At 42.3% G+C, this 288,358-nt stretch overlaps 4 protein-coding genes and 1 non-coding gene across 18 annotated transcripts in view; 2 read left to right on the plus strand and 3 right to left on the minus strand.

Annotated features, from left to right (window-relative positions):
• Positions 1-27,573: 27,573 nt before the first annotated feature.
• Positions 27,574-78,164, plus strand: RHOH (ras homolog family member H). Of its 3 annotated transcripts, none has more exons than XM_043871340.1 (3): positions 27,574-27,888; positions 73,604-73,724; positions 74,024-78,164. In XM_043871340.1, the coding sequence occupies exon 3, from the start codon at positions 74,240-74,242 to the stop codon at positions 74,813-74,815; it is 576 nt and encodes a 191-aa protein (XP_043727275.1). In that variant the 5' UTR covers positions 27,574-27,888; positions 73,604-73,724; positions 74,024-74,239; the 3' UTR covers positions 74,816-78,164. The 3 variants fall into 3 exon arrangements, with proteins under 3 accessions (XP_043727275.1, XP_043727274.1, XP_043727276.1); XM_043871339.1 differs by lacking the exon at positions 27,574-27,888 and adding an exon at positions 33,835-34,206; XM_043871341.1 differs by lacking the exon at positions 27,574-27,888 and adding an exon at positions 51,857-51,961.
• A 14,094-nt stretch (positions 78,165-92,258) lies between these two features.
• CHRNA9 (cholinergic receptor nicotinic alpha 9 subunit) lies at positions 92,259-167,458 on the plus strand. The gene is made up of 8 exons (XM_043871353.1): positions 92,259-92,571; positions 99,225-99,348; positions 129,503-129,647; positions 150,530-150,719; positions 151,039-151,184; positions 152,094-152,248; positions 159,536-160,068; positions 163,668-167,458. The coding sequence occupies exons 1-8, from the start codon at positions 92,502-92,504 to the stop codon at positions 164,207-164,209; spliced, it is 1,905 nt and encodes a 634-aa protein (XP_043727288.1). The 5' UTR covers positions 92,259-92,501; the 3' UTR covers positions 164,210-167,458.
• Positions 96,615-96,685, minus strand: TRNAG-GCC. The gene has a single exon. It is a non-coding gene; the product is annotated as a tRNA-Gly (tRNA).
• Positions 144,634-148,763, minus strand: LOC122673503 (desmoglein-2-like). Its single transcript, XM_043871352.1, has one exon. It carries the CDS (start codon positions 148,751-148,753, stop codon positions 145,394-145,396), a length of 3,360 nt encoding a protein of 1,119 aa, XP_043727287.1. The 5' UTR covers positions 148,754-148,763; the 3' UTR covers positions 144,634-145,393.
• Positions 167,459-211,859: 44,401 nt separating the features above from the next.
• The window catches only part of RBM47 (RNA binding motif protein 47), a 176,767-nt gene continuing 100,268 nt past the window's right edge, over positions 211,860-288,358 (minus strand). For 8 of the 12 annotated variants that reach the window (XM_043871193.1, XM_043871194.1, XM_043871196.1 and 5 more), the window contains 5 exons: positions 247,383-247,506; positions 223,725-224,884; positions 222,702-222,908; positions 219,501-219,700; positions 211,860-214,630 (listed from right to left, as the gene is read on the minus strand). In XM_043871193.1, coding sequence (XP_043727128.1) covers positions 214,391-214,630; positions 219,501-219,700; positions 222,702-222,908; positions 223,725-224,853 — 1,776 coding nt within the window. In that variant the 5' untranslated portion in view covers positions 224,854-224,884; positions 247,383-247,506 and the 3' untranslated portion in view covers positions 211,860-214,390. Of the gene's footprint in view, positions 214,631-219,500; positions 219,701-222,701; positions 222,909-223,724; positions 224,885-247,382; positions 247,507-255,172; positions 255,221-288,358 lie in introns of those variants that run through there. The other 4 variants (XM_043871203.1, XM_043871204.1, XM_043871200.1 and 1 more) reach the window with 3 other exon arrangements.

Genomic DNA, 288,358 nt, shown 5'->3' on the forward strand with positions numbered 1-288,358 from the left:
ATCACAAAAGCCTTGTGTGTCAACTAAGATATGTAGAGTTATGCCAGGGGTTACCACAAACCCAGGGTAAACTTAGCATGTCTTTCAGGAGCATTAATTTTACTCGATGGCAAATAATGCACATTATTATATAATGTACCTTATTTGTATATTAAAACAAAAATGGATAAATTATGGAGAAGAATGGAAAACTCTACCTTAATTTTAAAAAGTATAACAGTAGGGTTCAAGGAGATTCATCTTTAGGCCATTTACCTGGACTCCCTTTCCCCAAAGTAGCTTCTCAAACTTTAGATACACAATGCATCAGTCATGTCAGACTTTGTGACCTGATGGACTGTATCCCACCAGGCTCCTCTGTCCATGGGATTCCCCAGGCAAGAATACTGGAGTGGGTTGCCATGCCCTTCTCCATGGGATCTTGACCCAGGTGTCAAACCTGGGTCTCCTGCATTGCAGGCGGATTATTTACTGTCTGAGACACTAGGGAAGCCCCTTAGAGACAGAATAGTTATCCACAAAATGCTCAGTTAAAATACAGAGTTTTGCCTTCCTTCAGACTTCCTGAATCAGGAAGCTGGGCTCTGAATTTTAAATAAATACCGCAGATGATTATAATGCAGGTAGGCCATACCTTAAGAAATGCTACCCTAGTTGAATAGCCCCTCATGAAACAGTTTACTGTTTTCTTAGTTACTCAAGGTAGTGTCTCTTGGCTTCAATTGCAATCCTGGTTTGCAGGTCCTCAAACGTAATTAACTCTGTCTTGGGACCCAGAAAGAAATAGACACTCTTTTTTTTTTAATTTTAATTTTTTTTTTTAAATTGAAGGATAATTGCTTTACAGAATTTTGTTGTTTTCTGTCAAACCTCAACATGAATCAGCCATAGGTATACATGTCTCCTCCCTCCCATCTCCCTCCCCATCCCACCCTTCTAGGTTGATACAGAGCCCCTGTTTGAGTTTGCTGAGACATACAGCAAATTCCCATTGGCTATCTAGTTTACATATGGTAATGTAAGTTTCATTTTACTCTCTCCATATATCTCACCCTCTCCTGCCCTCTCCCCTATGTGTGTGTATGTTAGTTGCTTAGTCGTGTCTGACTCTGCAACCCCATAGACTGTAGCCCACCAGGCCCCTCTGTCCACGGGATCCTCCAGGCAAGAACACTGGAGTGGGTTGCCATTTCCTTCTCCAAAAGGAACTATAGAAAGAAAGAAAGTGAAGTCACTCAGTCGTGTCCGACTCTTTGCGACCCCATGGACTGTAGCCTACCAGGCTCCTCCATCCATGGGATTTTCCAGGCAAGAATACTGGAGTGGTTTGCCATTTCCTTCCCCTCCTCTCCCCTATACTCTTTTAAATTTATATAGAGTAGCTTACTTAATTCCTGTAACAATCCAATGAGGGAAACTGAGGAACAAAGAAGTAAGTGACTTGCCTAAGATTACACAGACAAGAGGTGATGGGACCGGGATTCACATGAAGGCAATCTGGTTTCAAAGCCTGTGTGTTTAACTGTGATGCATATTACCTCCCAGCAATGGTCCAAGAAGCTCAGACTTCAAATTTATCAAGGAGAACACCAAGATGCACGTTACCTGGACTACATAGTAAGTTGTGAACCTCTGCCCTCTCTGGCAGTCTCCTCAGAGCTCAACAGGCTTCACTAACAGTCTCTTCAAGACCCTTTAACTTTTCATTGATTTTCTCCTCAAGGTTCTTTAAACTTCTTCCAGCTGCTAAGTTCCAAAACTACTCTTACATTTTAGCTTTTTGTTATTGCAGAACCCCCTTTTTGGTACCAAAATTTGTATTAGTTGTCTATTGCTGCCTAAGAAATTATTCTAAGAGTTAGTGGCTTAAAACAGCAAAAACACTTACTATCCTTAGAGTTTCCTAGGATTATGGGAATGGTCTGTCTTGGGGATTCTAGGTTGGAGTCTGTTATGAGGTTGAAGCCAGCATGTTGATTGGGGCATCAATCCTTTGAAGGCTTGTTTGGGGTTTGCAAGTCCACTTCCAAGGTGGTGACTCATTCACCACCTTGGTGAGTTGGTGCTGGTTTCTTGGCAAAAATCCTCAATTTCTCCCCACGCAAGCTTCTCCACTGGCTGCTTAAATGCCCTTATAACATGGCTGCTGTCCCCAGAGTGGACAATCCACGTGAGCAGACAGAAGCTGCAATGACTTCTGTGACTTAGTATTGGAAGTCCTGGGCTTCCCTAGTGGCTCAGATGGTAAAGACTCTGCCTGCAATGCAGGAAATGCAGGAGACTGAGGTTCATTCCCTGCTGGGGAAGATCCTCTGGAGAAGGAATGGCAACCCACTCCAATATTCCTGCCTGGAGAATTCCATGGCCAGAGGAGCCTGGCGGTCTCCCATGCATGGGATCACAAAGAGTTGGACACGGCTGAGTGACTAATACAACTATACTGTTGGAAGTCTCATGTCATTGTATGTTTCTTTTCCATTAGGTCTACTACAGGAGGTTGAATATAGTTCCCTGTCCCATACAACAGGACCTTGTTTATCCATTCTACATGTAGTAGTTTGCATCTGCTAACCCCAAAATCCATCTCTCCCCGAGCCCTGCCCCTTGACAAACACAAGTCTGTTCTCTATGTCTGTGAGTCTCAACACCCTTATCTTTGCCAAATTCTATTTGTTAGAAGCAAGTGACTAAAAATAGACTCCATTCAAAGGTAGGGGAATTAGCTCTACTTTTTGAAGGAAAGTTTGTCAAAGAATTGGTAGATTTCTTTAAAGAACATCGTGTCTACTTTGTGTTAGGCACCATTAGGTACTTTGTAGATGTAGCCAACATAATCTTTATAACCATGCTCAAGGTAGGTATCATTACCCACGTGGCAGAAGTTGTTAGCCTAACAGCTATTCTTTGTTCTCATTATCCTGACTCTTTTTTTACTCAGGTATGTGGTGGCAATGTACTCAGGAAAGACTGGCCCCTCTGTAGCCTGAGAGGGTGAATCATGATTGGAGGGAAAAGGCCATCATGGCACTGCCATTTCCCTTTGTCAGTGACTGGTTAGAGGGTGGATACACTCCAGTAATCTTGCCTGGAAAATCCCATGGATGGAGGAGCCTGGTAGGCTGCAGTCCATGGGGTCGCTAAGAGTCGGACACAACTGAGCAACTTCACTTTCACTTTTCACTTTCATTCACTGGAGAAGGAAATGGCAACCCACTCCAGTGTTCTTGCCTGGAGAATCCCAGGGACGGGGGAGCTTAGTGGGCTGCCATCTATGGGGTCACACAGTCGGACACGACTGATGTGACTCAGCAGCAGCAGCATTCCAAGGCCAAACTCCGTGAGGTGCGCATGGTAGAGCTTAAAGAGGAAGGACTTTGTCCTTTTTTTTTTCTCAAACTTTAAACTTTTTATTTTGTATCGGGGTATAGCCAATGAACGGTGTTGTGGTAGTTTCAGGTGAACAACAAAGGGACTCAGCCATACGTATACATGTATCCACTCCCCACCAAACCCCCTCCCATACACACTGGCACATAGCATTGAGTAGAGTTCCATATGCTATACAATAGGTCCTTGTTGGTTATCCATTTGAATATAGCAGTGTGTGCGTGATCTTCCCAAACTCCCTAACTATCCCTTCCCCCCGGCAATCATAAGTTTGTTTTCTAAGTCTGTGAGTCTCTGTTTTGTAAGTTTATTTGTATCATGTATTTTTTTTTTTGATTCCACATATAAGGGATATCATATGATAACTTCTCCTCTGACTGACGTCACTCAGTATGACACTCTCTAGGGCCATCCATGTTGCTGCAAGTGCCATTTACAAGAACCTTTGTTTTTGATGACATCACCGAGCCACTGAATTAACCCCAGAATATATCTTTTTTTTTTTTTTTAAGTTAATTTTTGGCTTCGCTGGGTCTTTGTTGCTCCCTGTGGGCTTTCTCTAGTTGCAGCGAGTGGGGGCTACTCTCTGGCTGTGGTGTGGAGGCTTCTCATTTTGGAGGCTTCTCTTGTTGTAGCGCATGGGCTCTAGCTATGTGGGCTTCAGTAGTTGTGGCACATCGCCTTAGTTGCCCCAAGGCGTATGGACTCTTTCCAGACCAGGAATCAAACCTCTGTCCCCTGCACTGGCAGGTGGATTCCTGCCCACTGGACCACCAAGGAAGTCCCCAGTCTTCTTATTTTTTTCCAGCAAAACAAAACTTTTACTGTATTTTTGTACACTTTGAAATCTAAATGATGAGGAAATAATGGTAGAATTTTAAAAAATAGTATTTATTGGAGTGTAGTTGATTTACAGTGGAACAGATCTTAACCACCTTGTTATGAGAAGCAACATAGGTTGGTTGGGTTTTCTTTTAAGCTGAAAGCATTGTAATGGATGCACCCCATTTTACAGATTAGAAAACAGATGTTCAGAGAGGTTATGTCACTTGCCCAAATTTCCCCAGGTAATAAATAGCAGAACCAGGTTTCAGATTGAGATCTGAATATCCCCCAAACCTGGTATTTGTATATTGTATTGGTTAAGTGATTTTTTTCTAGAAATTCTTAGGAGTTGAGGAGAAGCAGACATCATTTGGGTTAAGTAGAGTCAGTGGTTGGTAAGCAGGTCTAGTTGGGGGTCAGTGTGGGAAGGAAAGGAGAAAGAATTTAGAGTGCTATATACGTGAAGTCGCAATGGTCGACTGTGAGATACAGACCCGGTGAGGAGTCGAGTGGCACCCAGAGGGGACTGGTAAACTGGGGGAATGGAGGTGAATAGTGAAGATTAAAGAACAGACTGAGAGCATGTGAGGGAAAGTGGAAGGACATGCAGGTAGGGAGAGAAATTTCAGAGAACAAGATATGAGGGATGCAAATATGTGTTGCCAACAGAGTTTGATTTGTGGCTGAGAATGGAGATGATGGTTATCAGAGTGGAGAAGGTCATAGAACTGATATCAAATTCCTGGATCATCCATTTAATATACATGTTTCCCAGGAAGATGACAGGCAGTGGAGGGTAAAGGAAGATTGAAAGCCAATCTGCTGAAAATATGGATGGATTAGAAAATATTTTCTTTATTTGCATGGTCCCCATCCTTCACACTGAAAGGATCTGACTCAACACAGCCACACTTTGCAGAAAGATTTGTGAGGATTATTCAGCTTTGATCTGCCGTTTTGCACCAAGTAAAGAGATGAGATGGATGGGGTCATTGGGAGGAGCTGAGAAGATTGTGGGAGATGGATAGTTTCTCGGGCCTTTCTTTTTCTTTCTTTTTTTTGTGGGGAAGGTCTTTCTGAAATAATTCTTTGCAGTAGGATTTCATGGTTGTGTTTGAAGCCACTCTTGTTCATTTATCCACCGAATATATGAAAACCAATGAAATGTACTTTAAAAATCACTTGCTATTGTGGATTATCTCGGCTTCCCTGTTTGTATAAACAACTGAGAATTAATGGCACTCTCTTGAATCTGTGCTCAGACTCCGGAACAGGTGGAGGTGTATGGTGAGAAGTACTGTCTTTTGAGGGTCTGGGCTGTTTTTCTTTTCATTGTTCTGTCTTAGGTAAAATTAATTTCTTCCCTTTAAAAATAATGTCTGAAAAAAAAATAATGTCTGGCATTTGGTTACTTAAGAATCTGCTTTTAAAGCACCTTATTAATTTTTTATTACCCTCATGAAATGAATTCATTCTGAACTTTCTGAATATACTGTGTCTCTTAGCCCTTGTTTTCTTGTTCCCGTCCTTGGAGTAATTTTAACAGTTTTCCATCATGTGCCTGTGATTTCACTGTGAACTAACTCAGATCTTTTCAGAAAACAGGCAGGATATAAATAAATACATCTGTATGTTTAAGGGGAAAAGAAGCAAGGTGCAAAAAGGTACTTACAGTATGATCCCATTTATGTTTAAAAAATTTTTTATTTTTAATTGAAAGAAAATTGCTTTACAGAATTTTGTTTTCTGAAAAGGATATATATAGATTCACTTATATTGTGTGCTGCAGTCCACGGGGTCGCAGAGTCAGACACAACTTAGCAACTGAAAAACAAGATAAATCCACTTATATACTATACCTCGCTTTCTGTGTACACACACAAACATGCACACACACACACGAATGCAAACTCACACATAAAGTGAACGGAATAGAACCTGGGACTTTAATGACTCAGCCTCAGAGTGTTACTGAAGAAACGTGTATGTAGGGTCCGGCTACGTGCCACTCGAAAGCCAATAGACAGGTCAAGTTTGTGGAAAGGAAAGTTTGCTTTGTTTCAGATGCCAGCAATTGGAAGGAGGGTAGCGGACATCTGTCCAAAGGCCGACTCCTCCTCCCCTGACAGAGTGGGGGTGGCATGGTGGGCTACGTGTAGAAACAGCAGTCAGCTCTGGCGGTCATATTCAAATTGGTCATCAGTGGTCTGGCCAGCATCATCTTGGTTGTTTTAGGTACAGATAATCATCGGTTCCAGGGTCCATTTGTTCTCATTTCCTTGCGGCCATTTCTCGGAATTGTGGCAGCTCATGTCCTGGGTATAGTCTGATCCTCATGTAGTTACGTTCTCCACTTGGTGTTTTAGTCTCTACAAGACCGCTCCCAGGGTTTGGCTCAGAATATTATCTATCGCCCTTGAGAAAGAACAAAAGGTCCTTGACTGTGCTTAATGGCTACATTATTATTATTTAGTCTCCTTTGACTGTTTTTCTTTGTTTCCCCTTTCTCATTTCTCTGATCTTATTCTTTGACTAAAGTTTAACACAGGCAAAGGCAGGCAGAAGACATGGGGGAGGGGGGGCAAGGACCACAGGATTCTACTCCGTCTCAAGAGGGCAGCATGTTCAGAAGATAGTAGAAGTAATTCTAATTTTTATTTGTATTCTTCAAAGAACTTACAGGAGCATCACTAGTGTTTTATATAATGTGTTATGTACCCTGTATGAGCACCTCTTTAAGTCTGCATTCCTGTTGCAGATGGGGAACCCCCTTCCAGGGCCTCAGAGTGGACTCTTGTCTAACACTTGGAAATGAACTGTCCGAGGAGACACATGTGCTGACAAAGCAAGAGACTTTATTGGGGAAGGGTGCCTGGACAGAGACTAGGAGGCTAGGGGAACCCAGGAGAACTACTCGGCCACTAGGCTCGGGTCCCGGGTCTTAGGACGATGGGATTACTTTCCAGGTTGTCTCTGGCCGATCACTTTTGGCTCAGGGTCCTTCCTGGCGACTCATGCATCGCTCTGCCAGGATGGATTCCAGCGAGGAGGATTCTGGGAGGTTGGTAGGATAGATGGCCTGGTGTCTCCTCATTCCTTTTGACCTTTTCTCAAATTCTTCTGGTTGGTGGTAGCTTGTTAGTTCTGCGTTCCTTACCAGGACCTCCTGTTGTAAGATAACATATGTAAGTGCTTAACCATTGTGACTGGCCAGGGCGGGCAGTTTCCGTCACTGGTCCCCTATACATTACCACAGAATTTTCTTTCTGTCTCCCCTTCTGTCATATCCCATAGATACCCCAAAGCCTCTGCCCTCTATTTCTTACTCTCCCTCTTTCGCCAAAACCCTCTCTGATATCTTTGCCAGTGCTAGGCCTCATCTGTTACCCTCCTTCTTTCTCTGTTTTTCCTTTCTTTCCCTCCACACAGAGAATAGGACAACTTCATAAAAATAAAATTAGAGTAGATTTTTATCATACATTTTTCAGAACTAGACAAATCTAGTAGACAGAAAAATAAGGCCATGCAAAAACTAATATAGTCAACATATGTGCATTATTAAATATGTATAAATCTTACATTCTTCAGAGAACACATACAATTTCCAGATGGCCATTGACCATATACAAAACCTGACCATAAACTGCCACACACACACACACACACAAAACCAATAAGAAAATTTAAAAGTAGAGATTTTTGCAGATCACACTATCTGATGAAATTAGAAGTGACTTGTCTGTCCGTTTGTTTGGTTCTGGCTGCACCGGTCTCCGCTGCTGCGTGCAGGCGGCCTCTGGTTTCAGCAGGCCGGACTGCTCTCCGGCTGCAGTCTCCTGGCTTCTCTTGTGGTTTCTCTGTCGCGCTGCGCCAGCACTAGGGCAAGCGGGCTCAGCAGGTGTGGCGTGCAGGCTTAGCTGTTTCCAGGCATGTGGATCTTCCCAGACCAGGGGTTGAAGTCATGTCGCCTGCATTGGCAAGTGAATTCCTAACCATGGGATCACCAGGAAAGTCCTAGAAGTAAATTAATGAAATTGAAATAAATTTATAAAAGATAACTTAATTATTTGAAATGTAAGACTACCATCCTGTAATCATTTCACAAGATACAGGTCATATCATTGTGATGTACCCTTGAAACTCATGTAATAGTGAATGTCAACTATACCTCAATGAAAAATATTAAAATGGAAAACAGTCCATCCAAAGAAAAAGAAAGACTGCCCTCCTAAATGGGCTTCCCAGGTGATGCTACTGGTAAAAAACCTGCCTGCCAACGCAGGAGACATAAAGAGATGTGGGTTTGATCCCTGGTTCAGGAAGATCCCTTGGATGAGGGCATGGTAACCCACTCCAGTATCCTTGCCTGGAAAATCTCATGGACAGAGGAACCTGGCAGGCTACAGTCCTTGGGGTCATAGACTCGAACGATTCTCAGTGACTTAGCATGCTCACACCCACCCTTCTAAATAACCTTTGCATAGAACTAGAAACTAAAATTGAAATTGTGAACTCTAGAGTGAGAAAGGAAACCCCAACAAAACCAAACCGACAAGACCCGACGAAATCTGTGTGCAAAGATGAGAAGTACAAGAACTCAGTATTCATCTTTAAAAATTAGAAAAAGAACCAAGAAGACAGTAAAAGAGGGAATTAATAAAAATAAAGACTTATTTTGGTGAAATGTAGAAAATAGTAGAAAAGATAAATCAAAAGCACCCCTCCCAAAATTAACCCCTTATGAACCAGAGGGTGAAAAAGAAAAAAAAAAAAAAAACCTAGTAAAAACTAAAATACACATTTAACCTAGCAATTCTACTCTACAGCTCTTATGGGAATAAAACTTAAATCTCAAGAAATATTATATATTCAAAGATATTTACTTAGTAATGTTCATAGTGACCAAAGTTTAGCTTCCTGATGGCTCACACGGTAAATAATCCCCCTGAAATGCAGGAGACCTGGGTTTGATCTCTGGGTTGGGAGGATCCCCTGGAGAAGGGAATGGCAACCCACTCCAGTATTCTTGCCTGGAGAATTCCGTGGACAGAGGAGCCTGGTGAGCTGAAGTTCATGGGGTCGCAGAGTCGGCCACGACTGAGCAGCTAACACACACATAGTGACCAAAACTGGAAACAGAGTGTCCTCAAGAAGGCGCTGCGTCAGCAAACGGTCACAGCCACCCTGCAGAGACACTACAGAGCCACAGGAAGGACGAGCTCATCCGTTTCTGGCTATCCATTGCTGTGTAACATGAGTCCCTGAGACTCTTCCTGATGTAAAACAACAGTTTTATCATGCTCATGAATTGGGTGCAATTCGGACAAGGTGCAGCAGAGCCTATAAGCACCATGGAGATGGTTTGTTTTCTGTGGTGTCTGAGGTCTCATTCAGAAGACGCGATAGCTGAGGATGACTTGATGGAAGAGATCTGGAGTTTTCTGAAGGCTCATTCACTCACATGTCTGGCTGTTGGCTGAGACTTCAGCTAGAACGGTCAGTGAGAACTTTTACACATGGCCTCCCAGGGTAGCCTGGGCTCCCTCACAAAATGGTCCTGGTTGAGAGAGAGAGACAGGGAGACGGGGAAAGGAAGAAAAAGAAGAGAGAGAGAGAGAGAGAATAGGTGGAAGATGTGTCATCTTTTCTAACTTAGTCTTAAAAGTCAGACTGCATCAACTTCTACCGCATTTGTCAAGATGCTCACAGGCCCAGCTGGTTCAAGAGAAGGAGAAATAGAGTCCACATTTTTATGGGACAGCAGTAAGGTCGTGGAAGAGCATGTGGAACAGGACACACCATCGTGACTATTTTTGGAAAATAAACTATTCCACAGATCCTTACCAGTTAGGGCATCCCATGATGTATTGTTAAGCGAACAAACAATAAAATCAGAAAAGGGTATACAATTCTATTTTTGTAAAACAGTTAATGGCAACTTGGATATGTGTGTGTACTCATGATTATATGAACAGGAAGAAGGCTATGTAAAGATAAACAGTAGGAAGTTCACTTTGGTTGCCGGGTGAGGTGGAGGGGAGTGGTAAACAAAGAGAAAAAGTACACTCGTGAGATTTCCCTGGTGGTCCAGTGATCCATGCTTCCAGTGCAAGGGGGCAAAAGTTGTATCCCTGGTTAGGAAACTGAGGTCCTACATGCCGTGCTGTGTGGCCAAATCTCTCTCTCTCTCTATATATATATATATCTACCTACGTATGTTCAAATATAAGAAAGTTCGGGTAGTAGACATTAAAGTTTGTAGAGTGGGTGTGGCAATGTTGGATGAATATGTAGGTTCTGAAGAAAAAATTTAGAACAGTGGAAGGAACTATGATATAGACAAGATGCCATGAGCTTCTCAAGCAGCACTGGTTCTGTGGAACTCATAATTAAGATCGAGGGATTTGCCATTTTATTGCCTCTGTTAACAGAAATATATTTGAGTCAAAGTGATCACACTATTATCTTAAGGGAATATAGTTTGGGTTTTCTTGAGAAAGAAGTTTCTTCTCAAATTTTATATTTGCACTATTATTATTATTTTTTTGCACTATTATTTTAATAAGAATATTGTGTCAATATAATTTTTGACCTATGGGGCCAGTGTTTGAATAGTTACATCCATCTTATGGTTTCAAAAAGTTTAGATTTAATTGGTTATAAATGATAGTGGAAGAATTAGTTTCTGATGTCTACATGTTGCCTTCCCCTTGGAGTGTCATTATTGCTGTCTATTCTTGGAAGCACCCCATTTAGTGTTACGTCTGCGCGTGTTAGCACTTACATGGTTACTGATTATCCACATCTTTCTTTCCTTCCTCTGCATGCTTGTTTTCGGGTACTCTGAAGTGGTTGGGGAGAGGAAAGGAGTCTGAAAATAAACCGAAGGACTGTTGCTTTGTCTGGAGTTCTTGGGTAATGCTTGTTTGCGTGAGGCTTAGATCAGTGTTGAAATATAAGCCAGCCAAGGAGTTTGCTAACGTACTGAACGACCTGGAGTCAAAGCGGTCAGTGCCCGAGATTGTGGGTGACAGTCTTCCTCTCAGTCCTTTAAAGATGGTTTCTCTCCACCATGGTAGCAGTAATTCAGAATAGTGTATCATTTGAGGACCTTATTAAAACTTTACCACTAGGGGTCAGAATTTAGCCCGTGAATCCTACATGGTTTCATCAAGAGCATGCTGGTAAATAAAGCTTTATGTATTTTTCCTTTGTTTCTTACTTTTGAGGAGGCTCAGAACACTAATCAGATAGGTTTGAGGTTTAAAGGGAACCTCTGTAACTTTTTTACACCACATTTTAGCAACTAGATTAATTGGAGTCTTCACTCTAATCTTACTCATTGAACACACTTAAATATACCATCCCAACATAAATGAACTATGTAGTCCTGAATATTCATTGGAAGGACTGATGCTGAAGCTGAAACTCCAGTACCTTGGCCACCTGATGTGAAGAACTGACTCATTGGAAAAGACCCTGATGCTGGGAAGGATTGAAGGTGGGAGGAGAAGGGGACGACAGAGGACGAGATGGTTGGATGGCATCACCGATGCGATGGACGTGAGTTTGAGTAAGCTCCAGGAGTTGGTGATGGATAGGGAAGCCTGGTGTACTGCAGTCCATGGGGATGCAAAGAGTTGGACACGACTGAGCAACTGAACTGAACTGAACTGAGACTTCTAATAAGGAGCTCAGCAGACCGCATCCATTTTTTTATGCTCTGATTGGAAATTGTTGACTCTATATATTTTCAGCTGTATCTTTTTGGCCAGATGCTACCAATGAGACCATTTCCTGCTCAATAGCTATATTGAGTTATGCATTAACTTAAATCATTGAGTTAATGTGTCATGGGTCATTTAACACAGTGCAACTGTATTTCAGATATCCTCCTTTTGTTCAATGATGTCTTTCCTACTTTGGTTCCTGTTTGGTGTTTGGAAAAGGATTGAAACTAAGAAACAGATTATCATGGCAGTCCGAGCCTGGGTTGGAAGAGAATTTCAGACACAGAGCATTTCAGAAGGGAGTAAGTTTACATTAAGAGCAAGGAGCAGAGATAATGAAGGTGCTGCAAATGCAGGGGTCTGACCTCCTGACAGACCCGGCAGAGCAGACGCTTTTCTTGGGCTAGTGGCCAATTTTTATAGCCTCAAGACAAAGAAAACTCCTCCTTGAAGGTAGGCATTCGGTGATTGGTTAGGGCACTATAAGGTGAGTACTGGGTGGCATTTTTGCCTAATATGGGGTCAGAAAGCTGTCTGGTAAGTATCAGGGGGACTTTTGGCAAGATTACAAAGAGGGCTTAGTCACCTTTAGACGTGACCGTGGTTCTGGTCTGTGGCCTTGGTTCAAGGCCTTAGCACCTGTGGCCTTGGGATAGGACTCCACACAAATAATATGAAATACATATTTTCCATGTTGACAATTGAGAGATTTAATTGTTTTTTTGGAACTTGTTTGAGAATTCAGATTTCCTATTTCAGTGAACTCAGATTGGCATATTTTACTTAGTGATGTCCAATTTAATGATTTTCTTGTTTATGCTGGGGTTTGGCAGAGGCATCTGGATGTGTTGGCCTGTCTTGCTGAGTTACATACATAAAGGACTGAGCTTCGACTTTTCTCAGTCTGCCTTCTGACCCTGGCAGAAGCCTCCGAAATGAAGAGCCAGAGCACGCTACCACTGTCCTTGTTTGCTGGGGGCCTTTCCCTGCCGCCAGGGAAGAGAGGCGGGGAAATAGGACTTAAGCTGCGTGAGAAGGCTGCCAGCCCTTTGGCGAGATGAGCGTGCATCTTGTGCTTTACCTGCTGCTGCTGTGACTGGGGTCCCTGCTAACTTTGCCTCTAGGCCGGGTGCTAGTCCCCATGCAACTCGGCCAGAGAGGCCGTTCAAGGCTATCTGATGGCGTTTGGGTTTACCTCTGGATTGCCGCCTAAGATGTGGCTGGTATTATGGGTTGAATAGTATTCTCCCAAGAGTCATATGTTTAAGTTCTAAGCCCTAGTATCTCACAGTGTGATTGTATTTGGAGGTGGTGTTTTTACAGAGGTAACTGAGTTAAAATGGGATCCTTTGGAGAGGAAGTTGGACACAGAGATATGCAGAGAGGGAATATAATGTAAAGAAACACAGGGAGGAGAGGGCCCTCTGTAGCCAAGAGGAGAGGGGCCTGGAGCAGACCCTTCCCTGCAGCCTCAGAAGAAATCAACCCTGCTGACACCTAGATTTTGGACTTCTGGCCTCCAGACCTTGAGACCATAAACTTCTGTTGTTGAAGCTACTCAGTCTATGGTCCTCTGTTACGGCAGCCCTAGCAAACCATCGAGTTTAGAGCAATTCAATTCAGCTATGTTTGTTTAAGTCTGTGAGAGTGACCATTTCAACACAACCTTCTCAACAATATATATTATAATCTCCCAACATCCAGCACACAGTGTGTATTGATGTTTGATGACAAAATGAAAAAATGATTATGTTAAATCTATGATGTTTCCAAGCTAAGAACTTTTTTGTCTTTTTGCAAAAGCACCACCAAGTTCCCCCTGTATGTATCTCTGGGAGTAGGTACAGTTGACACTCCCCTGATGTTGTCTATTTTCTCCCCGACTCCCCACCCTAGTTGCTACATATATCCACTGCTCTCACCATCAGTAGAGGGCATCCCTTGCAATCAGGCCAACTTTCCCATGAGCCCCTCATCTTCTCAGAGGAGAGGGCAGTTTAGCAAACCTGTCTTATCCCACTCAGTAGATTGCTCAGATCCTGGGTGTGAACAAGTCCACAACCCCACATTGCAAGACGAAGTTGGCTGCTGTAACTCTGGGACCTCTTTGGAAGGTACCCTATGACAACAAAGGGTCCTTGCTTAGAAAACAGCTGGATGAGGACTCAAATGTGATGATCTCTACCATGTTAGGCACTGTGGGTATATGGAATAGGAGAAAAGACAGTAGGACACATAATTGCTATACTACAGGGCACCACTATTACGATAAATACTATGGGAAAAGGCTACAGAGAAACATAAATTTACTTTGGGACAACCTGGAAAGGGTTCATGGAAGGTGGAACACCTAAGCAGGGTTTTGCAGATGGAGCTGGAGCTAAATGTGCTGTGTTCAAGGAGAAAGTGTATACAAAGACTCAGAGTGATGGTCAGGATATCCCCAGCAACACCTTGCCTTGTAAAGTAGCCTGAAATCAGGCTGATGATCAGTGAGAATACATCAGTATGAGTGGATCAGTCAGTTACCGTTAAATTGTGTTCTCACGGTGTGGTGCCTGGGCTGGACTCAAGTTAAATATTTGGAATATCATTCCTACTAGCAAACCAACAATATTTCCTTTTCTCTGTGTTGTAACTTCTCCTCTCCTCCCCTCCCCTCATCTTCCTTTTCTTTTTCCCAGAACTAATTTCAAGAAATGGAAGGTACAGATTTGAAGTTTTACACATAAACCGTTCTTGATTTATTTATGATCATAAAAGCAATGAAACTCGTGATAAAGAAACTAAAAAAAATAAAAATAAAAAGGACTTCCCTAGTGGTCCCGTGGTTAAGAATTCACCTGCCAATGCAGGGGACAGGAGTTCAGTTCCTGGTCTGAGAAGATTCCACATGCTGAGGAGCAACAAAACGTGTGTACCACAGCTACTAAAGCCTGCGTACCCTGGAGCCTGTGCTCCCGAAAAGGGAAGCCGCTGTGGTGAGCGGCCCTCACACCACGACGAAGAGTAGCCCCTGATCGCCACAGCTAGAGAAAGCCCTAGCACAGCCAAAAACAAACAAATGAACTTACGTTTGCAGAGTTCTTATAAAGTTTCTCACTTTAAATTATAAGTAAAAAAAAAGAATTTTAAAGCTCTCCATTAATCCTATTCAAAACAACGGCTAGCATTTTGGTGATTTTCTTCTTCCAACTTTCTGCTGTGTATATAAATTAAATATTTAAGTAGTTGAAATCACACTTTGCATATATTTTTGTATCCTGCATTTTACAATGAGAAACCATGAATCTTTTTTTAACGTTATTAAAAGTCATGATAATGGTTATAAACATATTCTATAATATGGGCTACTTAGCATAACTTGTTGTCCTGTTTTTGACATGGAAGCAACCTAGATGCCCATCAGCAGACAAATGGATAAGGAAGCTATGGTACATATACACAATGGAATATTACTCAGCCATTAAAAAGAATACATTTGAATCAGTTCTAATGAGATGGATGAAACTGGAGCCCATTATACAGAGTGAAGTAAGCCAGAAAGATTAAGACCAATACAGTATACTAACACATATATATGGAATTTAAAAAGATGGTAATGATAACCCTATATGCAAAACAGAAAAAAAAAAAAAGAGAGACAAATATGTACAGAACAGACCTTTGGACTCTGTGGGAGAAGGCAAGGGTGGGATGTTCTGAGAGAACAGCATTTAAACAGGTATACTATCAAGGGTGAAACAGATCACGAGCCCAGGTTGGATGCATGAGATGGGTGCTCAGGGCTGGTGCACTGGGAAGACCCAGAGGGATGGGATGGGGAGGAAGGCGGGAGGGGAGATCGGGATGGGGAACACATGTGAATCCATGGCTGATTCATGTCAATGTAAGGCAAAAACCACTACAATATTGTAAAGTAATTAGCCTCCAACTAATAAAAATAGATGAAAAAAAAAAAAAAAGAAAAAAAAATGTTGTCCTGTTTTTGGACACTTAGATCTTGTTTATCCTCCCAGGAGTGGAGTGTATAATTTCAACAACAATAAAACCCTCTCAAGGTGAGGGTTCTCATAGGCATAGCCTACCTCTCCCCGAGCTCCTTAACTGCAGGATTAAGGCAATGAGATCACTCCATGGTGACTGTAGAGAAAATATGACAAGAGGAACTATAATAATGGCCCCATTAACTGTGACATGCCTTTTTTCACCGAATTTACTTTAATTATTCAAGCTCCCTGTGTTTGCATCTAAACTTTGAAGTCAAACTAGATGTCACCAACAGGAAGTGTTCTGCCTTCTAGGATTTTTCTCCAGGAGGGGAGGAGGTGGCCTGGGGCGGTGCCCAACTGAAGCTCAACTTTGAAAACAGGATTGGCACAGTATGGACTTAGGGTGCTTATGAAAGGAAATGGTTTACTAGGTCCATTGTGGACTTTTAGGTGGTCTGGTATCATGCAAAGGGAAGGAAGGGAGGCAAAGACCATAGTCGTTCCTTGCTCTGCTTCTTAAGACTTCTTGCTCAACTAGAGCACAGACTTAGTGCGAGGATATCTGACTTTTTAATGTCAGACAAATTATCTCATTATCTGTCATCAGCCCTCATTTGTACCTGTGTAGGATCTTGGCTCGCCTCAAGGCTACTTCCAGTTCTATTAATTTTTTTCCCAGCCTGTACACAGGTCTTTCTTGTGTGTGTGAAAGCAGGTTTTACTTTTATAAATCACATGTAGCCTAGATGTCTGTTGGGGTCACCCTGTCCTTTGAAATTCAAATACAATTGCCACAGCTAAATGTTTTTATTGTGAAGTGAGAGTAACTGAAAAAGAGTTTAAGCATTTAACTTAAGCAACTGAAGAAAACAAAGAACAAAATAAATCAAAGTAACAGAAGAGTGAACTGTTTACTCAGAAGTGAGTACAATCGAAAAAGCAGTCTACTTTGCTGTTGCCTGCCAGTGTCAATACAAATGAAATAGATAAAATCAGAAGTGAATGAAATAGAAAATAAAAATATAGCAAAAGTTGGTAAGTTAAACCAAAAGCTGTTCCTCAAGATACATAAATGTTATAGAGAAAATTCTGGCAAGACTCACCAAGAAAAAGAAAAAATAATTCAACTTTAGGCATAAAAAAGATACTCACAGATATGGGAGAGATAAAGGCATTAAAGAAAAACAAATGGGACCTGGTACTTGGGAACATGTGCCTTTTTAGTAGATTTTCGTGATTATTAACAAACGGACACACTTTATCACTGTAAAATCAAGGAACAAGCTTGATCTTTAGCTACAAATTGTAACAAGAACAGTGATCAAATTCTCTAAATAACATAAAGTTGCTCAAGCTAAAGAAAGGTTTTCAAACGTTTGCAGACAGGATCATCCCTGAGACTTGCTCAGTATATTAGCTAAATGTATAAGAAATAAGATTCCATTGCCTGTTAAGGGCACATTTGTCTCAGATAGGGTAAGACTGGTTTGTGCAGCTGCTGTCTGAGAGTCCTTCCTGTCAGGGCAAGACTCATAGTTAAAATATAGAATTCCTACCGTAGGCTCTTCTATTTGCTTCTGACTTGTTGAGCTTTTGCAGCTGTTACTTCTATTTGATTTGCGTGTGACACTGATTTTCTCATTTGCAGTCTTCAGTTTTCTGTCTGCAGTTGCAGAGTTTCATTTTACTGATCTAGGCAGATGGCAGAAAGGTTAAGACCATTTTTAAGGGTTGGATGTGTTCTGGAGCATTTATTTTATGGGACGTATCAGATATTAAAACATTTTGGAAAACTCTTGTTATCAAGACACAGCAAAATAATAGTAACTAACGTTGATTGAAACTTTATACGTTGCAAGGAATGTCCCAGGCATCTGGTATGTACTAAATCATTTAATGTTCATCAAGTCCTGTGACATATAGATACTAGTATTATCTCCATTTAATAGTCGAGGTAACCAAGGCACATAGAAATTAAATAAGTTTCCTGAGTTTTGCACAGCATAATCAGGCCTTGAACTCAGGCAGGTTGGTACAAAGGATTGTACTCTTAACTATTACATTATTGTCATGTAATTTTGAAAGAATGATAAATCATAACTATAGGAAAATACTGTTTACATTTTGGAGTGGTAAATAGTCTAATCAATCTTGGAAATTAAAAACTTGGGCACAGCCAAAGGCACCATAAACAAAACTATAAGATGAATAACAGACCTAGAGATACTTTTGTAAAATATACAGAGACAAGTTATTGACATCTTTAGCATATAAATAATTTTTCTAAATTAATATGAAAATAATAATTCAATATAGAAAATGAGCAGAGGATATAGACATGCATTTCAGAGAAGAAATAGAAATGACCAGTAAATACATGAGGAGATGTTGAATCTCACTAATTAATTAGCATGATACCAGTTTTCAGCTGATGAAAACGAAAAAGATTTATAACACCTAGTGTGGTGAGAGTACAAGGGAATAGGTGCTGCCATTCATCATTGGTGGACTTCTCTGGAATGTAATTTGATAGTATCTGCTACAATAAAAATGTATCTGTCCAGCAACCCTGCAAAGTCTCTTCCTGTCATTTATTCCACAGAAATACTTAATTGCTCATGCACAATTGCATTCAAGTGTGACATGTTTTGCACAAGTGTAGCACTGTCTGCAATAGCAACAAAAAACATGGACTAGTTAATTATGGTACTTCCATATGAAGGAATACTATGCTTTTATTAAAGGATGAGGTGAATCTATTTGAAAAGATGTCTGTGGCACATTGATTGGTTAAAACCCAACCAAACCAAAAGAAAATATGTTGCAGAACAGTATGTCTAGCATGACTGTTTCTGGTACAATGAAAATTGATATGCAAAGTATAGGTAAACATGTCATTAAAATTTGCTAGTATATGCAAAATATTGACTCTAAAAATCACTCCATATTGAATGGGAAATGTAGCATTTATACCCATTTTTCTGGGGATTTGGAAGAGCTTATGCTTTATTGTAAGCTCTAATTTCCAGCTTCCAGTGAATGAACAGCTTTTTGGTTTTTTCATTTCTGCTGTTGTCTTTTTCTGCCTTGAGCCCTTTGCCTTGATTTCCAAAAAACCCTGCTCACACCAGGCTACTGTGTCCACTAGATTTTTACTGAGAATTTGGTGGTGACATTAAGGAATTACATTGTAGCAAAGGACACTAGGTGGCTTAATGTTTACTGTCAGTCATCTTTATTAAAATTACTTTAGTCAACTCTTTACCCTTATCTTCTTCCCCAAATAGTCATTGGTGGCTCTGGTTTTCACCATATTTCTAGTCCTACCACCAGCCACCCGCTTCTTCAGCCTTTTGTTTTCCTTTGCGTGCCAGCCCCAAACCTCCAACTTTCAGTTCATGTCTTCTGGGTAGTGATTCAATGATATTATTGTCATTCCTCTTCTAGTTTTGTCAGGAGCTTCTATCATAAATTAATATATTAGTTAGGATAGGTTGTATGTGACAGAAAACTCAAAACCAGCAGTGGGATATGCAAATTCTCTATTTGTCTCTCCTGTGGAAATGAAACTGAGAGCTAGGCAGCCCAGGGCTGGAGTGGCAGTAAAAGGCTCATCAGGGACCTAGCCTTCCGGTTCCTCCAAGCTCAACTTAGGGCTTTCCTTCCATGCTCCAAGTTGGTTGCCCAAATGTAAGCATCTAAGAAGGAAAGGACAAAGACGAGAGCAGCTTTCCTATTAAGGACATTCCTGGAGCTTGCCCACACTTCAGTAGCCAGAATAAAGTCAAATAACTACGACCAGCTGAAAGGAAGGCTAGGACATGTTGCCTTTATCTTCGGCTATGATGTGCTCAATTGAAAATCATTCTCTATTGAAGAAAGGGATTTGAGGGAATAATCAGCAGTCTCTGCCACATCTGGCAAGGTTTACCTTGCACAAAAGGAAAGACTTTTCAGCCCTGAATTGGTGTTAACTGTGGCTGGAACTGGACGTGTAGTGGGGGATGGGGCTAGAGGAATAGGCAGGGGCCATGTTTGGAAGGGCTTTGAAAATCAAGCTGGCAAGTTCCAGCTTGACAATAGGGAGTCAAACATATTCTTATATTGATATAAATTTTTCCAGGGGTGTATACTTCCATACCTCATTTTATTACACTTCACTTTACTGTGCTTCAAAGATACTGCATTTAAAAAAAAATAAGTTGAAGGTTTGTGAAAACCCTGCATTAAGCTAGTCTGTTGGTGCCATTTTTCACCAGCATTTGCTTACTTCATGTGTCCGAGTCACATTTTGGTAATTCTTACAATATTTCAAACTTTTCATTGTTATGTTCATTACAGTGATCAGTGATGTTACCACTGTGACTTGCTGAAGGTTTAGATGATGGTTAACATTTTTTAGCAAAAAAGTTTTTTTATTTTATTTTATTAATTTGTTTCTTGGCTGCTCTGCATGGCATGTGGGATCTTAGTTCCCCAACCAAGGATAGAACCCACGCCCCTTGTAGTAGAAGCATGGAGTCTCAACCACTAAAACGCCAAGGAAGTCCCAGAAAGTATTTTTAAACTAAGCTATGTACATTGTTTTCTAGAGACAATGTTATTGCACACTTAATAGACTATAGTATAAACATAACATTTATATGCACTTTCAGTTCAGTTGCTCAGTCATGTCTGACTCTTTGCGACCTCATGGAGTGCAGCACGCCAGGCCTCCCTGTCCATCACCAACTCCTGGAGTTTACCCAAACTCATGTCCATTGAGTCGGTGATGCCATCCAACCATCTCATTCTCTGTCGTCCCCTTCTCCTCCTGCCTCAATCTTTCTCAGCATCAGGGTCTTTTCAAATGAGTCAGCTCTTTGCATCAGGTGGCCAAAGTATTGGAGTTTCAGCTTCAACATCAGTTCTTCCAGTGAACACCCAGGACTGATCTCCTTTAGGATGGACTGGTTGGATCTCCTTGCAGTCCAAGGGACTCTCAAGAGTCTTCTCCAACACCACAGTTCAAAAGCATCAGTTCTTTGGTGCTCAGCTTTCTTTATAGTCCAGCTCTCACATCCATACATGACCACTGGAAAAACCATAGTGTGTGACTTTATTGTGATACTTGCTTTATTGTGATGGTCTGGAACCAAACTCGTAATATCTCCAAGGTATGCCTGTCTATGTGAGTTAACTTTATTTTATATTTTTAATGTAAAGATTGTAACCTGTGAGGCCCAGTATTTAAAAATTAGAGGAATCGATAAAAACAATATATTGGTAATTCTGTCCCCCAAGACAATTCCTGATAGTTATTTGGGGTTGTTTCTTCACAATCTTTAAAAACATTATTGTAATCATAGCATATATACAATTCCAAGTCCTGTTTTTCTTTTTCCCCCCACATAATCTTACAGCATGTAACCACATGATTTTCCCACATGTTATTTTTAACTAACTTTGTAATATCCCAGTAAAATAATCTACCTAACCACTGTTTTTCTTTTCCAGATTTATTGAGACATATATGACATATGATGAATATCTAACCATTTCTCTATGACATTCTGCACTGTTGGCCATTTAGTTTGGGTATTCGCTAATTTTTTTTTTACACTTTGTAAGATTTGATAGCTTCAATTGGAAAATTTTTGTATGTTACTACATCATTAGAAGACATTCAGTTGCAAATATTAGAATAACAAACTGTGGTTTAGATAATACATGCATTTAATTATCTCACATAATAAAAATTAAGGGGTAGCAAGTGGGTCAGCAGCGTTCTGGCTCTGCATCGCTTCAGTGTTTCGGGCTTTCCCTCTTGTCCTGAGATGACTGCTGTAGCCCTCACAACATCGAATTCTCGTACGACAAGAGTCAAAGCATGAAAGGAGCATAGGTATTTTTTGGATGTTTCTCACTGTTCTAGCCAGTGAAGAATACTTTTTACTGGAACAGCCAAAAAAACCTTCCTGAGTATTTCATTGAGTAGAACTCGGTCACATGGTTACCCGTAGCTGCAAGGGAGGTTGGGGAGCCAGAAACCAGAGGAATCTCTCACACTACCTTCGACTGGACATCATGGTTCATGCCCTGATTCGGGACACTTTGCCTATCACCAAATGGAGATTCTTCTCCCAAGGAAGAAGAAATGGCTATTGGGAAGGCAGTCATCCAAGTGAACAGTAAACTTTGGGACTTATTGCACACATGAAGAAAACTACAGAATTGGTTTTTCAGGTTGAGATCTCAAAAACCTGCCCTATATTGCTACATGGGCTAGAAGAGAGAACCAACTCTTCAGAATATGGCACTGTGATTTCACATTACTTTTTTAAAAAAAACTGAAACCACATATGCCTTTTTTTTTTTTAATTAAAAATTCCTAGCAAACCAAAAAACTGAAGTGAAACCACATAGAGAATCACTGACGTGAATAAACTGAATGTTTAGATCACTTTATTAAAGAAAGCTGGTAATGTTTGACAGATTATAGAGTTAATCCTTATTTATAGCTAAAAATTTGAAGAATACAAAAAATTAGAAAAAAATAAGTGAAAAAATTCCAATTTCACCATTCAGAGATAATCACTATTAATTTTTGATATAATTATTCTCAATCTTTTAGACATATGAATAATTTTTTCATATAAAATTAGGATTTCATTGCACAGATACTTTATTTTTGTATCTTCTTCTTTATACTAGTAAATCTATGGCCATATAAAAATAACAGATTTTCTGGGTTTTTTTGCATATCTCTCTTCAATGTGAAGGACAGGGAAGCCTGACATGCTGCAGTCTTTGGGGTCACAAAGAGTTAGATACGACTGAACAACAACTTCAATGTTTATTTCGTATTGTATTTTAATGAATCAATTGGTAAAAGTAATTTGTTTTTGGTAGGGAAAATACTACAGAAGTAAATTGATCTAGAGAGTTCTCTTACTGACTGGTTGCGTGGTCTTATACACATTGTTTAATCTTTTTTAAGTTGCAGTCTTCTCATTTATAAAATGAGATTCCTGAGAATAATATTAATACTGGTTTTGCTATTTTACAGTGATCTTGTGAGGACCAAATACAATAATGTACATAAAAATAGTTTGTAAGTTGTAAGTCGAATCTGAAAGACAAAGATTCAAAGTTATAAGAAACTTAGCATTTTTCTTCCAAAGCATTAAAAAAACTCTATTTTTATTTTGAAGGTTATTTTAAAAGATAGGAATTATAGAGAGCAAAACAATCTTATTTTATGTTTTGAATAATAAACATACCCTAGAAATAGCTTTGTTTAGAATTATTAAAACCATTTTGTTTCCAATAAATCTTTGAGAACGTAAAATTTTTATTTGGAAAAAATATTTTAATAGAAATTTTGCCTTTTTAAAGGTTTATGTGGTAAAAAGAAAAGTAAAGGAAATAGACATTTGTTTAGGACTAATCTTGAAATTTTATGTATAATTTTAGGTGTCATTTAAACAGAAAATACTCATTAATGAGAATTTACAAAAATGCTCTCTTTTCTCCAAAATGGTTAAAAAATGCAGCTGTAATAATTTAGGTAATAATAGTCATAAGAAAACAGCAGGTTTAGTTTGAAACCAAATCTTGCAATCGTTCACTGCCCTTGTCACAAACATGTTTATCTTTCATAAGCACCAAGCATTTCCCACTACCTCTTTCTTTTTGAGCTCAGACACTGAATAAATTTCCCGGAAACCTCACTTTTATTTCTGAGTACTCCTTTATCTTTCCCATGAGAAGATAAAGTTACTAAATAGCCTAGGATCTTTCCCAGCTTTGATTCCTATTTTAAGGGAAATTTAAGATAGGATTTCTAAGAGGTTTAATGTGAAAGCCTTTAGAATCCCTTGTTTTTGAGTCTGTGTGGAAGTGGAATTTGCATTTGGTTGGAATCATTTTAATGTGACCCTGTATAGGCTGAGCAATGAGGAAGATGACTTTGCAAGGTTCAGCCTTGGTTCCACGGTTCTCCTCTGAGAATCAACTGCTATAAAGTCACTGGTTATTATGCAAAACATATTGCGGCGGAAGCAGTAACAAGGGTTTATGGAGAAAAGTTGGGTAGACTTTCTCAATGCAATTAAAAAATCCAATACTTTCTATATGGCACATATAGTTGGTTTTCATAATATAGAAAATTTGAGAAATACAGAAAAGGAAGACATAAAAATTAGTGGTGTCCTGTCACCTAGAGGGTTACTCTACTAATATTTGCATATGTGTGTATATGTGTTAAAATAAAGTTTTGTCCTGTTTTTCTTTAAATTAACAATATATTGTGTGCACATTTCCATGTTGTTAAGCACTTTTTGATTCATAGTGAGCTGAAATTGCTTGCTTCTTAGGACTGAGTCACCATCAGTCAAGAGATGAAATCAGTGTCTTGCAGAAGCAAGTAGTTCTACTGCCTACACCAGCCTCTCTTTCATTGCATCCAAAACTATTGTTTCTAATAAGCAATGCCAACTGTTGTCAAGTCTCAGCTGAATGACATGATGCTTTGTTTGATCTATTGACCTGATAAATATTCTAAATAAAAACTTTTGCACATACGTTTCAAGCTAGTTCTCTCCATGAAGGCTGCATCAGTAATAAAGTGAATAGAATTCATAATTTTACTTCATTGAGTCAACATTTATCATTTAAACAAGTGGGTATTTCCAACACAGGAAGTTAACTATTAAGGAAGAAGAATTAAGCTCATTTGAATCTGGCTTCCCAAAACTTAGGCCACATTATTCCAGATTTACCAAACAAGTCAAATATAAATTTTCTGTTGAAGAAAACATTGGCTTAAGAAGTATTGCTATGGAGAAGGAAATGGCAACCCACTCCAGTAATCTTGCCTGGAAAACCCCATGGACAGAAGAGCCTGGCAGGCTACAGTCCATGGGATCACAAGAGTCAGACACAACTTAGCGACTAAACCATCCACCACTACGAAGTGAATATATGCCTAAAGATAATGCGTGAAAAGGATATTTGCCATATACTAGCTAGTTTTTGGTGGGAGGGTGGGAGTCAAGGAAGACTTGGGGTTATTTTTTCATCAACTTCCATTTTATACTTATTTATAATGGCCATTATTTTTACTAATACTGTAAAACTATGAAAATGAATAAAATACTAAAAGTTTCATATAGCCAAAAAAAAAAAAGAAGTATTGCTACTTTCTAGTGAGCTTAAAGAGATCATGAGCTGATTTTCTTAACCATTTGTAATACTGTAAACAGCATCTTAAAAAAACAAACAAAAAACATTCATCCAAGGCCAAAAATCTACATACATTTCTGGTATTTGTGCAAAAAATGTTTAGACTGCTATATGTAATGAAAGCATCACTGGTCATCTTTTTTTCAACTCAATATACCCTGAGAAGCCACATAAATTCTAGTTTTATGTGTTTTTGAGACTAGTGAATTGCCTCTTCCATAAATCAGCATATATCTGTAACAGCTTCCAGGACTTTATTCAGGAGAACATATGAGCGCCATTTTTACACATATTCTTCATGTTGTCAGCACAACTTTCAGTAGTGGGTGAAATTCCTCTTACTTACTGGTATAGTGGCACTAACTAACAAACAAACTAACTAACAAAACTAACTAACTAACTAACAAATTAACTAACAAAAATAGGACCTAAAAACAGAAGGGTCCAACATTCATTGAGTCATCTTAGAAAGAAAAAAAAAGACAAAAAAGGGGCAAAGAACTATTCTTTAAAAGTAGAAAAAAAACAATATATTATTTGAATGAGCATAATGACAGCTTTTGAAATTTAAAATCAATCTTCATCAACAAGCCATGTGAAAATCCAGGATCAGGCAAACAGGTTTGGGATGTTGATGTACCTACCTGGTGTGAGAGACCCAATAAATAACATTTAAATGATATAACTGTATCCTGTAGTTAGGTTACCAAAGATATTGGCAAAATTCAACAGGTTACCATCATAAAGCAATGCAGATGGAGTATGGAATCCGGGTGTGCCATTTACTGCTTTGAGATCTTGAACAAGATTCCTGACCTCTCTTGCCTCAGTTTCCCTCTCTGCAAATGAAGATAATAATGCTACCTACCTCATAATTATTGGGATGATTAAAAAATGCATATAAAGTGCTTGATTGGCACCTGTTAAACGTGCAATAAATGGCAAGCCAGTGTGACTTGTTACTATGACTTGGTTAAAAAGATCAAGGGGGGAGAGAATAATAGCAAGTTGAAGGACAAGGTAGCATTGAGCCACTGTGTCTGAAAAAACTCTTACTACTCTGGAATCTTCCACTAGGTACTTAGTTCTGGTCATGTATCTTTGGAGTTATTAGCAGTCCATCATGCAAATGACTTACAAAGTTTCAGAGAAGAGAGAGTCAGAAAGAACTAGGAAAGGAGGAGAAGTGAGCGGTTCAGTGAAGGCCTGGGGCTGACAGGTGAGCATGCACAAGTTTCCCTTTCAGTCAAGGGAGGAAGCGGAGCTGCCCCCTGAGCTGGGTGCTTGGCTCCTCTCTCCCAAGTTTGAGTAGAAGAGGAAGCAGATCTTGCATCACTGAGAAGGCCAATGATCATCAAATCTAGGGATGTATGCTGATGTTAAGGACCACTACCCATTAAAGTCGCTATTGGACCTTGAAAGACTTTACTTCCCTCATCTTCGCACCCAGGGTTTTCTTAAGCCATCCTGTTTAAATATGCATCCCACCCAAGCTTCCTGTCCTTCTCCCCTGCTTTACTTTCCTTTTTTTGTAATTAGCACTCTGTAACATCTTATATTACTGAATTATCTCGTTCATCACTTTTCTCTCCAGTAGATATAAACATATGAGAGCAGGCTGTTTTATTTTTGTGGTTGTTATTGTTCACGGCTGTCTCCCTGGTGCCTAACACAGAGCTCAATAAATATTACAGCAAGGGTTCAATGAGTGTTGAATGAGAAAGGAAAGAATAAATTCTCATTTATCTTAAGATGTTTGTAGGGTGGTGAGCGGACAACTTCAGAAGATGTTTCTGAAGATTCTGTGATCGTTCAAATTGTGCAAAAGGAATAAATTACCAGTAACAACTTGTTTTAAAATTTTCTAGACCCTTTAAAACTGTTGAGACAAACAACATAGGACTTAGAATCCTGTGCGTGATGTATAAGCTTGTACAACTTTATTCAACCAGAATCTGGCATTGGCAAAGCTTCTCAAATTCTGAAAGTCAACAGTTGTCATTTAAACAGGGAGTAGGAACTGAGGGAAAAAACTCCAGAAGGCCAAAGTCCAAAACAGGATGGATTATGAATAGACACCACGTACTGAGTGTCTACTATATTCCAACGACTCTACAGCCATTTTGCAAAATCTTTCCCAGGGAGGTGTAATTATGCCTATTTCTCAGTTGGGAAGATCAGGGCCTCCTCCTTGCTCATAAGTGGGGCTGAGATTTGAATCTTACTTTATCTGAATCTAAATTTATAGCTCTCCAGGGTTTCAGACTGTTTTGAGTACAGGTTTTAACCTGATCCCTCTAGAACTGTGCAGGAGATCTGTTATTTTGAAAAGATGGCAAGTTAGTAGTCATGGCCCTGCCTTTTAACTGAAACGTCTGCAACCCCCACTCAGCAGGTGTGCGGAGATGCAGTTACCCTGTGATGTCTCTGCCCAAACTGAAGATCCCTATCAAGACGACGAGTTAAATATGAATGCAAGAAGAAGCAATGATAGTGTTTTTCTTTTTTTTTTAATGAATCAGATATTCTACATCCGAAGAGGAACTCCCCTGGGAGTTCATGCATTTGACCCAAAGACGCTTCTCTTGCTCATATTACTTTGCAAACTCCTCTCCAGGATTTGCTCTCAAAGTCTGAGGCACATTCTTTCACATTTCTTCAATGATAGCCCATCTTTGTCCTGTTTGGTTGGATTTGATTTTGCTTTGGACCTGTATCCAGTGAATAAGGTAGGTGAACAAACTAGATTATAACTTGAGTCAAAGGCAAGTTGTGAATAGAATGTAATACTACTGGTTTTCTCTTATAGTTTATTAAGCTGTCTCTAAAAGTTCTAAAAAGGTCCTAAAAGTGCCTTGCTTGATGTCAGCAGGGTTGCAAAAGTGCATCAACTAACCAGGGATGACTTTGAAGGGTAACGGGCATTAGATGATATTAACTCTGTTCTGACACTTAAAAAAAAAAAAGAAGAAGTTACACCACAGCTCGAATGATTACTTTGAATGCTATCATCTTTTGCAACAAGACCCTGCATTGTTATGAATTATGGCTCTGCAATAAAAAGAACCAGGATGTAAATTTTCGCTCAATAAATACAGTTATACACAGCAAACAAACCAGGGTTAAAATGGCAGTTGAGAATCCTGAGAACCTGACATTCACTGAAACAAAAAGCAATACATTATGTTACAGTAAAACAGTTAAAGAGAAGATAGATGATGAGAATCACAGCAAGGGAAATGGTTTTTTTATAGCTATGGCTAAAAGAGGGAAGCTAAAAGATGTTTGAAATGATACTCTTATCTGGTTAGGGAGGCTGATGTTTATAATGATTCAAAGTGCATAAGGCAGTAATGATTCATGTGATTTCTAGCCTGAAGCATTTCTAGGATATTTTAATATTTGGAATTTAATGGGTATTTTATATGAATGTATTTTTACACTGAAAGTGACACATACTAGTTAACCTTTTTCTCTTCTATAGAGCTAACATTTTACAATCCCCATCATGAAATTTCTCAATCAGAAGGAATGCATGTTTTGGTTTAATACAGTTGCTTATCACATAGTGGGGAGCTGGGTAATAATAATTACAGTCTGTCTAATGCCCTAGGTTTGAAACTCAAAACAGTCAAAGTTTTGGTACATCTTCAGAACCCATTGAAATATTTTATTTTATTGGGTGGCATATTGTGAATGAAGGTCTGTGTAAACATTAAAAGCTACTCACTAAATCTAAATCATTTCACTAACAGTAAGAAGAAGGGGGAGGCATCTTATGACTCAGGGTTAAAAATAGTTTAGTAAATGATTGATATCACAGTTTCCAAGGTTTACTATTCATGACAATTAACACTGCCATGAAGAGTTCTCTCTGGTATAAAAGGCAGAGACCTTTGCAATGGACAAAAATATTACTTATCTGTGAGTTCAGAGTACTCAGTTGTTATATTATTTTAAAACCCTCAATAAAAGACTCATTCTAGGAGACTGTTAAAGAGAAAATAAGCCATTGGTCTGCCATATCAGAGGACATCTCTTTTTTAAAATAATTAGCTTTTGGCTGCAGTCAGTCTTCACTGCTGTGTGCGGGCTTTCTCTAGTTGCAGAGTCGGGGCTCCTCTCCAGTTGCGGTGCGCGGGCTTCTCCTTGCGGTGGCTTCCTTTGTTGCTGAATACAAGCTCTAGAGTGCTCAGGTGTCAGAAGTTTGCGGTTCCTGGGCCCTCGGGCACACGCTCAATAGTTGTGGCTCAGTGACTTTGTTGCCTCATGGCATGTGGAATCTTCTTGGGCAAGGACTCAGGGGACTCTTAAGCACGGGACCACCAAGAAAGCCCAGGACATTTCCAATGAAGATGTTTTTGAGAAAGCAAGTCTTGACCTTTAGCCAACTGTGTTTGGCAGAGACTCTCAGGGGAAGGGTGCTCAGAAAACAGAAAATGGACCTGTGGCTCAGGGCTGAGGCTGCTTCCCCAGCCCCGCTTTCCCCCTTGGGAGGCAGGGTGAAGAGCCACAACGGATGGATGGGTTGGGCGGGGGTCTTCTTCCGCTTTTGTGGTCATGTACTTTCATGCAAATTGCTTAGCCCGCTGAGGTCTTCTTGGCTGTAAAAAATATATTAAAATAGGCCTACTATGTAAGACTGCTGTGAAGATCAGATGAGAGAATCAGTCCGTGGATCAGCAAATGGTTGTCAGTGGCTGACTGTGAGGTGCCTGAGATGCACCAGCGAGCAAGGCCAGGCCCTGGGCCTCAAGGAGGTGACAGGACTGTTTGGAGGTGACAGGGCTGTTTGGAGGTGACAGGGCTGTTTGGTGCGTGCCCGGCAGTTAACAGAAGGTGCTGTGGGAACTTACGGGGGAGCGCTAGTCCAACTCACATTGTGGTGAGCGCTTGTCATGGAAGCTTCCCGAATATGACTTAGGAGAGGCCAGATCCTACTGGGAACTCCACACCCAGAAGCTCCTTCCTTCCCACCACTCTGAATTCCCCGGGGTTTCCCCTCATCTCTGTCCCAAGGCTGGGCCTCATCTCTGTTCTGAGGCCCTATACAGCCTCAGAGCTTACATACCCACAGGGGTGTGTGTGTGTGTGCAAGCATGTGGCGTGTACATGGATCTTAGGTTATTTGCTTCCTCCCCTCACTACCACGCCTGTCTGTTAAAAGAACGAGAGAGAGCAAGCTAGAGTGAGAGAGAGAGAAAGAAAGATTTCCAGAAAAGGGAGAAAGTTAGATAGCTGTCTCCCAACCTTCTCCCACTCCCCTTCAGAAAATCTCCTCTGACATTAAAATATCTAAGTGAAGAGTTCTATATATTGTTATATGTATAAAAATATGTTTAGTGAAAACTAAAGATATGTAAGAGGCAAGAGGAAAAACCGTTTCCTGCTGTCAGGAGCAAGAGGCTGCACAAAGCCTGACCCTATGAGAACATCTAAAACTACAATTACTTGAGCAGAGAGAGCAAGGCCATCAGAAGAGGCAGTGGGGGGAGCCGGGGAGCCAAGAAGGAAAGGAACATCTCACAGCCAGCTGGCAGTACCCCTCCCAGCACCGGCCAGAGCAGGTGGGAGCTCTGGCCTTCGGACACACCCCGATTCCCCTGCCCTGGAGCGTGTGTGTTCTTTTGTGAAGGAAATGCGCAAGGCCCAACGCCCTGAACTTAAAACCACACTGTGGTGCCTTTTGCTTTGTCTCCCAAAGGGCAAAGTCTTGCCTTCTCCTGGAGGTGAAGCGGGGCTACCCCTGGAGGCAGCTGTCCTTGCTCAAGGACATGCCTCTGCTTTTTCAAGGGGCGCTGGGGCATTGGGAAAACCACTGGATCTCTTCCTGGAGGTACTACCGATTTTCAGCTCCTTGCTGCCTTCAGTGTTTTAGAAGGTCAGATGAGAAAACGATTTTATCCTGAATTTGCAGAAGCATTTCTGAAGTCTAGTTCCATCTCTGCATTAAACTGGCATATCGAAGCAGGACCCTCTCTGATGTGCCCCTGGGATTGCTTTTAGTCAACTTTTCCACGAGATGAAATCAACTGATTTTACACTGAGGAAAAATGTGGGGAGACATCTCCCCAGCTTGGGGCCGGCTGTGTTCAGTCTAAGGGTGGTGCTTCACTTCGGTTGTGACGTCCTTCTATGAGAACGCAGGTGCCAAGTTTCTCTTAGCACCGTCTCAGCACTGAAGAGCCAGGAAGCCCTCCTCATCCTGGGCAATGTGCTCAGTCTTCTGCGTGGTAGTGTTTACTGCTTCACACCAGTTGCTTAAATGCTTAGAACGAGATGGTATTTTCATTTTCTCATTCAACCTTATCCCTGGCTTTAGTTTAATTTTTGTCTTCATTTCTTTTGGCTTCATCTTTCTTGTTTTTAATTTGCTTTATTTTGCTAAGGTGTATGTATTTTTATATGCTGCCCTAAATCTTTTGATGACCCAAACTAGAGGTAAATAAAGTACCCACCAGCCATATGTTCTGCTTACCTAGTGACATTGTGATGGTGATATGACTTTTCTGGGAAATTTTTCTAAAAGGAGATATGTGCTTATCAGAGGGCTCAAGGATCTCACCTCCCAGACTGAGTTCTTACTGCAGCTTAAAAACTGATGCCTAGTTTCAGGGATTAATGAGTCTCCTATGGAGCTGTATGAGCATCTCTGAGAATGCTCATTTTTCACCACTTAACTCCTGTCATCATTACACACCACACACATCAATCCTCTTTTACTTCCTTGAACATGCCAAGCATTTTCCCATCTCAGGGCCTTTACACATATTATTGCCTCTGCTTGAAATGTCTTTCCTTCTACTCCCCTTAGTAGAGTACTAAGTACTAGAAAGTAGTACTACTCCCTACTCTCCTCCTCTTTTTCAGCAATAGAGAGGTAACTTCACATTAAAATAATGGGGGGAGTTTATATTGATGCCCGAGCCCCAAATCAGACAAATCAAACTGGAGTCTCTGGCGATGGGGCCTAGGTACTGATATGCATATGTATTTTTTTGCCCGTTGGTACCGCATTAGAGTTCTTAGTTCCCCGAGCAGGGATTGAACCCATGCCCCTCTGCAGTGGGAATGCCAAGGCCTGACCACTGAACTGCCAGGGAATTCGCTAGGTACTGGTATTTTTCAAAAGCTTCTCAGTCAGGGGTGAGATCTACAACTTCAGACTGACTCTGATTGTCAGATACACAAAGAGGCCCTCCTTGACCACCACTCCTGGGGTGGTCTTGCTCTCTAGTTCAACTTCTTTTCTGATTCCTTCGCAATGGTTATTACAGTCTGTCATGATTGTATTTGTATGAGTATTTCCGTCTCCTCTGACTAGGATGTAGGTGCTGAGAGCACAGGGAATATGTCTGTCTCAGCCTTTGTGTTTCTCTTCAGGTCAGGGTATCAGGCACATAACAGAATTCTGAATCTGCAACGCTGAGGGCATGAGGGTGGCCCTCAGATGATGCATGCAGATCTGAGTGGCTCTCTGAAAGTCAGCTGAGGCTCCCTGGAATATTGTGAAAGAATCCATGTTCACATTCAGTAGCTATCCTAACTGGCTAAAAGGTTGTACACATTTTCCTTTCAACTGACTCTGGTGTCCCAGGATTTTTTGAGTGAGTTTTTTTTTTTTTCTTTTGGCCATGCCTTGAGGCATTTGGGATCTTAGTTCCCTAACCAGTGATTGAACCTGTGTGGAAATGTGGAGTCCTAACCACTGGACAGCCCAGGAAGTCCCTGGAGTGAGATGTGTAAATAGATCCTGACTCATGGCATTTTCTTTGTGTCCGCATCTTTCCCCTTCACTTGACTTTGACCATTATGAGTGAGAGATTCCATCTTGGTGTACCCTCCCTTACCCTAGCACTGGACTTTGCACACAGTAGGGGCTCTATAAATGCCTGTTAACTTGAGTGGAGTTGATTTTATCCTTTTGGCATGCAGGAATTTTGACCAAGACTTCACCCTGGGAGGTAGCATTTATGATTAGTTAGGGATTTGAGGCGGGGGTAGGGGGGAGACTGTGACCACATCATGAAAGTTTAATGTGTTGGTATAGGCAACTCAGTCACAATCTAAGTATGTGCAGATCGTCTCTACACCTGGACTGCACTGGAGGACAGACCGTGTAAATTTGGGTTCGGAGGCAAGTAATGAAACTCCGAGGAGTCTGAAAACAACTCTCATAACACGTATCTCATAACACAGGTGTGGGTCCATCCAAGGGTAAATGTGTGGCGGGGCTGTCTGAGCTCTCGCTAGGGCTGAGTCTGTCCTTTCCAGATTGCTGTTTGGTAGTTATTAATAAAACAAAGTGAATCACCCACCTACCGCTTTCCCTCCATAGTCAGTATGTTCACCAAGTTGACGTGAAGATCTAAGGTGCTTTTTCCTAAGCTTCAGTTAACCAAGACCAGTCTGTGGAGTGGCCCTGTGGCCTTTTTTCCCCCCCCTTGGTTTGTTTCACTTCCTTAAGGATTCATCTTGGTGTTTCACTTTTCCTTTCCACAATTTTCAGTAGGTGGTTTGCTGGTGGGAAATGGGGGGAAGGGGAGAGGGAAATGGTCCCCTGAGAAGTGATAAATTCAACACAAATCTGCCATGCAGCAAAGGTCTTATTCTGTGTCTCATCGGGGGAAGTTTTCATATTGTCATGGAGGAAAACACACGTGCACACACACACACACACACATCACTAAACCCACACAAATGAAACCCTCTCTTCGGAGAAGCCAGCTACAGGAAACTGACTTATGCACAGGAACTTGCTAATCTCTTTTGTCACATTCGGATCGTTCCTTCGGCCTCAGTCACCGCTCACACCAAACCCAGTCATCTTGGGTTTGATTCTCCACCAGCCCAGCTCTCAAAACTTTAGATCTTCCAATGCGAGAATGTTACACTCTTGGGGAGGAAGGAAAGATAGATCCTAGAAGGAATTCATAGCAGTGAAATGACTTGGGCTGCTTTTGTTTTTACTTACCTGCACTGAACAAATTTGACTTCCGGAGGCAGTCATTTTAGTGTCAAGAGATTTCTTCGGCCTTCTACAACAGGTAAGACTTTGACTTCTTTAAAAATATTTCTTCACTGTCAAAAATCTTTCTGATTTTATTTAGCTTTTACTATAGATTCAACATAGTGATTACTCTGTTCAACCTGTTGTGAAGTATAGAACCGTGTTACTCAGACAAAGGGAGTTAGTCTGATATCCAACTACTCCCCATGCCTGCCCAAGTCTAACAGGATGCATTTAGTTTCTGAAACATTAAACATTATAATAGTTGGCTTTTCGGTTTTCCAGATAGCCTCCTAGAGAATTCGTATGCTTATAATTGGCTATGATTGAGCTCAAACATTTTGGTAGTTTAAATATCATCCTATGTTTGATGAAGTAAATCCAAAGATCCTCTAAACTGTGCAAATATAAGTTTAAAAATTGTCTAATTCAGAAAAGAAACAGAACCCAAATCCAAATGATGTAGATTCATATCTGAAATTCCTAGCTTGTTGGTTTCACCTATTCCTAATGCTAAAGTCCTTTTTTTTCTAAAAGTGATATTTGATGTGTAAGTACATATTTTTAAATGAAATAAAATTTAGTTTTTTGAAGTGGTCTGATTTGGAGATACGCTGTGAGGTACCACTTGGTAGCCTGGGTTGTAACTAAACAAAGTTAGAGAAATCACTGGTTTGGGGTTCTTTACTAAATTAAAGCTAATATTGAAATATTCAAGAAAGCAGCAAGTAGTTGATTATCACTTGTTGATTCTAAACTGGCGTTGTGAAGGATGTAAGAGAAATGTAAAGAATTCTGTATTTTGAAGGATCTAGTAGATGTGATAAGAACTAACATCCGGGAAGCAGTGCAAGATGGGAATTACGGGATGGATGGAATGACCACAGGCTGTAAGAGTTACAGGATTCTGAGGGAAAGCTGGAGTGGTCTGAAAGACACGGGCCTTGGAAAGATGAGAGATTTGAGCAGCTGGAAAGCGGAAAATTGTGTGGGCAAAGGCGCAAAAGTGAGACTGATTAGAAGATGGCCATCCCACTTAAGGAAACTGACCTGAGAAAAGATGAAAGCTTGTTTTACACTTTGGCAGGAAATAAGGTTGGAACATTAAGGTGTAGATGGGTTATGGAAGACCTAGAGAGGCAAGGCTGCTGAGGAGAAGAGTCTACTCCATTCAGCGGCTGCCTGGTATCCTTAGGCCTTTGGGCACTTCTTTCTCAGCACTCACAGCTCTCTCAATTCCACGTGCGAGGTTGCCTCGGGACCCTCGCTTCTTCGTGCTCCGGGCTTCCTCGTGTATCTCCTGCATCCGTGATTCTCTACTTGCCCTCCCTCTGCTGTTTCCCCTTGTACATTGTTAATGCAGAGAAAGGTTTGTGTGGCTTACGGTACCTATAAGACCACCATTTTTGGTTACTACCTGCTAAGGAGACCCTTCAGTCATTTGGTAACTGAAGTAGACTTCCTCTTGGGCAGACAAGCTGGTTGACTAATTATAAGCAAGTCTCCATTCTTCAACAGTCAGACCCCAGATCCCATGAACTATCTGTTACTTTCTTTGTGTGTCTGAATGATATGTTGTGGATATGCTGCTGTTCTTTCCCTAATGATTCCGAATACTTTTTTTCCCTGGACTATGAAATATCTGCATCCACATAATAATGAAAGCAGCTTCCAGAATATAAACCCAGACTTTGCCTTGTGTCAAATCCTGGTGCTGTTGCTTCTCACCTATGAGAACCTCAGACACATTACTTAACTTCTTTAATCCTCGTTAAAAAAAAAATATGTAAAGTAGCTCTAACAATAAATTAAAACATCTACTTCAGAGGGTGGTTGTAGGGATAAAAGAGATAAAAACATGTAAAGCATTTAGCCTAGTGCCTGGGATAAAATAAACTCTCAGTAAATGTAACTATTACAATTCTTAGCAAGAATGGGGACGCTAGAATGAAGATGGCATGGTCCCTGGCTTAGGAACAACATATCTGTAACGTTACTTTTTTAATGCCAGTATTCCTTTCAGAGGGAAGTGCGAGTGATAGGTAGAGGCTGAGATTTAACATTTTTTTTGAGCACCAAGAATAGACTCGTCACAGGGTTAGATGTATTATAGTGGTAATGTACATGAGAAAAGGGAAACAAGATTAGAAATAGATTTTTTAAGCCTTTCCCTAGCAAATTCTCAGACTTATAAGACAACTCTCTGAGCGACTGCTGAACTATTTGTGGGCATCTATGGTTCATGCTCACTGAATGCTTTCAGTGGGAAAGCATTCCAAGCATACTCTATAAAGAGTACTTGGAATTAGAGATAAATGGGTAACTTCCTTGGGCTGTTTAAGTGAAATTATGTATTTTATGATATATTTTAATTTTAGTGCTGAGAAGGCACTGCTAAAAATCCATTTCTATTTAGGAATCAGGACCATTTTGACAATGAATGCCCATAGTGCTTATTTTAAATTCTGGATGCTTGGATCTGGACAAAAGCCAAGATTAAAAAGCGTCCTGCTTTCCCATTCTGCTCTCCAGATCAGAGATTCTTTTGGCTTTGGTGAACGCCCTTTAAAAATGTGTATATGGCCAGTATGCTCATTATGCAGGAGATTCTCAACTGCACATGTAGATTACTTTGGTTTTATCATATTATTATTTTTTTAACAGAGCTCCACCATATTCTAAGGGAGGAACTTTGGGGGCTTTGTGTGTGTAAAGGGGGGGACACAAGTCCGGATGGATGCCAAAGTGGAGCGTGCTATAAATCAGCCCCACAGTATCGAGTGCTGGGCTGGGCAGTGAGGGCTGGGGGTCAGAGGCGGAAAGGATGAACAGAGGGACGTGGAAGGTGCCAGGATTAACGCTCCTCCTCTGAGGCTTTTCAATCATTTGACTCCAACAGCTGCTTGAATGCCCTAAGCAACTTCTTGATGCCTCGTGTAGAAAAAGTCATCATACTGTTCCCAGATTTGGACCCTTGTTCAGAGACGATTTGATTTGTCTGGTTCTGGCATGGAATCATAGTTCCTCAAGTTGGCTGGACATCAAAACCCTTTGAGAAGATTTTCAAAAACAGTGATTCTCTTGTACCACACCCCAGTCCTGGAGTGGGGTCCAGGAATCTGTGTGATAAAAATACACATTTTTTTTTCCCCACTCAAGTGACTTAGAGACAGTTGTTCTGTAGGTGAGCATTTGGGAGCCATTGATCCAAAACCCTCCTACCAGGGCCCCAGCACCGAGATGGTAAGTTGATTAAGAGCTGAAAAGAGGTAAAACCATCTTCCCTCTATTGCGAATAATGTGCGTGTGTGTTAGCCATTTAGTCATGTCCGACTCTTTGTGACCCCCATGGACTATATAGCCTGCCATGCTTCTCTGTCCTTGAAATTCTCCAGGCAAGAATACTAGAGTGGGTAGCCATTCTCTTCTCCAGAGGATCTTCTTGACCCAGGGATTGAACCCAGGTCTCCTGCATTGCAGGCAAATTCTTTACCATCTGAACCACCAGGGAAGCCCTTGTTAATATCACATAAAAGCATTTTACTTTGTTTTGAATTTATTTCTTAGGAAGATTTCTGAAAGTGGGATGATTTGGTCAAGTATGTACGCTTAGAGTTTTTGTCAACCATATTTACATGTTAACTTGCAAATGTAGGGTGCTACTTGAAAAATCCTGAAGTGTTACAGACCTGTAGAGGCTATTCTGTGTCACTCACGGAAAGCCCAGAGACAGGAATTTGCTTTCACATGAGATGGTGCCAAATCACTGTCCCACTTCTCTGTTCCAGTAAGACACAATACTAATGAATTACTTTTGGAAGAAAATTTCAGAGCATTACGGAATGCTCGATTGCTTCTTTGAGCATAAGTTGAAGTCTTCTAATCACTACATTAATTTCTTGTGAAACTGAAGTCAGTAGTGACCTCTTCCCCATTTCGTAGAAAAGAAAACCAACGAAGACAGTGGTTAGGTAACATCAATATGGTTCTCATAATATGTGACATGAGAACTACATATAGTCATCCAGTCATTGTTCGAGGAAATAAATGATTAAGTGCTTTTTAATAAGTGACCCATGGAAAAACACCAGTAAAATGAATGGATGAAGAGAGTATTACCCAAATTGGGGGAGAGGGGGCAGAATGAATTTACTCACATAGACCTCCTGTTCTTTTCTCTTTTTTTTGGATTATGTTTTATTCATTATGCATTATCATAATTTGCTAACTTAAAAGCATGGCTATTGCTTGTGGCACAGATGGAATCAGGTGAATTTTCAATGGCTTCCATAAAAAAAAGACGTGCTTTTGCAAAATTTCTAGTGAGATATAGGTAGGAATGTGTGGGAGCCTGTACTTGCTTGCAAGGACTGATTGTGTTATTCCAGAAAACTTGCAAACCAGTTGTTAAACACAGTCACTATTAAAAAATTTAATTCTATAAATCCCAGTTCAATAAATTATATTAAAAATAAATGTAATACTCAAAACTTATTACTCCTGATTATTTACAATATTTTTGTTATCTGTGCTTTTGAAGTTATCATCCCCAATTTATCTGTGTGATAGAAATATCATAATGATGTGATATATATATTATATCAATATATCATATAATGATGATATGAAACATCTGTATTCAGTGATATCATGTTCATAACTTGAAACTGGACCCGATAGGTGTATTTACACCATAAAATTGGCGAATGCTATAAATCAAACTCTCCACCTTTTTTTCTTTTCCTTTGAGAAACATCTATTAAATAAACATTTACCAGCATATTGCTGAGGAAATGTATAAAATACAACCATGGCAACTTGGCAATATGTGGCAAGAGCTATCCAAATGTTCATACACTTTGATCCATTAACTCTACCTCTGGGAATTTATTCTAGATAAATAATTCAAAGAAGGAAAAAAGTAACATGCATGAACTGTATTGTTCATTATGTATTATTATTATGACACTGTATTGTTATTATGACAGAATGATCTGAAAATAACCTAAATAATAACCAAAAATAATCTGGCAGCACTAATATCTCTGCAATATTTTATAGTCTTAAAGGTCATCATTAACAATAGTTATGAAAATATATTTGATATGGTGTTAAATTAGAAAATCTGGATTACAGTTTTCATGTCACATTCTGGTTTTGTTATGAATGAGGATGAAATGTGAATTTAAAAAAAATACAGCATTTGTGTTAGAATGGTGAGATACTAGAATTTTGTTTTTAGTTCATGTATTGTAGGAATGGTGTGTGCCTTAAAAATGCGGAGAAAGACTGTAAATAAGCAGTTTTAAGTAGTCTTAATATTTAAGGGCAAGGCTAAGGGGAGTTTTGTGGGCCAGATGGGGCTTGCTTTTGACATGCAAATATGCACTGTGAACCCCAGGTGAGGTATTGTAAACGGTGTTAGGATCCAGGCAGTCTGAAGTGGTGGATGCTAAGGAGGTTTCCTTAAGGCAGCTCTGGAAGAAAGAAGCCACTGGCTGCCTGCGGAGATTGAGGAAGGGCCCAGAGAAAAGCTACTGTCAAAGGCAGGAGAGAGGGAAGAAGATTTCTTAGGAAGAGACAAAGAGATGCTGATCTCAGAGGGGAGTCAGATGAATATGAAAGTAGTTCCATTTAGATCTCAAAACAACAGGGCTCAAATCAGGAAGAAAATGATTCTTGTAAATCATGGGTTCTCTAATCTCAGCTGGATGGATGGGGGGATGTATTAACAAAAGCAGCTTTTACCTCCATGGATTCTGATCCAGTTGGTCTGGAGGTTGGCGGGAATATTTTTAACTAGTCCTCTGGCCTCGTAAAGATTCTGAAACAAATGGTCCGCACAGATCATACTTTGAGAAATGCTAATGGATTAAAGGTGATAGTTTGGGTTGGCTTAGAGAATGTGTATGTATGTGTGTGTGTGTTTGGGAGCAAGCCTACTAATACCTTAAGGCTTAGGATCAAAAAGAGGTGTGACAACAGAGAAAAAGCCCCAAAGGGACAAGCTATTGTGTTGAATCTATAGAAACAAGCTAAAGACAGGAGACCACACTCGTGATACTCCTTAAAGGGGAATGTAGATGATGCCATAAAATTCCCTCCTATAGGCATTTGGATCAACTGAAAGTAACTGTGAACAGGCGAACTACAAGAAGGAAGCACAGAGAAAAATGGTCAAACGGAGAGCCGAAGATCCGTGAATATTCTATTTCAAATCATTGGGGAGTGATCATCAAGCATAAACCTGGAGAATACACACTGCTGGGTTTAGAAAATGTTTGAGCTGTAGTGTACAATAATATCACACTAAAGAAGTGAAGAAAGCCTGATGTTTGAGGAAATGTAGTATTTTATATAGAGAGTTATAGCCCTCAAAGTAATAACATCAGACATGTGCCATAATAACAATGTATGTATCACAAAATAAACATCTTAAAGTAAATGACATGGCAGTAGCAGAAGCCATTGGTACTGAGATTATTGATTTCACCTGGCTTTAAAACTTTAGTGACAGTAATAAGCTCTCAAATCATCTTTAATATTTTGTTTTTTTTCTACTTTATGCTGAAAATTCTTCAATTAAAAAAAAAATTCACATTCCCTATCATCGGGGCATTAGTCTCTCAGGACGTTCATTAATTCCTTTGAGAATCTGATGAGAACCAAAGACCATATCCCTGAGAAAAAAGCCCATGTATAGAAACTGCATATTTGTCATGCACTTTTAGGAGATTTAGGGATATCCTCTAGAGTGCATTCCTGGTGACTCAGATGGTAAAGAATCCGCCTGCAATGTAGGAGAGCCCGGTTTGATCCCTGGGTCAGGAAGATCTCCTGTAGAAGGGAATGGCAACCCACGCTAGTATTCTTGTCTGGAGAATTCCATGGACGGAGAAGCCTGGCGGGCTATAGTCCATGGGGTTGCACAGAGTCGGACACAACGGAGCAACTAACATTCAGAGTGCATCCATGGAAGATCAGTGGTCCAGAGGCCTCATATTAAGAAATCCTGCCTCAGAGACTGTCAACGCAACAGAGGAGGCCTTGCAGAAGTTGCGAAAGTCCTGGTCATTGCTGATGTTGGACTTGGCTGCTAAAGAGAAAAATTGATAGTAAAAAGAAGACAAGAGGGCAGGTACACGTATATTTTTATAGCACTGGATCCTTAAGCTGGGTAAACATGTGGGGCTAGAGCTGGTTCTTGTCAGATTATTTATGACCAATGTTCGAAGTCCTTAATTCTAAATTCTCTTATGTGAGGCCAAGATCAGTAGCCATTCAGGAAAACCGTCTCTAAGATTGTACTTTAATGTCTTACTGACTGTCATGTGGTACCTACTTGGCACAAGAAATGCAGGCAGCTTGTAAATACCGATCTAGCCAACTCCAGAGTGTAGCGAGTGGTCCTCAGTGAGTACCGGATACCCAGCCAGGCTACTTTTAGAGGTGAAAGGCATTATTAGCTTGTGTGTAACGTGATCACTTCGGAGTGGGAAATGTTGGTTTTCCTATCTGAAGCCGAACATCTGTTAGGGCCCTGATGATTTTGGAGATAATACTTTGCCTGTGTAGCCTCTAGACCACAGAAGCTCAGTTGGCCATCTTCTGTTAATGGGTACCTGACTTGCAATTTGGGGAAGTAGGTGTTTTCGGCTGAAAGCTCATGCCTTTGTTAATGTACTGTCCACTTGGACGGTGATAGGGAGTTAGGCAGGGTATGGAGATTTACCCCAAATTCATCTGTTTGAACTAGTCAACTCTGTTGATAGTGATAAAACCATACTGTCATGTCATGTTAAGAGAGGAGGGGAGATACAGGATGGGGAGGGGAACTGCACCATCTTCAACCCTCCAGAGAAAGACTATGTACAATTGGCTTAACAAATTGTGAAATTTGTGAAATTGTGATATTGAGTCAGGCTTCTCTTGGTCTAGCATAATGTAAGGATTATACATCTTTCTTTGAGGTAGAATAGGAAAATCTGTAACAAATACCAATATATATTTAAGTAATTAGTGTACTTCACCTTCTACAACCATCTTAATTATTGCAAACCCATGACTACAGCTCCTGCCAATTTCAACTCAGTGTATTCAATGTGTTTTTTGATGTATTCAGTGTATTTTATTATTATTATTTTTGGCCATGCCCACAGTGTGCAGGATACAAGTTCCCTGACTAGGGATTGAAACCATGCCCTCTGCATTGGGAGCATAGAACCTTAGCCACTGTACTGCCAGGGAAGTCCTCATTAAGTGTATTTTAATTTAATACTTTTGCCTGGTCAGCCGCTTCAGTTGTGTGTGACTCTTTGTGACTCTATGGACTGTAGCCCGCCAGGCTCCCCTGTCCATAGGATTCTCTAGGCAAGAATTCTGGAGTGGGTTGCCATGCCCTCCTCCAGGGAATCTTCCCGACCCAGGGATTGAGCCCAAGTCTCCTGCATCTCCTGCATTGCAGGTGGATTTTTTTTTTACCTACTGAGCCACCTGGGAAGGCCCTAATATATTTAATGCGTTTAAATAATAATATTGCATCATAGAATTCTCAGCTACAGCTCAGAAAACAGAACTATCCCATGTGCTCCACAGGCCACTGGCAAACTCTTCTTCCCCTTTTCTCCTGCGAATTGCTCCCCCTGCTTCAGCATTCTGCCTAGCAACCTAATTGCTGATGTGGGAAACTGACTGACATTTGTCTTTTTCGCCATACTTTTCCTATCTTTTCAGAGGCTCCTTTGAAAAGTAGAATCCGTACTTTTCCTTTGTTTTCCCTGGTACTATTCCAGCTGCCTCCTTCTTGAGCACTTCTAAATACACATATCTTATCATGAATCTTTTTCTCAGTTGCCGCAGAAAATTCTACCTGTCTTTGTTCCAATCTTGAGTTGAAAATGATCTCAGCCATGATTGAGAAGTATAAGAATGCCTGTGATTAATCCTTCTAACAAAAGAGGGCCATGTATTGGGGTTCAAATTTAAATAATGTAAGACCATTGTCATCTGCTGCAAATACCCTTAAAGAGTTCAGAAATCCCTTTTGGTGTACTTTTTGGGGGGATAAAACCTGACTTTCCTCAAGCTCCAATAACTTTGGACTGTAACTTGCTGTAATTTATTATCGATAGTCACTCACTCTCTCTCTTCCTCTGGCTATAATAAGGAAGTAGAAGAGGGTGTTGGACGTATATACAGGAAATAGGAGGGGAAAGGCAGAAAAACCTTAAATGTTGACAATACCACAATTTCCTACATTTGTTGATATGACAAATGATACTGTCACTCTATTCTTATACACAAACTATCTGGTAATATTAAAATACCTGTAATGATGTTGACTTTAAAAATATAATGGGCTTCCCTGTTGGCTCAGAGGTAAAGAATCTGCCTGCCATTGCAGGAGACATGGGTTCGATCCCTGGGTTGGGAAGGTCCCTTGGAGAAGGAAAATAGTAACACCTATTTGTAACAAATGTAGCATATGCTTTAAACCTAAATATACATGTATATATTTTATTTATGAGTATTTAGGTTTTCCTATACTAAAAACACCATCATGCTAGTGCTTTCCCTCCAAAATGTGCAGAAACTATAGAAAGCTGCTTAAACGTTGCTTCCTAACTTTAAGAGAAAAATAGCTGATGATTAAATGGGTCACGTGAATTAATGAAGGGCAAACAACTTTGCTGACTCCCATAGGTATCTTTTCTTCCTTTTTGTTCTCTGCATCTCAGGAAAAGAGATTTCAAGATGTAGATTATGGTAATGTTTCTGTTAAACGCTAGAGCCATGAAAACACACGGGTAGTTTTGGCATCGTGACAGGGAAGTTCTACGTAAAACTTGGACCAAACGTTGAAAACCCAAACCTATAGTTTTGGATTTCCCCAAGGGCTACCCATTTGATATGTCATCCAGGAAAGACCCAACACACACAAATATGGACGGAAAAACAAAAGCTTTGTCTTCCAACAGGGGCTAGACTCTTGTGGTTTTCAGTTTAGAAACTAAATTGTGCAATTGTGCTCATGAAAAAAAGTCACCAGCCTTTTCAGCTTAAGCTCATGTTCAACTTTTTCTTCCAACCTGTGACCAGTCAATCTTATGAAGTTATATTATCTTGAAGCTTCCTCGGATTTATTGTTCTTTTCTTTAGAGGACTTAAGTGATCATATTTAAAATTTTTCCTACATTTACCCTATTTGGAGTTTTCAGTGTTAGTCCTCCCTTGTATATTTGGTCATGACTGGTTTTCTTTCTCAACAGGTATGTATTTCATTATTTTACCTACCAATTATAACTACTTGCTTCTTTTGCCAATTTTGAGAGTGCTTAACGATTCTTACATACTAGATCTTTACCAAAGTAATTACAAAAATGTAGGGCAAATAACAAAGCAAATTCACTTGCCTTCAAAGTGTTTAAGAGTTTGATGAACTTTTAAATTATTATCAAGTTTTTCCTTTTCTTATAAAATATTGGCCAAAATATAATTTATAAATAATATCTCCAGTCAGGGAAAAAGAGATGAATGATCCTTCTACTCACCATGTAATATGCTCAGTTCTAAATTATTATTTTAAATTACTTTAGGTGGCTATGGAAAGGCCATTCTTTTAAGAAAAATTACAAGTAACTGGGCAGTCGGAAGGAATACCCTTAAAATGTTCCTATCCTGTGACTGCTTCTAAGAATTGTTCCTAAGAAAACAGCAAATGTTTTACTATAAAAGCAACGCTTTTCAACACAATAATTTTTTGAAGAATGTTTAATAGGTGAGAAAAAATCAGAGTTTAAAATCATATATTTTTATTTATAAAGGCTTATATATTTTTACATGAAGTCAGAATATGAAGTAGATAAACCAGTATGTTAAAAGTTATTATCTAGTGTATGATAAACTTATATATGATTTTTATGTTTCCTATATTTTCTGTGATTTGCATATATTATTTTTATAATAAAAAGGAAAAATCTTTTTTAAAAGAAAATCAATTTATGGTGTGAGGTTAATAGTGAAACTAGTAAAATGATTTTGATGTGAGAATTATTTTGACATCTTGAAGAAAACCTAATGCTTGATAGTCCTAAGCCTATAATTAAATTTTATCTTTTAAGATTTAAAGTATCTTTAGCTTTAAAGGGATTTCAAGTTTCTTTTATCTTGAACTTTGAAAATCACTTTTATGAGAGATGTTAGTTATTAAATAGGTTTATGTTTTTAAAATAAGAGCATTAGCTTTAACTAGTATCAGAATTTAAGTAAAATACACAATGTTCAAATGATGAATATAGATGATTATCTAAAAATTTTTTAACATGGGAAAAGATTCCCAGAGGGATCCTTTAAGAAGCACATATTCCTTATGTATCTTAAATATTTAATTTAGAAAGAATTGACTTTCAAATATTTTGAAAGATGCTGCTGCTGCTGCTGCTAAGTCATTTCAGTCGTGTCCGACTCTGTGCGACCCCATAGACGGCAGCCCACCAGGCTCCCCCGTCCCTAGGATTCTACAGGCAAGAACGTTGGAGTGGGTTGTCATTTTCTTCTCCAATGAATGAAAGTGAAAAGTGAAAGTGAAGTTGCTCAGTTGTGTACGACTCTTAGTGACCCCATGGACTGCAGCCTACCAGGCTCCTCCGTCCAAGGGATTTTCCAGGCAAGAGTACTGGAGTGGGTTGCCATGGCCTTCTCGGATTTTGAAAGATACCTATTAGGCAAATCATTCGTTATAAAGTAGCAAAATTATCTTGTAGCCTTTCATGACCATTTTTCTGCACAGTAACAAATATCTTAAAGTTTGTTAGTTTCAAATGCTAAATATTATTTCAAATGCATTAACATTTGTTTGAAAAGTTGATAAGTGAAGGAAAGCATTTTCCTTTAAAACATGAACAAAATCTCCTGTTTGACGGCATAATATTTCCGATCACATTTTTGTTTGCTTTTGTTTGCGCTTCTCTCTGGCTTTGGCTTAACAGTAATTCATGGCTATGTTAGACAAGTTATGGTTCATGAGACACACAGCATATCAGTTAGCAGAGCTTTCAGCTGCAAGTTGTGTGATACCTATCAATAGCTTACAAAAAATCTGGATCCATTTCTCCCCCATAGCCAGAAGTCTGGAGGTCTGCGTTCCTGCCCCTGGTTCAGTGGCTCAATGACACTGCCTCTGCAGTTTTCCTGGGTGTCATCATAGCTGCAGGATGGCTCCCGCTGCTTCCAGGCTTGTACCTCCATTGAGAGTCGTAGAGTTGGGTGAAGGCAAAAAGGAGGCTGATCTGGCAGTGGCTGTTGCATTTTCTAGGAAAACAAGAGTTTTCCCAGAGATCTCCTAAACAGATGTCAACTATCTTGTCATTGCTAGGATTTGGTTACATGCCCAGCCCAGTTGTGAGGAAGGTGAGGAAACAGGAAGTAGAATTGTTACATAATTGTCTTAGGCTATTGGAAGGACTGATGCTGAAGCTGAAACTCCCATACTTTGGCCACCTCATGAGAAGAGTTGACTCTTTGGAAAAGACCCTGTTGCTGGGAGGGATTAGGGGCAGGAGGAGAAGGGGACGACAGAGGATGAGATGGCTGGATGGCATCACCGACTCGGTGGACGTGAGTTTGAGTAAACTCCGGGAGTTGGTGATGGACAGGGAGGCCTGGTGTGCTGCGATTCATGGGGTCGCAAAGAGTCGGACACGACTGAGCGGCTGAACTGAACTGAACTGAATGCATTCCCAACAGGGAGGCAAGTGAGGAGTGTAGTAGGAATGAGGTAAGGGTAGGGATGGGGTGAGGGTAGATGGGATGATGATGATAACTCCTATGGGGGAGAATTGTTTATTGGTGAGGAGGAGAGGCAGAAAAAAGATATTACTCTTTTTATGTATAAAGCACAGATATGCATACAATACATAGAGTACATTTATGATATTAAATTTTAATGAGTGACATGATCAGGAAAAAAGTGTCTAAAAATGCTTTGAGGCAAATGATAATGAAAAAAAGGGTGAGAAATGGTGGCTTAGGCCAAGCATGGTCCATTGCCTAAGGTCTTGCCCATTGTCTTACAACAAAATTGAATTCTATTTTTAAGAAAATATTATTTATATATTTGGCTGCACCAGGTCTTAGTTCCGACACGCAGGTTCTTTGATCTTCCTTGGGGCATGTGGGGTCTTTAGTTGTAGCGTATGGAGTCCTAACTAGAGATTGAACCCGGGCCCCTTGCATTGGGAGTGCAGAGTCTTAGCGACTGGGCCACCAGGTAAGTCCTGGATTCTATTATTAATGACAAAGAGAGGCTCGGATATTGAGTAGAAAACTAATAACACCTGCCACAGGTAATGTCATAAATTAAATTAAGGAACAACTTACATTATCTTGTAATTGGTGATCTTCTCTCACTGGATTGGCAATTTCCTAAGAATGGGAACTGTGTTCTGTTCATCTTTGTATATTAGTATATAGACCTCCCAATATATATATTTTGTATGTTGAGTGTAAAAAACTGTTTTACCTGTTTTAAAGCTGGACCAATCACCCTAGGCATTAATTTAAACTTATTTCCCCACCCAAAATCCTTCAGTAGCTTCCAGTTTCTTACAGGCACAAGATCTACCTTCTCATTCTCTTTTCCTATCATCTCCTTAACTCTGGTCTAGGGTCCGGGCATGCTCATTTACTTTTTCCTTAAGCTCATCTTTGCTCTCAGTCCTCTGCGCTTTTCTACAGGCCAATCCCTTCCTTGTTACCCTTCCAATTCCTCTCCTGTTGAGACTCTATTCTAGGTCACTCCCCCTGGGAGTCCTTAGGCAGTTCCACTTGCCTAGAAGACCTTTTCCTTCATCTCCAACCTTTTTAATCCTTCTCCTCAAAACCTAGTTTAAGCCCTGCTTTCTTACAAGTTCTTTTTTTTTAATTAAAAAAAATTAAAAATTGGAGGGTAATTGCTTTACAATGTCGTGTTGGTTTTTGCCATACAACATCATGAATCAGCCATTATGAGAAGGAAATGGCAACACTTGCCTAGAGAATCCCATGGAGAGAGGAGCCTGGTGGGCTACAGTCCATGAGGTTGCAAATATATATATATATTATATACATATATATAAGATTTACCAACTGAGCTATGAGGGCTTCCTCATAGCTCAGTTGGTAAATCATCTGCCTGCAATGCAGGAGGCCTAGGTTCAATTCCTGGGTCGAGAAGATCTCCTGGAGAAGGAAATGGCAACCCACTCAAAGTATTCTTGCCTGGAGAATCCCATGGACAGAGGAGCCTGTCAGGCTACAGTCCTCGGGATCACAAGAGTCCGACACGACTAAACCACCAACCACCACCATATATATATATATATATATATATCCATCCATCCTTTTTTCTTTTTTGCCCCTTCCTTCCTTTTCTTTTTTAAAAAATAATTCCTATTCTTTTAAAATCCTATAGTGTTTACGATCTGTTTCACTCTTGGTGTACTTAATGTGTGTGTGTGTGTGTGTGTGCGCATGTGTGCACACGCATGTGTGCTCAGTCCTGTCCAACTCTTGTGGCCCCATGGACTGTAGCCTGCTAGGCTCGTCTGTCCATGGAATTTTCCAGGCAAGAATACTGGAGCAGCTTGCCATTTCCTACTGCAGTGGATCTTCCTGGCCCAGGGATCGAACCTACGTCTTACATCTCCTAGCTGGCAGGAGAATTCTTTACCACTGTGCCACTTGGCAAGCCCCAATTAAGTAATTAAGTGTAGTGGTAAAGAACCCGCCTGCCGATGCAGGAGACATAAGAGACTCAGGTTCTGACCCTGGATTGGGAAGATCCCCTGGAGAAGGAAATGGCAACACTTGCCTAGAGAATCCCATGGAGAGAGGAGCCTGGTGGGCTACAGTCTGTGAGGTCGCAAAGAGTCAGACACAACTGAAGTGGCCTAGCACCCACGCACATAATGTCTTTAATGTTAGTTACCTGACTTGAGTATCTACATCTTGTCCTCACAATGGGCTAAATTCCAGGAGAGCAGGGAATCTCTCACAAAGTCCACTGTAGTGCTGTGCCTCTAGAAAGCAATTGGTAAAAGCTGGTTATAGTAGCTAAAAGTGATAAGCGTCAATAGATGAGAGCCAGTCAGTAGCTAGACATGGTTTTCTTCGCAGTTCTAAAACCCACTGTACACTATTTGTGTTTTAACATAAATAACCAACATCGTGGGAATTCACTTATAAGAGACAAGCCTAAAGGCAGGTTTAGGAGCTGGAAACGGTTCATTAGCTCGATTCTGCCTTCCGTTTCCTGATCCTCTCTGCATGAGATAATTGGAGGTTTGGAGGCAGAGTGTAAAGCTCAGGCTTTTGGAGTTAACCAGGGTCAAGTTACTTAATTTCTCTGGCTCTCAGTCATCACATTTGTAAAATGCGGATAGTACTATTTTCCTTGTGGGACTGTCGTGAGGATAAAGCGAGATCAGGCATGAAGGTGATTGCCTCGGGCACCCTTGCACTCAATAAATGGAGCTGTGGATGGCTTGGATTATCTACCTGATGCTTCAGGGGCAATATGTCTTTGTTTTACTGAGTTTCCCTCTCAGCATTCCCCTGAAGAGAAATAGTCGCTTAGGTATACTTATTTAAAAGGTATTTCTACTTAAGGAGTTGGAATAGGAGTAGTATCTACATTTCATAACATTTCAAGCTGGAATGAAACCCTCCTATCTTATACTCAATGAAAGAGACACCTAGAGGTGAGTGGTTACTTCTGGTTACAAGGCCAATGACAGAGATGAAATTGAACCCAGATATCCTGACTCTTGATCAGGGCTTTCCCCTCTAGGCGAGGGTTTTGCTTTGGGGGGAAATTTTTTTTGTGTGTGTGTGTGAGTGTGAGCCAAAGCTGCTTCACACGTAAACTGGGGATAATAATATAATAATACTATTTTCCAAATGGTGAAGGTCAAATGAAAAGCTGTATGGGAATGCTGTACTTAGCTGTGTGACTGTTTCTCCAATTTGACTGTGCTTCTGAGTCATCCTCGTACTTTGAAAATAGCCTCTCTGGTTCTTCCCAGACCTATTGAATGTGAACGTCCCCGTGAGGGGCCCAGGAAAACATTTTAAACAACCTCTAATTTTGCGGATGCTCACATTTGAGGACCTCTGACTTTACCTCCTGGACATTGATCAGTTGGTCTGTAAACTGAGGGAGTTCCCTGGTAGTGCAGTGGTTAGGACTTGGCTTCACTGCTGTGACTGCAGGTTCGATCTCTGGTTGGGGAACTAAGATCCTACATGGCATGACCCCCAAAAAAAATTCTTTTTTAATCTGTAAATTGAGAATAATGATACTTCCCAGGGCTAATGGTACATCACATCACGGTAGGGCAAGTGCAGTGAATAAATACCAAGTTTTTCTTTAATACTGTAGTCAGTATTATATTACACTGCCTCTGATATGGATCAGTATTATAAACCCAGTGATCCTCGTCTACAGGTTGGACACTTGACTTTGAGCTGGATTAGAATTCCTCGGCTTTCTCTGTTCCCCATGCAGCATTTAGCACAGTGCCCAACACGTAGTTAGACTGCAGTTAGTTCCTCTATTGGAGGAACAAGCACACGAATGGTGTTGTTGAGAATTGAGATCAATGACACTTCAGATTATCAGTCTGAGACAATACAGGAAACTGGTAGGCCACCAGTTTAGGAAGAGCCTGGATGTAGAAGGGAATGACCCAGAGAATGGGATTAATGACCAGTAAAAGATATCTTCCAGTGTCTTACTTCTCTTTGTATACAGTTTTTGCTTTTTTTGTGAAAATTTCTCTTCCTTCCACCAAAAGTGGCTTTGACGATGGAATAAGACTTGAACACATTCTTATAAATATGAAAACTGTAAAAAAAAGGGCTTTACTGGAGATTTGCATTCTGACAAAGCACTGAACCTCTGGAGAAAGGGCTGTTTCAATGGTGGGAGGAGGCACAGTAGGGAGGGGAATCCCCATCGCCCAGAGGTCCCCTGTGGGGGCGGCACCTTCTGGTAAGGCTGTCCCCTGAGGGGCGCGCACCTTACCTGCTGAACCAGCTGCTTGGGAAGCCCACGTGTCAAACTTTCTTGCAGGGGATCCTTATCATCCGGATGGCAGCTACTCCTGATAGACTGGGAAGCTGCTTCCTTTGCCATCTCCTTGTGGCTCGCTGAGCTGGGCCTCTGGATGATCCCAGATGGAGAATTGTGCTGGGGGGATGTCACAACATGCTTCTGAATTACTGTCCTCCTTAAAAATGAGGAGCCCAGAACTGTCAGTTCTATGCTCGAGAAGCAGTGATGACTCACGGTTGAAAAGACACTGGAATTCAGCCAGGAGAATATCATTAAAAGGAGAAGATGGGATAACAGATCTTGCTTGTGGCACAGAAAGGAAGTCCTCTGTCTCTTTCTGTGCCCCATGATGCAAAAAAAAAAAAAAGAAATTACCTATTGATAGTTAACTCTGTGGCAGTCAAGTTTCCTGGGACGTGACTTTAGAAAAATAACAAGTGTGGGAAATTCCCTTGCAGACCAGTGATGAGGGCTTGTGCTCTGACTGTCAAGGGCTGGGGTTCAGTCCCTGGTTGGGGAACTAAAATCCCACAAGCTGATTGGTGCAACAAAAAGTTAAAAAATAATAGCAAGTATGAGCCTCACTCTTCTAGTTCCTGATTGCATACATACACGCACACATGCACCAGGCTAGTACGGCTTCATAGGAAATGGAATACTGAAGAGTTCATGAGGAGGTTTTTGAATTTAATCTTACAAGGTAAGCACTTTGGGCATGATAAACCCCAAAGAAGTGTTCTGATGGATGTCTGCATGAGATATGTGAGTGTTGTAAGATACAGACATAATGTACAAGTGAAGAGGTGGTTAGAGGAAGACGGAATGAGCTTAGGGGATTATCTTCTGTTGCATTTCAGTTCACTTTGGAATTATGAACTTGAGACATTGGCTAATGCTGATATCCTGGGGTTTCTTTTGGAAACTTACTATTGTCTCTTGTAAGTAATTTCAGGTAGGCTTGTATCATTAAGGCAAGACTTGGGTAGACTAGTACAAGAAGATGACTAGACAGTCATCTCCTGAGAAGATGGATTTATACGAAGAGATATAGACCAGAAAAAAGAGAGTTGGTGACCCATGGAAACGTACAAAACAAGCAAGTCTGAGAATTGTACTCTGGCAGTGACCTTCCATGCACTGTCAAAGGACAGAGAATCGCAGCTAACAGACTTCCTGTATTAGGATCCATTCACAAGACCATGTTCTTCCCTAGTGGCTCAGACGGTAAAGCATCTGCCTGCAACCCAGAAGACCCGGGTTTGATCCCTGGGTCGGGAAGATCCCCTAGAGAAGGAAATGGCAACCCACTCCAGGAATCTTGCCTAGAAAATCCCATGGATGGAAGAGCCTGGTAGGCTACAGTCCATAGGGTCACAAAGAGTCATACACGACTGAGAGACTTCACTTTCACTTTCACAAGACCATAGAGATGAAGTGAGCCTTAGGATAAAGCATGCCCTCGACCTTTCTGATACTCAGTAACAAAAGGAAATATATTCCCATAAATCCTAACAGTGGTAATCATCTTCATTACACAAGAAGCCTCTTTTCCTAGAATCTGAGTTCCCCCCAGAGATTTTTCTACCATGCTGGGCAGGGCAGTCTGGGCACAATCCACATATCACTGGAATATTCCAAAGTGTGTGTATGTTTGCTTGCTTTGTTTTCACTTGAGTGGTATCTGAAAGAGGGCTGAGGACTTCCAGACTGAGTAAGAAAGGAACTTACAGATTCAGTGAGACCCGCTCATCTGACAGATGAGGTCACTGTGGTGGTGGGGGGGGGGCGGGTCCTGGACTGGTTCCGGGTCACTTCATTAGTCTGATTCTGACCCAGGATCTGGGTCTCCTGTGTCGTACTTTCTTGAAAGTGACTACAGTATCGGTTGATACTAGCAAATGCTGTTTCTATCTAGGAAGATGCGTTTATATTTGCAAGATGCATTTATATTTTCTCTTACACAAAGAGTCATGAGTTACTTTCACAACTCCTTGTTGTTACAAAAGAAGTATATGTGTGTGTGTGTGTGTGTGTGTGTGTGTTTTACTGCGCCATGTGGCATGTGGGATCTTAGTTCCCTCACCAAGGATCAGTCCTGCATCCCCTGCAGTGGAAGTTCAGAGTTTTAACAACTAGACTATCTGGGAAGTCCTTGGAAGCAGTATATGTTTTTAAAGGAAATTTGTAAAACATAGATAAGCTCACAAAAATTTGTGATTGCACCAATCAGCGCATCACTAACATCTGGATTTAGCTTCTTATTCCTTTCTTTAATTTTACTGAAAAATCAGGATCATGTTGTACACACTGTTTTGAATTTGCTTTTTTTTACAGTGTTGTCATATACTTTTCTCCACATTGTTAAATATTTTCTAGAATTATAAGGAATTCAATAATAAAAACTTGTGTGTATTCCTCCTTTGAAAAGTTATGCTTTGTGGCAAGTTGTCTTGTATTAGTTAAGACAAATGAGGGCAAAAATGAGTAGAAATGCAAGTCCATTCTATAGGGAGTGTTTTCTGGAAGTCCTTGCTATTAGAAACAGATTTAGGATTAGGCCTCCTCTCATACATGTCGATAATACCTGTGTGGAGGTGGGAGAGTTGGCCTAAAGGATGAACACCAAACTCCAGGTAGGAGCTCTGGATAATCTAGAGAGAGCCACGAGTTACCACGCCAAGAGAGGATGGTTACCCAGTCCCACACCCTGCGAGGACCTGGTCATTTTACTGTCACGGGGACCACGTTTACAGGGCCTGGGAACTTCTAAGTGTGGAGATTTGGGAGGCAAATGAGTGACGTGGCCAATGGTTGCTTTTTGTGCCAAGAAAAGCCATGAGGATGCCTTAGAGAACTGTGGGATTTTGTAGGATCTAGGTGACATTCCCCTTTGGGCCTTTCTGACACCTTGCCTACCTGCTTGTTCTGCTGCCGTGGTCTGTAAATGGGCTGGGCATTTTCTCTAGTCAGTCTCTGAAAGCTCTCTAGAGTGCAAAATGTTAACAGGTTCTTTCTGTCATAAGTTAGGCCAGTGGACACTAAATTGGACTGGTACCTGTTCCCAGGAAAAGAGGTGCAAATTCTCTTTCCATCTTGCGTACTGCTAAGGTGGGTGTCACTGAACACTGTCCTGAAACCAGACACCTGCGAGGGCCCCGCGTGCTTTGTTTGGCAAATGTGCCAGGGCTGAAGGCTTCTCAGGGCCTGTGTCTCTGCGTCACGGGTGGTTTCCCGGGTGGCTCAGCGGTGAAGAATCTGCCTGCCAGTGCAGGAGACTCAGGAGACACAAGGTCGGTCACTGAGTCAGGAAGATCCCATGAAGAAGCCAGCAGCAACCCACGCCCGTGTTCTTGCCTGGAAAATTCCATGGACAGAGGAGCCTGGTGGGCTATAGTCCATGGGGTCACAAAAGAGTTGGATATAATTGAGCGTGTGAGTCTCTGTGTCAAGGTAGGAGATGGAAAAGGAAAGACAGTCAAAGACAGGTGAGAAGAAAGGTCGGGAAAGGGTATCAGAGGCAGGAAGGTTGAACCATCTGCACGTCGTGCTCTTCCCTACTAACATTTGCTCTCAAAGCAACAGCAGGGTTTAGAAGCATTGACTCCAACTTTGAGAGGAGTTCTACTGTAGGTAAAATGTTATCAAACAGCGCTGCATGCGACAAAGAGATTGTTCGTGAAAGGAAGAGCCCATCCACGTGGCAGACTTCATTTCTGTCTTATTTTAAGAAACTGCCGCAGCTACCCCGACCTTCAGCAACTACCACCCCAATCAGTCAGCAGCCATCAACGCTGAGGGAAGACTCTCTGCCAGTAGAAAGTTTATGACTTGATGAGGGCTCAGATGATGGTTAGCATCTTTTAGCAATAACTTATTTTTTGATTAAGGCATGTGCATTACTTTTAGACATAATGCTATTGCACAGTTAATATACTTACAGTATACTGTAACTTTAATATGCAATGGGAAGCCAAAAAATTCATGTGACTCACTTTATTGCAATATTTGCTTATTGTGGTGGTCTGGAATCCAAATCCATAGTATCTTTGAGGTATTGCCTGAAAATCTGCTGATAAAGAAAAAATTAATTGAGAAAATCATCAGGGAGTAAAGAATAGTACGTTATAGTTTGTATATTAAAAGAAAGGGTGAATGTGTGTCATAATTACACATATTCATACATAGATGTTTGTGAATACATGTCATAATGTAATAGCTTTGGGAAAATGCATAAAAAACTTCACATAATAGTTGTCTCTGGGAAAATGGCCTGGGGCCCTGGAGGGCAGGCAGAGGAGGGAGATGTATTTTTCACTTTTGTCCTCTTTGAATTTTACGATAGACATGTATTAAGTATTCAAAAGGTAAACATAAAAACACTCAAAGATTACATGTGAGCTCAAATAAGGGAGAAAAATAATGCCTGTGAGGAGTCTCAGGAAGGCCTCCTGGAGGAGGTGGCATCTGAGCTGGGCTCTGGGACAGGCAGAATTTTACTAGGAAGAGTCAGCAGGGCAGAAGGTATTTCAGGAGACAAGAGCAGCACACTTAAGATTGAAAGTGAAAGTAAAAGTTGCTCAGTTGTGTCTGACTTTGCGATCCCTTGGACTATACAGTCCATGGAGTTTTCCAGTTTAGAATGCTGGAGTGGGTAGCCTTTCCTTTCTCCAGGAGATCTTCTCAAGCTAGGATTCGAACCCAGATCTCCCACATTGCAGGCGGATTCCTTACCAGCTGAGCCACAAGGGAAGCCTACACTTAAGATTACTGAGTCAGGGAAGGCAGGGAGAGTTGGGGGATGTCACACAATCTGGAGGCAGCAATGGCTTGGTGAAGTGGGGCTGGGGAAGAGGAGAGACGTAATGAGAGAGACGGTGGAAGGAGGTTACTTTATACTTGCCATGCAGAAATGAGCCATTTACAAATTGGCGTCAGTGTCCCTTTAAAAATGATCTCCCCGCTGCGCTTCAGTCTCAGAAGCTGACTTTCTGCCCTCCAGTTACACAAACCCTTCTCCTGTGCACACCTGGCCACTGGCCACTTCTCTCTGGATGCTGTCCACCAATCCCATTTTCTCCCCCGCTCTGCAAGACCTATCTCAAATGTCACTGCTTTCTGCCTCTTCCACCCCCACCATCCTGGAAGATTTAAGCACTCTGTCCTCAGTATTCTCTTGGCATTTTGCAGTACCTTTATTATGGCATTTGTCCATTTAAATTTTAATTTTTTTTTCTGGGAGGAAGCTGTGCGTGAGATCATTTGTATGCAGAAGGCTGCTTCTTTTCTCTCTAATTTAGAATTTTTTTTCTCTATGACTTCAGTTATATGGGGCCTTATTATGATGAAGAACAGCCACACTGGCTACCTTTCCATGGCCATCTCATTACCTCTTCCTAAGAATTCATTTCTTCTATAGAGAACAACCTCAACAAAGAAGTGAAGGTCAGTCATCAGCAAAGTAGGAAAATTTTTTTTTCAAAAACAAAAAACCTCTAGGTGTAAGCTAAACTATATTAACATTTTCTTTATTACCTTCTGTCCCCATTAAGCTCTTTAAAAGAATTCCTAATTTAAAGGCAATTAGAGTCAGATATCCTCTCATCTATTTTCAGACTTCTATGGATTTGGAACTTGATAGAACATTATGTATGCATAAGCAATAAATTAAACAGTTAAAAGAATAATTTTGCTCTGGAGTATCTTGATAGTTTCAGGTTCATTAGGAACTTGTTTCTCCCAGTTTTTGTAAGACCTCCATCAGAAGTTGAGCATCTAAGGAGATAGTTAATCCCACTGTCGTGTATTATAGCTGCAATATAATCAGTATGGGAAGTATAAACAGTGATATCCCAAAAGGGGATTTTAAAAAACCTAAGACACGCTGTAACAACCTGTGTTCTTAGGTTATTCCTCTTTGTTCCTCTTCTCCTTTAGACAACTTAGGGAGTAACTGGGCTTCCCTTGTAGCTCAGTTGGTAAAGAATCTGCCTACAATGCAGGAGACCTAGGTTCGATTCCTGGGTTGGGAAGATCCCTTGGAGAAGGAAATGGAAACCCACTCTAGTATTCTTGCCTGGAGAATCCCATGGACTGTAGCCTGCCAGGCTCCTCTGTCCATGGGGTCGCAAGAGTCAGACACGGCTTAGCAACCACACTACACCAGGGAGTAACTGCTCTGCCCTTAGCACAGGTTGTCTGTGGAGGGACATGTATTGGAGGACTGGAATTCATAGTAAGCCTCGTAGTGTCCACCATTGCAGAAGCTTTTCCTCTGCATAGACCCTTTGTACCCACTGTACCTTGTAAGAGGTTTGTACCTCTTAATCCCCTTCACCTGTTTCACCCCCACTCCTATCCCAATTCCATTCTGGCCGTTCTGGGACTCAGGGGCTTCAGACCAGACTTGTACATTTCTTTATCTACATAAATGAGATTCTTTAATGAATTGTTCAGCTGCTCTTTTTAAGGTTACTAATATGTCATGGGTACCCTTCTTGTGCAATACATACAGGGAAAACCTAATTCTTTTTTTAAATCAAAATATAGTTAAAGTACAATATTATGTTAATTTCAAGTGTACTACATAGTGATTTGACATTTGCGTACACTGTGACGTGATCCCCACCATGAGTCAAGTCTGGTAACATCTGTCCCCATATAAAGTTATTACAATATTGCTGACCATTGTTCTACTTAGTATCACATTCCTATGATTTATTTTATAACTAGAGGTTTGCACCTGTTAATCCCCTTCACCTGTTTCACCCCCACTCCTATCCTAATTCTTTTTAATGCTGTATTGGATTACATTGAATGGATATGGCAGGATTAATTTAACCACTGACTTATGATGGAACTTTTAGTTAGTCTCAGTTCTTTTTTTTTTTTTGCTATTGTGACTAATGCTGCAATAGAATTCTTGCACATATATCTTCACTACTTATATAGGAACAACAAAACAATGCATTTAAACAATTGGAATTGTTGGGTTAAAAGGTATATGCATTTAAAATTTTGATAGCTACTGGCAGGGACATACCAAGGACATAGGGGTGGAAGGGGTCCACCCCAGGTATAGACAATAAGGGAGTGAGTCATCTGTCAAGAATTTAAAGACAATAATAAAATCAGTGTGGGTCTGTTTTTTGTTATCACCACGCACTGTCAGTGATAGAGTGAGTGCTTAAGAGAGTGTATGGATTCCATTAGAGCTGACTTCAGGGATGTATTGTGATTGCCTGTGGTACTGCATATTTCTGACTCCTAAGCAGTAGATGAGAACTAAAGAATGATAGCCCAATGATTATAGAGACTATGAAACAGAACTTGATTAACTTCAATTCTGCTATTCTCTGTGACTTTTTAGAGTTTTGTGTTTAGATTTAAAACAGTGAGTAGAGCACAATTTGCAGAGTATAATATTTTTGATTGATAATTACAAGTTTTAGTTCACACACAAAATATTTTACTGCACTTGAATAATACTTTAAAAATTGAAATTTATCTTTGTTATAAACTGTTACTTGTTTATTTTAAAGCTAAAGAATGAATCAGGGAAAAAATGATTGTTCTTGACTCTTATATATTATTACTGAAACTAACTTTGCCATGTAGATGAAAGAGGTTAAAAAACGATCAGCTCCAAGTGTCAAAAACAGTAAGTGTGCCGCTGGATTCCGTCAAATTGCCTTCTACAAAGATGGTGTTCTTCTGTACATCCTCCAGTTGTGTGAGAGTGAGTGCTTAAGGGAGAAACCTTTCATATGTTGTTAGAAACCAGGCCTGTAGTAAGAAAGAAATCACCCACCAGCTGAAAAATGTCTTTCTGAGTCTACCACCTCACCTCCTGCTTTTATTTTAGGATTGTGTCTTAGTCTGTTTGAACTGCTATAACAAAATGCCACAGACTATGCAGTTTGTAAACAAGAGAAATTTATTTTTCATAGGTTGAACAGTCTCTCATGGATATGAGGTCTAAGGAGGGCTTGCTTCCTGATTCTTAGACAGTGCCTTCTCACTGTGTCCTCATATGGTGGAAGGGACAAATGAGCTCTCTGGGGCTCTTTAATAATGACAGTAATTCCATTGATGAGGGCTCCAGCCTCATGGCCTAGTCACCTCCCAAAGTCCCCACCTCCTATGACTATCATCATGGGGGTTAGGTGTCAACTTAATTCAATCTGAATTTTAGGGGCACACCAACATCGGGTCATAGCAGATTGCTTAGTTTCATCAAGATGGCAAAGAAAGACAGACTTGCCCCGAATGAGAGACAGAGGGAGGGGAGGTAGAGACAGCTCTGTGAATGGACTTGGAGGCAAGCCCTCCTCACTAGCTTGTTCTCTTGGGCAAGTTACCTTACTTCTCTGTGCCTTAGTTTCCCCTGCTGTAGAATAACCACAGTGGTATTGAACACATAATATTATTGTAATGATGAATGAGTTAATTTTCATAAAGTACTTCAAACAGTATCTGACAAGTGCTTAATACCATGTGATTATTGTTATCCTCATTCACCAAATGGCTCCCCTCCGTAGCTCAGTTGGTAAAGAATCCGCCGGCAATGCAGGAGACCCCGGTTCGATTCCTGGATCAAGAAGATCTGCCGGAGAAGGGATAGACTACCCACTCCAGTGTTTTTGGGCTTTCTTGGTGGCTCAGCTGGTAAAGAATCTGCCTGCAATGTGGGAGACCTGGGTTTGATCCCTGGGTTGGGAAGATCCCCTGGAGAAGGGAATGGCTACCCACTCCAGTGTTCTGGCCTGGAGAATTCCGTGGACTGTATAATCCATGGGGTTACAAAGAGTCCGACACGACTGAGTAACTTTCACTTCACATTTATTTACCTAATAGTCAGGCATGCTGCTAGGCATGGGAGATAGAATTTTTTAATTGCCTTAAAAAATCCTCCAAACTATGCACTATTATCCACATCTTGCAGTTCTGCTTATATGACCTGCCGGAGGTTATACTATTAGTCGGCAATGAAGATGAGAATCTAACCAAGACCTGGACTCCACAGCCCAGGCTCTGTGCAAATGATGTAATATTACCCATTTTATACTTTGAAACTGAAACTAAGTCACCTCATTTCATGCAGTGCTCTGGGATAAATTTCCAAGACAAAATACCTTCTTTTATAGTTTGAACAATCTGTAAATTAAGGGTTTACCCTAATTTTAGAAGATGTTGGAAGCCTTAATTATTGCCCTGGAAGAGAGATGATCAGTCTCTCAAAGAAAGTTAATGAGGAAGAGAACATCTGTTTGAAAACAAGTTTTATATTAAAACTGGCAGTTATCTTTTGAGTAAAAAGCCACCTATTTGAATTATAGATCTATCTATATGGGTTTACATTTTAAAATTAAGGAAACTAAATATAGGATATAAAATGTAGATATGCATATTTGAAAAAGTACAATGTAGATGGAAAGATTGCTGAATCAGTGATTCAGTTTCTGGGCTTCAAGTCAGCCTCCAGTAACTAAACCACTTGTTTCAGGGCCTTGGTTTCCTCATGGGAAAATGAGTGGGTTGAACTAGATGACCTTTCAGGTATCTAATCATGCTGAGTTTCTTTCCACAATCAGGGGACATACTATTTCATATTCTATTTAGTGGCTGCTCAATGAGGGGGCAATACCAGGAGTTTGGGAAGTTCTCAGAATTCATGGACACAAAAATATATAAGGAAAAATTGCTACATATGTATTTAAATAAGAAAGGATCAATATCCTTAATCTCCAAAAGATTTTTAAAAATCATCATTTAAGAAATGATGGCCACCTTACTAGAAAAGTAGGCAAAGTAAGTGACTTATGAAAGGAGAAATATGTGGTTGATAAAAGATGAATTTTAATTTTCACTAGTCATAAATGAAATGCAAATGAAAACAGATCAAACAGGCAACTATTACACCCAGTGATGGTTGTGTGATGAAATGAACATATTCATATACAGCTATGGGGTACAAATTGATCCAAGTTTTTCATCTTTCTTATTCTAGTAATTGTGCTCATATCTATTTATGCTAAAGAAATAATTGTCTATTTGTACAAATTTATTTTGTAAATGTTCACTCAGTGTTACTACAGTAAAAATTAGAAACAATTTAAATAATAGTCAATTGCTTTAATAAATAATGCTACTTTTGTATAATGAAGTATGACAGTCATTAAAATTATGTTTGAAGGATCTTAATAACATAAGAAATATTAACGATGTAAATGTTAAATAAAAAGCAAAATGCCCAGCTGAATGTAAAGTATGATATTAGTTTTGACAAAAAAAAAAAAGGCACATTGAAAAAACGAAACAGGAAGAGGTACACTAATTTCTGCAGCTTTTGGTTTTAGGTGGTAGTTGCTTTTCTCCTTTAGGTCATTTAGATGGTTCAGTACTTTTCAAATGTTCCATAATGTGGATGAACTACTTTTATAATCAGAGAAAAAAAAAGAATGCAGAGATGATCCAGAGAAAAATGAGGGGGAAAGTAAGTCAGCGTGAGGAGGACATCTTCAGTCTGATTGGATCAGCAAATAAGGGAGGAAATGTTGTTACCACTAATGGTTTGAATGTGTGTGTGGAATGATGGTGGTGGCGATGGCCGTGCGGTGGCAGTTCCGGGGTGGGGGATGGGGGAACCCAGGGATGTGATGGTTTTCTTTGCTACAGATGATGCTCTAGAGCTGGGAGGTATTCTGGGCTTGGTGGAGTCTACTTAGATATCAGGTAGATTTCATATTTTCCAAGTAAGTAAAGATCAGAACTACTTTGTCTAAGGAGGAAACATAAAATCTAAAAGTAGAAACTCCTCACTGCCCCTTCACCTTTTCAGACAAAAAGGACCCCAGCGGGGAGGGTCTGCCTCACATTCAGAGTTACTTTGATTTGTCATCTGGTTTTATGTGGGTAGTCCATTTTCACTCTTGAGTTTCTTTCTTTTTTTCTTTTTAAAAGTTATTTTCATTATTACTGTTTGCACTTTTGCAAAGAGCTAATTCTGCAGAACTGGAGCAAGGAGGGCCACGGGAAGTTAGTGAACATAGTTATACCAATTAGGAAGTTCAGTAACTTCAGGTTCAAAGTAACTTCAAGAGTATCCTTTGGCTAGAGTATTTTCTAGACTGGCCTTTACTTCCCAGAGGCAGGTGGTGATGACTTACGGAGATGCAGGTAGGGCTTGTACTTGAAGTTGAAGGCTCTCTTTTCACGACTTGGCTGGGAATCCTCACCTGGGCACGGCTTTCTCTCCTCTGCCTCCCTTCTACCAGGAGGCAGGTTCTAAGCCTCTGCCCTGTCTACGTTTATGTCATCTGTTATTTGATGCATCAGTTTTCCTTCAAATACTTGAATAAGTCATTGTGGCACGAAGTATACTTTTTATTTTTTAATGATGCTTTTCTGTATTCTCTCTAAAGCTAAAGGTGAGAATGAAACCACAGCTTGGACAAAACGCTATAGAAAACAAAAGAGCCTACCCTTTAAAACCTCTATCATGAAAAATTTTGAGCATATATAAAGATAGTGAGAACAGACTAAAAGTACCCCCATATACCATCATTCAGCCTTAACAGTTCTCAATATTGTCCCGGTCTTATTTCATGCATCATCCTGACTCCCCCCCCCTTTTCTGGGATAATCTAAAATAAATCCCAGACATCATATTCATTTCACCTGTCAGATAAAGACTTTCTTTTTTTTTTTTTTTTTGGTTTTTGCCATACATGGAGGGGGGGTTCAGGATGGGGAACACATGTAAATCCACGGCTGATTCAGGTAAGGACTTTAAAAATGTATACGACCACAACGTGATTATCACCTAACAAAATCAGCAAGAGTTCCTTAATGTCATCAAACACCCAGGCCATATTCAAACTTCTTTAAATATTTAAAAAATACAGGAAGGATGGAATTTCCCTGGTGGTCCAGTGGTTAGGACTTCGAGCTCTCAGAACTTGCTGAGGGCACATGTTCAATTCCTGGTTGGGGACCTATAATCCTAACATCCCACAAGCCACATGGTGCTACCAAAAATGCACATACATGGGATTCCCTGGTGATTCAGACGGTAAAGAATCTGCCTGTAATGCAGGAGACCCGAGTTTGATCCCTGGATCGAGAAGTTCCCCTGGAGGAGGGAATGGTCCTACCCCAGTATTCTTGCCTGGAAAATTCCACGGATAGGGGAGCCTGGCGGGCTATAGTCCGTGGGGTCGCAAAGAGTCAGACACGACTGAGCACCAACACACGCACATACACACACATAACATATAACACACACATATAACATATAACACACACACATATAACATGACTGAGCAACTAACACACACATATATTTTATGTACATGTAAGGGGCTTCCCAGGCCGCGCTTAGTGGTAAAGAACCTGCCTGACAAAGTGGAAGATGTAAGAGACTTGGGTTCGATCCCTGGGTCAGGAAGATCCCCCGGAGGAGGGCATGGCAAACCACTCCAGTTTTCTTGCCTGGAGAATCCCACGGACTTCCATGGGTTACCTTCCATGGGGTCACAAAGAGACGGACGTGACTGAGTGACTAAGCACACATGCACATATATAATTTAAAAAATTCTCTCATAAGGAGAAAAAGGAGAGATGGGTGGCTTAGGACATTCTTGAGAATAGGTGTAGTACACGCAGCTTAGCTTGTCTTCTTTCCAGGATAGGCCTTGAAAAAAAGAACCAGAAGCCAGAGATAGTGCTTCTAGGAATTTTAAACAAATTTGGCTGTTCAGATATAGAGAATTTTTGTCTTCAGACACTAATGGGAGCTCATGAACATTCTTTTGCCTTAAGGGACCTCAGATCAGTCTTTTCTGCCCTTTCAAGCCCAAAACCTAAAAAACAAAGGAACACACACAAAGCACTTCAAAACTTTACACATAACTCATGTTTTATTTTAATTGTATTTTCAAATGCACAGAAGCAAGGAGAAGAAAATGAGAATCAGCTATAATTCCAGGAATATAGACATTTCATCTTAACATATTAGTGTATACTGCTTTTCATACAGTTTTTCATAACTGTGCATATTTTGGAATCATACCGTTCATATTTTGAAAGCTGCTTCTATGGGGGTGGGGGCTTCCCGGTGGTGCTAGTGGTAAAGAGCCCAGCGGTCAATTCAGGAGACGCAGGGGACAAAGTTTCCATCTCTGTGTCGGGAAGATTCCCTGGAGAGAGGAGTGGCTACCCACCCCAGTATTCTTGCCTAGAGAATTCCATGGACAGAGGAGCCTGGCGGGCTACAGTCTATGGGGTCTCATAGAGTCGGGCTGAGTGACTAACACTAACTTTATCTCATTCAGCTTAGGGACCCTTTTCCTGTCTCAGTTAATGCGCTTATACTCTGCTATTTTAAAAGATATGGATTGTAGGAAAAAACTAGTTTATCCAAGAACCACCTGTTCTATTTTTTAAAAAAGCACATTTATTTATTTGGCTGCATCGGGTCTTAGTTGTGACGTTTGGGATCTTTGTTGCAGCACGCAAACTCTCTGGTTGTGGTGTGTGGGCTTCACTAGGTGCTGTGTGCGGGCCTAGCTGCTCACGGCATATGGGATCTTAGTTTCCTGACCGGGGATTGAACCCTAGTCCCCTGCACTGCAAGGCAGACCCTTAACCCCTGGACTGCCAGGGAAGCCCCAAACCACCTATTCTTGAATGATTTCCCCCATTATAAACAACATAGATGAGACTATGTGTGTAACTAAATATTTTGTGTCAGAGTTTGTGGAAGAATAAGAACCCTCCTTGCTGCCGTCCTTCTTCCCTGCCCACACATTCTCATTCCTTGTGATGTGGCCACAGCCCCCTCGGCTCTCCTGGAATCTCTCTGGCACCCCAGTCTGAAATGCCTCACTTTCCCCTTGTCTCACAAACCAGTCTCTCCTCCAGCCTTTCCTGTTTGCCAGTGGCTCCCTCCCAGACCCCCTCTCGGGCCTCACAATCATCTTACTTTGGGCCTGCCGGCCAGCTATCTCTAATAATCTTGCAACAGCCATTCAGGATAAATAATAATAGCAGTAAAGACTTCTGTATCACTCTGCGCCAGGCACCCTCCTACGCGCTTTACATTCCCTAATCCATTCAATTCCATACAGCGACCTTCTATGACAGGTACTGTCAGTATTGCCTATTTACAGTTAGAGAAGCGAAGGCTTAGCAACTTTCAAGGCCGGATGGTTCGAGTCCATCGTCTTAATCACTGTGCTATACTGCCTCTATTTACAAAGGAACTAAAGCTTAGAGAAATTAAATAATTCACCCAAGATCACACAGGCAGCAGCAGATGTTGAGGTCAGACACAAGCTTGCCTGAATTCAGGAGTCTGCGCTCTCCTTCTTACTCTGAATTGCCTCTTTTCATTTAGCAAGGGTTGTCAAACTTTTTCTGTAAAAGGTCAGATAGTAAATATTTTAGGCTTTGTGGGCTGTAAAATTTCCGTTGCAACATTGAATTGTAGCAAGAAAGAAGGCATAGAAAATTTGTAAATGAAAGAGCACAGCTATGTTCCAATAAAATGTTATTTATGGACATGGAACTTTGAACTTCATATGATATGCACATGTCATGACATATTGTTCTCTTGGTATTTTTTAACCATTAAAAAATGTAAAAACCATTCTTAACTCGTGGGCTATACAAAAACAGATGATGAGTTTGACCTGCAGTTTAGCCACACTTTGACAACTTTGCTTTGCAGCACTGTTACTTTCTAGAATGGTCAGACATACTTGTACCTGCCTCTTTCCTATTTTTTTTTTTTTATTTTTGCTTGAACAGTTCAGCTTGGGCCCCATATGTGCATGCCCAACTGAGAAAACATGAGCCCTTCAGTAAATGAAATTTGCATCCCTTAGAAAGCCTTTGGGCTTCCCAGGTGGCTCAGTGGTAAAGAACCTACCTGCAGGAGATGTGGAGGCGGATTTGATCCCTGGGTTGGGAAAATCCCCTGGAGAAGGAAATGGCAACCCATTCCAGTGTTCTGCCTGGGAAATCCCATGGACAGAAGAGCCTGGTGGGCCACAGCCCACGGAGTCACAAAGAGTCGGACAAACTTAGAGACTGGACAGCAGCGATAGAAAGCAGGTCAGAGACCAGGTGATCGTTCCTTGAGCACGTCTTGTAGGGGTTCCACCCTCAACTCCAAGCAGTTTTTCAGAAGATTCCTTCCAACTGTTTTAAGAGAGGTTGCAGTAACTACACTTTCCCATCATGTACATTTCGAGTTGAGATTCTAGTGTTTTTAAGGGTGCTCTGCACAGTTGCCTGGCTGGCTTGCCTTGTTTTTGACTCTCAACTTGGACCAAATTGAAAACTCTAGACCTGTGGTGAGAATCCAATTATTGTGTTCCTCTGAGTGGCGTGGACCAGTCAGGGCAGGGTGGGTGGGACAGAAGAGGGGAAGGGTGCCTTGGTCCCTGCTTGGTGTGGGGTCAGAGGGGCAGGGCTCTGGGTTTGAAGAGGGCTCAGGGACTGGCGATAATCCATTTTAATTAAACTGTAATGGGATTACATAGGCTTTAAGTTTGGGAATGTAAATACTGCTTAAATACATTCTGGAGAACACATAATAAAAGCCACAAACCATCTTGCAAGCAAAGTTTCAGAATAAAATCCATTTGGAATACAGATGATCTGTGTATAAAAATCAACTGATTTGAAAGTGATTTCCTTTTGTGATTTGGAGGAGGAATTTAATCATTATTTGTGGCAATTAGAAATGCACTAAGGGAAATTACTGAAGTACAGTTGAGAATTAGGACTTCCCTGTAGCTCAAATGAAATGGTAAAGAATCTGACTGCAATGCAGGAGACCGGAGTTGGATCTCTGGGTTGGGATGATCCTCTGGAGAAGGGAATGACAACCCACTCCAGTATTCTTGCCTGGAGAATCCCATGGACAGAGGAGCCTGGTGGGCTACAGTCCACGGGGTCACAAAGAGTCAGACACAACTGAGCAACTAACTACTATTACTACTATGACAGTTGAAGTTTAGTGAAATGAACATCTTGCAAGGTGAAAAATTTATGATAAAATACTCTTTCAGAAGGTAATCTCTTGTAAAGGCGTAACCTTATTTTTATTTATTTATTTTAAAAAATATTTATTTACTTATTTTCGGCTGTGCTGGGCTTTTGCTGCTGTGTGTGGGCTTTCTTGAGCTGTGGTGAGCAGGGGCTCCTGTCTAGCGGCGGTGCATCGCCTTCTCGTTGTGGTGGCTTCTCTTGTCTCAGAGCACAGGCTGTAAGGCCCAGTCTTCAGTAGTTACAGCATGCAGTCTCAGTAACTGGGGCACCAACGGGAGTTGGTGATGGACAGGGAGGCCTGGCGTGCTGCGATTCACGGGGTCGCCAAGAGTCGGACACGACTGAGCGACTGAACTGAACTGAACGGAGCTTAGTTGTCTCGAGGCCTGTTGGATCTTTCCAGGTCAGGGATTGAACCTATCTCTCTTATAGTGCAAGGCAGATTCTTAACCACTGGACCACCAGGGAATTCAGCATTAACCTGATTTTTTGAAAAATACTTTTTTACTGAAGTTTAGTCTTTGTACAGAAAAGTAAACATGTCGTAGGTCCGCAGCTTGAGAGATTTTCACAAGCTGAACACCCTTGTGGAACTAGCTTCTGGATCAAGACACAACACACTTCTCGTAAATCTCAAGAGCTCCTCATCTGTAGGAGTAGAACTGGAGCAGGGGCCTGGCTGGAAGGATGGCCAGAAACACTGTCTCGAAACCGGGATTGCTTAGGAAACTTGGTTTTTCTTGAGATGCCTTGGATTGGGCAATGGGAATTGTGGGGTGTGGGTGACACGTGGAGCTGCTGCAGCTGTGGGGTCATCCTCTGTTTAGGTCTAACTTTGTTTCTGCCATTGCCTTGAACAGTGGCTGTAGGCAGGATTCTCAACCCCCTGAAGTCTCTGCAGTTCTGAAATGTAGATCTTCATGAAGATAGCAGCCAGCTTGCTCACTACCGTGCTATTAGGACTGATACAGTGCCTGCCACAAGAAGCCCCAAACAACTGCCTTTTAAAAAAAAATAAATAAATAGAACAGCTAATGAATACTATATACAGCCCTAGAAGATGTTTAATGATGTAAATAAAAGTCTCAAAATGAACTCATTGATCCACTAATGCCACATTTATGAATATATTCCCCAAGAAAACTGTCCTACATAAAAATTACTCCCATAAATGCATATATGTTTAATATATAAAATAATACTTGTTAATGGCTGTGAAATACGGAAACTAATTCAAAGACTGCTAATAGTGGGAAATGGCTCTGCAGTTATGGATTGTTGAAACAATGGAAAACGATTTAGTTTAAACCTGTCAAGTATGTAGACTGTTGAAAATAGAAAAATTTTTATGTTGAAAAAAATGTTTAGAAGATATATAAAGTGTATATTTACCAGTGAATGAAAACTGAGTGAGAATTTGGACTGAGAAAGTTTAGAAGTGACTCTACTTTTCCTTTATGAAGTTCCTTAAGATTTTTGAATTCATTCTCTTTTCCCAGAAGAAGACAAAGTGAAATGAAGCACCAAGCCCTACTCCCAACCCCCCGAACTTGGATTCATTCGTCCACCCCCAGCAGGGCCTACTCTTGCTTGTGCTGTGCTATGGGGGGGACATGGAGAGAAGGCAGTGGCAGGAGATGAGTTACTGAGAAGCATGATGATTTCCTAATCATTTACGTGCTAGATTCACGGCAGAAGCAATTTCCTTAATGGATGAATTGGCTGCTGCCAGAGCAGGTCCTTTGCCCAAAACTCTTTTAAGAAGGATGACATTCAGATGTATTCTCTGTAATTGACAGGCCATCCTCAGCTGATGGCTGCTATGGGTTCATCTTTTTAAAAAAAAATAAAAGAGTTTTTATCAGCATTTGGGCTTTCCCTGGTGGCTCAGATGGTAAAGAATCCATCTGCAATGTGGGAGACCTGGGTTCAATCCCTGGGTTGGGAAGATCCCCTGGAGGAGGGCATGGCAACCCACTCCAGTATTTCTGCCTGGCGAATTTCCATGGACAGAGGAGCCTGGCAGGCTACTGGGTCACAAAGATTTGGACACAACTGAGGAATTGAGCATATCAGCATTTTGAAGTAAGCCACCTCAATCAAAGCCCAGATAACCTAAAATGTGCAGCAACAATTATTAGTTCAATGAGTCATAATTTCATCTTAGTTTTATTTTGCTTTTCTAAGAAATAGTTTATATTGTCTACTATTGTTTTTCTTTTTTAGATTATTATTTTTTATGCTCTATCATTATGAAGGAAACTTCTCATAAGATAATCAAGAGGTATTCTTGGAGGTACAAAGTCTTATAAAAGTACAAGCTTCGATTATTGCTGTATCATTATCATTTCCATCTGGTCCTTATGAACTCCCGGTGAGAAAGCTCTCATTCCAGTTTTTCAGGTGAGGGAGATGTGCAGGAGGACCAACCATGTGAGCAGTGTGATGATGGAGGCACAGTGGGGTATTCTGGCAACACAGAGGGGATATCTGATCTAGCAACTGGTCAGGTGATCAAAGAAGATTTTTCAAGAAGAGGTAGAAGTTGGAGGAGTGAGTCTTCCCTGGAAAACAGAGTATTGGAAAATGTGTCTGAAGAAAGAATGATAGTGGAGAGTGGGAGTTGGGGTGAGACCTGAGGCTAAAGTGAAACGAGGGTTTCCTACTAGACAGCCCTCCAGAAGATGGAATGGACCAGGACGCTTCATCTCCAAGCCCTCCCTTTTGTCTGTCTCTCTGCCTTTGCTATGATAGACGCCATTGCCTTTGCAAGATGAAGCCTCCCTGCCCTTTTCCTATCTCTCTGTGTGAACCAGAGGGTTTTGGGGAGAGCATCTTTTCTGTGAAACGGTGGAGAGAGGAGAGAGGGAGGTTATTGAGGCCCGAAAGGCTCTGGACTTGAAGGTTCATTAATTCCAATCTGACTTAAGTCCTAGAAGGGTCACTCATGATGCTATCTGAAGTCACTTTTGGTAACTCCTCCGTAATGATTGACATATAATTGGAGCACCCCTGCCAATTAGCCACTAGTGAAATATCATTGAAAACCTGCTTCTATGTTTCACCCAGAGCTCCTTTGGGGAGAATCTTTCTCTTCAGGTGAAATTCCACTGAAATCAAGCCAGTCAAACTTCCACACATTATGTCGTGACCTGTAGTGGCTCCGTCGTGGGCATCATCTGAAGGTGATCTATCATGTCTGTATAGGGTGTTGCTCCAGTTTAGACCATAACTCCTCCCACTACTCCTCTCCTAGATCCATATTTAGCCATCTGCCAAAGGCTACACATGTCATCAAGTTTTGTCATCTGTCTTTGCTGCTACAGTGCTGCTCTGGAATAACATGGAGAGTTATGCAATTGTATATATGCTGCGGGCTATAAAGTTTTCTCCTTTGACCTCAGTTTCCATTTCCCTAGAGAAAGCTAATCTTGTCCAATCACTTTCTGGTTTGGGAAACTGAGGCCCTGAGAGCTGGTTCGATGTGCCTCTTAGTGCCAGAACTGCCTGGGAATAAAGGTCACTTGACTGAACAGAGCTTTTTTCTCCAGTCTGTCTTTGGAGCTCTCTGAGTGGCAAAGCTGAGGCACACATTTCTTTGTTCATATCATATTTCATTTTTATGCTCAGTTCAGTTCAGTCGCTCAGTCGTGTTTAACTCTTTGCGACTCCATGGACTGCAGCACGCGAAGCTTCCCTGTCCATCACTAACTCCTGGAGCTTGTTCAAACTCATGTCCATTGAGTCGGTGATGCCATCCAACCATCTCATCCTCTGTCGTCCCCTTCCCTCCTGCCTTCAATCTTTCCCAGCATCAGGGTCTTTTCCAATGTGCTATAAGAAGAGTATATATGCATTGTAGTCACAGCTGGCTATAAGACTCTTAGAGCACCCTTTGCCACAGAAACCTTTTTAGTGCTACTTTGAATTAATTCCCCACTGATAATATAAAATTTCTTATTATTATATTTGATGAGATGGTTGGATGGCATTACTGACTCGATGGTATGAGTTTGAGCAAACTCTGGGAGTTGGTGATGAACAGGGAAGCCTGACGTGCCGCAGTCCATGGGGTCACAGAGTCGGGCATGATTAAGCTACTGAACTGAACTGATTATTATATTTAGCAATTACTGTTTAACAATAATTTTAGTAATAAGGACTGTTTATTGTGTTTTCTATGTGGTGACTATGTACTTGCAGTATGTTTACTTGATATACTATGCTAAGGATTTTATATATTTAAGCACATTTAATACTCTCAACAACTCAGTATTAGTAGGTATTATCACATCACATTTTACAAGGAGGGAAATTGAGGCTTAGGGAGGTTAAAAAATTCTTCTAAGTTCATGGCACAGGTGGGTCAGTTCAGATTCAATTCCATACCTACCTGATTTTAGAGCCTGCATTCTTAACAATTTTGCCTCACCAACTTCCTTTTGTAGATATATACTCAGGAAATTTGACTATTCAATCTCTTAGAAATGATTTAATAACCAAACACCTGACACATGCGTATTTTTCTTGGTCCTGGTCCTACTACATCGGGGTCGACATCAAACTTGACACATGTCTTAAGTCTTGACACTGGACTCAGTAATGAGGAGGTCACAATTGCTTCATTTAAATCATCCATAGGTTTAAGGAGCTAAAGTCTGAGACCCAAGGAGCTCCTAAGGGGACCTTACTCAAAGGTCTGGTGACAAAGAGGTGTCCAGGACCATGGTGTATGAGAATGACCCAATGTGGAGTTTTCAGACAAAGTCTGGGTGAATATCTGACATCCCACATCCCCTACACTTGGACATTCAATATTTGGCATTTTAAATAAACAGTAGTAGAAGCTGAAAAATATGGTGCCTGCCCATAGATTCCATGTGCCACGTTCTGTGCTAAGCCAGACTCTCCATATACTGAATTGTTACAATAATTCCATCAAGAAATTGCCTTTCTTATTTTCATCTTTGTGAAGAAACCAAGGCTCAGAGAGGTTAAGTAACTTGGCCAAGTTTACCCTGTTTATGTGTGATAAAAATGAATATGTCAAAATTATGTGAATTATTTATGTGATCGACTCATTTGTAAAGGCTGCTGGGCTATGTTTAGTCGCTCAGTCATGTCTGATTCTGTGTGACCCCATGGACTGTATCCCACCAGGCTCCTCTGTCCATGGGGACTCTCCAGGCAAGAATACTGGAGTGGGTTGCCATGCCCTCCTCCAGGGGATCTTCCTAACTCAGGGATTGAACCCAGATCTCTCACATTTCGGGTGGATTCTTTAGCATCTGAGCCACCAGGGAAGCCCAGGAATACTGGCGTGGGTAGCCTATGCCTTCTTCAGGGGATCTTCCCGACCCAGGAGTCAAACCGGGGTCTCCTGCATTGTTGGCAGATTATTTACCAGTTGAGCTACCAGGGAAAACAGTAAAGGTTATTATGTCTTATTAAACAGAGACTGTAGGTAGACAAGGATAAAAATGTCTTGGAGGGGAATGTCTGAATTTAGAGGAGTGATTTTTAAAAATTATGTTTTGAAGCAGACATATCCTATAGATCTGTTTTACATTACTTTACATGTGACCTGTCAGGAAGATTGCCAGTGGAGGAGGTTATAAGCCCAGATTGTATTAATAACCTTTACTTTGAAGTTTGGTCCAAAAGACCTTTCCCTTGTCTGAAGCCAGGCTGGCCTTGCGATGCTGTGCTTCAGCAGACAGGATACCGTCTCCAGGCTGATCTCATCGTCTGGAGCTCTTTCACCTGCAGTGAATGAGAATTTATTTGACCCTTTCATGAAATTTAGATGCTGTCATATTTATGCTCCTTGTTTAAGTGACAGGCACAGAATACAGCTGCTTTTAAGCAAGTTATTTTGTTTAACCAGAAGCCTAGCAGAGTTCCTGATATATAGGTAGCTGTTCAGAAAAGAGAGAAACAATTTTACCCCCACAAGATCTCTGAGAAGTGGTTCCTAAATTTATCACAATCTTGCAGATGACTAAACTGGGGCTAAAGATTAAGCAAAGCCATGTCGTTGCATAGGTAATGGAGTCTGACTTGAGATGCAGAAAATGCCAAGGACAGTGCCCTTTCCATTACCTTTGCAGCCAGTTTTTGGAAACACCTCAAGGGAAAAACCACAGCAAATTTTAAAAGTTTTGGTGATTTCTTCTCTCTGACCTCAGTACAAATTCCCTCATAAACCAAACACTAGCTGATGAATCAATAAATGAAAGGAAGTGCTCATAGAATCTGAGGCTCATCACATTGCTCTCTTTTGCAGTTTCCAAAGTGGCTGGGATCCATTAGAAACTGAAGCGGCAGAGACCTCTGTTAGCTGTGGTCCCCACTTCTTGGAGCAGAAGGCCAGAGAGAGCTGTTCGAACACGTCTCATTCACACCAGGTTGCTACTGAGGTCTTTTTCATGTTGCCGCCAGAGCAGCTGCTTGTATTTTTATCGCTGGGCTGATTTTAGAGATCAAATCAGCTTCTGCTTCTTGACTGGGTGGAGTTGTGGGTTCCAATGCTGGGGTATAACAGATTCAAGCTTTCTCTGCTGGGGTAAGAGTGGCTTAGACAAGCGGGGTCGGGCGGCTCCACAGAGATGGGACCCTTCATTGATGTATTTGCCAATGAGGAAGATCCCTGTCATCAAAAAAGGGAAAAAAGACTCAATTTCTCCACTTCTCTTCCTTGTTCCAGTTGAACACCAGCCTTTGGATACTTTCAAAGTAGACTGTGTGTCTCCCTTGGATGGACCGGAAGAAGTAACATCCTGCAAGCGGCTGTCAGAGGTCCTGAGAACACAAAGCCGTCTGGCCGTCCTTCCCCGTGTCGAATGGCGTTTGTCTCAGTAGCCCACTGAGGGCTCTCTTCCTCAGGATTCTGAACTTGTAACTAGGAGTCTGGGCCGCGAAGATGCTGAGTTCCATCAAGTGTGTGCTGGTGGGAGACTCTGCTGTGGGGAAAACGTCTCTGCTGGTACGTTTCACCTCGGAAACCTTCCCTGAAGCTTACAAGCCTACAGTATATGAAAATACAGGTGTAGACGTTTTCATGGACGGGATCCAGATCAGCCTGGGCCTCTGGGACACGGCCGGCAACGATGCCTTCAGGAGCATCCGCCCCCTGTCCTACCAGCAGGCGGACGTGGTGTTGCTGTGCTACTCTGTGGCCAACCACAGCTCCTTCCTGAACCTGAAGAACAAGTGGATCGGGGAAGTCAGGAGCAACCTGCCGTGCACCCCCGTGCTGGTGGTGGCCACCCAGACGGACCAGCGGGAGGTGGGGCCCCATCGGGCCTCCTGTGTCAACGCCATCGAAGGGAAGAGGCTGGCCCAGGATGTGCGAGCCAAAGGCTACTTGGAGTGCTCGGCCCTCAGCAACCGGGGCGTCCAGCAGGTGTTTGAGTGTGCCGTCCGGACTGCCGTCAACCAAGCCCGGAGACGCAACAGAAGGAGGTTCTTCTCCATCAACGAGTGCAAGATCCTCTGAACCCCAGAGACTTCATCCCACACTCACTTACCACAGAGACCGGCTGGGACAGAGAGAGCAGGCAAGCCAGCGAAGGACTGATGCTCTTTCTGGGCATGGCCTGACTGGCTTTTACTACCGGATACAGTTGTTGATGGGACTTGGACACTGGATGTTTTTATAATATGTACTCTACGAATGAACTCTTTGCCCAGTACAATTAGAAGATTCCTTGGGACACTGTAATGACTATTTCATGTTTGATTCAAAAACCACAATGAAGTGAGTTTTCCAAAGAATCCCATATTTAAAGACACAGCTTATTTAAATAATAACAAATGAACAGCATTTGTATATAATTAGTTTTCACACTTGGAGTCTTTTCCTCCCTACTCACAAACTGATGTGTGAGTGCAATGACCTCACAGGGCTCTGACATATGTTCATAGTGTTAGCATTTTCACCTGAAGTAGTAATTTTGTTGAAATCACACTCGCCTGTTAGATTTTATTAGGTAACCAATTTTAAAATCACTGTAAACTGATCCTTGCAATTAATTTTCCATTCATTTGTTGTTCAGAGTTGTATGTATAAAATACAGTTAAATGACATAAGGTTACTATAATACTGCCTAATGATTTTTAAACGACTATCATTTTATGTCTCTGTAATTATTGAAAAAAACTATTTCTTATGGTATTGCCTTTGACCCAAAGAATTTCAATTATACAGTAAGTATTCTGTCATTCACTGAAACAGACTGAAGGAACACTTATCAGGTAGAGAATCAGACTGCTCTAAGCAATAACCGCGGAACTTGGAACAGATGTGAGGAAGTCTTACTTTCATTTCAGAGACTGCTGCACCTTGCCTGCTTCCTAGCTTATTGTAGGTCTGATGAAAGGCTCAAAGTTCTCCATAATGGTGATTTAGCAGATTTGTTGTTTGAGCTCTAAACTGAGCTAGCATGGCAACATAATTCATTAATTTGAGGGTCTAATCAGAATTAATTGGGGCCGTGTCTACATGAATGATATGTGTTTAAAGGAAAAAAGGGGATTTATAGCTTCTACTATTTCATGAGTATGAAACATCTGAGTGGAAAAAAATCACAAATTCCAAGTAACAGGAAAACTGTATAGCAATTGTAATAAAAAGTTATCAGGGGAAATACTGAATCAATAGGAACATCCCCCCACCATTCTATCTGATAGCTTAAAAGCAACGGTATTAACCATCTATTAAAGCTGAAAACAGAGGACTATGTAACTTAAGAAATTGTGAAGCCTGGAACCCACATGTTGCATTTACTTCCTTAATCAAATAAAACCTAGAACTACTCTGAACCACGGTTATTAAAGTCCATCACTGTTACGGTGCAACACACCATTACACACCCCTGGTAAGGCAGCTGGCACAAATGACTATGATTAGACTTACATTGACGTAACCAAACCAATTTTCTAGTTTCCTTATGTGGTCAATTCTTTATAGCGCTAATCAGTGTCAAAATCAGAAGTGTGCTCATCTTTACACTGCCTTCTCTCTCTTTCCTCCTCTCTCATCCACCTCCAGTGAGACAGCTGGACCCGGGGTCTGAGTCTTTGAGCCTGAGGTTCCCTCGCTTCCCTGGTTCAGACACATCTGCCTGCACCCAGCAGCTCCAGCTCTCCAGCCCCATGGCTTGTCCTCGCCTCTGTGTTATCTGTGTCCCGTGACATGAGAGCTACTCGATCCAATTTTCTATGTTGGGCATCCTGGGAGTGGAGGCCTTCGGAGCTGGCCAGGCAGGGCCAGTGATGGGAGCACATCTCCTGCTGATATGCTTGTTGACCTTCCTCCTCTTCTCCAACAATCGCAAATGGGCTTAAATAACTCATGCAGGTTTTCCTTCAGGGCCAGTCTTTAGGGTGGGAGGTATTGCTCAATAGTGTCCAACTCTCTCCAACCCCACGAACTGTAGTCTGCCAGGCTCCTCTGTCCACGGAATTCTCCAGGCAAGAGTACTAGAGTGGGGTACCGTTCCCTTCTCCATGGGATCTTCCCACCCAGGGATCCAGCCTGGGTCTCCCAAGTTGCAGGCAGATTCTTTACCTTCTGAGCCACCAGGGAAGCCCCATTTACTGTGATAGCAGGAATAAATTTCTAATGACAAAATTGGCTGTTTTCAAGCTTTTCTTTCTTTCTTGTTGAAGGGAGATTGGTGGAATGGTGGGTGGTGGAGGTAGGGACCTGAAAATGGGAAGGGCAACTGACTCTAAGTGAGGGAAGAGGAGATGATTCCATAATGGAAGCAGGGGGGGGGAAGGGAAGTCCAGACAGACACAATCTAATGACTTTGCCTTCGACTGGGCACATAGATGAGACCCTGCCTGTTGGCTGGGGCCAAACTCAAGGACTCCCTCTGGGCACCCACTCATCTGAGAACAGGACTCTATGTGGAAACCCTCCCCAGTGATGGGACCTGGCAGAAACTGAGGCCAGTCGGTGTCTGTCTCCCCTACTAGATGATAGTGCTTGAAGTCAGAGCCACACCTCAGAGTTCCCAGGGCCCAGCTCAGGGAAAGTATTGAAGTTGAACAAAGTCACGTTGAACTGGAGAGAAGGACAAGATTTGGGCTCTTGTGTTGAAAGTGGTTATGGGAAGGAACCCCACCACGTAGGGGTAGGGGAGGGGGAGGGAAAGAAGTGAAAAGAGGTCATTGTGTTAGAATTCACGCTATGTGTTCTGCGTGAATGTTTTACCTGACTGTATATCTATTTCTCCTGCCTGGACTCCAGTATTTGTTTCTTACACTTCAAAACTTGCAGTACTTTTTTTTTTCTTAAATTAATTTTTAAAATTGTATGTTGATTTTTAACCATCCCAAGTAGCAACATTAAATATGCTCTTGTTTTACACTGAAGAGTTGGTCTGAGTGGTTGAATAACTCATCCCATTTTCTTTTACCTTATCCTGACAAAGTGGGGTGGTAGAAGCGAGTGCAATGACGTTAGGCTGAGTGATGAGAAAGTAAAAAGCGCTCCAACAGTTGTCACTTGTTGAGGGCTTTGGAAATGCCGGGTCCTGTGCTAAACACTCGAGTGTTTGTTATCTCACCATGTGGTGTGAGCACCATCCCACGTGGGGAAACTGAGGCCCAGCACACTGACGGATGAGTCCAAGGCCCCTCAGCAGGCGAGTAGCAGCACCAGGAGTCTCGAGTGTGTTTGCTGAACTTCAAAGCTGTGCTCAAAACCGCCACGTCGAGAGCAGCCTGACTGTATATCTTTGCCACACGTGATCTCATATAACCTTGTAGGCCCCAGCCCTACCAGTCAAGTGGCCTGTATTTTAAAACTGATTTTTAATAAAATATTCCGAGTCTGATCTTTGTCCTACCTTTTTATTTTTCTTTCTGGCAATGAGAAAGGGACGCATCTAAGGCTTTGTAAACCATCATGTACAAAGGTGTCCGTGTCCTGACATAGAACTTAATCCTTAACCGTAGATAGACCGCCATAACGTGGGAGTTAAGAGAAGCAGATGGTTGCGACATATTTTGGAGTCACAAAGTCTGGGTCATGTGTCTTTCAGCCTCAGTTTCTCTAAACTGAAACAGATACTAATTCCTGGATTCCTCTAAGAATTCATACAGTAGTGACTGTGGGAATGTTTTATGTCTGTGAACTATGGTTCATGGTTGCGTTTTCATGGTTTGGGTGGATCTCTATGCAGATACATGGGCTGAAGAATCTAGGTCCGATCAGAATATTCTAGGACTTGTTGATACTGGCCCACATAATGGGAAATTACGCAGAAGCAGGTGCTGTTTGTTGCAGGGCTAAATAGGGTAAGATGAGTAAAATGGCACGTAATGATAATAGCAACAAACTATATTTAATTCCTACTGGTTCCAAGTTTGTGCTAGGCCAACTTTACATACACCATCTAATTAAATCCTCAGAACTACTCATAAGGTAGATATTATTCTCTTTCTTTTGATGAGAAACCGAGGCTCAGACTAATACATAGAGATATTTTCCTTGCATCTTTACTTTTCAAAGTGTAATTTTGGTGTAATTAAACTCCACCAGTTAAAAATTGTATGGTGAATTATATTTAATGTTCATTACACTTGCTACCTTAGCTAAGATGGTGAAAATGACTCGTTACATGCTGATGATTAGGGCTTGGCAGTCTTCCTGCATGAGCTTCCTTTTGCCACTTTTCCTATGAGAAAGTCTCAGATGGTTCCTATCACATGCTCATGGTGGTCTCTGCTGGTTGTCCCCACTCCCCCATCTCCATTTTCCACCCTTGACTGCCCTCCCCTGTGGCTGAGAGGCTAATCCTTGGTCTGCGTCACCCAGGGTCTCTTCCTGACTAGCTTTCACTTGGATGCAGCTGCTGGGAGACTGTCTGGAAGTCAGAGGGTAGGATGAGAGAATAGTTGGGCGTTTTTTCCTATTTGTTTCCTGCCTGGGTGATGCTTGTCCATAGAGTCCCTCCCACCTGCTGAGCGGCTTCTCCGTGTCTCCACAGGGCCTCGGACTGTATTTCCTCTCTCTGTCTCTCAGTCCTATAGGAGGTCCTGCTGCTGCTAGTCTTGGGATGTCGCCTTAATCCAGACCTCTCCCAGCCGTGCCTTCATTCACATCTCTTCATCTGAACCATCTGGAATAAATTTGGTTTCCTATGGGATTTTGGCTGGTGTACTCACCAAATATTCAAGGTCATCTGTATGTGTGGGCAGTCAGTGAGCACTCAAAACTCTTCTTATGTGTTTTATGCACTCTTGTGTGCCTGATGTATTTCATAATTTAAACAGTTTAGTTTTTTTTTTTTTTTAATTTTAAGTTCAGGTTGTACAGTCAAATTACCAGAATTTGAATTCCAGCTCTGCCACTCACTAGCCTGGCAGCCTTGTGCAAGTTAACTCTCCTCTCTGTGCATCAATTTCCTCATCTGTAAAATGGAGAAAATAGCATCAGAAGGTGGCAAGGGTTAAAGAAAAGAATGAATACAGGCAAAGGCTGCAATATGACTGGCACATAGTAAGTTTTCAAGGGATGGCAGCTGCATCGTTCAGTTGGCACATTGTGTACCTCAGAGCTGGGAGGCTCCTGCTCTTCAGGGGACTAAGACATTATAATCCTGGACTGTTAAATGACCTACCGAAGCGCTGTGAGCTTGTGGCAGACAGTCCACCTCATTCTCGCTACCACCCTTTGGATTCTCTTTCTCTCAGCTGCATGAGCAGAGAGGTTTTGTTTCACTTCTTCACTTTTCATAAGCTCGCTTTCCAATCCAAGTTTCCTGTACTTTGTAACTTGCAGTATTCCTTGTTAGCACAAAACAGATGACTTTCAGTGCCTTACTGAAGGGATCTACAGAGCCTCCAATCCCTTATGTATTCATTCATTATTTACGAGGCTCCTTATGCTTCCATGATGGCTCAGACAGTTAAGAACCTGCCTGCAACGCAGGAGACCCGAGTTTGATCCCTGGGTCAGGAAGATTCCCTGGAGAAGGGAATGGCTACCCACTCCAGTATTCTTGCTTGGAGAAGTCCATGGATAGAGGAGCCTGGCAGGCTACAGTCCATGGGTTCACAAATAATTGAACATGACCAAGCAACTAAAACTTGATGTTCTTTAAAGGGGGTGAGTCAAAGAAAGTAGAGAACTCCATCACTAAAAGAGATATCGATCTGAGCGTTTCTTCATCACTAGATTTATGATGTTATTTCATAATTATGTGTTTATATTTTCATGTCCCCATTGGACCATGACCTTCTTGGCACCAAGACTGAAAATAGCCAAAGCTACTGCTTCTGTGGAGTTTAGGATCTAGTTAGGTAGGGATAGCTGTGTATGTGCAGATAATAATTATGTAAACAAATCTGATAACTGTGGATGTGTGATCAGTGCTATAAAGAAACAAATTAGGAAAAGAAAGAGAGGACATTTGATAGTTTATTCTCTGAAGTGAGGAGAAGCCTGGCTGATGTAGACAGACTGCATTGTTTAAAAATAAACTCCCCCTCTGAAAAAGAGAGCAAACTTAACTTTGCCGGCCTCAAAAAAGGGACACTCAGGCTTTTCACAGTAATCAGTGTTCACTACCCAGTTCCCTCCAGAAGTGACGAACTTACCTGGGGATTCCAGCCCATCTGGCAATTCCAACCCTGTTGGGTTAGGGCTGTTCCGAGGGATGAATTAGCAGACTGGCTCAGAAAAGTGACACAGTTTACAGAAGGAGGCTGATGCTGGAGGCTTACACCAGCAAGTGGTTTCCAACGGATTCTGAAAACAAGGAAGGAAGTGACTTAGAACTCACAGAAGAGATAGGCCGCAAAGGAGAGCCAAGAGCCTGCCTGCTGCGTTCTGTGGACCTATTCCAAGAATTGGTGTGTGTATGGTAGCACAGGCTTGAGAAAGAGCAAGGTTACAGCACATTAGAGCCCATCTACTGATGCCGTTGTAGTACTTGCCCTTTATGGCTGGGTTGTTTAAATAAAGCATAGCAAGCTGCCCAATCTGTCTTCTGTCTGTGGAACTTTCATGCAGAGGGAAACAGGCAGGGGTGTAATTTACGAGTGAGTCACTGGAATTAACCGAAGGGCAGTTGTTGGATGGTAAAGCCATCATTTCAGGGAACTAAAGATTTACTGAGGGTTTTTGATTGAAGCTATTTTTTAAAAAAAAAAAGTTTTCAGAAAGTCTTCAATAAATCACTGCACGTATGTACTTAGCAAATATATCCCTCCCTCCTCATCATCATTTCCCTCTGCAGCCAGGTACCCCTGTCACCCATCTCTGGTGGCTCCAGCATCTGAAATGGGGCCTTGCTAATAGTAGACCCTGACCTCTATTTCCTGAGTGAATCAGTCTCCATGATCACCACCCCACATATTCATTTATAGAGCTCTTTAAATGTGTCCAAAGTGCCTTTCCATGTCTTATGGGACTAATTGCCAGTGTTTGCTTAGCATTCTCTAACTTTGTGTACGTTTTCTCCCAGGACCTCACAATAACGCTGTGTGTTATTATTTGGCCCATTTTACAGGCCAGGAAGCTAAGACTCAGGAGGGTTGTTGCTGCTGTTCAGTTGCTAAGTCTTGTCTGACTCTGCAACCCCATGGATTCTAGCACACCAGGCTCCTCTGTCATCCACCATCTCCTGGAATTTGCTCAAATTCATCCCCGTGGAGTCAGTGATGCCAGCTAATCATCTCATCCTCTGCTGCCCCTTCTCTTGCCCTCAATCTTTTCCAGCATCAGAGTCTTTTCCAATGAATCAACTCTTCGCATCAGGTGGCCTAAGTATTGGAACTTCAGCTTCAGCATCAGTCCTTCCAGTAAATATTCAGGGCTGATTTTTTCAGGACTGACTGATTTGATCTCCTTGCAATCCAAGGGACTTTCGGGAGTCTTTTCCTGCGCCACACTTCAAAAGCATCAGTTCTTCAGGACTCAGCCTTCTTTATGGTCCAACTCTGTCATCAATACATGATACTAGAAAAACCATACCTTTGACTATAGGGCAAGGCTAACTGACCCCATCTATGTGCATCTAGCTAATGCTTGGCAAAATCAGGATTGTGCTTAGATCTTTTGGTTCCAAACTCCCCTTTTTCCCACTGTATCAGGATTTCATCTGAGGCTCAAGATGACCCTGTGAAGAAGTGAGAGAAATGAGAGCCAGGAAGGTGATGTGATGTGTCTAGGCCGTGCACACAGTTACTGTCCAGAAGTGAGGTCCCTTCTAAGCCCAGCTCATTAATATTATCATCTTTATTATCAGAACACATTAAAAAAATTGAACCCACTTCTACGTAGTTGCCTCTGAGTAACAAATTGAAAAGTCTGAAAGAAGGAAATTATCTGTAAGGGTCCAAACTGTATTTGCACTAATTCTCTGTACACTGCATGCAAACTCACACTAACTTTTTTCTCTCCTTCTGTTAGTGTATACGCTTCTATTGAAGGTCTAATATCTAAATCAACATGGGTGGAACATTTTCTTGTGTTCTCTATTATTTTTGTCTTATTATTTTAATAATTACGCCATATAGTATCACTGTTTATATATTATACTATAATTATTACATTATTATTAATGTGCTATTACTAGACTCACGTTTTTGGAGTTGGAAGGGATCTCAGGGAGGATTTGGCCCAAGCTTATCACTTTGCAGATGAAGAAATTGACTCCCGTAGCTGCCCAAGACGCAGAGCTGCCGGCAAAGCCGAGACTTGGAGGTCAGGTCTTGGCTCTCAGGAGCTCTTCCATCTTCCCTCAGGCCTCAGACCTCCCAAGCTCTACCTTTGAGATTTGGACTCTGTGTTTATTTGTTTCAGGTTTCAATGATGGAATTTTAAAGGTTTACCTTTTGCTTAAAATGTCAGGAACATTGGCAGGTGATTAAAAAAAAAAGAAAATGTCAGAGGGAAAGGCCAACACGTGAAACCAGAAACAGCAGAGGAGCAGGAAGGCATAGGACGCAGCAGCCAGTCAGCAGCGCTGCCTTGCTTGTTATTAACAAGCTCAACAACCAGCGCTATGAACCCCGAAAACTCAGAGCTGGGCTGTCATGGGCTCAGGGGAAACCAGAGACACACTCTTCCTTCCTCCACCCAAATGCTCAGAAGGGAAATCAGCAAACCAGCCTGGTCAGGACAGGTTAAAAGAAGCATAAAGGAAAGAGATTCTTTACATAGATATGTATTTCTTTTTTTTTTAATACAAGTTTTATTTATTTCTGACTGCACTGGGTCTCTGCTGCTGCGCGGGCTTTCCTCTAGTTGTGGCGAGTGGGGGTTACTCTCTAGCTGCGGTGCACCAGCTTCTCACTGCGGCGGCTTCCCTCGCTGGGGAGCACGGACTCCAGGGCGAGTGGGCTTCCAGGGCGAGTATTTGTGGCACGCGGGCTCAGTAGTTGCAGCTCCTGGATTCTAGAGCACAGGCTCAATAGTTGTGGCACATGGGCTTTGATGTTCCGCGGCAGGTGGGATCTTCCTGGATTAGGGATGGAATCCGTGTCTCCTGTATTGGCAGGCAGATTCTTTACCACTGAGGCACCAGGGAAGCCGAGATATGTATTTCTATGCCTGTCTTCCCAGATTATACAAGTATTGCATCCTTGTTTAAAAAAAATAGAAAAAAGCAAAACAAAAGACAATAATTAAAATCACTGTTTTAATTATTATTGATAACACTGATTATCACTGTTAAACCTTTCTTTTTTTTTTGGTATTTACCCCTCCAGAATTTTTCTTACACATGTATGTGTGTGTCTTTGCAAAAATGGGATCATAAGGTCCAATCTGATTTCCACCCTGCCTTTTTTTTTTTTTCCAACCTGCCTTTTAAATATCACTATACTGGGAACAGCTTTCAATTCCAGCGTATTCATGAATATACATATTCCTATGCCGTTGTATGTAAAGCAGCGTGGTAACTATTTCAGATTTTCCCCAGGAACCTGAAACCACATATTTGTTAATTGCATCTATGGGCGTCTACTGAACTTTGGGAAGTGTGTGTGTGTGGCCTTGCTTAAAGCTGTTGTAAAAACCACAGATATATCTGAATCCATGTGCTTTATGTATGTTAATTAATTTTCTTGTAAGCACCCAAGATGAAGCTAATATTATTATCCCCATTTTACAGATGAGGAAACTTCCCCAAGGTCAGACACCTAGCCTGTGTAAGAGTCAGGATTCAGTCCAGGCTATGTGGGGCAAGCTTAAGCTCCTGACACTACACTTCCAAGAATGGTTCCACCTGTTGGGTTTCACACTCCAGCTCCTGTTACATAACTGGGGAGGGGGTGCTGTAGGCACTCCAGTCCTAGAAAGAAAAGTCTTAGTATGACAGGTATGATGTCCAGAGAGTTCTTGCTTTCCTATCAGCTACCTGTAAGTTCATCACAGAGTTTGATGACCATCCACCCAGGTCTTTTTTCTCTGGTCTTCTCTGACCATCTTTCCCCTCCCTGTCATCCCATCTTTTTCTACTTTCTCTGCCCTTCCTGCAGGCTTGGGCTCCGTGTAGAAGGTCCCCAGTGGAGGCTTAAGCCCTTCAGAGTGAAACAGCTCTGAAACAAACACCCCTTTCCTTGGTTACTATTGACACCTGTCAGAAGTATTTGATGTTAGGCTTTCACAGTCACTTTCTTCCATTTTACCAGACTTCCTCCCAGGAAGGGCTGGGAGGGGGTCTTGGGGAGGAAGGAAAGAGGGTGAGGGGGGAAGAAAACCCCCATCCTGCCACAACACAGAGCTTCGGATTTTGCTCCGCTTTGATGCTAACGCCTCTGGTTCTCCCTGGTTCATTCTGAAGTTCGGGGGTGGGGGAGGGAGGCAAGCATGAGAGCCGCTGAGCCTCTGAGCCATGGCGTGGCTTTGGGAAGCTGTTTGATGAGGACCCTTGAGTGGACACCTCTATTTCCCTCCCCTCCAAAGAACGACAGTCACCTTGGGTGAGTCTGCTGTTACAGCTGACTGGCTGGAGGTGTGTGTAGGACACACTCAGGGTCTCATCTCTTCCAGGAGGTTTTCAGAATGGAACTTGTCATGTAAGAAAATCAACTGGCCTCTCCAATGGGTCTGTGATCTTCTGATTAAACCACTGTGGTAAAAGACCTTTTCTTTTTCTTTATTTCCAATCACTGCAGACCAAGACAGCTTAAAAGTGTGATGAATTTGTGGAAGAAGAAGAAAAGACAAAGATTTAATAGGAAAAAATGAAGTAAAAAAAGACAAAATGCAAGTCCTATTTTTATTTGTAGATTCAATAGACATTACTGAATTACTAAAAAACTCAAAATAGATACTCTTGATTTCTCTGCTTATCTTGCTGTGGTCCAGCAACAGTTTGCAGACCTGCCCTGCCGGGTCTTTGGATCACACTTTGAGTAACTTCGATCTAGTTCACTCGTCCCTTCTCTGTTTGGAAAAGTTCATTCATTTGCTCATTCATTCTCTCAATAAACATTTATTAAGCACCTGTTACAGGCCGGGCATATAGGTTGATCCTGACTTTCTCTGGTTTACTGTAACACCATGATTATATGTTATTTTTACATAATTAAATTTCAACAGTCCTGGAATATATAAAGATAACGTGATGTTCATCATAATAGCATTGGAAAGAAAAATTGTCTTAGACCTAGTCTGGGACAGATTCTTTCTGTGTGTGATGTCATTCAAAACCTCTTACTGGGGAGAAAATCAATGCTCCTGATAAAACACCTACACAACTTTCTGATAGACTGTAATGGGATTGAGACTTGTTCTGGGAAACCAGTCACCCTCGCACTTTCTTCCCCCTATCCCCGGTTGACGGTTAGACAACTGTGTAGTTGACATTTAGCCATACATTCTTTTCTTCCCTTTTCTAGTCTGATTATCTGGCCATTCCTATCATGTGTGAATCTTTGAAATGGACTCCTAGAGACCTCTTCCCTTGAAGAAAGCCCACAGCAATATGCCACACGATCGTATCTAAGAAAGGAGGAGACAGTTTTGATGGGTTGGTGGAGTTGGCAGGAACCTGTGACCTTGAGCAAGCTTTGTAATATTTCTGAGTTTCATTTCATCTATGAAATGGAGAGCATAATACCTCAGGTTGTGGGAATGAGGTGAGGCATTGGATGGAAAGTGTTTGGTAAGTAACGTGTGCACCTTAAGTGTTCACCATTGTTATCACATTATTGACCAGAGACATATTAGTATGTATCAAGATGTCTTTTGTTACCCAAACGTTATTAACTGGAGACGTTTCAATATTCACTTACATAACAAATTGCCGGCCACAGGCATAAGTTTCTGCAAAAATTCCCCTGGTCAATAATGAGTTAAGATGATGCCTGTGGACTCTGGGTCTCCTTGAAGTCAAAAGGCCTGTGCTACCGAGTTACTTTTCTGCTCCAAGTCAAGCTCTGGGTCTTAGCTTGCTCTGGTGGGAATGAGGCTGGAAGGACAGACTCCAGCAGGGGGCTCAGGAAAGGAACTACCCAGAGCAGCAAAAGCCCAGTCCCTCAAGGGAGGAGGGGGCAGCCCGAAGTGGGGAAAGTCAGCCAGGCTTGCTGACTGACGGGGTAACACTCAATTTCCCACACCTTGAAGTCTCCCCCTAAGGTTGAGGGGAGGGCATTAAGCTCGAATCCGCTTGGGGCCACTTCTGGCTGAAAGACTTACAGCAGGTGTGTGATCTGGAAGCCAGCCAAGCCGACTCACCCCACAGCTGTGGGAGAAGGCAGCGGTCTCCTGCGGTTTCAGCTCTGCGGCTGTTACTCAGGCGCCGTTTATGGGCTGTCCTTTTTCACAGCTTTTCTCTTCGCTCCTCGAGGTTTGGGCTGAGGGGAGGAGGGAGGTCTGTTTTGTTCTTTGTGCTCTTGGTAGAAGAAGCACACTTGTCATGTAGTGAACAATTTTTCTTCTTCAACCTCAGTTTATTTTCTCTGAGAGAGTAGCGTCTGTGTGTAAGAGGCTCTGGAACAGGCGTGAGGGTGAGATGGAAGGGTCGAGTGAAGGCAACGTGAGGAGGGGAGACAGGAGTCTGGCCAGTGTTCCCAGACCACGTAATATTGTGGAGGTATACACTGAGCGTTCTCTGCCCTAGTCCCCTCTCCCCATAGAAGAGGAGGAGGCAGCAGGAGAGAAAGCGTGTTGTGCAGGTGGTACAGCGACGCCAGCCCGCGGAGCACCCGTGTGAGGATTAGAAAATGGCGCCTGCTCTGGGTGCACATTGGCCTGACTGAGCTCGGCAAGCTCAGCACGCGCGGGCCTCCGGTCTCCACTGGCCCCTCTGCCTAGAGTTTGGTTCAGGGAACAGTCTACACGACTGTGACCAGCAGCTCTGGCCGGGGGACCACGGTTCCCAAATGCTGTGAAAGATGAGGCTTCCAAGAAACGTAAGATGTAAAAGCGGCCCTGGGTTACGGCTACCATGTCTGGCGGGTGTAAAGATACAGTGCGTTTCCAGAAAGAAAGCCTTACTTCTAGGCAGTCCCTCTGCTCACTGCGTAGAGTCTTTACTTCCTCCACGAGGCATCAGTCAAACCCTGTATAACTGAGTTCTCCCCCTCCTCTTTCACCAAACTTGGGCTCCATCTCTGTTCCCCCCTGTATTGCTTCTTTTGGCTCCCAAGGAAGAGGCTTCCTGGACTTCAAAGTGAACTTTCTAGCCCCGACATTTCTGCTACTAAGACTCCCTCTTACAGGAAAACTCTGGTGCCTTATTCTGCTGAAAGAATCTTTTTTTCCCCTTCTTACCAAACAGCACCTCTTTCAGAAAGGAGAAGAAGAAAAAGATAAGAGGGTAAAGGGATGTGAGAGTGGAGAAAATCCTGCCTAGTCACACATAACTTTTTGCTTTAGTTCATTCCCTGCCTCCCCCACTGTGGAGAGAGTATCTAAAGCTTTCATCAGATTCTCAAAGGAGTCTACGAGCCTCAAATTTCAAGAGCTGCTGCTATCAAATGATTCACAGAATCCAAACGAAAGGGATGTAGAAAGTTCAGGGAGGGTTTATTAAATTAATTTTGTCCCACTGTCTGGTTTTCAGGAGATTATCTAATTTCTTTTAGACCTTGAGCGTGAACACTGCTGCTGAACGTCCTACCTGGCTTGGATGGCCCCCAGAATCACATTATTCTAATTGCCAACTAGTAGGCAATCCCGTTCTTCATCCCCTCATCCTCCATATGTCACCAGAATTACAATCCTAAAGTGTATCTTTCTTTGTATCTCCACCAAACTCCAGGCAGCTCATCGGTGTCAAAGTCCTCTGTTGTCTGGCCCAGCCAACCTCCCTGACCTTATCTTGTTCTGTTCTATAGCTACTCCTCCAATCCAGCTGGATTGGCCAATGTACTGCCCGCCGCATGAACATCATGAACATCAGCCTCCGGGTTTTTATCTTAACTTAGGTCCTTGTTACCCCTTTCCCCTCAGCTTTCCAGAACCTTCCCATCATTTAAGGCCAGCCCTCTGATGTGGCGTGCCCTGCTTCTGTGTTGCCACAGCACCCCGTTTCCCCCATCACAGACCCCATGGCTGTGTTCAGGAGCTCTTGCCTTCCCTCTTCACCTCTCTCATTGGCCAGTGAGTTTCTGCAGGACATGGTTTGTGTCTGGCCAGCGATCTCAATATTGCCTGAAAGTTAGTATGTGCTTGGTAAACGTTTGTTGGATCACTGAAGCCTTCTCTCACAATTGTAGTGCACGCCTCCACTGGGGCTGTATTTTCTCAAACTTTCAATATATTTATTGTTTTTACCAGTGACTGATAATCAGAATTACTGGGAGAGTTCTTATAAAACACAAATTCTCAGAGCTCTATTCTAGCTCTACTAAATTCGAACCTAGATGGGTGGGGCCCAGATTCTGTATTTTTACCAAGTTCCCTAGATGATTCTGATAACCTAGTTTGCTTTAAATCTGCAATTCTCAAACTTTCTTTTTTTGTCTTGGGGCCACTTTACACTCTTAAAAATCACTGAAAAATCTAAGGAGTTTTTGTGGATGTGAGTTATAGTTATTACTGTTAACCAAACTAAAATCACAATCGATAAATGACAAAATATTTATATATTCACTTAAAGTAATGATAAATCCATTCACCATGAACACAAATGACACATTCTTGATTCAAAAATATTTTCCTAAATATAAATTTTAATGAGAAGAGTACCATTGTTTTGCATATTTGCAGTTTGCTTTAATGTCTGACTTAATAAATGATCGCGGGGTCTCGGTCTGCTTCTGTAGTCAATCTGGCACAATTTGCAATGGGTAGTTTTGGTGCAACATACGAAGAAAATTCAGCTTCACATGATCAAAGAGAAGCACTTTAATAGGCTTTTTAGATCATTGTGGATGTTTTTTCTTTGAAAGTACTCCAAAAATTGATGTTATAATTTCTTAAAGGTTAGTTGCAATGTAAAATTTGAACCACATCGATGAACCCTGAACACTTGCAGAGAATGAGAGAAATAGGTCCATCGGTCCTTAGTGTCATTAGAAAATAGTTTTGACTTTTTTTGAGGTTTCTACAGTGATTATTGTTCATTACTTTTACAACTTTTTCATGAAGATAATTCTCACATTGTTTAATTCACTCAGCAAACATTGTTGAGTGCTGTGTGGCAAGTGGTATTCTCGGCACTGAGGCTCTAAATGTAACCTATCCCACGGTGAAATTAATTGACCACAGAGGCCCCAATTTCAGAATTGCCTCCTTGAGAACCCAATTTCAGGGTTGCTGCTAGGCCATCTGACACCTTTGTGTATATTAGAGGTCTCACAGGCACACACTTCTGCAAGCAGAGCCCCCTGCTTCAGGTGGGCATAATCTCACACTGGACACAGGGCTTGGTGAAAGGACTGTGGGTATAACTGTAGCTACCACTCACTTGTTGGCTGAGTACTTTTGTGCAGTGAACAACTTAGGCAACTGCTGGAGGTAGCCTTACATGTTGTATATTTCTCTTGTTCTCTAAGCCGGTTAGCCCCAGAGCCAGAATTTGAACCTAGGTGGTGAGGCTCCAGAAGGTTCCAGGAAGTCTGTGACCTTAACCACTGGACTATGTAATCCCTGATGCATAGCAGACTCTCGCCAAATGGCAGGTGTGTGAGTAGTGGTTATAATATTACATCCTCTTAGACGTTAACAGATTTCTGTTGAGAGATTTATGTGACTTGAAAAATATGGTACTTCCTAAAGACTGGTAAAAAGAACTGAACTTATTTCATAGAGGGGCATATCCACACCGCTTCAGCACAAACAAATGTTCAACAACTACAAAGAACACTGGCCCACTTTGGTGTTAACTACTAAAACTTTGTCACTGGGGCATTGATAAAACTGTCAGCCAAGTGACAATATTACCTGGTCACTTACCCTGTCTTCAACTGTGTCAGATGCTACTGGGTTTCAACTGGAAGACGACTGAGAACTGGTTGTTGGATTTATTAACATAATAGTAACCTTATCAACAGCCCTTTCATCTGAAAGGCATTGGCAAAAACTTGATTAGAATGTGTTCGATTGGGTCGAACTGAATTTTTCGATTGGATCTCACTGAAATGTCAAAGAATGGGCCTTCATCAGCTGTATTTCTACAGATCTCTGTATTTTGTATAGTTATATTTCATTCCTTTACTACTTCATGAATCCTTGCAAAGTTTGGAGATGCAGGTCTGCAGACACCTCAGCTGCAGTTGTTGGTGGCCAGAGGGTGGGGGAGACCCACTGACTGCGGCAGAGTGATGAGACTACCTGGAATGTGGTGAGCCGAGAATAGCTGAGGTCTGGGGGAGCCTCTCTCCACCTGATCAAAGCTCTCACCTGCAGCCCTTCCTGCACCTGCGTGTGGAGCGCTATGAAAGCGGGTGGCCCAGCAAGTACAAACAGCTTGACAGATGACCTGACCGAGGGACTGAGGATGTGGTTGGTGGGGGTGGGGGAGGGAGCGGGGGGAGACAGAGACGGGGAGAGGGCAGGTGACTTTTTCAGTGCTTCCAAGAATCATCTGAACAGAGATTAAAGCTCTGTGGAAGGGGCCAGGAGAGAATTAACTGAGGACTCGCAAAATTAAGCTTGGACTAAAGCACTGTGTGGCTATGATCGTCTGTTCTGCCAGCTGCAGGGTCTTCAGTTACGAAAGGAGGTGACTGGTTCCTGTAACCTTGGACGTCCCTTCTGGTGCTCTGAGCTGATTTACATGACTGTAAGTTTTATGAGTTAAGAGCAACGTTTTAAAAAAGCAAAACTTTTTTTTTGGTTTTTCTTTCCAACAAGTAGGAAAGAGTGTTTCAGAAATGAAGTTTGTTTTGGAACCTATACTACCTACCCAAACTAATAACATAAAATGTCCTTTCACTAATCTTTTAACACGTCTCTTCTAGCCTCTTTGGATATTTAACATGCTTCCCTAGGATGTTTCATAAATTTACATCAAGAGTGTATGGTAGGAAGGTCAAAAGCCAGGTTTTAGCATCATCAGATGGATCTGAGTTTAAGTTCTTTCGTGGCCATTTGTTAGCTGTGTGAACAAAGGCAAATTATGTAGCTTTTCCAAATTCCTGTTTTCTCAGATATAAAATTGGGGATAATACCAATACCATACTCATGGGTTTTTTCAGGGGTGAAGTGAGATAAATGAAGATTAAAACTTAACATGGGGTCTGGCACATAGCAGGCTCTCATTAGCTGTTCTTAACACTGTCATTATCATCACCACCAGCATCACCTATGAAGTAAGAAAGGGCAGAAAGAATCATCCATTTTACAGCATGGAGAACCAGAGTCCATACTCAAACCACAAGATTCAGGAAGAAAACTGAGTTCTACCAACTCATCAATTAAGCTGTCTTTAGTCAGAAGCTCCCTTCCTCCATAAAAGTGAAAGTGAAGTTCGCTCAGTCGTGTCCAACTCTTTGTGACCCCGTGAACTATGCAGTCCATGAAATTCTCCAGGCCAGAATACTGGAGTGGGTAGCCTTTCCCTTCTCCAGGGGATCTTCCCAACCCAGGGATTGAATCCAGGTCTCCCACATTGCAGACGCATCTAAACCCTTCTTTAGAGGAATGTCTGATGGATGGAGTGGCTTCTACTCCTCCATGATATCCAGGAGGAGGGAGATCTTCCTTTCCACGTGCAACCAGAGGAGGACTTGGTGAAAGCTGACTGACTGTGACACCCTGGGTGCGAATGTTCCATCAGACAACGTGGAACCCAGAGAACAGGGATTATGCTGTGTTCAGCCCACCTATTGTCACTGGTGAGGATGAACCTTTTATTTCCCTCTTATAGTCTGATCGAGAGCTAGAAGTGTTGGAATTTTGCTTTGTTCTGTGTGGTTTTTAACAGCAAGAAGGAAGGAATGTGGTTTGGCAGTAGGAATGAAAGAATGAGTCCTAGTGTAAATGTTCAGATTGCAGGTTTTAAGAGCATAAAAATTTTGTTTATATAATAGCTTTTTCTTATGTCTCCCAATAAAACATATCAATATTCAATTACATTTATTGATAAATACCAATAAAATAACATATTGTGATTATTTACTTTGAGTAATAGCCTACAAATACTTACACTTCTTATGATGGGGTAGCATAATGATCTGTATTTTTCCAAACTTTGGAATTATAGTATACTTGATAATTTTCTTAAAATTTTAACTTGAAAGGACTATTTATATTATTCAATATCCTCTTCCAAGTGTTTTCAATGTGTACTTTATTTTTGTAGAATTGCAATTAATGTGTATTTATTATTTTGTGCACACATATTTTCATTTAACACTGTTTTCTGAACAAATTTTCATGTTTTCCCACAGTGATATTTATTTTAAGGTTAAATATCCCATTGTATGAGTAGATGCTGTAAATATCTGAAGTGTTTTTGTCTATGCTATTTTTCTGAAGTGTCTTCAGAAGGTGTTTTTACCTTGATCAGAAGGTATAAATATTTTATAATTCTTATCAAAGTTATTTAGTACTCAGCAAATTGACATTATTTTGGTCCCTATCAGTTCTTAGGGTATTTCCAAATAAATAATCTGCTTTAAAATTAGCTTTAATTGATAATAATTTACCAGAACCAAATAAAGTTTAGAAATAATTCTTACAGGGGAAAGGGACTAAAGTAATTTCGTTGAACATTAGAGACAGTTTGCATCTGTCTAGGCACTATTCATGGATTTAGTTAATAAGTGGGAAATCTGGGATTTAAACTTTGTCAGTCTAGCTCCAGAATTTATGCACCAGATCATTGTCTGTTCTGATAAACTTAATTCTTAAAGAATCCACCAAGGCATGTGTTCGTGCTAAGTCACTTCTGTCATGTCTGACCCTTTGCAACCTCATGGACTGTAGCCCGCCAGGCTCCTCTGGCCATGGGATTCTCCAGGCAAGAACACTGGAGTGGTTGCCATGCCCTTCTCCAGGAGATCTTCCCAACCCAGGGATCGAACCCATCTCTCTCATGTCTCTTGCTTTGGCGAGCGGGTTCTTTATCACTAGCGTCACCTGGGAAGCCCAAGGCATGTGTTTTTAATCTCATTTTACAGAGAAAACTGAAGCCTACAGGGTTTCAATCAAGAGCTCAAACTAAGGTACTCGTAGGGAGTGGGTGTAAGATGACGCTTTTCCCTTCACTCGTTTTGCTTAGAATATAAAGCTCTCTCAATCTGTATTGATAGTCATGGTTATAAGAACTCTTTTGGTGTGCTGTTAACCAAATGACAAGAAAAGCAGCCACTCAAGAATGATAATGAGATGTTACTAGTGAGAGTTAAGACCTCTCAATTAGTCAACACAAACAACTTAAAGTTTAAGATGGCCATTCTTGTTAAAGATCATAGGTAAAGACAATGTGGCCAGAGGAATGTTTAAGACATGACTTTGTCAAACCTGCTTGTGGCTCAAACAGTTAAGTCACTTACGCTCTCAACCTCTGTTTCTTTGTCTTTAAAATGGGAAGAATAACATCTACTTCATAGTGTGGTATAGAGATTAAATGATGTCATGCACTATAGCACATGTAACTGTTCAATCAATGTTACCAACAATGCTGCTCAGACACTCAGACACCAACAGATACTCAGTCTTGTCAGACTCTTTGCGACCCCATGGACTGCAGCATGCCAGGCTTCCCTGTCCTCCACCATTTCCCTGAGCTTGCTCAAACTCATGTCCATTGAGTTGGTGATGCCATCCAACCATCTCATCTTCTGTCATCCCCTTCTCCTTCTGCTTTTTATCTTTCCCAGCATCAGGGTCTTTTTCAATGAGTTGGCTCTTCAAATCAGGTGGCCAAAGTATTGGAGCTTCAGCTTCAGCATCAGTCCATCCAATGAACATTCAGGACTGATTTCCTTTAGGATTGACTAGTTTGAACTCCTTGCTGTCCAAGGAACTTTCAAGAGCCTTCTCCACCATCACAGTTCCAAAGCATCAATTCTTTCGTTCTCAGCCTTCTTTTTTTTTTTTTTTTAGTTGGAGGCTAATTATTTTACAATATTGTAGTGGTTTTTGTCATACATTGACATGAATCAGCCACATCCATGGGATTTTCCAGGCAAGAGTACTGGAGTGGGTTGCCATTTCCTCCTCCAGTTCTCAGCCTTCTTTATGGTCCAACTCTCACATCCATACATGACTACTGGAAAAACAAAAGCTTTGGCTATATGGACCTTTGTCAGCAAAGTAATGTCTCTGCTTTTTAACACACTGTCTAGGTTTGTCATAGCTTCTCTTCCAAGGAGCAAACATCTGTTAATTTCATGGCTGCAGTCACCATCTGCAGTGATTTTGGAACCCAAGAAAATAGTCTTTCACTGTTCCCATTGTTTCCCCATTTATATCCCATGAAGTGATGGGACTGGATGCCGTGATCTTAGTTTTTGAATGCTGAATTTTAAGCTTTTTCACCTTCATCAAGAGGTTCTTTAGTTCCTCTTTACTTTCTGCCATAAGGGTGGTATCATCTGCATATCTGAAGTTATTGATATTTCTCCCGGCAATCTGGATTCCAGCTTGTGTTTCATCCAGCCTGGTATGATGTACTCTGCATATAAATTAAATAAACAGGGTGACAATATACAGTTACCAACAACAAAACTTAGTGATCCTACCATTATTATGCCACAACTCTCACTGTTGTTCCGTACTTTGAGAAAATAGACCTACAAAAGAGCATATAACTCATTAAAAACAAAAAAAAGAATGACAATTAGTGTCAACTATCACTCATCTTCTGTGTCAGAAAGACAAGAGGGGACGGTGGCTGGAGCAGTGAGGAGACGCAGCATTCCAGCCTCCTCTCAAGGGGGCTGCTCCCCCCAGTTAAATATGGTCATGGGGGGCAGCAGGCCCAGCATGGCCAGGTATGGCAGTTAGCTATTGCTACCTGACAAACTACCCCCAGACTCGGTGACTTAAAACAATAAGCATTTATTATTTACCTACAACCTATGGGTCAGGTAGGTAGTTCTTCAGTCTTGGCTGGATTCACTCATGCATGTGAGGTCATCTTTTGGGTCAGCTGTGAGTTGTTTTCTGATCTTGAATAGGCTCTCTTGTGTGTCTTGGGCCTTGGCTGGGACAACGGAGATAACTTGTGTTTGTTTGATATGCTCTCTTACTCTCCTATGGGCAAGCCTGAGCTTGTTCACAGGGATCTTGGCATGTTTCCAAGAAAGAAAGAGCTATGTCCAAGGCCTCTTAGGTCCAGGCTTAGGACTGGCATGCTCATTTCTGTCATATTATTTTATTAGACAATTTTAAGATAGTTTATTATTAACCCAGAGCCATTAGGATTTACAAAAAAGAATAAGCATAGCTAGCTTAAGATAGCTGTTGCCAAAGAACCTCAGGAGATACCTGGGAAATACCACTTTGGACTGCCCAAGACCTCTGGCACTGCAGCGGAAGTTTCCTTCTCATGGGACTAGAGAAGATTAATAAGTGACAACTGTTATTCTCACGTATGGCATACTTAGATCCATTTTGCCTTACTAAAAATAGGATGTGCATTCACAGTTATGGAGAATGATGCCTGCAAATTTCCAGCAAAATGATCATATTTGTCTCAAAATTCTTGTGTGTGTAGTTACTCAGTGGTGTCTGACTCTTTGCAGCCCCAAGGACTGTAGCCCACCAGGCCCCTCTGTCCATAGGACTTCCCAGGCAAGAATACTGGAGTGGGTAGCCATTTCCTTCTCCAGGGGATCTTCCCAACCCAGGGACTGAACCCAGGTCTCTTGCACTACAGGCAGTTTCTTTACCAACCAAGTCACCAGAGAAGCCCAAAACCACAGTGCGATGCATCAGCTGGGAATTGAACCCAGGCCTCCCGCATGGCAGGCGAGAATTCTACCATTGAACCACCAATGTAAGGCTCAAAATTCTTACCGGCATATTTCAATAAAAGAGTTGGGAGGATCTTGCATTTCAGGGGTCCACATGAGATCAGAGTGTTTGGATTAGATGTCTCCATAACTCATCTCTGTCATATTCTGTTGGCCAAGGCAACTCACAAGGCTTGATCCAGAGGCAAAATGTGGAGACATAGATGTCAACTGTTTATGGGAAGCTCTGTAAAGTGACACTGCAGACCATGTGGTCAAATGGAGGGGAGAAGAACTGGGGCCATCTTTGCAATCAATCGACCACATGCTGTCTTCCAAGTTTTCAGCAGAAGTTAGAAATCCAGATCTTTATCTATGAAATCTCCTGAGTTTTAAGTCCTATCAACTAATTTACAACTTTCAAGACAGTGGTGGGTCAACACTCTGTGGGCCAAACACATCAAGTCTGAGTTGGATGTGGTTTGTCGGCCGTTTGCAACCTCTAGGTAAATAATTTGCTGATGTTTCCACAGCACTTGGCTGAGAAGGAGGTTTGAACCAGGGCTGTCTGGACTCCAGGCCCATATTCATTCAGCAAAATTTTCATGTCTTCCAAGTAAAGCCTTTGAAAAACAAAGATAAAGAAAACACAGTTCCTTCCCTAAAGGGTCTTCCAGTCAAAAGTGGGAGACAATATGTAAACAAACATTTAATTCATGTGATTAAATGCTGTGCTGGGCTGAGCTTAATCACTCAGTTGTGTCCAAATGTTTGTGATCTCATGGACTGTAGCCCATCAGGCTTCTCTGTCCATGGGGATTCTCCAGGGAAGAATACTGGAGTGGGTTGCCTTGCCCTCCTCCAGGGAATCTTCCCAACCCAGGTATCGAACCGAGGTCTCCCACATTGCAGGCAGATCCTTTACTGACAGATTAAATGCTACAGATTGATTAATATAACTTTGGCTCTCTCTCTCTGCCCTTTCATATACGCCGCACCCTGAGGATGGAGGGATTGATCTCATTGGTAAATTTGGGGGAAGCACCTGGGTATGTTCTGCTGAGTCCTTCTGTGTGTGTGCTCAGGGCAGGGCCTGGCAAAGAAGAGTGCATGTTCTCTGAGCCTTCCTGCTGAGAGTCCTCCCAGAACAGTCCCTCCACGCTGTCCGCTCTCCACCCCCCAGCTTGGTGGTGCAGAACTGCTGAGAATGGGCAGGAAAGCCACTTGATTCTGGGACTCAGGAAGCAAGCTTATTTAGCTCTCATGTTAGGCTATGCATTCCTACCCAACTTTATCAGCAATGAAGGAGACATCTTGGCTTCTGGCTTTCCCTTCTTTTTAAATTTTATTTCTTATTAATAACTTGTTTAGAATTGGGATAGGGAAAAGACATAGAGACACGTTATTTATTGAGGGACAGCCTCAGAGACCTCAATGGTACTATGATTATTAGAGTATGTGGTATGTACTATATATATTATATATGTGTACTATATATACTATTGTAATATTATGTAAATATTATATGTAATATACATGTCAATATATACATATTTATATACATATATTGACATTATATATATTATATTATGTATATCACATGATATTTATATTATATTACAATCAATATTTACATAATGTTACAATAGTGGTTACATAGTATATGTAAATATACACACCTGTGTATTCACACTCACATATACTCTATGGGCTTCTATACATTTGTACACAGGTACACACAGGCACTCTAAGGCCCCTGACTGCTTAGACGCTTCACCATGCTGCCTCCTAGAACTCAACCTTGGGTTTGCGTGTACCTAAGTGGGGGTGTAAGTCTCATATTCAAGCAAAGGAAACAGACATGTTCTTAACCCAAACAAAAGCTGGCGTTGAAACCGTGGAACAGCACTTACTATCATATTACAAAATCGCCCGTTATATTTTGACACACACTTTTCCTTCCAGGAGCCTCCTTAGATATCATCTGCTTCAGTCTCACGCTAGCTTCTGTTAGCATGTTGTTAACGAGGGCTTATGTCTTCCAGGAGAAGACGGGTTTGATTTCAAAGGACTGTTAGATTGCCTTCTGGGTCTCAGCATGTCCTGCGGGTACTTATTTACTGAGTGTCCTGAGCACCCAGGGCGTGGTGGGCGCTGGGTGGGGCGCTGGGGTAACTGCAGAACATGGAGTCGCCTCCCTGCCCCCGGGGAGCTGCGATCTCCAAGGAGAACCTGAAGCCAAGAGAGGAAAGTGAGCGCCCACATCACACCAGGGCCCGGGGCCGAGGAAGGCCTCAGGTCCTGGGATCTCCGGGCCAGGCTGAGGACCAGTGGCCCTCTCGTTTCTTCTGATGAGATTCTCCTTTCACAGCACTTGCTTTTCACCTGGTGAACGCTTACTGCCTGTTGTGTCCTGAGGACAGTTTGAGGGGGACTATCTGGCCCTTTGCATATTTTCCATCTATCAAAGGCGACTGCAGACTCTCGGGTTGGGCCGGCTGGGGAAGCCCGTCTTCCTCACCAGCTGCAGCCAGAAACCTCACCCGCTCACCCTCCTTCATTCTCTTTGTTTTTCCTCCTCCCAGCATGCTGCAGCCAAGATGAGAAGGAATCGGTCCCGTGGAAGGAATTTCATGTCTCTCTAGCAGTTCGGCAAGACAAGCTTGAGAAGGAAGCCACATCAAAACGGGAGGCTCCTGCCACCATGAGGTATCTGCAGTGCGAATGAGTCAGTCAGCGCCCTCATTTCCATGAGGCGCCTGCAGCTACCTTAGGGGCAGTTAATACTTTCCATTCGCAGACCTATCTGTGACCATTTACAGTATATGCGTAAGACTCCCCATGACACAACAACCCCCATGTCACCTCATGTTGACAAGTCAATTCTGGGCCCAGAGTAGACTTTGGTTTAACCAGTACTGTAATGTTCTAGATCCAATCTCTGACCAGGAGACAACATCTGGGGAAGTAAAAACCATGGAGTCAGACGACCTGAGTTAATTAAAACCCCTAACGACTTTATTTTTCAATCAACTCTTTTTTTTTTTAGACTTATTGCATATAAACCATTTTCAAAGGCTTTATTGAATTTGTTACAGTATTGCTCCTGCTTTATGCTTTTAGTTTTTTGGCCATGAGATATGTGGGATCTTAGTTCCCTGACCAGGGATTGAACCCACACGTCCTGCATTAGAGGGCAAAGTCTTAACCTCTGGACCACCAGGGAAGTCTCCCTAAATGACTTTAAGGATGTTATTAAAGTTTTAAAATATCAGATTGTGGTTCTATAAAATAATTTTGTTGAATAAGATAATGATAATACCCATCTCACAACGTAATTAAATTGAAATGAGGTCATGTACTCAGCATGCGGGTGGGCCATATGGAGACTCAGTAAAAAGTTCACCTCTGTCATTCCTGGGGTATCCTCAGTCTTGCTGGTGACAGAGAAAGGAAAGAGGCAGGAAAACGTACTCCTTGGTCTGACAAAGGTTGTCCACAGTGCACAGAATGTACTTCCAATGCCCTCAGTACCACTTGAAGTTGGAATACTTCCCAATCCAGTCAGATCTTAGAGAGTTGACCGGGCACAGAGCTGCTGATGTTTTTTCCCATCCTGGAGACAATAGGTGGAGGAGGCAGGGCTCCAATTGCCCTGATACAACTGGATGGAGCAGGGAGAACCTGTATGACGAACACTTTAGGCCAAAGCACCAACCAGAGGGTGATCCTGAGAGGCATCAAGGGAAGGCTCTGAGGTCAAGTTGGAGAAGTGGAAAAATGGAGAGAAAAACAAGAGCGAGAGTGATAATAGAGAAGGCTTGACTGAACTCTCCCTCTCTGCCCAATTCTCTCTCTTTCTCTCTCTTCCTTGAAAATGTGCAGGAGATGCTACCGGGCTGCATCGGGGCTTTTTTAGAAAGGTGGGCATGTCTACTGCCAGAGAACCTTCTCTGGGGAAAGGGGCAGGCCCAGGAGTGCACAGGAGTGCTCACTGAAACTTCTGTCTTACAGACGGGGAGTCCCTAGTGGGTGGTGGGCTGCCCTGCTGCCGGGGGCGGGGGAGAGTGCTTTTAGCTCCTCAGGGTGCGAACCAGCTGCACTCAGAGAGAACGGAACATTCTCCTCCTTACATTGATTTAGTCTGATTTTCACTGTCAGATTCTTTAATGAAGGCCCTGGGAGTGGGTTGCCATGGTTATGCTGGTTTTAACATCTAGGAACTTAGGGCTAAATGGCTTCCCCCAGGCCCAGCAGCTTTTAGCTGCTGCGTTTAGATTTTTAACTTCTCCTCCTGGGAGACACTGTTCTGCAAAGGGGAAAGGATTGCAGACAGGCCTGTCCCGGGAGCCACGGGGGAAGGAGGTGATTTTGATTTGAAAAAATTTATGCTTTCTCCATAGACAAGAGGTAGAAAAAGGTGGTGATCAAGGGAAAGGGCTTCGTCAGAATCCCGGCTTTGTCCTATACCATCGATAAGACCTTAAGCTGATGACCTTAAGCATTATGAACAGTGTGCACTTGAAGAGTTAAACGAGATGATATCTGAGCCAGGAGAAGAGTTCAGTGAGTGTTGTTCATTAGGTTCTTTCACTCCTGTTACCGCAAGGGCTCCTAAAATAACCCCAGATGCTGTGTCAATGGCTTCCCAATCTTCAGGAGGACTGAAGCAATTGCTCAAGGACCTTCCTCTCCGGCCTTTGAGACTTATGTGTGCCTGTTTTGACATCATCTCCGCCCGCTGCCATGCCTGGCCTGCCTCTCACTGTCCCCCTCTTTTTGATCCTCAACCCTGGCTTTTCATGGGGACTTCCAGGTCCTTCTTGAGTTTTCAGCTGAAGTCACCTCCTCGAGAGGCCTTTTCTCTTTTTTAAAAAATATAGTTTATTTATTTATTTTTGGCTGTGCTGGGTCTTTGTTCCTGTATGGGCTTCTCTGGCGGTGGAGGAAAGTTGGAGTTGGAGTGCATGGGGCTTCTCACTGTGGAGACTTCTTTTGTGGAGCACCAGCTCTAGGCTGCACGGACTTCAGTACTTGCAGTGTGTGGGTTCAATGGTTGTAGTTCCCCGGCTCTAGGGCACAGGCTCAATAGCATGTGGGATCTTCCCAGATCAGGGATTGAACTCTTGCCTCCTGCATTGATAGGTGGATTCTTTACCACTGAGCCACCAGGGAAACCCAAGGGAGGCCTTTCCTAATCACTTTAATGGGGGTCGCAAACAGTCAGACAAGACTGAGTGTGCGCACACACACACACACACACACACAGACACACACACAATCAACCACCCTACTTACTACTCAATCTATGTCACTTTATTTTCTTTAAATTCCTTATAGTCTGAATGATTTTGTCATCTTTAAATAGCTCATCATCATCTGAAGTTATTGTGTTTATTATCAATTTCCCCTGATTAGAATGCAAGCTCCTATTTTTCTTACTATATTCCTTGGGTTGAACCTAAACTTGGAGACCCTCTGCAAATTGTGCCTAGCATTTGGAGTCTATGAATTTAAATAAAACAAAAATTATACCTTTATTTTCACTAACCCCTAACTGAAATGTAGCATTTCCTTTCGTTGTGAATGTAGGCAACAAACCACAGTCCTTGAACTGCGCTTGAGACTGTCACCCACTGCCCTTTTACAGGTATCTCGAAATGTCATTTACGCTGACCACTAATAAGTTAAAGCATTCTCTAGACCCACCACTGGATCTTGTTATTTAACACAATAATAAAGAAACATATATGTTACTGTATCAAAATTTTAAAATGTTTTAATAACTATTTTAATACATTTGGCTTTTTTTTAATAATCCCTTCTGTTTGTTCTATGAATTTAAAAAGCATTAGCCTGGTCCTTCCTGGTGGCTCAGATGCTAAAGAATCAGCCTGCAATGCCAGTGACCTGGGCTTGATCCCTATATTGGGAAGATCCCCTGGAGGAGGGCATGGCAACCCACTCCAGTATTCTTGCCTGAAAAATCCCCATGGACAGAGGAACCTGGTGGGCTACAGTCCATGGGGTCACAAAGATTTGGACACGACTGAGCTGCTAAGCCGGAGAAGGCAATGGCACCCCATTCCAGTACTCTTGCCTGGAAACTCCCATGGATGGAGGAGCCTGGTGGGCTGCAGTCCATGCAGTCGCTAGGAGTTGGACATGACTGGGCGACTTCACTTTCACTTTTCACTTTCATGCAGTGGAGAAGGAAATGGCAGCCCACTCCAGTGTTCTTGCCTGGAGAATCCCAGGGACAGCAGAACCTGGTGGGCTGCCGTCTATGAGGTTGCACAGAGTCAGACATGACTGAAGTGACTTAGCAGCAGAACTGCTAAGCATAGTACAGCCTGGGACATAATTCAACATACATAACAGCTCTCTTCTTCCATCTTTAAAACCCTCAATGGCAGGTCAAGTCCCTCTCAAGTCTCAAATCTCTCCTACTTCTTCCATCTTCTCTGACTCTTCCACCTTCCTTCCTTTTCCACTTCTAAGGGCACATTTGATTACATTGGACTCACCTGGATAATCCAACACACTCTCCCTATTGGCATAATCTCCCTATAGGTATACTCTCCCTAAAGTCCTTAATTTCATTTGGAAGGCTTTTTGTTGTTAGTTGTTATATAACATAGCATATATACAGATTCCATGGACATTTTAGGGGAGCTATTATTCTGCCTCCTCTATCAACCTTCATTGTAATCTTTTCAACTGTTTGTAATATGTTGGGGAAAAGAGGAGGTATAGTAATATCTACCTTATCGAATCAAAGTGGTGAGGTTCAAGTGAACTAAGTAAACAGTGATATAATGTGATATTTATATAGAATTCATCATCCTAAAAAAAGAAAAAAGCATTGGCCTGAGAAATTGGTCCATAGGTATCAACAGAGTTCTAACAGAGGTCATGGCACAAAAAAGATTATTTATCTCTGCGGCCTAGAGCTTTGACATATAGTAGGAGCTTGATAAAAATGTTTTTGAGTGAATGAGTTAGTAGATGAAAGAAGGTAGAGAAGGAAACAGTGTCCTAAGCAGAGGAAATAGCATTCAAGGGCTGGGGGCTCTGTACTCTGTTCTAGAAACAGAAAAACTGTCTGGTGTGGTTTGAGCTTTGAGAGCTGGGCGGGGGGTGGGGTGTTTTAAGCTGACACTAACAAGGCAGGCTGGCTGAACCTCACCCCGGGGCAATAGGAGGCTGACAGAAGGTTTAGGCAGGACAGGAATAATGATATTTGGGTTTTAAAAAAATCCCTATGACTTCCAAGAGGAGAGGAAAATGAAGAAAGCAAGGGCAGATGCCAGTTAAGAGGCTACTGTCGGTGGTTTAAAGTACATTGGAAGTGAAGGTGGAAAGGGTGGATGGATTTGAGAGCGATTTCAGAGGTGAAATAGACACCACTCGAGGGCTGATTAGAAGTAGGGGGTGAGGGAAAACAGGAAGTACAGAAGCACTGTGGCTTTCCTGCCCGAGTTCCTGAGTGATGGGGGGGCTCACTGAGGTGGGGACACCGTGGGAAGGAGGAGCAAGGTGTGGGGACAGGTCCCAGGGCACCTGACCCTGCAGGTTGCAGTGTTATTTTGTTCAGCCTGGCTTCGCTGAAATGCCTTAGACCGCAAATGATCGTGTGAGACCCCAGCTTTAGTCTTCCTTCTGCCACTAACTTGCTACCTCAGGCACTCTTCTCAACTTGTTTGTTTTCTCAGCTGAACAATGGGAAACACTGAGTCCTGAGACACCTTACAGGCTGGAGGGATGCTCTGCTCCACCCACTGTCCTTGGGTCATGTCAGAAACATTTGAGCTTATGACTTTGCCAGAGAAGTCTCAAAGTTAGTGATTTTTCTCTAAGCCTGGATTAATAGCTAGGATCTTATATGAATATCATGATGAAATTAATTAACATTAATAATAAAGGCCAGTCAATATTGTTCCATCATATTTTGCACACTCTGAGGGTTTTATGTACATTATTCCTTTTAATTCCCTATAATAACCCTATGAGAAGGTTGTTTTTATTATACTCAAATTACAAATAAGAAAACTGAGGCTAGCATTTTAAGTTACTTCCCCAAAGTCACATAGTTGTAGTTGGTGGAAGAGAAATTGAAGCTCATTCAGTCTGACTCTAGAATCTGTACTGTTAATCACTACATACTCCTGCCTTATGGATTAATTAGTTTCAGTCCAGGTGTTTGTAGTTGTCCTGACCCCTAGGTCCCAGATTGAATTGAATCATCTCTCCATTCCATGCCCTGTGTGATGTCCAGGCCCTCCCCGAGATGTTGGGAATTCGGGTTGGCCTGCACTGTCATTCAGTCTGGCTTGGAGCTCCTGCTTCCGTGGAATTCTTCTGGTCCCTGGGCCATCCTGCGTGTGTTCTCTTCCTTGTCCGCATTCTGTCAGCCCAGCTACGGGACCCAGATAATTTCCCTAATTTCTTCCAAGGCTCTTACTCACACATTGTAACATATTTTGCCAAAAGTCAAAAGATGGAGGGTTTATAGCACAGAAAAATGCAGATTTAAAGAAACTGAATAATAGCTAGCTCCATTTTTCGGAAGTCCCTAGTGATTTTGCCATTGTATCAGTTAAGATTTAGGCTAAGCTGCTGAAACGAGATCCTCCCCCACAACCCCTGCTGACTCTCCCACCAAAAAACACTCCGCTTTCTCCCCCCGCCCCTAGTCTAGGCCGAGTGGCTGCTTTGCTTCCCACTGCCGTTGGAAGAAGGAACATCTAACCACAGTCCCTTCTGTCTTGTTGCTTTGCCATCCCCTGGGAGTGACTCTGTCCTCTTCTGTATAGGCAAAGCCAGGTCAAACCACAGCTACAAACAGCCCGTGAGAGAGAGAAGAGGAGGGAACGGAGACCAAGGATTTCCTCCAGAGCAAGTAGATGCTCACATCACTTCCATTCTCATTTCATTGGCTAGAATATAGTCACGTGATCACGCTGGCTGCAATGGAACCTGGGAGATGTAGTCTCAGATGGGGTGGTCATGAACCCAGCTGGGATTCTGTTACTATGCCAGAAGGGAAGAACTGGGTGTTGAAGGTAAGGGGAGGTCTCTGCTTCGACCAAGCCTCTTTCCCTTTGCTTAAACTTTCTCTTCTTTCTTTCTTTCCACTTTCCTTTAATTTCATCTGTCTGCTTCTGCCTCCCTGCTCTGCCCTCATTCTTATTTGTTTTTAAAGCACAACATTTTAGCCATCTCTTATTTCCATTCACCTGTTCTCCCACGACTGAGGGAGACTTCTTTTCTATCCCAAAGGACCTATAAAGCTATTGTCCTAAGCAAAGTTATTTTAAATGCAAATTGGGAGTTGGTGCCAGCTGTTAGGATTTTTTTTTCCTACCCTGATACATGGTAAAAATAAAACAAGGCACCATTTAAAGACATCCCCCTCCCCCACCCCCACCCCACACCCTCCCCCAAAAGCTGAGTTAAGATCCAAAAAAATCCATTGATCTGTCAGGTAAACATCCCAAATACTAAGTGACTGAATAAACCCTCAGGAAAAAGAAGCTGCTCACTACTTAAAATGAAACAATTTCACACTGCAACAGAGCAGAAAATCTGGACTTCCCAGAAAAAGTTGCATGAGAGGCAGCTGTGACTTTTGTTACTTGAAAAGTAAAATGATCTCTGTGAGAGAATTTTATATTCTACGTCCCCACCTTCCTAGAGACCATCTGCTCTTGGTTCTGCCAAACCACCCAAGCATTTCAAGTTTCTGCTAGGATGGGTATGTCATGTCTGATTACATTTCACTGGGCAAAGCAAGTCACATGGACAAGCCCCAGATCAGTGGATCAGGAATCTCTCACTCTGCCCACAAGGGGGGACTACAAATTATAAGGCAAAGGGTGTGGATGGACAGTGTTATTTTTTGGGGGGTGGATATAATGCATAATAATCAATTTATCAGGTCATGAGAGGTAGGATTGGGAATGGAGACTGAATTCTGGACATGGAGACTCCTCTAACGTTAGACCATGTAATTGGGGCTTTATTGGAAGACTACAGAGAATCACTGAAGATTTTGAACAGGTTGCTGATGTTATCAGGAATGCCAGTTAAGGGCAGGACCTCTCCACCTTTTGAACTCACTTTCATGGGAGGAATTGTGATGACCTTGAATTAATGAGTTATTACAAATCAGCATTTTATTCCTGCCTCTATCTGGACAATGGGGTAACTGGACAATGGGATAAACCATTGTAATTGTCAGTGTTCTTCTGAGAAACCAATAGTATATATACCAATAATAGTAATAGTAGTATACATGTAATGGAAAATGGAAAGAGATTTTAAAGAACTGGCTCATGGAATTGTGGAGGCTCACAATTCCAATATCTGGAGCACAGGTTGGCAGGCCGGAAACCAAAGGAAGAGGGGCAGACTGCAAGGAGAACTCCTGCTTCCTCAGGGGATTCATTCTTTTTCTTTTTCGCTAAGGTCTTCAATTGATTGCATGAAGCCCACCACCTTATGAAGGGCAATCTGCTTTACTCAAGTGCATTGATTTAAATGTTAATCTACCCTAAAAATATCTTCATAGCAACATCCAGACTCATGTTTGACCAAATTTCTGGGTACCACTAGATAGCCAGGCCACCTTGACACATAAAATTCACCACACCAGCCGCAAATGTCTCAGCCTTTGCCTGTAAAATAGGCATCGATTCAGCTGGGCTATGGGGATTGCATGGGTAAATGGCAGCTGGAGAGAAGTTGGTAGGAATGAAGGGCTATGGCATGGCTCTAGGGGCTGACATCTGCCTTAAGCAGCCAGGCCTCCCTCTTTAAAAGCTACTAGTGGAGGGACTTCCCTGGTTGTCCAGTGATTGAGAATCTGCCTCACAATGCTGGGGACGAAGGTTTGATCCCTAGTCGGAAAACTAAGATCCCACATGCCGTGGAGCAGCTAAGCCCGCATCCTGCAACTACTGAGCCTGCGCACTCTGGAGCCTGTGTGCCACGACTAGAGAGTCCGTACACCACAGTGAAAGACCCCGCATGTGCAATGAAGATCCCGCATGCCACAACCATGACCAGCACAGCCAAATAAATGAATATTTAAAAAAAAAAATCCTGTTAGTGGAAAATTGTCTTCTGAGAATAGTATCAATGAAGTACCCCAATGACCTACCCTCTTGGCATGGCCTCTGCCCTAGTTCAAGCCTTTATGATGTTTTCTCTAGATTAAGGCACTTCTTCCTTATGCTGCCCCTCCCTTTTCCCAAGCACAAATCTGAGCACACGCTCCTGAGAAAACCCCCCTCAGTGGCGCCCCACCACAGTCCCCCAAGGCTGAGTATGTTAGGCCATCCAAGCCCTGGCGACTGTGCGACCAATCTCCAGATCTACTCAAGCGCCTGCCTCCAACACCACCACCCACCTCCCTTAGCCTCCCTGTGGAGTCTTAGGCCTGTGAGACATGCCCCATCAGCCCCTTCTGGGGAGAGGTATCCCCTACAGCCTCTGAGGGTATCTGTTTTATCTGCTGGGTTCCCACGTGCAATTTGCTTGTTTGAAGAAAGGATTCTGTGTGTGGTGGGGGAGGGTTTGGAGCGTTTGAGAACACCAAACTGCTCAGGGTGGACTGCGTCCTCCGTGTCATTTCACTCTTCCGCTTCATCGTGCATGCTGCTTCCGCCCCTGGGAATGCCCATCTCGCTCTGCCTGGACGCACGCTTCCCTGGCTATGGACAAAATGTTTGTGTTCCCCCTGAAATCATGGGTTGAAGCCATCCTCTCCAGTGTGTTGGTTTTCATATTGAAGTGGGGCCTTTGGGAAGCAATTAGGCTGAAGATGGAGCCCTGTGATTGGACTAGTGCTCTCAGAAGAAGGAACAGAAGAGAGCGCCCCCGACCCTGCACCGTGTGAAGATCCCCTGAGAAGGCAGCCTTGTGCAAGCCAGGAAGTGGGGCTTTCACTAGACGTTGAATCTGCAGGCACCTTCATCTCGGACTTTGCAGTTAACAGAACTCTGAGACATACAGATCTGCTGTTGAAGTCACCCAATATCTGGTATTTTGTTATAGTGTCCTGAGTTAACTAAGACATTCCTCAAGCCTTAGCTCAAGAAACTCCCCTTCCAAGAAGCTGATCTAAATCCCAGGGTGGGCTAATGTGCTTTGCCTATGTTCCCACTGAAGCCTGCATGTGTAGCTATTCTAGTATCAGAATAGCTAATACTTTCCCTATTAGGCAATATATTCTTGAAAACAGGTATTGTTTCTTTATTCCCTCAGTACCTTGTGTAGGTGGGGTTTAAAACACTGTGTGTAAAAAAAAAAAGTTGTGTGTATTAATCTTTATATAGATATCCTTTTTTTTTTTTTTTTTGGTAGATGCTGAGAGCTGGAAGTTTTACATGCACAAGAGTTAAGATCAAGTTAGCTCCTAGAAAACACTTGGCAGTTGGCTGATGGTTTGCAGACAGCCTCTGCATCGTTATTTCACACCCTGACATGCTGGGGCTGTCAAGGGATCAAGGTTCTGCTTGTCAGCTGGCTTCAGTTCTGCTTCAAAGAGGACTTCAAGGGTCAGTTAACCCTAAAGCTTCCCCATTTTTGATGGCATAGGGAGCTAAAGAATAGTCCTCAGGTTTATTCCAAGGAATGCCTACCTAGCTGCACTTCCCTCAGGAGAACTCACATGATGTGACTAATGTATCCAGTTCTTATTACAGTTAGATTTTTAAAAATTGATAAAAAATAATTACTGTGGGCCATAAAAATACTCGATAAATATCCAACAAAAATTAATTATTATGCATGATGAGAATAAGTGCTAAACTAATAGTTTCTAAGAAAGAAAAAGTAAAGCTCATGGTAGCTAACCATGATCCACAGTTAAAGCTTTCTGAACTATATTGTAGTGTTTCAATTATTTATTGCAGTATACTGGGCTGAGGAGCTGGTTTTCACTTGGGGCCTCTCGTGAACTTGAAGTCGGGCTGTGACCGGGGTTGGAGGCATCTCAAAGGCTGGCTGTTGTCTAAGGCTCCAGCTGAAGCTGAGGATGGGAAGGTCTATTCTTGGCCTCGCCATTGCCACCCGGGCTTCCTCAAAACAAGGCCCTGAGCTTGAAGAGTAAGCACCCTGAGAGAGAACCAAGCTAGAACACCTTTTATAAACAAGCCTCAGAAATCACGCGGTGTCCTTAAGCACAGCCCATATTCAAGGGTAAGGTCATTAGGTTCTAACTCTTTATGTGAGGAGTGCCAAAGAATACACAGACATGTTTTTTTTTTTTTTTTCACTTTAAAGAATTTTTTTTTTAACTTTCGCAATGTTATGTTGGTTTCTGCCATACAACAATGCAAGTCAGCCATAATTATACACACATTCCCTCCCTCCCTCCCTTGCCTCCCTCCCCTCCCCGCATCCCATCCCTCCAGGTCATCACAGAGCGCCAGACTGGACTTATATACAGGGACTTCTCGCCGGCCATCCATCCTACACCTCATCATGTATATATGTTGATGCTACTTTCTTCATTGTCCCCTCCTTCCCTGACTGTGTCCACAAGTCCATTCTCTACATCTGTATCTTCTAAAACCATCATATGTAGTAACTCTGCAAACGTTATGGCTTTCATCAGAGAACGATCATTCCTCTGTTGACTCTGACAGTGGGCTCATTCTCTGAACATCCCGGGGCACACACAGACCTTCAGCACACATCCACCCGTTCTCAGAGGCCCCTCCGCACTAGGCGGATTACCTTGTAGGACAAACAGCTCTATGATGCCATCTATCTCCTGGTTTTTGTCACTGCCTTTAAAAACCCTTGATGGTTCTGAAAGTGCTTTCTGGGGTCCACCATGATGCTCTGCACACGGCTGCAAAGGGGAAAGGCTGTCTGCAGAGGCTGGATGAGTGTTCCTCTCTCTCTGGTGGACTTTCCTGGCCCAGAAAGCTGCATGGGGTGATGGAGGTAAAACGGAAGACTCTGCTTAAGTCAACAGCGGGTAACAACTGTAAGGAGGGCAGCCGTCGGAGAAGTAAATAGGAAGTGGGTCAACCCTTTGGGACCACGATTTCGCTGCTAATAATACTGAGCATTTATTGAGCTCTTCCTCTGTTCTGGGCACCATGCTTTGCATTACCTCATTTGACTACTCTTCTTACCAGCTTTAAGTGATAGGCACTATTTTAATCCTCACTTTACAGAAAAAAAAAAAAAACATTTGTCAGAATGATTGAGTGACTTCCCCAAGTCTGAACAGCTACTATCAGATGGAGCCTGAATTCAACTCAGTTATGTCTGACTCAAAAGGCAGTGTAGTGGTTATGAGTGTGACCATTGGGACCAGAGCCCTAATGCTTGGGCTTGAAACCTCATTTTGGGTGATCTTTGACCATTAACCTCTTTGTGTTTCAATTGTCTCATTGGCAGATAGGGGATGGAAAATATAAATATGTAAAAAATATGAATATATATATATATATTCATCTCACCAAGGTTTTAGCATTAAAGGGGATGAGGTATATAAGGTGTTTAGCACTCAAAAATGTTAATTATTCCTCCTCCTCTATTACTTACCTCTACTTGGATGGTAACTTATTCAAAAGCATAATATGCTAAAGATCCAGAGGTCTAAGGAAGTACAGAATGAGGAATCAGCCTTCGACCCACTATCAGACCTCATTTCAGGTCTGAAACTTCAGTTGTGACTCTATGTTCCCATCTGCAAAGTGGGCAGAATACTGAGACTTTGTGATGATAAATGGAGGCCTCCCAAGTTTCTCCACTATGGCATTCCAAGCCATCCTCTATTTCCAGATCTAATTAAGTTTGCAAACCAGGTTCTAAACCAAATACAAATTATACATAATGGAAATTGATTCAGGGGCTCAGGATCAGAAAGGAGGGCTGGGGATAAGCCCTCTCCACCTCCTTTCTGGGTTTCAAGCACTTTCCAATCCCAAGTGGTCAGATTCTGGTCTCTTCTCTTTGAGTTAAAGTCTGAAGAGTAGGGGTATGATTTTCTAACATGTGTTTAAACTGCAGGAAAGCTGTAATCTGTTGCAGTAGGATTTCTTCTGCTGTCTATTTGAGTAATTTGGAGGCCCCAGCTGGAAAGGGCCCAATGCAGAGCCTGGTGGGTGGTGTGGGCCTCCCTTTGCATCAGTGTGGCTCAGCTCCCTATCAGAGTGGCCTCCCCAACCCAGAGAGGCTGGGAGGTTCTTACACCGGCCCCCGGGCTGCCGATGAGTGTGGTACAGCCCCCTCCTTGGCAGGCTGATTTGTGAATGTGCTGAACTCTGGAACACTAGGCGGCCTAACCACAGAGAGAGGTGTTTTGTTTCTCTACCGGATACACCTGCCCAGAGAGCAGCGTTGCCGCCTGCTTCAGGCTCCAGTCTGTTTTACTTTTGAAAGATTGCACCCTCCAGATAAACCATTGTGTGTGCGGAGAACCTTCTGAGGCCGAGAAGCAATGAAACTGGTTTTCTTTTCTTTGGGGGCCAAGGGACAATTGTACAAAATTGTTTCTCCATCTAAATGAGCATTCTCCACTTTCCTGTTAGTTGGTATTTCCCCAGGCACACCAAGAGGACTTTAGGGGTTTGGGATACGTGGACGCAGCATAAAAGAGCATTGAGTCACAGGCTGAGAAATTTAGTCCCTTTTTATTTTATTTTTTTCAATCTTCCTGATTTTGTCAGGAAAAAAACTTTCACTTGAAGCTTGAGTTTCTTTAACATCTAACACTTGTTAATCTCCCTTTAAAAACACACATATACAAAATGAGTACAGACCTCAGATTTAGAGTCTTTAATTAGATGTATTATAGTATCTACTATAATATTGTCTAGATAAAATTTGATAATATTTTTTCTGTGATTATTTTTAGTATCTTTAATTTTTTAGGGTTGTCTTTAATTTATGGCAATGGATAGCAATTTACCATTTATTTTAGGGATATTATGTTTCTTTTAAAAATAAGTGTATTCAAGTTTTAAAAATCATTTAAAGAAAAATGATAAGTAAATAATTGTACAGGTGCTATTCATAAATAGTGTAAGTCATGAGGATAGTTTGTGGTGGTGTTTCGATGTGCTAGAAATTGGGGAGTACACAAGTATCTGACTGTGACCAATTGATTTGCAAAATCATGAGAATGGCAGTTCATTACTCACTTTAGGTTTTGTGAAGACAGTGCATGAAATGAATGGTCCTGGAACATACTCAAGAAAGTTAGCCATTATTATTATTATTATTATTATTGTCAGGAAACTATGCTTGTGTAAGCAGTGCCTGGCACATAGTACACAGAAAAGTGTAACTGCTCCTGTCATTGCTGTTTTTATCATTAGCATCGTGTGTTAGTTTGTGTCTGCTTTGAAGCAGGCATCCACATGGGATTAGGTGTGTAAGAGATTTATAGGGGGAAGGCCTGTGCAGGATGAAGGAGACAGGAGCATGAGGAAGTGGGGACAGACGTTCTGTGAGAAGTATGTGGCATGGGCCGAAGGAGTCTCAGACTTCAGCGCAGTTGCAAGAAAGGTTTGGCCATGTGGATGATGAGCTCTGGAGTCAAAGTTGACTCCTGGAGAAGTCTGCCTTCTGTGCTCAGTCACTGGTTGGGAGCATCTCACAGGACTTATATGCAGAGTACATCATGTGAAATACCACGCTGGATTAATCATAAGCTGGAATCAAGATTGCTGGGAGAACTATCAACAACCTCAGATATGCATATGATATCATCATAATGGCAAGAAGTAAAGAGGAACTAAAGAGTCTCTTGAAGAGGGTGAAAGAGAAGCATGAAAAAGCTTGAGACACAACATTAAGAATACTAAGATCATGGCATCCAGTCCCATGACTTCATGGCAAATACAAGGGGGAAAAGTGGAAGCAGTGACAGATTTTATTCTTTTGGGCTCCAAAAATCACTACGGACAGTGACTGCAGCCATGAGATTAAGCCTTGTGCCTTGGAGGGAAAACTAGGACAAACCTAGACAGCATATTAAAAAGTAGAGATATCATTTTGCTGACAAAGGGCCGTATGGTCAAAGCTATGGCTTTTCCAGTAATTGTGTACGGATATGAGAATTGGACATAAAGAAGGCTGAGCACCGAAGAATTGGTGCTTTCAAGTTGTGGTGCTGGAGACTCCCTTGGACAGCAAGGAGATCAAACCAGTCAACCCTAAAGGAAATCAACCCTGAATATTTATTGGAAGGACTGCTGCTCAAGGTGAAGCTCTGATACTTTGGCCACCTTATGCAAAGAGCTGACTCATTGGAAAAGACTCTGATGCTGGGAAGGATTGAAGGTTAAAGGAGAAGGGGGTGGCAGAGGATGAGATGGTTAGATAGCACTGCTGACTCAATAGACATGAATTTGAGCAAACTCTGGGAGGTTAGTGGAAGACAGAGGAACTTGGTGTGCTACAGTCCATGGGGTCACAAAGAGTCAGACATGACTTAGTGACCGAACAACAATGACAACAATTCATGGAAGTATGGTCTTCATGTGATCATAGCAGCATCTGGGTCAGTTATGTTCCCTGCCCCTCCCTCCCCCTGCCCCAGCAGGAGACCTGAGCAGCACTTTTTGTGACTGTCATGCAGATCGTCTTCATCTTACTCATAAAAAGGGGGCCTGAGCATTTTCTCTAATTCATTTATCTGGCTAACTAACACCTGGTCATTGCAACCAACAGAGAGATTAAAATTATTTTACACCTAAAATTAAAATATGAAGTGAACTGAAGTCATTCAGTCGTGTCTGACTCTTTGCAACCCCATGGACTGTAGCCTACCAGGCTCCTCCGTCCATGGCATTTTCCAGGCAAGAGTACTAGAGTAAGTTGCCATTTCCTTCTCCAGGGAATCTTGCTGACCCAGGGATTGAACCTGGGTCTCCCGCATTGTAGGCAGACACTTTCCCCTCTGAGCTACAAAGGAAGTCCAAAAATTGAAATATAATATTTGACTAATGATTTTCTTGTCTCAACGCTCAGCTAACAAACCAAACACACTATTTACTTTAAAGCATTTATCATGATCACAACTCTTTATTAACCTTTCATCTTACAGCTCTAATTTTGGATTTCAAAAGTTTTGCATTTCAGGCAGAGAGTGAAGCACAGTTGACACTTTCATGCAAATTGCATCTAATAAAGGGTCTCAAATGTCAGTCCACATGTATTTGGCTCATACAGTGTTTAAAAAAATTTTTTGAGTCCACATTTTAAAAGCAGGAGATAACATTTTTTTAAATGTCGATATCAGGCTTCTCTTGAAAACCACAGATCTGGAACACTGAGCTGGCATGTGTGCATGACAGTGTTATCTAGAGAGAGAGCAGCTGCCGCTAAAGTGGGGCTCTCTTGTTTGCTATTAAAAAGCAGAGATGTTAGTTTGCCAACAAAGGTCCATCTAGTCAAGGCTATGGTTCTTCCAGTAGTCATGTATGGATGTGAGAGTTGGACTATAAAGAAAGCTTAGCACCGAAGAATTGATGCTTTTGAACTGTGGTGTTGGAGAATACTCTTGAGAGTCCCTTGGACTGCAAGGAGATTCAACCAGTCCATCCTAAAGGAGATCAGTCCTGAATATTCATTGGAAGGACTGATGTTGAAGCTGAAGCTCCAATACTTTGGCCACCTGCTGCGAAGAACTGACTCATTGGAAAAGACCCTGATGCTGGGAAAGATTGAAGGCGGGAGGAGAAGGGGACGACAGAGGATGGGATGGCTGGATGGCATCACCGACTTGATGGACATGAGTTTGAGTAAACTCTGGGAGTTGGTGATGGACAGGGAGGCCTGGCGTGCTGCAGTCCATGGAGTCATAAAGAGTTGGACACGACTGAGCGACTGAACTGAACTTGTTTGCTTCAAGACCTACGACTCACATAAAATATGCATATGCCCTTATACCCAGCAGGCTTCACGATTTACAGTCATATCTGATCCTTTTGTGCAGGGAGTGCTAACTTTGCAGTATTACAGTCTCCCCTTCTTCTATAGAGAAGTTATAGCTGCAGGCATGACTGCCCATCTAGGACTACACTTCCCTGCATCCCTTGCGGCTAGGTATGGTCATGTGACTAAGTTCTGGCCAGTAGTATGAAAATGGAATTGACATTTGAAACTCCAGACTGCTTTTTAAAGAAAAGTCTCTTCTTTTTCTCACCAGCTGCAAAGTGAATGTGATGGTGGGAGCTGGAGCAACCATCTGATATCACAAGATGGAAGCTATGTGTATTGAGAATTAACAGCAAATGGGAAGAAACTGGGTCTCCAACATCAAGGAGTCACATACCAGCTCCAGAAAACTTATGCTCAGACTGTTATATCAGAAAAATTAACTTCCATTTTGTATCCCTTTTTCACAGCAGCCTCAACTTTATCTTAATTAACACAACTGAGTTTGCAGTTGAGTCTGTGGCATGTGGCTTAATTGGAACTGAGGTCTAAAAGAAAAGAAAATGTATGATTTGGCAGATTGTTTTTCCTTATAAATGAGACCTATGTGGCCAGCATCAGGTTGCACTGAAGGCTGAGATGAGGCAAAGTATTGCTTTATGGTTAAATCAATATTGGAAAGCCCTGGCCACGTCTCACAGGCTCTGTTTGCAGGTGGTGCCACTTTCTGGCTGTGAATGATTTGTCCACATGGCTCCTCAGGGGCTTTTGTATCCACAGCTACACATCTCAGGTCCACAGGCTACATTCTCATCTCTTCTTCATCTCTACCTTGTCTTTGAAGACCACACTTGAGCAAGCAGCCCGCCCACCTTTTCTCGGCACAGCTCTTGAGTGGAAGAGAGTAGAAATTTCTTGGCTGGTACGATTCTCACTCTCAGGGGTCCAAGAGAGGCTTCCTAGTGTTAAACCCAAAACCACTGAGGATTCTCACCGTTTCAATTTGAGCAGACCCTGCTGTATTATGTGAGGGTAAAGGACTAGTTATAAAAATGATCTATGATACACACACACACACAAAAGAACTTACTGCCTCCCCAGAGGAAGGAGTCAAAAATGGCATGTGTTCTTTAGAATAATGAATGAAAGTATTGAGTGGACTTTGGATAATAATAATGCTGAACAACTTAATTTGTTGTTAATCAATCAGTTGTGTCTGACTCTTTGTGACCCCCAAGGACTGTAGCCCACCAGGCTCCTCTATCCATGGAATTCTCCAGGCAAGAATACTGGAGTGCGTAGTCATTCCCTTCTCCTGGGGATCTTCGTGACCCAGGGATTGAACCTGGGTGTCCTGCATTGCAAGCAGATCATTAATTGTCTGAGCTACTTAGATTGCCCATGAGTCTCCAGACTGGGACTAGTTTGGGCAACAAAGAGGGGAAGAAAAAACTTATTAATGAGCACCAATATGCTAGGAATGTTACATACATTTTCTCATTTAATTCTCAAAAATCCTATGGGGTGGTATAACTATTTTGTTTCTTCAAAGCAGAGATACTAAGAAAAGGTAACTGGTCAAAGATCATATAGCTGGGACATAAAACAATCAGAATTTTGACATTTTTTGACCTATGTTCATTCCATATCATGTAGCCTCATGGATGCTCTGAGTCTGGCCTGATCAGGAGGAAGAGGCAAGCGTGATCACAGACAAAACTGATGGGGATGGAAGTATCTGGGTGAGGAGGGTAGCCTGGAATGGAGGCAGGCAAACAAGAAAAGAAAGCGGGAGAGAGACCAGTTGGAGAGACTGTATACCTGCATCAGACCCTCCTAAAGTCCCCACAGTACAGAAGACCAAGATGAGTGCAACTGTCTGCTCCCCAAAGGAGAAGGGGTTCTGAAGAGGAAGCGGGCAGAGACACATGGCAATGGATTACCTGGAAGCAAGAGGAGAACAACCTGAAAAAGAACATTTTCTATGCTTCTTATATTGAAGGATCTTGCTGAATAAATGGTTGGTACGTAGAGAAGGAATTACAACGTAATAGTTAGCCAGCCAATTTCTGCTTATTTAATTAAGTATGCTTTTCCCATTCCTGGCAAATTCTTTTGATTGACATACGTATCCCCCTTCTTTTATATAGATGCTTCTATGTCCATCCACACTGTTCCTCAAGACCAACAGGGAAAATAATTCCCAAAGCAATGTTCTGGGACAAGTAAAGCTATCAAACATCAAACAAAATTGCATCATTTTTTTCCCCCTTCTTTAATCATCTCTTACCTTCTGCCTCTTCAGGGAAACAGTTCATCTTTATTTCCATTTTGTGACAAAGCATTTTCTAACCAAATCAGCAAAACTCCATTCAAAGTCGACAACCAGTTTTTTAGACATAAAACACACACCAGTTCTGTCTAGCACAAAGTAACTCTAGCAGATCTAATATACTTCTTTATCTCTCAGCCAGTGATGGGTATCTGATAGTTCCAAGCTCCATTAACATTAAGTCAATTAGTTAGATGGATAAAATCCTCAGAAGTGGAGACATAGCCTGTAAGATGTAGCTATTTACATTTCACAGATGGTGGGGAGACAAGCTGGGGTCCCCGATGTCTATATTCAGGCTCTAAGGAGAATGATGTCCTCCAACCTGGGTCAACCAAGCTCTTTCTACAGAATGAGTCTCAGGTGACTGAATACCATTCTCCAGACAGGAGCAGGGAAGGATATAAAACTGAAACATTAAGATGAAAAATGCATTTAACACACCTAACCTGAAAAACCAACTTCCCCCATGACTCAGCAGAGAAAGAATCTGGCAGCAATATAGGGAGACACGGGAGACACAGGTTCGATCCCTGGATCAGGGAGATCCCTTGGAGGGGGAAATTTGACAACCTGCTCCAGTATTCTTGCCTGAAAAATCTCATGACAGAGGAGCCTGGTGAGCTACCGTCCAGAGGGTTGCAAAAGAGTTGGACCTGACTGAGCACACACATGCACACGCAAATTACCAAACATCTTATCTTAGCCTAGCCTACCCTAAACGTGTTCAGAACACTTATATAAGCCTGCAGTTGGGGAAAAACTCATGTCACACAAAGCCTATTTTATAATAAAGTATTGAATATCTCATGTAATTGACTGAATACTGTACTGAAGGTGAAAAATGGAATGGTTGCCTGGTTACAGAATGGTTGTTAAGTGTGTCAGTTGTTTACCCTAGAAATTGAGGGGCTGGTAGGAGCTGAGGCTCACTGCCCAAGCCCAGCATCATGAGGGAGGATTGAACCACATATTCAGTTCAGTTCAGTGGCTCAGTCCTGTCTGATTCCTTGTGACCCCATGGACTGCAGCACACCAGGCTTCCCTGTCCATCACCAACTCCCGGAGCCTACTCAAACTCATGACCGTCACGTTGGTGATGCCGCATATTGCTAGCCCGGAAAATATAAAAATTTAAAATTACAGTTTCTATTGGATGTATATCACTTTGCAACATTATTAAGTTGCAAAATCATAACTTGAACCATTGTAAGTCCAGGACTGTCTGTAGTTAGGAACTGGAAAGTACACTGCCTCACCAAGCTCTTTGACTTCAGTCTCTCGCCTGCCTTCAACTGATAAAAGCAGAAATGCAGCTTTCAGTGCCATGGACAATAGTTCTCCATCACTGTGACCCTGGCCTAGTGGGGAGGAAATGAAACTAATTTGGGCAAAGACGTGTCCTGTCTGTCCTGTCCATTCTTCCTGTGGGGGCCCTGGTGTAAAAGCAAAGGGTTTTGCATGTTGAGCTAGAATATTAGGAAAGAGGAAACAGTGTCTAAAGCGGGACTTTGGGGTCAGGGATCGTTCAAAATATAACAATTTCCTATTGCTTTTTCACCTTACCTTTTCTTTCATTTTTCAAGTGAAGTTTCAAGTAGAAAAGGCAATCTTTGCCAAGTGCCACAATTTATGCTGATTGGGTTCTGAACAGTAAGGCCCTCTTTACTCTGGCAGTAATTTAAAATAATAATAATGGAAGAGCCCTGAGTTATAGGTGCCTCGTTCAATGCTATGATTACCCTCTGAGATAGGGATTGTTCTCTGCTCCTGTGGGGAAATCGCAGCTCAGAGAGCATATGTGACTTGCCCTCAGTCACTCAGATGGTAAGTGGCAGAGTCTGGGATTTTCTCTTTCTACCACACTGATCACCGTGACTCTCACGTAGTAGTAGCCGCTTCAGATACACGTGAAGGGTTCTATTCCCGGCAGCCCCCTGGGTTCCATGTGATAAGGATAAGGAGCTGTTACTCTGCTTCCCACAGGTGTGTGGTGAGGCTCCCCAGAAACTTTAGTTCTTCCTGTCCCCATGCATCCAGAACAGAGGGCAGTTGGATTTCATAATGATCACTTTAGAAGTGATAAAAATTCCCAAAGAGAATTTTATTACTGACATGGAGTTGGCAGCCTTTTTTCATAAGCAATGCATTGGTGGCATGTTCTGCTTTGGTGAGGAGGAGACGTTCTTAGAAACAGAAGACAAAGATGACAAGGGAGGAAGTGGGGAGAGCCAGAGGGAGAGTGTTCACGGAGGATCACGAGTATTGGCTCTTCTTCCTCCTCCTGTTTAGCATTAGGGGTCTCTGCCTTCCTTCACCTGGGAGAGAGGAAGCACCACTGACTTTTAAGTCAAATAGACTGTAGCTCTGTGAAAAAATAGACAACGGGCCTCAAATGGAGTCACTTGTGCCAAGCCCATGTCACCAAATCAAAACTTAAAACTAACCTGATTGCAGTTTTTATATCTGCCAGGAATGTCATCTTAATTCCTGTTTGAAATTTTCTGGTGAGCACCAATGAAGGAATCTACCACGTAGATCCTTTCTCATCCTCCAGAGGAAGATAAGGTAATTGCTCTTTTCTTATCCCTTCCCTGTCTTGCCTGCAAAAGTCTTCCATTCGGTACAGCTCCTTGGAGATCCTTTTTATACGCTAGATGTGGTGCTGTCTGATTCATGAATTGCTGGGTAAAGACATTTTGAAATTCAAATTTACTCAGTTGAAGTTTGTTTCTTAACGGTTCAAACCTCAGCTCTGGTGAAAACTCTTGTGAAAGCTATTTAACCTCAGTTTTCTCATCTATAAAATGGACTAATATTAATATCTTCTTTGTTGGGTCATTGGGGGAACTGAATGAAATAATGCAATGTTTCTCCAAGGAAAATATTTATATGGTTTTCTGATGATACATTTTTTTATGTAATAATTAAGCCACATATAGATAACTAGCATGCTAAACCTGTCATTTCATAGGTCATATTACTTAGGGCAAGGCTAAATTAAAAAAACAAAAAAACAATCCAATTTGAAGTATTTCTATTAAAAATAAAACAATCCAATTTATTTTTCTTATTTTTGTTTTAACAATCCAATTTAAAGTTTCTTTTGATACAATGTTGAATGTGTGATACAGACATCGCAAAAAGTATGTAGGGAGGGAACTCTGAGCCAGTATGAAAGCTGCTGGTCCAGCCTCCTCCCTTCCGGAAGCGACTCCTTTCCCACTAGTGTTGGTTAAGGAAGGCATCTTTGGACAAAGAAAAGCTGGAAGACTCAGGCAGGACAGGGAGGCTGAGTTACACTGGAGTCCTGGAGTTAGCTGCCCCGTGGAGGCCCTGGAATGTCGCCTCCTGCTGCTGCCCTCCCTGGTAAGGGCTGGCCCCAGAGTCCTGAATACAGGTCAGAGTTGACACCCAGCACCCCTGCACCTCCCTTTCTGCCCCCTTTCTCACCTCTCCTCCCCCTGCCTTCGAAACTCACCCACCCCCATCAGTCCCAGCCAGCTATCCTACGCTTCCCGAAGGCTCACTTCCTCCTCCAGCCTACTCACAACAACTGCCCTTCCCGAGATTCCTTATAAATCATCAGAGGGCATTCTGATTCTCAGGGGCACACCACCAATGGTGGCTTACCTTTCCCAGGGGACATGTGTTTTAAAAGAGGGGAACTGGTTTAGACCAAATAAGGCAAATTGGCAGGAAGTACAGTGGCTGTATCACTATGATGGGGATCTTTCTTTGGCTGTCACCTTTCTTTATGAAACATACCTTCTCTTTAAGTAGGCATCTAGATCCAAGAAGTAAAATGTTTTTATTTCTTTCCAGGAAATTCTGCAACAAACTTTCAAAATAGTTTTAACTGCTGGTGTTAGAATTACAATAGTTTGCTTGAGATTAAAAACCCCAAATAGCAATGGCTTAAAAAAGATTTTTGATGGCATCATTGACTCTATGGACATGAGTTTGAGCAAGCTCCAGGAGACAGTGAAGGACAGGGAAGCCTGGCGTGCTGCAGTCCATGGGGTCCCAGGACTGAGATAGGTTCCTTCTATCTTGTTTCTTCAATGTTTAGCTTCCATCTTGTGGCTCACGATGGCTGCTCCAGCTCCAGACCTTGGGTCAGCATTCCAGTTTCAGGAAGTCAGGTCCCAAGAAGGGGTACCCTCTAGTCCTTTAAAGCACTCTCTACCTTCCTATACGTCTTCTGGCCAGGACTTGGAAGTGAATTCATTGTAAAGCATAGTAGGAAATGTGACCTTTTTTTCCCCCTGAGCAGCCTATGCCCTGCTAACATTTGATATTTTATTACAGAAGAATGGGAGAATGGGTTTTGGAGGCAGTTACTTCTCTTACATTTTTCTGCCATTGTGAAAATGCTACCAGTGCTGGGGACAATGCTCTAGATCACAGCCAGGAAGCTCAGGGTCTAGTTCCAGCTTTGCTGCTAGCCAGTGCCACTGCCTCGAGAGAGAAGTGTATTATTCCAGGACGGCAGTGTTTCTAAAATAAGGTTACATAATTTGATCTCCAGGGTCCCTGCCTGCTCTAACATTATGACTTTATGTAACTGTCTTGGTATCTGTAAGATCGAGCAGTTAAATAGAAAATAAACATGCTTTTTCCTTTTCTCTGTGGCCATTAAATGCCGCAGGTAATTAAGCATAGATTGCCAGTCCCTGGCCCCCAGCTATCCTTTTAGCCTTGCCAGCCTTCCACAGGACTCCTTCCTGCAGGAACTGGCTAGAGATGGGGTTGGTGGCCAGGAGACCCACTTTATTTTCCCGTTGAGATTTGGAAACAAGAGGGCTAAAGTGACCGAGAAGGAACCTCATGGTTGTAGTTTCTGTTTATATCCGGTAGTGGCGGCTGCGATCGCCCATCTCAAACCGCTGGGACAGGAAGTATTTGCAGCCGATTGATAAAGAGGGTACATGCTGTGAGCATGCTAATCTCGAGGAAATGGGGATCCCAAGGCACCTGGATTAGCCACAGACCAGAAAGGGGCCCTTTTAAGGCTCCTTTCAGTTGCTAAGGCACACTGTGTTTGAAAAAAACACCTCCTCCCCCGCCTAGAGGGAGAAAAACATGAGCTGTCATTGCTCAACTTACAAATAACCAACCAACACTGGCATCTGTGCCTTAATATGTGGCTAATCTGCAAACAAAAACATCACCGTGTCTGCTTCTGGGGGACAGAAAGTGGACCGGTTCACACGGTAGTCATCAGGGCTACGAGATAGCTGCTTTTCTAGCTCTGTGAGACACAGCGGATGAGCCAAGGATGGTAACAGCAAGAGAACAAGGCTGGACATCCAACCAGAAAACACATCTCCGGTCTGCAGGCCTGCCAGGCCCTCAGTCCCAGCAAGGCTTGCTCCTGACTGGAGAGACACTCCTCAGAGACCGGCGGATCTCACGAGGAGGATGGGCACTCCCCTGAGTGGTATCTGGAATAATATTTCCCTTTTGACTACAATAACTCCTCAGACTCAGGAAGGCAACTTTGCATTTTTGGTTGGAAGGACTCTAAGTGGGGCCAGAAACACTCTTCTTCCATTTGGATCTACATAGCTTGGTGGTGGTGTGGGGGTGGGGAGGCTCTCTTATTGCAATGACAGCCCTTTAAGCCAACCATTGAAATAAGCTGAACCCATAAAAATTGTAATAGAGGATGTTAAACTAATATTTTTAAATATAATGAAGCATAGTCAATCAGACTGCTCTTATTGAAAGAGTGAAAAGGATCACTTTGCCAACAAAGGTCTGTACAGTCAAAACTATGGTTTTTCCAGTAGTCTTGTACAGATGTGAGAGTTGGACCATAAAGAAGGCTGGGCTCCAAAGAATTGATGCTTTCGAACTGTGGTGTTGGAGAAGACTCATGAGAGTCCCTTGGACAGCAAGGAGATCAAACCAGTCAATCCTAAAGGAAATCAACCCTGAATATTCATTGGAAGGACTGTTGCTGAAGCTGAAGCTGAAGCTCTGATACTTTGGCCACCTGATTTGAAGAACTGACTCATTGGAAAAAGACCCTAATGCTGGGAAGGATTGAAGGCAAAAGGAGAAGGGCATGACAGAGGATGAAATGATTAGACAGCGTCACCAACTCAATTGGCATGAATTTGAGCAAACTCTGGGAGATAGTGGAGGACAGAGGAGCCTTGGGTGCTATAGTCCAGAGGAGCCTGGGGTTGCAGAGTTGGACATGACTAAATAACTGAAAAACAATATGTAATTTTATCATTATAGAAATAAATAAGTTTAACTCACCCCCATTAGAAGTCCATGTTACTGTATGTTCTATCATGTAAATAATAATGTATTAATAAAGTATGCATGTACATAGCTATAAATAAACATTCATCAATGACAGGGGTATATGTTCAAAATTTTAATCAACAGGGGTATAAATCAGAAAAGTTTGGAGATGAGGCTGCATAAAACTTACAAGCTTCTGCACAGTGAAGGAAATCATTAACAAAATTAAAATTATAGATAGGAAAAGATATTTGCAAACCACATATCTGATAATGGGTTAACATCCAAAATATACAAAAAACTCATACAACTCAACAGCAAAGAAATAAATAATCCAATTTAAAAATGGACAAAAGACCTGAATAGACATTTTTCTAAAGAAGACTTACAAATGGCCAGCAGCTACATGAAAATGTGCTCAGCATCACTTATCATCAGGGAAATGCAAATCAAAAGCCAGAGCGCGATATCACTACACACCTGTCAGAATGTTATTTCAAAAAGACAATAGATAAATACTGGAGTGGATATGGAGAAAAGGGAACCCTTTTGCCCTGTTGGTAAGAATATAAACTGGTGCAGTCACAATGGAAAACAGCATGGAGGTGCCTCAAGAAATTCAAAATAGAACTACGTATGATTCAGCAATCCTACTTCTGGGTATATATCCAAAGGAAATGACATCATAACCTCAAAAAGATAGCTGAATCCCATGTTCATTGCAGTATTATTAGCAATAGCCAAATTACGGAGACAACCTAAGTGTCCATTGATGGATGAGTGGATAAAGAAAATGTGACATATATGTATATATATCATGGGTGTGTGCGCAGTCATAGCTGACCCTTTCCAACCCCATGGACTGCAGGTCCCAGGTTCTTCTGTCCATGGAATCTTCCAGGCAAGAATGCTGGAGTGGACTGCCATTTCCTCCTTCAGGGCATCTTCCTGACCCAGGGATTGAACCTGCATCTCCTGTGTCTCCTGCGTTGGCAGGCAGGTGGATTCTTTACCACTGAGCCCCCTGGGAAGTCGTGTGTGTGTGTGTGTGCGTGTGTGTGTATTATTATATTATTCAACCTTTGAAAAGAAGGAAATCTTGCTATTTCAGATTCATGTGGATGAATCTAGATGGTATTATGCTAAGTGAAATAAGCCAGACAAAGACACATCGCACATGGTATCACTTATATAGGGAATCAAATAAGTAAAGTTGGGTTCAGAAACAGAGGATAGAATTGCGTTGGCGTAGCGGAGATAGGGAAGGGGTTAGTAAAAGCATCAACTTCAGGTTTAAAACACAAAGAAAACAGAAGAGGAAAAGCCTGGAGACGTCCACAGACCATAAGACTAATCCCAGGGGTAAAGCTGGTGCTTTCTGTCACCAATTGTTCCTTCTCCCAGTGAAACTGTGGTGTGAGGGGAGCGGTGTAGATTCAGACCCCTTGCTGGGAGCCCAGCTCACTCAAGATGCAGCGAGTGCATTAAGAAGTTCTGTCCATGCAAATAAGTGATGGTATGTCACCAAATGGAATCTTATGCAACTTCTACAAAGAACAGATCAACTTAGGTTGATGTAGAAAGATGTCTAAGCTACAGTAAGTAAAACAAGTCATAGAACAATGTATAATGTCAAATAAACTAATATATACATATACTCTATATTCATAGAAAATTTCTGGTAGCAGTGGTTACTCTAGGAAGTGGTACTAGATAGACAAGAGAGGGACATTTACTTTTTTAAGGTCCTGTTTAAATATTACGGGGAATTGCCTGGCTGTCAGGTAGCTAGGACTTGGTGCTTTCATGACTGAGGGCCTGTGTTCAGTCTCTGGTCCAGGGGGCTGGGACCCTACAAGCCACACAACATGGCCCCCCCAAAAATCATAAATAGTTCAATATTTTTAAAAAAGATTTTTAAATGATCAGGACTTTTGAAATCCTTTTTATGATTTTTATCCTGAGGAAATATATAGTAAATGTTTGTACCAACCTGATCACAACAGCATTTATTATTATGCTGTAAGACTGGAAATAACCTAAATGTCTAACATGAAGAGAATGGTTAAGTAAATAATGGAAAACAGACTAAGACTCTTGAGAGTCCCTTGGACTGCAAGGAGATCCAACCAGTCTATCCTAAAGGAAATCAGTCCTGAATATTCATTGAAAGGACTGATGCTGAAGCTGAAACTCCAATACTTTGGCCACCTGATGCAAAGAACTGACTCAATGGAAAAGACCCTGATGCTGGGAAAGATTGAAGGCAGGAGGAGAAGGGGACGACAGAGGATAAGATGGTTGGATGGCATCACCAACTCAATGGACATGGGTTTGAGTAAACTCCAGGAGTTGGTGATGGATAGGGAGGCCTGGCGTGCTGCAGTCCATGGGGTCGCAAACAGTCGGACACGACTGAGCAACTGAACTGAATTGATAATGCAGTCATCTACAAAATCAATTTTCTGAAAATTTTAGCCAGATGGGGAAATGCTGACACTCTACCAATGAAAAAAGCAAGCTCCATGTAAATTCAACATTAATATCAATGAGGTAAAAAATACATAGGGAGAAAAATAGCCTAGAAAAAAACATTCCCAAATGACAATAGTGATTGCCTCTAATAGTAAGATTATGGGGGATTTTTTTCTTTCTGGATTTTTGTATTTTCACATTCTTTTCAATTTTTTATGCAATGAGTAGGCATTATTTTGCAATGTGAGAGAAAAGGAAAGTAAAATACTGAGAAAACTATTACATGCATTCCTGGCATGAGTCAGGAGCTGAATTTTTATGTTTAAATTAGTTTCAGAAACACAGGAGTGGTTTCTAGGCAACCTGCTTGGGAAATCATGTTCCTTTCCATTGTTGCTGGAGTGTGCGTGAGTGTCTCAAAGAAAATGCACCTCAAAGATGAACCCTTGCGAAAGCAGATTCCTGTGAGGAAGAAACAAGCTTTGTCATGGAGGCTTGAGTTTCTGTGACCCCAGAGACACACAGGGACCCTGTGGTATTTTTTTTTTTTTTCTGGCCGATGAGTGCTTGATTTTAATGAGGACTGCCATAGGTAGGTAGAGTAGGACAGCTATTCAAGTCTCTGCAAATGGTACGGGAAATTGGGGTCGGGGAGGGGAACAGGGGCCAAAACCAATAACCCAGGAAGATGGCTTTCCTGAGAATCCAGGGCTGTGGATTCAGCTAGTGGTGAGTCTGTGAAGGCAGATTGCCGCTCAAGATGTGACAAGATTGCCTCATCATCACGTGAGCCATTTACTATCATTATAGACAATCCTGCTGAGCCAAAGGGCCTTTAGTCAGGAAGAAACACTGAAAAATGGAATCGGAGCCTAGAAGCCCTTGGCTCAGCCTGATGGGCTGCGGAGGATGGGCTGAGTCAAAAATGATTCTGAGCCTCGAGGGAGCCATGTTCTTTACAAAGAGTTTACAAAGGGTTCTTTACAAAGGGTACAAGGCGCAGACGGTGTTGTTCTCAACCCACGATGTACGCTTGTGGACCTCAACTGCATTTTTCCAGCAAGAAAACAAAACGCGTTCTGCCTGGTAAATGGGGTCAGAGCTCGGCTTCTTGCTCCTCCACCCCCTGGTGGTAGTCTTTTGTAATTACAAAAATTAAGTAAGGAAGTAAACCCCAGGCGGGGGCTTCCTAGGTGGCTCAAGGATACAGCATCTCCCTGACCATGCAGGAGACGCAGGAGACAGAGGTTCCATCCCGGGGTGGGAAAGATCCCCTGGAAAAGGACATGGCAGCCCACTCTAATATTCTTGCCTGGGGAATCCTAGGGTTTCCCTAGAGGAGCCTGGAGGACTACAGTCCATGGGGTCTCAAGGAATCAGACACGACTGAGGACAGAGCAAGCGTTTGGAGTAAATGGTAGCTGATGACTAAGGGTTACCGCCTCTGACCTCGGCTCCCTCTAGACCTCATCAGAGCTCACGGGGGAAGCTTCGGATCAGATCTGTCCTCAGGAGGTACAGATCCAATTCCTAACAGAAGGTGGAACCGGAGGGCAGGAATCCTCCACAGAGTAAAGAGCCCCTTCTGTCTCCAGACTTGTGACCTCATGTCCTGAATTCCCCCAGTCACGGGCCACTGGACCTGGCCGCCTGTCCTTTAAAGTGGCAGATGCCTCGCGGGGAAAGGAAAAGGGGGGACTGATATTTTTCTACCCCTCCTCGTGTGGGCTTCCCGGACGGTGCTAGTGGTGAAGAGTCCACCCGCAGTGCAGGAGACAGGAGAGATGCTCAGTGATAAAGCATCTGCCTGCCGATGCAGGAGCCGCTGGAGATGTGGGTTTGATCCCTGGGTCTGGAAGATCCCGTGGAGGAGGGCATGGCTACCTGCCGCAGCGCTCTTGACAGGAGAATCCCACGGACAGAGGAGTCTGACAGACTTCTGTCCATGCAGTCGCAAAGAATCGGACACGACTGAGCGTGTGAGCACACACCTCATGTGGTAGACGTTAAGGGCAAGACCCTTCTCTTTCCATCTTTGTACTCCAGGACTTAGCACATGTGTTTGTCACAATGTTTGAAGTCCTGAATGATGTATGGAGCCCTGAGATAGATGACATTACCCCTGTTTTTCCAGTGAGGAAACTGAAGTGCAGAGAGGTTAAAAAATGCCCAAGATATGTAGCTAATAAATGGCAGAGTAGGAACTCAAAACTACAAGTTCCAAAGGATCTGCTCTTTTCTTTCCACCATGATGCCCCCTCCTGCCACCTCATGCCCTCTGGCTGGTTCAACCTGTCAGGTGAAAACCCCACTGTCTGTCCTTTGAGTCAATCCAGCCTGGAGCCCAACGTCTTCTTCCTTGTCTGAACTTCTCATTTGGCAGCAAGTCACCCCTTCAAGGCATATTCTTCTTATATCACTTGTTTGACTCTTTTACTATTATTCAATTTTCCTTAGGGGTTTGTCTTTTTCTTATGCAGTCCATAAGCATCTTGAAGGAAGGAGTAATTTATTCATTCTTCACTAAACTGTGCCCAGCATTCAGTAAATATCTGCAGGGAGAATGATTTTAGCGGCAGAGTTCTGGTCAAAACATAACCTCCCAGGGCTTATTGGTACTAGGAAACTAGCAAACAATTTTAATTTTTATCTGAAAACATTCTCATCAAAAACACCTAATTAAATGACTTTTTTACTGCCCCCCCCCACACACACTGAGGGGCTAACTACCTAAGATAAGTTAAATCCAGATCTCTTTTTCTAGAAACTTAGCATCTTGAGCACATGTGTAGCTGGGCTGTTGCAACACTGGATTTGGGTCAAAGGTGGAATCTAAATTCAAATTCGCCTCTTCCATTCTAACTGGAATCTGTTGGTTCCCAGGCCAGATACAGGACTCTGCTCCAACAAGCTGCGACACGGGTGGACCTGGGAATACGTAGCTGGCTTCCCTGCCAGATGCATTTACATCCGGATTTGTTTTGCCTTCCTCTTACGGCTGCCCCCCAGGGAGCCACGCCTGGCACAGGTACGCACATAGTCAGGTTAAGATCCAAAGCGCTCAGCCCCCAACATCCTCCCACAGTGCAGACGGCACCAGTCCTCAGGGGAAGCAGGCCAAGGCTGCCAGGGGCAAGTGTGCTGTGGGAGGCTGTCAGCTGCCATCCTGACAGGCTCTGGCCTCTCCAATCATATAGTTCATGAACATGTATCGGACACTTCTTGTTTGCCAGACACTGGGGATACAGTGGCAAATAGGGCATTTGGGAGGTGCTAGTCTAACACGTATCCGTTTTGTAAACAAACAACTGGATACACGTTAGATTAGAAGTGTGTGTGAGACAGCGATAAGAGAACAGACTCTGTATAATTTCAGTACCTTTAGGTCATGACATTTTTGCACCCTGTTTTATGTCCCTGGATATGTTCTGGTGTCCCTAGCTTATAGTCTATGGGAACTTGATTAGAATTTGTATCCTACTGTGGTGTGAAAATTGTACAAATCTTAATTATGTTGAATTGGTTCATGGTGCTCTTCAGGTCTATCATATCCTTCTATTTTTCTGTATATTCACTACTTTTTGAGAGTTTGATATTGAAACTCCAACTAAGAATCTTAATTTATCTACTTAAAAAATGAATATAATATAGTGGAACTGTTAAAAAAAAAAAAAAGAAAAGAAAGAGAGAGAGAGAGAGAAGTGTGAGAAACCTCAAGAACAAACACACAGGGAATACAGCACAGAATTCTGCCCCAGGAGGCTGGGAAAATCTTCGTTGGTTAGGTGACTCTCAAAATGTCTTGAAGGAGAAGTTGTTCTTGGTTGGGTGAGGCAGGATGAGGGCTCCAGGCCAAGGAACAACATGCACAATAGCATAGAGGGGAGAAGGAATGTAGGCAAAGCACCTCGTTAATAACACTAGGTGGGATGAGCCAAGATGAGAATATGAAGGTCCTCTTCGACTTAAGGTGGGTCTCCATCCTATGGATGATGGGAGAATGTGGAAGGATTTCAGACGGTGAGGAGCTGTAACACAGATTTCAAAATATCTATGTAATGACAATGAGGGTTTCCCTGGTGGCTCAGACGGTAAAGAATCTGCCTCCATGCAGAAGACCTGGCTTCAATCCCTGGGTTGGGAAGATCTCCAGGAGAAGGGAATGGCAACCCACTCCAGTGTTCTTGCCTGGAGAATTCCATGGACGGCGGAACAAGAGGGGGCTACGGTCCTCAGAGTTGCGAAGAGTCAGACAGGACTTAGCATCTACATGTTCACTTTCAGTGACCATGTGAGGGCGGGATGGGAGGAGGCAGAGCCTGAAGCAGGGGGACCAGTGATCACAGGTGTCCAGGCCACACCACCCTGTCTGTGTCAGGAGAGATAAGAGGGGCGGTGTGGCCTTAGCTGATGGGACTGATGAATCCTCGCTAGTGACAGATGGGCTGTGGCGGTTTGTGGGGGGAGACTAGGACATGCCCAGTCTCGGCATGGGGAGATGGGAATGGTGGCCCCATTCACCAAAATCAGGAATGCATGGTGGAGGTCAGGGAAGAAGGTCAGGGTAGTGGGTGAGTTAAATTTTGACCACATCCAACTTGCATGTGGGACCTCCAAGCAGAGCTGCCTAGTAAGTGGTTGGTATTTGGGACTCCGAGCTCCCGGAAGAGGCTGGTTTCTGATGGTAGAGGCTGGATCAGGCTTCCGTTTCTGCAGACATTCAATAAACATTGTTTTGAGAAGCTAATTAATGATTACAGGGCACTGGGAAAATAGAATGATGTTGCAATGTAAATGTGGATGCTCTTACAGTCATGGACTGATGGTTGCCGAAAAGCTCAGGCTAAATAACACTAATTTTTTCCAGCTATAAATAGACCTTCTTCTGCAGTCAGGGTTTTCAATGGCACAGTGAAAATAGATGCAGCAGTGGAAGCTAGGAAGAGGGGCAGAGACATCTTGTTTACAGGGTACAAATGGTAGCAAAGTCCAGCCACAGTGGAAAGGTAGGGGTCTGACTTGGTGCCAGAGTTAGGGTTAGGGTTAGACTCTAAATATTAGAGTCTAATATTCTGGGTTCAAATATTGATTCCTCAACGAATTGGCTAGGTGTCTGTAATAGATTATCAGATGTGTAATAGATGTTTGATAACTACTTTTAGAGATATAGTCACAGTTTTAAGCTCCTTCAAACCTCAGAAAAACCTCACAGTATGTCCTTTATTAAGCTTCCTTTGGAAACTAGTAAACTGAACACAGAGCGTTTAAGTGATTTGTCCAAGGCCACTCAGCTAAAAAGTGGCATTTCCAAGATTTGAACCCAGACAGTCTGGCCCAAGTAGCGCCACCTGGGAAGCCCCAGAATCCTTTTAAAAAGAGGCAGTTAACTACTGTGTTCTGTAACTACTTTCCATGTAAAAAAGTAAAAATAAAGGAAACATCACTTGGCAGAGCTTTTGGTTTATCACTGCATGGATTTGGTAAAGGGCAAATCACGTAATTTACATTAAGGCCTAAATCACAGGTGGACATTTTCACTGTGTTCTCCCATAATTGATCCTTCAAGGAAGCAGTGTTCAACAATTTGTTCCAGATCTTCTTTCCACAAAAAGCTACGGGAGTTCCTATAATTGTGTGACTTTGTATTTGCAGACCATGGCAGGCTCCCTGAGCAGCATTACCATTCAGCAAGAGATCTGTTCAATTCAGGGTAATCTTATTGAGGGCTTTCCAGATGACTCTGTGGTAAAGACTCTGCCTGTCGATGCAGGAGATGCAGGAGACCCAAGTTCGATCCCTGGGCCAGGAAGATCCCCTGGAGAAGGGAATGCCAACCCACTCCAGTGTTCTTGCCTGGGAAACTCCATGGACAGAGGAGCCTGGCAGGCTATAGTCCATGGGGTCACAGAGTCCAGCATGACTGAGTGACTAAATAACAACAACAATTATAATGATCACGGGGCTCATGAGTCAGAGAGACTTTGGTTCCATCCTGACTCTGCCTGGTTGTATTACTTAAAACTCTTTAAGCCTGCTTCCTCGTCTGTTCATGGGATGATATTAATTAACTACATAGGGCCATGAGGGTTACAGACTGTGGTACAGAGTTCATGATCCAGAATAAGAGTCATTAATGGCACTAAGACACAACTAGATATGTGAAAAGGGGAAAACGCATTCTAGGAAAAAGGAACTGCAGAAGTCTTGCTTTGGCAGGGACCTCGGAGTGGCTGAAACACTAAAAGAATCAACAGGCGACTGTCTTGTAAATTTATTAAGCCATTAGCATTCTATTAATTCTTCAACAGTCAGCATTTCTCTCTCTATAGGATGTATATAACTATTAAAGCAAAACTCATGATTTTAAGAAAATAATTTCCCTCAAACATTTGAACGCTGATTGTGAGCCTAAATTAATAAATTCTTTCATCCATTTAATTAAAATCACAACGTGAGCACACTGGATTTTCATAGATGCGTCAGAAATCTTAAAAAACTGACAAGATGCACACTGAAGTTGCAGTGGTTACAGAAATTATCATGTAAAATGTATTTTAAAATTGCTACTATCATGGATTTAAGTTGGTTGTTCCTCATATCCCTTGTTAGCCATATTTTAATTCTTATTTTTATTTTATACCTTCCTAGAATTTCTATTTCTGTATCAATCTATAGCAACAATAATCATACACACCACCCCCACCATGCCAAAAAATTTCAGTCCCGCCAAGTTGCAGATTTTGAATTATCAAATGATTGGTTCTTAGTGAGGAAACCATACCTAGCAATTCAAGCCTGCACAATTAGTCTTTAGGTTGAAACTTTTAAAAACAATCAAGTCTCATTTTTGATGTCACAGAACTTTAACATCCCTTTTAACTTCTAGTAGATTTTGAGTTTTGAAAACCAAAAGAAGCAGGGGTTCTTTAAAATGTTCATAGTCTGGTACACAGTCAGGGAAGCAGAGGATGGGATGAACTGGAAGGCTAGCATTGAAACACATATATCGCCATATGTAAAATAGCTAGTGGGAAGTTTCTGTTTAACACAGGAAGCTCAACCTCCTGTGCTGTGACAACTCAGAGATGGGGTGGGATGGGGTGGGCGAGGGGGTGGGTGGTTCAAGAGAGAGGGGCGTATGTATACTTATGGCTGACTCACATTCCTGTAAGGCAGAAGCCGACATAAAGCAATTATCCTCCAATTAAAAATTAATTTTAAAAAGTCCCTCAATTCAACCATCATAGTATATTGATCTGATCTGTTACTAATTGCCAGCTTGCATGTGCTTTATTAATACCTCATATGATGGTAGTGTCATCTAGAACCTCACTACTCAAAGTGTGGCCCATGGACCAGCAGCATTAGCGTCATGTGGACAAAGAATCTTCACTTCAGACCAGCAGGCTCACAACCTGCATTATAACAAGACATCAATCTACCCTGTAATTTGATTGCACTTTAACACTGAGAAGCACTAATATAAAAAAATTCATCTGCTTGGAGGTGGCGGGTCATCTGCAGTTGGGACTCCTCTTCTGGCCGCGCAATTCATTTGTCCTCCTGGCACCCACTCTTGCTCCCCCTCTTTTCTTGGCCTGAGGTTTCATTTTAACTGCTGAGATTTTCTGCGACACTGGCCAAGAGAAGCAGGTCTGGGACTGAATCCAAGGAATCCAGTACTGGAAGGAGTAGATGAGGTCGAGTTGTCCAGAAATCTAGGGAAAAAAACCAAGAGCGTGTGACTGTCATGGAAACCCAAAGCGGAGACCGTCAGGTTCTCTTATCACACTGATGAGCACATAGTAAGTCCTCCATAAGCATCAGCCGTTGTTCCTGTGATTATTAATAGTAGTAATTAAAAAATGAAGAACAGATGTTGTGTTGCACAAGCTGGGGAAACCCAAGAGGCATCAGTACAGAGATTTCTCATAAGAGTAATATTCCTGGACCCTTTGAGAAAGGATTTATGATCCCTCCAGTGTATTGAATGAAGAAGAGTTGATTTGTAGAAAATAAACGCAGAAAAAAAATTAAGGTCAGAGGAAATAGTCTGTTCACTGGTGTGTTTACATTCCTTTCTGAGGGCAGGATGAGTGGTGTGAAGGAAGAAGGTGATAACACATCTAAGTACACTGATTTTTGCAGAAGGGCACAACTTTTCCTCCACTGTGTAATCTGGACCCTGACCTTGAATTCTGTTTTCAAAATGTCCTGCCCCAAAGAAATGAGAGATCTAGTCCTACAAATCCGATGAAGAGTTAGTTCCCCTGAGACCTGAGAGTGCTCTGTTAAAAATTAATCTGGCTAAGGAATGAGGACAGAATAACACAGGAACATTCTAGAAAGTATATTGATTAGGACACACTAACTCTGGTAATAATCTACTTCATAGCTTAAATCTGTTGGTAGGTTGTATTATCATAAGCATTTAGCTATTAGCCAGGAATCCTAGGTAAACCGATGGGTCTCTGTAGATTTTGTATCTGATGCTGTTGCATTTCAAGCTGTGTGTGTGTGCGTGTGTGTGTGTGTGTGCGTGCGTGTGTGCGCGCGTGCGCCATCTCTTTAAAGTTGGCTGAAAACCAGATTTCACTTGTGACGTTCTCTTTAATGCCCTGTGTGGGGATCTGCAGGGAGTTGACAGCGACACCTGGTGGCCGATACGGTAAAGTACGCTGGCTTTGTTAGAATAGAAAGGATTTGAATTGTGTCTAAAATTTGGTTTTTGATCGAGAATTCTTCATTCCAGTTCTTTTTGTAGAATAGCAGTTACATATTTTTAAAATAGGCTTTGATTCTTTTAGATTATTTTTATATCCTCCAGCCTTTCTTTCCTAAAGAAGCCATCAATCAGGTGGATTGACTAGCACCATAGCTGGGCTAGGAAGGACAGGACTAGGCCGAGGCAAATGCAAATTTAAGGAGGTGCCGGAAACATCAGTAATGAATATAGATCACGTTCTAATGCAATTAATTTAAAAAGTCAAAATTAATGCAAAGAATTCATTATAAACAAAAATACTAACATTTTAAATCCAGGAATCAGTGTTACTGATTTTCCCTTTTTTATCTCAGGCTCCAATATGGCTCCAAAGGCACTGAAAAGAGCCAACAAACTCGATGGCCTGGCCCCTGCCCGGGTCCACGCACGTTCAATGAATGCATGGCAGCCGCCCCACCTCCACGCGTGGTTTCCTTGTCCCTCCTGGGTCTCTTCCCGTGTCCTCTCATTCTGGCCAAGGCTAAGGAGCCTAGGTCAAGGGCAGTGATCGAGAAGAAGGAAAAACAGAGAACAGAAAACTTAAAGGTGGCCCTGGGGGAAAAGTTGGGAATGGAATCTTCCATTTCTCCTGTTTTCCTTTAGAGCACCCTCCTTCCTCCAGGTTCTTCCCAAACCTGCTTCTCAGGAACGGGGCCTGAGTCACTCCCTCACACCTAGCTGCTCTCCGCTGAGTGGGCCTGAGGGAGAGGAGGGCATTGTTCCAGTGAGAAAGTCCCTTCTTGCTTCTTTTCTGCTTTAACACGCTCGCTTCGTTCCCCTGTGGCCGGGGCCAGGGCAGGGCATGGGGCAGGGGGAGGTGAAGGTCTGGGACTCGGGCTGTGCTGGGGCGCACGTCTGTGGGAGACGCTGGAAGCGAGTCCATCTCAAGTGGCCTGCAAGGGTGGGAGTTCGGTCCCCGCGTTTCCCCATTCCTCTTCGCCAGAACTGGCAATCCGGAAGTAGCCTGCTGGGTTCACAGGAGGAGAGGGTTCCCCTCCTGCATTCTCCCCATTTGCCTTTCACCTAACTCTGCCTGGTAATCAGACTGATGGTGACTGCAAATAGCAGGAAAAGATTGTGCAATTGGAACCGCAGAAGCCGCTGTGAAAAGAGGAAGTAAAGCGGGTGGGTTGAGAACTTACTGGGGTGAAAAAGGATCAGAAACTCAAGAACAAAGAAGAATTTCAAAAAAGCCCTGAGAAGCAAGTGACCCTGACAAGGAGGCCCAAATTGTCTCATGGATGGGGCTGCTCAACACATAACGAAGACAAACGCCAGGAATAAGAGGAAGCCAAGAGGTACTCACGCTATACAATTGTGCAGGGTGTTATGGCTTTCCAGTATAACCCCCCTGGGGATTTCAGGAAGAGGCACATGAGCCCTCTGACAAAGCACAGACATCAGAGCCGGCCCCAGCCCCCAGATCCCTCACTGGGACACACCCGATACCCTAGATCACGTATCAGCTGTTCTCCTGACCCAGAAAACTGCACACCCCTTATCACCTGCTTGTGGCTCTTCATGAACCTGGCTCCTCTCTCGGCAAGGTAATGGGTCTCTTTTTATCAGTAGAGGTTTTGCTGACTGCTGGGGCCCATATGGTCAGCAGGGGAATCATACTGACATTTATCCACAACCTGCTATACACGAAGTATGTGTTTGGCGCTTTATCTGTTTTGTCTTTAATCATCACAATAAACCTTTTAAGTAAATATTATAAGTATCATTTTTACAAATGACAAAGTGAGCGAAGTGAAAGTCGCTCAGTCGTGTCCGACTCTTTGAGACCCCATGGACTATACAGTCCGTGGAATTCTCTAGACCAGAATACTGGAGTGGGTAGCCTTTCCCATCTCCGGGGGATCTTCCCAACCCAGGGATCGAACTCAGATCTCTGAGACTCAAAGAAATTATGTGACGTGCTCATGCTCACATAAATAATAAATGATGGTCCCAGAATTTGAACCTGGGCCACAGGGCCGCTACTCTGTCTTTATGTTCTTTCTGTTGCATTAGGTCAGCAGAAACATGGGGAGATGGCTCCCCACCCTCCTCCAGCATCCATGGCAGACACTGCTAATGATATCGGTGGTTGTTCCCTTCGATCTAGGACTATATACAAGGCACAGTCTACATATAAAGAAGTGGAAGTTATAATCCATGTTATCAAGGAGTTTCCTTTGACACAGGCTAAAATATAATGCAGCTGCAGACTGGCAATATAAGGCCGTGAATAACACTCCAACCTTGAGTGCTAAAGAGATTCTAGCAAGCTTATGAATCATAGGAAATATATCCAGTGTCCTTTGTCTGAAAGCTGGCCTTTTCCCTGCATTCTAATTCCTTGGATTTCTTTTCTCAGCCTAGATATTACTCATTTATTCAATCAATAGATACCTTCTCTGGGTCTAAGACTACAGCACAGAACGAGGCCAAGTCCCTACTCTCAGGGAACTTAATTTCCTGTAGGAAGACAGACAATAAACAAGCAAGCACTCAGAGGCAGCCGTAAGTGGGATGAGACTGTGAAGCAGGGGAGATGGGCAGATGTGAGCGGAATGCTGCTCTAGGTAAGGTCATCTGGGAAGGGCCTTCTGATAAGGTGGCATTCTAACTGAACCAAGAGGGAGGAGAGAGAGGGAGCCAAGAAGATATCACCAAGGGTCTCGCAGGCAGAAGGAAAATGAGGAACAAAGGCCTGTTTGTGGGATGGCGAAGACCAGCCTGGCTGGAGTGCAGTCAGTGAAGGGAGAGTGTTAGAGGTAGAAAGACAGGGCCTTGTAGTTGCCGGTAAGGATTTGGGCTTTTACTCCGAGCAAAACAAGAATCCACTGGGGAGAGCTGAGTGGAGGGGCGGCAGGGTCAGACGGGCACTTTAAAATGCTCACCTGGGGTGTGGTGCCAGGACCATGTGGACATAAGTAGCCCCCTCTGCCTGTTTTCTAGGAGGTCCTCTTTCCTTCCCTCTGGAATCCCTTTTGTTCTGATTTCACCTGCATTTCCCCAAGCCAAATGGATGTGGGCACAGCTGAGGGGCGGTGGGGTCACCATCCTTGAAACAGAGTAGGGATCTGGGGGGCTACTTAGTGAAGCTGCTGGAGTCCTGCCTCTGGGGTGTCTCTGTCTCATTCCTGGGGACCCAAGAGGGTCTCACGTGTACTTCTGGAACATTCCTCTGCCGCTCACTGATCTCAGCCCCTAGCCTGGCTGTTGCCGCGGGTTCTAGCACCACTGCATATGTCACCCGTATCTGGGGACTCTGATTCCCTGCCAGAGTAATCCTACGGTCACTATGTGGAAGTGAGGAGAACTGTCAAGCCTCCAGACATCAGACAGGACTGATGTGGGCTCTCCGGTTTCCATGTGTTTCTGTTCAGTGGAAAGTCTCCTTTTATGTGGGAGAGCTCCCTCTCTAGGAATCTGGGACAGGACCCCTGGGAGGCTGCGCTGGAAGACAGCTGGGATCTAATGGAACTGGCTGAGCTGCATCCAGTGTCAGGTCCAGACTCACCAGGCATCTGCCTACATCATGCTTGTGCCTTGGGACTCTTTTCCCCGCAGGCTATGATCTGTCTTCATCTGGAATGCTGACCCCTACTGCAGTTTGTCTGAGCCTGGTTAAGTGGATTTAAGGGTTCGATGACATATATTAAGATCCAGCAAACTCTGACCAGCCACCTGTTTTTGTAAATAAAGTTTTATTGGAACAAAGCCATGCCCATTCATTCACATATTGCCTTTGGCTGCTTTTAAAACATAACAGCAGAGAGGAGTGGTTGCTAGAGAGACCATATGGCCTGCAAAGCTGAAAATATTTACTATCTGGCCCTTTATCTAAAGAGTCTGCCAACCTCAGTGATAGATTTAGATCTGCTAACTCTCACAGAGCAGAAAGGAAGAGTAAGGGCTTCCCTGGTGGCTCAGTGGTAAAGAATCTGCCTGCTAATGCAGGGGACATAGATTCTATCTCTGGTCCAGGAAGATACCAGACGCCCTGGGACAACTAACCCGATGTGCCACAACTACTGAGCCAGAGCCCTGGAGCCTAGGAGCCACAACAAGAGGAAACCCCTGCAATGAGAAGCCCAGGCACCTCGATGAAGAGAAGCCCCTGCTTACTGAGACTAGACAAAGCTCCTGCAAAGCAGCGAAGACCCAGTGCAACCCAAAATAAAACAAATAGATAAACAGTGAGTGAATAAAGAAATGCTTAAAAAGAGATGAAAAGACTGCTACAAAAGCATGTACATAATGAAATCTACAGTGGATTGACAATAGTACTAATATTGCAATGAAAAAAGGAAGAAACAAGGCAATGGAAGCACTCCTATTCTCCCGCTCATAGTGCTTGTCAGATAAAATAATTATTCTCTAATCAGGTCTGTCAAGAAGTTGGAAGACAGAGAAAGAGGAAGAAGGGCAGGGGGCGGGGAGACGGGAGAGAAATGAGTAGATGATAGGTAAATTGTGGCTAGAGTCTATGTGTTCAGTTTTCTTGAAATGCTGCGGTTGCATTTTTCCCTTTTCATCATCACTTGTTTAGTCCTTTTCATGGTTAAGCACTGTTATTAGGGTGTTACCAAGTCAAATTTGGGTCCTCTCACCCAGCTCAAAGCAGAGCCAATCTTCTGACACCACGTTGTGCTAAAGAAAAGTGTAGTATTCATTTCAAAGTGTCAAACAAGGAGAATGGGTGGATAATGCTCAAAGACATAAATTCCCCAGTGGCTTTCAGGGGAGGACTTTTAAAAACATCATTAGAGGTGAGCAGCTCAGGAACATTCTTCTGACTGGTTGATGGTGAGGTAACAGAGTAGTCTTTCAGAAGTCAACATTATCAGCCTTCTGTTTCCCATCTGGGATCTCTGTGATGGTGGTCAGCGTGGTTAGTGTCTTCTACCTGGTGGCGGTCTTACTACCTACAAAACAACTCAGGGATATGGCTCAGGATATTATCTTTAGCCCTTGAGGAAGAACTGAAGCTCCTTGATTTTGTTTTAGGGCTAAAGTATTATTATTTTGCCTTGCTTGACTTCTTTGCTCATTTTCTCACTTCTCTTATTAAATTTGCTCTTTAGAGCTCGTGGAAGGCCAAGGAGGATAAAGTTTTTCTACAGACAAAAGGTGGGGGACATGTCGGTGGGTGTGTGGGGTGTGTCTGTCCCTGGGAAGGTCCTGCAAGCTCTTGCATGGTTTCAAGAGTTTCACATATGTTAACTCATTTAGTTCTCAAAACAAGAGAGGCAGATACTACTAGACTTGTCCTCATATTGTAGATGAAAAAACGGAGGCACAGAGTGGTTAAGGAATCCATCCAAAGTTAATACAACTAGGAGGTGCCAGGAAGGCTTGAATCCAGGCAGTCTGACTCAAGATTTATGTTCTTAAGATCTATACTGTTTTCTTGATTACTAAAAGAAACCAGAAAATGTTCAGAGAGTATGGCCTCAGTAGGTAGTAATCCTTTTGGCATGATTTGACATCCTAGCTACCAACCCTTATCCCAAACTTTGGTACATGGTAAAAGAATTTGAAGATTATTCCTTAAAAAAGAAAGAAAGAAAGAAACCTTGAATTTTTAATTTTGAGATACATGGTCAGATGAATCCATTAGAAAGTAGCATGAAATAAGGCCTCAGACACAGAGGTCCATGGGGCATCTCTTGAGATTTCAGTGCGTTGGGAGGAGGCGTTGGTCAGCAGGTGACAGCTCTGGGCACCCAGGATAGTTCTCCTCCACCAAGAGCTCCAGGGAGGCTGAGGGGCTCTGACTTGGCTCTCGAAGGAAAGTTGTTGTCCTGTCCTGTCTGTGTCCTCTCTGGGTAGACCTGTCTTTTCATCTGTAAAACAAGGTAAGTCAGCTAGATGGTCTCCGTGAGTTTTTCAAGGGTTAAACATATTCTGATTCTAGACTTAAGGACATGGAGAAATTATTCATGCCATGTTAATTTGTAGGGGGGAAACCCTTTACAAAATATGTTTGATTTTTGCAATTTTTGCAAAATGAAGTTATTTGTCCTCTTCACTCCTTTGATTTCTTCCCATCTCCCCCTCTATGAAGTTAATGAAGTTATTTGTCCTCTTCACTCCTTTGATTTCTTCCCATCTCCCCCTCTGTGCTACTGGGAAAGAGGGTGTTTTGGCAAAAGAATTCATGAGGATTCTCTGTCGAGGGGAACTCTATTTCAAAGAGGGGAAGCACGGCCAGCCTTCTCCCAGAATGGAGCCGGGAATGCCCTCAGAAGGCCTGACCTCATTGGACAAAGGGTTCTCACCAGTTTCAGCTAAAAAGGGTTAAGCAGGGACCCTGAGGGAGGGAGAGGGTGGGAAAGGATGAGAGGCCATTCAGGGTAGATCCTGCGTAAACTACAGTGCAACCCGGTGAGAACAGAAAAGGAGTGTTTAGAGCACTCTTGGTACTTCTTTGTGCTCTTGATCTGCATGGAGTGAGCTTTCCTATTGACCTGGGTCCTTCCAGGTCTCATAGGATATGACAATACAGTTTCATGAGTATTTAAAAAAACGGCCACAGCATGAACGCTGTCTCTGCCTGGATGGATTCTTCTGAGCAACCTTTCTTTTCCTTCATTGTGTTTCTCTATACTTTCTAACTTGCTGCACCAGACATATGTTGCTTATATAATAAAAACTGTGCTTAAAGCTATTAAGATCGTATCAAATGTCTCCAGTATCCTAATACATATTTTGGGAACAGACAAGTCCCCTGAAATTTGTCCATAGAAGAGGATTTGGCTCATAGCCAAATCTGAAAATGATTTCAGAGCCAAATCAGCTCTGAAATGGCTGAACTACTTTATTTGGCAAGGAATGCTGCTTTTCAATACCTTGGCCACCTGATGCAAAGAGCCAACTCACTGGAAAAGGCCCTGAAGCTGGGAAAGACTGAGGGTAAGAAAAGAGGGCGACAGGGGATGAGATGGTTGGATGGCATCACTAACTCAATGGACATGAGTTCGAGCAAACTCAGGGATATAGTGAAGGATAGGGAAGCCTGGTGTGCTGCAGTTCACGGGGTCACAAAGAGTCAGACAGGACTTTACTAATGAATAACAACAAGCTGCTTCTCAAAAGATGCAGATCTTGGAAGGATTTGTGCTCTCTAGAAATTTTCTGAATTGTAGGTCCCTGGCCAGGGCCAGGATATACGCCCTCAGATGGTTCTATCACACAAACTATGGTGAAATGCTGTTCGGAATTTCTACCCATGATCCAGGAAAGGTAACTGCTGGCCTGAATATCATGAACTTACCAACTTAAATAGTTTTGTGCTCTGTGAACCTGAATTAATATGCTAACAGATGTGACCATTCCAAAGTTAATGGGCTCTCAGGGAATGGGATGTAGCCTGGAGGTTCCAGATTTCTGGATGGCTGTGGTTTATTCAGATTATCTTCGTTGCCTGAGAGTATGTTTTAGGAAGTCAGTCTGAATTATGTCTGCTTGCTTTTTAGCCTTATTGAACTCTAAATGGTGAACTTAATGGATTACTTCTTCCACTAGTTTCTTACAAGTTATGTTAAAGACCACTATGTTAAAGACCTCTCTGTCTCTCTCTCTGTAATTTGGAGCTAATGGAAGCGTAGTGATTGGGTAAATATGTGTAGGTCCCTAGGAAAACACCTAGTGGTGGTTTTTTTTAGTTTAAAATTTTTCTTTCTTTCTTTCTTTTTGACTGAAGTGGGTCTTCTTTACTTTGTGTGGGCTTTCTCTAGTTGTGGTGAGCAGGGATGACTTTTCCTTGTAGTGCACAGGCTTCTCATCGCAGTGATTGTTTTTAGAATGAATTTAAGAGGAGTTTGCTTTCTAGTTATTAACATCTTTGCCCTAAAAGGCAGAATTGCCCCCCTCAAAAGTATTGGCTTAATGTGGTTTGTGTTAACATTGACAGATGAGCCTCAGTTAGTTCAGTTGCTTAGTCGTGTCCGACTCTTTGAGACCCCATGGACTGCAGCATGCCAGGCTTCCCTGTCCATCACCAACTCCCGGAGTTTATTCAAACTCATGTCCATTGAGTCAGTGATGCCATCCAACCATTTCATCCTCTGTTGTCCCCTTCTCCTCCTGCCTTCAATCTTTCCCAGCTTCAGGGTCTTTTCAAATGAGTCAATTCTTCGCATCAGGTGGCCAAAGTATTGGAGTTCCAGCTTCAACAACAGTCCTTCCAATGAATATTCAGGACTGATTTCCTTTAGGGCTCTTACCATTTTTTTTTTTTTTTTTTTTTTTTTTGCACAAAGATCATCTTTTTATTTAAATATTTTGATGATATACATACAAATATAATGTTTCTTCTGTAGAACAAGTGTAAAAACTAATACAAATTATCACCCTTTCAGGAACAAAGAAAATCATCTAGAGAATGTGATGACTTTATGTAGAGGAAGTTTAAGACCAGGTTTTGCTTGGAGTATGCAGGTCACATTCACAAGTTCACACAGTAGTGATAGTCTTGTTGCAGACTTGGCAAACAATAACTACTAAGTCTATAATGCAAAGACAAAAGCAACAATTACAAGTAGAGAGTACAAAATTTAGAGTATCAAAGAGAGACCTTTATTTTGGCCACAGGTTTAAGGAGTCTAAAGATATTTGCTTTTTCTTCGTACATATTAGTGGGAGTAGAAAAGTATAAATTTTTTGCATAACACAGGTCATCAATATTTTTTTAAAAAATGTGATACAAAATGAATTTTTTGAGATTTCATTTTCCTAGTAAAATATACTCAAAATTCACAAAATTACAGCCTTTAAAGCTTATGGAAATTATTTTGTTGTGGAGAATATTTATATAATTGATGACTGATAGGCACTTATACTTTGAAACTTGAAATGGATCATTTCTTCAAGGAGGAATAAAAATACAACCTATTTATTTGGCCAAAACATCCAGATCACTTTTCAGAAAGAAAGGCAAGATGCTGTAGAAATTCAGGTCAGCTCTACAATATTCAATAGTCCATGTAGTCAGCCATGGCCAACTAGCCAATGACTTTGAGACACGGAATAAATCATAATTTCAAACTCAAAATTACAGCAATTATAAGGTCTTCCAATATTTGTTCTGCAATCGTAGATAAAAGAGAGTGGGTTCTAAAATTTGCCTAATTGTACACATATCGACTTGGCACCCACGGCAGGCACTTGAGGATATACAGCAGTGAAAAGGGCTCTGAGCACAGTGCATATGGTTTACTGTGTTTTACTAAATTAGAAGATAATGTATCCTGAGTTTTTTTTTTTTTTCTGAGTTTTTTTAATAGTCTATTATTGCTATAAAAATAAAGTGATTTTATATTTATGAATTTCACGCTGGATTATTCTACTGAACTTGAAGTATTTAATATTTTCATGATTACTGAGAGACAAAGGGAAGGAATGATGCTATTTTTAAGGTCATACAACACACACACACACACACTCACATGCACAGAACACATAATGTTTTACCATATCATGTTCCAAAATTCAATTAACCTTACATGGATTGAAGGGCATCTAGTTTTAAAGAATCCAAACAAGCAAAACAGGTCATTCAGACTGTACAAGTATCTTTGGATAAAAAAGCTGTTGGTAGTCTGCTAGGTGCAAGAAGTACGGAACACAGAACAGCAAAGTTAAATGTTAACACGGGAGGCCAAGAACCCATTCAGTTTCATGGATGGCTCTACCAGAAGGCTCATGCACTAGAGACACTGCTAATCTGATAAATCAGAAGCCAGATTTACTCTCTACTTAACTTTTCCTGTGAGTATTATTTGGCCATAAGTCACTCAAAGGCACCTAAGACCAGCTTCATCATTCTGTCCCTTCAGGAAGTCCCAGGGTATCTCTGAAGTGCAATCCTAGAAGCTGAGACAGTGAAGCTCTTTGCATATTAGTGACTGAGAAAAATTTGAGGCCCATAGGATATGTGCCTCTTGAAAAGCCAGGTCCTTTGAGAACATGACATGAGTCACTGCTGGCTAAACTCTGGTGTGGCTGATGGCTGCTTAAGAGAAGGACTGCTGCATGGTGCTCTGCTTGGAGACCCTGGTGGAAGATGTGGTTATCGTGTAATTACAATGACTAGACTCCTCTAAGCCTGAGTCTGGCAGGGGACCCGGGACTCCAGCTGCAGAAACCACAGTCTTTTTGGCCGTTACCGAGGTTTCGGCAGGGATCTGGTAACTAGATTGCAGCGTGGAGGCTGGCGTCAGCACTCTTTCGGTCACTGTCACGTTCTGACCTGAGGCTACACTGGGCGCAGCCAGCGGGAGCTGCAGGCTGGAGCTTGGGGTGAGGAAGTGCTCTCTTTCCTGCACCATGACATATTGAGCGTCGGGCAGAGGCGGGGTGTCTTCCAGGGGGCCAGAAGTGCCCCCGTGGGGTTGGATGACCCTCTCGGTGACCACCACGTGCCCCCCGCTAGCGTACTGCTGGTTCCCTAGGGTGGACGCCGGGGCATAGACCCGCTCGGTCACGATCAGGCCCTGGGACTGTTGGGGGCCCAGGACCACTGTGCTTGGGGGCCCCGTGGCGCCCGTGGCATAGGACGTTTCAGTCACTATCATGCCGCCGGAAGCCAGTGTATCAGGAAGTGGTGCAGTGACCTTTTGAGCCTGCCTAGCGGATACAACAGACTTTTCAGTGACTATTTCCTGAGTTATCTTCTCTGTGTCTGCCTCATGCAAAGGCTTGGGACCCTGAAAGCTGCCACCTGAGGCATAAGCGTTCTTGGAGTTAAGCCTGGTTTGCTCATAGAGGGACTGTGAAACTACCTTCTCATCTGCTTCTCTTGTGGGTTTTGCCCTCTGCTGAGTTTCTGCATCCATCTCTATTTTTCGACCCAAGCAAACTTCAGCGAGGGTCTTGAATTTCAATCCTAAGTCATCTAAGAAGCGGTCATCTAGCTCTCCTTCAATGAAACTGCAGCAGCCAATGGAACCCCGGAGAGACTCTGTTTCTTCCTGAGAATAAACCAGAAGGCAATCTTTGGCTGTGTGGATGTCATCTTCCTCGGTGTAAGAGGCCACTTTCTCAGTGAAGTAACTTCTCAGGAACGCCTCGCTCACCGCCCCCGCGCCTGCTCGCGCTCCGGCCACTTCTCTGGCCGCCCCCGCGGCTCTCGTGGTCCTGAAGGTGTCCGAGGTCACCATGGCCCCGGTCGTCCCAGTAACCTGGGTGGCTCCGCCCGAGACAAGGCTTCTGTATTCTTCCCAGCGGCCTTCCGCCTCGGACATCTCCTGCTGCCCTTTGGTGAAGGAGGCGGAGCTGCCTCCTTTCACGAGAGCTTCCTTGGCCGTCACACCTCCGCCTGCCCCAGCGCCTACGGCGGCACCGTCTCTGAGATCCGCCCCCAGAAGAGGCAGCACCACCTTGTCTTCAGGCGGCGCCCCCTCGTTGTTCCACGGATGCAGCATCTCTATGGTACCCGGGATGGGGGTAAAGCCTTTGGCGCCCTTTCCACGATGGCACACCAGCAGTAGAAGTGGTATAAGAAGCAAGAGCAGAAGGGCAAGAATTATGAGTGCAATTGCGGCAGGTCCCAGGCCAACGTAGGAGTCAGCCCACATTTCTACACAGCCACTGCCTTCCACACACTTGCAGACTGTGAGTGTAAGGATCTGCTCTTCAGGACAGCTGAAGCCTTGACTATCTGCGATCCGGAAGTGAATTTCACTTCTCCCATGCTGTCTTTTGGTTTGTTGCAGTAGCACACTGGTGTCTTCCCGGCGTACTATTTTCCATCCTTCTGCCATTCGGGCTGGTTTATCAGTGACCGAGAAACGGAAAGGCCGGCTGTTCTGAGGCCCGTCCAGGTCCTGAGCGGTCACGTTCACGAACGGCACGTCATCACAGACAGTCTGCACAGGCTCCACCAGCGTGGGACAGTTGTCATTGACGTCTTCAACATTGACAACAACAGTGCCAGTGATGGTTTTCCTAGGATATTCTTCTGTCATAGCCAAAATCTTTGCAGTGTATGTACCATTTTGGACATATCTGGATTCATAATCAGGAATCTTCACGAGTTTAATTTCAGAGGTGGCAGGATTCACAGAGATCCAATTGTCTATATCATCAAATTTGGCATATCTTACATGGGCTACCTTTCCAGTGTCTTCATCAAAAGCCTGAAATTTCCCCAGTATTTGGCCCTGGCTTGATTTCTCCATGCTCTCGCTCGTGTGAAATCGGATTGTGCTGCTTTTAAAATAAACGCCTTCTTTCACATTTTTTACTTTGACTTTGATGGGAATGGATGTCGGCTTGTATTTATCCTTAATTGATTTGTGAAAAGCTGCTCTGTTAGTGACGATAACGCTCAAGTCAAGATTCTTCATTGTTTCATAGTCTACCTCCTTAACCAGGGTCACGATTCCTTCATTAGTTTGAGTATCAGTTTCTATGCGGAAATAACCCCCTTCGTTTCCTGATGCAAAAGTAAAATTTGCTAACCAATTATCGGAGCCTACTTCATCTGCGTCGGACACTTTTATGCGTAAAACCTCTACGTTGGCTTGGTTTTCTTCAATTGATCCTTCATACACATTACTGTCGACTACAGGTATATTGTCATTGACGTCCAAAATACGAATCTGAACTTGAGCTTGTTTTACTGGTTTATCTGTTATTTGTCCATTGCCATCTCTTGCTTCTACTGTCAGAGTGTAGCTGCTGTATTCCTCTCTGTCCAAGGTAATACTGGTTGTATATATCTCTCCTGTATCTTTATTTAGGAAAAACACTGGAGAATTAGCAGGCTCCTGAGACACGATCCTATAGGAAATTTTAGAATTCAGAGTGTTGGGCTCATCTGCATCGGTTGCGGTGATTTTCATCACAAGTGTATTTGCTGCGCTCAGCTCTTCAACAGACCCAACAAAGACGTCCTGTGTGAACACTGGCTCGTTGTCATTTATGTCAAGAACTTTAATTCTGAGTTCTATTGGTTTCTCTAAGTTGTTTCCTCTTTCATCCAAAGCGTAACCAATTAGCAGAAAAAATGGTGTTTCTTCTCGATCTAGAATGGTGGTAACATTTAGTTCTCCGGTGTCTTTATTAAAGACAAACACGCCGAAGGGCGGCTCTGTGATCCCCTTTCCAGTGTATTTGTAGGTAATTTTTAGTTTTTTTTCTTCTGCAAGATCAGAGTGAATCTTGGCGATCGGATTCTTCCTGGACAGGTCCTCTCCCTCCCGGAGGGCCACAGGGGCGGTGATCCAGGCGCGCTTCTGTCTCACTGGGTGAGTGTGTTTAAGAAGCAGCTTGCTTTCATTTCTTGAGTGTAAGGCCTCAAAATGGAGTCCATTTCCAAAGTCAAAGCAGATCAGGAGAAGCAGCAGCGCGCCCTCCGCGCCCCGCGCCATCGCGCCTCCCAGGGCTCTTACCATTTTTAAAAAGAATTCCAAGTGACCGACTGAATGAACTGAGTTAACATAAAGCAATCAGGCTACCAAAGATGATTACTTTTGAGGCGGCTTACAAGCAGCTGGAGCAGTAGCTAACACCATCTGTTTGTTCACTGATCACTTACTCCCAGGGCCGTTCCCAGTGATGAGGCATCAAAGACATAAGATAGAGCATCTCTCCCCATGAGAAGAAGAGGCTGCGTTAGCGTGGGGAGCACATTGAGCAGGGGTGGGTGGCCTGGATTCTGACTCTGGCCAAGTGCTGCTGGAGGCAAGCCACTCGCATCTCTAGACATCAGCTTCCTCATGCGAAAATGAGGCACTTGACTCCATTTCCAAAGGACCTTCAGCCTCTGAGATTCCAGAGTGGATGGTTTTTTCTAGAAGGGAGGGCTGTGCGTGGGCACCAGGAACTGTGTCATCTGATGAATGAGTCAGACTAAGGGCGTCAGGAAAGTTACATCTTCACAATCAACACAAGGGCACAGGCAATTAAGAAACACACTTAGCTGAGGGCTTGAGTGTCTGTTCCATTCGGAGGATATATTCCTGAAGAGGGACAGGGTGACTCATCAGATGGCTGTAACCTGATGAAGTAGACCTATCCAATTTCCTTGCTCTGATTCCAGGCAACCGAATGATCTGAATTTAGTTTTCCAAGGCAGTTTCCCCAGGCAAGAGAAGGGACAGACTATGACAATTGGAAACTGACATTCTTTTGTGTGAGCAGAATTAGATCACATATGAGAAATGCCTGAGAGGATATAAAGTAGCATTCAAATGCTAAGCACCATTGGTTATGAATCATTCTTATACATTCTTAGCATTTGAACTTTTTTTTTTTAAGTGCTAGTAAACCGTGGATGACTTGGTAAATGCAGAAATTCTGTATCTGCAAAGCTGATCAGAGGTGAAAATGACTAGTATTTACATGAAAGTGAAAGTCGCTCAGGTGTGTCCGACTCTTAGCGCTTTACAATTTACAAACGGTTTCTACATACAGTACCCCAGTAACTCAAGCAGAGAGGGATTATTTTCCCTGTCTCCAGTTCAGGAAAGCTGTGTAGAATGAGGGAGGGTTTGGACTAGCAGTCAAACCTAGGTCGTCTACTGCTAGTCCAAATCTCAGGACCGCTGCAGCTTGCGAAGGAAGTGAAGGCTCTGTTCCCATCCAGGGTGCCCCCCATCCACCTACGCACACACATGCGCACACGCAGACTCACGCAAGTTACCGAGCAAGGTGCGTGCTCAGTGGGACGACTGGAGGAGTGATGAGAAGCAGAGACAGAGAAGAAACCCAAATGCCAGTCTGTTCAAAGATCATGGAACTGCTTCTCATCCCCCCTTCAAAAGGCAGTCAAAGCGCATAGGGCCTTTCTGGATGGGCTACCCCACGGATGGGTCAGTTCAGCTTTTCTTAGAGCCCGAACTCAGACTGAATCTACTCACTGCAGGTGTAGAAGATGCCTGGTCTGCATAGGTGGAATCTCAGGGGTGTTGGGCTCCCAGCTCTCTTCCCTTGAAAGACTGGTCTGGATATTCCTAGTGAAGGTAGCTAGGGATTCTCAACTGGGGCAGCTCCCCCAGGGCAGCACTGCCTGACCTAACCCACCTGGGGCTCCTGGCATCTTACCTGCTGGAGCCGCTAGTCTCAGATTACTGATGGGCAGGGGACCTGGCAAGCCTGCTTTGTGCCTGGCAAGTCTGAGCTCCCCATCTGCTGTGCGGAGACAGAAACACAGTGGCAGCCGTGTGCCCAGACCCTTCCCGTTGCTGGAGAAGCGGAAGACCGCACTGCCTCGCTGGGGACTTATAGAGCGCACTGCCTCACTGGGGACTTATAGAGACTTAGGGGGAGAGATGAACTGGCCCCATTCCTGCATCTCCTTTTGCTGGATCTACTTTGCTGCCTCCAGACTGAGAGGTAAGAGGCTGGTGGGTGTGCAACGGTCTCAGCTCAGGGGTCACTTCTTTGGTGGAACATTGGGTGGGCCAGGAAAAGAACAGATGCTCTAACTATAAGAAAGTATTTCGGCTTCTTACTGTCTCATGCTGATCCTGTAAGGCCTGCCAGAGAAATAACTCCACTTGACCCAGAGCTTGTCCCTAGCTGATGGTAGGTAGGTAGGATGGTAGGATGGTAGGTAGGGATGATAGACCTAATGCTAGTCCTTGGTCTGTTGCTCTTTGCCTTGAAATACACATAACACTGAAGCTTGATCCAGATCCCTCTTTTTGAGCAGCTGTAGAGCCAGCAGATGGAAAATATGCTCAGAAGTTGTTTAATGACCTTTTTGAAGACTACTCTAATGCTCTTCGTCCAGTAGAGGACACAGATAAAGTCCTGAACGTCACACTCCAGATTACACTTTCTCAGATTAAAGATATGGTGAGTAACATAGTGTTGATGCTTCTGAATGGTTAGAATGAAACTAACAGTGCTTTCTAAAGGGAATGTCTTACCTGGGAATTTGAGAGAAAATGAGAACAGACAGCTCTGTGTGCAAGCTGGTGGGAGAAGGGAGTTGCAGGGGATGAACGCTTTCTACAAAATTAATTTTACTAAATTACCTAAACCTTTCCGTGAATGTTAACAGTCTTAGAACATCTCAAGAAAGTTGTTTACACATTACATGTTCCATTTCTATGAAATGTGCAAAGTTAGCAAAACCATTAAGACAGAAATCGGAGTTAGGTTGCCAGGAGCTGTGAGAATGGTGGGGAAACAGTGATTGACTGCTTGATTGTCATAGGATTTCTCTTTTGGGGTGACAAAATGTTCTGGAAGCAGAAAATGGGGATGGTTGCATGACGTTATGAATAAACTGGAAACCACTGAATTGCACACTTTAAAATGGTTAAAGTGGTGAGGTTCATGCAATATGAATTTTATTCCAATTTTTAAAAGATGTTTTAAGATGACATACATTAATGCTCATATGTGTTTAGTTACACAGAGTTATGAAACTTCAAAACTTTTTCTTCTGTACATTGTTGATGTTTGCTGACTTTTTCATTAAAAAAAAATTCATCAGTTGATCAGTTTTCATAAAAATTTTAGCAGTTGACCCATGCATCTGATGATTTAAATATTTGTCCACTTGATGTTCCAAACACTAAGCAAGCAGGAAAAATATGACCTTGGCAGTCAATCAGGGGGATAGACTCGAAAAAACTCTCACTTATTGGAAATGGATTAGTGCTCTTGGAATTCCTGTTTTGAAGACCGGTGTTTTACAGACAAAGTGCGTTTGATTGAGGTGTCTACTGGACAGTTCTATCTGGGTTAATTGTGCAGGATGAGAGAAACCAAATTCTGACTGCCTATTTGTGGATCCGCCAAACCTGGCATGACGCATATCTCACGTGGGATCGAGACCAATATGACGGGCTGGACTCCATCAGGATTCCCAGCGACCTGGTGTGGAGGCCGGATATCGTCCTTTATAACAAGTGAGTGCAAGTCAGTAGCTTCTCGGGGATGAATTTGTTGATTAAACGGAACATAAACATAATGGGGCCTCCCTGGTGTCTCAGGTGGTAAAGAATCCACCTGTAATGGAGAAGACCCAGGCTTAATCCCTGGGTCGGGAAGACCCCCTGGAGAAGGAAATGGCAATCCACTCCAGTACTCTTGCCTGGAAGATCCCATGGACCGAGGAGCTTGGCGGGCTACAGTCCCTGGGGTCACAGAGAGTCGGACATGATTTAGCAAGAAAACCACCACCAACCACCACCACCACCACCAAACATAATGGAAGAGGAGAGTTTGAAACATGCATGAAATTAAGTCAATTCTTCTTCCTAGATCCTGAACTGATAGTTATAAAATCTCAGATAATAAAATAATAATGGTCATAAAAATCTTAGAGCTACGGTCTCCCTTTCAGGTGAGAAACTATATTGGAAGTCGTGTTAGTTTTCCAGGGCTACTGTAACAAAGTACTACAAACTGGGTGGCTTAAACCACAGGGACTATTGTCTCACAGTTTTGGGGGCTAGGTATAAGATAAAGGCGTTGGCAAGGTTAGTTCCTTCTGAGGCTGTGAGGAGCATTCCATGTCTCTGCCCTAGATTCTTGGGTGGTTGCTGGCAATCTTTGTTCCCTTGACTTGTGGAAGCGTCACCCCAATCTCTGCCTTCTTCTTCACATGGCATCGTGTTCCCTGTGTGTTGTCTGTGTCCATATTTCCCCTTGCATTGAAGACACTAGTCATGTTGAATTAGATGCCCACCCTACACCAATATGACCTCATCTTTTTCTAAAAATTAAAGATAATTTTATTGTGCTTTTCTTAACACCAAAAAAATTATAGATTTACAGTTTAAAGAAGATAAAGTTGCCTAAATTAAGGCACTAAGACAAGTAAAAATTACTCATAATCCCCCAGAATATGACCTCTTCTTTTAAATACTTTTAACTACTAATTACATCTGCAATGACTCTGTTCCAAATAAGGTCGCATTCTGACATGCCAGGGGCTAGGATTCAACATATGAACTTTTTGCAGGTGCAATTCAGCCCATAACAGTGGTGCTTCCTTGTCTATGATCATGTGTGGAAAATACATGATACTGTGAAGATTAGGGGGCTTACCAGGCAGTGCAGTGGTAAATCTGCCTGCCACTGCAGGAGATGCAAGAGACAGGGGTTCAATTCCTGGGTTGGGAAGTTCCCCTAGAGTAGGAAATGGCAACCCCCTCCAGCATTCTTGCCTGGAAAATTCCATGGACAGAGGAGCCTGGCGGGCTACAGTCTATGGGGTCACAAAGAATCAGGCACAACTGAGCGACTGAATACATTAATATTGAATCATAATGGACCAGCTAGAAGCTGGCCCATGGATTTTGGACTTTGTATAGAGTGGAAGATGAACTGGATCATAAGATCACCAGTTGGCCTTTTCCTGGTCTGAGAGCAAGGGGTCTTAGTGAGTAGGCAGGTAAGGCTCAAGTTTCTCAAATTGTAAACTGTGCATGAATCACCTGAGGAGCCTGCTAAAATACAGATTCTCATTCAGCAGGTCTGGGGTAGAGCTGGACGTTCTGCATTTCTATGAGCTCCAGATGGTAGTGCTGCTGGCCCATGGACCGCACTTTGAGAATGAACCAGATCACTCTGTCACAACTCGGGGTCAGCTGCTCCACCTATTGTCAAAGGGGCTCTCTCTCTTTTTATCCTGGAACTCAAGTTTCTCAGAGTTAGGAAAATTTTGCTAATTTTGCTAATTTGCTACAATTTCTGCTCTTTGAGCAGAGCGAGGTGAATGAGGAGCAATTGGAGAGGGGGACTCTCCTGGGAACTCAGCCTGCTATTGGGCGTGAGTTTCGCTTTAGGAAGCCACACTGGTCGGTTGCAGCCTGCATTTTAGTCTTAGTCCCTACTCAGCTTGTCCAAGGGTCACAATCTTGTGAATCATACTTCCGATCCTGCTGACCTTTCCCCACTCTGAGTGGCCAGAGGTATCTTCTGTATGCCTTCCTAAGCAAGATAACATCCAAGTGCTAAGTCTCTTTCAGTCATGTCTGACTCTACAACCCCATGGGCTGTAACCCACCAGGTTCCTCTGTCCCTGGGATTCTCCAGGTGAGAACATGGGAGTGCCTTGCCATTTCCTTCTCCAAGTACTGGTGCTTTATTACCATGGTTCACACCCTGCCCTCCCCCCCACACACAGCACACACACACATACACATACATAGAAGGCAAGAGAATGAGCCAGGATGTCCATCACTTCCTCCTGGAGAGTAATCAGAAGATACACTTTACATAGAACACTCACAGCATTCTGTAAGTTCAGATTTCTCCCTGAAAAAAAAAACAGAATGCTGGTTCTCCTTTTCTTCTTGCTTGATTGACAGAAGCAGTGACCAGCTCTTACTGAAAGGCTTCTTTGCGAGCTGGCGTGGTGACCTAAGTTAAGCCTGCCCCAGACCTCCTTTATCAGAGAAGCCAGTTATGGACTCGTGAGCTCCCAGAAACCTGTGGTGGCTTAGGTAAATTTGTCCCCAGTCTCTATCCTTCCCCTCCCTGCCCGGATCACTGGCCTCCTTGAGATGAGTGAGTTCTGGTCCCCACACTTTTCCACACAGACCTTTCCTACTATACTGATTCATCAGTTCTTTTCTGTTCCTCTGGGTTGACTCTTTCGTCTTCTTTGCTCTCCTCTTATGGACAGTTCTGTTTTGGATCCTCTTTTCTCCTGCGTATTCTCCTTCTCAGTAACATCAGAGTTTTACCATCAATGTGTAGAGGAAACCCTAAATGTAGCTGTGATTGGATGTCATTTGCATCCCTCTGAGCAGCTGAAATGAGAATGGAAGAGAGTTAGAGTATCAGGCAAAGGAGGGACCCCAGTGATAGCTGTTACCCTGACCCTGGTCCTTCTAGCTGAATTCCTGGACCTGTAGAATCTTCTGATCTCAGATTTAGTATCAGTACTTCTTGGAAACCGGTACCGAACCTTGTAGGCCCCAGAATGGGCTTCCTGAGCGGTGGTAGGGAGAATAAAGAGGGGTGTAAGGCAGGTGATCCAGTCGTGTGTGATAAAGAGAGTTTGGGCAGGAAGATGCTGAACATCTAGATTCACCATTGGTGCCTGAGTCCATGGGTTAGATTATCTGGGGAGTGATCAGGATGGTGATGTGCCTGGAAGCTATTTCATGTGAGGAGCAGTTGAATTTATTGATGCTTAGTTAGAAAGAGAGAGGTCCTTAGAAAGACTTGATGGCTATCATAGGCAATCAAAGAGAAAATAAGGTGGAGGGAAAAGAGAAAATTCCTCCAGAAGACAAAACTCAAAACAATGAGTAGAAGTTAAAGGGTTTTAAAATTGCATTTTAATTCAATTAAAAGAAAAACTAATAATTTGAATGAGTTTTCCTAAGAGGTAGTGAGCTCTATAACAAAATAATGACTCAAGCAGCTATTGGCTATTAGCAGTTCAGTAAAGGAATAAATAAATTGGGGCTCAAAGTTCTGGTGGGGTTGTTTAGTATAGCTCTGTGGCCAATATAATGGTTGGTGTAAGAGACTGCAAGGATTTCTGACATTTTAAAATTTGGTAAAGAGTGGATTACAGAAATTTCAGATGTGTGTTTATTATGAGATAGTTTTAATGGTTGGATTTTAATGAACAGGTTTAACACTTGGATTTTAGACCTAATGAGAAATTGAGTACCCTGTTGAAAACAGATTTGTCTATAATTTAGCTTTAAGTTCTGCTTATGTAGCTTAGATGATGGAAAGGGTAAGAAAACTTTCAACTGAGATTGGATATACATGTGTCAAATTTGATCAAATTTTACACTTTAAATGTATGCAGTTTATTGTATGGGAATCAGTAAAATTCTTTAAAAAGAAAAAAAAAGATGAGATTGGTAGTTAAGGAGGGAGAAGAGGAACAGGTTTGGAGAAAAAGGTATGGATTTATTTATTTTGTTTATTTATTGTGAGACCTGCTCAGTTTGGGAGGCCAAAGGAACATTCACATGGAGATGGCCAACAAAGAGATTGTAAAGGCAAGTTTAAAGCCTGGAAAGAAGGTCAGGGATAGAGCTATCAGAAGCCCTTTAAGCCCTTATAGAACTGCTCAAGGAGATCTGGAAGCATTGGCGGGCCATAGGAAACCATTGCAAGTGCTGAGCTATAAAATAATGTGATCAGAGAAACCAGGGAAATAAAACAAAGTACTGGTCATGAAGCAATTAATAGTAATGTCTTCAAACTCGTCCTGAGTAGCTGGGGTGATGTTTTCAGACAGTGGGCTCCTTTGCCCTCTGGCTTCTGGTCGGGTTGGCCCAATGAGAAACATTGTGAGCTGTTGGAGGGAGAAAAGAGAGGAAGGTTGGGGCATGTATTCCCTTGCTCCTTTCCTATAGTTATATCCTTGGCTGGCTGTGTCCTTTGACAGAAGTATGTCTCCTATTGGAGAAGGAAATGGCAACCCACTCCAGGGTTCTTGCCTGGAGAATCCCAGGGACAGGGGAGCCTGGTGGGCTGCCGTCTATGGGGTCGCACAGAGTCGGACACGGCTGCTGTGACTTAGCATGCATGCATGCTTTGGAGAAGGAAATGGCAACCCACTCCAGTGTTCTTGCCTGGAGAATCCCAGGGACAGAGGAGCCTGGTGGGCTGCCGTCTATGGGGTCGCACAGAGTCGGACACGGCTGCTGTGACTTAGCAGCAGCAGCAGCAGCAGGTCTCCTGCCGTGGTGACCCACTTCTGCCTCTCTTCGCTCCAGTATTGGTAATTTTGCACCTTCCCTTCATTTCTCCAGGCCCAGGAATGGTAATAACTCTGCTGTTACTAGTCCTAGAGTGGTTGCCCTATACTTACCTTAGTAGATAGTCCTTTTTTTAAATCCTCCTCAAGCTATCTAATTTGAATGTGCCATCCATTTCCTGCAAGGACCATGAGTAATAGGATTGTTCTAGCTCCAGATATATTCTCTCTGACTCCTAGATCTCTTATACCAAGGTAGGATAGGTGAGTGATGCTCCAGTTCTCAATTCTTGGAAAGCTAACTTTATATACTTTTTATTTTTACAGAGGGTAGGTTCTGGCATTTTCAAAAACGCCATTTTGTTGTCTTCACAAGACCCACATTAAAGATCCCCTCTTTAGACTTGCATTAAAAATTGAGCACCACAATTCAGCTGCAATACTTTGATTAGAGTGGACACAATCAGACCATTGTATTGTGGTACCTAAAGGTTAGTAAGCAGGAAAAACCTTGTAAAACATGTCAGTTCTTAGATCTAATACATCGTCTTCTAGCAGTTTAACCTAAGGAAAGAGTTAGTGGATAAATGCAACAGTTTGACAACAGGGATGTTCACTGTTGCATTGTTTGTAAATGTAAAAAATAGAAGCAACCGTAATGTTGAACATCAGTGAGCTGGTCAAATTACTATGGCACATCTCTGACAAGGAGTGTAATTGAATATCATTTAGCCATGAAAATAATGTTGCAGAAGATTATGGACAGATGACCACCTACATTTTAAAATTGTCTCAGTCTTGTTTTGGGTAAACTAACTTTTATTTCAAGATAGTTTTACCGAAAAGTTTCAAAGATGGTACAGAGTTCCTGTATACTTTTCACGCAGTTTTCCTTAACATCATGTCTTACATAACCATAGTACATATGCCAAAACTAATATAATACTGTTAGTGGTGCTAGTGGTAAGGAACCTGCCTGTCAATGCGGGAGACACAAGAGATGCAGGTTTGATCTCTGGGTCAGGAAGATCCCCTGTTATAAGAAATGGCAACCCACTCCAGTATTCTTGACTGGAGAATTCTGTGGGCAGAGGAGCCTGGTGGATCACAATCCACGGGGCTGCAAAGAGTTGGACACGACAGAACGACTGAGCGCACAACTAAACTACACCTGTTACTTGGACTTCATCAGCTTTTCCACTCATGTCCTGTTTTCTGTTTCAGGATCTAATCCAGCATATCACATTACATTTAGCCATAATATAATTTATAGGGAAAAAATTGTGAGAAACACTCAGAAAAATATGCATTAAATATTAACAGAAACGTATCAGTTAAAGCAGAAAGCATTGAAAACTGACTTTGTCTACCTTGTCAAAAAAGGAATTTGTAGGAAGGATATGCTACAGCTCACTAAATTAAAGGAGAATAATCATTGATAAGGCCTTGGAAAGGACAGACTAAGACTACTCCATAGTTCAAGGCAAGGGGCTATTGAATTTAAAAAAAAATTTTAATTAATTGATTTTTCTAGGAATCCATTACCAGATTGACTCTTTTTGGTCTTTGGGTCACTCTGCTTAATATTTAAACTCCAGGGAGTGTGAATCAGTTGGACCTAGCTCAGGTCACAAGCCAGCCCCTGGCCAGGGGAGCCTAGGGTATCTTGATCATCATTTCATCTGCCTTACAATGGTGGTGGAGAAAAAGTCATTCCCCAAAGCGAAATAGAAATTTTGTACCCCCCCCCCAAATGCCAGCCATAAATGTTGATAAAGCAAAAACAAGATATATCTAGAATAAATTTTTATCTTTTAGATTACAGATGAATAATTTTTTCCTCTGTGCTTTTCAGATGTTCTACAATAAGCATGTAAAATTCTTCCAACAGCAACAAAGAGCTACTTTAATATTCTTGTGCCCAAAGTTAACAGAATCATTTAGGCAGAGCCTCTCTGTCAGATGTTAGCCTCATTTACTTTTTGTCTGGGTGTTTGAATCATTATACCTGGACCGAGAGAATGGCATCGGGAATGGAGAGGAAGGGCTAATAGGCAGAGCTGCGTATTTCTTTCATTTTGGTGGCACTGGGCTGCGCGCGTGCTCTCTCCGTTGCAGTGAGCGGGGTCTACTCTTCGCTGGGGTGCGATGGCTTCTCACTGCGGTGGCTTCTGTTGCGGAACAAGGGCTTAGTAGCCTCATGGCTTGTGGGATCTTCCCGGTCCAGGGATTGAACACGTGTCCCCTGCATTGGCAGATGGATTCTTAACCACTGGGCCACTAAGAAAGTCTGGCAGAGGTGCTTTAAAGGAAGAATCCAAGAGAACTCGGCCCTAACTAGTTATAAGAGATGGCGAAGAAGGGCAAATCAGAGTTGATTTTGGACTTTCAAGCCAGGGTGACAAGAATGGTGGTCCATTGCCAAAGACCCCGAAGTGATGGTGAGCTGTCTGGGTTAAAGAACTTGGCGAGTTGCCCTGGCAAGCAGCTCTTATTTTCCTCCTCTGACCTCCAGGGCTGACGATGAATCTTCTGAGCCCGTGAACACCAATGTGGTCCTGCGATATGATGGGCTGATCACCTGGGATGCACCAGCCATCACCAAAAGCTCCTGTGTGGTGGACGTCACCTACTTCCCCTTTGATAATCAGCAGTGCAACCTGACCTTTGGCTCCTGGACCTACAATGGCAATCAGGTGGACATATTCAACGCCCTGGACAGTGGAGACCTCTCCGACTTCATTGAAGACGTGGAGTGGGAGGTGCACGGCATGCCTGCTGTGAAGAACGTGATCTCCTACGGCTGTTGCTCTGAGCCTTACCCGGATGTGACGTTCACTCTCCTTCTGAAGAGGAGGTCCTCCTTCTACATCGTCAACCTCCTCATCCCATGCGTCCTCATATCTTTTCTGGCTCCCTTGAGTTTCTATCTCCCAGCAGCCTCTGGGGAAAAGGTCTCCCTGGGAGTCACCATACTGTTGGCCATGACTGTATTCCAGCTCATGGTGGCAGAGATCATGCCAGCCTCCGAAAACGTCCCTCTGATCGGTGAGTTCAAGTCTCTTACACTGTTGAGTCAGCTTTCTGGTGACTGCGGCTGTATCTGTGCCTTTAAACTCATAACGATTAAGTCAACTGCAAACTCAACACAGGCTCCTGTAGTGTCTTCACTTGGCATCTCGGAACAGGGCCGTGGCTCTTCAAGACAAAGCTGGTCTCGAGGTCTCCAGGTTTACCCCAAAGAGGAGTGAGAGCCGTGTGGTTTAGAGCGGTGGTTCTTGAAGAATGGTCCTAGGCCCACAGCATCAGCCTTGAGGTGGATATACAAATCCTCAGGGCCCACCCTAGACCTGCTGACCAGGGTGGGGGTGAAGCCTGCAAACTGTTTTCACAAGCTTTCTGGGTGATTCTGATGAGCTTTTTGTTCAAGTCAAAAAACCACTGGCTTTTAGGCTAAGGCCCTGATTTTGAAGTCAAAGAAATCTGCATTTGAACTCTGACTTCACCATTCCTTCCTTGATCAACCTTAAGCAATTTACTTAATCTTTGAGTCTCTACTTCATCATCTTCAAAATCTGTGTAATTGTTATCTCACTGTGCCATTGCTTAGCACAGATCCTGGCATATGGTGAGGACTGAACAAACAGTGACTGTCAGTATCTTATCACATCACAAAGGGGTTTCTTCTTGGGAAAAATGGTAAACACGATAGAAATGATGAGCTAGATTTTTAAGCCTGCCATCTACCCTTGATAGAATAACTCTCAACCTTTACTGGGTATAATAGGTGTGAGAGAGACTGTTAAAAAAGCAGGTAACTAGTGGTCCAGTGGTTAAGACTCTGTGCCTCTACTGCAGGGGTGCGGGGTCGATCCCTGGTCAGGAGAGTTCCACATGCCATGAGGTTTAGCCAAAGGAAAGAAAAAGAAAAAAAATACAGGTTCTCACAGCAAAAGAGGTTTTTAAAAAGCAGTCTTGGACAACATTTGGGAGTCTGAGGTGATTCTAAAGTAGATCATATTTTCAAACATCTGCAATAGTGAAATGTTGCTCCAAGGGTAGAAGGGTAGACTGTGGCTGCCGTCACTGCCTTCCTTTTCCTTTATCTCTCTTGTTGTGAGATCCCTCCTAATACCTTTAATACCTACTTCCTGCCACCAAGGATAACACCCAGATCCACCACCACCTCTGCCTCAATGACTTATGTTGTAATAGATGCTTTGAAGAATCAGAAGCTAGATCTAGTTTTTAGTTCTGTAAAGCAATCAGTGGGGGGAAATTTCAGAACACCAAGAGGCTTAGTGACCAACATAAAAGCGATATTATACTGCCTTTTCTCTCCTGAATGTAGTATTACCCATCTGAATAACATTCAGATGTTATTACATTGGTTTCTCTGTTAGGAGATTTCTTCCTTGTTATGTTTCTCCAAGCAAGCCACATACACACACACTCACACACACACACACACACACTCACACTCACACTTGCACTCATGCACATCTTTTTGAGAAATAGACACAGAAAGTTCTCTCCTTTCTCATCACCACTAATAAAGCAGAAACGGTGTATTGGTTCTTTCATTACTTCTCCTAAGGCAGAAATGATTGACAGTGATGACATCCAATCATAACCCTGTTTGAGACAGGAGCAACAGGCAAATCCCGCTCTCTGCTTTACCAGCGACAGCAAGCTGGCTCAGTTTCTGAAGATGTCTCAGATCATGTCTCATGAATTTTACAAGCATTACTTTTCCTGTCTCTGTGATAATATGAAATGTATCTTTTTAGGAAGGGTGCGCACAGATCTTTCTTGAGAGTTTTTAATAGTCACAACGTATTATTTGTAGCACCTATGAAATAGAGTTCCAGTTTTAAGAAATGTATGTACATTTCCTGCATTAAGTATAACATTTGATCCAGGCTTTGACCCATAGCCTTTACAATGTTAAGAAGGATTTTATTTTTAGTTTACTCAGAGCTTTTAACAAATAATAAGCAGATGATGAACATTATTAAATGTATTGTTTTCATCTGTTAAGATAATCATGTGAGTTTTTTCTTTTCCTCCGTTAGTGTTGTGAATTACAGTTTTCTGTTGTTGAACTAAATCCTTTATCGTGATGAGTTATAAATTAAAGACACCATAGCATTTAATTACCCAGTGATTTTTATAGGAGTTTCTTAAATGTATCTATAAATGAAATGGCCTTAAAATTTCCTTTCTTGCTTCTTTTAGAATCAAGGCTAAATTTATTTCATAAAATGAACCAGTTAGGCAGTATTCCCTCTTTTCTATTTTTGAAACAACTTGCATTAAGATATGAGTTATCTGTTCCTTAAAAATTCAATGAAACTCACCTGTAAAACCTTTTGGTTCTAGAGCTTTTTGGAAGATGGGTGGGTAGAGGTATCTAATTCCTATTTCTATTCAAGCATTCTTTCCTCTTAGATCTTCTAGATGGTAAAGAGTCTGCCTGCAATGTGGGAGACCCAGGTTTGATCCCTGGGTTGGGAAGATCTCTTGGAGAAGGAAATGGCAACCCACTCTAGTATTTTTGCCTGGAAAACCCCATGAACGAAAGAGCCTGGAGGGCTACAATCCCTGGGGTCACAAGTGTCAGTCATGACTGAGCGACTAACACACATATTTATAGAAATTTCATCTAGGTTTTTGAATGTATTATCATACGGCTATTTGTAATGTTATTTTACTGTTTTCTAAATTTCTATCCTCTTATTTTTTCTATTGCATCCTTTTTCTCTCTCCTGCCACTATTCTATGAATGTCCTTATCAAATGTTTATCAGTTTTATAGCTCTTTTCAAATAACTTGTTTTTGTTCATCTTTTAGGTTCTTTGTTCTGTATTTCCAAAATTTTTTCACTTATCTTTATTGTCCCTTCCTTAATTTTCCTTTTTCATGACTATTTGCTTTTTGCAATCACATATTAAAGACCAATAGGGACACAATATCTCCTTTCTTCTCTAGTAGGTGTGAGATTCCATTTAACAAGGCTTAAAGACAATTCTGAGAACTGACCAAGATCATTCATTGTTTATTTGTTTTGCTGAATGCAGAAGTTTTTCACTTAGTGAGAGCAAAAATTTACAAACCATTTAACTCAAGGATGAGGACAGTGCTGAAAACTTTTTCTGTGTTTTTTCAATTAAGCTTCACCATATTCTTGTGAGTTAGATACAAATAGTATAGTCTATAGAGAGAAGAAAGCTGAGGCTTACCAGAATTATGTAACTTTCTGTAGGTCACCAGCCTACTGAATGGCAGAGCTGAGATTTGAACCCAGTTTTATTCAAAAGTCTATACTAGTCACCATTAATGTGTACAACTTCCAGTTGTTTCTTTGTGAGTCAAATATGAAGACAGTTTTTCTCCCTAAATAGATATTTATTTATTTGGCTGCTTTGGGTCCTAGCTGTGGCACGTGGGATATTTCATTGCAGCACACGGATTCTCTAATTGAAGTTCGTGAGCTTAGCTTCTTCTCTAAATGTGGAATCTTAGTTCCCCAACCAGGGGTAAAAACCACATCCCCTGCATTGCTAGATGGATTCTTAACTGCAGAACCACCAGCGAAGTCCCTTGAAGACGGTTTTAAGCTAACTGGGTTGCTGTTGTTTTCCCAGGGAAATACTACATAGCCACAATGGCCTTGATCACAGCCTCCACTGCGCTGACCATCATGGTGATGAATATCCACTTCTGCGGGGCCGAGGCCCGGCCAGTGCCACCCTGGGCCCGGGTGGTCATCCTGAAATACATGTCCAGGATCTTGTTTGTCTACGACGTGGGTGAGAGCTGCCTTAGCCCCCACCAAGACAGGGAGAGAGGCTGTCTTACGAAGGTTTATGACAAACTTCCGGAGCCTAACCTGAAAACATCCAGAAATAAAGACCCTTCCAGAAAGAAGGAAATGAACAAACTCTTAAAGAATGACTTGAGGTACCAGGGTGAGAACCTGGAGGATGGTGACAGTTACTGTGCCCGGTACAGAGTGTTAACAAGGAATATTGAATACATTGCCAAGTGCCTCAAAGACCACAAGGCCACCAACTCCAAGGGGAGTGAATGGAAAAAGGTTGCAAAAGTCATAGACCGATTTTTCATGTGGATTTTTTTCATTATGGTGTTTGTGATGACTATTTTGATAATAGCAAGAGCAGATTAGTGAGCATTAGATATGTGGGAATAAATCAGCATAAGTCCCTGTGATCTACTCTAATGCTCTTCGAAATCAGAAACATCTATATCCATATTTACACACAGATACACAAATATATATAAATTAGGGGTTATGTTGTCTTTACTTTTTATTTTTAACTTCAGATCAATATTATAGATGTCAGTTTAAATTATGCAGGAGGTTCAAAATTTCAAGGGCAAGACAATGGAGGAAATAGAGAAGGGTCACTGTTATATCCTACCAGAGTGGTAGGTGGCTTCTAGATCACACAATTATTCTCTCCTTCAGCAGTGCAGTTACAAAGCATACTGCATTCTATTTAAAATTTAAAGCAAAAGAAAAGAAACTGAGTCCCCCCTCCCCTTAGCCCCTACTAGAACATGCTTTTTAAAAAAGGAAAATAGTCATATATTCCTTAGTGTTAATTTAAGTCTCCATGTTACCTTTCTCACTTCTCTGGTGCATTTCAAGCTGTATTTCAAACGATGGAATAAAAACATTTTGCACCACATAAAGAAAGTCTAAGGATTGGAAACTCAGTGGGGGGAAAGAGCTTTCTTTGTATTGATGATGTCATATATGTTGGTTATGTTTTATACGAACCTTAAAGATGAAGTCATTCCTACATTTAGTCTTGGGTTTAAGTAAGATCACCCACAAACTGGGCTGATTTTTTCATTCATTCAATTATTCACCAAACATTTATTTTCTCCTACCTATAGTAAAGCTACATGATTCACATTTGAAGTGGGTGTTGTACCAAATCTTATGCACAGGTCTGATCCTTGCTAATCTTCACAATTCTGTGAGCTAGGTGGATAGGTGTTTCTAGTCACCTTTCTCAGAGGAAGAAGCTGTCTCTGAGGAAGGTGGGTGTAAGTGACCTGCCTCCCCATCCACCCAGGTGCTAAGCAGAGCTAGGAGATAAACCCTTGGTCCTGTGAGTCTAGGCCAGGTCTGCTAAAGCCACACTGCTTTTTGGCAGATCATGATTTAGGATGGTAGTGATTGAGAGATTTTTTTTTTTAAGATTTTTTTTGATGTGGATCATTTTAAAAGTCTTTATTGAATTTTGTTACAATACTGTTTCTGTTTTATGATTTGGTTTTCTGGCTGTGAGGCATGTGGGATTTTAACTCCCTGACCAGGGATCAAACCTACATCCCCAGGATTAAAAGGTGAAGTCTTAATCACTGACCACCAGAGAAGTCCTGATTGAGGGATTCTCGTTCTTAATTCTAAATTTCTGCTCTAAATTACTGCCTATGCTTCTCCAGTTTTTTCCTACTTTGAGTCAAATATGTCTTCAAATTTCCTCACTTGCATCTTGATTAAAATGATCCAAGTACTAATACACATGCCCTAACTTCCAACCCCTCAATTATTCTTTTACCAGTAAAAAATAAATGAGCCAACATGGAGAGAAGACAAGGGTTAAGCTAGAAAAGAAGGTATTTGGTTTAAACAAATACACATTGTTTTTTAATCTTGTGTTTACTTATTTGTAAAATATTTATTGTGCACCTACTATATACTGAGTGCTATGTCAGCTTTGAAGCAAACAAATACAAAATGTGATTTCAACGCTTTGGTTTCTCATATGGTGCTTGTAGTTCAGTAGAGGGGATAGTTAAGAAAGCAGACAAATACAACATAGTATAAAAGTGCTATCACAGCAGCTTGGACAATATGCCGTGGAATAACGAAGATTAATCTGTTTGAGGGAAAGCTTGGGAAAGACCTTGTCAGGGTGTACCATTTGAGCTGGGTTTTGAAGAATGCATAGGCGTTTGCTAAACAGAGAAAGGAGTGAGTTGCGGTTAGGAAGATTTGGGGAAATATAGTTTAGAATCAGATTATTTTTTTTCTTTAACTATAGAAGTACTTTTATAAGTTACAACTGCATTTGGCAATACATAATAGAAAACCCAATGGACCGTGACTTAAGCAGATAGAGGTTATTTATCTACACAAAAATAAATCCAGGGTTACAAAGTCCAGGGATCTAACCATCTTCCCTTTGTGTTGTTTTAAGGCACAAAATTCTAAGTTTGCAGTAATTTATTATAACAGCAATAGAAGACTAGTACAGTACCCAATGAGCAATTTTATGTGTATAACTTTTTCTGTATTTTAGATCATTTGTCTTAGATAGATATATCTAAGGCCAGATTGAGGCGGTCCTATTGAACCATGTGTCCAAAAATGTTGAATTTTTCCTAAAAACATCTGAGAACATGAAAGAATTGCAATCACAGAGTGATAGAGTCAGACTGGTATTTCAGAAATGAGATTGGGGTGGAAGTCAGAAGATTGCAGAGAAAAGAGAGAAAAGATAGAGAGATCTACTGAAATTTTTTAAAAACCAGTTCAGGGAATTGATAATGAAGGCTTGACCCAAGACGGTGGGAATAAGAGAATGAATCACGAAGTATTTATGACTTAGACTGGACAGGACTTGGTGACCTGTTGGATGTGGGTTTGGGGAGAGGGTGACGTTGAGAATGAGCCGAGCTTTCCATCTCAAACAACTGAGGTGAAGAGTAAAGAAGGACCAGGTTTTGGAGGAAAGAATTCTATTTAGGATGTCTTGAGTTGGAAATGCTTGTGGGGCGTCCTGGTGGAGAAATTCGGGAAGTAACTGAAGATGCATTTGGAACTTACAAGAAAAGTGAAAACTTCACTCAGGTTAGTTGTTAAAGTACTCATTAAATGATTTCAGTGGGTAAGACACATGTTACAAACCGTAAGAGACTCAGATGGATAGAAATGCATTATTCACCAGAGTTCCAGAAGCTTATAACTGTCCTGCAGCACTAAAGCAATTCATTTCTCCATTCACAGATCTCCTTCCCCACGCACACTGAGGTCCTCTCCAGGTCTAGGGCCCAGAAACTCTGGCATTATTCTCCTTGTATCCTTTGTGATAAGGATATTCTCTTTTTATTTTTTGTGGCAATAAAGGGTGTAGTATGAGGTCATGAGCCATTAAACGCTTATTGAAAGAATGAGTAAAAGGAAGACTTGAAAGGTTCCAACAAAGTGCCAACATGTTTAGACTGTTAAAGAGCCCCCATCCTATGCAATGTACAAAAATAAATTCCAAATGATTCAAGACATAGATGTAAAAATAAACAAAAGCAAAAGGCATGTAAGAAAACCTACTTGACTTTCTGAATAAAATTCTCCACCTCCATAAAATTTAAGACATGGTTACTGCTTTGAAAGAGGAGTCTAGGGGATTCCCTGAAATGGGTGAGGGGTGGGGACCAAAGGGGCTGGGATGATCAGCCTGCTGAGGAAGTGACTTTGAAGATGAGCTCTGATCATAAGAGGGAGTTAACCAGGATAAGACTTGGGGAGAGTGCCAGGTTGCAGGCAGTGGAAAGGTCAGAATTCAAGCTCAAGGGCAGAACAGAGCTTATTATTATTTGAGAAAGAGAAAGGAGGCCCTCGGGGCGGAGATGGAATCAGCAACCTGCAAAAGAGGAGACTGCAAGGTGAGCGAAGTGAGCAAGGCTGGGTCACATGGGGCCTGCAAAGTTCAGAAAACACCAATGACTTTACTGTCTGGCTGTCTTGGTACAGTGAGGGGTGCCTGGGTTTGTTGAGGTCCCAACCTTTGTTTTTTCTCCTTTTTCAGCCTTTGTGTCTACTTTCTCATCAGTTCATCGCTCAGACCAATATTTGCCAACACAACCATGAGCAAACCTGGCAAATGGACTGTCTTGGTCAAACTGGAAGCACAGGTTCCAGAATATCTTGAGCAACACTGGTGGGGCCACTTGTCATCAACTCCAGAGGCAAGCAAAGAGCTCTCTGCCTACTTCTTCTTTCCTATCAGATTACACCTTTGAAATAGGCCCTGGCTGTCAGTATACCCAAGGTTCTCTAACTTAAAAAATAATAGGCCCATGAAATAGATCCATGAGCTTGTCAGTATACCCAAGGTTCTCTAACTTAAAAAATAAACTCTGCAGTGAAACCTCACTTGTCTTTGTGTATTTCTCTCTCTCTACTCTTCCCAGCCAAGGTCCCCCACCCTCTTGCATCTTTTAGGGTTCCACCAGGACACAAATGATATTCTCAAATTTGGATAATTCAAGGAAGGTTTAATAAAGGACTATTTACCCAGGTGTGGGCAGGATGTAAAGAAACACAAAGGGTGGAAGGAAACACTAAGACTAGCAAAGCAGAGCTATTACCACTCTGGGGCCTGAGAGGAGGCAGGAGAAGTAGTTACCTGAACCCAGCTGGAGAAGATTGTGAACTTTGGTTGAGTGAACGCAGCAGACCCCATGAGCAGGGAGCTGGGGGGTCCAGGGGGGCGGAGTTATCTCCACCTCACTCTCCTTCCCGTCAATCTCCTGCCAAGGCTCACCATTGGCCAAACTCAACACAGTCATGGAAACTAATTGATGTTAGCGTTTATCTGGGACAGATGGCAGAGTGGTGAAGGGTAGAGTGTGGATCTGGATGAAGGGAAGTCATCTGGGGCATTCTATCACTCTTTGACTTCACTCTAAAATTACAAACTGACTTTCTTTCACTGCACTCAACTGAAACTACTTTTGCCAAGTTCATCATTTGGGAATTGCCAAATCTGCTGGATGCTTCTGAGACCTCTGTGCTGCTGTCAGCACAATTGACCACTTCCTCCTTCTTGAAGCTCTTCTCTCTGGTCTTCTGAGCTACCACTTTCTGCTGCTTAAGTGGATTGTTCTCAAAAATCTTTGCTGGCTCCACTCCCCTCTCGTCTAGTAAATGTCGGTGCCCTTCACTGTTCCATCTTCAGCTTTCCTCCTCATGGTTTTTACTACCACATATATGCTGATTATTCTCAAGATCGCTTGTCCATCTTGCTCTCCCTGTAGCTCTAAATTCAATATACTCTTCATGTCAACCAAGTATTGCCACTTGAATGTCTCACAGACTTTCAAACTCAATATGCCCCAAAATAAGCTCATTATCTATACTATCATCTAAGTCTACTCCTCCTCCTCTGTTTTATGGCATTTATCTGTATCGTCATTAATTATACCATCTAGGCTAGAAATCAGGCAGTCATTCTGGATAACATCAAACCAATCACTTATCCTGTTGATTCTACCTGCTAAATGGCCTTCAGATCTGTCCTCCTCTCTCTATGCCCTGGCAATTGCCTTATTTCAGGTCTTTGTCATCTTTGCCTGGACTGTTGCAGTAGTACTTCAATTGGGCCTCCTGTTTATTTTCCTTCTATTCATTCTTCTTCACTGCTGCCAAACTAATCTTGTGACTCTTGCACCTAAAACTTTCAAATGGCTAACTAAATACCTACAAGTTGAATAAAGTCCAACTTCCTTAATATGATACAGCAGAGATTAAAAATGTGTGTTTTTTTCTTTTCCACTGCTCTAGTAATAGATGTTCTTTTGTTCACCCCAGGAGGATAAATTATCTTCTTGGCATGGAAAGGAACCACCTTACTATCTCTTACAAGAGGGTTCTGAGAGTCTGAGGCCCTCTGGGTCTTTAGAGACCTTCAGTGTTTGGTGGTTAGAAAAGAAACAAGCAGACTGACTTCCTATCCTGGGCATGTGATTCAGAGTGAGCTAGACATGTACCCCCACCTGAGACCTTAATTCTTAAAGTTTATCTGGAAGAATGAATACTAAATACCAATAACCAAGAAAAATACGCAAAAGGAGACTGGAGAGTGCTTACCTGAGAAGATATTGAAGGCAAATAAAATTGGGATTAGGCTAGGAACAAACAAACAAACAAAATCAGTAGAAATGAGCTGAGAATCCAGAAATGTATCCCAATGTGTGTGACTATAATATATGATAAGAAGGGTAGTTCAAATCAGTGGGGAAAGTCTATCCATTAAAAAAAGGGGGGGGGCCTTTTTCTTAATACTAACTCAAAATTGCTTAAAGACTTAAGTGTAAAAAAATCAAAACATATACATTCTGTAAGAAAATCTGGAAGGACATATAAATTCTGTAAGAAAATGGTGAAATAGGATGTCGCCCACTCACATCTGCGCTCAGCAACAATAATTTGACAGCTTTTCACAGAAGAAGGTTTCTTTGTGGGAACACCGTGGGACCCAGACAGGAGATTGTGAGACCCTGGTGGAGCCCGAGGCTGAGGAGAGCCATTTGAGAAGGCAGGCACGTATCCAGGTGGCAGATCCACCAGTTGTGGTCCTAGTTATAGACGTGGAAACAGCCTGTGGACTCAGCCACAGCCCCATGTGGCCTTGACCCTGACACCAGCACCATCTGACAAGGGCCTTGGCCAGAGATATGGCCATCTGTGACCCTGTAGGTAGGCTTGCCCACCTGAGTTAGACTACAGATGCTGAAATGGCCTGTGTCTGGGTGACAGCTCCTCTCAGCCATGGCCAGGAATACTCCTGTTTGCTCAGGGGCCTGCAAGGAGACACGCCCCTCTGTGTCTCCTGAGGCCTTCTGACCTCAGTCCCACCATGATCCTGAAGCAGCCCTATGACTTGGTTGCAGCCCCTTTCAGCTGCCATCAGTCAGGAGCAGTCCTGTCCACCCAGGGACCCAGTGGGAGACACGCTTCTCCACGTCCCCAAAGGCAGGCCCACCAACCTTGATCCGACTGAGATTCTAAAGCAGCCCTGTGACTTGATCAGCTCCCCTCAGCTGTGGTCTGGGACTGACCCTGTCCTACCAGGGACTTTACACCTCAAGGAACTAGGAAAAGAGAATAAATGAAGCCCAAAGTTAGCAGGAGGAAGGCAGTAACAAAGATTAGAGCAGAAATAAGTGAAATAGAGATAAGAAAAACAATAATAAAGGTTAATAAGACTCAGGGTTGGATTTTTGAAAAGATAAAATTGACAGACTTTTAATTTTTACATTAATTAAGAAAAAAAGGTCAAAGGACTCAAATAAATAAAATCATAGATGAAGGAAGAGACATTATAACTGATACTACAGAAATACAAAGAATCATGAACCCACTGTGAACAATTATATCCCAACAAATGAGATAGTCTAGAAGAAATAGAAAAATATCCTAGAAATATACAACCTACCAAGTCTGAATCCTAAAAAAATAATATGAAATGACTAATAACAAGTAAAGGGGATTTGATTTTCAGGTAATCAAGATACTTCCAACTAAGAAAGCCCATGGGAACAGATGACTTCACTGCTGAATTTTACCAAATATTTAAAGAAGAATTAATATCAATTCTCTTCAAATCCTTCCCAAAAACTGAAGAGGCAGGAACACTTTCAAACTCATTTTATGAGACCAGCATTACTTTCAAACCAAAGCCAGGTAAGGACCCTACAAGACAATAAAATTATAGGCCAATATCCCTGATGAACATGAATGCAAAACTCCTCAACAAAATACTGGCAAACTCCAGTCAATCATGTGTTAGAAGCATCATGTACTATGATCAGGTGGGATTTATTCCTGGGATACAAATCAATAAACATGATACACCACCTTAACAGAATGAAGGATTAAAATCTTCATCTTAAGTGTTCTAGTCACGCATTTGAGAAAAACAGTAACTATGTAACACTTGTTAATTAACTTGAAATTGGTAATCACTTTACAATGTGTGCATATATTAAATTATCACCTGGTACACTTTTAAAAAATCACATTGTACTACCTAAATCCATGTAATTTTCATTTTTAAACTATACTCTAATAAAACTGGGAAAAAAAGAAAATTTAGGGGGCTACAAATAAATGGCAAAGGTTTTTTTCTTAATTGGAGGTATAATTGATATGAGTTTCCCAGGTGGCTCAGTGGTAAAGACACCTTAATTTAAATGACATCTGCAAAGACCCTCCATCCAAGTAAAGTCACACTCATGGGTATGGGGACTACGACTTCAACACTTTTTTTGAGGACACAATTCAACCTATAATAGTCGTGTAGTCAATACTTGATAGAATAATGTTTTAATTTAATTGAAGTCACGGGTTCTTCATATTAAAAGAAATTGTCATAGAACAAGCAATAAAGTTCTAGTGATCTAAGGGAAAATGTAGTAAAAGCAAAATGCGTGCTGATTTGTAGCCAGTAATTCATGCCAATGGAGAGGGTGAAGTAATTAAAATAAGTAGATATGAGAAAAGTAAGGATGGAGATTATTAAAGATCTTTTTCTTTTGTACAGGTTTTCTTTCCAGGTCACAGAAATCCAAATATAATAAAATTTCTCTTTACAGAGAATGTCCCTTATTCGTATTTAGAAGTAAATGACTCACTACAGATTGAAAGTTCAAGGATTAAAACTAGAACACACATTCTCAAATCGGGGATGGTGCACTGTCTCCAGGGGACGTTGCAGAATGGAAAAGTGCCTTTAATTCAAAAAAGATAATTTCATACAGTTATTATTTTCATTCATCAAACCATAGGAAACAAAACTAAGTCTTGACTGGTAGGGATATAAGGAACTTAGAAAGATTTTGAAGGGGGTCTGAGTTAACTTTGTGAAAAGTTGAGAAACCTCTGGCAAGAATAATTCAGAAAATCATAAACTACAAAAGAGTTCAGCATCTTCATGAAGACGATGAAAGTCTGGTTCTTCTTTGAGTCTGAGGATGACAACATTTTGACAAACTGCCTGTGAGGTCTCCTTTCTGGCTATAACCAAAGAAAAGTCTTTTTTGCCCTGTGTCTGGCCTGCAGACTGTCACTGGACCCTGATTTCTTTAGTCATGATTGATAACTCCACTTGCAGGTAACAAGTTTAGAATGTTGACATATAAACCCAAAGACAGTGAACTTTCCAGATCTTGGAGATTTGAATCAGGGCTCCTCCCCAGCCCTTGAGAGTCTTGGGCTGAGATAAAATGAATTGCAGGCCAAAGCTGATGCTATGGTCCTTATTTTCTTGATAATTTAATAATAACTGTAGTAGCAATTAAATAGTTGCAAGGGCCTCAATGTAGCCCAGAGGAGTCCCTGTAATCCAGAAAACCTACCAATAGATAGAGATTTGTCTTGTTCTGCACCAGTCACGTTGAATTCTTAATGGTTGATACTGGGAAAAATGATTTAAGCCTCTCTGAGCCTTCATATGTAATTTAGCTGTAGAACTACATGTAGCAATTGAGATTCTCACCTCAGATAACTGGACCAACGTTCAGAGACTAGCTGCTGGGCAGAGGGCTGGCCGATAGCCAGGTGTCTTTGCCCCTGGGAGTGGACTCCAGGCATCCCAGTCCTTGCCACATGCTGGGCAGCCGCTGTAGGGTCAAAGCTACGGAACTCAAGATTCTCTGTTTCTGCAGGGAGACCAGTCTTACCATTGATTCAACGCTTACTAGAGAAGTAGGCAGTACCTTACACTGTTTTTAAAAATGCTCTGCAAATGGAACAAGTAGTATAAAATTTTTTGCAATGAGAAATAAAAAGAAGAATAGCTTTCCTTACTTTTATCAGGGAGCAAAATCTTTCCCAGAAGCCCCCGGCAGTGTTCTTTGTATTACATTTCATTGGCCCGAACTTGGTTACATGCACACCCCTAGACCAATCACTGACAGAGCTTAGACCACACCTTTGCAATAACTGGTTTTAAAACAATCAGATTTTTTTTTCCCTGGGCTGGGCAGAGGTGGTGGGGGGTGTTGGTCCACTTTACCTCACCACATTGTTGCCCTCCCAATACTGAACAACAGCAGGGTTTGTTGCCAAGGAAGATTTTGGTTGGTACTCAACAGTGTGGACCATAACATTGGGGAAAAAATAGAAAATAGGGCACCAATTAATCCAGGTACCTGCATACCATTCTTTACGTGATAAGGACAAATTAAAATTTGTCCCTATCTTGTCAACATAGACAGCAGTCTTGAATGAGAAACATAAACTCTTATCTGGGTCCTTGCATGTTGCAAGTGGCCCAACTAAACACCCTACCAATTCTGAAACCAGTTGATAGAAATACAAAGTTGGCTCCTAGAGTCAGTTAAAATTCTGAAATTTAAACCCTTTACCAATTTTTCTCAAAATTTACCTGGCTTGATAAATTGAGAAAAAAATAACTTTAAAAATGAAGGAAATATTATACCAACATGAAAATCAGAAAAGAAAAAAGAACTGAACATAAACATTGAATAAGACTTCAAAACTACATTCATTAAGTCATCCCTAATGACTGTGAATGGCCAAATACTACCAAGTTATCAGTGACAGAGAGCTTCCTGGTGGCTAAGTGGTAAAGAATCCGCCTGCAATGCAGGAGACGCGGGTTCAATCTCTGGATTGGGAGAATCCCCTGGGGAAGGACATGGGCAACCCACTACAGTATTTTTGCCTGGAGAATTCCATGGACAGGAGAGCCTGGCAGGCTACAGTCCATGGGGTCACAGAGTTGGACATGACTGAAGGACGAGCAGCATGCATGACAGAAATAATATAAAATGAAAGACACTGCCACAAGGTTAGAACGTTAGGTGCTATTCAATGCAGGGGATTCATTCTCTTCTTTAACATAAAGATACATGTGCCAGATATGTATAATTCTATTAATAGAAAATCTGTTTCACCTGTCTCCACTAAAATGAACGACAAATATTTACTAAACATTGCTTTGAAGAGGTCCTCAATTTTTACCCTCTCTAGCGCACCCAGTGAGACAGTGGGTATAAAAGGGCTTTGGCATTCAGCAAGCTGGTCTGGAACACACGTTGCTTACTTCCGCTTCTGTGACCTTGAGCAGGTCCTTAATCTTGCCACGTGTGCATACTAAGCTGCTTCCCTCGTGTCTGACTCTGTGCGACCCCATGGACTGTAGCCCACCAGGCTCCTCTGTCCATGGGATTCTCCAGGCAAGAATACTGGAGTGGGTTGCCATTTCCTTCTCCAGGGGATCTTCCCGACCCAGGGATCTCTTATGCCTCCTGCATTGGCAGGCAGGTTCTTTACCACTAGCGCCGCCTGGGAAGCCTTAATTCTCGTTGACTCTCAAATCCTGAGCTGTAAAATGGGAACAGCTGCTCTCAGAGTTGCTGTTCTTGTCAACTGCCTGATGAAGTCTAGCAGATACCGTCACTTTTAACTTCTTATTAGAGACAGGGTTTTCAGTATGTGGTCCCCAGACCAGCAGCATAGCATATTTAGGAATGTGCTAGAAATGTAAATTCTGAGGTTCCGTCTAAGAGCTACTGAGGCAGAAATTCTGAAGTGGGCCCAGCAATCTGTTCAAACAGGCTCTCCTAGAATTCCGATGTGCACTCATGTTTGAGACGCACTAGTGAAGGAAGGGCAGCAAGCCACACTGCTTGTTTGATTTCTTACAGTGTGATCTTGAGCAGGTTACCCAGTTTCCCTCCACCTCAATTTCCTCATCTGCAAAATGAGGACTGTGGTCATATCTGTCACATAATGCTGCTGTGAAGATTGAGTGAGTTAATACATATGAAGCGCTTAAACAGCCCACAGGGCTAAACAGATGACGGCTGGTGAAATTAATTACTAATAGTCCTATTATAGTTCTTGTTTTGTTACGAATATTTTCAGGCCAAAGGTCATTTGAGATGAGGTGACAGAGCCACTGAGATGGTGTTTTGTATCCCTGAAGCTTCATCCTGTTGTGGAACTTCTGCTCTACTCCCATCCACAGTGGTCTGAGGCAGTGGTCCCCAGTCTTTTTGGCAGCAGGGACCAGTTTCAGGGACAATGATTATTCCATGGGCAGGGTTGGGGTGGTGTTCAGGTGAGCAATGGGGAACACCGGGGAACAGCAGATGAAGCTTCACTCGCTCACAGGCTGCTGACCTCCGGCTGGGCAGCCCGGCTCCTGATAGGCCACAGACTGATGCCTGGTTGGCCAACCCTGGGAGGGAACTTGGGAACGATAGGAGTATACAAAAAATGTGTCTTTTCCAAGAAATCAGTAAGTCTTACCCTGTTTAGACATTGAGAGAACCGATTGAATCATGTTTGAACTGTTAATTGCTGTGATCATGTGGGTTCAATCAAGTTGAACTGGTTCTTCTGAGTTCAGTCATTTTACTTTTTAATAATTTTATTTATTTATTTTAGTCTTCACTGTGCTGGGTGTTTGTTGCCGTGTGAGGTTTTCTCTAGCTGCGGTGAGTGGGGGCCTCTCTCTAGTTGCGGTGCTTGGGCTTCTCATCGCAGTGGCGTCTCCTGTCTTGGAGCGTGGGCTCTGGGGCATCCGGGCTGCACAGTTGCGGCTCCCAGGCTCTAGAACACAGACTCAATAGTTGTGGCACATGGCTTTTAGTTGCTCTGCGGCATGTGGGATCTTCCCGGACCAGGGATCGAATGCGTGTCTCCTGCATTACTGGCAGGCAGATTCTTTACCACGAAGCCACGAGAGAGGCCCCTGGTCTTTTTAAATTTAAGAAGCAATTTATTACTGTTCATCAGTTAATTACACATCAATAAAGTTATTAAAGTATTCTGAGGGAAAAAAAGAAGTAGTTCATAGAAGAACAAATACGGTATGACTCCACTTAAATGAATACCTCTAGGTATTTTGGGGAGAACAGCATTTTGCCAAACACTGGCTATAAAGTCTCCCTTCTGGTTATAAACCAAAGAAAAATTTTCTTTGCCTTGTTTGGTTTGAAGACTGTCATTGGAGCCTAATTACTTTAGACATTTATAGGCTAATAACTCCACTTTCAGGTCTCAAGTTTAGAAGGTTGATATATAAACCCAAAGCAAGTGAATTGCCTCGTTTCAAGATCTAGAAGATTTGAAACAAGGCTCTTCCCCAACCCTGAGAACTGGGCTGGGTTGAAGTGATTTCCAAGCCAAACATTTTTTATATCCATCGTGATCTCTCCCCTGAACTTCACACCCATAGATACAGCTACCTTTTGGATGCCTAACAGGGATTTCACATTTAACATGTTCAAATACCAAACAGAGATTCTGATATCACCCCCTACCCCCTACCCGCCCCCCCCCGCCCCCCGCCGCAACTACAAACCTTAGTCTTTTCCCCCCATCAGTAACCAGGAACTGTTTCCCTGGTTGTTCAAGTTAAAATCCTTGAAGTCATCCTGACTCCTGTCTTTTTTCTCCTACTCAGGATTCAACCCATCCAGTCAGCTCTAGCTATCCTCAAAATGATCAGAATGTCAGCCCTTTTAACTACCTCCACTACTGTTACCTGGGGACTTCCCAGGAGGCTCAGTAGTAAAGAATTTGCTTGCTAATGCAGGAGATGTGGGTTAGATCCCTGGGTCAGGAAGATCCCCTGGAGTAAGAAATGGCAATCAACTCCAGTATTCTTGCCTGGAAAATTCCATGGACAGAGTAGTCTGGTGGACTTACAGACCATGGGGTTGCCAAGAGTCAGACAGGACTCAGCGACTGAGCATGTACACATGCCTGTCCTACTGTTACCTGGCCCAGACACTATTATCTCTTGTCTGGATTGTTGTGATAACCTTTAACTGGTCTTCTGGCTTCTGTGCTTGAATCTATTCTCAGCCCAACAATGAGAACAACGCTGTTAAAATGTAAATCAGTTGCTGGGGGCTGAATTGTGCCTCCCCAAATTTATATGTTGAAGATCTAACTCCTAGTACCTTAGAATATAACTATACTTAGAGATAGAGTCTTAAAAGAAATGATTTCAGTGAAAACAATGCATCCAAGTGGTCCCTCATCCAATTTGACTGGTGTCCTTATGAGAAGAAGGAACTTGGACAGAGAGAGACACCCCTGCGACGGACATGCGCAGAGGAAAGGCCAGGTGAGGACGCAGCAAGCCCAAGGAAAAGGCTTCAGGAGAAACCTAGCCTGCCCACACCTTGATCTTGGACTACCAGCCTCCAGAAAACAATGTGAGAAAACAAATTTCTGTCGTGTAAGCCAGTCTGTCTCTGGTGTTTTGTTATGGCAGCCGCAGCAAACTGATACATCAGTGTATACTCTCCTCTCCTCAGACCCTCCCAAGGCTTCCCACTGCATTACAAGTCAAAGCTGAAGTTCTCACAAAGACCTACAGGGCCTTTATCACCCGGCCTTCACGTCCTTTCTCTTACTTTACTCCTCTTCCTCTCTCCCTTGTTCATTCTGTTCGAGCCACTCAGCCTTGCTACTGATCCTTCAAAACAGCAGTCACATTTTGTCCTCAGGGCCTTTTTACTTTCTGGCATCTCTACTGAGAAACCCATGCCCCAGATACCTGCAGGACTCACTCCTTCATCTCCTTCAGTTTCTTACTCATCCTTGGCCACCCTGTCCAAAGGAGCACTCGTTCTTCCCCATCGTTAAGGCCCTCTCCTCTCTGGATTTCCTTTTCTTTTTAGTACTTATCACTATCAACATACATTTAATGTGATTTTTAAATTTCTCGCCTCCACGCTAGCATGAAATCTCCTAGAGGGTGGGTTTTGTGTTTACCTTGGTCACTGCTGAAGCTCCAGGGCCTGAACAGGGTCTTGTATGTAGTACATGCCCGATATTTATTTTTTGAATGAAAAAATTATTTTTTAGTGTGATATAATTGACATATAACATGATATTAGTTTCAGGCATGCAACATAATGATTTGATATTTATATATATTGCAAAATGATCACCACAATAAGTCTAATTAACATCTATCATCTCACGTGCTACAATTTTTTTTCATGTGATGAGAACATTTAAGATCTACTTTCTTAGCAACTGTTAAATATACAATACATATGAATAAATTATTTGACAACCAAAGAATCTTTTTTAAAATATAAATTTATTTAGTTATCAATGAGGTAGAATATTTCTTTCAAAAGTTTTTTAAGTCATTTACATTTACTCTGTCTGTTTTGTCTACTCATGTTCTCTGGCCATTTAAAAAATTATGGTCCAAAGACAATGTTTTCTCTATATAGATTTTTTTTCAATCTAAATTTTTTACTTTGTATTGGAATATAGCTGATTAACAATGTTGGAACAGCCCAAGGGGCTCAGGCATACATATACATGTATCCATTCTCCCACAAACCCTCCTCCCATCTAAGCTGGCATATAACATTGTGTTTTCTCCCCAAAACATTACTAACTGGTATAAGTTATACATTAAAGAGACTAAGTTTTTTGTCTGCCATAGTTTATAACATATATACTTTGGTTTGTAGCTAGCCTTTTATAATTTTTTAAACAAAATAATTTATAGTTAAATCGATTGTGAGTTCTTCCTCTGAGGCAAGTTTAAAGTGGCAGCTTTTTATAATTCTGTCAGTTTCCCAGAAAATCTCTCTTTATCTCCAGCGACTCATTCATCTAAAATTCACTCACCTTGGGCAGGTGACATTAAGCTGTTTTCCTTCAAGGAGTGACTGTAAAGAGGTTTTATAGTATTGACTGCAAATGGGTTTGCCCTCATGACAGTGTAATTGTCAGCCAACGGTCATTCGATTTTAGCATGTTTTAAAGGTGTATGTATTCAGGGCCCAGTCTCACCAGACAGGCCTTGGGTATATGGCTGGTGGTCTCTTTGAGCACCTACCTGCAAGGTCATTTCATTTTTTTCAGCTTCCTCTTACCCATCTTCAAATGCCAGTCACTGCAATAAGTTGCCTCCCCTACTCTGACTCCAAAGGGCTTTGTGGCCTCTGGCAAAAAGACGAGGAAATGGAGGTACAAAAATGCTTACTTAACGTGCTACAATTTAAAATACTTCCTAGGAAGGTGATAGTCGAAACGTTTAATGACCAGCATGCTGCTGCTTATTGTGGTTTAGTTGCTAAGTCATGTCGGACTCTTTGCAACCCCATTGACTATAGCCCACCAGGCTCCTCCGTCTGTGGGATTTCCCAGGCAAGAATACTGCAGTGGGTTGCCATGACCTCCTCTAGGGGATCTTCCCGACCAGGGGATCGAACCCGCCTCTCCTGCGTTGAAGGCAGATTCTTTACTGCTGAACCACTGGGGAAGCCCCATGGTGCCGATGGTGGTGGTTTAGTCACTAAGTCGTGTCTGACTCTTGCTACCCCATGGAGTGTAGCCCGCTAGGCTCCTCTGTCCATAGGATTTTCCAGGCCAGAATACTGGAATGGATTGCCATTTCCTTCTCCAGGGGATCTTCCCGACCCAGGAATCGAACCTGGGTCTCCTGCATTGCAGGCAGATTCTTTACCGACTGAGCTATGAGGGAAGCCCTACAGTGCTGATAGCAAGCATAAAATAGACGCTACCAGAAGTTGACCAATCAGAATACATAGGGCATGACTTCTAACCAATCAGAACAGAGGCCACTGTAAACAACCAGGATGCCCCGCCCTCACCCAGGAAAAGGCCCTTTTTCAGTAGGGCCAGCCAGGACTTGGGCTCCAGAGTCTCTGCTCTTGAATACACGCCACTATACTGGCTGAGCACCAGACTTTCCAGCGGCGAAATCTGATTGCCGGTTTCAAGCCCTCCTGTTCTTTAGTAATCTCCTTCTGTTCCTCCTAAGCCTTCAGCAGCGATCTGTATCCAAATCTGGGTATAGCACTGTCACGAAGGGAGAGGACAGAGTGAAGCTATGTGAACACTAGAACAGATATGTGTGCACTAGTGTTGGGGTGTTTGGGGTGAACCGCCGCCTGAAGGAAACTTACGTGAAGCGGGGCGGGGGGGGGGGGTGGGGGGTGGGGGGTGGGGGGGAGGCGTTGGGACAATCCATGAAATAGCCTGGAGCAGCCGTCCACAGTGAGGAATAACAGCATTCTCCCTTCCCCAGGATCTTGAGAAATTTTTGGAAGGAAAATACATTTTCTGCAAATATAGAATATGTGATTTCAAAATACGATGATGCTGACTGTTATTAAAGGAACTGGAGGGTGGAAACATCGAGAATGCTTGGCATGGACATGAGGAGAACCCAGGGAAAGGTTTAAGAACATCATCTTTGGAGTCGGATAGAACTCTAGGCATGGCACTGACATTTACAGGTGAAGTGACCTAAATCAAACCTCCTTCCCTAAAGCTCCTGAATCGTGTGTGTGTGTGTGTGGTGTGTTACTTGCTCAGTCGTGTCTTACTCTTTGCAGCAGAACTGTAGCCCTCCAGTCTCCTCTGTCTGTGGGATGTCCCAGGCAAGAATACTGGAGTGGGTTGCCAAGGGGATCTTCCCACCCAGGGATCTAACCCACCTGGGAGGCCACTCCTTAGTCTATAACATAGGTGTAATAACAGTGCCCAACCCCCAGGGCAGCTGTGAGGGTTAAAAGGGCTTGTGTTTCCAGTTGTTGAGCACAGTGACTGGAATGTTCAGGCAATGCCAGGCATCACTGCAGAGAGCATTGACTTCATCCCCTTCGTCACTACCACACTCTGAAGTCTGTTGAGTCCTTAAACACACACACACACATCCACAGGAGAAAAGCCCAAGGTAGGGATGCTTGCATATTTCCACCTAATCTCCAGATGGCGGAGGAAGAGAAAGCAATGTGGTAAATCAGGAATTCGAGAGGCCAAATTTGAGAGCTGTTGAGACAGTTGCCGTGGGCCGGGTAGTGGGCTCTGAGCTCAGGAAATTCCTAAAGAGCTCATGCAAGGAAATTACCCCCCCCCCCCCCAAAAAAAAAAGGAGAGAGCTTAATTTGGCTTTAGGGAAGAAGAGAAGCCTTTGGTACAAGGGTTTGACTGGCCACAATCCGACAAGAGAGGAAGTGGTTAATGATGGTTATAGAAGACAAGGCAGGTAATGAGAAGCACTTTCTTTTTTTAGAGTTAAGAGGGCATCTCAACCTGTCAGACTTTATCCCTTGCCTTTTCATTGCCCCTCTGGGAATATTAAGGTGGTCAGGAAGTAATGCTAGTTAATGCCATCTTTTTACACAGTGTTTTGATTCAAATATTTTCAAGGTGATTTTGGTTGGCACTGATGAGGTGAGGGCAGGTCAAGTAAGGTGAAGTGAGTTGAGGAAAGTGAGGCCAGGTGAAACCAAGTGAGGGATGTATGTCCTACCCTGTGGGAGAGAGTGGAAGTTAGTATGACCTCTCTGTAAAGCAATGAGGCAGTGTATCTCAAAGTGCCTTAAAATGATCATTTGTTTGAGCGAAAACTTCGGAGTAGTATTCTACAGAAATGATCAGAAATTTTGCCAGGGAAGGCCATTGTGTTGTTTATATGACTAGCAAAAAGCTAATACAACAAAAACTATGAAGAAACATAAAAATCTGAGCAGTGATTATATCTGGGTATTTTGATTATGAAAAACTGTTGTTTCAGTTTACTTTTAAGATTGTCCTAAATTTTTCCAATACGTTGCTTATAAGAAAAATAAACTCATTACACAAAAATCCACTTCCTCCTTTCAGTTCCGCCTCTGCCTCCCTCCCTCTGCCAACTCAGGACCTAGTTATTCTGGTAATATCAGGCACAGAATGATACATTGTGGGTTCTGTCCTTGATCCTCTCCTCCTTTGTTGATTTGGCTGTGGACTGGGGTTGTATGGCCTTTCTCCAGTGTGGATGGACCCCTGCCGGATATGTTCTCAGTGTCACTGATCCACAAAAGCTCTGCCACATTGCTTCTCATCAAAGCCAAAGTGGGCAGGGCAACTTGCCAGTGGCATGCTCAGGTTTCATTCAGCATATGCTGCTTAGAGTTCATCTTGTTTCAGAGGAACTGGGAAGGGCTAGGGAAGAGGGAAGGAGAGAGAATAGTTTTCCTGTTCACTAATATTTCTCTTTAGGAGATTAAAAGTCATACCTGGTGTCCTTGGCTGGATATATCTTGGCTGTTGATAACCTGCTTTTTGAGTCTCCTAGATCAAGAAGATCAAGAAGAAGACAGCATGGTTGAGCCGACAATGTGCAGAGAAGAGGCTCTTTCACTAATTCATTCATCCATTTGCAACTATTTGTTGAATTCCCCTTCTGGGTCAAGCATTGTTCTAGGTTTTAAGAATATAGCTGTGAACAAACTAGGAAAAAATCTCTGCCTTGATGGAGCTTCTGTTCTAGTTGGGGTGAGAGTCAATGACAGTCACAGGGGTGAGAGTCAATGACAGTCAACAGCGCAATGAAGAAAAATTCAGCAGAGTAACAGAGGTAGAGCAGGATGGGGTATGTGTGTTTCTCACCTGTCTTCAGTGGCCAGCTGCTGAATAGCAAAACTGGCGTCAAATTAGATTTCTTCAGGGTTGGAAATTTATGAGGAAAGAGATGGGGGGGGGGGGCAAAGGAAGCGGAAGATGTATGTTTGGGAACAATGACAGTTTTCTACTGTAGAATATGATCTGGGAAAATCGGAAGGTCAGAACAGGAGGTCAAGAGATAGGACAACTCAGATAGGTCCTGGGGGGATCAAAGAAATGTTGGAGTGAGAGTCAAGACAGAGTAAACTGGAAAAAATAAGAGTGGGCAGTAGTTGAGATGCTTAACATTAACACTGTAAGTAGATTGTTAGACAGAGTCTAGGGTAGGACCATGGCAGTGGTTGAGGTAGGATGGAGGACAAAATTATTGAAGGAGAGGAGGAAACAGTGAAAATGAATAGAGGGCTGGATTTGGAGTCAGGAATCCCGAGGCTGAGTCACAGCTTAGTTACTGACTAGCTGTAATCTTGAAAAAGTCACTCTACCATTCTCAGCCTTTATTTCCCTGACTGTAAAATTCCACTTCAGTGAGCAACGTGAAGTTTTAAATGGTATTAATATATGTGACAGTATTTCAAAACCAGGAAGATGCTTTCTGTATGTTAGGGATTGTATCCACTTGCCGACTGATGCAAGATAACTTTTCCATAGTTAGTGAACCAAAACAAGAATCAATAGAACTCCAGACTTTCTGTTTCTGGGACACTGAATAATCTGAGTGAGTATCAAAGGAAAATAATAAATCAGTCAAATGGATGACTCGTTGGGACTGTCCTGTTGACAGTATTTCCAGTTCTTTTTCTGTGATGAATAGTTCTAGATGTATGGTGTATAATGACTTAAAATCTTTTTGCAGGTGAGAGGCGTGGCTTTTAGGGCAGGGAGTAGGCACAAGAACTAGGAGGAGAAAGGTGGTTAAGTAATTCAACCTTTCAGTCAAAGAATAATTGCAATAAGCTGCTTTGTTCAGTTGTTTTAAAGGAATTTGATTTATCCTCAAATACAACCATTAGGATGGGCTTCCCAAGTGGCTCAGTGGTAAAGAATCTGCCTGTAATGCAGGAGCCACAGGAGACAAGGGTTTGATCCCTGGGCTGGGAAGACCCCCTGAAGGAGAGCATAGCTAACCCACTCCAGTATTCTTGCCTCAGAATCCCGTGGACAGAGGAGCCTGGCAGGTTCATAGGGTCACAAAGAGTCAGACACAACTGAAGTGATTCAGCACACACACACAACCATTAGGACAACAGAGATGGAAAAGACAGAACACTGGAAGAAGGAAGTGATTGTTTTGGAAGGCGTTGCTGAGAAGAGCCATTTAGCACACCTGCTAAAGAAGGCCCTGTGATAGAGGGATGCAGAATCATGAGTATTTTAATATTTGTAAGCACCATGTTCTTTCATTTTCTTTACTTCCTTTGACTTGTTGTTCAGTCACTAAGTTGTGTCCGAGTCTTTGTGATCCCATGAACTGCAGCACAGCAAGGCTTCCGTGTCCTTCACTATCTCCCAGAATCTGCTCAAATTCGTGTTCATTGATTCAGTGATGCCATCCAGCTATCTCATCCTCTATCACCCCCTTCTCCTCTTGCCCTCAATCTTTCCCAGTGTCAAAGTCTTTTCCAATTAGTTGGCTCTTCACACCAGGTGGCCAAAGTATTGGAGCTTCAGCTTCAGCATTAGTCCTTCTAATGAATAATCAGGGTTTATTTCCTTTAGGATTGACTGGTTTGATTTCCTTGCTGTCCAAGGACTTTGACTTAACCCCAGCTCTAATAATGCAAACCTTGCTTGTGCCCTCATGACCAGCCTCTAAACTTCTACTCCCCATTTTAAGAATAGGTGCCTGGGACTTCCCTAGTGGCCTGGTGGTTAAGAATCCACCTTGCAATGCACAGGACTCAGGTTCCAGATAGAACCCAAGGACCATCTGAGCCAATTCCTTAAAGTAGCCCTCCTCTAAAGAATCACTACCAGTTCAGTTTCCCAGATCTTAGGAGAATATGAAGGACTTCCCCGGGGGCACTAGTGGTAAAGAATCTGCCTGCCAAGCAGGAGATGCAAGAGATGTGGGTTAGATCCTGGGTTTGGGACAATCCCCTAGAGAAGTAAATGGCAACCCACTCCAGTATTCTTGCCTGGAAAATCCCATGGACAGAGGAGCCTGGTGGGCTACAGTCCATGGGGTCACAAAAGAGTCAGGCATGACTTAGCGACTAAACAACAACAACAAAGGAAGATAAGAAGAAATAGAATCTGAGAAGTGGGAAGAAATCACAGAAGACTTAGCACAAGAAGCTAAGCTAATTTACATACTAAAGAGCTAGCAGAGAGAGGAAAGGTGGAAGGAGGAAGGAAAAATATAGGCTGAGTATTGGGGAGAATTTGGGTTTGGGAAATTTGCTAAGGCTTATGAACTGGATTTCTGTTGATATTCTTTGAGAGATATGAATAAAGATTGAAATTGAGTTTCTATTAATTTTGAGTACAGTAACATGCTTCCTTATCTGTGACTCTATGCAGAGACTTGGTCACATGGGCACATGGCTTTTATTAGGGTTATGTTGTTGTTTTCGTTCATTTGCAAAGTCATGTTTGACTCTTTGCGACCCCATGGACTGCAGCAGGCCAGGCTCCCCTGTCCTTCACTATCTCCCCGAGTTTGCTCAAATTTATGTCCATTGAGTCAGTGATGCTGTCTAACCATCTCATAGCATCGCAGTGTATTTAAGTAAAATAAAATGCTTAGCATGCTACCTGCCCACCCCACCAAATTAGGTTTAGACTTGATTGCTTTTTATGTTAGGGATACTTGACGATTTGTTTCACATTTCTGTTTCTGATATCCAAATACTAGTGTTAGTACTGTACACACTTTAAAAAGCTATCTAGGAAGTTTTAGGCAGTGTTGGAAAATTCTTACATACTTGTTTTCATCCATCTAAAGAAAAATTGATTTCTTACAAATCCCCTCTTCTTTGGCTCTGGAAAAGCCCTTCCTTCTGACTAAATTGATTTTTTGTTTCGTTTTTAAAAGGATAGAATAAGTATTCAACTTATTGTTCAAGAACTTATTGTTCAAGTATAAATAATACCAGCTTTAATCTCTCTTTGTGTATGCATGTTGTTGCTGTTTAGGCCCTAAGTTGGGTCTGACTGTGAGCCCACGGACTAGTCTGCCAGGCTCCTCTGTCCATGAGATTTCCCAGGCAAGAAGACTGGAGATCTCCTCCTCCAGGGGATCTTCCTGACCCAGGGATTGAACCCGAGTTTTCTGCTTGGCAGGTGGATTCTTTACCACTGAGCTACCTGGGAAACCCCATTGTATGTATGTGTCTATGTATATACTCAAAAAACAAACAAAAAAACCAACCACTAGGAAGGTACATCAGAAATTAATAGAAATTATCTATAAGGGGAAAATTATCTGTAAGGCAAAGAAGGGATGGGAATAAGAGGCAAGGATGGAAGTGAGTATTATAAAAATAAAATTTAAGAGAAGAACACTAGATCTAAAGTCAGAGAGACTTGAGTTCAAATTCCAATCCTGCAACTAACTACCTTGAGAGTCCCTTGGATCGCAAGGAGATCCAACTAGTCCATCCTAAAGGAGGTCAGTCCTGGGTATTCACTGGAAGGACTGATGTTGAAGCTGAAACTCCAATACTTCGGCCACCTGATGAGAAGAGCTGACTCATTGGAAAAGACCCTGATGTTGGGAAAGATTGAGGGCAGGAGGAAAAGGGGACAATAGAGGATGAGATGGTTGGATGGCATTACCAATTCAATGGACATGGGTTTGGGTAGACTCCAGGAGTTGGTGATGGACAGGGAGGCCTGGTGTGCTGCGGTTCATGGGGTCACAGAGTCGGACACGACTGAGCGACTGAACTGAACTAACTACCGATTGACCTTTGAAAATTATTTAATCTCTCTTGGCTTCAGCCCCATTAATAAAGTGCAAAGGGTTGCTGGGAATATAAAGTAAGATAAGAGCAATGGAATACTTAGTCCAGTGCCTTGTAAATAATAAATGATTGGTAAATGTTGGCTATAGTTAATAACGTCTTGGCTCAGCATGAAAGGTCCAAGATTATGTGAATCTTGTAAGATTCTTAAGCTTTGTAACGACCCCTTTGTTTGTTGGTTGGTTTTTGTCCCCCTGTTTGTTTGTCCTACATTCTTAGGAGGAAAATCCTTGAGAGAATAGGTTTATATTTGTCTTTGAGGACAGCAGGAATGCAATGTTCTTACTCTGTAGCCATTTTGGTGTGGGATGAAAGATTGATAAGAACTCTAAGGGATAGAGAGAGTGAAAGCAGCTTTAGAGAGGAAATAGAAACAGGTTAAGATTTCAGGGCTTATTGCAAAGAAAGAGGAGGGAGTCCGGAGTCTGGACTAGAGGATGGTAGCCTGATAGAAGATCGGAGGGTATTTCCATATCCACTATGGATTTCTTCCTCCTTCCTCTTTTATTTTATTTTAAAGTTTTCTCCCTTCCTCCTGTTGTAGCGTGGAAAGCTAGGAGAGAGCATGGCTATGGATCTTTCTCAGCGTGGCTTAAAAATCCTAGGGGTTGTTTTCTTTGTTACCATCAGGAAATAGCTCTTGACTCCTTCTGTCCGGCAATCAATGCTTCATTGTTTATGAAGCTGAGGAAGTCCTTGGTGCAGATTGTATAATCCAGTCCAGACCTTTAGCATCTAATGCCTCTTTTAAAAAGAAACCAAAGCCTCTTTTCTTCCTGACATTTCAAGGTCCAGCTGAACCCAACAGCTTCCAAGAATTCTGCCCCTTGGCTACCTGTGTGATACTGGGCAAGTTTTTAAACCTCCAGCCTGAACATGGGTCTGTCCCCAGTGGAGACCAGTTGTGGGAGGACCATTCAGCCAGATCTCTCTCCCAGCACCAGATTAGTGGTTTTAGCAAGTGTAACAGAGGATTTTGTGAATGTGTTTCCACTGTGTGTGTTCCCCCGTGAACATCTCAGTCTTCCATCCTATTCTCACATCTTTTCCCTTTGTAAGATTCACAACTGATCTGAGTCAAAGCCTTTTAAAACTCCATGGCTCCTTCTGCTGCAGGTGAAGGCATGGGCCTATAGCAGCCAGGTATCTGTGGCTGGAGGCTTGCTGGCAATGATGGAAAATGAGTTAATGAAAAGTTGCTCACAGAATTTGTAAGAAGGTGGGAGAAACAGGCTTGAAACCAAGGAGATTAGGCAGCAGACACAGTGTGGCCAGGATGCCACCACCCTTACCAACCATGGCCACCATCCTTGGACATCAATCTTAATACAAGCCTGCCTCCACCGCCACATGGATCCAACACCATTGTTCCTGTGACTTCACACAGTTCAGAGTCCTAGATGGTGGTATCCTAGACAAGAAGAGCAAGATTTTCCATCTTTTCACGTCTATATTATACATATGTTGGCTACTCCTCAGAAGATACACGGCAGCTACACTGGGTTCACGTCCTCTGGTTAACTCTTGAGATGCTAGAGCCAGAAGAAGATTCTGGCTCATAATAGGGAAGGGAATGCCTCAAAATTTGGAAGGAGGATTTAGATGCTAAAGAGCAAGGGGGAAAAAAAGAATCTCCACTGATGTGCCAGAATCTTTAGTGTTGTAAAGTGAGTTTGTTTTTTTTTTTTTCCAACCAAGCCCTTTGTTCTGCCCTCCTCCACCTTCTCTCCTGTTGAGCTTGAGCCTGGCCAATTCCTGTTATGCTTCAGTACCTGAGCAGGTGGATTTGCTCCCTTTCAGCGCCTGGATTCCTGCCATCCATTGCTCAACTCCAACTGCTTGTTGTTTTAACATTGGGCCTCCACCCCCAGGGCCGCCTTCTGGCTGAAGTCTTGGAGTCAAGTGTCCTTTCATGAGGCTGCACATTGCCAGCTGATCACAGATCCTGGGACTTGGATTGCAATGGCCTTTTCCTTCCTTCTTGACTCTTCCCTCTGAGGGTCTTCTCTCTAATCCCTGGATGAAGCAAGAGTGCTGGATTGAAGAGAGACTCAAATTGGCTAACCATGGACTTGGACAAGTAATCTGACTTTATGAGCCTCGGTTTCCTTTTCTGGAAAACCCAGGGAGTGGTGACTGTAGAGATTTCTCGAGCTGCTGAATCACAGTGGTTCTAACTTCAGAGTCTTATTTTTCTCAACTCCACTTCCTGGGTTTCGGCCTCTCCTGGTTCTCCTACTCTTAATTCTGGTCTGCATTATTTCTATCCCTTTTGTTCATTTTTAACACACCAGTTATGGAGTCACAGTAAAAAGGGGAATTTTCCATTCTTCACTCAAGCCAGAGTCCTCCCACTCAGTATCATGTGTACATTGCCCCAGATCACTCAGCCTGAGGACTCTGACTTCCGGGATCTCAAGAGAAGAGTAGAGAGGCTGGGCTCTCAGCACGTGACCCTCACCCTTGCAGCATGGGGTTAAATATCCTCGTCGTTTTCTCAGTAAACACCCAGAGGATCCTGGTTACATTATGTTCCTTTTAGACAATATGGACTGCAACTTTAGAATCGGATCTCTGCTCCTTGGTTTTACCCAGAAGGAGGAAAAAGGGCCAGACAAAGAGATCTTTTGTTTATTTTATATACCAGAGGATTCTCTTGCAGGTTTTTCCCCTCTGCTGTCCCCATATTCTTTCTTTCCAGGTTTCATAAAAAATAACGGCTGTCATAAAAACGGCCACCGTGTACCGACAACTGGCATGGTAACAGACCTAGTTCTAGACGCTGGATCTACGTTACCCCATGTTACCCTCTCAGTGAATGCAGGGGTTTGGCATCGATACCCTCCTTCTACACTTGAGGAAACTGAGGCTTCGAGAAGCCACATGACCTTATTCTCGGGACCCTCTCTGCCAGAGGGTCCCCAGTCAGCCCCTCGAGTGGGCTCGGTTTGCTCCCCCCAAGGTCCTCTAAGCTTCCCCACCTCCAGGGGTGGAGGAGTCTCTGCTGCCTTTCTGACTCTCGTCTTCCCAGAAGACTCCACGTCTCCTGATGTTTGCCCAGCTTCAGCTGTCTTTCTGGGAAGGATGCCACAGATGCTATGGGGCCAAGGACTTCTCACTGCTACCACGCTCCTGTTCTCACAGAGGCTGGCATGCTGGGGGTGGGCCCTGGGCACAAGTATACATTGGACTCCAGGAACCATGGCTCCAACATCCTCTCTGGGCCTTTTTGGGGTTAGAGCAGGAGTGGGATCTATAGATTTTTTTGCAGAGGTCATTTAATTCATCTCTTCATCTTTACCGCGCTGACTCTTTTTTAGCCCACTTCTCAAGTTTGGTGACAGGCTCAGCTTCTCTCAAACTGCTCAAAATAGTTTCCATTTTGATTGAGACAAAATTGCCTTGTTCTACCCTATCAAGACCAGCAGTAATTAGTTATGACCCTCAAAATATTAATTTCTTTCCTTCTTTTTCTTTCCTTCCCTTAAAAAATATTAAGCAAGTGCTTTGGGGAGTTGCCTTTGCCTGTTAAGAAATACACAAACTATTGTTATGGGAGTTATAATTGGGAGGATTAATGTGCTTTTCTTTTGCTTTCTCTCTACTGGTTGGAGGAATCATTTTATCCAGAGAAGTGATTAAAATGGTTCGTGAAGAAATTCAAAGAGAAAGAGAGTTAATACAACAAAAATGGGATTTCACAGCAAGACAATAACTTGAATGCTGGGTCTGGGATGAGGGAAAGCATATTTCTAAATAATTTAAACTCCCATGTGGTCTAGAGCATAGAGTTTCTCCCATAGGGCAGAGAAGATAACTCTGTTTTTGATTTAGGTTTAGCCAGGAGTCTGTAGGTTGTATCTGGGTTAGAGCCAGGAAACTATAAAGCAGAGGAAATAAATGAGTTGCCTCTTCTCATCTGGGGCATCATGGGAAGAAGAGGCCACAGAGAGAAGCTAAGTTAGGAGGGAAAGTGGTGAGATACATGTTCTGATGAAAGGCATATTGGATCAGCTGAGAAGAGACCTCTGTTAGCAGACTCTGCTGTGGGCCAGTGGCAGGGTGGGCAGTCCAGTGTGGTATGAAAAGCAGGCTGTGTGTCAGGCAGAGAGAGAGGAGGAGCTTCACAGTCCCAAGTCTCCCTCCATTCCCACTGGAGAGCCAGTGAGCCAGCCCTGATGCCCACTGCACCCGCATGGCAGAGGGAGGCTAGGGCAGAGCTCTGAAGGGCCAACAGCTCATGAAGGAGCTTAGATGAGGCAAGGTGCCAGGGGACAAGTGGGTGGCAGGGTGGGGGTGGGAGGGATGACCAAGAGCTATGCCAGTTTTAGACATCAGTAATGGGACCAAACACCTACTAAGGACCGGCATAAATTCAAGGTGCCTTGTTCCCAGCATCATTGCCAGAACCCAAAAGGGACCAATTGAATAAACATTCAATTGACTAAGGTTTAAGCTGGTTTGGGCATTCAGTTGTCTTTCTCCTCTTTACCTAGCAGGTAGCAACAAATAAGACGAGGATACAAAGAAAACACTTTCTTTGCATAACCAAATTGTATGGTGAAGATATTTAAGTCTCAGTTTAGTTCAGTCACTCAGTCACGTCTGACTTTTTGTGACCCCATGGACTGCAGCATGCCAGGCTTCCCTGTCCATCACCAACTCCCGGAGCCTACTCAAACTCATGTCCATTGCATCGGTGATGTCATCCAACCATCACATCCTCTGTCGTCCCCTTCTCTTCCCCCCTTCAATCTTTCCCAGCATCAGGGTCTCTTCCAGTGAGTCAATTCTTCGCATCAGGTGGCCAAAGTATTGGAGTTTCAGCTTCAGCATCAGTCCTTCCAATGAATGTTTAGGACTGATTTCCTTTAGAATGGACTGGTTGGATCTCCTTGCAGTCCAAGGGACTCTCAAGAGTCTTCTCCAACACCACAGTTCAAAAGCATCAACTCTTCGGCGCTCAGCTTTCTTTATAGTCCAACTCTCATATCCACATGTGACTACTGGAAAAACCATAGCTTTGACTAGACGGACTTTTGTTGGTAAAGTAATGTCCCTACTTTTTTAATATGCTGTCTAGGTTGGTCATAGCTTTTCTTCCAAGGAGGAAGCGTCTTTTCATTTCATGGCTGCAGTCACCATTTGCAGTGATTTTATTTAAGTCTATTATCCAATATTTCAGTGGAAGAAAATCAGCTTTTTCTATTTCATGCCAGTGATTTCATTTTTTAAAAGTTTCTTGGTCCTGATGGCTAACCTCTGGGAAGTTCCTGAGTGTTTATATCCTCTGAAATTATAGAGTATGTTCCTCTTTTCCTACTCATCAACATCAGTGACAACAGAAACTAGGGAAGTTTACTGTTATGAGCTGAAAAATGTGTCCCCACAAATACATATGTTGAAGTCCTAGCCCCTCGTTCTTTAGACCGTGACTGCATTTGGAGAGAGGGCCCTAAAGAGGTAAGTAAGGTAATGTGAGGTGTTAGGGGAGGACTCTAAGCTGATCTGACTGGTGTCCTTAGAAGAAGGCAAAATTACGACACAGTAAGGAACACCAGGGATGTACACACAGAGCAGAAAAACCTTGTGGGGACACAGCGAGAAGGCAGCCATCTGCAAGCCAAGGAGAGAGCCCTCCGCAGAATCCTGCCAACACAGCGATCGTCAGCTTCCAGCCTCCAGAACTGTGAGAAATAAATTCTGTTGGTTGAGCCACTCAGTTGGTGGTCTTTTGTTACGGCAGCCCCAGCAAATGAATATACTTACCTTTCTTTGTTTTTGCCTGGATAACAGAATTGTGCAAGTGAGTGTCCCACGGTTTAAGAGAGCCCCACCTGGAGTCCCTTACTGGCACATTTTTTACAGTTGCAGAGTTCTGAGGATATTGCTGAGTATATTCCCACTATTTAGCATAAAAGTGCAGCCATGGCATGATGGATCAGTGATGGTGTTAGCTGAGAACATGCGATCTGAGGCTCCTTGCCGCCCTCACCCTTCTGAGTGCAGGCAGGCGACAGAGTCACAGAGGCACATGAGGATGGCAGCTGGGTGCCGTCCTTACCCATTGGAGCCATTTTTCTGGGACAGATGCTTCTTTTATACTGACGGGGAGGCATGGCATTAGTAGCACAAAATGAGAGACGGTATAAAAAACTGAAATGTAATCTTGAAAGTTGATCACAGAACAAGATGTGTAGGGAAAAACTTCAGGAAGTTTGTCATTTAGCAGAAACCTTCCAGCTGGGAGGGTGATAGAAACCCGTTGACTTGTCATCCAAAGGCCTGGGGTCTTGTGAGTATTCTTAATGAGCAATGCTTCCAACCAGCTGGAGACCAGCTCCTTAACTGACATCTGGAAATCACTCATGGAAATCAGGGGGCCCCTCATAGAAATGAGGCTCTGAGAAAACAGCTCTGAGAAAGAGGCTACAAATGAGGTTCTGAGAAAGCCATTTGTAGAAAATGCACCCTGTATATAGTCATAGGCTTTTTTTTTTTTTTTCTTTTCTGCTTTTCTGTTTTTTGTTATGGAAATGGGGTTGACCCAAGATATTCTGGGAATAAGTCAGCCTGAAGCCCTCAGCATCCTGCCCTAGGGATCCGGGGCTGAGGGAAAGAAGTCTTGCCCTGTACTGTGTCCAAGGTACTCAATTTTTGTCACATTCTGTGTCTGAGTGAAGGACATTAGGATGACTTGAAATACCAGGCAGGACTAAGAGCATTAATAGGGTGCCACCTGCCTTCAATCTATCTTTCTGTCCCCTCCAGCCCAGAGATAAACTTTGACTTCATCTACCCAACTCTCTCTGATAATCATTCACAGGGTCTTTTTCAAAACGAAAAGACTTTCTCCCATTCAAGTAGAATCCAGAGGGGAAATTTTTTCTGAAAGTGGAGAACTGTCTTTCCCACTCAGCCACCACTTATTTTGGGGGTAGAATACCAGGAGATGGTCCTGAGAAAATGCTGACCTGTCTGTTTTGACTTTGGCCCAAGAGCACATTTATTTCCTTCTCTAGGCTGGGAAAGATTGAAGGCAGGAGGAGAAGGGGACAATAGAAGACGAGATGGTTGGATGGCATCACTGACTCATTGGACTTGAGTTTGAGCAAACTCCAGGAGATGGTGAAGGACAGGGAAGCCTGGTGTGCTGTGGGCCATGGGGTCACAAAGAGTCAGACACGACTGAGCAACTGAACAACCACATCCAGGCAGCGTTTCAAGGACAATTGTTTTCAATACACCCAGGTCCTGCTGCCTAGCACCTTGCACCCTCCTCTAATCCTGTGGTTAGAGAAACACCCCAGTTTTCTCCTTGTCCCAGAGCCTTGGAACTCCTTTCAAGGGGATGAATGGACAAGCCTTCTGGGTTGTCAAAGGTCTTTGCTACCTGAGTATTGCAACAGCAAATGGTCTGATCTCTTCCTTTAGATAAGCAGGGCCAGAGTTGAGGCAAAGAATCTTGTTCGTCAGGAAATAACAGCATGCTAGAACCAGAGTTGCCTCCCAGGTCATCTGGGCCACAAGACACAAATAAGAAAACTAAGGCCCAGAAAGAAGAAATAACCTTGCCAAGTCACATGGGCAGTCGTAACAACACCAGCTGCTCCCATTTATTGAGCACCTACTACATTAGCTACCGCTCCATTAGCATTTTACTCATATTAGTTCTCCCTAAAACAACTTTCCACGGTAGGTACTATTGCCTCTGATTTATAGAAAGGATGTGAAAGCCAAGAGAAGCCAAGTGGCTTGCCCGGGGACTCCCAGTTGAGCACAAAGCCAGGTTCCCAGCTCATACTTGGCTACTGCTCTCTGAAGTAAGACCCTGTTTTGATGGAATTGTCAGAATGCTAGATTTTCCATACCTAACATATGTTGGAGAGGTTGCTGTTGTGGTTTCATAAGTGACCACTATATACCAGGGTGCAAAGTAAACAAATAAATAAAACCCAAAACTGGTCTTCCCAGGGTGAAAGGATTATACCTCTCAGTTCATCTTTCCTCGGGCCTCTCCAAAGAGGCTGTGAAATGTTGACAAACGAGATCAAGTGCCAGCCACTGTGCATTTACTTCCTGATGAAGTGTACCCCTGGCATTTGCCGCTGAGGACACGGAAAAGCAAAGAGGGTGTTAGCTTTCTCATGAGGTGGTGTGAAATCAGAGTCTCCGTGCCGGTCTGGGAGGTGGGGCAGAACTGGTTTGTGCCTCTTCTTGACCCTTCCTTCTCACCACCAAGAGGTGTCTCTCCTTCCTTCATGCCCCAACAGCCCCCCGCGAAGCCCTCCTCCAGGCCGGGAGCTTTGCCCCGCAGCAACATACCTGTCCCAGGTGACACCTCTCCGGGATCCTGCTCTCTGCCTGCCCCAGGCTGGCTGATCCCTGGTTCCTGTGCTCAGGGCAAAGCTTCCTTCCTTTTAGGCAACACATCTGAAATTTAAAGGGTGGAACAATTAAGTTTCTGAGCAGTCTGTCGGGACTGTATTTGGGGAGCCAGGAAGGCTTTGTGGGGGGGACATATGATCACAATCTGATTTCCCAGTTTCTAGGGTTGCCATGAGCCTGATACTCTGCTTCTTTCCTCCCAAACTCTGGGGGGCAAGATTTCTGAGGTTCTGCCCATGCCAAGTATGTAGTAAGTGACACTTGTTTGTATTTGTGTCTTCACACAAACACTATACTGTGTGTGTGTGTGTTTATGCTTAGTCTCTCGGTTGTGTCCAACTCTCTGCGACCACATGGACTGCAGCATTCCAGGCCTCCCTGCCCCTCAGTATCATCCCATTTTACTGGTGAAGAAACTGAGATTTAGTGACTTACCAAACTCTTATCAGGAGGAAATCTGAGAGAGGTCCACGTGACCTCATAGCGTGCTCTTGTGTCTGGGCAAGGGCACAGATCTGTCAGCTCAGAGTGCACCTGTAGCCCAGGCTGAAGTGACTTGTACTAGCCCGTGAGAGCTGATCATTTGACTTTCAGGAATTTTTGTGAGCCAACTGTTAAACACAGCCATTGTTAAAACAAGAAATGCTATAACTTATAAGAAAACAAATTACAGCAAAAACAAAGGTAATAAATAATAAAAACTGACCACTATTGTCTATGCTGTTATTCAAGCCTGTTTTATCAGTACAGTGGAAATGCTAAATAATGCTGGACTATTGCACTCTCTTCCTAAGTGGGTGTTTGGTGATAGCACCTTGGTATCTTGAAATCAACCATGGTGGGATCATTCATACCATGGAAATTGGCAAAGGCTCAGGGCTTTTTCTTTCTAGAGAGCCAGTTGTTAAACATTTACTAGCAAGCCAATGCTCTAGCTCATTACCTCCTCATCTCAGACAACAAACCTTTATATCCTGAGGCTAAAAGAACATAAAAATCTAATTTAGTATTCTTCAAACTTATTTTATATTGGGCAAAACTATTGTGTCAAATACCATGCAGAAACCCAGGAACTGAAATAAGGAAAAGCAAAGCTCAACTAGTTGTTATTTCAAGACTTTAAGCTTTGTGGTGGACTTCTACATATAACATAGCAATAAATGATGAAAGATCTTTGTCAAGCCTCTTCTCTGGCTTGAGAAAGAAGCTTCTCTGGTCTAAGAAGTCATTTCTATGAAGCCAGACCCCTACATGAATGACTGCCCCCTAATCGTTGATATTCACCAAAGTCCCATTCTTGATCCCTCCTCTGTCAGTCTGTATACTCTGTCTGATCTTCATTCTGTGTCCTCAGCTACCAATTCATATGGATCACGTGTTGGTTTCTGAAAGATCCCAATAAATAGAAATTTTTCTCTTCCATGTTCTAAATAAACTAAGAAATTAAACAAGGCGTTAAAACAGATGCTAAAATTAAGGAACAAGGATATGTTGTATTGCACAGGAAATTATAGCCATTATCTTGTAGTAACTTTAATGGAGTATAAACTGTAAAGATACCAAATCATTATGTTGTACACTTGAAGCTAATATAATATTGTAAATCAACTATACTTCAATAAAAAAGATACTGAAAACGTACAAAAAATCAATTATATTTTCACACATTAACAATAAAAAAGGAAACAAACAATTCCACTTACAATAGCATCAAAAAGAATGAACTACTTATGAATAAATTTAACCAAGATTTGTATACTGAAAACAATGAAACATTGCTGAAATATATTAAAGCAGACTTAAGTAAATGGAAGCACACTCAGTGTTCATGAATTGGAAGCCTTAATTTTGTTAATTTGGCAATACTCCGCAAAGCGATCTATCCAATAGAATTGTCCTTGCAAAAATAGTATCAACTTTTTTTTGGGGGGGGGAGGGCAAAAGTGAAAAAGCTGACCTGAATATTCATATGGAATTCAAGGGATCCCAAATAGTCAAAACATTCTTGAAAAAGTAGTACAAAGCCAGAGGATTCACTCTTTCCAATTTCAAAACTTACTACAAGACTTAATTACTAAGGTAATTAAGACTGATGCTGACATAAGGGTAGACATAGATTAATGAAATAGAAATGAGAGTTTGGAAACAAACCCATACCTCAGTAGTGAATTGATTTTTGACAAGGATGCCAAGACAATTCAATAGGGACATAATAGTTTTTCCAATAAATTGTAGTGGGACAACAAAATACCCAAAGAATGAAGTTGGACCCCTACCTCACACCACAGGCATAAATTAACTCAACATGGATCAAAGATGTAACAGCCAAACTAGAAAAATTAGGAAAAAAAATAGGGTAAAATCTTCATGACTTTAGATTTGGCGATGAGTTCTTAGATATGACACCAAAAGCACAAGCACAAAAGAAAATAATGTAAATTTGGCTTCATCAAAGTTAAAACCTTCTGTCACCAAAGGACACTACCAAGAATATGAGAAGGATGGGAGTTCCCTGGTGATCTAGTGGTTAGGATTTGGTGCTTTCACTGCCAAGGCCTGGGTTCAACCTCAGGTCAGGAAACTGAGATCCCGCAAGCCACATGGTGTGGCCCCCAATGTTTTTGGATTATATAAAGAAAGAATATGAAAAGGTAACCCATATAATGGGAGTAAATATTTTCAAATCGTGTATCTGATATGGGTTTGGTATCCAGAATATATAAAGAACTTTTATAACTCAAAGCCAAAAAGGCAATCCAATTAAAAATGGGTAAAAGACTTGAATAGATGTTTCTCCAAAGAATATACACATATAAGTGGCCAATAAGCATGCAAAAATATTATTAACATTGTTAGTCATTGGGGAGGGACTTCCCAGGTGGCAGCTATTGGTAAAGAACCCACCTGCCAATGCAGGAGATATGAGACACAGGTTTGATTCCTGGGTGGGGAATTTCCCTGGAGGAGGGCATGGCGACCCATTCCAGTATTCTTGCCTGGGGAATCAATCCTATGGACAGAGAGACCTGGTGGACTACAGTCTGTAGGTTCGCAGAGTCAGACAGAACTGAAGCTACTTGGCAAGCACACAGCAGTCACTAGGAAAATGCAAATCAAAACCACGACACATACCCCTTCACACCCACTAGGATGGCTATAGTTTAAAAAAAGAGAGAGAGGAAAAAAGGGGGAAAAATGACAAAAAGCCCTGTGTTGGCAATACTATGGAGCAATTAGAGCCCACGTCCGGTGCTGGTAGGAATGTAAAATGTGTCACTGCCATGCAGACAGTTTGGCAGTTCTTTAAAAGTTAAACATAGAATAATGGAATTATCATATGACCTAGCAATTCCACTCCTAGGTAGGTGCATACCCCAAAGAAATAAAAACAAGTGTTCATACAAAAACTTGTACATGAATATTCCTGGCAGAATTATTCATAACACACCCAAAACACTAGAAACAACACAAGTGTTCATCAGATGCTGAATAGATAAATAAATGTGACATGTCTATACAATGGCATAAAAAAGAAATGAAGTACTGGTACATGCAATAACATGGGTGAATTTTGGAAATAAGCTAAAGAGAAAAAATGCCAGTCATAAAAAGCCATATGTAATTTGATTCTATTTATAGGAAATGAGCAGAGTAGGCAATTCTGTTGAGACTGAAGGTAGATCAGTGACTGCCAGGGACGGGAGTGAGAGGGTATGCGAAATGACTTCTTACTGGGCAAGAGTTTCTTTTGCAGGGGGCGGGGGCAGTGATGAAAATGCTCCGGAATTATACAGTGATGACAGTTATCCAACATTGTGAAGGTAATAAAAGTCACTGAATTGTCTACTTGAAAAGAATTGGTGAATATTATATTATGTTAATTTTACCATCTGTTTTTAAAATGGAGATGAAAATGTCATATTTGTTACTGGTGGAGGAGACTGGAGGACATTGGGGATCTTAGCTTAGCATAAAAGCTAACTGGGCCTACTAACTGAGCCCCCCGAATTCTATCTGGTAAGCAATCCTCCCAGGCAACAATGGATCTAGGAGGGTTTCAGAGAGGAAAGCACAGAGGGGAGCTTGTCTACTGTTAGGCTCCCTTTCAAGAGGAAGGGGAAATTGCATAGCCACTAAAGCCCACTCATCCCCAAAGTTATCAATCAGATGTGCAACTACTGCTCCAGAAGCGAGAAGGAAACAGAGGCAGAGAGAGGCCAGGTGTTACGTCCACTGAACTCACCATCCACGAAGGGTAGCATCAGGAGAAGTGAATGCACTGCCTCGTTGGTAGCACACATTCAGATGTGGGAAATAAATAGGGTTGCTTTGTTTTACATAATAGTTTGTAGTTTGTTTTCTTGGGGAGCCAGAATAACAGTGATACTTAGTCTTACAAATGAACCTATCTATGAAACAAATAGCCTCACAGAACAGACTTGTGGTTGCCAAGGGGAAGCGGGTGGGGAAGGGCTGGACTGGGAATTTGGGATTAGCAGATGTAAACTATTATATATAACACAAGGAACTATATTCAATATCCTGTGATAAACCATAACAGAAAAGAATATGAAAAATTATATATATATATATATATAAATATATATATAACTGCATCACTTTGCTGTACAGTGGAAATTAAACACAACACTGTAAATCAAGTACAGTGAAATCAACGTTTAAAAATACTTAGTCTAGCAATTAAAGGCATCTTGGACTCTTTTGGTTTACAATAACCTCGTTGCGATTAAAAGCCTCTTTTAAGTAAATATTCAGTTAATTTAAAGTTCATCTCCCTGCCTGCACTCTTTTTCCCTCTTGCTCTTTTTCCTTCAAAATGACTATGCTTAAAGACGCTCATATAATGTCACGGCAAGAGGGAGGAAGTTCTGGGTCTTCATGCTGGCCCATGTGAGGCTTCTGATGCAGTGATGTGATTTAACCCCATCTCGAGAGTTTGGTCCTTGTGCCAATCGATGAAGGGCCTGGTTTTCTTGGCCATGCACAGGGAGCTGAGCTCTATCTAGCTCATGAGAGCATTTGATGCTGCTGGACCTGCAGACCCTTGGAGTTGCTGTCACATCCTCTGCCAAAGCCCTGCCTCAGTCATGTTTTCTGTGGGTAACCCTGGTTTCATTTCCTTCTCTGCTGGGCAAGTGGGACATGCCGGCAGTGGGGTGGTGGGAGGATGTGGGAACACATCACAAGAAGACAATGGAGAACCCAGAACTACTAGCGCTGATGCAGGCCTTAGAAAGCATCACTACAAACAAAGCTAGTGGAGGTGATGGAATTCCAGTTCAGCTATTTTGAATCCTAAAAGATGATGCTGTGAAAGTGCTGCACTCAATATGCCAGAAAATTTGGAAAACTCAGCAGTGGCCTCAGGACTGGAAAAGGTCCATTTTCATTCCAATCCCAAAGAAAGGCAATGCCAAAGAATGCTCAACCTACCGCACAATTGCACTCATCTCACACGCTAGTAAAGTAATACTCAAAATTCTCCAAGCCAGGCTTCAGCAATATGTGAACCGTGAACTTCCAGATGTTCAAGCTGGTTTTAGGAAAGGAAGAGGAACCAGAGATCAAATTGCCAACATCTGCTGGATCATCAAAAAAGCAAGAGAGTTCCAGAAAAACATCTATTTCTGCTTTATTGACTATGCCAAAGCCTTTGACTGTGTGGATCACAAGAAACTGTGGAAAATTCTTCAAGAGATGGGAATATCAGACCACCTGACCTCCCTCTTGAGAAACCTATATGCAGGTCAGGAAGCAACAGTTAGAACTGGACATGGAACAACAGACTGGTTCCAAATAGGAAAAGGAGTACGTCAAGGCTGTATATTGTCACCCTGCTTATTTAATTTATATGCAGAGTACATCATGAGAAACGCTGGGCTGGAAGAAGCACAAGCTGGAATCAAGATTGCCGGGAGAAGTATCAATAACCTCAGATATGCAGATGACACCACCCTCATGGCAGAGAGTGAAGAGGAACTAAAAAGCCTCTTGATGAAGGTGAAAGAGAAGAGTGAAAAAGTTGGCCTAAAGCTCAACATTCAGAAAACTAAGATCATGGCATCTGGTCCCATCACTTCATGGCAAATAGATGGGGAAACAGTGGAAACAGTGTCAGACTTTATTTTTTTGGGCTCCAAAATCACTGCAGATGGTGACTGAAGCCTTGAAATTAAAAGACGCTTACTCCTTGGAAGGAAAGTTATGACCAACCTAGATAGCATATTAAAAAGCAGAGACATTACTTTTCCAACAAAGGTCTGTCTAGTCAAGGCTAGTGGTCATGTGTGGATGTGAGAGTTGGACTGTGAAGAAAGCTGAGCGCCGAAAAATTGATGCTTTTGAACTGTGGTGTTGGAGAAGACTGTTGAGAGCCCCTTGGACTGCAAGGAGATCCAACCAGTCCATCCTGAAGGAGATCAGTCCTGGGTGTTCATTGGAAGGACTGATGCTGAAGCTGAAACTCCAGTACTTTGGCCACCTCATGTGAAGAGTTGACTCATTGGAAAAGACCCTGATGCTGGGAGGGATTGGGGGCAGGAGGAGAAGGGGACGACAGAGGATGAGTTGGCTGGATGGCACCACCGACCCAATGGACATGAGTTTGAGTAAACTCCGGGAGGTGGTGATGGACAGGGAGGCCTGGCGTGCTGCGGTTCATGGGGTCACAAAGAGTCAGACACAACTGAGCAACTGAACTGGACTGAACTGAATGCAGGTATGTGCATCCAGTCCCTGCCTTTGACACATCATTCTGCCTCTCCCTGCCATGTGGGATGTGACAGGGAAACAGAGCTCTGGCTGCAGTGTTCTATGACTCTCTTTGAAAAAGTCTGGGGTCCCACTTGATTTTGCAGTGTCTCTTCTTGCTCCTCTGTACAAAAATATTTTTTAAATAATTGCCGGTTTGTTTTTACTCTGGAGTGGGACATTTGCCACTGACTTCCTGTCCTTTCTCCTAAACTTAGCTTCCCTTTTCCCCTTTCCAGTTGATCTGACACACAACCCACCAAACAGAATGAATGCAGATCAGAGTGAACATTGGCTGTTACCCAGGTGCTGTCAGCGGAGCAATCTTGACAATGCTCAATGGTCTGACTTGATGGGTTTGGACCTTTGAAAAGGGAGCCGCCACAGTTCAGAAGTTTTGCTCATCTTTTGATATGGTCTTTCAAAACTATTGTCTCACTATGGACAGAAAAGAAACCTAGAGTCAAAGCTGAGTGATGACTTGGACACCTGCCTGGCATCCTACTCTCCCTTCCCTGAAGCATTGAATCACATTGATCCCATCAGGAGTCCCAAAACACCTGATTAAAGGTAAATGAAAAAGTAATCCATTCAAGATTTCTGAATGTAGTATTGTTATAAAGTATCATACTTTATAAACTCATAGTTTTAGCCCACTTTCATGTATCCAGATACCTTCTGGACTTTGTCTGGGTTCTCTACAGGCATCTCAAGCTTGGTATGTCCCAGGTTACTATGGGGAGCATTCTGAAAAGTGGAAGTGAAGCCTTCAGTGGTTAATCTTTCTCCCACCCTTGACTTACCCAGCTCTATCTAGGATAGAGGGTTTAAATTAGGACATTAAGCTATTGTGGCATGTTTTCTATTTATTGTTTTTAAAAAAATTTTATTGGAGTATAGTTGATTTACAATATTGTGTTAGTTTTATGTGTATAGCAAAGTGAATCAGTTATACATATACATATATACGTGTATACATATACATCCCCTCTTTTTTAGAGGGGATATATCCCATTCTTCTCTCATATAAGCCATTATACAGTATGGAGTAGAGAGTTCCCCTGTGCTATATACAGTATGTTCTTATTAATTTGTGGCATGTTTTTTTAAAACTTTAGATTTCAAGGACTTTATTTCTAGTTCTGTTTGAATGGATATCGTTAACATTTGAGTGAAAAGGCTATTCTGTAAGAGATGCACAGAAACGTCTATTTAACCTAAGAGGCAGGACTTACGTGGAGCCAACTAAGTCATTGTACAGCCTCCCACAGAATCAAAGAGCTCTTATCCTATTGTTTACAATGGAGTCAAAACTCTCATGAGTTCTATTTAGGGCCCAGATGGGCCAGTTATATCATCAGCAGTTGAATCTACAAGGTAATACTTACTACAAGCTCTCATTTCTGGAGTCAGACCAGCAAGGATCCAAATGCTGGCTCTTCTGCCTACCCAGCTGTGAGACCTCAGGCAGTCATGTAAACTCTCTGACCTTTAGTTACTTCATTTGTAAAATGGGAGGTAAAATAACTGCTTCACAGAGTTGTTGTAAGGATTTGATGAGACACTGCATTTAAAGTATTTGGTGTAGGGTAGACACTTGCACCGCATTATTTAATTTAGAGTAATGATCTGATCTCGGGCAAGTCATTTATCCTCTTTAAGCCTCAATTTCTTCCTTGATAAAATGGAGATAGTGTTCACCATTCTGCTTTTAGGTTCCACCACAAAATCTGGCACAGCAGATGCTCAAAAACATTTCTTAATAAACAAATGGATGAATGAGGGGGAAGAGAGAAAGAAGAATGTCATCTGTAACTATCTTACAGATTCTCATGAGGCTTAGGCGACATGTGGCTGAAGAAAGTCTTCTGTGGACAGTGAATGCTATTCAAAAATAAGCTAAAATTATGAGCAGTGTTTTAGGGTAAAGACAGTTCCTTGACTAGAGTGACTTTCTGGAATTTTATTCAGTTCCTCTCACATCTGGGACACTGCTCTTAGCCTTGTTCAATGAATTATCCAGGAGTCTGATTATTTGGTCCCTGTTGTTGTTCAGTTACTAAGTCATGTCCCACTCTTTGTGATCCTGTGAACTGCAGCATGCCAGGCTTCCCTGTCCTTTACTGTCTTCCAGAATTTGCTCAAACTCATGTCCACTGAGTCAGTGATGCCATCCAACCATCTCATCCTCTGTCACCCTCTTTTCCTCCTGCCCTCAATCTTTCCCAGAATCAGGGTCTTTTCCAATGAGTCAGCTCTTTGCATCAGGTGACCAAAGTATTGGAGCTTCAGCTTCAGCATCAGTCCTCCCAACGAATATTCAGGGTTGATTTCCTTTTGGATTAACTGCTTTGATCTCCTTGCTGTCCAAGGGACTCTCAGGAGTCTTCTGCAATACCACAGTTCTTTGGTGCTCTGCCCTCTTTATGATTCAACTCTCACATCCATACATGATTACTGGAAAAATCATAGCTTTAACTATTCAGGTCTTTGTTGGCAAAGTGAGGTCTTTGCTTTTTAATATGCTATCTAGGTTTGTCATAGCTTTTCTTCCAAGGAGCAAGCATCTTTTAATTTTGTGGCTGCAGTCACTGTCTGGAGTGATTGGAGCCTAAGAATATAAAATCTGCCACTTTTACTTTTTCCCCATCTACTTGCCATGAAGTGATGGGACTGAATGCCATCATCCTAGTTTTTTGAATGTTGAGTTTTAAGCCAGTTTTTTAAATCTCCTCTTTTACCCTCATCAAGAGGCTCTTTAGTTCCTCTTCATTTTCTGCCATTAGAGTGGTATCATCTGCATATCTGAGGTTGTTGACATTTCTCTTGGCAATCTTGATTCCAGTTTGTGATTCCTTCATACAGCACTTATATGTACTCTGCATATAAGTTAAATAAATAGGGTGACAATATATAGCCTTGTCTTACTCCTTTCCCAATTTTGAATCAGTTCGTTCTTCCATGTAAAGTTCTAACTGTTCCTTCTTGACCCACATGTAAGTTTCTCAGGAGACAGGTAAGATGGTTTGGTATTTCCGTCTTTTTAGGAATTTTCCACATTTGTTGTGATCCACACAGTTAAAGGCTTTTGAGTAGTCAATGAAGAAATAGACATTTTCTGGAATTCCCTTGCTTTCTCTATGATCCAACAAACATTGACATTTTGACCTCTGGTTCCTCTGCCTTTTATAAACCCAGCTTGTATATCTGGAAGTTCTCAGATCACATACTGCTGAAGTCTAGCTTGAAGGATTTTGAGCATTATCTTACTAGCATGTGAAAGGCATGCAATTGTCCAGTAGTTGAACATTCTTTGGCACTTTTGGCCCCTAGCAACTCAGAATTCCTAGCCCAAGCTCCCTAGATTGGGCTGCCTTTGTGGTGACATGCCTGCTACCATGTCATGAGTAGGCAGAGGACCTCTTGACCCTTGAAGTTAATATCTTTTTTTAACTGGGTAAGGCCTTACATTCCAAAATTAGAACTTTGTTCTTCAGTTTATTGAACAAGGGATCTGTCCTTGGTAAAAATGCATTACTCACCTCAGTGTGAATTAGTTCATTACTTTTCTTACTGAGAGGGAAGTTTGATAATGGGAATGTCCATGGGCAAGAGATTTGGAAGCCCCCAGGGAGAAATGGACTTGGGAAGGTAATCCTTCAGGGCCTGGAAACTCCAGGTTTTGTACTCCACGTTCTGCCATATGGGCTGATTTTTCATCTCTTTTTTCCAATGACCTTCGTGGTGACTCTGTGAGACCAGTATAACTTCTAGAAGAAACAAATGACTTTATGTCCTCACAAAATGAGTGAATTATAATTATACTTCCCCACCGCATCCCCAGGTCAGAGTTAGACAATCCATGTTCAAATTCCAACTCTTTTAGCATTGAAACAAGTATACTATCAAGGGTGAAACAGATCACCAGCCCAGGTTGGATGCATGAGACAAGTGATCAGGGCTGGTGCACTGGGAAGACCCAGAGGGATGGGATGGGGAGGGAGGCGGGAGGGGGGGATCAGGATGGGGAACACATGTAACTCCATGGCTGATTCATGTCAATATATGGCAAAAACCACTACAATATTGTAAAGTAATTAGCCTCTAACTAATAAAAATAAATGAAAAAAAATCTAACTCTTTTAGTTACCAGCTATGAGGTCTTGCGGGGTTGGGCTTCCCAGGTTGTTTAGTGGTAAAGAATTTGCCTGCCAATGCAGGAGCTGCTGGAGACATGGGTTCAGTCCCTGGTTCGGGAAGATGCCCTGGAGTAGGAAATGGCAACCCACTCCAGTATTATTGCCAGGATAAACCCATGGACAGGGGAGCCTGGTGCACTACAATCCTTGGGTCACAAAGAGTTGGACACAACTGAACAACTGAGCACCCATGCATGCAGTCTTGGTGAAGTTACCGAACCTCTCTTTGCCTCCTTGGTATTTATCTGTAAAATGGGGGTGATACTAGTAGCTATCTCAAGTATGGAAAAATAACCCATGCAAAACTAATCTATACGGTGAGAAGTCAAAGTGGTGACTTCTTTATGAGGACGGAGTGTGACTGGAAAGGGCCATAGGGAAGCTTCTGGCATGCTGGCATGCTGGCATATTTTTCATCTGGATGCTGGTGACATGGATGTGCTCAGTTTGTGAGAATTCATCAGGCTGTATATGATATTTGCATAACTCTGTATCTGTATTATTTTTTAATAAAAAGTGCTTTAAAATCCATGTAAACGACTTGACATATCATGTTACTATCAGCCATTACTTTGATCAGTGATCACTGTCTAAGCTTTAACATTATTCCCAAACACAAGGAAGGGCTTCCCCAGTGGCTCAGTGGTAAAGAAAGTGAAAGTGTTAGTCAGTTGTTTTGACTCTTTTGTGACCTCATGGACTGTAGTCGCCAGCTCCTCTGTCCATGGGATTCTCCAGGCAAGGATACTGGAGTGGGTTGCCATTTCCTTCTCCAGGGGATCTTCCCGACCCTGGGATTGAACCTGGGTCTCCTGCATTGCAGGCAGTTTCTTCACCATCTGAGCGACTAGGGAAGTCCCCAGTGGTAAAGAATCTGCCCGCAATGCAGGGGACACAGGTAATGAGGGTTCGATCCCTGGGTCTGGAAGATCCCCTGGAGTAGGAAATGGAAACCCATTCCAGCATTCTTGCCTGGAGAATCCCATGGACAGCGGAGTCTGGAAGGCTACAGTCCACATGGTCACAAAGAGTCGGACACGACTGAAGTGACTGATCAGGCATGCACACAGACACAAGGAAAACGACAAACAAAAAGAAGTACCGAGGGCAGGCCTTGACTGGGCACTCAGTGGTTTAATTAGATATTTGTACTTAGGGGTTGGGAAATCATGCAGAACAGGTTATTTTTGCTATTGTCTCATGCTCAGAATGCTTCATTCTATAGATGTTACAGCACATTTAGAAATAGTCACATTTCCAGAATTTCTCCTCTTATGAGAGCATCTTATTTGGAAAGAGGAGGGAAGGTGCCTTTTGGGAAGCTGAGTTTGCGTATCATTTTGTATGATTGAGAAAATGTCAAATGGACATATCTGAAATGGGGTGGGGGTGAAGCTGGTGAAGCTGATAGAAATACCGTATTCTGGTGCCACCACTTCTTAGAATACAAATTCTGAAAAAGGAGAGGAAGAGTCCCAGCAGAGGGAACTGGCAAGGCCTAATGCTCTCATGACACCATGAGCTCAAAATGTCTTGACCCAGCGCCCCCAGCAAGGTCATCTCAGAAACAACTGGGCTTTAGCAACTTGTCTTAGCGGCCTCAGAATGACTAAGGCGTATTTTAGCCTCATGGTTGGTTAATCATTAATGAAGATTTTTGACAAACAAAGTAGAACAAGCCAAGAAAGAAGGGTGGCTAAAAATTAGCTCAGAAAAGGTCACATTTCTTGCAAATGAAAGGTTTGGTGGTGTTTTTGACTGTGAGTATAACTGTGTGGAATGGAGTCACAAGGATATACAACCCTGCCGAGGAAGCCAGTGTGTCTTCAGGAGATTTTACTTAGGACTTTCCTCCACACTCACATTGATCTGCAGGACTATGGGCCTCCATCACCTTTCCCAAGAAGGCTGCATTCCTGTAGGGCTTCCCAAGCGAGAGTGGGGAGTTGGGCCAATCCTTGCAGCTGCTATGTGACTCCAGACAGGAAGGATGGAAGGTCCCAGAGGGTGGAAGCTGCCTCTAAAGAAAGAAGGGGTGAGAACTTTCAGAGCCTCGGCTGGCCCTACAAACTCCCATGGAAAAATCAGCATTGGTGGGCATCACCTGGTGCCAGGTAGGCCGAAGAGAGACAGTTAGCTAGCAGGGGGAGCGCTCAGATGCAGCATGCTATTGATTGTTAGACAATCCCTCAGCCCTTCAGTTTAAAGGCAGTTGCCGCCATTTTCTAAAAGAAACTTGAAGTCCTAAATTGGAATGATTTAGGGTTCTTCCTACTTCCTTGTTATCCCGGCCAAATCTCTTCCTTCCAGAGTTAACACGGGCCTATCAACCGTGTTTAGCGTTTGTGGGGACAAAGGTTGTGTTTCTTCACTCCACACCCTTTCTCTTTTCTGCGGCTGCCCCACTGAACATCTTTCAGGTACTTGTTTTTTCTTCTGGGCCTGGGCATTTCCTGTTTCCTCTTCTTCCTGCTCATCTGCGCACCCTCCTCCCCCTCAACTCATCCTGTTGTTCTTTGCTTAGATGCCACTTCCTCTCCAAAGTCTTCTTAACCCCTTGCCCAGGCCAGGGTGGGTGCCCCCTCCCATTTCATAGCCTTTTCATCACTGTCTTATCATGCCTGGGAGCTTCTGGAGGACAGAGAGGGGTTGATTTTGATCATCGCTGCTCCAGTGCATCATCCAGTTCTGATAGAGAGCAGGCACTCCACACATGTTTACTGAATAAGTAAGTGAACAAAAGCATAGGAGGGTGTAAAATGGAAAGGCTTAATGCAGTTAAGACAGTGGAAGGCATTCAGGCTAGTTTATAAAGAGGAAGAGAAAGAAAATAACTTTCTTGTCTATGATGTACCCAGCTTATTTAAACATTTATTTATCCAGGCTTTTTAAAGATTCATTAACTTATTTGATTTTCACAGTAACCTTATGAGTGTATCTCTTTTACCAATTAAGAAACTGGTGCTCAGAGAGGCAAGGTGTCTTTTCCAAGGTCACAAGGCTGGTAAATAGCAAAGCTGGGGGTCCACCCACTAGGCATCCAGACTGCAAGCCCAGCCTGTTCCACCAGGCCACAGTGCTTGGCAGTCACTGAGGAACACTGGGCACCTAGAGAGGGAAGACTAATGAGGCGAAAGAGAAGGAAGGCCATGTCTAATCTGATAGCTTAGAACTTGGAACTGAAGCAAAACATGTCTCCTGAGTTTCATTCTGTGATTTAAGCCTAATCATGCCCTTGACCTTGAATGGTCAGAGAGGAGGAGTATGTCAAGGAAGTGGCAGGACAAGGATAAAATGAGTACATCTGTGTTATCCTACCACTAATTTTTTTTTTTAAAGCTGAAGATGCTTTTTTTTTCCTTTAGGGTCATTGTGTCAAATGTGATTTTTTTTCAAAACAGCCACGCTGAAATGTCACATTTCATGTTTGTTTGTTTTTTTAAACTCAACTCTCCCCAGAACACTTTATAATAAAGATAACATATAATATACTATATACATCTCTTTAAAATAGTCAAGTACCATAATGCCCTTAAAACAGGGTTTGGTAAGCCAGTAAGGTCAATTATAGTTGACAAAATACACTCAGCATGGGGCATGCCATGTCACAGCACCCAGTAAAATGCTGGGACTGTTCACAGAATTATCCTTCATTAGGAAAGAAAAATTAGAACTTCTGTGTTCTAGCTGTTTTTCCTTCCACCTAAATAAGTGCCTATGCATGTTGTCTTGACAGATATTTTTGGAATTTGAACATTGGGGATCTAGTCTAGTGAAGAATCAGAAGGGCATAGTTGACTGCCTACAGTAGGTTTTTAGTCCCGTCCATAATCCTCGACACAGCATCCCAAGTCGAATTCCTTCCACCTACCAGACAATTTTAGCAGCTCACCTAGTGCTACATCTTCTGAGCTGAACGTAGGCATTTCCGCCATCCTACCTTCAGTTCCTATCCCCGAGGAAAGAGGCTGCATGTGAAAACACAGTCAAAGCCAACGCAAACTACTTTTGGAGAAAAGCTTTTCTTTCTGTAGGCTGTGAAGCAGGCTGTTGGTCCTACTAAATCTATTTCCAGGGTCAGTGTGCTGAGACTTGGGAGTCTGAATTTCTTCCCTGGTTCCTACCAGCTGTGGGACCCTGGCCAGTCACATATCTGTTCTGCCTACTTCACTAAGTGCTTGGGAGGTCCCGAGGCAATGGAAACCAAACAGCCGTAGAGTCTAATGAATCACACAATCATAGCATTTCTCCCCACCCAACACACTGTTTACCTGCTTACTGGGTCTGTGTTCTCCCTCTTTAATGTAAGCTCTACGTGTACAAAGTTTTGTTGGTTTTGTTCATGCTGTACTCACCACAGCACCTAGAACAAAGTGGGGCATTTAGTAGAGGTGTAAGAAATATTCTGTAAGATTAATTCTTTTAATTCATTTTCTGACAAGAGCAATCCAATTGATTCTGCAACTTAAAGGGCATCTGTGCTCATCTCCTAAAACTAGATGGTATCGGCAAATCGCGTTGATCTCTCACTTTGGGAAGTTCCCTGGCCTTTCCTGTCTGTGAAAAAGACTTTATCCTTTTAAGAGGAAGCAGGAAGTTAGAATTCCAAGAACTGTGGGTTGGGAATGCCCATAACCCAGGCTACTCAAGACTAACTAGGTAAAATTCTTAATCAATGGCAAAGCTGCGTGGAGCAGTTTTTAGAGGTAATTCCACTGACAAGCTACCACTTTCCCTTGAATTCCCTTGAATTGGCTTTGCTGATGGAGCCCACCTGAAGTTAGTAATGATCTACAGAGAAAAAGGCAGTGTCTTGCTAATCTTGCTGCGTGCTGTAAAAAAAGGTGAAACACAAGACTTTGGTTTCCAATGTGGTGACCAACATACAGGTCACACCAGTACTTTCACGAGACCATCGAACAACTCAATGTCACGTCAACTGAGTCCATGTAGATATCTAAGTGTAAAGCTCGTAAGTGTAAAGCTCATAAACAAACTTCAGCACTGAGAACAGTGATAGGCTTTGCCACATCCTACTCTAATCCAGATGCTAAGTAGTAGTTGAGTGCTCAACTTTCTACCACCTGGACCCAAGGCTGAGAACACTGATAATTCACAATTTTTACTATGTACCTCATCTTCATTAATAATTCCAAATCAAAGATACGATTGGTCAATTCCTTCTATGCTATAAAGGTTTTTTCTAATTTTGTTAGGAAAAAAAAAGTGTATAAAGAAAACACAGTTTAAAATAAGGTATTGAAACTGCTTTAAAGAAAGTTTTATTTACTGCATACATCCTAAGAATGTATTGTAAATGAAGCAAGATCTAAATAAACTTAAAAGCTTTTCAAATACAAAGCGACTAAAGATAACAACTAAACTGCCAGCATGTTTGAAAACAGAGAACTCGAAAGCTTTTTTTTTTTAAACATTTTTATAGTTTGTTCTTAACCCTAAAAAAAAGTTCACATTTCAAGTTACAAACTTACCTCAGTAGTGTACATACGTGAAATGGTTTTAAAACAAGAGGAACAGGCAGACCATAGGTAGGTAGGAGGCTCACTGATACTTAACTGGCTATGTCACCAACATTTATTTTTAAGGTAGTTTGGTAGTTGCCATGTTAAGACACCATTTTTTCCTTTTTTGCAAATAATTTACAGGCACATGTAAAATACAGTAAGACCTCTGGATCAGTCTCATCCAGTGAACCTCTGTGCTAATTAACCCCTCACTGGAAGGACAGTAAGAGAGCACTTCTTTCATACAAAGTCAAGGGATGGGAACTGAATGCAAACTGCATTTTGTTGGATTACTCATTACAACGGATTTAAGTTTGGATGCAGCTCGCTGGGTACATCATCAGAAACATTGCACAATTACTTTCTGTCATTTAACAATGATGGAAAGGAAGGCTAGGAATGTTTAAAGGCCTTTGCAGGCACTCAATAATCTTATAGAATAGTTAAATAAATATTGCTTATATATAAAAAATCCATCCCACCCTAAGATGAGGGAAAAGAGAGCATCTGGAAATCTCTTAATTTAAAATGTAAAACAGAACTAAAACATCTGCTAAGGGCATGATCCTATTATTAATCCACAATAAGAATTCAGCCATCAGCAAAATTCAGTGAGTGGAAACATTTGATGGAATCTCTAATATGATGTAAAAACACAACTATGTCCTTGCCATCTATTGCACACCTCACTTCCTTGTTAGAACCTTAAAAAAAAAAAAATTCCAAGTTGATGTATTTCATAAAGTAGATGACAATCTTAACATTTTACTGTATTTTACATTCACTCTGCTAAACAAAAGCCTTTAAACAGGCACAAAACACTGCAACAATACATTTACTTCCTAATAAAACAGAACTGTTTAATAACATTGAAATAAAATGGTTCCATTTTGCATTCAACTATATACCGTGAAATTCTGCAACATAAAACAACTAAAAATGAGCATTAGGAGATATTTACAAACTTTTACTCCTACAGGTCTCTCCTCCTCCTCCTGGCTGTGCACGCCCCAATTCAGTTCACTTGCCACATGCATGGCAACAACGGAGGGAGGCCCTGTTCAAAAGACATAATATTTCCAACACCCCTGACAACCAGACATTGTGCATGAAACATGATAAGGCAACTAGAAGCATAACCGTCTGCTAACAAGAGCCTTTGGGGTCTTGTCTATAATAACATTCTCTGTCTCTACAAACTTAGACTTCAAAACAAATATATAATAAAAGCATTAAGAAAGGAGTGAAGGTTTCATATTGGACAATTAAATAGCTCTGCAAAGATGCCTTATGCAAACTATTAAAATCTTGTGCTTACACATACTCTGCTATTGAAAATAGCTCCCCAACCAAACCACAACCCCCCCAAAACAAAAACCCATACAAAACAAAAAACCCTAACAAAAAGAAGTATAAAAGCCATCAATGTTCTCTTGTCAGAGTAATTAATTTGTCCTTGACTTGCCAAATATGAAGGTGGGGGTGGGGGCGGGGGGGCGTGAGTGGAGGGTAGCGGTGGGGTGGGGGAGGGGACATATCTAAGAGCAAAGGCACATGGACAATGAGAAGGGGCCCAGGACGATGGCAGCAGGTGACTGCGCCTTCCAGTGTTCAGACTCAGAAGTGTGACAAGTCTTTTCAATATTGGCTTAAGGAGAGGTCGAGCGTTTAAAGAACAGAACCATCATGAGTAACATGTGGTTAACACCCGTCAACCCTTAATTCCAGCAGAAATAGAGGTTTCACTCATTTTATAATTGCACTTTCCAGTATAACTTTTAAAATAATGTTTTCTGTAGTATTTTTAAAGCACTATTGTTTGTATCTTTAAATATTGAATATATTTTTCAAAATAGTTCCCTAGCTGCTCAAGTGTGCTTTTTTTTAATATATACTTGATATATTATTGAAGGTACTACAAAATAGAACTCTCTGGAGTGCAGAAGTTAAGAAAATAACCTTCATAACTGAAAATATATCCTTAAAAATACAAAAACAAAAACCTCTATACAAATGTACTACCGCGTACAAATTTTTAAGAGATGGTGTTTAAGGCACAAACCATTGCAAGTCTCTTAGAAATGTATGAACACAGGTCTGCTAAATTGAAAACAGTCTTAAAAAACTAGTGAAAACTTCATGTAATATAAAATATTCCAGTATGGTATCTGATAACATTCTTCGCGTTCGGGTTTCGTGTGTGCTAGCCCAGCACGCTCCTTCTTCATAAATAGTAAAGCGTTCCTTCAGCGGCGGCAGCAGGCCTCAGTAGGTCTGGTACACGTCGTGGATGGGTACCTGGATGGCTGCGGCGGGGAAGGCCTGAGGTATGTAGCCCGCGTACCCGCCGTACACGGCGGCGGCGGCAGCTGCGTTCTTCTGTAGTGTGGCGATCGTGGCCGTGGCGGGAGCAGCAAACGGCACGTAGCTGGCTCCGTAGATCCCGGCAGCGGGGATTCTCGGAACATTCGGAGCCACCGTGTACACTGGAGTTATTGGGCGACCCTGAGGGGAGAGAAAGCATCCTTATTCATCACCTGTAGGTATCTAACCAGACAGGCGGAGGACCCCACCCTAATGGCAGAAAGCGAGGAGGAACTGAAGAACCTCTTGATGAAGGTGAAAGAGGAGAGTGAAAAAGCTGGCTTAAAACTCAACATTCAGAAAACTAAGATCACGGCACCCGGTCCCATCACCTCATGGCAAACAGATGGGGAAACAGTGGAAACAGTGACAGACTTTATCTTCTTGGGCTCCAAAATCACCACAGACGGTGACTGAAGCCAAGATGTTAAAAGAGGCTTGCTCCTTGGAAGAAAAGCTATGACAAACCTAAATAGCATATTAAAAAGCAGAGCCATCACTTTGCCAAAGAGGTCTGTATAGTCACAGCTGTGGTTTTTCCAGTAGTCACGTATGGATGTGAGAGCCCGACTATAAAGAAGGCTGAGCACTGAAGAATTGATGCTTTTGAACTGTGGTGTTGGAGAAGACTCTTTAGAGTCCCTTGGATAACAAGGAGATCAAACCAGCCAATCCTAAAGGAAATCAGCCTTGAATATTCGCTGGAGGGACTGATGCTGAAGCTGAAGCTCCAATACTTATGGCCACGTGATGAGAGGAGCCAACTCACTGGAAAAGACCCTGACGCTGGGAAAGATTGAGGGCAGGAGGAGAAGGGGGCGACAGAGGATGAGATGGTTGGATGGCATCACTGACTCAATGGATATGAGTTTTAGCACATTCAGGGAGATGGTAAAGGATAGGGAAGCCTGGTGTGCTGCAGCCCATGGGGTTGCAAACAGTTGGACATTACTGAGTGACTGAACAACAACAACCTATCCATTCATTCAACAACCCCATTCATTCATTCAGCCTCCAGGGGTGAGGCAATGACAAAGAAACAAAAGTTTCCATTCTCAGGGCAGACAGACAGACAAGGACAGACAAGCAATAATCATAAGGGACAGAGACAGGAGCCACTGAAGTGGAGCTGCGTCCTCAAGGCACATTCAAAGCCAACTGGTGACCATGACAGAACGGGCATGTTCACGGAAAGTTCAAATACTCTGGAATCTTCTGCCCACCATTCTACTTAATCAACCTATGCACCAGAGCGAGCTAGAGATGGGAGTTGAGGTCTACTCTTTACTCAGTTGATCTCACTGTAATTATGAATAAGTATTTTTCCTAAAATACATGCCACCTGCCTCAACTCATACCTAAATGAAGGAACATGATGTATCAACAATGGAGAGGAGCACAGTCTATGACTTTATGGAACAAAATACACAGCTCTCCCAAGGGCCAGTGTCATAAGCTGTGACCTAAAAAGATTGTGATCATACCAGATCTTCAACAAAGGCGTTTGCTTCAACTATCGCTGACTTAAGATACGACACCACTAAATATACAGTTGCTGTGGAAGCTTAGAGAAGAAGCCAACTACCTTGAGGAGCAAGAGGAAGCGTCTCTGAAGTGGAAAAATCTGAGCTGGGTTTTGAAGGATAAGTGGGGCTTCCCCGGTGGCTCAGATGGTAAAGAATCTGCCCGCAATGCCAGAGACCTGGGTTCTGTCCCTGGGTCAGTCAGATCCCTTGGAGAATGGAATGGCTACGCAATCCAGTGTTCTTGCCTGGAGAGTTCTGTGGACAGAGGAGCCTTGTGGGCTACAGTCCACGGGGTCGCAAAGAGTCGGACACGTCTGAGCGACTAACACTTTCACTTGGATAAGGTGGGATTTCCACATGAGCAGGAAGTGGGGAAGGAGGAGCTATCTGAAGCTGCCTTACTGTAGATGCCATGCTTCTGAAAGTCCAGGATGCTTCCTTCCCTCCACTTGAGAGTGGAACATACTACATTTTCAGAACAGGGGTAGACGAGGAAGACTGTGGTTCAGTATTTTCCAAAGTGTTTGCTATATGGAGTCCACTCTGTGGACCGCTTTAGGGAAAAGATTTTTGGTAAAACAAAACATAATACATTTATGTAACCAAACATCTTGTGTAACTTATGTTTCATAGAATGCCCTGTGGCACAAATAGTTCAGGATATGTAAAAGGGAGAATTAGATTTTAAAAAATTATTTCTTCCTGGGTCTTATAAAGGAATTACTTATCATTCCTTTACAAAAAATCTGCAAATTAGAGTCACAAAATTATGTTCAAAGCAACTTCAGAATTGAAGAGTCATTTTTTTTCAACTGTAATCCAAATAATAATTACAAATAATATCCAAATGATAGCAGTAACAGAGATTACAGTCTGCTGGGCACTATTCTAAGTGCCTTATTTAAATGACACTATTGAGACATCATCACAACCACCAATGAAGCTGGTGGATTATATGGAGAAGCTTCGATGTTTTAAATGACTTGCGCACGGTGACATAGCTTCTAAGCAATGGGATGTGTGAGCCTGGCACCTGTGCATTTAGCCTTGCATTATCCTGCCTGCTACAATGCAGCCACAATGAATGTTAGTAACACTTTACAGCCAAGGAGAGAAACTTTGGAACTGGGAAGGCTGTGGTTCACAGCAGGACACAAGCTGCCTTCTCCAAATCTGTGGACATCTCTTTAGTGACAAATGCACAAAGGAAAGGATCACCAGGAAGGTGAGATCTGAGAGAAACCACTCCATGTACAGCAGTGCGAGCCCAACACCTGAGCCCAGGGGAGTGTGATGAGGTTGAGTTGAGTGTGGGGAGCTGGGGAGGAGGAGAGAAAAAGCCCTCAACTTCCCCTCCTCTCAAAAAAGGGATGGTTCTTGCTCTACTGATACCACTGACTTGCTGTGACGATTGAGACACTTTGAGAAATAAAAGTGAAAAAAGGATTATCTACACATGCAAGCTTTTTTTTTTTAAATTGCCTCTGAAGGCTACATGAAATTTTGGATTTAAATGGTTACAAAGGAACATCTCTGAGCTCCTGCAAAACAGAGGAGGAAGATCGAAGGTGTTCCCCAGGAAGGTCACTGGGAACCGATGTGTGGCTTCACCCTGAAAAGTGTTCTTTTTACCAATCCATGGAGCTTAAAATGCTCCTTCCTCTGCTCCAATTTGGCAGAGAACACAGAGGAGGCAGAGGACAGAACGTCTCCGAGAACCCAGGTCAAAGAGCTGAAGGCAGGACAGACAGTACTCAGCTTTGAGGGAGAGCAGTGGGGCCACACACTCAAGGCAGCCATTCCCACGTTACGGAGGAAGTAGCTCCAGGCATTCTGCAGAATATACTGGAGGAGGGAACAACGGCCATAGGAATCTACTGATGATGACAGCACACTGAACAAATCCCAAACCACAAGACCCCGACGGCAGCATCCAGTGCAGACTGAAATAAGACAGAAACAGTCTGCAATCCAGGATATGATCATGAAGCCTGAAATCTGGGCCGAACCACAACGGTGACCATGCAGCAAAGACCAAAGTTCACGGGTTTCCTAATAAAGAGGAGTTAGAATTAGCAGGATTCCACTAGGTAATGCTTGTAGGTTAATGTATGTATTTATAGTCAGGACACAGTAATAACTACTTCGTGAGTCATTTCCAACCCAAGACTACTGCCGGGGTTCACAAGCCTAGCTGTTTCAGCATTACTGAGGAGGTGGGACAAAATATGGATTCTAGAACCCAAGCCCAGCTCTGCTGAATTGGAATCTTCTGGGGTTTGAATCCAAGAATCTCTGCTTTATAAACATTGTCTCCTGGATAATTCTTATCCAGTTAGATACAAGACATCCCTGCCCTGAGTTTTTATGCTTATGGATTGATGAGGTGTTTGATACTCACTGCTTCACAAAAGATAGCTTCAACAAGATTATTTTTCTGTCTAGGAGAATGATATATTGTATAGGTATTCCCTGTGTGCTACATATTGCAGAAACAAAGAAATATATATAAGATGTGGCTCTTGGTCTGGAAGTACTTTAACTGGGGAGACAGAACATAGAACTTGACTGGTAGTTCAGTAGCCAATACTGAGAAGTACAGGACAGATGGTTTCCAAGGTGCGATAGATGGAAAAGGTTCTAGAGAAAAAAACCAGATAGAGGAGAACACTATGAGCAAAGGTGGGGAAGAAGGATGGAACGGTCAAACTGGATTGGGAGGAGAAATGGGAATAGTTGGAAATGGTTGGGAGAGAGGATTAAAGGCAGATTTTGTAAAGTTTCATAAATCTTTATCTCTATAGACATTTCTGTCTCTCTACAGGTACTCACATACATACATATATATATATATATGCATACATATATACGTACGGATATACTCAAGAGAGAGAGAGATGGAGGGGAGGAAGAGGGGCAGAACTTTAAAAAACCTTTACTGAACTATAATCTGGAATGCAAAAACTACAATCTGGCATGAACTATCCCCTGGGACTCCGTGTGTCTCCTCTGTAACGATAAGTACATGAGTTAAAAATTATCCTGTGTCATTAAAAAAAAAAAATAGGATGTATAACGTCACTGTGAGAAATTACATATGTCATTTTTGCATATTGCTTCCTATCTTTAATACAGTGGCGATTTTGGGATAGTACAATCATTAGCTAACATTTTCCCGTCCTGTCATGATTTATCTTACAAAAATATTTCTATCACTCAGACCCACAGTTCCAGCAGAAGGCCAGGCAAAGTGTCAATACATTTTTTTAGATAGATAGATTTTTTTTAGATAGATAGATTTTAGATAGATTTTTGGATTGGCTAACATTTTCCCGTCCTGTCATGATTTATCTTACAAAAATATTTCTATCACTCAGACCCACAGTTCCAGCAGAAGGCCAGGCACAGCGTCAGCGCTCCTGTGGAGTATTAAGCGAGTCCGTGATACCTGAGACCTCACACCAGCACCGCAGCAAGGCGCTTACCTGGAAAGGCGGTGGGGTGGACACGGCGGGGATGACGGCCGCGGCGGCTGCGGCGGCCGCAGCAGCGCTGGCTGGGTCGGGCTGCACGGCGATGGGGCTGATCATGTGCTCCATGGTGTGGATCTTCCCATCTTCAATCATTTTAGGGGCCGGAGCTGCCTGAAACATGGAATACTGGGCACCGATGGCAGGGATGGCCACTGCATGAGAAGGAAAAGGGAAGCAGAGCTCAGTCATGTCCAGCTGCTGAGGGAAGCGCCATCGCTTTCTCAACATTTTCCCAAACAAGTGTAGCAGCCAGGGGCTCTGCCTGCAAACGAATGCTCCCTCACTACAGGTGCTATCCAAGAGGAAGAGGGGGGAGGTGGAGGTAGCCCGTATCCTGCTGGACTTTCAAAAGGAACCATGTGGGCAATGCGTGGGATCTCCCCATGGATCCTCAGGACAGGCAAGCCTACAGTTAACTTTCTGCGCCCACATTTTCTACTGCTGCCAACAGAATTTAGAACAGAATAGCATTTAGACTCGCATGCTTGAGGTCCTACAGAGCAAGAAGGGCCTTGCAATTTTGAGAAAACAGGCTCAGAATAAGAAGTGAGAGCAGAGGCTTGAGGCCCAAGAGTGTGAAAAGAGCCTGCCAGCTCCTTATCACCTATCTTACTCAGTACCAGCCCCACTGCCCTTTTTCACTTTCACCACGTTTTAAAGAGCAGGTGCTGTTGAGAGTTTCATTCTGAGAACTCAGAGGTCAGTGTACATCCTCCCCGACCTGCCAATGCAAAGACATGTTTCTGTGAATAAAGTCCAAAGGACTCATTTCAACCAGAGGATCAGACAGATCACAGTTTTCGAATGTCAGTGTATGATGCTGCCGCTGCTGCTAAATTGCTTCAGTCATGTCTGACTCTCTGCGACCCTATGGACTGTTCAGCCCGCCAGGCTCCTCTGTCCATGGGATTCTCCAGGCAAGAATACTGGAGTGGCTTGCCATGCCCTTCTCCAACGTATGATAAGGAGAGGTAAAAAGACAAAAAAAAAAAAATTAGCCCTGACTTGGGGGAGTTTGTGTGAATGTGTGCTGTATGTTTTGAGGATGGTAAGAACATTGAAATGCATACAACAAAGTATACTTTCACTTGTTTTTATTCTCCAACTGTAGGTGACGTCTTCTAATAAAAGCCGATTTGATATCAGGTAAAGAGAAATGCTTGCGTGCTGTGTTCTCAGTTGCTTCTTTGTGTCTAACTCTTTGTGACTCTATGGACTGTAACCCAGCTAGCTTCTCCGTCCATGAGATTCTCCAGGCAAGACTACTAGAGTGGGTTGCCCTCCTCCAGGGGATCTTCCCGACTCAGGGATCAAAGCCATGCTTCCTGCTTTGCAGGTAGATTCTTTACCAAAGAGCCACTGGGGAAGCCCAAAGAGAAATGACTGTAGGCCAAACAATGGTACAGTCATTCAATAAAATATATCGAAAATCTAAACCAGATCTTTTACCTGCCTTTCTATCTATACGATCTTGTGCCTAGATACTTCACTATTGCCTGCTGTTCCTCCTAAAATACAGAGTTCTAGTTTTCTGAATGAATCAGAAATAGAGGTCAAGGGGACAGGGCCTAGAAAGGGCTGTAAGTTGGAGCTACATCTGAGTTGTACTAAGCAACTCCAGATTGTTCTGGCTACCAGCCACAGGAATTTCTACCCCATGCCTCAGAACACAATTACATGCTTAAAGATCTTTGAGTTCTTTTCTCTGGGCTTCCCTGGTGGCTCAGCTGATAAAGAATTTGCCTGCAATGCGGGAGACCTGGGTTGGGAAGATTCCCTGGGGAAGGGAAAGGTTACCCACTCCAGTATTCTGGCCTGGAGAATTCCATGGACAGTCCATGGGTTTGCAAAGTCGGACATGACTGAGCGACTTTTCTTTTCTCTAGTTAAATCTTAAACTACTGCCAACGGGAGTACCTTTCCCAACAAGTAGAAGTGACAACTCCTGTATCCAGGTTCTGCTTTATGGAATTAGAGAGAAACAGGATCAGTTTTATATCGCTTGAAGCATCAATGACATTTGCAAGGAAATCCAGTCTAAGGAGTCACTTAACTGCAAAAGTGGCAGAAATTTTTTCACAGGCATTTAGGAAAAAAAAAAAAAATCACTGGATTACTTCAAAAGGAAGCTCTACTGAGAAAATGCCTTGTAAGCCCCTATGTGGCCAATGCCAGCCTATACCCCTTATACACAGCTCCCTTGAAACTGTTTCAGCCAGGGGAAGGAGTGCAGTCCTCGGCCAACACGAAGTCAGAGGAGCTGAGCTTCGAAGTGAGGATGCTCTCAAAGAGCTCTTCATCTACCCTCCAGGAGGCTGGGGGGTCTGGAGGAGCATCATGATGCAATCTCCCATGTGTCTGGGTGCTTGTGTGGTGTGTGCACAGAGGGAGTTTGTGCCCCGCTCACACTGCGCAGTTAAATAAAGCTCCTTACAGCTGAGGATCAGAAAGAAGACCTGTCTCATATTAGACGACCAACGAGCCTTAACAAGGTTGGAAAACTGGTTTGTGGGGCCTGGAGGGTGGAAGCAAAGTTCAAGGTCCTTGGCTTCAATTGCTTGAGTGCCCCTACCCTCCATCTACTGATCCAGCAAGAGGCGGAAATGAGAGCTGGGAATTAGCTGCAGGAAGTTTCTCTGCGGCCTCACTCCCAGGCGTTCTGGTTGGTGAAGACCACGACAAGGGACAGCGGCGTTATTTGCTCCTGAAGGGGAATTTCCCAACAACTCTCAGAACTGGCAGAGTTGCACCTTCTGGCTTCTGATTGACTGGGGTTGAAATAGGCTTGAGTAAGGAATAGAAAGCTTTTAGCTGGCAGAAGGTACAGTAGAGCCTCGTATTTTTCTACCCTTGCACCCCTCGCCCCAACCTCCCTAACTGAGAATCTGCCTAATTGAGAAAAAGTCTAACAACTGGTGACATCCATTTGAGAAACCCACTATTAAGAAAGTTTGACTTGAACATGGTCAAAATTAGACCATCCCCCAAGTTCTAGATAAGAAGGCCCACGAGGCCAGAATCCTTGCCTAATCTCCGGCTGCCTTTGAGAAGAGGAACCCATGTGCAGATGAAAGTGCCGAGGGAGTCACCTCAAAGAGAGAAGAGTTGGGGTTCAGGTTGAATAAACGCATTCTCACTCTGGTTGATACTGACCTGTACCAGGCTTAATGGCAACTGGATTGACGGCAGAGATTTCCAAATTCGGTACAAGTTCATATCCTTTTTCTTGCTGTTTTCCTTTTCCTTCATGATATCGGCTATATATACCACGGCCAGCAGAATATCCCCCAAGGTAGGAACCCCTGGGGCCTGGGGCCCTGTTGCCAGCTGCACCTCGACCCCGGCCTCTTATGCTGCCTGCTTATAATAACAACACAAAAAATGATGAGCTACCAACAGCGACAGTACGGGAGGTGGATCTAAACCCAGGGTTCTTGGCACTCTGGTATCTGTCCTGGCTCTAAGCTCTGCTCTTTAGAGAGCTCGGAAGATGCTTCAGACTTTCTCGCTCCAGCCTAGATGCATCCTAAGATGTCTGCTTAGTACACAAGATGAACTTGAAGGGTGAGTTCCTAGGATTGTAACTGCCACCCCAATAAATAAAAAATTTCGAAGACGGTCACAAAACTAGATGTAGAAGGGGAACTGCTAGTTCATCTTCCTCATTTTAGGCGTGAGAAAACAAGCTTCCGGAGCTTAAAGGGGCTGACTAAAGTCACAGAGCCAGTTAATCAGAGGGCAGGACCCAGAACCCAAGTATTTTGCTTTCCATTGTAATGCCTGCTTTCAGGACAGGCGAGTCAGTGATTAAAAACAACAAAACAACACAAACCCAACAATACTGTGCCCCCTAAAGGTTTTAACCTAAGAACCCAGAGACTTGCCGTCTAGCCCCACGTTGGATAGAGGCCCTGGAAGGGCAGAAGGCAAGAAAAGCTCGCATGCTGTGCGTGATGGGACACGTTACCTCACGCTGTATGTATGAACCATCTACATTTTCCTCGATGCGGCAGAAGTGAATGCCGTATGTGGAACCGACACCGCAAGGAGGGTGGGTTAGGAGGGGATCGCCGTCCACCAGCCCAGCAAACGACAGCCACCACCGTCCCCAGCGGCATCCACCCGGCAGACGCGTCTCCCCCATCCGCCCACGCAGGCGAGGAGACCCCCACTAACCTTTCACGAAGTAGTCCCTGTTGGGCCCGATGAGCGCGTTGTAGGGGTAGCCGTAGTAGGCGAGCGTGTAGGGGTCGCAGGAATACACGTAGCTGGGCGGCTGCACCACGGCGGCCTCGGCGGCGCCGCCGCCCTTGGCCGCCTTCTGGTAGCGGGAGTACTGCTCCTTGTCCACGGGCTTGGCCAGCGTCACCTCCAGGCACGAGCCCTCCAGCTCGGTGCCGTTGAGGTTGTTCATGGCGTGCACGGCGTCCTCGCGGCTGGCGAAGTGCACGAAGGCGTAGTCGCGGATCTTCTTGACGCGCTCCACGCAGCCCGGGTTGAACTGGCCGAAGCTCTTCTTGATGGTGTCCTCGGTGGTCTCGATCATGAGGTTGCGCACGTAGAGGATCTTCACGGTCTCCATCACGTCCTCGTCCACGTCGATCTCGGGCTCGGCCCAGTCCACGGCGATCTGGTGGCCCCACAGCTGGATGCGGCCGGGCATGAGCTTGCGGCGCGCCATGGCGGCGGCGCGGTGGCTCTCGTACTCCACGAAGGCGAAGCCGCGGTTCTTCATCTTGTCGGCCGCGCTGGCGTAGACGATCACGTCGAGCACGCCCTCCGTGACCTTGGCGATCTCCTCCAGGATCTCCTCGCGCTTCTTCATCTTGGGGATGCCCCCGATGAAGAGGCGGCAGTTGTCGACGCTGCAGCACACGCCCAGCAGGCGCCCGGGGCGGATCTCGTAGTTGTTGAGCTCGCGCACGGCGCGCTTGGCCTCGTTCTTGTGGCAGTACATGACGAAGGCGTAGCCGCGGTTCTTGCCGTCGAAGTCCATCATGAGGCGCAGCTCGTAGATGCGGCCCACCGCCTCGAACACCGGCACCAGCTCGTCCTCGTAGACGTCGCGGGGGATCTTGCCCACGAAGACCTCGCAGCCGCGCTGCGGGTGCGGGCCCTCCCAGCCGGGCGGCGGGCCGCCGTACTTGCGCTGCCCGTTCTCCTGCACCATGCTGTAGCCCGTGCGCGCCAGCAGCGCCAGCAGCGCCGCCTCGTTGGGCGCGCCCGCCACGCCCTCGGGCACCTTGGCAGAGGACCCGGCGGCGGAGTCGCTGCTCATGGCTGCGGTGGAATCCTCTGCGGTCATAATGTCAAAGGCATCCACGGCCGGTGGGGACCTGGGGACGGCAGGAGGGAGATGGTGAGCCTAGAATCTACACCAAGTTGAGCTACAACTTGACTACAGTTTTTTTTCTTTCTTCTTTTTCTCTTTTTCTTCTCTTTTTTTTCCTTAAAGCCATCCAAGACTCACGCTTAACTATCGGGTGGTTAAATGAGAAAGAAGATGGGGACTTCTCTGGATGAGCGGCAGCTCTAAAATAGTCTAAATTAGGCAAGTTGTTTTGCAGGAAAAACCAGAAGTGACTCAGGAAAAAAAAAATCAGAAGGAGCAGGTACTTCCGCCTAATCAGTACCCCCAACAGCTTTGAAGCATAGAGAACCTGCTGTCATTGTGGGTGCAAATCTCATGTTCTTGAGGCAGTTGGCAAGATCTTTTGCTTAATTCCTGCACTGTCAACTCAGATTGATTTCCTTTTAGTTATAGCATTTTACCCCCTTTATTTCTTTGGCAGACAAAGCCTGCTTTCTTTTTAAAGAGGCTTTTTCATTTAGGAATGGAAAGAGGGCAGTGTATTTACATTGTTAAGGAAAAAACTGAGGAGGTGTTATTATGGAAGATACAGAACTGTGTGCTGAAGCTTTTTACAGGGAAGAAATGGAACATCCACAATAACGAAGGACTTGGGTGAGGAACTGTGCGAAGAGCTGGTAAGTCTGACTTTTTAAGGTGTCACTCCCTGTCAGCAAAATTCCTGATATGAACCATTCACGGATTTGGAATCAGTGCACAGAGCTAGATGAGGTTCAGGCTGGGGATTTTTGAAATAACAACTATCTGGTAAACTACAGGATAGTCTTCAGAGAACTGTCACATGCATTATCTTATTTGATCTTAATCTCCTTTCATGGTAAGTGATAGTATCATTAGTCCCAATTTGTCTATGGGGAAATACACTCAGAGAGGTTGAATAAATTACTCATTTCACAAAGTAGGTATCAGCTCCTATCAGGACTTGATTTCAAGCCATCTTGTGTTCTTTCTTCTAAACCAGTGCTGGGCAATAGAACTTTCTGTGATGATGGAAAAGCTGTCAGTAGCCACTTGTGGCTACTGAATACTTGAAATGGGATAATTGCAGAGTTTTTCATTTTTTTCTAAAATTAAATAGCCACGTAAGTGCAAGTCTAAACCATGCCACCTTCACTCCTTCAGATCAGGGCCCTTAGAAATGATTTAAAATTATACAGTGAGATTATCACTAGGTGCTTCTTACTGTGCCTTTGTAAAGAATAGCTCTGATTAGCTTTTTTTAATGAAGTTTATTTCATTTTTTTGGACTATGAAAGTATTCAAGTAAATTTTATGGAAATTAAGAAAAGTAGGAAAAGAAGTTATTCCTAATTCTCCTACCCAGTGATAGCCACATAAACTTTCCCATCTTTCTTTTGATAGTTTCTTTGGGGGGGAACGGGAGAGGTGGAGCTAGGCTTCCAAAAATTTACATCTGCTGCTTTACTTCATTTTATAAGCATTCCTCCACATTCTTAAAACTGTAAAAATATGATTTATAATAGGAATATGGTTTCATCATTCAACTAAATTTTAAAAAATTGACTACTGGGAATTCTACACAAGGATATTAAGGGAAATTTCAAGGTTAATTAAAGTACATTTGCTCATCTAAAGAAAAAAAAATGATAGGGACACAACAGAATGTATGTTTTTGCCTGTTGACCAACCAGTACTACTTTGGTTCATCTGTTGAAACATTAAGCAGCAGTACAGTTTCATAGGTTAGTGAGTGGCCACTGGACTGATGTTGAAGCTGAAGCTCCAGTACTTTGGCCACCTGATGCAAAGAGCTGACTCATTTGAAAAGACCGTGATGCTGGGAAAGATTGAGGGCAGGAGAAGGGGACGACAGAGGATGAGATGGTTGGATGGCATCACTGACTCACTGGAGATGAGTTTGAGTAAACTCCGGGAGTTGGTGATGGACAGGGAGGCCTGGCATGCTCCGGTTCACAGGGTCTTAAAGAGTTGGACACGACTTGAGCGACTGAACTGAACTGGAACCAGAGTGCATGACTGTGTGTGAATCCTAGCTTGAACACTTCCTAGTTGTATGACCTGAAAGGATATTCAGCTCCTTTATGCCTCAGTTTCCCTATCTATAAAATGGGAATGATGATAATAGTATTAATTTTGTTAAGTTTACAAAAGTGAGTCAATACATACAAGCATTTTGAACTGTGCCTGGGAAATTGTAAATGCTCAAGAAATGTCAGTTATTATACTTCATCCAAACTTCTGGGTAAAACTTAAGACCAATTTAATTTTAGAGTAATTTTGACACTTTCTCAGTTCTTTAAAAACATCTGTTTGATATGGCTGCTATTCTTATTTTTAATTTTCTTTGCTCTTCAGTTGCTTGAAAGCTGTTTTGGCAACATATCCAATTATTATGAAGCCTTTTTTCTGGTTTAAATTTGAAAATAATACAGTTCCTGGAGTTTTGTGTTGAAGCAGAAATCTCAGTATCAGATTTGAACATGAAGATCTTTCCCCCCTTCCAAAAGGAAGCTAAGGATATATTCTTAAGAAGATAAGAAGATTCTTTGTACAAACACATGTGCATTTATAATCTGTGACCTGGGAAGGAAATGGCAGGTATATATAAACACCTATGAGGGAATTCAAGATCTTAACATGGTTTAGCTACATAAAACAGTGACTAAAGTCCAAAGAACAGTCCTTCTCTCTTTTCTGAGAGATGTGGAGTTGACTTTTTCTTAATATTTTCATAATTGTACTTTGAAACTACTCTTTAACTCGCACAAAAAGCTGTATAATGCCAGGCTGAGGGAGTCATTTTCAATTCCAGCCCTATTAATTTCACCAGAAAATCTGTTGCTTTCAGTAAGTAGTTATAGCTTATTCTCTTGCACCTGCAAGCCAAGAAGAGCCTTTTTCCCCCTGAGCTTTCATCATCTGGGATAAATGAATCATGTTACTGGCTCCCTTTCTCTTTTTACTTTGGCTCCTAGGAGGTTCAGAATTGAATTTGTCACTTTAGTTTTTTTATTGTGTAAGACATTACAGCACACTCTCAGGTTCATCTGATCTTGGCTATAGTTCCATTTTTTTAGTCTCCTATATCCCCAGTACCATGAATTTAGCTATGTATATTATTCATCTTACTGTTTTCATATCCTTGGAAGCCATCTCTCATAATTTTGGAGTTAGGAGAGGAATAAAGGCATATACCCATGAAAAAAAAATATATATATATATATAATTTGCATGAAATATAAATTAGTGTGGTATTTAAATGAACTATTTTTACACTAGAGATACATAAAAGCAACTGAGAACCGCAGTGAGATTCCACTCTGCATCCATCAGCATGCTATTGTGTGTGTGTGTGTGTGTGCACATATATATGCGCGCTCAGTCATGTCTGACTCTTTGTGACCCCACTGACTGTAGCCTGCCAGGCTTCTCTGTCCATGGGATTCTCCAGGCAAGAATACTGGAGTGGGTTTCCATTTCTTCCTCCAAGGGACGTTCCTGACCCAGGTATTGAACCTGGGTTTCCTGCACTGCAGATTCTTCACCACTGAGCCACTTGGGAAGTCCTAGCATGCCATTATAACCAACCAAACATACAAACTAAGAATGAAGTGTTGACAAGAATGTAGAAAAACTGCAACCTCTGCCCATTGCTGGTGGGAATGTAAAATGGTGCAGCTACTGTGAGGAACTGTAGAGCGGTTCCTCAAGAACATAACAGTTATCATATGATCCACCGATTCCACTACTGGGTATATACTCAAAAGAACTGAAAATTGGGACTCAAAACAGATATTTGCACACCATTGATCATAACAGTATTATTCACAGTAGCCAAAAGGCAGAAACAACTCCAAAGTCCACTGAGACATGAATGGGCAAATGAAATGTGGCATGTGTACTCAATGGAATGTTATTCAGCCTTGAAGAAGAAGGGAATTCTCACACGTGCTGCAGCATGTATGAACCATGAAGATGCCCTAAGTGAAATAAGCCAGGCACAAAAGGACAAGTATTGTATGATTCCACTGTCATGAAGCACCTAAAGAGTCAAATTCATAGCAGAATAGTGGTTGCCAAGAACTGTGGGGAGGGAGAATGGGGAACTATGGTTTATGACGTTCCAGCGATAGATGATAAGAAAGTTCTGGAGAGGGGTGGTGGTGATGGTTGCACATCAGTTAATACTTAATGCCACTGAACTGTACGTGTAAAAACAGTTAAAACGGTTCTTTGTTATGTAAAGGTTAACACACACAGTGAAAAGGCTCAGAGATGCAAAAAGGATAAAAATAAGATTCTGTAAAGTTAGGATTTCATTAGAGGCCATTACAAATGGTATATTGCATTAGTTTAACACATTCAAGAAAATCTTATGGTCTACAAACTGCATTCTTCTTATCTATATGTCTAAGATGCCATAGTTAAATAAATTACCATGCTGTTTAATGAGTTTCTAAGGTCAAAGGCTTAGATATGTAAAAGATATATGGCTTATTTAATGTCTTAAAAGCAGGGGAACTATATAGCATTAGTTATATGACCCTTCTTTCAGAGATGAAACAGAAACCTTATTACAACTAAACATGCTTTAGACCAGGGCTTGGCAAATTACATCATGGTCCAAATATAGCTTGCCACTTGTTTTTTAAAATAAAGTTTTATTGGAACAGTCATCCTCCTTTCCTTTTTTTTTAAAAGATGGCTCTTTTTCCATTTCAGTGGCAGATTTGACTAGTTCAGACAGAGACTGCATGGGCCATAAAGGCTAAAATATTTATTCTCTGGCCAGGTATAGAAGAAGTTTGCCAACCTTTGTTCACAGAGAACATCAATGAGGCTAAATAATAAAGATTCTTCTTGCTAAGGTATTACAGTCACTTTCCCTCTGTTTCCTATGCTGAGCAATTACTTACCAGTTTTAAAGAGTCTTCTCAAACTGCTTGCCCCCCCCACCCACCCCTGCAATTCTAAGCTGTCTTCCATTTAACTACACAGTCAAATTTATGAGACCAGAAGAAGAGACATCTGCTGAAGAATGCTGGCTCAGCTCCTAACACTTACATGTGAACAAAATTTCTTAAGATTTTAAATTCATTCGTTCTGCACATATTAATTGAGCACCTGCTGCTGCTAAATCGCTTCAGTTGTGTCCGACTCTGTGCGACCCCAGAGACAGCAGCCCACCAGGCTCCCCCGTCCCTGGGATTCTCCAGGCAAGAACACTGGAGCGGGTTGCCATTTCCTTCTCCAATGCATGAAAGTGAAAAGTGAAAGTGAAGCTGCTCAGTCGTGTCCGACTCTTAGCGACCCCATGGACCGCAGCCTACGCAGGCTCCTCCATCCATGGGATTCTCCAGGCAAGAGTACTGGAGTGGGTTGCCATTGCCTTCTGCAAATTGAGCACCTACTATGTGCCAAATACCAGTGGACCTCGTCCTCATGGAGCTTACCTTGAACCCTGACTGTGTCTTAAAAGTCTATACTCCAGCTGCCCTGAGTGACTCCTACCATTGAACTGAAATGATCCATGCAAAGCTCCCTGTGCAGAACCTCAGGCCAAGTGCTCAAGAAATGTTGGCATAAGAAATCTGAACTTAAAAATCTTACCCAGTCTTAAGACTGAGTTAAGAATCTTCCTTGTGTTTACAGGGAAACAAGAGGCTACCCCAGCCAACCTTAAACCAGTCAGAATGAGAGGCCTAGCCTGTGAATTCTGGTGTAGACTGGCATATCAGAGCTTCCCAGATTCCGTTCATAGCAGGTAAGTTGTCTGGCCGTGTGCTTCTCCTCTGGTGACGTGGCTCAGCCATCCGAGTGTAAGCCTGTTTCTCACCTAACCTTTGGCTATAGCAGTTTGCAAGAGGCTCTTCCAGAAGGAACCTGCAGAGACTTGCTGCATTGGGCTCAGATGGTCCCGGGGCCCACATGGATGCCAGATCCCTGGCAGCAGGACCTCCCCACACAGAGCTATGCTCCCACACACTGAAGACGCATCAGTCTTCACTGAAGGCTGCTCTCATTAAACAAACATGGCATTATATTCAAAACTGCTCATTTATTCAGTTTGGCATGTAAAACAGCAGAATATACTATCAAATCAAGCTATTATTAATTTGACCTATTAGCTAGAGTTTTTGTTGTCTTTGTTTTAGGTTGAGTTTGGGCCTGTTAGCCTAAAATAACATCTCGGGGTTAACTCAGGCTTAAGGCAGAAATCATCGAGGATTTGAATTCCCTTAATACTGGTTTAGAATACCTTTCAGTAGGATTTTAAGTTTGCAGCGGGACATTTTTCTTTTGGCCCTGACGCATGGCTTGTGGGATCTTAGTTCCCTGACTGGGTATCAAACCTAGGCCCCCCAGCAGTGGAAGCGTGGAATCCTAACCACTGGACTACTAGGGAATTCTCTGAAGTGGGACATTTTAGAGGACAAGGGCTAACACTGTACTAGGAAATATTTCCAATGTTTACCAACCAGTCTACCTGGGATCAAAAGCAGGCATGAGTTTACACTCGTGGTAATGCAGACTACCAGTTAACTTTGGTTCAGAGCCGTGTGTGTGTGATAAATATGCAGTTTGGAATTGGAATTCTTGGGGGAGCTTTATTTGCTCACTAATAGACACACTGCAACTTGAAGAAAATACTCAGTGGTGAACAGTGTCTTCCAGCACTAGCTGGAATTTAATCCAGTGGAAGGTTTTAGAATTTATTCAAGAGGTAATTCTGGCTCTCTTTGCAGTTAGGGTTCTATTTTTATGTCCCCTTATTTATAACATAAAATGTGTCTTACTAATAGTCACTTCTTGGGCATGACTCAGCATACACAATGTGCAGATAGAACACATCCTGTACTGGAGACAGCAAGGACTTTGGAGCTGAAGAAACATGAGTTCAAGGTCATGACTGTGCCACTTACCCGCCATGTCATATGGAGATGTCTACATCTCCAAGATGGTTCTAGTAATAGCACCCATCTCAAGAGGATTGGTTCCAAGATTAAATGATATTTAATATCACACATGAGGGGGAGAAGAAGACCAACTTCTACAAAAAGTTTCCAAGATTTGGCCTCACCCTGGGTGGTTACCTTACTGCTCTGTGCCAAGTTACCACCACCCATTACAGTAAATAGCAGAGCAGACACTCCTCCACTGGGCAGGCCCCCGGCCCGAGGACGGGAGGGCAGGCCCCCGGGCCCGAGGACGGGAGGGCAGGCCCCTGGGCCCGAGGACGGGAGGGCAGGCCCCCGGCCCGAGGACGGGCGGGCAGGCCCCCGGGCCCGAGGACGGGAGGGCAGGCCCCCGGCCCGAGGACGGGCGGGCAGGCCCCCGGGCCCCAGGACGGGAGGGCAGGCCCCCGGGCCCGAGGACGGGAGGGCAGGCCCCCGGGCCCGAGGACGGGAGGGCAGGCCCCCGGGCCCGAGGACGGGAGGGCAGGCCCCCGGGCCCGAGGACGGGAGGGCAGGCCCCCGGCCCGAGGACGGGCGGGCAGGCCCCCGGGCCCGAGGACGGGAGGGCAGGCCCCCGGGCCCCAGGACGGGCGGGCAGGCCCCCGGGCCCCAGGACGGGCGGGCAGGCCTCTAGGCAGAGGGACATTTCTGTTACCCCAGAGCTTGAACGTGTAAAAGCAGTTCTGCTGAAAACGGAGGCAGGATACTTGGAAATCACCTGGGGCCCCAAACAAAAAGCTGAAGCACAGCAACCTTTTCGACCTCGGCCAGCAGCCTTGTGCTATTTGAAGGCATGGCCCTTGGGACACACAAAAATCCTCCCGTGATTCTATTTAGGGAAAATCCTGGAAGGATAAAGAGGCCCTAGAATAGTGGCACTCTGGGCCATACCTTCTGTCGGCTCCTGGCAAATTCTGAGAAGAGTTAATTCATAATGGGTCTTCAACTGCACTGATGCCGGTACAGATTTTGTTACGGTAAAGCCATCACTCAGTGAATGACTGATAAACAGGTGAAAGCCGAGAGGTTCACTTTTCCCAGGCATTTCTATCAACATATCCCTGAAATGAGGCACTTGGCTGTGGGTTCCCAGGGACATTGGCTGTGTACCAGGAGAGGGGTAGAACCACCTGCCCCAGAGGGGTGGCGTGGGGGAACTTTCTGCAGGGTTTTGGCAGCATATAAATACCTGTTAAGAATCTGCTATCTGTACTCAGCTGTTAAAAAAAATGAAATAATGCCATCTGCAGCCCCATGAATAGACCTGGAACTTGTCTTACTGAGTAAAGTAAGTCAGACAGAGAAGGAAAAATATCCTTTGACGTCTCTTATACGCGGAATCTAAATATTAAAAAAAAAATGGATACAAATGAACTTAACAAAACAGAGACCCACAGAAGCAGGGAACTAACTTACGGCTGCCGGGGGGCAGGGGAAGGGATAGTTAAGGAGTTTGGCTCAGACATGTACACACCGCTGTATTTAAAATGGATAACCAACAAGGACCTACTGTATAGCACGTGGAACTGTCTGTGCTTGATGTTATGTGGCAGCCTGGATGGGAGGGGAGTTTGGGAAGAGTGGACAGGTGTACGTGTATGGCTGAGTCCCTTCATGCTCTGCTGTTCACTTGAATCTGTCACATTGTTAATTGGCTATACCCCCAATACAAAATAAAAAGTTAAAAAGAATATGCCATCTGGTTAAATAAGCATTACACACGTATACTTCTTTCTCAACAGGTCGATAGTTAATGCTGGAAAAAAAAAAAATGAAACCTGCAAATTCGGACACATCTGCTTCCTGAATTAATGTTCTCCCAAGCTGTGAACAAGCAGTAGAAGGGACTTCTAGTTTCACCCCCTATCTTGGCTCTTCTGACCTACACCTTTGAGACATCTGGCTCAGAACAGAGAGGTTGACAGGCCCACAAATCCTGGAGAGGAGAAGGAAAAGCAGTGATAGCCTGTATCATAATAGTAGCTTGAATGTATATAGTGTTTGGCAATTTAGAAAATTCTTTGATGTATGTAATTTTAATTTCCTAAAATCCAGAATTTGAGCTGCAAAGGAACCTTGGGTGTCATTTAACCCAAAGTTTCTGAACTGGGTTCCCTGCTGCCATTGTGGGTGTGATAATTCTTGGTTTGGGGTGGGGAGGTCTCCTGCAGACTGCGGCATGTTTCACAGGATCTCTGCCCTCTACATTCCCAACCCCCTACATGCGACACCCACAAACGTCTCCTGAGAGGCAAAACCGCTCCCTGTTGAGAATTACTGATCGAGGCTACTTTGGAGTCATAAACAGATTATACACTTACACATGTGTGCATGCTAAGTTGCTTTAGTTGTGTCTGACTCTTTGCAACCCTAAGGACTATAGCCCACCAGGCTCCTCTGTCCATGGATTCTCCAGGCAAGAATACTGGAGTGGGTTGCCATGCCCTCCTCTGGGGGATCTTCCCAACCCGGGGATCGAACCCAAGGCTCCTGCATTGCAGATGGGTTCTTTACCGCTGAGCCACCAGGGAAGCCCAAACATTTACACATGAAACAGTGTAAGTTTCATGTACCAATGAAATAGTAATATCTCCACACTCAGCATGGGCTTGGTGTCTTGACCTGGCTTTTCCTGTCAAGGCTATCAAAACTGAGACATGTGCAAAAGATTTCAAAGGTCCAAAGCAATGTCTCTTTGATACAAAACTACTCAAATTAATTTGGTTGGAAATCTATCAATTTAATTTTTCAAAGCAAAGAACTACCACCATAAAGCCCTATCATACTGATTCTGTTGTTAGACTGACTTTGCCATCCAGCAAACTGGCAGGCCTACGTCACACAAACAGCACTTTTGCAATCAGGCTAAGGATCTGCCAAGCTATAGAAATGCCTTATTAAATTCAGACCCCTTGGCTTCATGGACATGTGAAAACTGCTGACAAGCTGGTTTTTAAGACTTAGACCTTTTTCTGGTGTCACTGCTGGTTTCTAATTATGTCAAAGGCTTCACTTAAGACTCAGAATTTTGTTTTTTGACACACTATGAACAACCACTGCCCCTGGAACAAGTCAATTCACTGATAATAGAATCAACCTCTGTACCCCTTAGTCAGAAGGCAATGGTCTGATAAAATAGATGCTCAAACAATGTTTGTGCACGCATTCATTCAGTCATTCATTTATTCATTCATGCGAACACTTGCTGACTAAAATGACTGAACACTTGCTGACCGCCAGGCTGTGTTGGTGCTTGGTGATCCAGTCGTGAATGCTGCACAGTCCTTGGGGTTCCCAGCCTAGCAAGGGTGGACGAAGAAGGAGGGAGAAAAGAGGGCAGAGCAAACACCATGAGCAAAGACGGGCAGCCACGTAAGGTTATTTAACCCTAGGACTTCCCGGGTGATGCAGTTGATAAAGAATTCGCCTGCCAATGCAGGAGATGGAAGAGATGCTGGTTTGACCTCTGGCTTGGGAAGACCCCCTGGAGGAGGAAATGGCAACCCACTCCAGTAGTCTTGCCTGGAAAATTTCATGGACAGAAGAGCCTGGTGGGTTACAGACCATGGGGTTGCAAAGTTGGACATGACTGAGTGCGGACACACACAGGAACACACATGTGTTCTTTCAACAAACATTGAATGCCAAAGGTATGATCATAGCTTTGTAAAGTTTACAAGCAACAGTGGACTGTGGGTCAAAACAGAACCCAAAGAAGGATCCAGCTTTAACAGGTGGGTGAGGACTGAAAATCTGCACATCTGGCTAATTATATTTAGAGACAGATGGAAATTCTGCAAGGGTAATCCACCTTATCCACCTACACCTAAAACTACATTATCATATATTGATTGCATTACTGCAAATGTAATACCCAATGATGTTGTAATAGAATGAATTAATTAAAATCATGAAGATCAAAATCAATTTTATTGAGCATGTTTACAAACCAGACACTTTGCTCACTGCTATCATTTAGCGCAGTGGGACGATTTCAGAGGAGGACTGTATTCCACAGCATCTCCAGCATTGCTGGGAAAGTGGCTGGAAAGTGTTATTTCCCTCATATGCTAAGAAGAGTGGCATAAAAGAGAATAGATGACTTAAATGCAAGTTAAATGCAATAGATGACATAAATTCCCTGGAGGGAAGGAGATGGACTAGAAATATCTCTTACAAAATTTCTGTAATGTATGGTTTAAAAACTCTCGAGTTGAGCACTTACTGTGTGCCATGAGACACCTTAAGGAAGTTATCTGATTTTTCGAGATGTCCCTATGAGATGAAGTTTAAATGTGGGCTTTAGAGCAGGGAATCTGCAAACAGGCAGAGGGCCAGATTCAACCCTGTGGCTGTTCTTATAGAGTCTTATTGGACTCAGTTTGTTTACATGTTGTCCATAGCTGCTGCTCTGCTATAACAGTGGAGTTGAATTGCTGCAGCAGAGACAGTATGGCCCACAAAACCTAAAAGATTGACTGTCTGGCCCTTTCTAGCAAAAGGCCTGCTCTCTTTGGTCAGATTTCCTGCGTTTGAGCCCCAAACTGTGAAGCCATGTGACAGTGATGTACTTATTTATTTAAAGTCTTTGTTCCTCACCAGCCTCATCTGCAGAATGAGACTGGACTGGCGGTAACAACAATCGCTATCTCAAGGTGTCACTGTGAGGAATAAATTAGATAATAATACCAAGTCCTTAGAACAAAACCAAGTACACAGTAAGAATTTAATACATGTTAGCTATTATTGCCTCCTTTTTAAAGATCAGGAACTTGAGGCTCAGAGTGATCAAATAACTTACCCAAGACTGCTCAGAATTGAAATTTAGCTGATGACAAAGCCCAGGGTCCTTTCTGCCATGGTAACTCTCTTTGCTGTGTTCTTAGTAATAGCAGAGTTAACTGCAGCCAGTGTTTATAGGGTAAAACTATCAGTGGGAGATGGACTTTGGTTGACAGAGTTGAAGGAAACGCAAGCACAGGTCCACAGTAAAATTGTTGGAAAACCATTCCTTTCTATAATACCAAGTGCCTCACTGCACCGCCCCACGTCCCCCACCCTTCAGAGAGTGCTGCAGACTGTTCCATAGCCTATTTCTGGCCCTTTATAAAGTAGTTAATAGGTTCAAATTTGACTTTTTAAGACTTAAAAAGAACTATTAAATTCTTAACTGGAAATGTTTAAGGACTAGAATTCACATAATCCAAATGTTTAAGTGAGGAATATGGGACCATGATATAGCAGTGGGAATGGGGGCTACTCACCCAGGCCCTGGAATCAGACCTGGCTTCATACCCTGGCTCCCCAACTTGAGAAGCAAGTGTTGTCACACCAGCCATATAATCTCCCTAAGCCTCAGTTTCACCATCTATAAAATGGTGATACTACACCTCACGATGTTGTGAAGATTAAGTGAGATAATGTATAGAAAATACTTAGAAAAGTACTTGGCTATATTAAGTGCTCAAATTTATTATTTTGTATTTTATATACTATATGATTTTTAAATAATTATTATTTCAGTTGAGCAAAATAGATGTTTTTCAAGGGTGTACTCTTGGGAATACAGCCTCATGTCTAAGTCACACCTAAGAATCACAAATTCTCTGCTTGACAATGTAATTTTAAAAGCTAAAGAATCTGAAGGAATTTACTCCCAGATTTCTGTGGACAAACTGAAAGGGAACTTCTGTAGCTATTACCTTCTATATTGATATAGGAAATGCATCATCATAACCACACATTTCACATGTGGTTATAATGTTGCCTTCTTCAAAGCTACTGACTATTTTATGCCAAAGAGCAAATACTATGTTCTTTTTGATATTTGTTCAATTGTGTATTACCTTTTTATGACTATATTATAGTGTAGTATACCTACACTAATGCTTTGTGTCTACCCATTGAATGTAGTTGTAAATACTGTTTATTAACTATGATATATTCAAATTACCACTGCAAGTTTAAGAAAGTTACCTGGGAGTAATATTCACAGAAAAGCTTCATGTGCCAGCATTGGAATATATGAACTGGTGGTTTGATGGATGGTAATTTTTATAATAAAAATATTCTTTAATTTGCAAAGGGATTTATCATAGAGTTCCTTTAGCTAGAAAGTCCTCTGTGTCATCTAGAATATGATTCAAGTTATTGAAAAACTGATCTCTCTCTCTCTTTATATATATCTTTCCTGAATATACCTTCCCTATATTGATACAGACCTATAACACTGTGCCAAAGTATCGGTCCCATTTTCTTGATGGAGAAACTGGATAATCATGTGCTTAAGCTCAAAATCACAATTACACAGTGATAAAATGGGAATCACAGTTTAATAAAGGAGCTTCATCTTTGGGAGTACAGTCTCTAGTTTAAATTCTGTTTGATAAATGGCCCATTTATCTTCAAGACAAATCTGGATAGTCCAAATATAGAACATATATATATACACACACACATATTTTAGAGTATATATACACATATACATATTTTAGAATATATATATTACATATATATTCTAAAATTTGTGTATAAAGAGTATTTTTCATTCATTTAGTTTCTTGAATTTATACCAAAATAGATTTAGAAAGTGAACTTTCCCAAACATAAGCGTATGTAGCTTAATGATGGTGTGTAAATGCTCTTCCTTTCCCCCAGTTTCAAAGTATATTAGCAAGTGATAGTTATATAGTAATAGTATAGCCATTATTATTGTGCCGTATTATACATGAGTACATGCTCTATGGGTTCTTTTATTACCTTCTGGTGGTATGTCAAATCATAGTATACAAGAATATCATAAGTCTCCTTGTAAGAAAAATGACAAATTGCCTGTTCTGAAACAAAGACTCTCTAAGATAGAATGACATAGACAAACATTAGTTTCAGTTTTAGGTGTGACCTTCTGATTTTGTTTGGTTAACATTAGTCATCTCAGTTCTGACTAGGGGAACAGTATCTGCCAGCACAGAAAAAAATCAGATCCTGTTTAATGTTGATGTTCTTGTATTTGATTGACAAGTATCCCAAGGCACTAGTTACAGTGAAATAGAAGTTGGCCAGAAATACTCTCAACATTGATTAAGCCATGGGTTACTTTCTTCTACAAATATTTAAGTTGAATGTGGGGTATTTTTGAAGTTAAAAATATTTTCAAATACCACAGCAATATGACTATAATAGGCTCTTTGTGAGAAAACATATAAAAGGAAGTAAACTTTCTAGTGGGAGGCAGAGACAATATGCATTAAAATGCAACTTTAAACTAACCCCAAAATTACAGTTTCTTTTTATCCACTAAACATTTAAATGTTATTCTCCCTTAACTAACTTTCTAGCTTTGTTCTTCCTCTGGTGATACTTCGTTTATTATTATTATTTTTGCATATAGTGAAAAATGAAAATGATAGTTTAAAGAACACATGCTTCTAGCAAAAGTATGCCTAACGTTAAACCCTAGTACTTAGTAGCTTAATTCTTGCTATAAAAACTTGGACTCTATTAGAAATGGGGCCATTTGAGAGAGGGCCCTTTGTAACAGAGAAAGTAAAATTTACTTCCTATTGTGAAGTGATTGTAGACAGTTTAGCCTATTTCCACTTTATGCTTCACTGTTTGAAATGTATTAGAAAAAATAAAGAAACATAGTTTATTTCATTATCTATAATTGAAACTTTTCAAAGGCAGAGACCTTAATTGGTATCCCTAGTGCCTAGCACAAAATGAAGAAATGTTTCAGTAAAGGAAAAAAATTAATGAAAGAACCAATGAGTGAGCACCGTCTTTTATAAGAAATGTAGTAAGATAAAGCTAGAAAAAGAATTGTAATATTATATATAACTACCAATAAATTGCTTTGGATATCCTATTTATATTTAACTTTTGTTTTACCTGCATTTAGAACTATCTACAAATAGCCATACAGAGTATTGTCCAGGGAATAGATAGGGGAAACTCCCTGGCAGTTGAATGGCTAGGACTCCACCTTCTCACTATTGAGGGTCTGGGATCAATCTCTGGTTGAGGAATTAAGATCCCACATCCCATGAGCCACAAAAAAAAAAAAAAAAGAATGGATAGGTCCGTTTTGGTGTTGTTTTTGTTATCGAGTTGCTAAGTTGTGTGTGACTCTTTTGAGGCCTGCCAGACTCCTCTGTCCATGGGATTTCCCAGGCAAGAATATTAGATTGGGTCGCCATTTCCTTCTCCAAGGGATCTTTCCAACCCAGGGATTGAACCAACATCTCCTGCACTGGCAGGTGGATTCTCTAACGCTGAGCCACTAGGGAAGCCCCAGCTTTGGCACAGGAGCTGGCATTTCTAATACACAGCTCAGGCGTCAGCAGGTCAAGGGGAAAAGCCCCACCGATCATTGACTGATGGACTATAGCCAAGGCGCCCAAGAGTCTGCTTGGAAAGCAGGTACTGGTCGGTCAGGCAGCTGGAGAACTCCCGTGACTTTTTTTTTTGCCTGAGCTGATATGCTTTGCTTCTACTATATGGTCTCAGAGATTCGGTAGAGAGTTTATGCTGCCACAAGGAAGGAGATACCAAGACAGGGCCTGACCAAGAGGGCAGCTTCCAAACGCTCTCTCATGTGTGGGTACCCTGAAAGGTTGGGTGTTCAGTGCTTGAGCTCAGACAATGTTGGAGGGTCCTTCTCCCCCTGGCATTTCTCTGCTCGTGGGCGGTTCTCGCCCATGCAGTAGTGAGTCCTGATGACTTGGAAGAGAAATCGCAAACTAATCTGATGCTGGATATAATACAGAAGTTCATAAACGTCCGCACGGGAAATCTCCGCGATCCGGTATGTCACTTATGTTGCCGCACAGGCGCCCACAGCCTCTTGTTCAGGGGGTAAGAAGTGGGGAAGCAGCAGTGGGTCTCTGGTCTTTGGGGAGGGGGAAAAAAAGCACGACTGCCATTTTCCCTGTTTATTCATATTTATTTCATCTTTTCTTTTTCTTAATTATTTTTTTCTCTTTCTCATCTTAAACGGTCACTTTATATTCCTGGCTTTCAAATGTAAATACACGGTTAATAAGTACTCCAGATGATCATATAGGGATAGAGTGATGCTACTGTCTGATTAGTAGCTGTTTGCTTTAATTCTTGTTTAAATAACACACACACACACACACCCCCCCCCACACACACACCCCCCCACACCCACACCCCCCCCACACACACCCACACCCACCCACACACACACACACACACACACACACACACACACACACACACACACACACACACCCCCCACACACCCACCCACCCACACACACACACACACACACCTTTTTACCAAGAATTCACCACTTGAACAAAATGTGGTAACATATGGTTTTAAGCTAGGGAAAGGAGAAGAGTTTGTCATTTATGAATTATTTAAATGGTAAATGTCTATAATCTTTTTTCAAGGTAGAATTTGCAGGTTTGGGGGAAGAGAGGGAAGTTGTTCTATTCTGAGGAGAGATACATTTTAGAAGAAGGGAAAGTGGGAGACGGATGGAGGAGAACCAGTTTTCCCAGTGTCTATAATTTAACTAGGCAGTTAAAGTTAGTTGGAAATTTACGTAAAAGTTACAAAGACTATAAATATGCTACACAGAAATCAAAACTATATTAGTTAAACCCATGAAATACAGACTGAAATTTAAGAAAGGAAATGTGCAGAAACTTATATCCAGAGTTTTCCTGAACTTAGGGTGTTTAGAATGAAAGGGTCAAGTGTCAGGAAGTTTATGACTTTTCAGGTATAATAAACTTCTGGGACTGTTGTTTGAGACATAATTGCTGTTCACGCCTCATAGTCTGTGCTTTCCTTGTGTGTACTCGGAGTTAATATTTCAGTTGAAAAACTAGCATACCAGGAAAAACGTCTCTGATTTAAGCTAGTCATTTATTCCAGTCTCACAGGAGAAGACTGGATATTCTCTGAGTTGATAAAGTGTGAAATGACTTTAATGCTTCAGGGAAAATACACTATATCAGTCTTGCAACCTGTTTTTAGAAAGTGCGGCTTAGTCAAACCAGAAGATTTAATAGGCTTAGTTATTTCTTTTTTCTCCAAATTGCCTTTTATGGCCTAGAGAAGATGAGGACCTACAGCAGCCAACAGTTTATCTCTGTAGACCAGTCGCCATGAAAGACAAGAGGGGACAGACTGGGTCAGCGTGTTTCTCATAGGTCTTGAAGTCAGTCTTAGCAGATTTAACGTTAATTTATTTGAGATTTGGATGCCCCGTTGCCAATCCTGGGTTCTGATGTAGAGTTTCTATTTCGTGTGTGTATGCGTGTGTGCTCAGTCGTGTCTGACTCCTTGCAACCCCAGGGACTGTAGTCCACCAGGTTCCCCTGTCCATGGGGTTCTCCCAGCAAGAATACTGGAGTGGGTTTCCACGCCCTCCTCCAGGGAATCTTCCTGACCCGGGAACTGAACCCTCATCTCCTGCATTGCAGGCTGATTCTTTACCCCCTGAGCCACCTGGGAAGCCCATTCACCTGTAGAATCCTGCAGCTATGAGTGATGTGAGTGGGGTGCTGTTATCGCCAAGCCCATCAGAGCAGCCCGCCCAGGGAAGACCTTTGGTCCTGGTGATACTGGGTGAGGCAGCTTACATGGCCTGGTAGTTTCTTCTTACTTCTCGAGAGTCTGCAAGTGAAGGCTAAGCAGACCTTCACATTTTACACTGTAAGCACTTTTAGGTCCTGTCCACTGTAAAACAGAACTAGGATGACTGTTTGGAAAACACAGTTTGCCCACATAACGGTGGTTAATCTAGTTTGATTTTTCTAAAGCAGCACAGAAATTTATTTTTGCATGAACATAAATAAAAATGTGCTGTAGCCTGCAGCTCACAGCCATATCCAATATCTAGTGTGGGGTGACCTCATTCTTTCCCTCTGCTGCCATATATGTGTACATACATAACACACACATGCACACACATGACACACGCTCCCTTTTTCCTTCTTACCCTAAAACGCTACCTGCTTCTGCTGTTCCCTTGCTGGGGATTTCACCCAGCATGTTGACATCAAAATGCTTGTGGATCCCGGCCCCTGCCTCACTGTTCTCACCGCTGAATCCTAGCTATGGGAGGTAAGCCAGCTGAGCTGTTAGTTTTCCAACCACTTCAGCTTTCTCTCACTTGTCTGTTGGGAAACCACCGAAGCCTAGACTGGAAGGCAAAGTGAGTGAGGGTGAGCATGTGTGGGAATGTGTGTGTCAGTCGCTTAAATGACACATGTCATCAGTGAGACGTGGTGGGATTGAAAAGTACCTGTTTACAGGAAGAACCCTGACGAACCCTGACTCTTACCATACACCATATACAAAAACTGACTCACAATGGATCAAAGATCTAAATGTAAAAAGCTAAAATGATAAAACTCTTAGAAGAAAATATGGAGGAAAAACTTTATGACACTGGATTTGGCATTGATTTCTCAGACGTGACACTAAAAGCACAGGCAAAAAAGAAAAAAATGGGTAGACTGGGCTATAGCAAAATGAAAACTTTTGTGAACCAAAGGATACTCTCAGCAGAGTGAAAAGGCAACCCATGGAATAGGAGAAAATAATTTCTGAAAATATTAAGGAATTAATAGCCAGTGTATATAAAGAACTCCTAAAATGCAACAATAACAAAGCAAACCAACCAACTTAAAAATATGCAAAGGAATAAACAGGCGATTCACCAAAGATGATACACAAACAGCTAACAAGCATAAGATGCTCAACATCACTAACCATTAGGAGCGTGCAGATCAAAACCACAGTAACATAGCCACAATAACATACCACTTCATACCCATAAAGATGTCTTGTTATTTAAGACAAAACAGAAATAAGAGCTGGCAGGAATGTGGAGATGTTAGAACTCTTGTGCATTGCTGGTAAGAATACAAAATGGTGCAGCTGCTATGGAAAAGTTCCTCAAAAACTTTATCACATGATCTACTAGTTCCACCACCACTGAGCTAGTGGAACTAGTTCCAAAAGAACTGAAAATAGGGATTCAAACAGATAGTAGTACACCTGTGATCATAGCAGTTTTATTCACATAGCCCAAAGGCGGAATTATCTCATATGTTCATCAGTGCCTGAATGGATAAACAAAATGTGGCATATATACAAAATGGAGTATTATTCAGCCTTAAAAGGGAAGGAAATTCTGAAACATAATACAATGTGGATGAACCATAAAAAATTAACACTAAGTGAAACATACTAGACCCAAAGAATAAATGTTGTGTAATTCCTCTTATATGAGACTACCTGGAGTACTCAAATTTATGGAGACAGAAAACAGAATGGTGGTTGCCAGGAGCTGGGGAAAGGGAGAAATTGGGTGTTATTGTTCAATAGGTACAAAGTTTTAGGACAGGAAAATGAGATAGCTCTGGAGATAGATGATGTTGTGATATTTGTATAACAACAGAAATGCATTTAATGTCCCTGAACGGTACACCTAAAAATGATTACAGTGGTAAATTTTATGTTATGGATATCTGACCACAGTAAAAAGAAAAAAAAAATCATGGAAAACCAGCAGAGTTAGTACGTGGAATTAAAAAGGAGAAAGGAATGCAGGTTTTTAAGAGAAGATGGGGAAATTATTAGAAAAAATGATGTTCTAGATTATGCAGTGTTTTCTTCATGTTTATGATTCAAATGGCAAAGAGAGAAAACTGATCAATGTATTGGCTTATCACTGAGACTTTTCAAGTGTGTGAAATCTAGTCTAAAAGTGTCCTTGTTCTAAGGTTAAGAGTAGAGTTTCGACAGTTCCTTCATGCTTTTAGATATTGGAATCTGTTCCAACATATGTGTAATTTTTTTTCTAAGTACAGGACAAACCGATACTACAAGGTGACACAAAATCCCAGTAGAAAGGAAGCCAGCAAATATTTCTATCTACGATGTGTTAAGATGGAAGGGACAGTCTGCTCCAAAGAGAGGGCTCCATGGCCAGTGGCATGCTTTCTTCCAGAGTTTGGTCCAGTCTTCCTGGCATTGCTCAGTAATTGAGTCAAACCATCTTAACATTTCTGGTAGGTATAAGTGGTAATGGTGAAGCATAACTAAATATTCATGAGCTTAAACCTGTTACTCCTTAAACCTGTTCGATGTCTTCCAGTGTTTGAGAATCTGATTATGTTTATGATCAGTATTAGTAGACTTTCAGTGTTTCTGTGTTGAGGGGGGTGGCAATTGGTGAGGATGCCGATTAGACAGAACTAGTCTGTAGAAACTATCACTTTAAAATTCTAGTCGTGTGAATGCATGCTAAGTTGCTTCAGCCACGCCCGACTCTTTGTGACCCTACGGACTGTAGCCCGCCAGGTTCCTCTGTCCGTGGGATTCTCCAGGCTAGAATACTGGAGTGGGTTGCCATTTTCTTCTCCAGGGGATCTTCCCCACACAGGGATCAAATCCAAGCAGACACTCCTTAGATACAGACAAATTGAACCTCTTTAAAAAAGAAGAAACAGGTCTTGATAAGTTGTGACCCATCCAAGTTTAAGTATTTTTGTTTGTTGTTTGTCTGAACTCACCAACTGAATTAAGCTTCTTGTAGACAATGAAAAGGCCTTTTGTTCCCTGGAAGCAGGTGGAACAGATATGAACACAAGCGGTAGCATAGATGGCATGTGAGTGACTGCAAGCCTCACGGGTGCATTCCCCCGTGAACGGGCCAGAGGCATCGAGGTGGACACAGCATCAACCGGATGATACTGTCTACTTCAGAGGCCTGGCGTTAGTTAGCGCTGGGCTGGGTCAGGGGAGGGGACAGGCTTATATTTCCTAACCTTCTCAGATCTATTTATGATTTTAAATCTTCATGTGAAAGAACGCAATCTGTACACGTGTACAGTGGCATGAACCTTGTCATATGTCATGTTTGGGGATGGGGATGGCAAGTATCCTTTAGTACATTTCTGGAGGATAGTTTGACAACTTCAATTACAGTAGTCATTAAACTAACAGTTCATCCTCAAAAAAAAAAGTTCATTCTCATTAATTCCATTTATAGAAATTTAACCCAAGAAGATAATCAGGGACACGGGTAAAATTTATCGTCAGGTATGTTCACTACTGTGGTGTTCATAGCACTATGTAATGAACATCATAGTATGTATTTACATGTGATGTAACAAACCTTCAAAAATGTGAAAATGGCTATAACAATTACAGTGTAATTGTAGGCTAGAATATTTATTTCATGTTCTCAACTGTGTTAATTTTGTTAAATTATATTTTAGAATATATATGAAAATTTTCAAAAGAGCTTCCCAAGTAGCTAGGTGGTAAAGAATCCGCCTGCCAACGCAGGAGATGCGGGTTCCATCCCTGAGTCAGGAAGATCCCCTGGCGAAGGAAATGGCAACCCATTCCAGTATTCTTGCCTAGTAAATCCCATGGACAGAGGAGCCCAGCAGACTACAGTCCACGGCGACTCAACAGACTCAGACATGACTTAGTGACTAAGCAACAGCAATTTTTAAAAACTTAAAAAAGGAATATACTACAGTGTTAATTGTGGTTATCTCTGGATTTTCGGATTGCAAGTAATTTTATATTATTCTTTAACTTCCAAGTTTCCTTTAATGAATAGGCTGTGACAAAAAGAAAAAAATATTTAATTAAAAACAATTTTAGCTCTCTGTGTCCCTGAGGTCAGTGGGCTATGTTCAGAACCCAGCCTAGAGGATGTGCAGAGAGACGTGGTGAGGCAGGTGGGCTGGGGGTGGGGGGGGGGGGGTGGGGGGGAGAGAGTCGGGCGACCAGGGTCACTAGCAGCCCCTCCCTAACATACAGGGATCTGCCGTCTCCACCTCTCAGAGCGAAGGGACGGCTGTGGTCGCGGCTGGGCGGGCTGGCCGTCCAAGCCAGCTTCGGGGTGAAGCTGATGCAAGTAACCTTTTTCTTCTATGCCCCCTATCCCTACCATAGCATACCTGGGACTGTCACCCACAGAATAATGCCTTCTGCCTGTGGAGGATTGTAGAGTTGTCAAAGTGCATTTATATATATTGTAGTTCACAGGATTACCATGATTTGGAGAGTCTAACATAGTTATTTTTACCTTATATGACAGGTGAGGAAACAGAAATTAGAGGAGGCATACGGATTGTTCAAGGACATACCAGTAGCTCTCTAACTTTTACAAAGGACCTTCCTTGCAAAAATAATTTCAAAAGACCACTCTGAGTGAAATCGCTTGAACTCATTTGGGGGAGGTTGGGGAGGGTGAGGGAGACAGATACAGAAGCAGTAAACAATTTCCCTTAATTCCTAAGATGCTCACATAGCAGCAGCAGTAGCTTCTCGTCTTGGGCCTCAAAGATGTAAACTGAGCAAAGAAATAAGGATTTATATTGTTGGTTCAAAATGACTTATCACGTCGTATGTACTAATGTTGTCAATAAACATACATCTGGTACACAGTCTCTATACAGCAGATGTACTGGTTGACAAGAATGAAAACTTATCAAACTTTGGTAAGGTGTACTTACCAAAAACCACCAATTCGACTTGTCTGATCCTCTACACGATGTAGAATAAGAATACACAGGAAGATTCAGGCAGCTTTCTTGGGATTTCTCAGTTCAGTTTTTGGAGTGCCCCTTGAGACAAATCCTAAGGAGTTAAAAAAAAAAAAAACTGCTAGGGATGTTTTCTATTTCAACAAAATTTTCATACGTGCATTATGAATTTGGGGCCATTTTCTTCAAAAAATTAAACTAGTATTACTCTAATTATCATACTCTCTTCAGATCAAGAAATGCAACCTTTTATTCCTCCCCCTATCCTTGAAGAAACAGGGAACAGCCATAAGAAAATGACCAATTTCTTCCATTTGTTGTATTTCCCCCTCTGTCTTATTTAGAACCCTGCCTCCCCACCCCTGACTCCAAGATGAACAACACAGCCTTTAGGAATGAATACAGATGTAGCTTATATTTTATGCTTATAAATCCACAAGAAGAAGAGGTTGTACCCCTTTAAAGAGATGGTACTATCTAGCTCATGGACTCTCCCATCCCTGTTTGGGGGCTTATGTCACACATCACTATGGATCATCACATTCTTTCCTGCTAGATCCAGAGGGTCTCAAAAACCAGTGAAACAAGCACTTCGGTCAACCACCACCAACTGATCAGAGCTGGTATAAAAGAAACTTGTTATTCTGCCCTAAAATGTGTAAGACTCTTTGGAGGATGTTATTTGCACGGAGTACTACAAAAAATAGGATTTAGAGTCCTAGGATAATCTTGAAAGTCATAATATAGAAAGCATTCAAAAGAAACTTAAGTTCAAGAGAAAGGTATTTTAAAAGGGTATGTGAAAAATATGTATCCTGAGCACAAAACTTTTACCTTTATCTCACACCTGGAAATATTAATATAATCTGCCAAACTTCAGGAATATTCTCACCTAACCACAGAGGGCCCTCATGAAGCCATCTGAAGACCAGGATGACTGCCACAATCCAATATGGTGCAGTGGCTGCCAACGCCAGACTTGGAGCACCTAGAAGACTGGGATTTAATTCTAGCTCTGCCATGCTTTGTTCTATGTTCTTAGGCAAATCATTTTACCTGGCTGAGCTAAAGTTTGCTCCCCTGAAGAAAAATAAAAAGAGTTGGATTACCAGTAGTTTTCAAACTGGTTTTTTAATATTTGTTTTGTTTTGCTTTTTTTTTTTTTTTTAAGGTGTAGCATCCTTTCTTCTACCAAAATTTTACCTAGATACAGAAACAAACTGATAAAACAGGAGCTGGCTAAGCTGAAGTAGGGGATGATATGGGAAACATCTCCACCCACTCTGCTTCATCGTCCATCCAGGCTGTGTGGGAACACCATTTAGAACCACAGAGCACAATTTAGAACCTGCCAATGAAACAGCCTTTTAAGTCAGTTACAGGCCTCCCAGGTGGCGAAGAACCCGCCTGCCAATGCAGGAGACATAAAGAGACATGGGTTCAATCCCTAGGTTGGGAAGATCCCCTGGAGGAGGGCATGGCAACCCACTCCAGTATTCTTGCCTGGAGAATCCCATGGACAGAGGAGCCTGTTAAGCTACAGTCCATGGGGTCACAAAGAGTTGGACGTGACTGAAGTGACTTAACACGCACGAACACAGTCAGTTACAGCTCCAAAATTATTCCACCATAACTATCTTTACATTGCAGTGACTGGCAAGGCATTCAGTGGGATCCATAACATTATAGGAACACAAGCAATAAAACTAAGCCACGAACTGGCTTTAATCCTAATTATTAATGATCTACTAAAAATAAAGCCACACCCTCAAATAAATCATAGAATAATTGCTGTTAAACTCTGTACATCTCAAAGCATATAACCCTCACCTTTCTTAAAGGTTGCATCCTAGATAATACCTAATGATCACCGTCACAGTGTTTGATAAAGAACAATAAATGTGGAAATGACAAGGTGTGTCCTGAAATTAATTCTGCCCTATCAAGACAACAGAATAAAATGTAAACTCCTGCACTATTCATTTACTATTTAAGTGAATCCTGACAAACTTACTCAACTTTTCTGGGCCTCAGTCTCCATATCCATAAAGTGGAGCTAATTCCTTGTGGGACTGTATGGAGAACAGAGAAAATACTTATAAAACACTATTCCTGGCACATAATATTGGTGCAAAATTGTAACCTTTATAATGGCAAATGTTTCCCTTTGAAAAATAATATCATGGTAATGGAGATGTAAGCTCTATAAAGTGGAAGCAAATTATTAATATATAAGTGAAACTATAGGTTTTACATAGTTTTGTGCTAAATCTTAATGATGGAAAGGATTACTGAAGTGCCTCTCATGGCAATTCAAGTAACAAAAAATTTCCTGGGGGGGGAAAATACTTAGGACTATTTATTTACCAAAAAACCTGATTTTCCAGAATGACTCCAAACACAAGTCATTTCATAAATATTTTAGTACTATTTTATCATGAAAATCTTCAAGCAAAACCCACATGCCACTTTTTTCCTGTCACTCCACACTCATCCTGACACAATATTGGGTGTCCTGGGGCACCCCATTTAAGAAGTCCATCTCTAGTATAAGTCTTCCATTTTACTATGGAGTAAACTGTCTTACTGAAGGTCACATAAGATTTGTGGGGAAGTTCATAGAGAAACAAAATAGTTTACAGACAGAAACTGGGTTAATGCATTCACTCCAACCCTTCACTCCTTGTTCTGTGAAAAAGCTACAGATAGTGTCCATCATAGGCTTCCTGGGTGGCACTGGTGGTAAATAACTCCCCTGCCGATGCAGGAGAATAAGAGACACGGGTTCGTTCCCTGGTTCGGGGAGACCCCTGGAGGAGGGCATGGCAACCCACTCCAGTGTTCTTGCCTGGAGAATCCCATGGACAGAGGAGTCTGGCGGGCTATGGTCCATACGGTCACAAGGAGTTGGTAGGATCCGATGGCAATCTTCTGTTGAGCTTACGACACCTATGGCATCATCTTCATTTGCCTGCCCTGATTTCCGCCCTCTCTATTTTGTCTACCATATGTATTTTTGAAAGCTGTTCAAATCTATTTTTGGAATGAGGCAAGGTATAAATAAATATGTGAAATTAATAACTGTCTTTTTTCCAAAAGGAGGCTCTAGTCTAATATCAAGTTTCATGTCACATTCTGCTTCTTTCAACTCTCAAGCATAAACTGAGGCTAAAAATAACTTTCTCAACCCCAGTCCTCCACCAAGGAATGAGAATTTTGTTTCTTAAAAACAAACTGGTTCTAAACATAAACCAAATGTCCACACCCCAGGACAATAGAATACGAGTCTGAAGGGAACAGCTACCCACTCCAGTATTCTGGCCTAGAGAATTCCATGGATTGCATAGTCCGTGGGCTCGCAAAGAGTCAGACATGACTGAGCGACTTTCACTTTCACTTTTCACTAAAGCTACCAGGAGTCTCCCAGAAACGAGCGTCTGGTAACAGAGTACTGGTTCGGGCTCCGCCAGCAGCAGTCTGAGGCCCTGTACGGGCACGCCACTTAGCTTTCTGGCCGTAGCATCCTCACCAGCATACTGAAGCTGATATTAACGCCACAGGTGAGAGTCGTTACAAGGATAACACGAGACACTACATTTTGAAAGCCATCTTGTAAACTGCAACCATCGGCTCCTGCCTGGCCAGCTGCGGCAGCCTCCCAGCTGACTTCATCCCATCCACTCTTGCCTGTTGCAATCAATCTGGCTCTCCAGACGGGCAAAGTGACCTTTTAAAAACACACAATCTGGACTTCGGAGACATGGGTTCAATCCCTGGTCTGGGAAGACCCCGCACGCCTTGGGGCAACTGAGGCTGAGCACCGCAACTAACTGAAGCCCTTGCACCTAGAGCCCATGCTCTACAAGAGAAGCCACTGCAATGAGAAGCCCGCACACCGCAATTAGAGAATAGCCCCTGCTCTCCGCAACTAGGAAAAAAGCCTGTGCGCAGCAACGAAGATCCAGAGCAGCAAAAAATAAATAAATAAATAAATAAAACCCACACAATTTGATCATGTCACCCTCCTGCTTAAATCTCTACCCTTTCTTCCACTACCCTTAGAATAAAGTCAATGTCCTCAGTAAGGGACGTAAGGAAGACTTTGGCTCCTTCCCCAGCCTCATCTTGTGTTGCTTTTCACCAACACTTGCTACTCCTGGAGCTTTAAATCTTCACCAATGCCCTGCCTAGCGAGCTTGTTCTCATCCTTACACTTCACTCCTCGGAGGTCATCTCTGGAGCCCCTCTCATAACACTGGCTTGAATCTAATGAAATTGCCCCTTGAGGGAACAAAAACAGTAGAATACTGGCAATTTTATCTGGTTTAATCTTACAGTAGTTGGTATAATGGCATTCTCAAGTCCATTATAGACTTGACCGGGCAGGATCCAGACCTGATCACAGCTATAATCCCAGTGTCCCACACACAATCCTAGCACACAGTAGGTGCTCCACTGTTTAATTAGTGAGAGGGATTGTTACTACCTTTTCAACACTAAGCACGTAATTGATATATTGTCATCGGGAGGATCATGTTTTTGTTCAAATGCTACTGTTCCATAGGAGTAAAATATAGCAAAAAAAAAAAAAAAGATCACCTTTTAAGACTTTCATGACATTTCCGGAAACCATGACTTTTAGTAAGTATAACACATATCATCAGGAATAGAATTTAGCCCACTGATAAGGTATCATTTATGAATTTTTTTCTTTTTCAACTCAAATGTTTCTTACCAAAGGGCAGAATAAAAACTCTCAAAGGAAACCAGATGATTTGGATTTATCTTTTTTTTATACATATATATACAGCTTTTGCCATTTGATGGCAAAGCAGTTGGGGGAAAACTAGCATACAAAAGGATGTTGGACTTGAAATTGAGGAATTTAAAAACACACTTCCTCATGATATTAAAAAAGAATACACCTAAAACATCCCCAGATCACCTTGCCAAGTATACCTTATCTTATGTCTCTCCTGAAATGAACATAGCAAAGACCAAGTCCAAACAAGCTGGGATGGACTTCCCTGGTGGTCCAGTGGTTAAGACTCGGAGCTCCCAATATAGGGGGCCTGGGTTCAATTCCTGCTCTGGGAACTAGGTACCACATGCCGCAACTAAGACCTGATGCAGCCAAATAAATAAATATTGAAAAAATAATAAATTGGGATGATTTGCAGGGTAGAGGAAGCTAGTCCCAATAGTACTAATTATAACAAATATTCACGGAGTGCTTATTAGGTGCCAGGCATTGTGCTAAACGTTTCATGTATACGTATTTAATTGTTACTACAACTCCACGAAGCAATTCTATGTTTATACTCATCCTGAACATGAGGGAGACTGCTCATTTGTTCAGGTTCCTTAATTGTAACTGATGCAGCTGGGATTGAAACCCAAGAGGTCTGAGACCAGAGTCTGTGCTCTTAATTACTGTGCTCTGTGGAAGAATCCAATTGCTTCTATACCCCAGTTTGGGAGTAGAAAATGAAAATTTGTGTTACAACAGAAATGACAAATCACTCTGTATGTATTTATATGGCAGTTTCAGAGTCATTTATGAGAAGTCAAACTGTGAACAGCAAACCCATGGATTGTCAAGGCCCACCATCTAAGGGTTTTCTGAAGAATCTCAATATCCACCTTCAAACAGTAAAAGATATGCTTAGCTTGGGTTAGAAATAAAGCTAGGAGTGTAACTTTTTAGATGAAGAGTAGAAAATGTGAGATACTCATAAATATTATGGGCTCAGAAATACCTGGTTACCCAGCTTGTTCCCTAGATTCTTGAAAAACTGGCATGCTTGGGGAAGTTCTCGAGAAACCCTATGAAAGGCATAATCAGAGCCTGCAACTTCACTGTCTATGACTGTCAGTAATCTCTAATCAGATTGTTCTTTCTCGCTAACATTTAACAAAATTATCCATGTCTTTTCGTCTTTTCATAGCAAAGAAAATGAACACAGTAACCTTAACATCACAGAAATCACTTTTAAAATGAACAAAAATTACCAATTCTTTATGTATGATTCATAAACGGTGGTTACTGCAATCTCCCCTACCCACTCCCTCCATTTCTTGTGTGTGACATTTGACCCTTTTTATAATGTGCACCTTGTGCCAGTGAAACCTAAGGCACCAGCTAGTTACTCATTAAACCCGGGTGCCAAGGGCTGACTTGTACAAATTACGCTGTTAACTGCCCGGCCTGGCCTGTGTGCAAAAGTGGAAAAAGCAATCATCATAGCTGTGAAATTCTGTCATATCGGCAGAATTGAACTACAAATTGCAGCAATTCGTGCCTGACCTCTGATCTGTGAAGTTAAGTCTAAACCTTTGAACCTCAGCTTGGAGTTGAGAAATAGTATTAACTTGTACCCAAGAAGATGGCTGCTGTGAATAGTTAACCCCGGGCGCCTGGTGCTCCATCTATCTCCACCTGCCCTGAAAAGTCAAGAGGGAGATCTGGAGGGTAAACGTCTCATAAAGTGGCATCATGAAAAAAATCTAATAAAAGCAGAAAATTTCAGGATCTAACTTTTTTTTTTTCCAGGATGCAACTTTTTTAAAGGAGCATATAAAAATAATTCTTAAAAAGGAGAGAATCTGAGATAACTGAAATTATTGGACATTTAGGCCCAGTGAGAATGTGTGCTAAAAAGTTTTCTTTATAAATTAGGCAAAAATAGGGTTTTGACTATACATTAAAACTTTAAAAAATTTTAATCAAATGATACGATCTCTCATATGTTATATTTTTAAATAGTTATCTAATTTCTGTATAAAATACAAACTCATATTAAGTCAGCTCTATAAAAAAGCAATCTTGGGAAACCAGTTTTACTTTTTTGAACCTAAGCTTACCTTCTCATACTAAACATTAGATGTAGGCTAAGGAATAAGTATAATATCAGTAATAAATGTTTTTATGTATACATTTGTTATAACATTGATTCATCATATTTTATTCATAATGACCAGGGTTTTTCTTTTTAGGATTAGCTTCAAATGCTATCCAGATCACTCCATTTCCAGGTAGAAAGAAGCAAATAAAGACTCTTTATATCTGGCTTCTTTAATATTAGAACAAATCTAAACAGCACATAAAATATAACTAAATTATTCCTTCTAATAAAAGTGAAACTAATTTATATAGTGTTTAAAGTATATAAACCTACACTTACTTAATTCCATTTCATAAACTTTACTGTTGGCTTGAAAAAAGCAGTACGATTGATATGAGTCCTTTTACACATGAACTTTTTTCAGTCATTATCAGTAACCTTTACGTAGTAACTCTCAAGAGCTAATTCTATTAATTTCATAGTTTTCCTTATCACATCTCATTTAAATAATCACACAAAATTCTTCTGTAACGACTGAGTCTGAAATGACTTTGGAAAACAAATGTGGGTATTACTGATACATTCCTGCTTTTAATCCCAGAATGAAAATAGCAGCAATCTATGAAAACATGACTTTTTTTTTCCACCTAGTTTTTTCAAGTGTGATAAAGTGAAGAGATGCTAGACAAACTGTTTTTGGCTTTTTTTTTTAATGTTCTTAAGAAGTTTGGTTTTGCTGCTGGTAAGGCAAACTGTGCAGCATTTGAAATTCTCACAAACTTCTAAATTTTTTTTGCCCTCAATTAAAAACAAACAAAATGGATCACTTGTTTATTCAACCTGATCTAAATTACGTTAACTAAACAAAACCATCTCCTCCTCTCTTCCAATTACAACAAATAAGGTGTCCCCTACCTTTCCAGTCTTGAAATCTGGATGCGACAGGCTAATGGTAACAAAAGCTTTGCTTAAGCAAACTTTGGTCCTGACCCAGGAACTGCGTAACTCTATTATACATGACACACTTCGCCTCATTGGTCAATGAGCTTTGGCCACTTAAATGCCTTGGGAGTCATTTGCTAAGGGCACCTGGAATGAACTTGAGTGGGTGGTACAGAAAGAAGGGAGGTGTTTAAATCACCAGATACGAAATGCTCCACAGCAGCCTGACAATTTAATGGCAAACTTACGGTAGTAAATGGATCTGGGGAAGATCCAAGAAGACAAAAGTCCTGACATTTCATAGAGAAGGAAATGTACCTGAAGTATTTTATTCTAACACCAATACTAACTAAAAGGAGACAAACTTTTTTTTTTAATTCACCTTCCTAGAAATAAGGTGGGTGCCGATTACATTGTTCTGCTTGCTACAAAAAAAAAAACAATTCTTACTTCACCTGAGTTGTTGAGTTTTAAGCACTTCATGAAGCGCTTAGAAAATTTCCAAAATAGAAAGTACTCAAAAAATGTTACCATGATTTCCTAGAAATGTTCTATTTTTTAGTGTTTTCCTTCTCATTGTATCTGGGGTAGGTAACTGGGAGTGAGTACCCTTTATCTTTTCTCCTAATCACTACCAGTAATAGGGTTTAGATAAGCCTGGTAGAAAAAAGAGAGAGGCAAAAATTACATAAGAACTAAACCCTCATTTATCTTCCTTTACCCATTTGGAGCTGGCAATGGATTTACTGGTAAGAGGCAGGGGAAAATAGAAGGGGTAGAAAGAAAAAGGAGTAGTAAAACATGATTCATGGGTAATAAAAACAGTCTGTACATAACAACGGGTTGGGAGGACCAGAAGCACTTAAGCAGAGTAAATATATTCCTCTTCAAGCAGTGAAGAGATGGAACTGCTCTGGGGGTTGAGATTGTCACTTCAGACAGCCGGCAGATCAGGGGAGAAGGGACCAGAAGATGGACTGCAGGAGGGTTCCTGAAAGCTAACCAGTGACATCTGGGACCACCTGGGCCAGAATTAACATGAGCTCTACAGCTTAGGGGTAAAGAATCCACCTGCCAATGCAGGAGATGCAGGTTTGATGGTTGGGAAGATCCCCTGGAGAAGGAAATGGCAACCAACTTCTTGCCTGGGGAATCCCATGGACAGAGGAGACTGGCGGGGATCACAAAAGTGGGACGGGACTTAGCATTCAAAGAAAGCACCCCACAGGGTACAAAGGAAGGAAGAAATCTATAACTCTATAATTTATCTACACATCTATAAATGTTTGAAACAGACATTTCAAACCTGTGGCCTTGAATTTTCCCTTAGTTGTTATTTTGTAAATCCCATAAACTTTAGCAATTTGAAGTAGCCAGGATGGGAAGTAAAAAGGCCAGAGTGACAAGTTTTAAATCTATCTACTTATATTTTTTAAGAGAGACAGTTTTATTACTCCCAAATGAAATAATCTAAAGCTATCAATAGTGACAAGAAAATTATCAACAGGTTCCTTAGTAAAGGGTCAAAATCCAGAACAAGTCTAAGATTATAATCACATTAAATATTATATAAAACTAAATTGCTAAGTTCTGATTAAAGGAAAATGGAAGCAATCTTGCAATGATACTAAGGCAGTGTTTTGAAAGAACTACTGAATTTACACTGAATTCCTTTTGACTAAAAAGGAACCCAGAAAATCTGCCTTTTTAAATAAGTGTAATTGAGTATATTATGTAAGAATATTATATAAGAATTTTTATAAATTCTGGATGTGTGACATGCTTTTAAGCATTAGGAAGAATATTTTTGGCTTAAAGGTTTGGTTTATGAATGCATGAGAGAGAAAGAGAAAATGTGTGTGTGCGTGTGAATTCTTAAACAAACATTACCAAGAACACAAAAACATAGGAAACAAAGAATCTCAAGATGATAAATTTTTAGAGTAAGCACAGGGCAGCTTTTCACTGAATATCTAAAGGCATAATTACAATTACAGCCTGCCCTAAACAAAAACGAGCAGCTTCTCCCTGCTTCTGCTTTGAACAGAGTTAATTTTAAAAGTATACATGGCACACCAATATCTATGGTCTTGGCAAAAACAAGGCACACAAGTTATCATAAATGCACACAGTATAGACAAGTACACAAGAAAAGTAAAAGTCAGCCCTTCTACTGGCAGGGACACCGATTCCTATTACATACACCTTGGTGAAGGCAGATGTATAAAAACTGCATGTTTGTGGCATCCCAGTAGACACGTGCTACATTTGCTGCCTAACTTCTGACAGCTCTGGCGTGCTTAAGTCATCCCTGGAGGAGCATCCTTTGTCTTAACAAGGCAACTTTGTCTTTAGAGTGGACTAAAGAAAAGAAAAAAAAAGAAAGTTTAGTCCCTCAGTCGTGTCCAACTATTTGCGGCCCCATGGACTGTAGCCCACCAGGTTCCTCCATCCATAGAATTTTCCAGGCAAGAGTACTGGAGTGGGTCGCCATTTCCTTCTCCAGGGGATCCTCCCGACCCAGGGATCGAACCCGGGTCTCCCACGTTGCAGGCAGACACTTTACCCTCTGAGCCACCAGGGAAGCCTTGGAGTGGACTGACAGCAGGCAAATATGAGATCTGAGACTGTGGCAAAAAAAAACCTACTGGTGCAAAACAGAAGCCTGAGATCAGATGAGCTCTAAGGTAGATCTGGAAAAAGGAATAAGAAATAAGATTCAGACAGGTCATGCAAAAGAGAAGTTGTAGCATGGATGGGGACCTGGTAATAAACCGGGAAATTGTCATGTGGGTTATTTTAAATATAGGTAATATCTACCAGAGCTTCCCTGATAGCTCAGCGGTAAAGGATCTGCCTGCCAATGCAGGAGACTCAGGGTTCAATCTCTGGGTTGGGAAGATCCCCTGGAGAATGACATGGCAACCCACTTCAGTATTCTTGCTTGAAGATCCCCATGGACACAGGAGCCTGGCGGGCTGCAGTCCATGGGGTCACAAAGAGTTGGACATGATTTTGTGACTGGCCAATAACATTTATTAAAGTCCCTTTTACATCCTATTAGGAGAACATTATTTTTTATTTTATCTTACCTAAAGACTTAAAGATATAGCCAGTGTGAAGATCAAGTGAATGTGTGTTGCTCTGTATTTAATAGTAGTGTATAATTTTCCAGAAGTAAACTTTACACTATTTAGAATTAAAAAACTTTTGCTGAAATTGGTTACTGTATTAATGCATGACTAATGCAGAAGAGGAATAAATCACACACACACACACACACACCCCCGAGGTACGAGCCTTCATATGAAAAAGTGTCAATTATCGGCACTGAAGCCATATTACCTGTATGGGTGGTGTCAGCAACAATAGTTGGTCATGACCAGTAACTAATCAACATTGGGAAGGTGAGTTCAAAGAGTTGAAGGCATGCAGGGATGAGAGTCCTCCTAAAGAAGGATAAACAGGGAACCCACCAAAAGAATGGCAACATTGTTAAAGGATTAACACCTCCAAACATCTTTTGGTTTCCACATACACCCAGCATACACACACCTTGGCCTCAGCTGCAGGCACTGTTAACACCCCTTTACCTACAGGAATCTTCACTAATTCTTAGAAACCTGCTAGGTTTGACCACACAGACCGTGGGACCTCGTAATTACCAGTCCTTTCCTTCCACATCCTGTGGTAGTTTAAACAGACTTCTTATTTTGTAAAAGACGTTGAGAAGAAATACTGAATGCAGGTGGAGAGGAGGTATCTATGACAAAGTCATAAATGATGTGTAAAATCCAAGCCCTGTGTTCCACTTTTAACACAAAGAAAAGTCACACTGTAAAAAGGAGAACCCCTCCCCCCAATGAGCAATCAGCTTAACAAGCGCTCTGGAAGTGTGTGATTTTGCCAAGGAATATGCAGGTTTTACTCTTTTATAGTTAAATGGTATTTCAATTTCCTCTAAATTACCACAGAAATCTCCTACCATTCTGGATTTACCAAGCACTGTGCGTTTCTGTCCAGATGTGGTTTTTTTCAGTAATGCTCTGGGATATAGTCAAGCACAGAGGGAAAAACCTGGACCCTGACGTGGGCTCTATGAACTGGGAGCTAATAACTAACAATCTTTTTGGAGACAATCAAATATCAAACAACTAAAACACATAAAATACGGGGTGAACGCGGCACCACATGCTATGCAGACAGGAAGCACTGCAGTCAGGAGGGAGCCTCATCAAGCTGCCCAGAGTCCACGGGGACAGCGGCCATCCGGGGGTGCCGTGGGCTGCCTTCTGATTCACGGTCATCTTAGGTTACTTACACGGCCATCACAAGCCTCACAACTCGAAAACACGCACTTCTTGGGCCTTCCCTGGTGGCTCAATAGTAAAGAATCCACCTGCCAAAGCGGGAGACACAGGTTTGATCCCTGGTCTGGAAGGATCCCACATGCCTCGCAGTGACTAAACCCACGCGATGCAACAGCTGACCCTGTGCCCTGCAGCCGGAGGGCCGAATCTACTGAGCCCAGGAGCCGAGACTACCAAAGCCTGCATACCCTGGAGCCCGTACTCCGCAACGAGAGCGGCCACCGCGATGTGAAGCCCGTGCCCGGCAGCTGGGGCCTAACCCCTGCTCCCTGCGACGAGAGAAGAGCCCACGCAGCAACACGGACCCAGGACAGCCAAAGCCAAAACTTAAAAAATAAAATAAAAACACACTTCTCTGTTTACTTTGTGATTTAAAAAAACCAAAACCTCTTTGCTGAAGAATTTTTCCTATATTATACCTAATTTATTCCAAGAATTAGGACTAAATAATATTGGCATTAATCTTAAACATAATATATTTCATAAGTATAGTACCTTAATCAACCAAGAAATTGAATCTTATCCGGGGCTTCAATGGCTGGCAAGGTACTAAATAAGTCATGTTGTCTTTAAAAGACTTTTTTTTTCTCTTAAAACTCTTGGGTTCAGTTCTTGTTTAAGCTTAATTATCTGATCAATATACTTTTGCCATTTTCTAAAAGAAGCACTTACGTTTTGAGAACATAGAAGCAGATATTCTAAAGAAAAAATTTAATATGGAAACAATAGAAATCATGCAAAAAAGAATCTAGCAGATTAAAACTTTAACTGCTGTACATCTATAAACATCGGTTAAGTCATTAATTAGAAACATGAGGACACCTTTAATAGATCTAATTGCAAGGCTGGTCAGTTTAGATAATGCTAAAATTAGCAGGCAGTGTATGTTCAAGAAAAAGAACATAAAATAGTACTGAAGCAAATAGTTTAGACATAATGAACCTAATTTTCTATGAGCACATGGTAACTTCTCGAGATACTCAATTTTAATTGGTTAGATGAGTCATTCAGTCATTCAACAAATGGTTACTGTCATTGACTGTCTTTGTTCTAGACCTTGAAGATAAAGTGGTGACTAAGACAGACATGGTCCTTCCTGTTATGCTGGAGAAACGTAATCAAAAAGAAAATATATACATTTTGGGGCGGGAGCACAGTGACAAATACTATGAGGAAGAATAAAGCAGAGTTAGGAGGGAAAAGGGGGAGCTATTTTGAGTAGGGTGGTCAGGGAAGTCCTTTTTCTCTCAAGGAAAGATTGCAGTGGGGTATCTGAAGACAAAGTTGGTGAAGCTGAAGTAGAGTGATCAGAGGAGGCAGGGGTCAAATGTGGGGCTGACAGGCAAGGATTTTGGTTCTACTGGGCTTAATGGAGGATTTTTAGCAGAGAAGTGATGAGATCTGATTTTCTTTTTCTTAAGATCACTCTGGGGTGAAAACGAGATCCCAGGCATGCAGATGAGGAAGAAGGGATGGACTGGAGGCTGTTCAGGCCTGGGAACCCTGGGGTCATGAGCAGAGAAGTTGACTTTGAATTACTTCATAAAGGTAGAACGGGCAGAGCTGACTAGTGGACGACCTGTAGTGTCCAGGATCCCTCACACTGCGGCCTGAGCAGCTGGGGTCGGGGTGGTTCCATGACAACATGTCAGTAATACGGGGTAAAACATTCTGCATGGCATGGCATTCAGTCATAGGCACTAAAAGTGCAAATGTATAGTATCAGTGATGTTGACCATCGGGCAGCATCTTGGAATGTTATTTTTAAAATCTAGGTTTAAGCCAATCAACTCAGTCTTAACTTCACTGCTAAATGTAGTGTGCGTAAACTCTGCAGTCCTCTCCATTTCTAGTTTCCTTTGGTACTTTTATGTTCTCTAATTCAAAAAAATGTGCATGCTATGGAAAGCTGACTTCAGGGCCAAGAAACAATAAATACACAAAATACAGTCTCATCGACCTTCGTTATTAAAAGAGACATGCTGGGTCGGTGGGAGAGGGGATATACAAAAGATCCATGTTATTGAAAACTTCCAGATTTGAGGGAGACACAGACTTGTATAAACAAGAGCCTGCCTGGAAAACCTGGGGAGCTCCCAAGGCCTCCTGGAGGGGAAGGTGGAGGACTGTAGTAAGTGGGTGTCTCCCTCATTCATGGTCTGGCCTTCATCTCCACCAGGCTCTTTGAGTTTGCTGCTCTTTTCTATTCCATACTCTTTCCATCTCGGACTTCATGACCCATCCTACTTAATTCCCCTCATGACTATGATCTGCTTTGGAAGACCTCTATTACTGACTCCCCGTCTGTCCCCCAACACAAACTACAGTCTAGGATCTTCCTCCCTCATCTGTTTACATCACTTGGCCTTTACTTTCTATTCTTCCACTTGAAAGAATAGTCTACAATTTTTTTTAGATGTCCTGTTAGCTAATAATATGAAATATGCCAGCTAATATACTTATCATATATGCATGGCATATGTATTTTAATCTCTCACTTCAAGAATTACAGATGACTCAAACTTGACAAGATGTACAGCCTCATTGGTAAGCAAATAAATGTAAATTCAGGCAAGAAACATGCTTAGACTATCACTTTTAACCAATAAAATTAGCAAATATTTTTAATGAATAGTGCTAAAATATCACTCTTTAGTAAGACAAATATAAATTGATCAAAACCATTCCTTAAAAAAATTGTAATATATATGAAAAGCATTGAAAATATTTATTCTCTTCACTTGGCAATTAAATCATTAAGATCTATCTAAAGAAATAATAAAAATGAAGTTTACATACAAAGATGCTTATCTCAGCGATACTTGTAATACATTTAGAAACTATCCAAACACTTCACCTTGAGGGAATGGTTAAATAAATGATGGTAAGAAGCTACTAAAAATTATATTAGTTCTTCAGCCACTAAAAATTACATTTACATAGAATTTTAATGTTATGAATAAAAATTTATGATATGTGAGAGTAAGAAAATAGTACAGAAAACTGTATGTATAGCATGATCTCAACTGATACTATAGATGTAAAAACTAGAAAAATATAATAAAATATTGATAGTGGTTGTCTTTGGATAGTAAGAATATTAAATATGGTTATTTAAGTTTTTCCTCTTTGTAGTCTATATTTTAACATAACATTTGGTTATTAGAAAAATTTAAATGATTTTATAAAATAATTTCTTGTTTTAGCCCCTTTCTCTCCTTTCAACTCATCATTTTAAGCTCTTAATGCCAATTATTTCCCTTTCTCTTATCAATTTAGCTAACACTAACCACACACATGAGAAACACTGGGTTGGAAGAAGCACAAGCTGGAATCAAGATTGCCGGAAGAAATATCAATAACCTCAGATATGCAGATAACACCACCCTTATGGCAGAAAGTGAAGATGAACTAAAAAGCCTCTTGATGAAAGTGAAAGAGGAGAGTGAAAAAGTTGGCTTAAAGCTCCACATTCAGAAAACTAAGATCATGGCATCTGGTCCCATCACTTCATGGGAAATAGATAGGGAAACAGTGGCTGACTTTATTTTTTTGGACTCCAAAATCACTGCAGATGGTGACTGCAGCCATGAAATTAAAAGAGCCTTACTCCTTGGAAGGAAAGCTATAACCAACCTAGACAGCATATTAAAAAGCAGAGACATTAAATGAAGAAAATAAATAAATAAATAAAAAGCAGAGACATTACTTTGCCAACAAAGGTCCGTCTGGTCAAGGCTATGGTTTTTCCAGTGGTCATGTATGGATGTGAGAGTTGGACTGTGAAGAAAGCTGAATGCTGAAAAATTGATGCTTTTGAACTGTGGTGTTGGAGAAGACTCTTGAGAGTCCCTTGGACTGTGAGGAGATCCAACCAGTCCATCTTAAAGAAGCTCAGTCCTGGGTGTTCATTGGAAGGACTGATGCTGAAGCTGAAACTCCAATACTTTGGCCACCTCATGCGAAGAGTTGACTCATTGGAAAGCCCCTGATGCTGGAAGGGATTGGGGGCAGGAGGAGAAGGGGACGACAGCGGATGAGATGGCTGGATGGCATCACCGACTGGAGGGACATGAGTTTGAGTAAACTCCGGGAGTTGGTGATGGACAGGGAGGCCTGGCGTGCTGCGATTCATGGGGTCGCAAAGAGTCGGACACGACTGAGCGACTGAACTGAACTGAACCACACACAACCTCTTTCCTTCCCATTTGATAGACACTTTTCCTGCTAACCATCCAGAAAGCAGTAAGAACTATCTATCTTAAGTGTGGCTGGGATCATATTACTCCAGTGAAAAGAATCTGATGTGATCCTGATCATCCATAACATTATGAGCTTTTTGATCATGAACTGCAAATCTTAACTTCTGACTACAAACCACTGCATAATTTCCCTTTGTTCCTCTCAACCTCAACAGACACACACCCACATACAAAATCCCCGACTCCCTTTCTACTTTCTATGTCTGAACAGACCTGTGTTTTCTTTCACCTCTTCTCTGGAATCATCTTCTCAGAAAGGCTTCTTATGCAGGTATCTCCACATGGCTTTCTTGCCACACTGCTTCAGCATTTCTGCTTATATATGTATACATACACATATATATATGTGTGTGTGTGTGTGACTATTTGACAACTGTGTGTCATTTGCAAAATGGTTTGGAATTTCTTTTATCACAGCATTGCATAAACTATAATTCCACATTTGAAAATTAAAACTTATACACAAAGTTTAAGACTTTCTCTTTATTTATTTATTTATTTTTGTTGTTGTTGTTGTTGATTTACATGGTTGCCATTCATTTGCATGACAAGCTGATAGTATTAATCCCTTACAAAATACATCATATACAAGCCATCTGCTTTCGACGTGTCTCCCTGCCAAGGGCATACACACGGAAATTCACTAACCTGGGTGCTCAATGCTCTTGATGAAATTCCAAACTACTGGTAAAATATTTTGACTTACCATATGGAGCCATAAATCATAGTTAGAAAATTCAGCTTAGTAAGAATCCTTGTGACACAAAGACCTCAAAGCTAAATCTCTTTAGCACTTTGGTGAACAACTATGAAGACAATTAGGAAGAAGAAAAGTCACAGTAACAGATGCTACCTCTGTGTAGTAAGAGCATGCATGTGTGGGCCTTTTCTGTTCTCCTACCATATTTGTTTCAGGCTTCCAATCTGAAATCCATATGTGTCCCTGACACCACAGTGCATTGAGAAGCACCTCACTTCTCTGGCATCGTTTTATAGAAAAGGAAACAACAAAACACAATGGAACAACTTACTAACACAATGTGTTTTTAGAAACACCAGCGCTGAAATTACCAGCCCCAGTTAGTTACGACTGAAACTATGAAAAGATATATGTCTGAAAATCACTTTGATCTGATGTTAATGAAAATAACAGTGTCAGTTATGACTCCTTATAATTACTCAAATGGACAATATTTTTTATATTGGAAAAACACATTACTGTGAAAATGTACTTTTATAATGAGGAAGTAGACACAGCCCTCAAACTTACAAGCATGTGATTAACAAAAACTGCTTATTAGATTTCTTTTGAGTGACTGTCTCTAATGCATTTATTGGAAGTAAAACTACAAAATAATAATTAATTGAAGTGACAGAATATCATTTATAGTACTTAGTTCTCTTTCAAAAATGAAAGGAAAATTATGATAAGAAACCTCCATTTTAGATTCAGTTAATAATTAAACTTAAGACGGAGACATATCAGTTAATAACTGAACTTAGGTTGGAGAATTAAATAACTAAATGCAGTAGTTAAGATTAAAACTAATTTTCAAGTCAAACTAAAAACTGGTCCCGATCATTAGTTTTTCTTTCAACCAAGAATTAAATGGAATTTAGAAATATTTATTAAGGGAAAGGCTACCCACTCCAGTATTCTGGCCTGGAGAATTCCATGAACTGTATACAGTCCATGGGGTCGCAAAGAGTCGGACACGGCTGAGCGACTTTCACTTTCATAGCATTAAAACAAAGTCAAAGACAAACTACCAATGGGATGGACTACAAGACATATAATGAAAAGTCAGTTTCCTTACTGTGCAAGAGCTCTTACAAACCAATAAAGCAAACGGAACTCAATAAATACAAGCAAAAATATGAATAGGCAATGTGCAGAGAAATTCAATGGCCAATACACATAAAAATAGGTTCCACTTTATTCACATTGAACTTTGTTCCATTAAATAAATGTAAATCTAAATTTTAAAAGCCCTATCAAATCAGCAAAAATTTGGAAATTTATAACACCCACTGGTGGTGAAAGGTGGGAAAAACAGGGATTCACATATACTCTAGTGGGAATATAAACAGGTATAAGGACGTGATCAAGAGTTCTAAGATGCCTAAGGACACAGAGAAAATTCTTTTTCTCTTTTTAAACATTTTTTTGGATTTTTTTTATGTGGACCATTTTTTTTTTAAAGTCTTTATTGAATTTGTTACAATACTGCTTCTGTTTTATGTTTTTGGTTTTTTTTCTTTTTTTGGTCTGAGGTATGTGGGATCTCAGCTCCCTGACCAGGGAAGTCCCCAGAGGAAATTCTTTCATGTCCATATTCTTCGTGCTGCCTGACCTACTAGCTTACTCATACACTACAGACCCTCAAGTCAAAACCTGTTAAATAGCAAAAATATATTAATTTTTTCACTTGCATAAGAAAACAACCTAGCTCCTGTCCTATCAAAATGAAGAAGAAATGTTTATATATTCAATAGTAAGGATAATTACTAATTTGTATAGTGTTGTATAACTCATAGAATTCGTTCTTGTCCATACTTAATCTCAGATTGTGGTGGAGTAATTAAAGTTCTCATTAACTTTTAGAAATGGACTACATATAAGGAATATTTATGATAACGTTACACCCTGGGATGGGCAACAGACTTAATTGGAAGCTGTAAAATCCTCAGAGGAAAGAGGTCGGAGGGTGGTGCAATGAGTGCTGAGTTAAGAGAAATGGGTTGAGAAACACTGGCTTGTGAATTTAGAAGTTCTGGTAGGTCCAATTCCCCATATGACTATGATTGAACAGAGCACACATGTGCCCTGTTTAACTGTAAAGGCACTCACCTAGCATTTATGTGGCTAGTCTTTGGGTAATTTAGATAGTTAAACATAAAGTTTAATCAACTGTTATCTGTTGGGTGATCCCTGATTGTTCCTGTTTTCTGTAAGTCACCCCTAGTCTACTCACAAGGATTTAAATTTACTTTGCATCCCAAAGTCAATGCCAGTACTTAGGGTGGTCCCTGGTGGTTCAGTGGTTGGGGATCTGCCTGTCACTGCAGAGACATGGTCCGGAAAGATCCCGTATACCACGGGACAACTAAGCTTGTGTGCCGCAATGACTGAGCTTGCTAGCTGCAGCTCAAGAAATCCTGGGTCCAGCAACAAAGACCCAACTAAGCCAAACATAAAAATAAACAATAAAATTAAAACCTATATATGTATAGATTTTAAATGCCAGTACTTATTTACTCATTCACTGGAGTGGACGTGTCTTAAGATTTCAATAGTCACCAAAAATTACTCCTTGTGCTCCCCCAGGAGGGAGCAACCATAGGACAGCCAAAGTTGATTAGCTCTTTTACACCAGAAATTTCTTTTAGAAATCTTTATTGAGGATTGGCAGATAGAATTCAATGTGGCAAAGAAAAAAACAGAATGGGTCAGAGTCTCAGGAACTGACATGGTCCTTGTGGTCCCTATTATCTGATGATGCTAGTGATTTCACCTTAACATCATGCATTTCTTTCCTGTTAAAAACTAGTATCTAGATATAATGTATAATAAATATACACACCGTAACAGCTGCTTCAGGGTGTGTGGCTTAACTTGATGTCTTGGCACTCTTTGAAATGATCATCTCCAGGATTACTGGTCTCTTATTCTGGCTGGCCTAAAGTTTTTGGAAACTTTAGTAGTTTCTCTACAGTAGAGAAACTTTAGTAGTTACTCTATAGTAGACAGCCAATAACACTTACAGGTTGGTAATACAGAGCTACAAAATATATTGAACCTAAAGCTTTTGATAATATATTCTCAGCATATCACAGAAAATTCTATTGGATATTTAAGTGTTTAAGGAGCTCAGGCCTGGAGAGGTATCTGTGGTGCTGATCCCAGGCCACTCTAACTGCCTAATTTAGAACTCACAGCCCATTACTCATGGCCCTCAGCACATCTTCTGCCCCATCTTTCACACCCTTCTATTTGTAATCATGCTACACGAAGAACGAGAGTGGCTTGGCCCCACATATAAAGAGACAAACAAAATTTAATTATTATTAATATAACTGCATCTTTGACTAATTCACACTAAGTTCAGTCTTCCAAAAAATAAATCTACTTTTTACCTGTCTTTGGATAAAATTCATCTGATTTTATATATCATAAAGAAAGCTGATTGTCAATTTATAGACTAATGAGTCCTTTTCTTCACTTTTCCCCTATGTATAATCTAGTATTCTCGAATTTCTCTGTACCTACAAGGCCAGAGGAAGAAAGGGGGATAGCCACATCCTTTCTAATACTTAGTGATGCTTCTAATAAAAAATTTTGATGAGGGGAAAAAAGGGGGGGGGGAGGGAGAAAGACTAGTTGAGTAATTGAGTACTGGTTGCACTTACTCTACTAACTAGAAAACACTGGGGGAAAATGTCTCAAAAATACTTTACTCTTCTCATGGGTAAAATGGGAATAATTATTTCCCTATAACAACCCAAGAGATGTTGTGAGGGAAAAAAATATATGATATGCATGAAAATGTTCTGAGCGTTCAGGAAGAGAAGCAACGTATTATTATTAAGATAATGCTCACCTATTGTTTTAATAGTAAGTACTTATATTCAGATGGTAAAAACATAAAACTTGGTATCTAGTTATAGTCAATAAAATATTTTTATTAAAATATTACTTTGCTTGAAGGTTTTAGCATTATCTTAACTATTATCATTCATGAATAACTAGAGATTGGCTATATTTTCATTTTAAAGGAAGCTAACTGAAGGTTTCCTGATGAGGATTGATCTATATCTTTTTTCCTTTCTCTGAAAGTAAGAGACGTCCTTTGGCTGAAGGATGGGAATAACCTGTATGTGTTTTTTAAAAATTCCATTTAGGCACATAAATAGCAGCCCATGTCTTGAAGCTGCAATGGGAGAACGTGCTACCTTCATGGAGCCTAGGGCATCAGAATCTTAATGTTAGCTCCTCTGTCGAGTTCAGAGAGGGCATTTCTATCCCCACTTCAAGAGGAGAACTTGATGTACTATGAAACTTAAATTAGAATTTTTTAGTGACATGATTTTCATAATTTATGGTACTCCCATCCTGACCTTGTCTCAAATTTGTTTAGGAAAATACATTTCTTGGGACTTTCCTGGTGGTGCAGTGGATAGGAGTCTGCCTGTCAATGCAGGGGACACATCTTTGATCCCTGGTCCAGTAAGACTCCACATGCCTCCGAGCAAGTAAAGCCCTGCGCCACAACCACCGAGCCCAGGCCTGAGAGCCTGGAGCTGCAGCTAGTGGGCCCCTGCACCGCGCCTGCTGGAGCCTGAGCACCCTAGAGCCCGCAAGTCCCAGCTGCTGAGCCCGAATGCTGCCGCTGCTGAAAGCCGAGTGCCCGGAGCCGGCGCCCTGCAGCGGGAGAAGCCACCTCCACGAGCAACCCCCACACCGCCGCTGGAGAGAGCCTGAGTGCGGCCACGAAGACCCAACATGGCCAGAAACAAATCAATTCTAAAGAGAAATGAAATTCCTTGCAATTGTTCTCATAGTATCATTACAATATAGATAGATGGATGATCAAATAAGTTAAATCTGCAATCCTTTGGAGAAAAGAAGATCTCCTGTTTGGAAGTAACAGCCAAGGTGGCCACACTTGAGTAGGAAATGTGTCCTGGTAGTAAACGCAGGTGAGGTTCATCCTGGTAGCACATTCGGGTGAGGTCATGGATGATTGGCAAAGAAGTGCAAACTAATGGAAACACAACTCCAAGTTCTGTAGTTACTTTACATGGAAGTAGCTCAACACAGACCCATCTGACCTGACAACAACAGTAGCAGCAGAATAGCTAACCCGGATTGAGCATTTGCTATGTGCCAACTCTGGGCTTCCTTGGTGGCTCAGACGGTAAAGAATCTGCCTGTGCTGCGGGAGACCTGGGTTTGACCCCTGGGTTGGGAAGATCCCCCGGAGGGCATGGCAGCCCACTCCGGTATTCCTGCATGGAGAAGCCCCATGGGCAGAGGAGCCTGGCGGGCTACAGTCCATGGGTCACAAAGAGTCAGGCACGACTGAGCATAGCGACTCTGGCCGAGACTTCACGTGTTAGCTCGTTTAATCCTTTTTGCAACATCACTGTGAGGCAGTAACAACCTTATGCATACTTTACCAATGTGGAAACTGAGGCTTAGAGAACTTATATAAGTTGCCCAAAGTCTCACGGCTACTAAGTGAGAGAGAGAACTCGCACCGAGGCAGCCAGACTCGAGTCCATGTTTCGACACCAGAACCACAATGCCACCTAGACGCCATGATAGGGAGAAGCCAGCATTTCATCAATTAGTCTCTGTGTGCCTGCCTCGTGGATCCAGCTGCCTTGTGATTCTGTCCCCAGAGGAGGGTCTGAATGCACTGGCTCAGACTTGGCATTGCTCACCCACACTTGCAAACTGAGATAGAAAATGAAGACATCAATTAAAACGCAGTAAGCAATCCATCCTTCCACTTTAAGACACTGGAAAAAGAAGAGCAAACTAAACCTGAAACAACACAAAGAAGGAATTGAAATAAAAAAGAATAAAGATTCAAATGGAAATAAAGGAAACGGACATTAGAAAAATAATAAAGAAAATCAATGAAACTGAAAGTTGATTCTTTAAGAGAAAAAAATATGCAAACCTTTAGTTAGAATGACCAAGAAACAAGAGAGAAGACTCAACTTACTAAACTCGGGAATAAAAGAGGGGTGTCACTACTCACCTCTCAGAAATAAAAAATCATAAGGGAATACCATGAACAACTGCATGGCAGCAAATCTACGACCTCGATGTAATGGACAAATTCCTAGAAAGACATTTCTATCAAAACAGACTCAAGAAGAAACAGAAAATCTGAAGAGACTTATAGAAAACTACAAATCAACATCTCTTATGAATAATACAGATGCAAAACCCAAATTGAACACAACAACATATAAAGGATTATATACCATGACCAAGTATGATAAATCCCAGGAATGTGAGATTTTAACATGAGAAAATCAATCAGTGAAACACACTGTTGTTTAGTCCCTAAGTTGTGTCTGACTCCATGGCCCACCAGGCTCCTCTCTCCATGGAACTTCCCAGGATCAAACCCGTGTCTGCTGCGTTGGCAGGTGGACTCTTTACCGCTGAGCAACCAAGGAAGCCCTAATGCAATACATTACACCTTATCAATAAAGGCCCAAAACCATACAATCATTTTAACAGACACACATAAAAAAATCTGACATTATGCAACCTTTAATGATTAAAACAGTCAACATACTAGGAACCAAGGGAACATCTTCAATCTGGTTTAAAAAAAAAAATAAAAAGAAGCATCATCTACAAAAGCCCACAACTAACATCATGCACCCTGGTAAAAGAGTGAATGCTTTCTCCCTAAAATCTGTGACAAGATAAATGTGCCCATTCTTTGTCACATTTACTAAAAATTGTGCTGGAGATTTTAGCCAGGGCAATTAGGTAAGAGAAAGAAATAAAGGGCAATCCTATTGTAAAAAAAAAAAAAAAAAAAAGAAAGAAAACTACATATATTCAGGAATTGGAGAAGTAAATGGCACTCCACTCCAGCATTCTTGCCTGGAAAATTCTACGGACGGAGAAGCGTGGCGGGCTACAGTTCTTGGAGTTGCAAAGAGTCTGTCACGACTGAGCGACTGAGCATATTCAGGAATTCCCTGGCAGTCCAGGGGTTAAGAATTCGCACTTTCACTGCTGTGGTCTGGGTTCAATCCCTGGTTGGAGAGCTAAGATCCCGCAAGCTACACAACTCAGCCAAAAACAACTAACAAAAAACTACATATACTCACGGCTGACATGATCTTGCATGTAGATTATCCTAAAGAATCCACTAAAATACTAGTAGAACTACTAAAACATTCAATAAGTTTAACAAGGTTGCAGGATAGAAAACCCATATACAAAAGTAATACAACTGTGTTTAAATTAAATTACAATTTAAATTAAAATACAATTGTATTTCTATAAACCATCAATGAATGGTCCAAAAAATGAAATTAATAAAAAAAATTTCATTTAAAATAGCTTCAAAAATATCATAGTACCATGAAAGCTTCAAAACACTGTTGAAAGAAATGAGAAGACCTACATAAATAGAAAAACATCCATGTTTATGGATCAAAGGTGTAATGCTGTTAAGATGGCAGTCCTCCTCAAACTGAACTATGTATTCAACACAATCTTTATCAATAGTCCAGCTAATGTCTTTGAAGAAATTGATAGCTGATCTTAAAATGTGTATGAGAATTAAAGGGGCCCAGAAGCCAAAATGATCTTGAAAAAGAATAGCAAAGTTGGAGGACTCACATTTCCCAACTTCAAAACTTAGTACAAAGCTGTGGGCTTCCCAAGTGGCACTAGACCAGTGGTAAAGACGCTGCCTGCCCATGTAGGAGCCACAGAAGATGCCAGTTTGATCTCTGGGTCAGGAAGATCCCCTGGAGAAGGAAATGGCAACCTGCTCCAGTATTCTTGCCTGGGAAATCTGAAGGACAGAGAAGCCTGGAGGGCTACAGTCTGTGGGGTTGCAGAGAGTCGGACACGACTGAGCGACAAAGCACTTGATGGTAATTAAGACAGTATAGTACTCGCTTGAGGACATACTGATCAATGGAATAGAACTGAGAGACCAGAAAACAAACCAACACACCAAAACCAGACATCTACAGTCAACTGACTTTTGACAAGGGTATGAAGTTCACTCAATGGGAAAAGAATCGTCTTTTTAAGAAATGATGCTAGAACATGGACTCTGTGGGAGAAGGCGAGGGTGGGATGTTTCGAGAGAACAGCATCGAAACATGTGTATTATCAAGGGTGAAACAGATCACCAGCCCAGGTTGGATGCATGAGACAAGTGCTCAGGGCTGGTGCACTGGGAAGACCCAGAGGGATGGGATGGAGAGGGAGGTGGGAGGGGGGATCGGGATGGGGAAATACATGTAAATCCATGGCTGATTCATGTCAGTGTATGACAAAAACCACTACAATAAAAAAAAAAAAAAAAAGAAATGATGCTAGAACAACTATCCAAATACAAGAGAATGAAGTTGGACCCATAACTCATACCATATATAAAAACTGAATAATATGAGTCACCCAACTATAAGAGCTAAAACTATAAAACTCTTAGAAGAAAAGACAGATGTAAATCTTCACGACCTTAGATCAGGCAATGGCATTTTAGATGTAACATCAAAAGTATAAACAACAGAAGAAAAAAATCATTAAATTGGACTTGGCCAAATGAAATATTTTTGTGCCTCACAGCTCATCAATGCTAAAGTAAAAAGATAACCCACAAAATGGGAGAAAATATTTGCAAATTATATGTCTAATAAGAGACTTGTATCTAAAGTATATAAAGAACTCCTACAACTTAATAATAAAAAGACAACCCAATTGAAAAGCAGGCAAATGATCCGAATGGACTTACTTCAAAGAAGATATACAAATGGCCAAAAAGCACATGGAAAATGCTCAACATAATTAGCCACCAGCGAAATATAAATTAAAACTGCAATGAAATATCAGTTTCACACAACCACCAGGATGACCGTAACCAAAAAAGCTGATCAAAACAAGTGTTGGAAGGATGTGTAGACATTGCAACTCTCACACTGCTAATGGGAATGTAAAATGGTGCAGTCAAGTGGATGGAAAGCTGTCTGGCAGGTCTTTAAAAGGTGAAGCACAGCGTTACCATAACCCAGCAATTCCACTCCATAGTATATACCCAAGAGAAATGAATACTCTCTTCATCATCCCCTTATACTTCCCCTCCTCAATCAGCTTCCTCACTCCAGCCAACCTTCCTAACAACCCAGAGTGGGTTAGCATAAAGAAAATAAGCCTTCGAGTCTGGTATGTGTGTGCATGCTCAGTCGTGTCCGACTCTTTATGACCCCCTGAACTGTGGCCTGTCAGATTCCTCTGATCATGGGATTTCCCAGGCAAGAACACTGGAGTGGGTTGCCATTCCCTTCTCCAGGGGATCTTCCTGACCCAGGGATCAAACCCATATCTTCGCATCTCCTGCACTGGCAGGCAGATTCTTTCTCAAAAACTAACCTTAATCGCTTTCTACCTAGTAACCTTGGATGTTAATTTGTAAAATAAAGAGTACACAATACCAAAATTGTTAAAAAATATTTCCAGAGTTCCCACTGTGTGCTGGGTACTGAGAATACATACCTGAATAAGACAGACTCTGCAGCTGACAAACTCATAGTTTAGTAGGAGACAAAGAAAAGAAGCAAATAATTACTGCAATACAGTGTGATAAATGCCACGACAGATGACATCAGGAAGGAGGGAGTTGAGAAAGAGGAAGGCTTTGTGGTGTGGCTGTGGGATTTCAATTAGACAGTGTGTCCACAGGACACTTGGTACACAGCAAGTGTCAAAGTGTGTGAAGTTCCTTCTCCACAAAAGGTGCTAGGAACATACAAGAAAAAATTTTTAAAGTTTTGTTAAGAGAGATAAGAAACTGGAAAGGACTGTTCACTGTTCCAGCCTGTTACTGTTCTTGTTTTAGTCACTAAGTCATGTCTGACTCTTTTGTGACCCCTAGACTAAAGACTGCCAGGCTCCTCTGTCCATGAGACTTCCCAGGCAAGAGTACTGGAGTGGGTTGCTATTTCCTTCTCCAGGGGCTTAATTTAACTGAAGAAAGGTGGGCATCAATGTTTTATTTCTTCTTGCTTATAAATATAACTAGAAAGATATTATTATAATAATCAAAGAAATAACAAATAAATGTGGGTGTTTGGGGGTAATATTATGAATTTTAACCTAATTCTAATTTGGCCAAATTCAGGAAAATCATTCAAAAATTCCAGACTCTTCAATCATTCAGTACGTATTTTTTGATTCCCTACTATGTGGTACCAGGGAAGAGAAAGATAAAATTGAAACTACCACAAGCTTACAAATGACTAAGAGAAAACAAATCCTTAATAATTGCAGTGTTGACAGAATAGCATGCTGTATCTATTCTCTGACAAGGGTTATTCAGGAGGTTTTCCTGCTCTTGAAACAAAGCAGAGAGATAATGCTCATAATACTGGTTCCTTCCCAATCGGATCTGTACTCTTATGCCAATTTCTAGAACTAGACATTTGCAAATAGGCTTTCACTTGGTGGGGGGTGGGGGGCGGGGAGAAATGATAAAAATTTGTCAATATGGACAAGTCAAGTACTCACTGTTCTCAGAGTGAAATCTTGCTGAAATGATAAAACCTCCAGCAGTTATCAGAGTCTCAGCTACATAGAGAAACAACCCTAATAATCAGGAAATCCATGCTAGTGCAAGGAAGGTGGTGTAATTCAACTGTGGCGTCTGGGGCATAAGATGTGGGAGTCAGCGGAGCGCCAGCACAGAGGAGGGGAGCCCCCAAGCACAGCAGACACCTACTTTCTCCTGCCCGCCCACACTTCCCCGTCTCCCGGCAACGGGCCCTCCAGGGCCCAGGACTCAGGGGCAGATCCAGGTGTGCCTCTGTGCTGCTGAATCGGAGTCCTTTCGGATATGAGAAAGCTGAAACTAAAAAGCCCACACACAGGACAACAGCCTGAGAGAGTGAGGGAGAAAACCAATCCTGATGACCTCTTTCGACTCCTCTGATCCAGTCACGTTCTACCTCCTTAGAATTTCCAGCTAAGTAAATATATATGTATATATGTAATTTCAAGTGATTTTAATTTGGTATATTCACTGATTGATTCCTTAAGCTACTTGGGATTGGATTTCTGTCACTTGCAACCAAATGAATTTTCAAATGGCAAAGGGTCTCACTGCAGCTCTCCTCCCCAGTATGTATTATCATGGGATGGGGTAACCAAGGTCACCCAGTAATCTCACCTAACCCCAATTCACTCTTCTCTCTCATTTTTACAGTTCAACAAGTGTACTCTCCAGGTCTTGTAAAAAGCTTTTATTATTCCTTTCTCAATTCTTTTAGTAAAATTTTACTTTATGCCTTTTTGCCCCTATTGAAAAGGGCGTTTCATTGTTTTGTATAACAGAAGAGTGGTGCTAATGTATCTCTGAAGAGAAATGCTGACATTCAAACAGAAAATTAACCAAGGATAGGATTTCATTCCAATCCCAAAAAAAGGCAGTGCCCAAACTACCACACAACTGCACTCATCTCACATGCTAGTAAAGTAATGCTCAAAATTCTCCAAGCCAGGCTTCAGCAACACGTGAACCGTGAACTTCCAGATGTTCAAGGTGGATTTAGAAAAGGCAAGGGAACCAGAGATCAAAGTGCCAACACTGATTGGATCATCAAAAAAGCAAGAGAGTTCCAGAAAAACATCTATTTCTGCTTTATTGACTATGCCAAAGCCTTTGACTGTGTGGATCACAATAAACTGTGGAAAATTCTGAAAGAGATGGGAATACCAGACCACCTGACCTGCCTCTTGAGAAACCTATATGCAGATCAGGAAGCAACAGTTAGAACTGGACATGGAACAACAGATTGTTTCCAAATAGGAAAAGGAGTATGTCAAGGCTGTATACTGTCACCCTGCTTATTTAACTTATATGCAGAGTACATCATGAGAAACGCTGGGCTGGAAGAAGCACAAGCTGGAATCAAGATTGCCAGGAGAAATAGCAATAACCTCAGAAATGCAGATGACACCATCCTTATGGCAGAAAGGGAAGAACTAAAGAGCCTCTCGATGAAAGTGAAAGACGAGAGTGAAAAAGTTGGCTTAAAGCTCAACATTCAGAAAACTAAAATCATGGCATCCAGGCCCATCACTTCATGGCAAATAGATTGGGAAACAGTGGAAACAGTGGCTGACTTTATTTTTTTGGCTTCCAGAATCACTGCAGATGGTGATTGCAGCCATGAAATTAAAAGACGCTTACTCCTTGGAAGGAAAGTTATGACCAAGCTAGACAGCATATTAAAAAGCAGAGACATTACTTTGTTAACAAAGGTCCATCTAGTCAAAGCTATGGTTTTTCCAGTAGTCATGTATGGATGTGCAAGTTGGACTATAAAGAAAGCTGAGCGCAGAAGAATTGATGGTTTTGGAACTGTGGTGTTGGAGAAGACTCTAGAGAGTCCCTTGGACTGCAAGGAGATCCAACCAGTCCATCCTAAAGGAGATCAGTCCTGAGTGTTCATTGGAAGGACTGATGCTGAAGCTGAAACTCCAATACGTTGGCCACCTGATGTGCAGAACTGACTCATTTGAAAAGACCCTGATGCTGGGAAACATTGGGGGCAGGAGGAGAAGAGGACGACAGAGGATGAGATGGTTGGATGGCATCACCGACTCAATGGACATGAGTTGAGTCCAACTCGCGGGTAAACTCCGGGAGTTGGTGAGGGACAGGGAGGCCTGGCGTGCTGCAGTTCATGGGGTCGCAAAGAGTCGGACACGACTGAGCGACTGAACTGAACTGAACTGAATTCCAATAAAGAAGGTGTCGTCTGGAATTTCCTTTGTGAAAAGTGGTCGTCAGGTCTCGGGGCTTCTCTCTCTGTCCTAATAGAAAACTCTCATATTCCTGGAGAGAATTCTTTTCCAGTTATTTACACTCAAATGCTACTGATGTGTAGTCCCTTAAAGACTCTGTTGCCTGTCGCCTCCAGTTCTGTGCCTGCTGTCCTGAGCAGCGTTAACTGGAATCACTCAAAGGAACAGAACCAGGCCTCTCACCTTCCAAGACGGCCCACACGGTGGAGTGTGTCTCTCTCTCAACAAATCTACTTTTTTTTTTTAACAAATCTACTTTTTATCTATCAAAAAAAAAAAAAAGGAACAGAAACAATCCTCCTCATTTTCTATTTCCTTTTATTTTATCTTCCTTCTCCTGCTTCCCTCTTAGAAAAAAAGTCAGAGAGGACAGATAAGAATAAAGAACAAAACCTTGTGGGAAGTAACTTTTACAGCAAGCTGTGGAGAATCCGTAAGAGAATTTTCAACAAGGGTTGAAGCAGATCAGCACCTGCGTGGGCTAAATAGGGGCTCACTCAATATATCTGTTTATCTAGAGTGCAAAGCAGGGCTATCAGCAGAAACCATGGCTTCTAAACTATCCCTCGGTCTAGACTATTATACGTCAACCTTGGATGAACACCCTTGGCTGGAGATCTTTAAAAAAAAAAACCAAAAACTAGAATTTGTGGAGGTTCCTAGCCCTCTGTCACTTTTAAAAGCTCTTCTTGGTGATTTTCATATGTGGCCAAAGTCAAAACCACTCATCTCTACCGACATCCAAACAAACTCTTTATCCAACAGTTGCCATTATGCTGGGCAATTTGGGCTAAAACCAAAATGACCAGTAACAATGCTTCTGCACAAGCAGATAATTAAAGCTATCAGTTCTAGCGTCTTTACTGCGTATCAGTTTGTACCCAGCACGTTACAGACGTCATCTCTAACATTTGCAACCACCTTGGAAAGTACACAGTACATTCCCAATTTCAGCACAAGAAATGGAGAAATATCGTGGTAAAGGAATTTATTACACAGCAAATAATTAGCACAGAGACCCCAGTCCAAGCTGGCCCTCTCTCCATTATAAAGATAGCCCCTTGTCTTCATGTCTTTAATCCAAAATTGGTATTCTTCTAATATTCTACCACATGTGCAAATATGACTATTTAAAAACTGGTGAAAACTCAGAGAAATATATATATATATATTCAAAATAAGTTTTCTTCATTTTATAAACTGTTAATGCTTATTATTTTAAAAAAATTTCTCTAATTCTTGGGACTTCCCTGGTGATGCAGTGGTTAAGGATACACCTGCCAATGCATGGAGTCCAGGCTGAATCCCTGGTCAGGGAACTAAGATTCCACATGCTTTAACTAAAGGTCTTGGGTGTCACAACTAAGACCTGGCACATCCAAGTCAATAGACAGATGATAGATAGATAGGGCCATCTCTGGTAATCCAGTGGTTAATAATCCACATGCCAGTGCAGGGGACACAGATTTGATCCCTCGTCTGGGAAATAAGATCGCACATGCCGAGGGCAACTAAGTCCTTGTGCAGCTGCTACTGAAGCCCATACGCTCTAGAGCCCGTGCTCAGCAATAAGAAGGGCCACTGCAATGAGAAGCCGGCTCACCGAAACGAGAGAGGAGCTCCTTTTTTGCCACAACTAGAGAAAGCCTGTGCACTGCAATGAAGACCCAGTGCAGCCATAAAAAAAATATTTTAAAAGAAAAAAATTCTCTAATTCTAGAAAGAGACAAACGTCAAGATCTGTTACCAGCCTACCTTCCAAACTCTAATGTCCATTTGCAATGTGAATCAACTTTGTTGAGCAAGCTGGTTTTGCTTAGTTTGGTGAATGCACAATTGATTTGGGCCATATATCAGTAGCAAACCTAGCAATACATATCCCTAAAATCATAGTTACCTAAAATTGATGCTTCTTTAAATTCCTTTTCCTGAAAAATGCTTAAATTACTGGTAAATCTGGAAATTCCCCTTAGGGATCCTTGGAAAGCAAACTATAGCATAGTATTCTATTAAAACTGTTGACATAATAGCTTCTGATTGTTAGAAAACATAAGGCACACACACACACACAGAGGTTTTCACTTCTAACACAACATACAAATGTGACTGCAATTTGGTCCCTTTACAAAGTGGAGCAGATCTTAACAGACAGCTTCAGATAGGTGCCGTTCAGTTACCTCCCTATGGCATGATTACCTCATATCTCATGTTAATAGTAGGTACTCAGTAAATACTTGTTTTGAATGAATACATAAATGGGGAGGGGAGGACTGAAATGCAAAATTCAGGGAGAAAGCCTACCTCAAACAGAAAAACAAAACCCCACACAATCATTCAAAAATAAATTAGAAAGGGTGAAACTGAAGATCCATAGTGTGCTGTGCTGAATTGCTCAGTCGTGTCCGACTCTTTGCGACCCGCCAGGCTCTTCTGTCCATGGGATTTTCCAGGCAAGAATACTGGAGTGGGTTGCCATGCCCTCCTCCAGGGGATCTTCCCAACCCAGGGATCGAACCCAGCTTGCCCGCATTGCAGGCAGATTCTTTACCATCTGAGCCACCAGGGAAGGCCAAGATCCACAGCATATGGGTCTTATACACTACCAAGAGGGCTTTTAGATTCCAAAATGCATCATTTATTTACATTTTCTGGTACATGGAAATAGATGGAGAAGTTTTCCTAAATCAGAAACGTGACTCTCTTCTTCCTAAAGACTCTATGAGGGGGACTTCCCTGATGGTCCAATGGTTAAGAATCCACCTTGCAATTCAGGGGATGCAGGTTCCATCCTTGGTTGGGGAACTAAGATTCCACCTGTCAAGGGACAACTAAGCCTGCGTGCCACAACTACTGAGCCCGAGCACTTTGGAGCCTGCGGGCCCAATGTAACCAAATGAATAAATAAATATTTTTTAAAAAAGACTCTACGAGGAAGCAGTTCACATCTTCAGAATCACATCTTATTAGTCATTCCTCCACTGTTCCCCAAGAACACTGAGTCTTTATTATAGCAGACAGCATATTCTGCTTTATATTACAGCTGGTTGTAGACACAGAGATAACCATAGCAATTTTAGCAACATTACAATGTTCTTAAGGTTGGGGGTTTTGCTTCTATTCATTCATTCATTCATCCATTGACTATATTGTGCTTTGCCCAAGAGGAGGTACACAATTAATCAGTGATACCACAGACACTTTCCAGCTACAGAACACCATCTAGTGCTCCTACATTGTGAACAACTGGAAGTCCAAAAGATATGTCTTATTCCTAACTGTGCCCTCAAAGCTTAGCACATATCTGAGAAATGTTGAATGACTTGAACCACGCCTTACAGAACATCTCACTCAACCCTTCATTTCCTCTTGGTGACTAGATTATTTCTCAAAATGAAAAAGCGACTACTAGTTAGTGGTAAGCCTAGGACTAAAGGTCAGATTTCCTTTCTCCTAACCCAAAGTTCATGTAAAATCAACTCACAACTCAAGTGACACTGTGATACTTATTTCCCTTTAGCTCAAAAGCTCGCTAGTGTCCTTACCACCACATCCCTTCAAAGCTCCAATTTACTGGCAAAACACTGTGTTCATGGAATTGCTCTTCACAATTGAACACTGTGAGTTTTTCTACTTAGGTGAAGTCCTTAACATCATAATAATGAAGGTTAATAATAAATTGTGCTATATGTTAATATCCTGTTACAAATTTTATTATTACTACTATTTAGTATTATTCGTTACTCCGAGGTATTTATCCAAGAGAAATAACAACGTATGTCCACAAAGTCTTGTACAAGCATGCTTATAGCAGTGTCATTTAAAATAGCCTAAAATGTCTGTTATTTATCAATAAGAGAATTGATAAACTGTGATGCAGTCATACATGGAATACTGCTCAGTTACATCACATACATGCAACAACACGGCTCACTAGCTCATGAGCATAGATCTTAGCATAAAACATGCTGGTTGAAAAGAGTCTTACACAGAAGAATACATGCCAAGTAAATTCTACTTATACGAAATTCTAAAATAGGCAAAACTAATATATGGTAGGGAAAAAATCACATCAGGGGTTGACTCTGGGTGGGAGGGGGAGGGCCAGCAACTTGGAGGGGGCACGAAGAGAACCCTCTGGGGTGATGGTACGTCTTTATCACGATAGGGGTTTGGGTTATACCAGGGTACGCTTTTGTTAAAGCGCAGCAAATATACACCTAAGATTGCTGTATTTCTTTATATGCAAGTTTTATCTTAAAAAACTGAAAGCAAGTATTGAATGTTAGTTAATGAAGTGACTCAGGTTAAGTATGCTGATGTTTAGCACTTTATTTTTGAAGACCATCAAAAAACTACAAAGAATACATGGATGGAGGAATGGATTGAGGGGTAGATAATGACAAAACAAGTACAGTAAACCCTAATGGCAGAATCTAAGTTTTGGGTCTGCAGGTGTTCCCTGTAAGATCCAAATGTGCCCTATGTTTGAAATAATAAAAATAAAATAATAAAATGTTGGTTTAAAAAAAAGAGACTTAAAACAAGCATTCTCTGAGGGCCTTGTTCAAAGCCTTAATGAAGAAATTAACTGTTAAAAGAAATTATCAAGACAACTAGTGCACATAATTTTTTGAATTATTTGAGTTTATTTGAGTATTAGCAAGAGAGTTCCAGAAAAACATCTATTTCTGCTTTATTGACTATGCCAAAGCCTTTAACTGTGTGGATCACAATACACTGTGGAAAATTCTGAAAGACATAGGAATACCAGACCACCTGACCTGCCTCTTGAGAAACCTATATGCAGGTCAGGAAGCAACAGTTAGAACTGGACATGGAACAACAGACTGGTTCCAAATAGGAAAAGGAGTACGTCAAGCCATTTATTGTCACCCTGCTTATTTAACTTATATGCAGAGTACATCATGAGAAACGCTGGGCTGGAAGAAGCACAAGCTGGAATCAAGACTGCAGGGAGAAATATCAATAACCTCAGATATGCAGATGATACCACCCTTATGGCAGAAAGGGAAGAACTAAAAAGCCTCTTGATGAAAGTGAAAGAGGAGAGTGAAAAAGTTGGCTTAAAGCTCAACATTCAGAAAACTAAGATCATAGCATCTGGTCCCATCACTTCATGGCAAATAGATGGGGAAACAGTGGAAACAGTGGCTGACTTTATATTTTTGGGCTCCAAAATCACTGCAGATGGTGACTGCAGCCATGAAATTAAAAGACACTTATTCCTTGGAAGGAAAGTTATGACCAACCTAGACAGCATATTAAAAAGCAGAGACATTACTTTGTCAACAAAGGTCCATCTAGCAAGGCTATGGTTTTTCCAGTGGTCATGTATGGATGTGAGAGTTGGACTATAAAGAAAGCTGAGCACCAAAGAATTGATGCTTTTGAACTGTGGTGTTGGAGAAGCCTCTTTAGAGTCCCTTGGACTGCAAGGAGATCCTACCAGTCCATCCTAAAGGAGATCAGTCCTGGATGTTCATTGAAAGGACTGATGCTGAAGCTGAAACTCCAATACATTGGCCACCTGATTTGAAGAGCTCACTCATTGGAAAAGACCCTGATGCTGGGAGGGATTGGGGGCAGGAGGAGAAGGGGACGACAGAAGATGAGATGGTTGGATGACATCACCGACTCGATGGACATGAGTTTGGGTAAACTCCGGGAGTTGGTGATGGACAGGGAGGCCTGGCGTGCTACAGTTCATGGGGTTGCAAGGAGTCGGACACGACTGAGCGACTGAACTGAACTGAACTTTGAGTATTACAAAAAAAGGGAAATTGACAAAAGATGGCAGTATTCCTTTATCTCTAATCTCTACCTTTAGACTTAAAAAAGAAAACCAGGAGCACTCTTGGGGAAGGACTTCTAATTCACCTCTTCAGTGGTGAGACCAGGCCCAGAGTCCCCTCTGGGGCCCGAGGGCCAAAGCCCCCCAGCCCTGTGGCCATGCGCTCCCTGGCTCAGGGGTACAGTACACACCATCCACTGCTGATGGGGTCACACAGCTCCCCAGTGATATCACTTACGTACAGAATCTACAAAAATGATACAAATGAACTTATTTACAAAACAGAAAGACTCACAAACAGAAAACACAGGTTCGATCCCTGATCTGGGAAGATCTCACATACTGCGGAGCAACTAAGCCCGTGCTCTAGAGCCCATGAGCTGCAACTACTGAAGCCCCAGTGCCCTGGAGCCTGTTCTCCGAAACAAAAGAAGCCACGGCAATGAGAAGCCCGCAAATTGCAACTAGGGAGTAGACCACACTCGCCGCAACTGGAGAAAAGCCCTCACAGCAACGAAGACCCAGCACAGTCAAAAATAATATAAATAAATTAAAAAAATAGCAGCCATATAAAACAAGAGGTCTAGGTGACTGAAGGCTTAATTTGGAGGCCAAATGTGCATAAGAGATCAGACGATGGTTTCATTTATGATGATGAGTAAAATAAAAGCAAGGAAACACTCCTGTCTTAATTTGAGCATAATCTAAACTTGACGTTGATCGTTTGGGTGGGTCTGTCGAGTTGGACAAATTGCCTGGTGTATTGTAATCATGTTGAGGTTATTTTCCACAGGATATTTTTTAGATTGGCCCTTGTTATTTTGTTCAGAAAAGAACAGCACTTCATTCGATGAATGAGCCTGGTCTGAATTGAGGAGAAGTCAAGTATGAATGAGGAAGTGGATTTGGATGCTCCAAGTGTTGTTGAGAAATGAAATGAATGACCTGGCTAAGCCCATGTTTTTCCCATCTCTCTGATGGGGAGGCGGGGAAGAAAAGGCGGGGAGCGAGGTTAATGAGTGTGTGTGAAAACCAGTCACTGTTCAAAGACACGGACTTGAAAACAGTTGAATTTGGTTAAGCAGACCGAGGGCAGTGTTTCATCACAGAACTGGTGACTAAAGTCCATGCTTCATATCGTCCCTGTTTTCTTTTTTTCACTTCCTGTCTTTGAAATGAGAACTACAAAGCCTTGAAATCAGAGCCTAAATCAGAGGAAAGAACAAATGTAACGGAAGTACGACGGGTCTGCACTGGGCAGGGAGGGCGGAGGCTACAGACAGGTGGGGTCTGCAGAGGGCTTGGTGGCTGCGAGTGGGCGACAGTGGGCGACAGGAATTGGAAGGAGAAGGCTTCCTCCAGATCACGGAGGCAGATCGTTCACGAAAAGTGAATTGCAGGCTGGACTTTAGGGGAGGAACTAGTGGAGGAGAGCTGTGGGCACAGGTAACACCGGTCCCTAACATTCCGAAAAGACTCAGAGGGGTCAAGACTTTGAAAGGCTTACTAGCAGCGTATAACTGGAAGGTCAAAAATCTTTCTTCCCAAGGTCACTGCTTTCTGCTCCCTTCACCTTGGACCCTGTTTCCTATATTTGACTTGTGGCTCTGATAGCAGACTTTGAATTTCAGTGATTTTTAGAAACAATATTTTCAAATGCTGCTTCTGATTACCCACAAAAAATCAGTGTTCACCATGGAAAACACAGAAACCACCCACCACCCCACCCCTGCCCCACAGACATACAGTCTGGGATGGATGATTTCTTATGAAAAGCCATAGGGAAGAAAGAGGATATGAGTTGGAAATATGGATAATTAAGTGTAAAACTGTAAATCCATCATGAGCGGGAATTTGGATTCTTCAGTGTTATTCTTCTCTATTCCTCTATATTATTTTTTTCAAACAGAGTACCATCCATGGAATTAGATTAAGCATTTCTAGATTAAGATTAAGCATAACTAGATTAAACATTTCTAAGGTTCCCGATACATACTGCCAAACTGTTTTCCTATGAGGTCATACCAAATATGTGTCTTTGTGTGGCCACCAGACAGGCCTAAGTAAGCTGGATTCTTTCATGGAAGGAAAATGGTACATCACTGTTTTAATTTGCAGGTTATCTGTGATACTGATTTTCTTCCTTATGGTATATACCAGTACTGCTCTATCGTTCCTTTTTTCTGTTGTTTGACTTCTCAGAGTCCATGATAAGGCCTTGTGAATAGAACAATGAATTAATAAAATTATACTGAATTACTTCTCTGCGTTGAAAATCCTTCCCCACCCAAAATCTTCATCATTAACTTAATTTGTTCACATTCCACTCACATTTCTTATTTTGGTCATCACTTTTATGTGACCCAGAAATAGCCCACGTGTGAAATATCTGTAAATGGCAGGTGCTTTACCAAAGAAGAGCTCAGGAAAGGCAAAGGACTGTTAACTTCTGAAGGCAAATTACAAAAATGAAAGAGGTCATTTGTTGTCTTTTTATTTTTCAGAATAAGAAGAGTCCTTTAATTTTTATTATGGCGAAGATGAAGAAGAGTTGGACTGAACTTCATAAACCAGGATCCTCTGATATTTCTCTACAGAATAACAGTATAATATATCCAAATCAGTGCTATTTCCTAGAATTAAAAGCAAAACAAAGCTTTTCACTGCACACAGACAGCAGAATGCTCCTGGGAAGCATACAACGTGTGCCGGCACCACAGATGAGATAGCAGGAGCGTGGAGAAGTTTCTCGAAGTCACAGACTAAATGGAAGAAGGCCCAGGAATAAGCCAAGTCCATGGTTCTCGGTCAGTGTTCTTTCCACCGCACTCCCCCAGAACCTGACATTTTCTACAAAGTATATCATTTTAAAATTCCAATGAAAACATCTATTCTTCTGAGCAGCAAATAAAGCCCTTACCATATTAACTTCTCCATGCTCAGATAGTCGTGTCCAGCTCTTTGCGACCCCATGGACTGTAGCCCACCAGGCTCCTCTGTCCATGGGATTTTCCAGGCAAGAATACCGTAATACAAGAATATGGTTTCCATTTCCTCCTTCTCCAGATTTTTTCCCACCCAGGGTCATATTTATGAATGGGATTATATTCAATCATTTTCAATGCGTGCAGATGCCCATGTGTTTAACACCTTCATTATATGATCTTACTTTCCCTGACATATCCATTCAAACAAGAACAGGCTCTGTGCCTAAGAACTTCTCTAATATTCTTTATTAAAAAATGAAAGAGTGGGCATATCTTACAGCTTTCTTATAAGAAGCCATTTAACTAGAGCAGAATAAAAATCCTTTGTTTCATTTCTACTCAAAGTTTGCATTTGTGATTGACACAGAGATCAAGCTTACTTCAACAATGGCAAATTTAAATGGGGAGGTTTCACAATCCTTAAGGGGGAAAAATGTCACACGTGACAATGTTCAACCTATTGAATTCACTATTAAGTAAGAGTCCAGTTCCATTCATGTGTGCCAACTTCCTTCCAGGGAATCCTCTTTGGGACGAAGGCAAACTAAGATTCCCTGTGATGTGCCAGATACTTTTATAGACTTCATGTTATCTCAATTAATCCTAACAGTAACTGCTGTTGCTGCTAAGTCGCTTCAGTTGTGTCCGACTCTGTGCGACCCCATAGACCCCAGCCCACCAGGCTCCCCCATCCCTGGGATTCTCCAGGCAAGAACACTGGAGTGGGTTGCCATTTCCTCCTCCAATGCATGAAAGTGAAAAGTGAAAGTGAAGTCGCTCAGTCGTGTCCGACTTTTAGCGACCCCATGGACTGCAGCCCACCAGGCTCCTCCGTCTGTGGGATTTTCCAGGCAAGAGTACTGGAGTGGGGTGCCATTGCCTTCTCCGACAGTAACTGCTAGAGGTTGGTAAATTTGCTGAGAAAGTAAAAACGCTGCACAGAGAAAGCCAGTGCACTGGGAAAGCAGAGCTACTGGCCGCGCTCAGTCGCTCAGCTGTGTCCAACTCTCCGCGACCCCACAGACTGTAGCCTGTTAGCCCTCTGTCCATGGGGATTCTCCAGGCAAGAACACTGGAGTGGGCTGCCATGACCTCCTCCAGGGGCTCTTCCCAACTCAGAGATCAAACTCAAGACTCCCGCACTGCAGGTGGATTCTTTACCATCTGAGCCACTAGGGAAGCTGGCTGGCTCTTCTTTTATCACGAAGGACATCAGCAGGAGGTTAACCTCAGGACGGTGTTTTCTTGTACCCAACTGGCGTCTGAGGTATCTTTCTGGCTGACTCATTGTCTTGGAGACAATTCTACCTGCAGCCACATTATAGTTGTCTTAGGTGCTGGAAACCACATGCTTCTATTGCAAGACTCGGTTCTTTGGTGAAGGTAAACAATAACTTTGATGGAGAGAAATAAGCTGTAGCTTTGAACACTTCTTTCCAATTTTCCATCATGGAATTGTTGTTTAGAACACAATAATCTTGAGAATTAGCGAGATCTTGAGAATCACATGGACCAATCTCCAAAGAAGAATCTCCCAGCTTCCCCATCGGGGTCTCCCAATCTCACTGATGAAGTGAGGACAGCACACAAAACCTGATAGCATGGCAACCTAATCTGGTTTTCTTACAGCTCCAAGAGTTAAAAAAAAAACGCAAAAACAACCTTTTTAAAAACGGAATCCAACCCAGTACATGTCTTTGTTTAGTTCTAAAGAAAATGCCCACTTGTCAGGAAGGTATATTGAGATGAGTTAAGACGTGTCAACAGTTTTAGGGCTCCTGCACTTGCCTCACTTGTAATTGAGAAGATGAAAGACTTTTTTTTTCTGATGAGAGTCAGGATGGCATGAGGAAACTGAATGGACTTGGGGGTCAAGCTAATCTGAGTGCGAGGGCAGATTTCAGCATTTACTAAAAATGTGGCTTTATTATTCAAGGTTCTTCAGCTCAGTGACTCAGTTTCTCCATTTGCAAAAGGGTTAATGAGTCCTAGCTTGAAATTTCAAGAACTGGGGATGATATACATATAGCAGCCAGTAAAATGCCTGGCACATGGTATGTGTGTGATCAAATGGTATGGCTTGAGCAGTCATCACAGACCAAAGAATGTCTTGAAAGAGCAGATTTTAATGGCTTATGCAGTTCACCAA

The sequence above is a fragment of the Cervus elaphus genome, chromosome 17 (assembly GCF_910594005.1).
Source record: "Cervus elaphus chromosome 17, mCerEla1.1, whole genome shotgun sequence".
Lineage (NCBI taxonomy): Eukaryota > Metazoa > Chordata > Mammalia > Artiodactyla > Cervidae > Cervus > Cervus elaphus.

Coding starts and splice junctions, on each gene's coding strand:
- RHOH (XM_043871340.1), top strand. CDS start 74,240: ATGCTGAGTTCCATCAAGTGTGTGCTGGTGGGAGACTCTGCTGTGGGG.
- CHRNA9 (XM_043871353.1), top strand. CDS start 92,502: ATGTTCCATCAGACAACGTGGAACCCAGAGAACAGGGATTATGCTGTG. Junction 99,349..129,502: donor GAGGCTCCTGCCACCATGAG/GTATCTGCAGTG, acceptor GTTGGTTCCCAG/GCCAGATACAGGACTCTGCT. Junction 160,069..163,667: donor CGAAAACGTCCCTCTGATCG/GTGAGTTCAAGT, acceptor TTGTTTTCCCAG/GGAAATACTACATAGCCACA.
- LOC122673503 (XM_043871352.1), bottom strand. CDS start 148,753: ATGGCGCGGGGCGCGGAGGGCGCGCTGCTGCTTCTCCTGATCTGCTTT.